The following is a 288,358-nucleotide window of genomic DNA, read 5'->3' on the forward strand; positions in this document are numbered from 1 at the left end:
TTTAACAAAGCTGCCTCAATCCAGAAAAACATAAAAACCATTAATGTCGAGATTTAGAGAAATCAATCTTTGGTAAAGTTCTTAACAGAGTTCAATCTTGGCTTAGTTGTAATGGTATTTACATCTCTATAAAAACTTTGTTTACTAAAGCCAGATACAGAGCATGGCATTTTATTAAGGTTGATTACTTATAAACAAACTTGTCACTAACACGGATGCTGAGTAGAATACTAGGAAGTCACTCAGAATATCTCTCCATCACTGTAAAGATATTCCTACACTCACAGAGCATGTAGCAACTGTGACATTTCCTAGTACACAACTTCAGTACCCTACATAACTTGGGAATCAGTGAACTAATTCATTTCCCAAATATTGCATATTTAATTGAGAACCATTGCTCTAAATAAACCATACAGTTGTTTCTTGTAGTCTTAAATATCATAGACTGGATAATTTCCAGAAAATAAGCAAATGTATATGTAATATGAAAAATGTGGAGATAGAGTTCAAAATGCTTCACACAGCAAACTCCTTGTTGATGACAAGGATCCTTCCAAGTTTTGTGGTAGTGCAAAGTGTTACCTAGCAAGGCAGAGAAAGCTTACACGGAGTCCTCTTTCTCTGCTTAATAAATCCACTAGTGCAATTATAGGACTCTACCTTTATAATTTGGTCTAGTCTTAGTTTACTCTCAGGGACTATATGTATATATACATATACATATCACTCATGTAATATTTGAATATTTAATTTCTAATAAATGAAACATCTACTCTGTCCAAAGTACTACTGTGATCAACTGTGAAAATTTATAAAAACTGATGTAGAAGAAAATCCCAGAATCTTCCCATCTCCCCTTTGATTGTAGATTATGAGCCTTGAGTTGAGAGAAGCTTCTATGTTAACATTCCATTGTCTCTGACTCCACATACAAAGCATCTCTCATATTTAAAAATGTTTAGAAGACACCAGACCTGTGGATTTGTGTGTAACCATAAATCTGAATTTTAGAGTCACTTTTGCCCTTCAACTGTGAAACTTTATTAAGAAGGGTAAACATGAAACTAGCTGAACTAACATGTGTTCCATGTGGTGTTGTAGGTACTAGAGCATGTAGGAACTATTTTGTCTCTGTAAATAAATTACCTGACAGTACAACTACTACCAAAATGTGTGTCTGACTGTCTGTCTTTCTGTCTCTGTGTGAGTATATGTCTGTCTGTCTGTCTCTGTCTGTGTGTGCCTGTATGTCTCTGTCTCTGTTTCTCTCTCTCTCTCTCTCTCTCTCTCTCTCTCTCTCTCTCTCTCTCTCTCTCTCTCTGTGTGTGTGTGTGTGTGTGTGTGTGTGTGTGTGTGTGTGTGTGTGTGTGTGTGTTTGTATTCATGGCTTCAGAGATGCTACCTGTAACTATGGCAAGGAGAATCTGTGTAAACAGACATTTCAACACAAGATACAGGGATTAGAGGGGAAAACATGATAGATACATAGGTAGATAGATAGATAGATAGATAGATAGATAGATAGCCAGAAAGCCATCCCAGAGACACACAGATGTGTGCCTAACTATCTACAAGTTAACTATACTCACTCAAATGGGCAATGAAGATTAACCACCCCTGTGTGAAGTGCTCACAGGTATTTTTAAGAAAATGTTATTAGAATTCCCATTGTACAGGTGGAGAAATTGAGGCACAGCCTAATGTTACACAGTCATTAAATTCTCAGAAACCTGTGTATCTGGAATTCTAATGTCAGAGTCCAGGTGTTACTTAATTGTAGCCGACCTTTTCTAACAGAAATGAGAATAGAGGAAGAGTGATGTGATTTGATCATGTATCTGCAGCTTTGGAGTTTTATTATCCTTCTTTTAAAAATACTAACTGGGTAACTTTCTTCTCCAGCTTCCTTCTCCTGCTGACACATATGAATTTGTCCTGAAATAATGTCCAGAGCTTTCTAAACATAGGTTACTGGGAAAGTGAGCTCTTCATTTAAGTGATTTTCATTTTAGACTTATTGGAAAATTCCAGCACATGTATTTTCACATTGTAAGGTAGTTCTCTGCTCTAATGCCTTTAGTTTTCAGTGAGCACTTACATTCCACTGATGAAAACTAATACATGCAGAGTAAGTACTAAAATACTATGGTTCAGAAAATAGGGTAGGTTACATGGCTCTGTAAGGACAAACAACAAATTAGTCTTTTCCCTTTGCTCTGTGTGTAAGTTAAAGGTCAGGCTTATTGCTATTATTGCTAAGTAAATAAATCACAAATGTTTTGTGTGTGTTATATATTTAGTAAAATGCTTTTGTTTTAATTCCCTCGTTCTGACACGATTGCTCTGAAATATCTATCTGTTTATCCTCTAGTGCCCCAAGTTCTATGGCAATAATTTCAATCACTGTTGGTTTCCAATGCAGTTTGTGATTCTCAGACACACTATATCTAATGAGGCCCTGGAGCAACTATAGTTGAACAAGTCTACAGATTCAATGGAATCATCCCTTTCTAATTCCTGAGTTACTATTTCCTACATACTAATAATGGAAATCAAATTATTTACTAATAATCTGGCATTTAAAAAATAGCTTCTCCACTACTATAGAGTCCCATATCAAAGATGAATGTTTCTTCTTTGATAATTTCCTAAATTTTCCAAGTTAGGAAAGAGGAAAGAAAAAGAAAGAAAGAAGTAGGCTACCTTTGTGAGAAGAATAACAATAAACTTAAGTGTCTTGGTCTCTTGATACCACTGCAACAAGAATTCTGTAAGCCAGGAAATGTATACAAAATAGAAATGTACATAGATAATTAATCTGGACACTGAGAAGTCTAGGGTTGACGCTGTATTTGGAAAAAAGCACATGGCTAACAAAAATCGAGTATTTATTTGTTATCAGGCCTGTCCCCAATGTGACATTAGTCCCTTCATGAGGAAAAAGCATACGTGAGCCTACTCCATCTCACAGGTCTCACTCAGCACTGCTACACTGGGCTTTGAATTAGTAACATATCTACGTAGAAGCTTTGGAAGCATATTCAAATCCTAGCACTAGAAGTTCCAAAACCATCTCCTTCAGAGGTATCCTATGACAACCCAAACTGGAAGCACTCAAGAGCTCATGCAATATTCATTGACTCATTAAATCAGCATGTGTGTGTAAAGGTTTACCTGTGTTACGGTGATATATCAGTGTGGGATGAGGTGCTGTGCAGCTGCTATTCATACCGTGTCCCTGCCATGCATTTGCTTAGAAACAGGGGAGATTTGCAAGAGCAACCCAGTTCTACTATAAAATATGCATGTAAAACGAAAGAGAAAGACTGGGCTAATTCATTATTAAATTTTCCTGGAAATACTATTAAGAAAGCTTAGAAGCAAATTTTTTTTCAAAGCATATTTTCTTTTTCTATTTATGTGTGTGTGTGTGTGTGTGTGTGTGTGTGTGTGTGTGTGTGTGTGTGTGTGCTCACTCACATGCATATATGTCCTTAGACACCAGAAGATATGCTCAGGTTCTCTGGAACAGGACATACAGTCATTTCTTAGCTGCCCTATATGAGTTCTAGAAACAAAGATCTTCAGCAATCAGCAATGAGTCCAACTTTTGATCTGTCCCTCTAATGCCAACATGCAGTATTTACATAATCATTGCAGTAATTTTCAGCATATGCTAAATTGGCTTCATTATTCATGAGATCCCACAAAGTCTTTTCTCCAGTTTCAGTTTGTGATCATTTATGGTTTGAAAGAAGTCCTTTCTACAAGTAAAAGAGACACTTAAAATCAACCATAGTGTGGATACTTCTATACATCTTAGAAGCAAGGAACAAAACACCCATGGAAGGAGTTACAGAGACAAAGTCTGGAGGAGAGACTGAAGAAATGACCATGTAGAGACTGACTCACCTGGGAATCCATTCCATCTACAATCACCAAACCCAGACAATATTGTGGATGCTAACAAGTGCTTGCTGACAGGAGTCTGAAATAGCTCTATACTGAAAGGCTTTGCTAGTGCCTCAAAAATACAGAAGTGGATGCTCACAGCCATCTATTGGACTGAGCATAGGGTCCCCAAGGAAGAAACTAGAGAAAGGACCTAAGGAGCTGAAGTGGTTTGCAGCCTCATAGGAGGAGCAACAATATAAGCTAACCAGTACCCCCAGAGCTCCCAGGGACTAAACCACCAACTAAAGAGCACACATGGTGGGACTCATGGCTCCAGCTGCATTTTCAGCAGAGAATGGCCTAGTTGGACATCAATGGGAGGAGAAGCCCTTTGTCCTATGAAGGCTGTATGCCCCAGTGTGGGGGAATGCCAGGGCCAGAATGTGGGAGTGGGTGGGTTGGTGAGCAGGGGGAGGGGATGGAGGGAGGGTGTTTTTCGGAGGGGAAACCAGGAAAGAGGATAACATTTGAAATGTAAATAAAGAAAATAGCCAATAAAAAATAAAAAATAAATCAACCCCAGCATCAACAGGAAACTTCAGAAAGCAACAGACTCTAAATGAATTTCTCAAAACAGTTAATGGAAGAAACATAACTTGTTATCTTATCATGGAAGTGAAAAAGAATCTATGCTAAGACAAAAAGTAAAACCCAAAACTTGACTCACTAGAGCTATCTTAGAATTGTATGTAGAACAAGAAAATATTCTTTGCTTTTTTAAAAAACAGTTTTTTTCTATATAGTATATTCTGTTTATGGTTTCTCATGTCTCAACTACTAACAGATCTACCCTTCTCCCTTTCCAGCAAAATTCTCACCTTTTTGTCCTCTCTCTTCTTAGAAAATGAATAGACATCTAAAAATAGTAAAAATAAAATAAGATAAAACAAAAGCAAATAAACTCTAGTATGACAAAACAAAGAAAAAAGACATTTGCAATAAGAAACTTTTTTAATATCTTGTTTAATTTATTCCATATATATACATATATATGCACATCACATTATTCTTCCCTATATTATAGATCTTGTGTTTCTTTTTTATTAGATATTTTCTTTATTTACATTTCAAATTTTATCCCCTTTCCTCGTTTTTAAATAATATTTATGTCCTTTGGGTATTTCCAAACATATTTTGAGAGTAAAAGAAGATAGAAATGTCATTTTTTGGTTTTGGGGCTGTGGCTAGTTATAGCTTTTACCTTTTTTTATAAGAATGGGATATATAACATTAGACATTTATTCAGGCCTGTATCCCAGCAGGGAGACTTGGAGATGACATTAGCCATGGGCTTCTGCTGACAGGAAGCCCCCTCTGTATCTTTATTCACATGAGCCTCTCCCCTCGTTAGAGATCTACTAAAGTGTGTGCATCTGCTCTCCTTTCCAACTTGTTTTCACCACTTTGCTTCAAAAGCATATCCTAAAATCAAAGAAAACCTATTCATAATTATCTCTACAGTGAAGAGGTGATACTGTATCCACAAGAGGCTTCTGGCCTCCTCTCCTGCACCTCTAGGGCTGCATGTAGACTGTCCCTTAGTTTTCAGTATATTTTCTAATAAGCGTCCATGTCAACCAAATCCTGCTCATTTAATACATATTTTATTAGATATTTGAATAGTGAACCAAGTCATTATGTGCTGAATGAAACAATATCCAAAAATATTTCACCATTGCATTCAAACTTTCTGCCAAATTTATATTTAGCAAAAACGATTAAAAAATACATGAAAAAAACAAAAAGGCAACAAAAAAACAACAACAAAAAAAACCTTTCCCAAATTTACAGCTAAGTAGTATTGTAATAGCAAGAACTTTCTAAGAATTTCTGGCTACATTCTTTCCAAGAAATCAGAAAGATTCTTTCAATGTATTTTTATTTTCAAAGAGAAAATCAAAGAACTTTTTGAAAATATGGAACAGAGCAATAAAATGTTTATAATTTTCAATATCCACACATGCATGTCGACACTGGGACAAATACTAATCTCTGCTGTATCTCATGAGAGCTATTTTTGTTGATAATACTAAGAAAATATATTTCACAGTGTTGCGCAGAGCTGTGTCAATTCATGTATAGGGTACTATGCATAATTGCTCTCTTAATATCCATCACATGAGCACTGACATGATAGAGATATAAACTCTCCATCACAGATATAGAATTATGGGACTTCTATAGCAGTTTTAGAAACTGTTGCATATAGCAGATATGAACATGAATATAATTGTCTCTTAAGTTCTGTGGAAAATATATTTCAGGACCCTCAGAATATCAAGACCAAGAATTCTCCTCTCCTTTACACCAAATGACGAATTACTTACTTATTTTTTGAACACGTCTTCTCTTGAACACATCTTCTATGCTTTTGTGTTTGAAGTATTTGTGTTTATTTATGGAGAGCAATTTAATTGATTTTCAATACAAATACTTCTATTGTGTTGCTTAGAATGTCTGCATATATAATTTCCAAATATCTTTATCTGTTATTCAATGTATATGTAATGTAAAATCTATGCATACAGAAGAAAGACATATGCACATGCTGTACACACACACACACACACACACACACACATCACACATCACATACACACAATCACATACAGGAGATGGGGTATATCTCATTTAAAATATTGATTTTCAAGATTACATGGCAGAAAGTATTCATGCATTTTCCCCTAGGAGAATAAATATGTCCTACTAATTTCTGTTCTTTTGCTCTAGACTGGACAATATGGGGACATATCTCAACTTTATGAAATAGAGGTCACCATGGGGAGATCCCTCCTGCAGTGTATCCATAAGAAGGTCTGGAATAGCTGAGGGTGACGCTCCAATGTCCAGAGCTGATTTCCCTGGAGAAGGCATTCTGGATATGAAGTTTCTCTGAAACTCACATCAATAGCTGAGGGCAGGAGGTCATCATTAAGCACCCTGTGTCCATTCTTCAAGTGAACTCCATATAGTGACAGCTATATTTAACCTGGATGTTCTTTCTGCAGCCATCGGGGCTTCTTATTACTTGAAAATGGAATCCAGGGAACTCTTGGATGTGATTTAATAACTGAAGGGATTTCATATTTCTCTGTTGTTGCCTTATGAATGCACATTTAGAAAAAAGGTTGCTTGTGTGAGTCTAGGAGACATTCCTGGTAGCGAGACACATTTAAGCACGTGCTTACTGTGGTCGACAACGAGAAGAAAATGTACACTGCCCTCAGTTCTAACCTTGAAGAAAATTAAACAGGAAAAGGAAGATTTTTTTTCTCCCATTTATCTTTTTGATGGAAATTTTAAGCCCCTACTTCTCCTCTCCTAAATCCAAATTTGTATTTTGGAAATATACACAATTTGCAAATATAAAGCATTTTCAATCTAGTAAAAAACAAACCTCTTATTGTCTAATTATACATTTACTTGCACTGGGATGAAAGGGGATGTCTTCTGTCAAGAACATTTTAAGAATGATCAGTACATTATGTGCACACTCGTACTGAAAGATAGAAACCAGTAGGCATTATTGTAATTTCTAAGCTTACAAAAAAGAGAGACTGAAGACCTAAAAGTAATGCTTATTCTAATCTGAGTAGAAAGGAATTTCTCCAGTTGGGTGGATTTCTGAATGTCACTGTTTGCACTGCAGATTCCCTGTTCCACCCTTCACAACTATGTTGACTGACTGATAGTTCTGTTTTGTATTTTTTTTTACAAGTCAGGCTTTCTGACAGTGATCCATTAAGATAAGGTATGTTCTTTCAGCTTCCTGAGATGCAGTCCATAGCAGCTGCCCTTTTCAGTTTGTTGTCTGAGGTAACTGTACTCTGGGGGCAGTATAGCTTAAGCAAAATGCCTGACTTAGCCACACAGGAACTTTCTATAGTCAGATTTGTGTCTATCAAGTGCCAAGTGCAGTCATCATGGTTTCCATGTTGCTTCTTGGAAAGCTGTATTGGAATGCTGTGAACATCTTTATCCACGAAAATGAGCTAATTTTTAAGATTTGAGGAAGTGCTCATAAGGCTGTAGGAAGCCACTTTCTGTACCAAAACAGCCATCTCTACTACACTGTGGAGAACATCTCCAAAACTAAAGCAAATCTGCCTCCCAAAGATCTCTAACATCTATACATCTTACTCCCTTCACTCCACCCTGAGATACTGAATGCCACAGTAAGTATAGTTTCTTGCTCCCCTGTTATTGTTTTTGAGAATTTAAAAAAATTCATAAAGGATGTGATTAGTTTTCAAAGCCATGGAGTTTTCATATTTAGTAGAAAACATAATATAAACTATTAACTTTAAACCATGCTGGGCAACATCTATGAAACCTGGCATTCTGAGCCAAACTATCCAGAGAGTATCACAAGGCATTAAAATTAATACTGTATTTAATTGATCAGTTAAAATTAATCCTAATTTTGAGTATATGAGAACACCATCTTCGTCTCAATAACCCCCCCCCATCCTGGTGCCTTTTGTTACGTGTGAACAATGCAGGTGCTTAAAACACATTAGGAAAGAAACGGATGAAATAAGTTCTGAATGCTTTGATAGCAGTCACAGGCAGAAAGAACCACGTGATTGTAATACAGGAGAGAACACTATTGGAAATTGAGAAGCCAGGTGACTAGACTACATAAAAAATATTCTTTTTAAATATTTTTACTGTAGACACACAGAAATCTAAGTGAATCCTTTATACAGGGCTTATGTGTACCCCCCCCCCTTGGGGGAGGGAACACATTCTCTCCTATAGATCAGACCTCCATCCAATCAGAAATCAGTTAGCCCATAAGAAGCATGTACAAGACACATCTTGCCTGGCAGGTAAGCAGTGAAGCTTGTAAGGGTTGGTTCTACATTAGAGAAGGTGGCTTACTCTCTCAGCAGGCTGCATGGAACCTTATACACTTTGGACACTACCCAGCAGGGAGGGGGTTTCTGAGTCAGCCAAAGCATGTGGTGTCTTCAGCAACAGGGGACTTGCCATGCAGTTATGGGATGTAACCTAGGACAATGACAATCGTTTGTGTTGTTTTGAAGACCTCTGGGGCCTTGCTGACAGTAACTCCTAAACTTTGTACTGCGATTTTCATTTAATAACCCATGTCTTCTGGGAATGACTTTCTCTAGCCATGAAGAGTAAATATATTGGAATTTTTGCTGTGTGGCGGTGGGATTTATCTCTAAGTGATACTTCCTAACCATCTTCACTTAGCTCTTAAAAAGAATAAAAAGGAAGATTATAAAGGTTATTCCAAGGCGATAATATTAGTGATCTTCCGCTGTGTTCCCTAAACAAGCACTTAAATTCTTTAATCAATAACTTCATGTCACTAGTTGTCAGCAAGTAATATTTTGTGTGTTCGTTTATTTTGAGGGGGAAGAAGAAGGCTAAGAATTGATAGGCTTAGGCAATTCATCAGCTCTTGCACACAAATGTCCTTGAACTCTCTCTCAATCAATCAATCTGTCAATACTCTGCACATTCTCTGATAAGTGATAGTCATTTACAATAACAGCACAGAGAGGTTTTTACGTCCATAAATTAGGTAGCAAACAAAGCTGAAGGAAATGGCAAGATGCTCCACCCACTGTTAACGTCACTTACACCAGATGGAACAAGAGATTCAAAAATGGAGCAACTTCAGTAAAGCCCAGAAATGTAACTGTTACTGAATAATCAAAACCAGCAAGTCTAAAGTGTGTAAAGTGATACTTAGATACTTAGAATTTAATTCAAAGGAGTTTCGAGATTAAGTTCTCATGAACGCATAAGCTTTTAATGTTAAGCTTTTAATGTTAAAGAGCATAAGAAACACTTGCTTGACCCTAACAGCTGACTGAAGCCAGAACAAGATCTGCATGCACGTAGCATGATGAGACTAAACCCAGGAACAGGGAGATGCAGGCATTGTCCTATCAGAATGCAAGATCATTCTGGGTCTTAATATTTTATTTACATTTTACTATACTTATTGTATTCAGAAATGTGAGATTCATTCAAGACAAAACAAACACAGCAACCTCATTTATAACCAGCGGAGGAAATGAATTAAAAGGTTGAAGCTAGTGTGGGCGCATTGTACCTTAGGTGGACTGATGGCCTGGGTCAGGAGGATGAGCATTCTACACCCCACCCTCTCTCCACTTCCCAGCACATTAGGAACAAGTTCTGCATTTTTTCAAAGGAAAAGGTGGGGAGACGGAACTTCCTATTTTATAAGAGAAAAGGAAACCAAACCTTTAAGGTGTCTGGGCTTGATTTTGATCCTTCCAATCCACAGTTGTCATTTGTTTGTCAGATAGGAAGGAGTGCACACTGACCCAGGGGAAACCACTCCATCTGAATTATGACTGGTCTCCACCCCCAGCAGCCACTTAAAAGGGCCCTCTGCACTAGTAAACTATTCAGGTTGACAGAGAAAATCTGAAGAGGAACATGATAAAAACTCTGTTGTGCAAAAGATAAGAAAGGACAAAAGGCATCCCAGAACTTCATTGTCTGTTGAGAGCTCTGACTCATAGCAGAGAGGCCGAGCTAGGATACCAACATAAATAGTAACAGCCGCAGCTGCCTCCCTCTGACTTTCATCCCAGCCTCTTACCCTTTGCCCCATTCCTTAAATCTTAAGACATTTCCGTTTCAAATCTGGTGAAACTTAGAAATCCACAGGGAGAAATTAGAATTGAAAACTTCTCCTCCTTAAGAGCTGTTTTTCCACACAGGGACTGACCATTGCCTACACAAGTCTAGATTGATTTTGATGTATTCTGATGTCTTCAAGAATGTTGACCCGCCATCATTTACAGCTAATGTTGCTATTACATATTGGGCCACAGCAATAGGCAGAGGGCATTATATGATTTATTTGTTAAATAAGATTTTCATTTTCTGCAGTTTGACCTCTGCTAGGTGAACTAACCTGTCTATTCGTGCAACACATTGAAAAATCAATAGCCTCTGAAGGAACGTTGTGATAGGTGATGTCCCTATGCCGTGGACGTGGCATTCATGTTATTGGCCTCATTGAGCGTTGCTGCCAATGAAGCCCAGCTGACACTGTGGAAATTGGGGGAGGGAGGAGGACTTTTTAAAAATTCAGCTTCTTGTATTTTTTCTTTTATCATTAAAAATTTTTTGCCTGTTTGCCTGATGTCTTCAAAACTAGTTTGTCAGTCCTGCCCCTGTGAAATCAGTGAGAAAATTATTCTCCACATTCTTGCTTCTTGGAGGTTTATTGCTATTTACATGAAAGTGATTGTTTCATTTTCCCGGACATACATTCCATTTTCACATGTACCTATAATGTACATCACAAAAGAAGCAACTACTGCACAGAGGTTTGTAAGAAATGTAGCTAGATAAAGCTGAAAGTAGATATTCAGTGAAATTTTTCTAAATTAAACAGATATTCTTATTTTTATTTCAATGAGTTAGATTCATTATTCAAGTTTTTAAACTGAAGAAATGAAGTCAAAATTTGGAGAAAAGAAAGAAACTGTGGAGAGGATTTCTTTGACCTCATACGTTTCAAAGTCTACATTATGAAGTTCTGAATTTACCATTTGAAAGAAGTCATCGAGGCCCTGAGTTGTTTCTACTCCATACGTTCCTAGTCTCTCCCTTCTTTTGTCTTGTTAGTCATATTTTCAGCATGTCTTTTCCTTCCTCTTGGATCTGGTGTGTGCTGGTTGTATTCTGTTACTTCCATCATCATGGTAAAGGACAAGCTACCCTACCAAATATAGCTAGATGAAATTTCATCACTCCTGTGTGATCCTGTGGTTACTGGCAGATATCAGAGGAAGATGGTTGAGAAAGGGGCAACCCCCCAGAAGAACAGAGGCGTTATTTACACAGCATGCAGCTACAATGTGGTCTCTGTGAAGGTAGACCCAACGTTGTGTCTTTCAACAATGGTATTTTACCAGTGTTATCAACCGTCCAGGAGTCTCCGTATGTTTATCCATAGTTTTGAAAGACAGATAATATTTTGCTACTTTAAACATTTGATTTCCTTTACGTTAAAGCACAAATCTATGAAAAGTATGAGGAACAAGGTGATTTTTAATGGTAACTATGAAACTGTAGATACTATTTTGGTGACTTGGGGTCCCAGGGACTGGGGAGGTCTTGTGGGGGATGGAGGGCCATCTTCTTGTAGATGGTGTGGGGAGGAGGTGTGGGATGCAGAACTGTCAGAGGGTGGACCAGGAGGGTGGTAAAGTCTGGACTGAAAAAAAAAAACGATTAAAGAATAAATTTAAAAAAAAAGAATTGTTTTAATTTTATAAGAATCTCCCATAAAAGCAGATGGGATGTCACATGCTGGTGATCCCAGCAGCTCAGAAGCAGTGGCAGGGGTAGTATTTCTAACCCTCTTGTGTCAGGAGAGGCTATTGTTACAAAGAAAGAAATTGGTTATGTTGGCATACATATGAAATATGAAAATTTGAGAGGAAACAAAAGTCTATCAAGAGAGAGAAGGATAGATCATAGATGATAGATAGATAACAGATAGATAGATGATAGATAGATGATAGATAGATAGGTAGATAGATAGACAGACAGACAGACAGACAGACAGGGGCCAAGGTCTGAGGATGTAGTTTGTGGAAGAGTGCTTACCTATGCCCAACATAATCTTTAGGACTTTCACACGGGAGGCTGGGGAGGAGAAGTGTGGAGCAGAGAAGAAAGAAGAAATGTAACATGCTTGAGTTGCATCTTCAGGAATAGAGGAGCTTCCATTGGTCCAGTTTGCTTTGCCCATACACATGTTCATTTGTGCATAAGTGGATAATGTAACCAAAACACCTGTCTCCCCAGGGTTAGGTACACAGGTTGTTATCACTGAAGCCGAACGGCCCAGCCACAAACCAGATCAACCACCACCTCATAACATGTGAATCCAAATCAGCTGAGGTTACTGGACAAAACCATCTTGGGTGTCACTCAGCATCTAAATTCTCCGACAGGTGCTTCCCTTCCAGACTCTAGGGCTCGGTGAGTCCGTGCTCATGATTCATCCAGACCCTGCTGAGGGCATCTCAGTTTCCTGAGGAAGGAACCAGAACAGCAAGACACACAGCCCTCTGCAGCTGATATGGCTCAGTGCCTCCTTGGTCTCCCTGCCAGTACTGCCTGACTCTCCTTGGATATGGTACACATCTTACATAGCTTCTCAGGAAATGGAGTCTAGATCCAGGGGCTCTCTGAAGATGTAACATTACTCTTCTCCTTGTTTTCCATATTAAGAATCTTACCTGAGAATTATTACTATTTATTTATCTTAGAGATGATAAATTTGAATGCAGCCATGGCTCTAGTCATATTTAGATCTAAACCTGAATTTCTGAACTACATTCTTCTAAAATGCTCAAAGCACATTTTAAAGATCTTCACTGTTTCAAGGAGTACAAATCAGGTTACAGAGCATAAGACATTTTCCGTTTCCGTATCTGAAGAGGTGCCCCTCCTCTCCTTCTGTCTGTCCTTAGGTCACTTTCACCTTGTTTGAGTCCTTAACAAATGGAATTCAAAAGGTAGCTTTCATATCTCATAGACTCTTTATATTTCATGTAATATGAAAGTAGATAAGCTAACAGAGACCATCTGTAATATTTACTTACACATAAATTATTTGAAAAGATTTTTGCGTGTATATCAGTGCTTTGCTCACACACGGTGAGCCACATTGTCACTTCATGTCATCATTTGTCAAATGTCTTTGATAGTGACACCAAGATAATAATTTATAGACTCACCCTGACTTTTGAGAAAGTGTATGTTGTTTTACAACATTTTGTGCTACAACTCTGTAACTAAAAGTTTCATAATTTCTGAAAACTGATGCAGAGAAGGACTTGCAGTGTAATCAGATTTAACTTGCAGGTATGTGGATAAAATAACCTTATTGTAGAGAATGCAGAATGATTTTTTATTAACTGTTATTTTTGGCTAATACTGAAAAATAAATAAAGGAATAGAAGCAGGAAAGGAAGGAAAAAAGAAAGTGAGTAAAAGGCTGGAAATAAGGGAAGAAAGAGATGAAACAAGAAATCGCTTTCACACTTCCTACATATCCTCAATGGCATAATGAGGTATAAAACATAAATCCCTCTAAAATACAAAAATTGAAAAGAAAAATAACCTAAAATACAGTCCATTAAAATCAATAGATATTAGAATGCAATATAAATATAGTAGATTTAAAATAAATATTTGTTAAGACACTCTAGTAAAATGACTGAGACATCTGTGCTGTAGATTTCCCTTTTGTCCTTAAATCCAGAATATTGAAAGAACTGTGCAAGTCCCCATAAGGAGGAGAACGGATGTGGCCATTTAATTTGAAAGCACTGGCAAGTGGCTTTCTTCACAGCATTTGGGTGCAGGTTTTATGGGAGAGCTGAACCTGTGAAAACATTGTATGTTGTACAATTGAAAACATCACAGACCTTCTAAAGGAGAGCAAATGTGAAATATGAGGCTATTTCAATCACAGAAAGTTACGCGTAAGAATTTATAGTAATGTAACTTAAATGCACAACTATAACATATAATTCTGCACACACAGGAACACGTATAAAATACTATAATTAAAACACCCATTAAAATGCACATGGACTTAAAAACCTCACTGGAATTCCACCATTAACTTTTAAAGGTCTTAAAGCCTCCAGTTCAGCTGTTTAAATAATAGGAGGGCTTGCAATAGGAACATATTAGGTCACTGTATTACAAAAACATACATTTTATATCTCTTTAACGTTGGTATTTCTGGTATATTCTGTATATGAAGCATTAATAGCAGAGCTTTAGTGTTATTTTATCTCAAAAATGTCTTTTTATAAACACATGTAAATCTACTTTGTGGGATACAAAGATCAATAGAAATGTTTCCTTTTATTTTCTGAGTTTTTTGGTATTGTCCGTGGTGTTTGGGAGGAGGGTTGTTTGAGTTTAGTTTGTTTTTTAATATAAGCCACCATATAGTTCAGGATAACTTTAAACTGATAACTCTGCCTCAGGCTCCCAGGTCCGTGGATTATATGTATGTGTCATCAGACCTTGCAGGAGTGTCTTCAAAGCACTTCAATCTGATTATCTTGAAGCAGGTTATGGCTTATGAAGGCAAAGTCACTTTTTGATTGGAATTCGACAAATGGTCCCATCTCACAAAGCCTGTGAATAACTCATAGAGTAAGTGGATTCAGGTATTTAAGACCATTGTCAGACTCAGTCCTAGACATGTTACTGAGACCAGTTTAAAGTTAGTTCCCCTAGAAGGGTACTTCTCCACTCATCACAGGATGCACTACAGCCTGATCCCTGGAGTATAGCACACTGTACGAGATCCATGAGGATTTTAAGTCCTGAATATGGCGTTCTATTCCATTTTCTAACTGTCTAACACTTGCTCCACACAACCGAGCATGCATGGGGTTTCAAGCTTCCTGTTGTCTTTTTTTCTTTCTTCTCTTTTCTTCTCTCTCTTTTTTTTAAGTGGCTACAGCAGCAAACTTTATTGATGGTATTCAAGAAAGTACAGCTCCATAGCCCTCTCCTATTATTATGGGGGGTGAGGATGGAAACTGTGAGGGAGATGCTCAGTGTTGAGGGACCAAGTTGGGACAGGGACTTCTCGGCAACCGAGGGCCTGTCTCTTGCTCTCAGGGTCCTTGCTGGAGTGGGTGGTTCAGGGTTTCTTACTCCTTGGAGGCTTCCTTGTTTTCAGTCTCCTCCCTCTCCTCTGGTGAAATGTCCTCTCATTGCCTATTGCCAATTCATGTCTATGTCCTAGGAACATATTTTTCAAGATTTTAATTTTTAAAGATCTCCTCTTTCTTACTCTCTCCCCTCCCCTCCCTTTCTCTTTCCCTGCACAAATCACATCTAACCACGTCCTGCCTCCCACTCCCTTACATTACCTGCTGCTAGGCCTGTGAATACATTTGGGGTTTAGAGTTCACATTCTTCTTTTATGTCCACCTTGGCACATTCTAAATTTAAGATGTTGAATTCATCCTTTATTCTGTCTATCCTCAGTGATTTTCTCATGTGCAGCTGAGACAACATTAACCACTTAAACACAGAGCTCCATAGGGGTAGAAATTAATACCCTACCCACTAAACAATTGCTTTTTTAAGATCTTGGAAAAATCTTTTTCAAGTTATATCATGGATTTTTTTCCCAAAAATTGATTTTCCTCCACTTACAGAGATTGCTTATTACTAATGGCCACATGGCTGGACCTGGTGACGCTTCTCTCTCATTTGCCAGCCCTTCAATCATGGGGACCCCTCGTTAACTACTTTAAACTTGGTCTAGAAGTCAACTGAAGAAAGCACAACCAATGGTCATACACTCTCTGCATTTCAAAGTGCTACTCAATTGTGGAGAATTAGCATCTTCACCAAGTGGACACAAAGACGACCTTTAGTTTCCACAACAACTCTCTAAAATGTAGTTTAGAGCCATTTGAAATTCATTCCTATAATGAAGTCATGGTCATATTTTCATGTTGTTCATATGTAATGGGAAAAAGGGCTGAGATGGAAATAGAGTGGAATTAAAGGAAGCTAACATTACAGCATGTATCCATTATTCCTGAGTTAATCTATGAAGAATGAAATACTTAGTAAGAGGTTGGATGTTTCACATTGTTATAAGGTAGGAAACACAAATTATCCCAATAATGAAATGTTTCAGAATACTAGATAATTAATACAATATTCTGAGGGAAAAGAAGAAAAACACTTTTAAGGTGATAATCCTTAGCTAGCAGTTAGTCACAGAGAGCTTAGACCTGGAATGAGTGTATCACGGGCTTCTGGTCCTCAGCTTCTTCATGGGCTTCTGGTCCTCAACTTCTTCATGGGCTTCTGGTCCTCAGCTTCTTCATGGGCTTCTGGTCCTCAGCTTCTTCATGGGCTTCTGGTCCTCACCTTCTTCATGGGCTTCTGGTCCTCAGCTTCTTCATGGGCTTATGGTCCCCAGCTTCTCTTGACCCATGATACTCTACACCATTAACCTTTTCTTCTTGTTGATCGTGAGAGTCAGGGTGAGATGGAGAAGTGGAGATCTGATATTTACTCAAGAGGGAGAAAGGCTTAGAGGGTGGAATACATGTGCGTGCATACAAATCTGTCATTAGTCACCTGTAGTGTTTTTCGTATTTAATTTGGACAACAATCTCTCAAGGTTGGCTCACCTACCACTAACAAATCAGTGTCTGCCTGTCTAATCCTCTAGGAGGGTTTCTCTTATTCTTTCTTATACATCATTCCATCTTCCCGGAATGATGATTTCATCACTCCTACCACCAAATCCAAAAATCTTTGTGCTTTCCTTCTTTATTAATACTTATGACGAGAAAATCAGATGCCATGAAAACTTTTGCAAAACACAAATTGGCTAGGAAAACTACGGTTTTTCCATGGCCTCCCAGGTTTCTTTTTCCCATTGAGGTGTTCAGAATGTCATTGCTCTTCCAGGATAAGCTTGAGATGCAGTCTAGCTTTCATAAGAACTGACTGAGAACTGCAGGTTTGTTTTGGTTTCATAACGAAGCATTTGTAATAAAACCTACGTCATGCTCTGAAGGTGCTTGCAGGAACTGCCAAACACACTCAGATCCCCAAAGATATTTTCTTTTAAGACTTTAAATTGTTGGTTTTGAGATAAAAGCCTTAAAGGCTTCAAAATGATTTGAGGTATTTCCTGCTGCTCTACAACTATAAAAGGCAATATTCCAACCTGAATTGTGAGTTGGTTTCCTGCATTAAGGGGCCTCAAAGGACTCTCTGCAGATGTAAGTGCTGGCCTGAAGGAAACACCAAACATAGCCCTCCTCTCAGAAATCACATGACTGAGTTCAAAGAGTCAATGGCAGGAGGAGGGGCATGCATAAATGGGTAGGAAAAGAAGGGTAGAAGAATCTTTATGATTTAATGTGTTATGAGTCATAAAGTCAAATATTTGGAAACTAAAAGGGACAGCTGAATTGTTTTAGCTCAAACTATGTCTTTTCAATATCTCCATGAACAACATAAATGACATAATTTATTATTTAATCTATTATTCACTTTCTACGTAAGTATAAGTAGTTTCAAATGTACATTGAATGTATTTAAATTAAGAAAGTTCACATATAATATTAATAAATGCACAGATATTTATTCATTTACAGTTATAAGCATATTCATTTTCTATAATAAAGACTAAAATATTCAATTATACCTAGAATTCACAAGCAAAGATTGCCAAGACCAAAATGTGCCGGCAATATAAATTCTGAAAAATGTAATTGCCTTAGGAATATCCATCCCATCAATAAGATTCAGTTCTTTCATTTTCATTTTCTTTAGGCTGAGATTTTGCAGGAAAAAAATATATACTATTTAAATAAAATAAAATGTATCATTTATGACACAACAGAAGATGGTATATAACATTTTCTCCATTCACATTTCTGACATCATAATGGTTCTGAATTTTTAGTAATTATTTATGTTTTCAGCCATGTTGATATATTTTGGATGTAGATTATTTGACCTTGTTTTTTTTTTTTTTATTGTTTGACATTTATACATGCATATTTGGGTTAAATCTACCCACCCATTTCCTACCCTCCAATTCTTTCCCTATTCATCTACCACTTTTCCCAGCCTGCACTAGGCATTCTTTGCATGTCACCAACTCTGACTGAGTTCGTTAAATGTTCTAATATATTCATGGGTTCAGGATCATCTACTGGGTCATGACAGCCTATTTGGGACCCTAACTCCTGCAACAACAGTCAGTAGATGCTTGGGTAGGGTGTGAGTCTATGAGCTTCACCCTACCCTGTCCATGCTGTGATTTTGGCTGGCTTGAGATTCTGTAAGTCTTGTGCATGCAATTCTAGACACTGCTTGCTGATGTGTGCAGCTGATACGTTGCTCTTGGACTGAATCCATTTGCTTGCCTTTGTAGAATATTTTTAATCTCATAAGCATGTTTTAGATTTTATCTGCCCTTCCATGGCAAATGGGAGCAACATAAAACTAATTGTGGTTTTAATGTGATAGGTGTGCCACGTCGAGCATGGAGACAGAATCCTATGGCGATCGGGGAGAATGGAAGCTCTGCTGCCCAGCTTGAGAGCATATCCTGAAACTCTGCAAAAGTTGGCAGTCCATTGTGCCCTGCAGAGACTCAATAATTTAATTCACTAATCACTGGAGTGATAGCAGCACTGTAATCTGCTTGTTATTTCTTCTTTTACTTCTTTACCTCATAAAGGGACATGAATGGTTTTTAATTTAAGTGATTTTACTGAAATGTAAGTGAATATGAAGTTAAATATACTGATGTTTAAATTTTACTATATTATTGACATATATATATATATATATATATATATATATATATATATATACACATATATAGCACTATTACCCCACCAAAAGTTCTAATGGGCCCTCTTTGATATTGCCCCTCACCCCAGCCCCAAACAACTTCACTGCAATTGAGTTTGTCCTTTCTAAAGCATGACATAAATAAAATATCCAGGATTCATTCATTCATTTTAATCTTTCTAAACTCCATCCATGCCATTGCATTCTTCAATAATTCATTTCTTTTTATTGCTGAGGGGTGGTCCATGGAATGAATAGCTCACAATCCATGTTTGCACATTTACCTGTTGAAAGACACCTGGGTTTTACTAGTTTGGAGATGGTTCAAAAAAGCCTCAGCCAAAACTCATGTCCAAACCATCACAGGGTAGCCAGCTTTGCCTCGGGTTGGACAAGCATCTAATGTGAAATGACGGCACCCCACATCAAGTGTACAAGTGAGTGGCTTTGGGATGTGAGCACGTGCTTCCCAGAGTGGGTCATAATCAAGTGTCTCACCAGTCGATGGACAGCTCCAGTTACCTCAGACCATTGCCAGTGTCAGGTACATCAGTCATTTTCATGTTCAAGAGATTAAGAGACACATGGAGGGACTTCACTGTAATTGTATTTTTAATTGTGGGTTTTTTTTTATATTTTACATATGTGTGTATGTGGTTGTATGTGTATTGTTGCATGCATGTAAGCATATTGATTCATGCTATGCCCCCTGTGGAGAGAAGAGCAAGAAGTTGGGTGTCTTTCTCTATCATTCTCATTTATTTTACCCTGAGGAGGTCTATCTCTGGACTAGAAGAAGTTCATCATTTGCTCTAGGCTGACTGACCAGTGGTTACTCCTAGATCTGTGTGTACCCACATCCCATTTCAAGTTTCGGTTTATAGACACCCACTTTCTCTTTCTCTTTTTACCTAGGTTATGGGGATTCAAGTTCAGACCCTCATGTTGTACAGCAAGCATTCTTATTCACCATGACCTCTCCCTAGCCATTTTTCAATTGACTAAAAGCTGTCCTTTATTTGTCAAACCTAGCACAGATATAACACTGTACACTTTACCAAGGAAACCTGGAAGATTTAACACATGGCAGGATAACAGAACATGACAATCCAGTCACAGGAGTTCAGGAAGATACAGAAAAGCCCCTACACAAAGCCAGATCTTTGACTGGCTTTTGTTGAATTTCCACAGATGCATCCAACTTTATTTCACTGTTTTGTGTTTGCTGCTTCTATTTATTGTTCTTCAATTGCTTTTTCTTAACTTCTGGTGGCTAGTAACCTAGTTTCTGCTTACATCTTGATTTACTTATGGTATGTTAAAGTGTTTCAGGTTATAATTCTTAGTAGTTTATTACATGTATTAAAATATACATTCATAACTTACCAACTGTTTTAGTGTTGCACTGAAGTACAGAAATCTTCATGTTTTAGCTCCTTTTAGATACTGAAAAACTATTCTGTTGTTTCTTTTGCTGGTCTGTAAGTTGAATGCCACCGTAAATAGCACCTTAGTTTGTATGTTAGCCATCCACTATGATCAAGGAAGCTTATGAAACAGAATACAATGTTTTATTTGCCTTGTTTTTAGTCCACTAATGTCTTCCTTTCAGGCTCTTCCAGGTTTATTCACTTATCATCTCTTCTATGTGAAAAAGGTTATTGTAGCCATTTTTAATGGACAAATTCATGAGCAATAAGTTCTCATCCGGATAATTTTTGTTTTTATTTCTGAATACAGCTTTGAAGAATATAGAATTTAGAATTGAAATTTTGTTTATTTCAGTACTTAGAAAATTGTGACTCACTTCCCTCTGGTCCCAGGAGAAAGGTGCTACCATTCAAATTGCTGTCTGATGATTAGTATCCAACTCTTTGCTCTCTCTCTCTCTCTCTCTCTCTCTCTCTCTCTCTCTCTCTCTCCACACACACACACACACACACACACACACACACACACACACACACACACAGAGGCTAATGCTCGGCTTTTTAAAACTGTAGGTTTGTGTCTTTCCCTGATTTGGGAAATTTCAGCCATTTTAGGTGCAAAAACTATTTCAAATCCTTCCAGTTTACTCTTCTTGGAAACTGTTGTGAGACAAATGTTAACTCCATCAGTGTCTGTAATATTGTTTTGCTTTCAGGTTTTGTAGACTGGTGCTCTTCTGTCAGACAGTAGCTTTGCCTTTGCCCCATGAGCTCTTGTCCTGGCTAATTCATCATTCACTAATGTCCTTTCTGCCGTTCAATGCTTCTGTTCTGTGATTTCCATTTGATTCTTTTCTATAACTTCTTCTCCTTAATATTTTGATCTTGCTCCAAAAGTTATTTTAAAAGTAGAAGCAGATATTTGTTAGGGCTGGTTTAAAATCTGTGAGATAATATGGATCTAAGTCATTCTTACCAGCATCTGATGCTTGTATGTCCTTGTGTAACTTTTGCAGTTGCTTTTAAGGCTTACTTGCATATATTTTGTATTTATTTCTATTTATGAGTGGACTGCTTGTGAGTCTGTGTACCACCTGTGTATCTGGTTCCTATGGAAGCCAGAAGAGGATGTCAGATTCCCTGGAACTGGGGTTACAGATAATTATGAGCAAACATTTGGGTGGTGTGAATTGAACCTTTGTCCTAGAAGAGTATTCTTCTGGTATTCTTGAACCTCTGATTCATTTCTCTGGCCACTCCTATTTATTGATTTAAGTGATTTTTCTTTAGGTTCCAGATGTATGAGATAATATCTGAGCATTATATTATAAGATAATCCTCTTTAACCTTCATATGGTGAGCTCCTGTCCAGGTATACTGCTAAGGTGACTGGGAGGGTTGACAGTCTCACTGTTCTATGAGGATGCTCTCTCACAACACGATGTCCCTCTCTTATGCTGTCTCACTGAGGAGAGTTGAGTGACAGACATGATACCCTGTGCCTGCTTCTCCCACCCCATTTAAAGTCCAAGGGCTATTTGATAACACATCACTACTTCTCATTACAGATACAGGGTCTACTCCTCCCTTGTGTTCAGTGGAGCATGGACACTTTTAATGTGCCCATGAAAACTGGCAAATAAGAGTCAAAAACAGGGCTCACACCCATATCACTCCATTGCTGTAGGCCTAAGGTAAATAGAAGTCCAGGTACCCACTTGTGCTGAATGACAGAGATAGGAGATGTGGGAAGCAGAAGGTTAATTACACATGCCCACAACAGATCTCCACATCCTGGAATGGATACTCAAGCACCAACAAAAGCTGTAACCCATGCCCAGGAGTCAGAGAGCTGTGCCCAGAAATGGGTGTGTGGCTGACTTCGCTTCAAACTCCTCATTTAGCCTTGTGAGTACCTCATAGATATGGACGTTCTCCCTCCAGTTAGGGCTCAGTGACATCAGTGATTGGGAAGAGTAAGATGCACACATGTGCACACTGACTCTGATGAGTGCGATGCACACTTGTGCACACCTTGATTCTTAGTAGATGCACACATGTGCACACCTTTACTTGGATGAGTAGATAGATTGGTGGTGGATTCATCTTACTATAAGTAGAGAAAGGAATGTGGATGCTAGTGGACACCAGTCTGCTGGCACTGCCCCACTGCTGATGCATGGAGAGAGAAGGTCTGTCTGGCCACCAGACTTCACTACCTACCTCTGGCCTAGAAGAAAAAGATTATGCACTTAGTCCCATCAGAAAGACAATAGAAGACAACTCCCTGATTATCCCTCTCAAACCAAATACAATGTCCCAGTCAAAGTTAACTCTTTCCTCTCCCCTTGCTTGATGTGTAGTCTTAAGGTCAACCTCCTAAAATCTGTTGTAAGGATGTATACGTGTTCTCACTTTATTCCATTTTTGTGTAAAAAAAAGTCTGAAATGAATATTTTCAACAACATTGTACTTAAAACAAAGACATTAGGTTTGTATAAGTTCCTGCAGTAGCCATTATTACCTATACATACTACACTGTACTTCATCAAGGAACAGGTAAAGAAAGTATATTGTTGTCCTATCATCTTGTGAGTTCAGATTCTATAATTTAGAGCACTTCTCAGCAAGATCCAATCAAGGACAAATTCATCAATTTGGCATTCGTGTGTAGAGTTAAGTTTTATTTTATAATGCAAACAAAAGCGGGAAAATGGGCAAGAAGAATCTCAAAGTGTAGACTGAAATGGCTTATTGCTTGTGGAAATGGGAGAAAAATATATAGTTGTGTTAACAGTATTTCAAGGGTCTCTTCTTCCTGTTAATTCTACTCTGGTTATGTAAAAGTTCTTGGAGTAAGCCAGGTAGATGAATTATATAAACTTTCTTTGCCTTTTTTGCAAGAGTTCTGTAAGTCTAAATTAATCTCAAATGATAGTTTTAAATAAACCTGTCCCCTGCATTGTGATTATCAGAGGCAGTGATGTGTGATATCCTAGTCATCTCTCTTTAATTCCACTCCCTTTCCCAATTGGTCACCAAAGCATGTCATTTCTACTTCAAGTAGTCTCTTGTTTTCTGAAACATGCTCTGCTCATGTCTCTTAGTTTTAGCTGGGATATCTACAAGGGCTCTATGTTAGTGTCCTACTTTTATATTTCTAAGAACAACTAGTAAATTCCATCACAGAATTGGCTAGAACTGATTGATTCATTGCTGGAGAGACAAGTGATCCTCTTTAAAAGCAATATTCTCCAATGTAGAATCAGAGGAATCCAAAATGGATTTCTTGTAGAAAGGCAGTGATAGACATATTTAAATAGATAGGCAATACACAAATGTATGACAGATAGTATAGATAATGGATTAATATATAATATAAATACCAGGTAGATGGTAGATAGATAAATAGATAAATAGATAGATAGATAGATAGATAGATAGATAGATAGATAGATAGAAATAGATGATAGATGTTTATATGTTTGATGTTGGAATCTGCAAAGAGCTTACATATTAAAATAATATGACATCATTACTTGATAGATACATGTAGTCATGAATAACTGTTTCAAAAAGATTATTTTATCTATGTTTGTTTTTACATGCCTTTATCAATCTCAGTATATAGAATACATGTGTATGAGTAGGAGTCTAGTCAATTCTACACAGAAAGTTGTAAGCCTGCAAGGGCGATGTAGTAAGACCCTGTCTCAATATATATGTTGAGGTATATAAAGAATATTTTATCTGTGTGTTTCAGACATACAGATTTCCCGTGTTCTACTCATATAGGTTAGAAAGAGGAGGGCTGAGAAGGGAGGACATAGGGAACTTATATGGCCAACATATATGATATACTTGGCTAAAAAGGTGTTACTATGGAATTAAAAATCTGTTTAATGAATACATATTGATACATTGTGGGTTTGTAAAAGGCAGCTTTCAGTGGTATTGTTGAAGCTCCAACTACATCCCTTAAGCACAGCCCTTCCTTGGTGTTAGCAGTGGTCCCTCATTTCTGCTTTATATTCAGCTGCAACCATAAACAGCCAAAGCTGTTTATTTTCATCTTATTACCTCCAAGTCCTTAAGTGTATATTCTTTTAAATGTGTACAAGTTAATCTTAAGTAAAACTTCTAGACCTCAAAGGATTGGCCTGTCTCCTCTAATACATATAATAGCATCCAATAATAAATGGACTGATGACCGCCCAGGTAAAGCTGAAGTAATATCTATTTCAAAAGAACTTCTAAAAACTCAATTTCAAGAAATAATAGAATGTGGTCTTAAAATTATTCCTGGCCTTTACAAGCCTCCATCTCCGACCCAATTTGCCACATTCTAATGCTGTTTACCGAAATGAACACAAACATGTCAGGTTTTCCAGCCTTTCCTTTTGGTATTATTTTTGCAGAAGATTTTTGTTTTATAAATCTCTGACTTAAACTTTCCAGCTTCAGACTGGGCAATGGTGGCACACGCCTTTAATCCCAGCACTTGGGAGCCAGAGGCAGGCAGATTTCTGAATTTGAGGCCAGCTTGGTCTACAGAGTGAGTTCCAGGACAGCCAGGGCTACACAGAGAAACCCTGCCTCAAAATACAAAACAAAACAAAACAAAACAAAACAAATCAAAACAAAACAAAACAAACAGACAAACCAAAAACTGTCCAGCTTCCCAACTCCACCATTTTTGATTCTTCTGGGAAAGATCGTGCAGTTTTTTAACGCTTAGTAGCTTATCTTCATCATGGTCCACGTGTCTTTATTTTTTTCTTTAAGAATTGGGTTACATATTTGCACAACATAAAGGATAACGGGGAGGCTTTCCTCTTAGCAAATTTTCCATTTCCATTTCGCAATAAAGCAACACCTACACGACACCACATAATCACTGGGTGAGGGCTGAAGGGTTAACAGAAAATTCAGAATTCCAATCTGCACCCGGGTGTCATCCGTACAAGCTTCTGGCTGCTTGGCTATTTCCAGTTGGAGTCACAGAAATGGCATGGTCCACATTTCCATAGAGCTCCATTCAGTGAAGAAAATCTATCCTGAGACTTTAAGCCTTAACAAATTGCTGAGGGATGAGGCTACAGATGACTGAGAATCTTTGAATATTTAAATATTCTGAACCCACACACGGTAAATATGGGGTTTAAGGCTATGGAGGGTCAGGCAGGAACTTCAGCAGGGAGGAAATAAAAGCTTCTTTGCTTTCCTCCCTGGTAGTCTGCTAGTTGGCTGTAATGTTAAGTAAGAACCTTGGCTTTAAATATTGACAGCTGAATGGTCTGCCCCTTGAGGAGGTCCTTCCAGCAAGGGCTGTGTGTCACATGGGCACCCCCTGCTTTAGTTCTGAGGCATTTGGCATCAGGCCCCTCCACTATCATGTGCAGCTTGATCACGCACAGCTGGGATGGCAATGGGCTTGTTATTTGTAAAACAACCATGAATTTCACCACAGGCCTTCTACCAACATGGAAGCATCTGTGAATCAAACTGTTCCCCAGCTGTTGATCTGCTACCTGCAGAGACATGTAGTACAAAGTCCTATTAATACTTCTGGCTACACCCCCCAACACACACACACACACACACACACACACACACACACACACACACACACACGCACCACTACCACCACCACCACCACCACCACCACCACCACCAACAACAACAACAACAACACCATGGGTTCATACAAAGTCAGGCCCCTGTACTACACCGCAGAGCATCAGCCCACCCAAAGAGAAATCTCTAAAGATGTTTTGAAGTTACAGTTAGGGTTTGTGAGGCAGATCTATATTGTTTAATTCTTATTTATTTATGAGTGTGTGTGTGTGTGTGTGTGTGTGTGTGTGTGTGTTCATGTGTGCACATACCTGTGAAGAATTGAAGTGAGTTTTGGATCAGAGCTGAATTCCCAGGCAGCTGTGACCCAGGCACACCATGTGCATGCTGGAAGCTGACCTCAGATCCTCTGGAAGAACAGCAAACATCTGGACAACTGAGCCATTGCTCCAATCCCCAAAATTAAATTTTAGTTTCTATAGTTTAGCATAAGGTTTTGCCATGTAGGCAGAAACACATTTTAAAAAGAGAGAGAGAGAAACCTTTGCATGGGAGTGAGACTCAAGTTCTGGGCACAAGAACAGACTCTAGCCCTGTCTTTGGACACAGGCTTATTGAAGCTCAAAAAATTTTTATTTCTTTATCATTGACCACACATATTTCAAGTTTTAATTAAAAGCTCTGATTGGTAGCAATTTGTAACTGTACAAATGTATTTTTATTTAAAAACAAATTGCACTTATAAATCATTTGTTAAAGCATGCATAACAGATTTTACTTTGGTAAATGGAAACGGTCACCCTTTATATTAAAAGCTAAATAATAATATGTTTAATTTGCAAAGAACATTGATTTTAGCTTAAATACCGGATAATAATTATAATAAATGAGAGAATACACCATTTTGTAATTCAGTTCAGGTTTTCAAATGTTAACGGAACATACAATATGCCTTGCTTCAAAAATCGGACATCATTAATGGTTCCAGTTTGTCTGATGATTGTAAAATTCTGTGAAGATCACACTAATGCCTGTAACCCATGAAGCCATAGGAGGCTACTTCTAAATTAGCATTCTAGAAAATTATAACAAAGTCAGTGTTTTCCTCAGCCAATGCTCTGCCATTTGTAGACTTAGGTTTCTTGGAATCTGAAGAATATAGATGCCCTCTTATTAGAATACTTCCATGCAAATGTAATACACAATGTTTTAATTTGTTATTTAATTTTTGTTCGATTGTTAAATTTTCAGATAATAGGCATATTTTAGGTTAGAGGTGTGTTGTCTGCATTCATGCTGTGCTTTTGGAGACACGGCCCCAGTAACAGTTCACCTGATTAGGACTTGATTGCTCTGAGGAACACTGAGTGTTTAATGCACAGAAAGTTTCTTTGTTCAAGGCGGGTCTTACACTTTCCTCATGAGCATGGGTTCGGCACCATTTCCATGTTCCAAAGAATGGACTCTACAGAACTCATTCTAACTCATGGATCTCATTTTTTATAATTAAGAACTGTGTCATTTGGCCATGTACCCTTCCAGGGGACACCTAGGCAGACAACCTTTGGGAAGTTGCTGTTACTCTCATCAAATCCCGCCATTTGTGGACACAGGCTTCCCAAGGAAGCATTGCTTCTATGTCTTCCTGGCCTTGGATATTGTTGAAGGCAAAGGAAAATCCATCTGTGTCTCTCTTTTTCAGAGTCTCGGATAAACTGCAGTGCTATTTATTCATTTGTCAACACACGGAAAAAAATCCTAAAATCATAAAAACAGGATGATTTCCCCTCGGTTGTGGAGGAAATTTTTGAGAGTTTGCAAATCTGTAGAACTTTTAGAGAAAAATAACATGAAATAATGTGGGGGCTTGTTTTAATCCCCATTATTAGTGCACAGTAATTATGGAAGCCTGTGCTTAAGACATAAAGACAACGGCATCCGCAGTGATGGGACTGGGAAATCAGAGCTAACGCTTAGCCTAAGCTGCACAGAATTGACTTAGAAATAACAAGAACATACAACCAAGAACATACAACTAAGATTTTTGACATTAACTGTGTTAGGATCATTTTTTCTCTCTCCTGGCTTTAACGGAGAAAACCTGAGAAGGAACACTGATGTTTTAAGGACGTTGTCATTTAAATACCTAGGAAGAAACCCTGGCTATGGCATGGACTCCTGAAAATGAAAAGGATGAAGAACTAACACTGACGAGCACTGCTCATAGACCTTTAAAATAAAGTTCACATATAAGCATGCGCACACATACTCAGACATAGGAATATATAGTTCTCTCTTGTTACCTGAAAGAATAGGCAGTCTCATAAGCTACTTGTATTAATTTCCTACAATGGATATCATGAAATAAAATAAAAATCAAAAACTGCTATTCCGGTGTTTCTTTTTTTTTTAATTTACTTTAGATGTTATAATAAGTCAACTAATGAAATTGGAATATTTTAATCAACTCTTAAAATATTTTTCTAAATACATTTTTTCTTACTGCTCTTTTTAAAATCAAAATAAATATCTTAACTCAGTTTCCATACCAATGATAGTAGTGATTAATTAATACTCCCAAATATTCACTTTAAATATTCACATAGATCGTACCATGCTGTTAAACTCCGAACATCTGCAGATGAGCTCAAAAGTAAAATAAAATGATTGACACTTTTTGAAGGGCAGAAGGAAGTTTTATAATGGAATATTTTTAAGAGTATGGGGTCCATAATCATTACCTGCTTGTGCACTTACACAATTTTCTGTAGTTTTATTAATTATGCCCCTCAGAACTTCAGAGAAGGAGCAGAAGTTAAGGACATATACCAGCCTTTCTGAGGACCCAAGCTCAGTTCCCAGCGTCCACATCTGGTGGCTCGCAGCGGCAGCGCAACAACAGCAACAGCAGCAGCCTTGATCTTCTGCTCCGGGGAATTTATTTGAATTCACACAGATGCACAGGAATACCAATAATTAAAAATAAATATTAAAAACTAAACTAAAATAGAATTTATGGCTACAGGTTTGAGGACTACACAAGCGAACATGATAGAATGCTGGGGGAAGGGGAAGAGAAATGGGGCAGGTGAGGAAGATGTGTCCCTGCTTTGGGCTGGATTTTGTTCTGGCTAGCAGAGGAGGGTCAAAGCCAAGCATAAGGATTCCGTTTTAAAGTTTCCAAGGAGCTCTCTGCAAGGCGTTCGGTTTCCATTAAGGGCAAGTGAAGAAAACAAGATGCCTCCTACCTCTTTCTCCCTTTCTCCCTTCACCTATCTTGTCTACTCTTTCAATCTGTTCGTATCCCCTCCCCAGCCAAATGCCCACCATTCACCTGAGCACAGCACCAGGTTGACTTGTCTTCCTGCTTCTTTATGCCTCAGAAATCCATCAGCCACGCAGTTGAAAACCCAAACTGTAGGAAGAAAACCAAACTGCCTTAGTGGATGCAGATTTCGATCAGTCCTACTTAATGGGTTTTTCTTTAAGCTATGGAAGAGCTGTGAAAAAGCAACAGAGCATTTGTCTCCCAGATAGATGAAGAGTACAAAGTGATAATAATGGGCAATTGAGAACATTTACAATTAAATTTGATACTAAAACTTGTGGGTGAGTTAAGAAGTGATTCTTGCTAAAAGTATTACAGTGTTTTAAGCGCATTAAAATTCTCTTACTCTGCATTTTAGTTTGAAAAAAAGGTTAAAGTATATTGGTATGTTTGTCTTTGAAGATCTAGGTTTTTTTTTTTCTTTTTACCATGCTACAGTGTTACAAAATCTCATAGATAGATAGATAGATAGATAGATAGATAGATAGATAGATAGATAGATAGATAAGTAGATAGATTAAATAGATAGAGGTATAAATATATCTTCTCTATAAAAACTTTCTGTCATATCTAAGTTTTAATTCTGAGAAATTTCAATATGTAAGAAATGTATGTTTGTATTCATGAGAAAACTTCAAATTGATTCCTGTTCTGCTAACAAATGAGATATGTCCATCATTTTTGAAAGCAAAATCAATTATTCAAAATGCTCTGTGCCCCTAAGACTCAAGAAGACACTTTCAGAGCATCTGAAAATTGTATTTCAGTTTTCTCCTTTTGCACCATGTTTATCTGGAGATATGTCACCCTTTATATTCAGACCATATTTGATATCACTCCGCATTTTCTATTTTCATTGAGAGGAGATAAGTAAAAGAAATAATTGTTACTCAATCTTTTTTTATTCTTCCATTTAATTCTGGGAAGAAAATGAAATTTTGTTGTTTTTTTTTTTCTCTTGACATATTGCAACTAAAAGTCTCCAGCTTACACCCTCAGTTTGAAACTTCTGATAGAGTCACCCATCAATATTCTGATTCTGGAATGAGCTAAGAAGGAATACACTGGAAGTAAGATGAGTTGATAAATCTCCAGGCTGGTGGTATTCTCACCAATTTACATGCAAGAAAGAATCTATATCATTGAACTAATTTTCTGACTATTTCACAAACAGCAACATTGTTTTCTACTCATGTTCTCTGCTAGTGAATTCACATTGTTCTCAGAAGTGAAGCCCCTGACTGCCCTTCGGCTCCTTCCAAGGAGATTTTGTCCTTATATGGAATCAGGCTGTTTTGCGTATATTGTTAGACAAAATCCATGAATATTAAGCCATTATTTTTACATTAGCAACTTTTCCCAAGGTAGATTTTTATCATTTTAAGACACTTTGTTTCGTGTGTTAGTCCCCTTTTGTCTAATCACCTCTAAAATTATGAACACTACAAGAATAATACATGCAGAATAACAAAACAGCTTGAAATATTCATAACTAAGAAGGCAACTGTTAAATGTTCATAAACAAAGTTGTTTGGAGACTCCTTTATTAATTTTTAATTTATTTTCAGTCAATTCCTTATTACTTCCAAATTCCTGTAGGGGATTCTGTTAATTAGTCATGTGTAAAATATTCATTAAAACCAGGCTCCTATTTTCTCCTTTTATTACAAATTTACATTTCTAATCTTATAACCAAAATAAATGCCATTGGGTAGAGGAACCATATTAATTTTGATCAGGCATTTGAAATAGAAACTCCTACAACAAAAGATATAGAAATGTAAACTAGACTGTTATTGAAGGACTGTGTTGAGTTATCCTGATATTGGAATAACAGATGAGTATCTACTTCATGTTTGGGGAAATATTATTATCATGTAGTTTGTATAAAATCTCATAAATTCATATAAAATGAAGAAAACTGACATTGTCATGTTTGCCTGTGAACACTAAGACCATGAGCATATTTCAGAAACACAACACAGACCAGAGACCCAGGACAGCCAAGAGCACTCATGCTCATCACAAAGTCCTGTCAGACTGACTAAGATTGGGCTAAGTTGTATTTATACCTCCCACTATACTTGCTAAAATGAAGATTTTTTTTTTACTAACTACTATGAAAAAATATTCTGATTTTATTGTTTTGATTCTGAACTACACACAGCAAGATAGCTTGAGAAATGGAGCTTTTGTATCCAGTACTGTTCCTGGAGATGGTAACTAAGCTCCTGGTGAGAGACACTGATGTTCTCTTAGAACATCCATGGGAGGGTCTGGAACAAAGGCTCAGGACAACACAGCTCTGCCTGCCCTTACACACGCCCAGTTTCAGCTTTGAGCACTAACATGGCAGCTCACAACAACCTGTACCTCTAGTTTCAGAGAATCTGATGCCTTCTTCTTCTGACCTCCACAGGCAAGTGGGGCACAGATGGGCACAACACTCATACGCATATATGAAATGAATAAATCTTCTAAAAGCAAAGAAAGAAGTGTCTCTAAGAGAAACACGTGGCAATGTAGTGAAGGGTGGAACCAAAGCCAGGTGAGGCAAAATGGCAACACATAGACATATGTTCTGGTTAAACATCTTGCTTTTTTTAAAAAAAAACAAAAAAACAAAACAAAAAACAAACTCTTGCTTTAAAAGTGTTTCTAAGTGAGTGTTTTGTTCAAAGGCCTTAGTAGACAGTCTATCACATAAGAGCAAAATGATTTTGTTCCTCAAGATGTGTATTTATCAACCTAATGGTTTTGTTCTATAAAAAAATTAAAGCCAATATATATTCAACATTTCAGATGTAGCTATCACTTCTGGATGTCAAAGTTCTAAGTTCAAATTTAAGCATTTATTAATTGAATATGTAACATACAACTTCATACAGATGGTTGTTCTCCTAAAAATAAATCTACCTAACCTACCATCTACCCTACATATTTTTACCATTTTAATGTGTTTTTTTTTCAAGATTTTATCTATTAAACCAAGTCCTTTCAGAGTTCTGGATAAGAGTCAAGTCTTACCCAGAACCTTTAATTTGCCTTGATCACACACATTTACTCTTTTTCAGGTAACAAATAATTTTACACCTTAGAAAATAGAATGGGGTAACCAAATAAAACCACAAACTTTAATCTATGTGAACAAGTTAAGAACCAACTCAAGAACAAATGTGCTTACTCCACTAACAGAGAGCTAGCCAGAACGGGGACGCCATGCATAGGCCCCAGCTGCACACTGTCCATAATTGATATTTCTTGAGACGGTTCAAATTCTCAGATATCTCATCAATCTAGAACCTACTCTAGAGAAAGTTTCACAATCCCTTCGTAAGTAATATTTTTTTCTTTAGTAGAGTTGATTGATTGCCTCTAGGGTTTGTTTTATTCTACATTGCATGTGTGTAGATATGTGTGTATGTTTCATAAAATAGTTGGACAAATCTAATTCCAAGATGAATTGGAATGGTCGCTATCCTAAAGAACCAACAAAGCAAGGTTTTAGAACTTGAAGAACACTGTTCCCTAGGTGGAGCACCTGCTAGGTTTTGGTAGACTTCCAAGTGCCAACTGTTTGTCTGCAGTGATTTGAATACAATGACCCCATAAGTCTTAGGATTTAAATGCTCAGTCGCCTCTAGGGCATGATTGGGGAAGATTAGAATTATGGTCTTGCTGAAGAAAGTATGTCACTGGGAGCAAACTTCCAAGCTTCAAAAGACTCCTGTCATTTCCAGTATTCTCTTTCTGCTTCCTGGTTGTGGACTGAGATGGAAGATCTCAGGCTGCTGTTCCAGACCCATGCCTGTAGGCTTGCGGCTGTGCCCTGCCCCCTTTGTAATAGCTGTAGGTTATTATATCTAGAACCACAAGCCATAATTAGTTCTCCCTTCTGTAAGTTGACTTTGTCATGGTACTAAAAACAGCAATACAAAAGTAATTAATACAGACTCCTTCTTAGATATACACCTCTACAAGTCAAGTGTTCTTCATTTTTAAAATGCTTCATATGTAATATATTTTTTGGGTCACCATGTTATAGTATTTCATCTTAAAAATAGGTGTGTTTAGTTGCTTTTAGAGGTATTGACACTTTGAGTTAAAGAACCCTTGATTTTAGTCTCTTCTGAAAATGTGACTTTGGACTAGTGGAGAACATCCATAACCCCAGGACTTGGGAATTAGAGGCAGAAGAGTTGCCTGAAGGCCATGCAGTCAGTTTAAGATGAACCCGAACTGTTCCTTAAGAGCATGCCTCATAGCACTGGAAATGTAAATGAGGAAAATACCTAATAAAAAATATTTAAAAAAAGAGCATGTCTCAAACTAAAAAATAAAAACAAAGGAGGCCAACCAGGCAACTCATCAGGTGAAATCACTGATCATGCAATTTCCTTCATGCACACAATAATAATAAACAGATATAATCTAAAGTTTTCAAAATAAAAACAAAGAAGGCTCGTGTATATATCATGGGCAGAACCTTTGCATAATGTGTGACCAATGGAGTTAGAGGTTCAGAACCAGAAAGAGAGAAAGAGAGAGAGAAAGAAAGAAAGAAAGAAAGAAAGGAAGGAAGGAAGGAAGGAAGGAAGGAAGAAAGAAAGAAAGAAAGAAAGAAAGAAAGAAAGAAAGAAAGAAAGAAAGAAAGAAAGACAATCTTCCTGTCCCTTCCTTCAGTAGCTCATATTAATTCAAGTATTAAAACAACAATAAAAATAAAATGACAAAACTCTGGGAAATGATGAAACATGTTTGCTTTGACTGTACATTCTTAGCACAAAACTCTTCACCAATATAGTCCAACTCTTTTAATAAACACACATGATGTAACTTATAATAAAGTTATAATTCCAATCAGTTATAAAAGGTTATATTATTTCAGACACTTTTATGAAATAATTAGCAAACATATGTTAAGAAACTATTAAATGAGTGTTTTGTTTCAGAAGATAAATTGTGTTTCTTTTGTTTCTCCTTCTGATAGTTTAATTTATTATTCCAAAATGTACCCACCATATTGAAGAAATTTCCTAAATATGGAGGCATTATTTAGTTATACTTCTGGGAGTCTGTCATAGAAAACACTCTCATTTATTCTCTGATATACAAGAGGAAAAAAAAAAGAAAATGCATTTTCCATAATTCCTTTAAATAGTGAAAAAACACTGATGCTCAGAAATCACAGAAAGCATAGTGTCCTGGATTTTGGAAATGAGCATTTTGTATTCAAATTCCATAAACTTTAAGATGAGGTTCTGGTTCAAAAATAAAGGCTATGAAAGAAAGTCAAGGATTGTGAATTCATCTCTGCAGGATGATGCATCTTTTAACCCAAGCACAGAACTCAGTGGCTGCTTGGAAGTGAGTCACTCACTATTCAAATGCTGAGCCCATTGACTTGGCCATTACAGTCATCTGTCTCACTTCTCCCCACAAAGAAAACAGACTGTCACCTCTACACAGTCAACATTATTCTTTGTGGCAAAAAATCACAAATGTGAATACTTTAAATTTCACAATAAAACATTTCAATTATTCTAAGAGTCATGTGAAGTGCTATTAGGATTCTTCTAATACCACTCCAGTTTCTCTAAAGCTATCATTTTATAAAAATACTATTCAAATATAGCATTAGAGAAATTTACCCAAGCCACTCACGCAATGATATTATTATGATTTAACTCAAGTAGAATCCAAAGCTTGCTCCATGCCTACTATCTAAGTTTCTCCGGACTCCAAACAGAACATTTACGTCTATATCGTTATGACCTGCACGAAGTTATTTCAGGAACCACCCATTATGTTGATATAATGACAGGCTATAGCTATTATAGGGAATAATTAAACAAAATTTCTAGGAAATTAGGTTGAATAAGACACCACTGGGTCCTGGATAATGAAGATCCATGTTTTAATAACACGAATATTTAACTCTGTTCTGGTTTCATAGATCTATTAATAAGACAAACAGCTGTGGTTAAAAACAATACAGGAAAGGTTTATTTTAGCTCACAGATTGCAGTTGCAGTCCATCACTGTAGGGAGGTGAGATATACACAGTTACCAGTTACATGCCGCTTGCTTGCCTGTGAACTCCATCTGTCCTCTTCTTACACAGGATCTCCTGCCCAGGCAATGGTTCAACCTATGGTGGTTTGAGTCTTTCCACATAAATTGACTTAATTAAGAAGGTCTCAGAGAGACAGTCCTATCACAGGCTAACGCTTATAATAATCACAAATGATGCTAAAATATGACACATTGACAACTAAAAAATGTCCATCACAATCTTCTAGATGATATTCTACCATTAGAAACAAAATTTCAAATGAGCTTCCCTCTGAACTCCACATTCTTTTTATCATGCTGTTGGACATCAACTCTATTGTCAAAAACACTGCTCAGGGTGAATGATTTTGACAAGGCAGTAACTCTCTCTAAAATGCAATGATAGATATCTCCTACTGTTTAGCTAATTGATTGATGTTTTATGTATAAATCACGCTGTTAACTAACGTTCTTCTTCTCTTATACAATTGAGAACAATGCTGGTGATAGCAATTATATTTTCCACCAGTTTAGCCTATTCATTTTCATCTATCTTTAATGCATGATAAATAGGAAAGCCACCCACAAGAAACAAGGTTAAGAAGGCTGGATCTTCAGAAGAACTGAATGTTAATGGATTTCTACTGACAAAACTGATCAGTTAGTATGTAAGTCAAATCATGATAAGGGTGAGCATACACTGAAGTTAGGAATTTCAAGAACTGGTAATTTAAAAATCTTGTAGATGGGTTATCCTGATTTTGAAAACTATGAGTTGAATTACAGATCTTCTGGATTTCCATATAGAATAGAACTCCGTAGTTACTGTGAGAGTATGAAAGTTGTATTGATTACTGTTATAGATTCAACAAGGCATTGTCTCCTTCAGGCACATGTGTTGAATGCCTGATCCCTAGCAGGTGGTGCTATACAAAGAAGACCTAGAAATGGATGTTGGGGGAAGGATGCGATTCACAGCAGGACACTCACCAAGACACAAAGTCCAGCTCCCTTTACTTTTGTCAGGTTTCAATATCTACCTGTGAGAAATTTGGACACTGGTGATAAAAGAACGTAGCCCAACTACCAAGACGGTAATGTTAATAGAAAATTGCACGTTATGAGCTTAATTCTATCTTCTACCCACTTTCTCAAATCCTCTTTTTATTCCTTCTCCTCAATAAATCCCTGGGGGAGTCAGGGCAGACATTAGCATCCCCATCTTACAGTTGGTGAAATGAATGCTAATTCAAGTTGCAGAATATGTCATGAATAAAACCATAAGATCAACTACGGGAGCTGGAACTAACATTTTCTTCATCTCAAAAGGGAGAAAAGGCTTCGGGGATTTTATGAAACACTCCTAGATAAATAAAAAGAGGCACTTATCATAACTCATGTCAATTTAAGTTGAAAATAGAATTTTCTTAAGTTAATGACTAACTTAAAACACATAGCTATTGGAAAGCGTTGCACTGTGTATTAACATATAAAAGTGAGAAAAGCATTTATTGTTTACCCCTAATTAAATATTTAAGCAAATGATTCTTCACTTCACCTTTTAGATATTGAGCACTACTTCTTAACAGGCGATACTTGTGTTTCAAATGCAATATCAAAGCTTAAAATGCACATTATTATAATGTTTAAAAATAGTGATCCCCCCCCCCCCGGGTTCAAAGAATAACAAGTCAGTCAAATTCTATCCACAAGATATCCAGAATTAATTATAGTCTATTTCACTTACATGCATATTTTACTTTAGAAAAATTAGTTTATTTACTAAAAGACACATACAATTATATGAATTCCTTTCAGCAATTTTATAATGGGTCTTTGATTTTATAATGTGTTCAAAAATGAAAACATTTTGAAGTTTATTTAGCATATAATGGGAGTAAATATTTTAGAAAAATGAAATGGAAATCTATTCCTGAGTTCTTATGCTATTTAATTGAATAATATGTCAGTTTTATACAGTTCATATAGCTCGAATTCCAGACAGACAGGCAATATGGAATTTAAGAATCAGAGACATTTCAGTATTGGCTCTTAAAGACTTCTATAATTGATTCCCTGTCCAAAGGTTGGGGGTGGGGCTAATATATTGGAAAGAATACAACAAATTAAAACACAGTGAAATTTACTTTTATAACAACATGGAGGATTTTTATTTTTTTATTTTTGGCTGAATGACAGCAAGTGTTAGTGTGTAACTGCCAAGGTGCCAAGGTCATTAGCATATAGACCGAGAAAAGAAGACTAGTTTTGGTTTCAAAAAAATAAATTTCCCATGCAACCTGAAATGGTATTCCTGCATGGACTCTCTATTCCTTATTTTAGTAAAGTGAAATTGTGTTTCATTTCAGACCATCAAGAGCCTACCTATACATTTTAATAATTACTTTTTGAAAGATTTATGATTATGAACTTGCATCCAAATGGTATCTGAGATATTTATAACTTTTAAAATGATTAAAGAAACTTAAAAGAATGGGGGAAGAAGAGGTAAGGAGAGAAAGAAAGAGTAATGGGGTAAAGGGAAGAGAGCAGAAAAGACAATGAGCCTAAAATCAGGCGCATGCGCTTGCCTTGTCTCGCCTTGGGTTCGTTCCAGTATGTGGAGTCTCAGTTGGCAGAATGAAGAAGTAATTCACAGATCCTGCCAATCTCAGTCACACTCACAGAATGGATTCTGGCTTTCCTAAGAACTCACCAAGAAGATGTGGGTTGGCAGAACCCATGTGGAAATTCATTTCATCTATTTCCATTTTATACTGTCTATCATGCATTTTTGATAGCTAAATGGGAAAAAAATGGAGTTCACCCCTATGAATTTCCATCAAGTATCATTTTAGCTATCAGTTGTCACACCTGCTACTTGATGCATTTCCATCAATTGACACAATTATATATTTTTTCCAGCCTGTATCATTCCCTGGGGTCTTATTTATTTTGCAATAAATCCAATTTATTGAAAACGTATTCAATCATGTTAACACATACTAAGCATTTGTTTCTACTATGTTTAAATATCCTTCAGGCCGATTAGGGAAGATATTGACTAATAAGACTTTTTTAAGCTAAAATGAGTCACCATTTCTGAGATAACATGACAACTTGCTCAGCTTTCTTTAGAAACATATAGCAGCATATCTGCTTAGATTTACACATAATGTGACCAAGCTTCTTAATATCTCCTTATAAGGTCTTCCTAAATTCTGAAACTCTATTAAACTTTTAGAGTCTATCTGTTGCCTCCAAACTTTGTTAAATTCATATGTCTATTACATTAGCAGTGTATATATGGATATATGATATACATTTTTATTAGATATTTTCTTCATTTACATTTCAAATGCTATCCCCTTTCCAATTTCCTCTCTGAAAGTCCCCTGTACCCTCCCACTGCCCTGCTCCCCAACCCACCCACTCCTGCTTCCTGGCCCTGGCATTCCCCTGTACCGGGGGGGCATACAATCTTCGCAAGACCAAGGGCCTCTCCTCCCATTGATTATACATTTATTTATAATAAATAGAACCTTAAAGAAATAGAAAAATGTATGGAATGATATTTTTTCAGGGAACAAAATTATGATAAGAATAATATATTACCTCTTATGTATTGAAACAATGTTATCATATCTTTTCTGTAATTTTGAGTGAGCTTATAATTGATGCTGCAAATATTAGGCTCGTGTCTCTAGCTGCATATGTATCAGAAGATGGCCTAGTGGGCCACCAGTGGAAAGAGAGGCCCATTGGTCATGCAAACTTTATATGCCTCAATACAGGGGAATGCCAGGGCCAAGAAGTGGGAATTGGGGTGGGGGGGTTGGGGGGGACTTTTGGGATAGCATTGGAAATGTAAATGAAATAAATACCCAATTTAAAAAAGGGGGCCTCTTTTGTTGTGATTGTTTGTTTTGTGATTAATTTGGTCACATCTGATTGGCCCATCTTTAAAATGTCTTCCACTGAGAATGGATGTTAGCAGTCGGCTTTATTCTATTATTTACTGATCTCTCCCTGTCTCTCCCTCTCTTTGTCTCTCTGTCTTGCACTGTCTCTCTGTTGCTCTCTGTCTCAGTCTATCTGTCTGTCTGTCTGTTGCGCTCTCTCTGTCTCTGTCTCTGTCTCTGTCTCTGTCTCTGTCTCTGTCTCTGTCTCTGTCTCTGTCTCTCTCCACTCCATGTGTGTCTGTGCATGTGTTTCTTCATGTGAGTGTTGCCACACACTCACCACAGTGCACTTACGAGGGTGAGAGGACATCCTTAGGTATCCCTCCTCGACATCTGCCTTGTTTGACACATGAGATTCTGGAAATTCTTCTGTCTCTGCCCCCCATCCCACCATGTGAGTGCTGAGATTATAGATATGCATCTCAGGGTCTGGATTTATGTGGGTACTGAAGTCAGGTTTTAGATAGATAGATAGATAGATAGATAGATAGATAGATAGATAGATAGATAGATAGATAGATAGATCTTCAGGCTGATTGTGGACGGAATTGACTAATGAGACTTTTTTTTTTTTTTTTTTTTTTTGGTTTTTCGAGACAGGGTTTCTCGGTATAGCCCTGGCTGTCCTGGAACTCACTTTGTAGACCAGGCTGGCCTCGAACTCAGAAATCCACCTGCCTCTGCCTCCCAAGTGCTGGGATTAAAGGCGTGTGCCACCACACCCGGCAAGATTTATTTATTTACTATATGTAAATACACTGTAGCTGTCTTCAGACACACCAGAAAAGGGCATCAGATCTCATTACAGATGGTTGTGAGCCACCATGCGGTTGCTGGGATTTGAACTCAGGACCTTTGGAAGAGCAGACAGTGTTCTTACCCGCTGAGCCATCTCACCAGCCCCTGAGCCATCTCACCAGCCCGAGACTTTTTAAAGCTAAAATGAGTCACCATGTCTGAGATAATTTGACCTTTAGAAAGTTCGGTGTTCTTTAGAAACATACAGCAGCACGTCTGCTTAGAATTATACATAACTTCAACAAGCTTCTCGTTTTCCCTTCATAGCACATATGTAACACCAAGTGTTTTGCTCTTGGAACCATCATCACACCCAGTACTGAACTTTCCTACGCTACTAATCTCCACAAATTACCAGTATGCATACTGGGAAGTTATTCTTTAAAAAATGCCTCATAAGCTAGACTGAGGAGAATCTTGCCTAAGCATAAATTTCTCAGTGGAATATTAAAATCAAAACACATGGATACTTAAATCTACATATGGTTCCTTAAACAGTCTTTCGCCTGTTTCTTTATTTAACCATTTCTTAGATTAAAATCTTAAATTCCCATTATAATAAAAATAATTAAGTTTATTTTCTGGGGAGTCCATCACACGGATACATTGGCCCTGCCTCAATCCACAACACAAAAACAAAACATAACCTTTAGGGTTTTTATAAAGTTCACTTGGTAGCCTTCCATAAATCCCTGAAGAAAGTAAGAATAAAAATGTCATGCCTCTACATAATGATGGTTGTGTACAACAAGCCTGCAGTCAACATTATAAATGGGAAAAGGCCAATATCCTTTAAAACTAAAGACTAAAAAAGGGTGTCTACTCTCTCTATTCTTCTCCAGCTTAGCAACCAAAATCTTAGCCACGGCCCAACACAAATAGAAAGAGATAAAAATTGGTGTAAATAGATAAGGAGGGGACTGGAGACATGGTTCAGTGATTAAGAACACTGACTGCTCATCCAGAGGTCCTGAGTTCAATTCCCAGCAATCACATGGTGGCTTATAACCACCAGTATTGGGATTCAAGGCCCTCTTCTGGTGTGTCTGAAGAGACAGTGAACTGAAGAGACAGCATATTCACCCTATTTTAACAAACAAACAAACAAACAAACAAACAAAAATAAAGAAAAGTCAAATAACCCTGACTCGCAGGTGCTACAAACCCTGCTTAGAAACACTAAAGAGTCCATGGAAAAACCTCCAAATCTGATAAACACCTTCAGCCAAGCAACAGGCTGCAAAATCAGTGTAAACAGCACTGCATGTTTTACACAATTAATGATCATCATGAAAACAAAGTTAGTAAGTAAGTTCCCATTCACAAATAAAAGAAAAGACCCAGGAATATACCTAACCAAGAAGGCGAAAGACACATACAATGAAAACATAAAGACACTAAAAGGGAGATGGAGAAATTAGACATTGAAGTTAAAAACATCTGCATTTATTAACAGCCAATAAATACCGCACAAATATGTACATGCCAAGTAAAACACTGAGCACCAAGGTCCAATATCATCCCCATCAGATTTCTAATGATATCCTGTACAGAATTACAAATTGTTCTGAAAGTTCATTATATGAAAATTTTAATAATCAAAGCAATCATGAGCAAAACTCAACACTAGCAGTATTACAATACCAAGTGACAGATGACGCTACCCAGCCATGGTAGCAAATACAGCATAGTACTTGAACAAGAAAACAGGTGCACCCACCAATGTAACAGAACAGATGACCAAGAAATAAGCCCAGGCAACTAAAACACCTTAGTTTTCAAAAGAGTTTCCAAAACAAACATTTGGGAGACCCAACCCTTAGCAAATGGTATGCAAAGATCTAAAGGCCCACACACAAGGAAATGAATCTAGGTACTTATTTCCCATGCCGTACAAAATCAATTTGAAAATGAATCAAATATTTTAATATAAGAAAGGAAACTTTAAAAATACAAGGGAATCCATTCGTGGTTCAGACATAGGTAAGGATTTTGTGAATTCAACTCTAACATCTTGGGACAGAAAAGCAAGAACTGGAAGACCATGTCAATGTACAAAGTCACACAGCAAAGGAATGAGAGAAATGAAGAGGAAGCCCGAGGAATGGCCGTCTTTGCAAATGCTCTTCCAACAAGGCCCGTACTCAGAATATACAAAGAACTCATGAAATTAAAGATCAAAGAATTAGTGTGCCAACCAACAAATGAGACCAAAGACTCAGAAAAAGAGAACTGCGAATTCTCCTTTTGCTATAAAATAACGCTCAGCATCCTCAGTCACCAAGGAAGTAAGAGGTAAGGTGAAAGCCACTGCCACTGCCACTGTCCCAGGCAGAATCCTTATCACAAGGCAACAGGCAGAGCTGGAAAATATACCGCATGAGTAGAGTACTCACCTATAGCATGTGAAGCTGTGGGTTCAATCCGCAGTGCCAGAAAGGGGGTTGGGGGAGGAAGAGAGGAAAAGAGAGAAGAGAAGGAAGGAAGAAAAAGAGAAAGGAAGAGAGGGGCATGATTGGAGGGAAGGAGGAAAAAACAGAAAGAAAGAAGAATGGAAGGGAGGGAAGGAGGGAGAAAGGAAGGAAGGAAAACACACAAGGAAAGACTCTGGGAGAAAGGGATGAAGAAGACAGAAAACAGAGAAAAATAAAAATAAAAAACAACTGTTGCTTATTGAAAAGGAAGCGACTTAAACATGCTTGGTAAGAATGTGAATTGTTCAGCCAATCTAGAAATCACTTCTAAGGTTCCTCGGCAAACTAATCAAAGAACTACCACAAGCTCCTGGGTATCTGTGTGCCAGGATCCAAATCGGCTCGCAGCGGCCCTAACCTGCTCATGCACACACCCAGCAGTGCTATTTACAATAGCTAAGGTTTGGAACAAGAGTAAACACCCATTAACAGGTGGGTGAGCAGAAAAGATCTACTGCACACTCAGTGGGGCTTTATTTGACCGTAAAGAACAGACATGTGGCAATGTTGGGGAAATGGTTGGAACTACAGACCAGTGTGCCAACCCACATCAACCAGGCACAAAATGACAAACCATAACTGTTTCTGTCATATGTAATGTCTTAGTCAGTGTTACTATTGGTATGATGAAATGCCATGACCAGAAGCAAATTTTGAAGGAAAAGGTTTACTTCTTTGGCTTACATTTCCATATCTCTCTTCATCACTGAAGGAAGTCAGACTGGAAACAAAAACAGGGCAGGAACCTGGAGGCAGCAGCTGATGCAGAGGCCAAGGAGGGGTGCTGCTTACTGGCTTGCTTTCCATGGCATGCTCAGCCTGCTTTCTTAAAGAAGCCAAGACCACCAGCCCAGGGATGGCCCTACCCACAATGGGCTAGGCCCTCTTCATCAATCAATAATTAAGAAAATGCCCTACAAGTTTACCTATAGCCTGATCTTTTGAATATATTTTCTAATATTGAGGTTCCTTCCACTCTGATGACCCTAGCTTGTGTCAAGTTGACATTAAATTAGCCAGTACAAGTAAGTGGTGCTTAAATTCATCAATGAATGTCATGAGAATAACATGGGGCCAACTTGGAAAGGACTTTCCGTGGGAGGGGGAAGGGACAGGAGTGACTGAGGATGATAAAGTGCGTGTATGGATAAGTGAGAATGTCCTGTAAAAGCCCTCAATTCACATGGACACTAATTTTACAAAAACTATATTCTGAACTTTATCTCCTTCCTTATATGATCTATCATGGTGGCATTACTCCTGCCTTTTTGGATACCTAATTTGACAGGGAAGAGAGAGAGAGAGAGAGAGAGAGAGGGAGAGAGAGAGAGAGAGAGAGAGAGAGTGTCTCTTTTAACAAGGATGATTTCTTTTGTAATTTTCCTTCCAAATATTTTTAATATAATGACAGCTTTTCTTTTAGCAAAAATATTTGTGGCATTCATTTCCCAACATCGAGTTATTAAAATATGTTTGGTTGCATATCATGTGTGTGCACCATGCTGAGTGAAGCAGAAGTCTTTTCAACAGTTGATATCTGCTTCCTCCTTTTCTGTAATAACTCTCTGTCTTCAGTTAATTGAATTGACAGGGCACCACCCAGGTTTCCTCTGACAGTGTTGTTAATCTACTAAAAATACCCTTTCCCCGAGTCAATAGAAAATAGGTGGTCCTTATCAACCTCAAAGAATGACTTAACTGTGTGTGTGAAAGAGCACAAAAGAATCAGTCTCCATCCTTGAAATCTGAGTTAGAATAAATCCTGGAAATAGCAGTTATTTTATCAGGGAATATGGACCTTGACATTTCTATACTTAGTCAGCTTAACTCTCTGGTTAAGGAAGGGGGAAGAAACCTGACTTAATCATCTCAGCCTCCAAATTACATCATATATAGCGAGTCTTGAAATGAAAATGTATTTTACCGACCTGCTCCGTGAGGCTTATATCCCTTGCTGTGACAAAGTATTTAGGGAGAGAAAATGACAGATGTTAGGCACATTAGCACAATGAATAGTCACTTCTTCCCCCAGATGAAGCGCTTTTATCACGGCAATTTATCATGAACAAGATAGTGATTTAGGAAGACGCATTAGAACCGCAGCTCATACTGCAAAGTGAGTTAGCAGGAGTGAAGCATGGCTGCCTGAGAGATGTAAGCACAAGCCCTTCAACCTGCATGCATCCGCGGGACGTTTTTACTTCTGACTTTAATATTTTGAAACTGAATATCATCACTTAACACTGAATGAATGAAGAAATATCCAGAGCTCAGAATGCTTCAGGCTGAGCTAGAGGCAGGGAGGTGAGCCGTGATCCAGTCAGCAGTGACTGCCCTGTGCACTGCAACTGATATGCTCACATGTTTTTTTTTTTTTATTACTGGACTAATTCGTAGCAAGTATTGATTCAACTGCCTAAACAACTGCTAAAATTTCAACCATTTTTATCCACATTCTAGGAACAAGTATGTCAAATTTCCAGAAACAAACATTTAAAACACAGATAATTTATGTTTGATTATGTTACTTATTTATTTTTTATTAATCATTACTAACAATTTGAAGTGTTTTTTTAAGTCCAAATCTTTCTAAGAAGGTTGCTAGAAGGTGGAGAAGTGTGAACCTTAGAGCCTAAGGGGAGCCTTTGTGAGTCCAGGGAGCCATCCAGAGCTGCCCTCTACTCTTATTCACTGACTTCCTCCTGGAAGACCCCCTCTCCCCCCTTCCCCCGCCCTCAGCTACAAGGACAAGAACCTTGAACATCAGGAGCTCACTGTTTTCTGTATGACGATTAACATGCAGTTTGAATACAGTGTAGTCATAATGTTCAGTACCTGTAAGAGAAGGATAGACAACTTGCCTCCGCCTCTGAGAACTCCTCAATATGTCAAGAGATAAAAGTCTGTGGAAGTCAAGGAAGCAAGACACAGGAGGTCTGAAGGGTAGAGCCACCTCCACCCAAGTTCCAACCCTTCCAGTTAAGAATGGATTACTCACAGGACACTGGATAGTGTTAGGGGAGAAGTGCCACACTCAAACAGACACCATTTTAGTGTTTGGGTATATGGGTGCCAGGTGGCCAGAGCTGCCGTTTCTCCCACTCAAGAGAGAAAATGCGAGAAACTCTGGGAAAGTCGCTTAAACTTGAGTATGGTTCAAATTTCATATCTCCTAGTATGGTTCAAACTTCATATCTTCATAACTCACATTCTATATTTCAAGGCAAGGGGAATTAGCTTTGTAATTAACAAGCTGTGTGTGTGAGTGTGTGTGTGTGTGTCTTAGTTTCTGTACGTCTCTCTGTATGTCTGTCTTTCTGTGTGTCTGTGTCTCTTTGTGTATGTCTCTCTGTGCCTCTCTCTCTCTCTTTCATATACAGAGAGAGAGAGGGAGAGAGAGAGAGAGAGAGACAGAGAGACAAGAGAGACAGAGACAGAGACAGAGACAGAGAGATACAGAGAGAATACAAATTCAAAGTTCCACTGAAATATTTAGTCATAAAATTTCATCCTAAGTGAGCAACTCCCCCGTTTCTTGTATCAAAGATTGTCTTCGCAGGAGCTCAGTTGGCATGACTAACTGAACTAGCATACACCGTTCACGGTGTGACATCATATACTATTGACATTGGGTCAGCTATACAAGAGAATTTGATGTTAGAGAGGAGATCACATCCAGGGAAGAAGCTGAAGGAATGACACAATTTGCATTTTATTGATGTAGAGACCAAACTGACCTACTTCATACGTTTGTCTACCTCTGCTCTTATTTTATTTCTCTGCAGAAGAACAAGTTTAAGATATAAAATTATTTTTTTTCTAATTTCTTCACTAAGACAGTCCACTACCATTGGGGGAATGGGCAGCTAGAAGTCCTCCCTACGAACACTGTAGACCTCCTAAGTATTGGTAGGCAAAATTGTTTCTGTCTGAAAAAACTTCAGGGATGGAAATGGAGAGGAGCCTAAGGAAAAGAAGGTCCAGTGACAGGCCCAAAGTGGGATCCAGCTCAAGGGGAGGTCCCAAGGCCTCACACTATTACTGAGGCTATGAAGCACTCACAGACCTAACATGACTGCCCTATGAAAGACCCAACAAGCAGCTAAAAGAGTCAGATGCAGATATTTGCACTCAACCAATGAACAGAAGCAGCTGACCCCTGTTGTAGAACTATGGAAAAGCTGGAAGAAGCTGAGGAGGAAGGCAACCCTATAGGAGGACCAGCAGTCTCAATTAATCTGGACCCCCAAGAATGGTAGTGTAGCAGAAGCCAGAGGCCTCAAGCCAGAGCAATGACACATTGAAATGAATGTTTGCAAGAAAAGAAGTGTGAACAAAAGGGTATACCATGTGACATATCATATAGTTTTTACACTATCGTTTTCACAGTGAGAGTTTGGAAAATTCTCTCAAACACTGGACCACTAAACAGGGATCGCACACCAGCTGATATGAGGCCACCAACACACATACAGCTGAGGACTACAGGATCCAGGTTTAGTCAGAGAAGATGCACCTAACCCTCAAGAGACTAGAGGCCCCGGGGAGTTTAGAGGTCTGGTGGGGTGGGGGGTGGGAAAATCCTTGTGAAGACAGGGGGCAGGGAGGAGGTATGGGATGTGGAACAGTAGGAAGGTAGACTAAGAAGGGAATAAATTCTGGAGTATAAAGAAATAAAATAATAAATAAAAGATTAAAGGAAGTAAACTCACTACCATTTGGAAATGACTTAGTTCTGTGCCTTGATAGCTAGGCACTAAACTCCTTTAAAGCCAGTAGCAAAGCTACATGGCTCTTAGAGTTTGTACTCCTTCTAAAACAAGACTTACTTACCCAAAGCCATAGAACTCTAGAGGATCAATGGGAGACTCACGTTGCGTTTTCTGAATACAAGGCTGATGTTTCTTCCTTATCTGTTAGCTATGAATGCCAGGCTCCTAGGAAAGATTGCCAGTCATTAGCATTAGGCTGTGATATCTCTGTACCTAGCAATAACCATCTTGATTCTCTGTTTCTTAAAACTTTTTATTGAGTCTTGGTGAATTTCACATCATGCACCCTAATCCTACTTATCTCCCATTCCTCCATATCAACACCTGCCCTTGGTTAATTAATTTTACAAACTCTCACTGTGAAAACTACAGTGTGAAAACTACATGGTATGTCACACAGTATACCCTTTTGTCCACACTTTTTTCTTGCATTCATTTCAATGTGCCATTGGTCTGGTTTGAGGCCTCTGGCTTCTGCTACACTATCAATACTGGATCCTCTCAGTTATCCTCTCAGACATCCTATTGTTGCCTTGTGTCATAGAGATTCTGCTGCTTTGGGTCCACAGGACTGGCCTCTTCACATGCTCCAGCAGTTCATAGATGGGGTAGAAGTTGGGGCACACTATCTGCGCCTCGGTAGCCCCTGAGTTGTTCATCCTGCCAGCTCTTCTGTGCCTGTGCCACCAGGGCCAGCTCTCCAGTTCTGACCTGGTGAGAGGTTGGTTTGGCTCTCCTGCCTGCAGCAGCCTCTAGCACATTCCATGTTTGGGAGCTTTAAAGCTGGCCATCAGGCTGCTTTACCTGAGGCTCTTGGCCTTGGGTTGTGGGGAATGCTGTTAACATATACTTCTACAAGGCTTCTTTTTGAACCTCAAGCATAGTCCATAAAGGTCAAAGAATACAAGCAGCAACCCTTGTCAGTTGATTGTGACTGACCACTGGTGATCAACCTCTAGAGTTAGACTGGAAGCCAATGTTGCATCTAAGTATCAATCCTTACTTGCATGACGTGCAGCCTCTTCAATGCAATTCTGCTTCCAACAAGCAGTTTACAAAGAAAACTGAGTTGCCTTCTGACAGGCAGAATTTCCTTTCAATATTAAAGCTGACCCAAGTTAGCACTAGCTTTTCTTTCTCTATTTAAAATGAGTATTGACTCGTAATAACCATTCAACTCTCCATTTTGAACTCCCCAATAAGCATAGAAAGAAGTTCCTATACTTTGAATGCCCTCTCCAAATTCCAACAAGAAATGTAATTGCTTTTGTAAGAGTGTGAAGAAATGGATGAAGCCTTAAAGAGGGTATGGGCCATCAGAACTCTGCTCATGAAAGAGTTTTAACATGAGAATACTTTACTGTGGAAGTCAGCTACTAAAGACTTAAACCTGGTCTTCCTTCTACACATTCCCAGCAGCTCTCTCACAGTGAGCTTCCTGTTGCCCAGCAGAAAGCATCTTCTTATTTGTGGCTTAGAAATCTCAGACTTTTTAGCCTTCATAACCATCAAGCAAATAAATAAGTGCCTGTGGGTTTTCTTTTAAACAATATATAAATAACAAACAAACAAACAAAATGAAAACAAAACTGCCTCTAAATCTTCTTAGACAAATGTGTCAAATTCTCCTGTTGTCAAGAAATATTAATATCATTTCTCTAATAGGCTATTTGAAAGGTTTAAGCATGCATTACAGATTATCTGAAAATACTTCTGTGGCAGCTTATAAATAATTTCTTTCTACAAGTGTCAGTTTTTAAAAGTTAGTGTTTTAGAAGGTATGTTAAAGTAGTAATATTAACAGTCTCGTTTGAAATTTTATGAGAACTAAAGTGTTAATATTCATAAAGTATATTACAGTTCCTATGTAAAACTCGTTAACTTTAATGAATGTGTAGATTCCAATAAAAAGGTTAGGCGTGGAACTTACTGAACTGAAAGAAAACTGTTCTTCATGTGCAGTTATCACATCACGTCCATATGGGTAAACTGTAAACAATCTGACTCACTGAGTCGTAGCCTTGCTTGAATTGTTAAGTTAGAGGACAAATTGTCTAAAACACACAACGGAAATATAAGAACAATAATTTAATACTTGTCGTCCCCTTGTAAGTGAATAGAACTATAAACACTTCAAATGTTCAAAGCAAATGAGAGTCAAATGCACAGGTAAAATGTTACATAGAATAAATCTGACACTTCTAAATTGTATTGTGAACATTTTCTATCAAGCAGTGCATTGCATGTAATGCAACAGTATTTTCTTTTAAAAGTTTGATTCAGAAGAAAGACCATTTGAAAAGTTATGTGACTTACAAAGTACAATAATAAATCAGGTGCCATCATATGTGTTGTCTGTTTTCCAATATGACTTATTCTTGTCTCTCACCCATAAATAACTACTTCACTGACTATTTATTTTTATGTAACCCCCTTGCTTCTGATGAATCCCACCCAAAATATCCATTCTAAGACAATAATTTTATGTCCTGAAAATGTATGCAAAACACATCAAACTTGATGCTATCATTTGTAACTGTTTCTTTCTCTGCGCATTGTTAGGGAAACATCCATTTGTCTAGGTTTGCTTCATTCTTTTTCATTTTCAAGCAATGTCACATTACATTAGGGTAATTGTTTATTTATGAGACTTCCCCTAGTTTGCTTTTAAACTGTTTATTTTTGATCACTTATTTATGTTGACTTTTCATATTATAAACCAAATTTCTCTGAACCTTCTTCATTTGTGCCAAGAACATATATCTAAGGGCTTCTTGGTGTTTTGTCATCAAGAGTAGAAGTCTTGAGTGGCAAGCATTGTGTTCACGAGAAAGAAAATACAAAATCAGTGTCCAGACCATCAATGGATGTCACTGTAATTTTTGCTACAAATGGAGAATGATGTCTGTATTTTAAGATTTTATTTTATGGGAATTTTACTGGTGTACAGATTTCTTTACAGAAAACGACAGGATTGCATTTAACGTCTATTTTAATTTATTTAATGTTGAATTCTCATACAATTCTTTATATCTGTCTTCTAAATTCATTACATTACAAGGTACTTATATTTTATTTTGAATACTTAGTTGTGTGTGTGTGTGTGTGTGTGTGTGTGTGTGTGTGTGTGTGTGTGTGTGTGTGTAAGAGAGAGAGAGAAAAATTCCCTCCAGAATACAGTCTTAGAACTACAAATTTCTGACCTCCAGATATTTCCGTCATACATGATTGTGTACTATGAGCAAGATGCGACTCGGGTAGAAGGTCAGTCACAAAACAGGTTTCCAGATAGAATCAAAATAGTTCAGGGTTACCCATTATAATACCAGATCATTTTGTGTACAACAAGAACTCTGATCTTTCCATAATTGATAGCCACGTGTTTTCCTGACAATAACTGGCTGAGGCATCTGGCTCCCTTTTCAGGCCACTCCTGGAAAGAGGAAGTTCTTTTTCCTGTTGCTCTGACAGGAAGAGGTGGATCTACTTCGTAAAACAGCACAACAACTTCTTAGGACACAGAATGAAAAGGGAGGAGGGAACATAATGTGTTCTTGAAACGTCCATGTCTGTGGATATAAGGCTGCATCATCCGTTAGCATGCACCTAGTAGGTGTCGATTGAGTTTCGTATTTGAGTCCTACTGGGCAGGGCTCTATGAGTCAGAACTGGCAGAATGGAGATACCCTGCCATAGTGGACTCACTGTTTCATAGCAGGGAACCTCACAGGGCTTGGCAGATGAAGCTGGATGCTTAAGAAGACCCAATCTGGTGGCGGAGGCCTGGGGATTTCTAAAGTCTCCTGCTTTCTGTTCATGTTAAAAATGCCAAGCGAGCTGGAGTTCAATGTTAACAAAGAATAATAGCAGCAGAAGTGATAGACACACTCCCTCAGGAGGCAGGGCCAAGAGATAGACACATTCCCTCAGGAAGCAAGGCTAAGAGATAGACACACTCCCTCAGGAGTCAGGGCCAGGACAACTTGGCTGCCTCAGACCTCCTTATAGAAGGACGGCATCATCACAGCTGCTGTTCACTCTGAGGAAAGCTCTTCCCTCCACATGCTCTTACTCATTTCTGGAAACCACTTGCATTGGTGTGCTTTGTAGTTGATCCCAGATCCCCCCCCAAAATTGACAAGATTAATCTCCACACAGGTCAAAAGCTTTGAGGAGGGATCTAGCAGCTGTCTGTCACTAGTAGACATCATTGAATAGATTTTTATCTGCTTTTTCTTCATACATTTTCTTGTTTCAGTCTTATTTACCTGTGACTGAAAAATAAAACTGCATATATTTACGGTGGACAAAACTACTTGATGCATATGACTGATTGATTCAACTGAGGAAAGTGGCCATCCGTCAGCCCATGTGATTAACCTTTTATATGTGCACCTGTGCTGAGAATGCTTAAGATCTGCCCTTTCAGCTAATGGCAAGGATACGGTCAATACTACCAGGTCGTGGTGCCCTTGAAGGACCAACCTCATAAGTGTTCTAGATGTCAAAATTCATGAATGTTCAAGTCCTTTTTAAAAGCACATGATGTGTGCACATAATCCATATACACTCTCCCATATATGATAAATCATCGTAGGCTACCTATATCCCCTAATATTATATAAACACAGGGTAGTATGTCATATGTTTAGGAAACAATGAGAAAAAAAAATGAATGCTACGTTATGAAACCCAAAGATGTGAAAATCAGCGTCAAAATCAGCAAATTAAGCCACTAGTACTTGTACAACATACTTTTATAACTAATGTGTGCTCATAGTATGAATTTTTTAATTATTTTTCTTCTACCTTTCTGAAGACCATAATATTGAAGTTCTATTTTATTTATGACTGAACGCATAGTTAAATTTTGTCTTAATGTATGTCAGCTACTATTGTTTTAAGTATATTTTATAAATTTCAAAAACAATCATTTTCTGCAAAGAAAAATTAGATGTAAAGCAAAAAACAACAACAAAAACAAAAACTATGTAGGGGCTAATAAAACTGTTGGTAGATTAGTTTAAAAAACAAAAGGGCAATTCTTATTCCCTGAAAACAAAACCACTGACATCTGTAAACCTTTATTAACTATAAATGTAATTGCAATGAAAACCAGGCTGAAAAATAGCTAGTAAAATTATTAGCTCTAAGATGTCAATTACTTAGAGGCTGTGAGACCATATCAATAAACCACATTTGCTGCACTCAACGCTCTGAATTCTGTTACAGAAAACACTGTGTGATCCTTTTAAGTTAATAGATTATGTTATCACATACAGCATGCTGGGATGCTTTGCTTGTGACATCGATAAATACTATCAGTTTTTGATGACTGTCTTCATAATCCATCAAAGCCACCATGTCAACTCTGTGGAAATTATTTCCATAGCCTTTTGAGCAGAATCCTGATAGACTTATTTGAAATCCTGAAGGTTTGGTATTTTTATAGATGAATCAGAACACTTGGAGAAGCCAATCAAGAGCAGTTAAGTGACTTGTACAGTGCATGCTTCATGGAGGAACTTTCAAGTAGAGTTGATATTTCAATCAGGGGCAATCATATCCATTCATTCACAAGTAAGGGGTTTGTTACAAGCTCAACTACTGCAAATACTTTGTATACATAGGGCTATACCATTAAGCTATTATCCCATAGAAACTAATCAGAAAATACTTACTTTCCTGAATGTTATTTCAATCCCTAGACTAATTATAAAAAATTAAAGATTGTAATTTTGTGAGGGCTGAAGAGATGCCTTAGAAGCTAAGGCTACACACTGCTCTTGCAGAGGACTTGAGTTCCCAGACCCACAACCATATTTGACTTCAGCTCTTGGACATCTAAGATCCTCTTCTGGAATCTGAACATTCAACTGCACGTACATGCACATGCATACACTTACTGGAAAATCAATCTTTACAGATCATAATTTTAGATATTTTATTTCATTTGAAAATAGTTACAATTTCAAATTTTACTTTAATATTTCTAAAACTGTACATATGTATACAAATCCATGTGTATGTATTTATATACATATGTGTTTTGGTTTTGGTTTTGGTTTTTTGGTTTTTTGGTTTTTTGGTTTTTTGGTTTTTTGATTTTTTTTTTTTTTTGAGACAGGGTTTCTCTGTATAGCCCTGTATTTAACTTTCTAAATTGCAGTCTTGGGAAAAATTTGGTTACCCTATCTTTTTCCATTATTATTATTATTATTATTTCCTTTTCGGACTTCTGACTTTCTTTGCTGAGACTTTGATCATACTAGAAACTAAGAGCAAATCATTAAAGATACATATTTTGTTAGGGTAGCAGTAACTGTTTGTGTGTGTAAAAGGACAACTCCAACACCTCAGTGTCCCATCAACTGTCCTCATCTCCTTCTATCTCAATTTCAAACCAGTGATGCACCTGATCAAATTAAGCAATTAGAATTGGGCTTATTCATACCTACAATTATGTCCCAAATTCATGATGTCTCAAAAAAGACAAAAACCAAATTGTCTTCCAACTGAGGATATTGGGAGTAGTCACTTCTGTAAATTTAAAGATACCTTTTTTGGTTTGATACTTCTCAAACCAAATTTTTGGTGTTATCAGAAAATATCATGAGGCTATAACTCTTTCTCTAAATCCAAAATAACTACTAGAATTCTAAGTTTTACCACCCTGTCATCAGCAAGAGAATGAAATAGGCAAAGAGACAAAGGAACATATAAAATTTCCAAACTTGAAATCCAACACTTGTACTAACATTTCAGTAGTCAGAACTCAGTCTTAGCTACTGCAGCTGCAGAGCAGACTATGAAGTGCCAGCTCTCTCCAAGGAGACCATGTTCACAACTTTAAGTATGTGTCACAATTATTAAGAAAATATAAACAATCTTACTATATATAAAATGTGTTCTGGAGCTAAGCATGCTGAAGCATGCACAGCCTGTGGGAAGATGTTCTGAGACAGGCAGCAATATCTTAACTCTAAAATACTGGGAAAGAGAGAGAAGAAATAGAGTCAGAGATAAAGATGAGGGAGGAAGAAAGACAGAGAGAGGGGGAGAAGGAGAGGGAGAGAGAGATGGAGAGAGGGAGAGACAGAAAGAGAGGAAAGGGTAGAAAAACAACGTCCTTATGCTCTTAAAATGGCATGGCCTCTTATAAGATAACACTGATAGTGAGTCGTCATATGCAACTTGAAAAGATGGGTTCAAGTAGAGCTATAAAGAATTACTTAGGGCTCACCTTTCAGGAATAAATTAATTCACGTGATTAATGCCCCAGGACTTACCTTGAGGGTGATTCCACTATAAATCCAGCTTTGGCCAGGTTCCTAACATGGTACATGTCTCTCGTGATGCCCTGTTCTGCACGGAGGCTCTGAAAACAGAAAGTCACTGCAAGATCTGTACCCCCAAACTTAGACCAGAGCCATGAGTAGAATCAACCTGTGCTCGCCACAATCCATCCAGTCTGCGGTACTGTAACTAGTGGAAAGGGGGCTAAGATGAAAGCCACAGCTCAGCAACAGAGAAAGTTCATCAAAGGTCTTGATAATCTCCAGAAACTCAAGGCTAGCATCTGGGAGACAGGGTCTTCCTTTCCATTATGGTAGGCTAAGTAGGAATTCAGTCTTGCCAGATTTAGAGGAAGGCATTGTCAGTCAATTTGAGTCTTAATCATCATAGGGTCTCCTGAAAGTCAGCTTTCATGCCACTCACCTAATGAAGAAAAGTACAAGTGACCAATGAATCTAGGATGCAGTAGAAATAATATTCAGGAAAATGAATGCCTCATCTTTTTCATTGTTCTTGTAGCTTAGTTAATTGGATAACAATACTTACATATGATTTAATGATGAGCTGATTTGATACTTGAGGGTAGAATTTTAGAAAGAAGTTGAATAATATGCCTTTAAAATTGCATTAGGCGAGTTCTTTGACTCTATCTATACTTCTTCAAAACTATGCAGTCCTTGACAGAGCCAAGGAGTTAGGGAAAGTCGGGGAAGAACAGACTCATTTGTGTGCCATATTACCTGTCAATAAAATCATTGTATAGTACACTTTAAATTCAAATAGCATTGTTTGTTAGGTGAGAGGATTTTATGTTGACATATGCACAAAATTAATCCCTACATTTGACAGCCTTATAAGTCCTTTGGAAAACAGAAGACAACAAAACAAACAAGAGATTTAGCCATTCTACTGACAAGGACAGGAGGGAAATGGAACAAAATTAGTGTATTTACAGGACAACCTTTAAGACCATAATAACATAGTGCCTCTCAAATGCTGTGGTAATGGACCACAGAAAATGGTAAACAAGAGGCGTCGTTTAAATGTTGTACAAATCAACCTTATCAACTTTAGCTCCCAAAATAAAAGTGGTGCACGAAATTAATTTCCACTTTCCAAAGTGGGTGGGGGGGACTGCGAACAAAGGACTCACAACTTCAGTGATGTGCAGTCTTATAAACTTTCCAAATGTTCTTTTCCTTAACTTCAAGCAAAACAACTTTTATGCTAAAAGATACAGGGTTTTGGGGAAGCAAGAGGAGATATGTTGCTAATGACAGAATCCTGAGGTTGAAATAAAATCAATAATAAATCTGGCTAGTAATAATATATTAGTATTTCTGTAGGAGCATTAGTGAGTTACTTAATAGAAACTAGAAAACACTAAACTAGTATTTATATAGGTTTTTTAAGGATATGAAGTTTTATAAATATTAATTATAGCAGGATGTAATGATTATCTTCTAATTCAATTAGACAAAATGATATACACACTCTAAATGGATTCTCAACCTTAGGCTTAAGGGTCAATTATGCGAGCAGTAATTAGCTTACTTTGGTTTTCAATAATTAAATTCATTGCTAACTATCAATGTAAGTTAGAAATCTTTCTGTTTTAAAATTATGCATTTTATTAAGACTGGTTCATAAGTATCTAGATTCTACATAAGAAAGAAAGAAAGAAAGAAAGAAAGAAAGAAAGAAAGAAAGAAAGAAAGAAAGAAAGAAAGGAAGGAAGGAAGGAAGGAAGGAAGGAAGGAAGGAAGAGATAGCGAGAAAGGAAGAAAGAGAGGAAGGAAGAGAGAGAGAGAGAGAGAGAGAGAGAGAGAGAGAGAGAGAGAGAGAGAGAAAGACTCTTAGAAGTGAGGATATAATTTAGTAGGAGAGTCTTTGAATGATATGAGAAAGCCTCCAATGGAACAGAAGCGGAACCCTCATATAAGTAAAGAATTTCAAAAGTTCTGCCTGAAGCAATCATATTTAGCCACAAAAATAATGGTTTGCTTCCTCCTTACCACCGGCTGTATCTTAAGTAATTTTACTTACTTTTCTCAAACAAGATTCAGTTGAAAAATATGATTTTTAGCATTTTTAAAAGATTTTCACCTGGTGGTGATGGTGCAAGCCTTTATCCCAGCACTTGGGAGGCAGAGGCAGGCAGATTTCTGAGTTCGAGGCCAACCTGGTCTACAGAGTGAGTTCCAGGACAGCCAGAGCTACACAGAGAAACCCTGTCTTGAAAAAATAAATAAATAAAAAGTAAAAAGGTGCAGTTTTCAGCTGTGTTTGTGCCTGTCCCCCAACCCCACAATTCATTTGTGGAAAGCTCTTGGAAATGCTCCCAGGTCCTAAAAGCATCCTTGTGGATGAGGGAATACAACACTGTTAGCCATACAGGAAGGAAGCATAAAAGCAGTGACAACAACTGCACCTTGTGTGACCAAGATCAAGATGGAGAGTGAGAGGCAAGAGTAATGAATGGTTACCCACTGTAACTAAATAAGAGACCGTAGAGATGTGATACAAGTGGTTTGTAAAATAATGTTAAACATAAACCAATAAAATAAAGCTACCTGATAGCCTCTTATTGGTGATGCTAATTTATGAGTTATCTGCCCAAAATGCCATATGATATTGGGACTTTTGAAAGATGAGATGATGACCTTCAAATTTGTCCAATCACTTCATTAGGCGTAAACATGTATTTGCAACCAATGAAGCATCTTAGTACTGTTTATGATTATTTATAGTGTACACTGAGAAATGCTGAAAATTAAGAACCTGATACCCATTATTTAAAAAAAAAACTAAAAAATAAGATAGAATACAAAAGATGATCAGTTAATGCAACTTAGACTTTCAAAGAATTTTCTCCTTCTTAAGCCAATATCCCTTCCCAGAGGTTATTAATAAAACATGTTGTAGACGGAAATTAAATCTTAGCCAAGTTTAAAGGTGTGTGACAAAGTAGAGAAAGCCTAAAACTCTAATTCCCAATGTGCTTGGAAGTTACAACAGATGCTATCAGGGGCTCTAGACCATGGTTGTATCATTCATTTGCTCATCACCAACAATGGATGTGACTTGCTCTTACTAATCAGTTATAATTTTCCTGAAATAAATGAGCAATTGTGACAAATTTTCACAAGATAAAATAAACTGGCAGTTGAAAAACCCAAAGGTAGATCAAGTTTAATCTAAAGTATACTGCACTGCAAAACTAAAGAAATGGTTTAAATTACTAATGTGTCCTGATGGCGTTGGTAACCTCTAGAGATATTACTCAGAGCAATGGGATGAGCCAGAGCAATCAACTATGAATGAATCAGCACTATGACATGTGGAACGCAGAGTTAAAATGTGTAGCACTATTAAATAGAAAGCTATCTCACCACAGTGTCTGTTTTAGAAGTGCTGCCCTCTGGAAAGATGAGTTCAGCTGAATATTTGTATGACATGAACAAGGTCCAAACAAAGGAAGATAAATTAATGAAACAATTTGGAAGTCTGATAAAAGGCAAATAATTAGCATAGATTCTTTCTTCCTCTCCCTCTCTCCTCCTCCCTCCCTTTCATTGCTCTGTCTCTTGCCTCCCTCCTCCAGCCCCTCTTTTCCCACTGCCTTTTTCTACCTTCCTTTCTTTATCCATAAGAAAAAGGCACTATTCCTAAGTTTGGGTGGAACCTTAAGGGAGAACTAGCCATGTAGAATAGAAACATGTAAACTGTTACTCAGAATAATGGAAAGGTGTAGTGATTTTTCTGAAGGTCACCGAACAATGGAGTGACCAGCCGGGGAAGAAACTCTGGTCCCCACCCTTACGTGCAACACTGAAGTCTCCACTACTGAACAAGTACAGTCTATTGGGAAAACCTGTTTTCTCATCCACTACTGTATTTTCCAATGGGCCCACTCCTACTCTGCGTTTACTTGAGTGCTGTTGTCAGAATTCTTGTTTTCACTTGTGAACAAGGAGATGTTGATTAGCTGAGATGTCACCTAAGTCCTATTCTTGATATATTTACAAAGATACAATATATTGCAGTCTATAAAGACACAGGTTTTGAAAATTGTATGCAGTGCCTAGTTCTGGACATTGAAATATCTTCTGATTCCTCCATTCTTAAATTAACTAGGAGACACAGTGGAAAGCACCCCTCCACATCCCATTTGGGAACTAGGAATTTCTGTTCACATAACTAAGTTTAGGTGTGATGTTTGTTCCTTTTGTTTTGTTTTGTTGATGATGATGATGATGCTTTAATTAGTTGTGGAAAAAAATAGCCTATGCAGTTCCAGTGGCACTGAAGACACCTGAGGCAAGAATTTCTAGCTAATCTTCTAAATCAAAACACAAAACATCATTTTGAACAAATTTCACTACATATTATTGTATAAATGCATCCACTTATTGAGGCAGTCAGTGAAAGCCACTGTTTCTGCTATCCTTGTTGCTCTGACACAACAGCATCTCACCAGGCTAGCCTGGAACTCACTATGCAGGCAGGGCACAAGCCTAGAACGCCCAGCAATATTTCTGCTTCAGCCTTCAGCCTCCCAAGTGCAGCAGCATCTATCAATCAGCCATTGTTTAGTTACATAATGACCATGGTGATTTCATGTATGAAAGAATTAACTACAGACCTATACCCATGACCTTTGTGTTCTAAGAAACTTCGTTAACTCAGCTATTAAAAAAAATGAATTTATGAAATTCCTAGGCAAATGGATGGACCTGGAGGGCATCATCCTGAGTGGGGTAACCCAATCACAAAGGAACTCGCACAATATGTACTCACTGATAAGTGGATATTAGCCCAGAAACTTAGGATACCCAAGATATAAGATACAACTTGCTAAACGCATGAAATTCAAGAAGAAGGAAGACCAAAGTGTGGACACTTTACCCCTTCCTAGAAATGGGAACAAAACACCCATGGAAGGAGTTACAGAGACAAAATTTGGAGCTGTGACAAAAAGATGGACCATCTAGTGATTGCCATATGCAGGGATCCATCCCATAATCAGCTTCCAAACGCTGACACCATTGCACACACTAGCAAAATTTTGCTGAACTGACCCAGATATAGCTGTCTCTTGTGAGACTATGCCGGAGCCTAGCAAACACAGAAGTGGATGATCACAGTCAGCTATTGGATGGGTCACACGGCCCCCAATGCAGGAGCTATCTCAAAAGCCCCCCATACCCACCCCCCATTCCCCTACCCACCCACTCCCACTTTTTGGCCCTGGCGTTCCCCTGTATTGGGGCATATAAAGTTTGCAATTCCAATGGGCCTCTCTTTCCAGTGATGGCTGAATAGGCCATCTTTTGATACATATGCAGCTAGAGACACGACCGGGAGGTACTGGTTAGTTCATAGTGTTGTTCCACCTATTGGGTTGCAGATCCCTTTAGCTCCTTGGGTACTTTCTCTAGCTCCTCCATTGGGGGTCCTGTGATCCATCCAATAGCTGACTGTGAGCATTCACTTCTGTGTTTACTAGGCCCCTGCATAGTCTCACAAGAGACAGCTATATCAGGGTCCTTTCAGCAAAATCTTGCAAGTGTATGCAATGGTGTCAGCGTTTGGAGGCTGATTATGGGATGGATCCATGGATATGGCAGTTTCTAGATGGTCCATCCTTTTGTCTCAGCTCCAAACTTTGTCTCTGTAACTCCTTCCATGGGTTTTTTGTTCCCAATCACCAGATTTACACTAAGGAAAAAGTCTAAGGAAGGCGTGAGAAGGGGCATAGAATCCCTATGTGGGAATATAGTATCCCTGTGTGGGAACATGGTATCCCTATGTGGGAACTATAAACATGGCTCTGGGGAATGTCTTCATACTCACTGTATACTAATGCCCCGCGTTTAGGTGTGTTGAATGTTGCAAGTAGGATGTTGGTATGCCTTGTGTACCACATTGTGTTACACATAGTCCTCTGTCAGGTGCATGTTGCTGCTCCCATGTAGTGGGACAATTAAGTATCCGTAATACTTTTACCAGAGTCCACTCAGTATGAAGTCAACTGCTAAGCCTAGACTTTCACTGCAAAAACCTTCCAATGTAAAATCTGCCCTTCCCAAGAACGTCTCAAAGCTCTCCCGTTAGTTTTGGCTCTTAGAAACTGAACTAACAAAGTCCTCACATTTTGTCATAGAATGCACCAATGCACAAAAGCACAATCAGACAGGAAGCTTATAACTGGCTTCTTTCCACATGCTATACTTTAAGCAAAGTGAAGACTTAGGTGATTGCTGTCTGCAAAACTTAAACACGAGGCTGGAGAGATTGCTCTGAACTTAAGAACAAATACTGCTCTTGCAGAGGACTGAGGTTCAGTTCCCAGAACCTAGCATAGGCAGCTCACAATTGCCTGTAACTCCAGCTACCTAGCAATCAGGTACCTCATTTTGCATCAGGCCACCTCTTCTGGAATTCATTCACACACACACACACACATACACACACACACACAATTCCTTTGTAATTGCTGCTCCTAAAATGCTTCCCTTCAATGACACAATATTTTTATTGAAAATTTTCAAAAATTTCAATGTCTTTCTGAAATACTGTACAGACAATGGATTCAGAGTTATACAGTGAGCCCATGTCTATCCCCTTCCACAATACAGGCTTCCTCAAACAATGCATTTTAAAATAATTTTGATCTTGTAATGGGCAATCGTAAAACTCAAGCATCATTAAGCACTCTGTTCTTTGTATAAAATGATCCTTTGAAGTATGAATTCACTTCCAGATTTAATAAGAACACACAGAGAGAAAACACGTTTTACACAATATTCAAGTTTTAATTTGCTTTTGTTATTTTTTTTTGCAAGAATAACATTTTCAAAGATTTTATTATCGTCTTGTTATCTTTGGGACAAGCTAAAGTTTAAACATGTGTGGCAGAAAGGTGGAGTAAATTATTTTAGGTTAATGACTTCTTAAAATAGGTATTGTGTCTCGGTATATAACTTTTGTCTGAAAATAATGAGTTTCTATATTTAAGCCCTTTGAAGTTACTTTCTGTATAGGTACACTAAAACTCAGTTTCTCTTGACCTAAGAAACACATGCCATTTGGACTGATTCAGATACGAAGCCAGGGTCATTTCTTTTGTCCCTTCTAAGTGAGTCCTCATTCTAGCCTTCCTGTCTTTGTAGAAGAATCTAAGCTTTCCCACTTAAAACAACTTGAAAATCTCCACCCACTCCATCTCCAAAGCATTCTAACCAAGCCACAGCATCCCTGCATGGCCCAACCAAATCAGTGGGAAAATTCTGACTTTTCCTGATTTCTTTCAGGAATCCACATGTCAATGTCTCAGCTTCAGCATGCAGGGCCTGCCCAGGCAATAACTGGCTGTTTCTTCAACTATGTGCAGACTTCTCCTATCCTTTGAAAGAAAGCTCCTTGGGCTTCATTGTTCACATAGTCCTGGAATTCTCTACTATATTACTTTTACCCATTGCTTTAAAGAAAGAAAAAGAGAATAAAGAAATCATTTAAAAAAAAATTAGTAAACACTTTTTTCATGAAATTTAATCACTTAAATAATCACCTTTTCAAACTCCCTGACTAGCACTGTCTGATAGTTCCACCTTCTTGACACAATCTACAAAGGGAAGTATCAGGAGAGAAAGACTTTGTCAGGACCACCCACCCACAACACAGGCTTGGAGCAAACTATCCCGAGCTACCTTCCAGAGCAGCTTCCGGGCTAGCTGAGGGGTTGCGGGGAAAGTCACATGACAGTCTGGGGCAGTCACATGACATTCTGGTTTTCATTTGCTTCACATGTGGTGGGATCACTCTCAGGAACATTGTTAACTTACACATTTATTTATTTTGCTCGCCATAAATTAAGCTGGAAGTGTCTCGGGAGCACTGTGAAGGACAAGGGATGGGCCACCCAACCGTTAGCTTTCCTTGCACCTCGGTGACTGGTTTCAATAGAGCCCTCATCACTGTATGTTCCATGGAGCTGAGGGACACGAATGCTCATTTTGGGAGGATACTATGCATGCAATGTAGACTCTCAGCAGTCATCAGATAAACACTGGATGTGTCAGGGTTATGCCCCCACTTCATAACGGAAAACGGTGTGTGCTGATGGAATGAACTTCAGTTATTTCTTTACATCACCGTCAAGCAGTTTTCTTAGCTTGCACACGGTGCAGGGCACCAAGTTTGCACATTCCATTTGATAAACATTCACACAGATGCATTCATGTCATCACCAGCCCAGTCAAGGCGTGTGGCATGTGGGTAGCCCCAGAATCCCCTTTGATCACGTTCACAGTTCATCTCCTAGCTTGTCCCAACTTCAGGTCAATGTTTACTTTCCACTTTTATAAATTAATTTGTCTGAAAGTTACTTTTAAATTTTTAAGGTAGAATCAGTTTTTTTCTGTTTGAGTAAATGCCTATTTCTTTATTCATCCATTCATTCATTTGAATTTTTGAGTATGCTTTTTTTCCCCCAACCCCTCACAAATCCTTCCCATCTCCCTGCCCACTGAACTTAATTTTATCCTTTCTTTCACACTCAAATAAATGAAAGCCAAAACAAATAACAAACAACAACAAAATAAGACCAAAAATTACCAAAAACAAAGCAAAACAAAAAGCCCACAAAATAACAGGTGGTGGGTTTTGCAACTCTTGGTCATGGGGGCCTGCCCTGCAGTGTGGCTGATATACTTTGTGACAATTCTTTGAAAAAAATCTTGATTTCCCTTTTCCAGGGGATTAAATTGCAAGTAACTTCTTGGTTAGGGGTAGTACTTGGAGTCCAATGTCTGGTCTGAAACTGAGCAGGTCTTGTGTGTGATGTCACAGTCTGTGTGATTGGCATCCGCCATCTCCGGCTCCTATGATCTTTCTGCCATTTCTGTTCTCCAGCCTGAAAGATAGTCATTTACACAGGAGATTCATGTACCAACAAGTAAAGGGAACTTGGATGTAATGCGCAAATCGTACAGGCGCCGGATGGGTAGGATGGGTAAGGGCTGCAGTGGTGAAATGGACTTGACAGAGAAAAGAATACTTTGTGCTTCCGCAGTTTTTGGGTGGGAAGCTGACTTTTTTTCCCCACAGTTTTTCTCTTCGGTCCTTTAATCTCCTATCGGGTTAAAACTGAGCAGCACCAACAACAAAATGTGACAGAGACCCTGTTGCCAATCTTGGCCTCTTTTCCTTTCAGGACAGAAACCAGGGAATAGATAGGCAGTCAGGAACCTTCTGAGATGTGCTCTCTGCTGGAAGGAGTTCCCAATGGGTCTGTGAGATCTAAGTGCACAAGCTGTGAGGACACTGGTGGCTGCTCCATGAGCAATATGAAGCCACAGTCCCATCTGTAATCTGACAGGGAGTTGTGGCCACAGGCTGAGACTGGAGTCCAGGCTGTTTGGGTGAAGGGGCCTGGCTGCCGGACGGACGTGGCCTGCAGAGTCTGGGCCGTGCACACATTCACACAAAAGAGGCCGGAAAGTGACAGGAGGAAGCTGTGCGTCACAGGGGACAGAGCGAGACCCTGCGGTGCCTGCCTAGCTCCAGGACAGACCCGCACTCTAGCCTAGAGCGCTCTGCCGCCAGCTCCGGGGCTTCCAATGAGACTCCTCCCGCTTCTAGGTGAGTTGGGCTGGGCTGGGAGGCTGCACCGCGCCCACCTGCGGGGAACCAGGGAAAGCGCTTTCTCACTAGCTGGGGTTCAAGTGTCAAGTGTGTCTGGCAAGGTCTCCAAAGGAAAACAGACGCAGGCTCTCACAGGATGTTTTTCTGCTCGGCCTTTCCACTCTCGACCTTGCAACCCACAGCTCAAGACTATTACCTTTTTTCTTCCTGGAGAAATCCCGAAAGTCCCCGAAGTCTCAGTTTTGACCTTTCTAGTGACCAGCCCCAAGAAACCTGGGAATCTAAGATGCAAATGCGTGAGAGAAAGTTCCTGACATTTTAAAGCTACAAAAACCTGGCTTTGGTGATGCACGGGGACAGATAATAAATCACTTCTCTGAAGGCAAATTAATTCAGGTTTAGGAAGTACATATAGTCTTATGTAGGGCTGGGATTTAGAATTGACAGTGTAGGAATTTCTTGGTACCAGATAAGGACACTTTTATCTAAGATAACTGTTTTCTGAACAATGGCTTTGTTATCCATCCCTGTTCCCTACCAAGCTCACACTTAAGAGGGCCTGGAACAAGACAGTGAAAAGAAACACTCTATGCCTTTGCTTATCGGTTCCTAACAGTCCCCAGAACACAGTTTTGTGCTGAGTACAATCTTACCATACCGTGTTGAATTGTTTAATTTCTCCAATGCAAGTTAACGTAAGAGACTTTTTTTTTTGTCGTAAAAAGAGCAGAATGACAATTGCCGAATAGCATGGAAGGGACCTGGTGCATTTCTTCTCCTGTATGTGACAAGTGACATCTTAAAAATAAACGATTTTGTCTTGAAGAGACCCAAGTGTTTAATTTACCCCGATTCTGGAGAGAAGGGTGACTCCCAGAGCCTGAGAAGTGAGCTGCTCTGCTGGGGGGCAACACCTTCTGAGGTAGCCGGTTCACCTCAGTGAAGAGGGATACAGAGTTTCCAGGACATGATGAGCTCATGGTTTTTATTATAAGTCTGGATTCTCCAGCATGTTTTAGTTTTACTAAAATTTACATGCTATATTCCGTAATCTGTAGGCTTGGTCATTTCTCTGTTGTGATTTAGCTAGGAGAGTCATTTGAGGGACTATTATAATTTATCTCTCTAAAGGCAAGGGAATAAGAGCGTTTGGGGGGTATTGGTCTATAGCACAAGGGTGGGACAGATGTCTGCTGTTTTTGACAAGGTCTATGTCTTGATTTTCCTCAGTGGGTTTCTCCACTTTGCTGAATTGTTCCTACACACAAAACTGCAGCAAGACAACGTGTCTCCCCAATGCCAAGTGCGAAGTGCACAATGGTGTGGAAGCCTGCTTCTGCAGCCAGGGGTACTCTGGGAATGGCGTCACGATTTGTGAAGGTAAGTAGTCTTGATCTCCTTTGATCTGCTTGTGAGACTCAGTTCTGCGGTGACTCCTTTCTGCTCTCCATAAATGAACTTGCTTCACCTTCACTCATAGGTTCAGCTGAATGTAAAGGTTAGTCAACCAGTCAGAGAGTGAACTTCTCTGCCAAATACTCAACCAGTCAGAGAGTGAACTTCTCTGCCAAAATGTATTTTGAGTATTGAAAACGATTACTCCGTCTCTTTGTTTGTTTGTTTGTTTGTTTTGGAATTTAAAGATTTCTCTTGCATTAAGCCAAAGTCCAGGCACAAAAAAGAGAGTTAATAGCCTGAAAGCACACCAAGGCCAGCCTCTATTGACTTCTTAGATGCTTTCTCTGGTCATTAACTGCCTAATTTCAAGTTAATGTTAAGGGTAGGAAATAGAGATTTGTTGTGGTGGTGCATATGTGAAATCAGAGCGCTTTGTAGAAGGAGAGACAGAAAGAAAGACTACAGATGTTCTGGCAGCCTGGGCAACATAGATCCTCTCAGAAAGAAAGACAAAAGGAGAGAGAGGTATAGAAAGGAAATAAAAGGATAGAGATGAGACAGTAAGGAGGACAAAGAGGGTTAGCAGTGTGGAGAGAAGGAAAGGAGGAAGAGGAGAGAAGGGAATTGAAAAATTGCTTTTTCTCTCTAAGTTATTCTGCCCATAGAATATATTGGAGGGGGCCAGATGAGAGGAGTCTTTGTAAGGTACAGTTCAAAGAATTGACACGACAGGATGAACTCCACCCAGCAATCAAATTGGGGTGGGTTCCAGCCTGCGATCATGTCAGCCAGGGTTTCTCCCTACCATCAAGACTCTGCCTCCATCCTGTACCTCATCATCCTCCAGAGAGGCCACTTTTAAGTAGACCATTAGTGCAACATTCTGTACAGAGAGATGGAGAAGAACAGAAAATGTTGCAAGTCATATAAATTAGTTTCAAATATAATTAAATCTAAGTTCACATTAGAGCTATGTGGTGTTACACGCCTAAATGTATTTAAGATCACATAGACTTTTTCTAATTAAGCTAGGATATTGTGCTTTGTTAATATTGCATGTTGTTGCTTATAGCATAAACAAGTTGCGTCCCGTGATTCAACTTGATAGGCTCTTAAAAAGATTAAATATGCCGGATATACTAAAACCCAAACCTCATCGTAATTAGTTTAATGCTTTAAACATGTACAGCAAAGATGCAGTTTGCTTAATGGTGCATTAGATCAGCCGTTTCTGTTCTTACATCCAGCCAGAGTTTGTAATATACTATTCTACAAGTACTACAAAATACTTTCCATAAATAATCATAGTTTTTTAGTGTGTGTTTAATTGAATAGCATTAAGGCAAGCTGATAGCTGAATGACCTTCAAAATATTGCTTCCAGTATATCAGCACGCTTTCCCACTAATCATTGCAAATTGTTCTGTAGCACTTAGGAACAGCATTGCTTTTCTGTGATTTAGATACTTTTACTGTCATGATTATCATCATTAACATCAATAAATTTTCAGTTTTGGCCTTTGACAACCAACTAGCTGATAATCATGACTTTCATTGCTTCTTTGAAAAATACATGTTTTGATAAACGGTGTAGTCTCTGTACCCACTCTCTACAAAAAATTAAAAATACTTTCTCTTGGGAGAAAAATAAGATGCTAAAGGTCCTATGACTTGAAATTTCTGAACAGAATCGGTAATGGGAGTTATTTGCCTTTTTAAAAAAAATGATTTAAACGTAAAGGTCCTTTCCATCCAATGAAAGTTCTCGATTCACTTGATTTAGGAGTTACTGTCTGAGTCCACCATGCTTTCTAAAACTGCTACAGACTGATTTTCTTCATTTCAATACCTTTTTCAGTAGGTGTGCTAGTACATTCTCTCGAATTACACTTAAAATATTACATTTTCAATTACTGAAAAGCACAGATTATACGTTGACTATGAAGATCTTTTTGTTGAATTTTTCATCCCTCAATAGATATCTTGTATTTCCTATGTATCTTTGCACAGTTGTCACTGTGTCAGTAAGAAATATCTGGGATCAACCATAAAGAGGCCAAATGATTTCAAAATAGAAGGTCTTATTTTTTTTTCTAGCAATTATTTTATTTATTTCTAGCAATCACATGATATGATCAATACAGAATTTGATTGTTTTTGAAATACCAGGCACATTTTGGTGATGATGTATCTTCACTAATTTTACAACAAGAGTTGGTTTTTAAGCATCTCACAGAGAACACAGCTTACACGGTTCCAAGCAAACAAGATTTAGCAATAATGAATTAGTCTTACTTAATCACTTTGGTACTGAACAGATCTTTCCATTTATCACCTTTATCATCAATATGCTCATATCTGTCATTACTGAGATTGATAATAAGTATTGCACATGGATTCCAAAGCAGGAGTCAGTACAGAGCCTCCCCTGTTGATGGTCTCTTTATCTTTGAAGAACAATCCAAGGGGTGGAACCAAGAAGTGGTAGAAACAGTTGTTTCATCTAGTTGTCCTATCTGACAGCTTAACACCTTTTTTAATTATTACAAATATATATATATATATATATATATATATATATAACTGATATATATGCTGATATATAGATATATATCAGTAATATCAAATTACTATTAGAGATATATTACTCATATGTATATGTGTATGTATGTGTGTATATATATATATATAAAATTATATATTAACATCAGAATGCAGCTAGAAATTTTTCTTGTGTAAAAAAGTAGCAGTGGTAGGTTCTCCTCTAGGTTCTGTGGCTTTATTAGTCATGAGTAGTTGGCTAGGAGTATTCCGTTGCCCAGGACTGAATGTATAAACAAGAAATTGTTTCTGACATAGAAAGTATGTGATGGGGCAGTTAAATGTCTGTGTTAATGCTTGTGAAGTGGTGCTATAAAGAGTAGGAACACAAGTAAATCAGTGGAATGCAGACGCATAACAAGTGGAAATGACATTGATGCTGAGAATAGAAATGAATTAGATTTCTCAAGATGTCCAAAGTAGTGATGAGAAAGTTGGCAAATGCACAGCGACCAGCAAAGAGCCTGAGCAATTTCCATAATGTAAATCTCTTTTTCTTTGGAATAAACTAAGGTATAAAAACCAGTAAACAAGACCTGGAAGTTGAACATATCTAAAGTTTATCAGATTCCCCAAGTGTTTCATGCATGGTGGCAGAGCACATGAACCATAGGGCCAGGCATGGTATTGATGAAATAGACATGATTCTATTAGCAGAAAAGGAGACATTACAGAGTCCTGACGTAACTGAGTTACACAATAATCTTTTCCTATTAAAAAGATTAACCTATAAGGTAGAGTAAGCAAACATGCAACAACTTACCAAGGGCTGTTGCAAAAACTACATATTTGTACAACACATCATAGATTGTACACACCATAAATAAAACCTTCACTTTTAAAGTCAAATTTTGTAAACATAAAAGCAGGTATGTTTTTGATCTCTGGAATCCCCTGTAACTGAGCATACTAGCATTGATTTAGCTCTATGCCATAGTCTTTTGCACATGAGAAAAATCAGAGCCATAAAATCATGAGCTCAAAAAAACCAAAAAAACAAACAAACAAACAAACAAATCATGAGCTCCATATTCCCTGAGAATAGCTGAGCATGTTGGTACTCAGACCCTGGGACCAGGAATTTCTAGTAATGACGAATGCTAAAATATTCTTTGCCAACAGACACAGTTAGGGTAGCACAGTATTTAGAAATGCATCTATAAAGTTATACTTCAAACAAAAATAAGCTACTTTTATAGACATAGTATGATAATGGTCATAGTTTATTTGAATATTTGTGTGTCCAGATATTTGAGAGTTTTCTTAAGAAAGACATATGTGTACAAATTTTAGTACAATAAAGGGCTCATAGATTGTTGAATCACTTCATCCTAAAACAAGATTCCTTCGTTTTGCTATCTCTACTGTTGTTAATTGTGCATTCCAACACACTTTTGGTTGTGCTTCAATGCACAACTCTTACAGGTATAGTAAAGAAGAGAATATCCACCCTTGAAGTAAGGAAGAAAGTGTAAAGAGCAAGTAAACGGGGAAGGCTGAGGTGCTGCTTATGGGTTCTCCGTACATGTGTGAACCATATAGTTGGTACAGTATGGGGCTGGCATAGGTGTGAGAAGGGGTGTGAGAGACTGGCTCCCTCCTGGCAGGAACCTACATTAAGTAGAGCAATGTTTGGGGTTTGAGCTGAATGTGAGTGAGACAAACAATTGTCCCAGGTGGGGACAGGAAGTGTCAGGAAGGATGCAATGCGGACAGTTTGTGCACATGTATAAACATCTTTTCATAGCTTGGAACATGTCTAGCATGAATCAAACCAGGAAAAACAATGAGGTCCTGCCTCTGACTGAAAGAAAAACCGACACACTTCATAAAACAGTGCTCATGGCCAACAAGAAGGCTTCACCCGTTCAGTGACTCAAGCTCAGTGAAACAAGTCCTCATTCTCAGGATCCTTATGGCAGAAGGAGAGGACATACAGCCTCTGCATGTTCTCCTCTGACATTCTCCCAGACTGGTCACGCTCGCTCTGACACGTGCACAGACATGCATGAAGGGAGGTAAAACTCAGGAGAGTCAAAAGTTGTTCTCATCATTATCTCAGGAGCACAAAGATACAGATAGACCAGTCCTGAAAGAATGCTTTCACAAGGGACAAGGCAGTATGACAGTAGCAAAAGAACCAGACAGTATTACAGGAGTATTTTTAAGGATTGAGAACAAATGATCTATGATACAGACTGTGGAAGGAGTATTCATTCAAAGACATGAGCTTGATTCCAACTGGAATAAAGTAAAAGTAATGAGGACAACTGACTTGTTTGAATAATGAGAAAGATGTGCATCAACATGAGTGGGTAGCGAGACATTAAATACGTGCAGAATGCAAAATGTGCATGTGGATGTGTGCTGCATCTTAGCACATGCCAGTTAAAAAGCTATGGTGCCTTAACTATATTTCACAAATATAACCGAAGTTTTGAACATTTAAGGAAGTTATTATGTAACCGAGGTATGCTGCTCATCTTGGCACCACAGCTCTGTAATTTCCTGTTTAGCTCTCTAGATTGATGCCTGGGTTGGGCATACATAGCACACAGTCTCTATCTCTCACTTTGCCCAAAAATAAATTCAAAATGAATTTTTGTGTAGAACATGAAGCATTAAAACCATGGAATAAAAATATAGATAAAACAGTTTAAGGTATAAGCATAAGCAACAAGTTTCTGAAGGGCTCCAGTGACCTAGGAATAAACCCAAGAATGGAGAGGGGGCAAAGGGGAGGACCCCATGAAATAGAAGCCATCTGCACAGCAATGGGGCAATCATCACACACCAGGAGCCAACACAGCAGGAGGCATCCTCATCAGCTACGTGGTCAAACAGTGGTGGTATGTAGAAAATATAATAAACTGTAAAATTAATCAGCAAAAATAAGCTAATAAAAGGGCTAAAACTGAATAGGTAGTTTTAAGAAAGAAAAGACAAAAAGCCCTACCAAACTTAAAAAGAAAATTCTTCAACACTCTCAGCCGTCTGAAAATTCACTATGCCCCTCCTTAGAATTGGGAACAAAACACCCAAGGAAGGAGTTACAGAGACAAAGTTTGGAGCTGAGACGAAAGGATGGGCCATCTAGAGACTGTCATATACAGGGATCCACCCCATAATCAGATTCCAAACGATGACACCATTGCATACACTAGCAAGAATTTGCTGAAAGAACCCAGATATAGCTGTCTCTTGTGAGACTATGCCGGGGCCTAGCAAACACAGAAGTGGATGCTCACAGTCAGCTATTGGATGGATCACAGGGCCCCCAATGGAGGAGCTAGAGAAAGTACCCAAGGAGCTAAAGGGATCTGCAACCCTATAGGTGGAACAACATTATGAACTAACCAGTATCCTGGAGCTCTTGACTCTAGCTGCATATGTATCAAAAGATGGCCTAGTCAGCCATCACTGGAAAGAGAGGCCCATTGGACACACAAACTTTATATGCCCCAGTACAGGGGAACGCCAGGGCCAAAAACTGGGAATGGGTGGGTAGGGAAGTGGGGGGGAGGGTATGGGGGACTTTTGGGATAGCATTGGAAATGTAATTGAGGAAAATACGTAATAAAAAAAAATAAATAAAAAATAAAAAAACTGCGTCTCCATAGCTGGTTGCATCCGACTGACCAGTTCTCAAACACCCTTAAAGTTGCTTAGGTACATAATGGTGGTCCGTGTGTATACAGATTGGCCAGCCTGACAACAGGTCACTCCAAAGCACCACAGCTTCTAAATCCAGATTTAAAAAACAAAAAAAAACAAAACAAAACAAACAACAACAACAACAAAAAAAAAAGAACAAAAAACTTAGGACTTAGGGTTATTTTAATATGTTATCCCAGGTTCTCAGCAGGAGCTATCAGCTCTCCCAGTGTTCATTGAGAACTTTTGTCTTGTGTTGACTGCTTGTGTGGTGCTGAAAGTCTACACACTTCTTCCCTCTTTTTTCTTATCCTCCCATCTTCTCAGTTTTTCAGTTTCCTATCTTGCTGTTCTATTTTCCTTCTTTCTTTTTTAAAAAGATACATTTTTTTTCTCTGTACGTGACTGCCTACCCCTGTGTGTGTACTCCCTGGAGTGCCTGAGAGAGCCAGAAGAGGGTGTCTGAGTCACCAGTGCTGCAGCTACAGGCACTGAGTCATCAAATGACTCCTGGCAAATGAGCTCACCCCCTCTGTAGGAGCAACAAATACTTCTGACCACTGAACCGTTCTCCAGCCACAGCACACAGGTAGTACACAGGCAGATAGTCATATTTTCCCCCTCTTTTATTGAAAATAGATATTTTTTTCTCACTCATATAATATATCCTGATTACAGTTTCCTCTCCCAATCTACTCTTCCCAATTTCTCCCCACCTCTCTTCCCACCCGGATCCATCCACTCTTTCTGTCTCTCACTAGAAAACAAGCAGGCTACTAAGGGATTATATTATAATATAACTGATAACTGAGGAGGGCAATGTGTCATGCTATGTATTTGTGCTCACACACTTCTGTGGGTACATATGTGCACATGCTCATAGGAGCCAAGGGTCATTGCTCATGACCACCCACCGTCTGTGTTTATTTATTTTACTTTTTAAAAACAGAATTTTTCTCTGGGTTCAAGCTTACCAAGTAAGCAGAGAGGCCCTGGGCATCTACCACTGTGCCTCCAGCTCCCTGCTGAGATTAGGTTCTGTGACCAAACTAGGGTCTTTGTGCTTTCAGGGCAAGCACCTTCCTACATCTAGTTATCTACCCTAAACCCAATGAATACATTTTAATTCTGGATGTAACTGTCTTTCTGTATCACTTAAATACATCATGTCTGTATGCACACATACATATCTCACATTTAGAATTTCTGTGATGGAATATTATATTATAGCATATATGATAAAACGAAAACTAACACATCAGAATTGGATGAAACCAATTAGCAGAAGGAGAAGAGCCCAAGAGAAGGGACATCAAACAGAAATCCACTCAGCCTCAAACTCAGGAATCCAATAGAAACACACACACACACACACACACACACACACACACACACACACACACACACACATATATATATATATATATATATATATATATATGTATGTATATATATATATATATATATATCCCCTGTTTCTGTGAGTTCATATGTGATTTCATCATATTGATTTAGAAGGTCTTGTTTCCTTGTGGTCTTCCATTCCCTCTGGCTCTTAAATTCTTTCTGCTTCCTTTGTTTGCACGGATCCCTGAGTGGAAGGATTTGATGGAGGCTCCAAGGTCTCTCAATAGACCCTGGGCTATCTAGTCTCAGGATCTTGGCCACCTAAGCAGTGTGGTGCATTGGTTCCTTCTCATGAAGTAGGCCTTAACTCAAATCAAACATTGGCTGGTTACTCGCACAAGATTTGTGCCACCATTGCATGAGAGTATCTTGTAGGTAGGGTGTCACCGTTGACCTAATGGTTTGTGGCTGTTTTGTTGTTTGCATTTCTTGTTGATTGCCTGCAGAGTACCTTCCTTATTAAAGTTGCTAGTATGTAGGAGTGAAGGCTATATGTTCACTTTCTCCATGCTCAATGAGTTGTGTAGGTATTGTCTTAAGCAATGGGGCTTTACAGTCAGTTTGTGGAGAGCAACTTGTAGTCTTGACAACAACCTGAATTTTTGGATATTCTCATGGGACCCCTCTGGCAAACAATTCAACTAGTTACTGTAACACAATCTCAGAACTGGAAGTATCATTTAGTGGCAAGAGGTGGCCAGTTGGGTTTGTTTCTCTTAATATTTTGGTGATTAAAGTTAGATAACTTTCATATATGTATATATTTTAGAAAGTTTCTATTCTGTATTAAGTTTCCACAGCACCCTCCCCAAATGACCCTTAATTTTAGCTGCATCTCCTTGTGTTTCTTCCTTCATCCACCTCTCACCTCCTCTCCCGCCCATCCCCCTCCTATCCACATCCTTACATTCACCCCCTCCCACCCCTTACATAGATCCCCTCACATCTACCCCTTCCTACCCACCCCTCCCACTCATCCATCCTAATAAATTTATCTATTCATTACTCTATACATAATTCTGCGGTGCTATGAATTGTCATTAACTTAATTATCATTAACTTAACAGCTAATATCTACATATAAGGAAATATATTCTATAGTTTTCTTTCTGAATCTGGGTTGCCTCACTCAGAAAGATCTTATCTGGTTCCATCAATTTACCTAGTTTATTTTTGATAGCTGAGTTATATAATATACTCTGTTGTATAAATGAGACATATTTTCTTTTTTCTTTTTTTTTTTCTTTTTTGGTTTTCTGAGCCATGGTTTCTCTGTGTAGCCTTGATTGTCCTGGAACTCACTATGTAGACCAAGCTGGCCTCGAACTCAGAAATCTGCCTGTCTCTGCCTCCCAAGTGCTGGGATTAAAGGCGTGCGCCACCACTGCCTGTCGAGACATATTTTCTTTATTTGTTCTTACATTGAGGAACATTCAGGTTGTTTTCAATTTCTGTCTATTATGAATAGAAAATCAATAAGCATGGAAGCAAATATCTCTGTGATAGGATGAGGCATCCTCTGGGGTATATAACCAAGACTGGTGTTCTAGAGTCACAGAATGTATGGAATGTCTCTATATATTAAGTGAACTTATGGGAATGACTCACAGTCTATAGTCAAACTAACTCAACAATTGGCAGCGCTGAATAAGAAGTCTGAGAATTTAGTAGTTGCTCAGTCCCAGGAGACTGAGTGCTTCAGCTGGTCTTATGTATAAGTTCGAATCCTGAAGAAGTAAGTTCCAACAGATGTGCTAGCAAGTAAGTGCAAGCAGGCAAAGAGAAATGGACCCTTTCTTCTTCCATTGTCCTATGTAGGTCTCCAGCAGAAGGTATGGCACAGATTAAAGCTGTGCACTATCGTGCCCAGACCTAAGCTTTTCTTTATATGAAACTTTCTCTATCCAAGGCTGGCTTTGAACTCAGAGAGAATCTGCTTGCCTCTGTCTCTGGGATTAAAGGCATGTACCACCTTGCCTGGCCTCAGCTTTTCATGACTACTACCTTAAGATCCAGATAAAAGCCTGTGTCTTCCAGCCTGAAGATCTGGATCACAGGTGTGCCCACCATTTCTAGATGGTAGTTTGTTCCAGACATAGTCAAATTGACAACTGGGACTAGCCATCACTAGCCATTTTTGAGAAATGGAGCCGTGGTCTTTGTCTTTTGAGAATCCCAATATCAAAATGACTGGGATTTTTTTTTCCTTGTTTGATCTAATGCTATCAATCTGACGTTTTCACAGTTCTAAGAAGCATAAAATCATTGGCATTTAGAAAAATGAGCCTTTTGTTTCTAATTTGCATGCAGCTTAGTGAGTTTTTCTTTAATTATTGAAGAACTTTCATAGAACTCACACTCTCCTCTCATTTTCATAATCAGCCCTGTATAAATAGAACTTAGCATGGAGCATTGTTTATTTCTAAAAAACTATCAAAAATTATGTTTTACACTTTTACATTAATATATACACTGTGAAGGACTTCATTTTATTATAGTTAGTAAAATATTTTATTTTACTATCCAATTCTAAGTGTGATTGAAATAAAAGAAGTGATCACAAGTATGAGAAAGAGACATTCTTTCTCTCTACAACTTCAAATCATTTATGTGATTTTTGACACTCATAATATATAAAACATAGAAATTCTATCTCCATTCACAAAAATATTTTTTAAAATAGGTTTTAGCATCCCATAAATACACCTAGCTCTAAGAATGACTCTGTTCTGTTTAGCATCGATGCCATCAACAGGAAGATTACTGGCTCAGAAGAATGGCAAGGAATGAGTTTAAAAAATTCACAATATCTCAGAAATTCCTTTCATGACTATATGCAATCTGATTTTGTGGGGGTTTTTTGTTGTTGTTGTTATCAAACATCCAATCCTTGGTCTGACTTAATATTTGAATTTAAGTATTTCCTAGTCAGCTTCATGACAGAAGACCACTGAACATCACATATAATACACCATTGATGTAAATTTCTCTAACATTTTAGCCGCTCTTAAAAAATGAATTAGAAGCATACTTGTCTTGTGTGAAAATAGAAATTTTTCTGGAAATTAAATCCTTAAGCAAGACTGGTGCAATGCTTTGACTTGTTTCACTATTTGGACTGTTCTCACTGGCCACAGGTAGGGGAATTTATTTTAAAGCACAATTTCATTGTAGGTACAATTACAGTGAAAATGATCCTGAGAGAGAGAGAGAGAGAGAGAGAGAGAGAGAGAGAGAGAGAGAGAGAGAGAGGGAGAGAGAGAGAGAGAGAGAGAGAGAGAGAGAGAGAGAGAGAGAGAGAGAGAGAGAATGAGAAAGAAGGAGGAGGAGGAGGGGAAGGGGGAGGGAAGGGGGAGGGGAAGGGGGAGAGTGATAACAACTGGAATTAGGGAGAAAGCTCTAGCACCTTATTTCTGGACCTTTATCATGGATGTAAAACATGAAAGTATTGTATATTCAGGTCAGATAATTTTCATTAAAAAAATGTGATTATCTGGAATGACATTGGTCAGACAAGCTCAACTCCTGCAAAGTCGCTTCTTCTGGGATTTGCTACATGGTAATGCTATTTTCCATATTAACAAGATTTTTTTCTATACTCTCAGTTCAGATACATGAGTTACACCACCAAGAAAAGTGAATATGTGCACAGATTCATAGATCCACTTTGCAGTTGTGTTAAAGTTCCCAAATAAATTACCATTAAGGCAACCCAGAATGTCAGAAGAGTTCAAACTATGTCCTAGACTAAGGAGGAATTAACAGTCGAGATTTTTATTTGCTATGAGAGGAGATGATGACTTTCTCTGGGACGATGAGAATCTAACCAAATATTGTAGCTAAATATAGGATACAAAGCCGTGTGCCATTTCTGAAGATGCTATCATGGAGAAAACCCAATGACGGGGCTTCACACTGTAGTTTTTAGGTACACAGATTCAATTTAGAGATTGGGTTTGAAAATAAAATTTACTGCCTGAGTGTTTTTGGCTGATAAGAAATGGATTTTGTGACCCTGGTGCACATTAATTGAAGTATCTGGCAATGTGTCTCGACCAGGTTAAAGGGACCATATGTACTTGGAAGCATATTATTGCTTCACATTAAGCTCCCAAGTTGAATCTCTTCATTACCATATAAGGAAGCACACTTTACCATCTGGAGAGCTCAAGCTAACACTGCCTACTGCCTAACACCTGAGTTTTATGCAATGTACCATTTATTTTTCAATCAATTTTGAAAATTGATTTTTAAATGTAAGAATGACATTATCAAAGGTTATATTATTTTATATCTTCTAATATTTTAGTTTTAATATATTTCCTTGCTTTTTTACTTTTTTATTCATTCATTCATTCATTTTTGCTTGTTTGCTTGCTTCTTTGTTTTTGAGGCGGGTTTATGTTCTAACTCAAGCTGACCTAGAACTCATTATGTATTCCAGGCTAGTCTCATAGTCTCAAACCCAGAGTTCTCCTTCTTTAGCCTCTTAAATCCTGGAATTAAAGATATGCACTACTATGCCTGGCTAATATCTTCTAATATCTTAAAAGTTTTATTCATTAAAATATACAGAATTATTGGCTGATGACTATATTTTCACATAATAAAAGTGACACCAGTGTGGTATTAGCCATTCACTTTCATAATATAATTCTTAAGATGGATGAATGAAAGTAGTTGCATGTTTCAGATGATAAAATACATGGACTAACTATGTAGTTGCCGGTGTTCTTTATGCCACTTACGTGCTGGCTGTTTTGACAGGTTTTGGTTCTGGTTTAAAGTACAGGGTACAAAATCATTTTAAAAAAAAAAGAGCTTGAGGCAATGGTGAGAATGTAAACTTTTCCCAGAGGTCTCTCAGATTTGGGGAGCTTAAATGACTGAGCAAGATATCTGTTCAATAGCTGATAATGTGTATTCCCCTTTTTCTCTTTTGTTTATGCAATAAATATCAAATGTGGAACACGACCACAGAGTGACTTCATGTCTCCATCCCTCTGTAAAACAGGTACACATCCTGCATCCTACAGAAGTTATCACCAAAATTTTAATTGATTCATGCTTAACAAGTAGACAGGCATTAGGGAGATACACAGTATTTTATGTGTTGTTATTACACTGAAATTGACACAGACAGGACATGAATTAGTTTGATAATATTAAACAGAAACTAAGCTGGTTCTAACATTTGTTTGATAGTTTTGCCTTTGTGGCAAACTCAATATTCTGAAATAAGGGAGTCATATATGCTTTCTGTCAGAAAGAATCTAATCTTATGCCTATTTTCCTGGCACGGTATGAAGGAGAAATTCTGAGATTATTTCTGGACCTTTATAAACACAGAAACCCACTGAGAATACTAAAGAAAGTGCATCAGGCCCAGCTCTGCTTTCTACACAGTGGTGGATGGGAGCATCTGCTTGATGAGGCTGAGATGTTTGTTCAACTAATGTTATGTTCATTGCAGCAGCTTTGTAATGGATGCCATGTGGAGGAGAATAGTGTGTTTTGGACTTTGAATTTCAGTTCATTAGGACACAAGTACGTCTGAGACTTTTCAGTAGATGCATTAATTCTTGTTTTATCGTCAACAATCGCTTTAGCTCATCCTTTGGAAAAAAATCAGACGGCTGCCTGACAAACAAAAGTGCAGAGAGTGAATCTGAACTTAAGAAAAGCTTTAGACACTGTGGGCATGGTCTATCATGCTGGTGTTCTCAGAAATCAGGAGGCTGAGGCAGGAGGGTTGCTGTGAGTTCAAGGCAAGGATGGAATTCATTGTAAGCTCTAAAGTAGCCTGAGCTAGGATGTGAGACCTTTTCTCAAAAGGAGGGATAAAGGGTTACCACAATAGCTCAGCCAGTAGAGGTGTTTACATTATAAGCCTGACTACATGTAGGCCCAGGTCAGTGAGGAAAAATTCTCCATGGGGTTGTCAGTGACTCCACACTTGTCCACCATGCTTTGCATGCCCCCAAGTACACACAATACACACACACACACACACACACACACACACACACACACACTAATAATAAATAGAAAGAAGGGAAGGAAACTGATGGAAAGATGGAGAGAAGGAGGAGAAAGGGAAAGAAGAAAGGGAGGGAGTTCCTGTGAGTGGTCCATAGTACAAGCTGCGCTATCATGCTGTGAAAAATCTAGTAAAGGCTAAGTCTTACCACATTTCACTGAAATGATTCCACTGGAGCTATTGATTCCTAGCTACGGCTTCTGGTGCCTTGAGATACGTTCCTCTGCTAATGAAGCTGCCCTTTCATCAGTAGTTAAAACTGGGGTTTGAACTGTGATTTTTGTTCAGATACAGAATATCAAGGGCAGACAATAACTATGGAGAAGGAACAGTGCTACTATTTAGCCAGGGTAGGTTTCAGGCGATGTAGCTCCATTGCAGAAAGTATGTATGTACGATTGCAGTCCAAATTGATTGAAGCCTTATGGAACTGCCCCTCTAATCTGTAGAGAGATGAATTACAATGGAAGGCAGAGTCTCTGCAGAAGCTGTCTGTGGGATTCAATCTTCATCCTAGAGTTTTTCAGTGACTAAATCTACTGCATATATACGGTTTTGTCAATACCAAAGCCATTTTTGAAGATTAAAGAAGATAATACAAATTAAGCACTTAATTAAAATGGTCCTACAGAAAGATCTCAATAAATCAAGACTGTCACTCACATACATTTGCCAGTCACTTATTGTCAAAAAGTTGTTTTAAGCACATTCTCGGTCTTCAACCACTGAGGAAAGTCGATGAAGGTTACTGGGCCACACGCTTCGAACATTAATGTTATCAAACGCAAGGAAGCATTTTCCTGCTGCCTCCAAAGCACAACCCGCATGTTCACATCTGGACATGGACAATAAACATCTGCCAATTCTCAAGCTACCATTTACACTTTTCATGTCCAAAGACAAAATAAGAAAAACATTTTTAAAAGCTGTTCAAATATTAGCTACATTTCTCTGAAGAGTGAGTTTGCTTATATTTCCTCTGTGCACCTAACCTGATTAGCATGATGGAAGCTTCTGCATTTGAAGTAGAAACAGGTTCGCAAAGAAATATCCAGGAACTAATCACTCCTAAATCATATACAATTGCATATAGGTCAATATATCATCGGTTATATTAAATATTTACTGTATTACATAATTACATTGCATGTGTTAGGTATAATACACATTTTAATCATAATTATTCATATTATGTGTATATGAATATTCATAAGTACATACATACATATCAGTTAAGAAATCAGATAAAAAAACAGTTCAGAAGCATCAAAGGCATGATGTGTAAGGGAGATCTAAACTACAGTAAGACCCATGAAAACAGCATACATTTGTGGCTATGGAGGTGTCTCAGTACTTAAAAATACATGTCGCTCATTCAGAGGATGCAGGTGCCTTTCCGGCACCATGTTGGAGGCTTACAACTGTTATCTCTTAGCTCCAGCTTCATAGGTTCTGACCCTCTGGCCTGCACAGGCACCTGCACTAATGTGTAGATACTGATGACAAACACACGTACTAAAAATAAAAATAAACCTTAAAGAAAGAAATGGGAATTCTTAGGAAATAGTTTGCTTTCAGTGAATATTTATTAAAATTAGCTATAATATATATTAACACCCTTTCCTGTTTTATTGATAGAAGTGAATACGTTTACATGAAAATAATTGTGTTTAGTCCCAAAAAGTCTCTCATTGAAGTTAGATGGTTAAAAATACATGAAGGAGAAAGGGGTGCAGTTGGAGAGATGGCTCAGTGGTTATGGCATCTGTTGCTCTTACAGAAGACTAAAGATTGGTTCTCAGAACCCAAACCTGACAGCTTGCAGCCACCCAAAAATTCAGCTTTAGAGAATTCAAAGCAAACATATATATATATATATATATATATATATATATATATATAGTCACACACACACATATATATACACCCTACTCCTCACACACGCAAAAAATTAAGTATATCTTTAAAAGAAATACAGAAAGAAGGCTGACTAGAAGGCTCTGTGAGAAATAGTACCTGCCAACAAGCTTAACAACCTAAGTCAATACCCAGGATCCACATGGCAGAGAACTGACCCCTACAAATTGGCCTCTGACTTCTATACATATAGGGTATGCATAAGTGCACATAAATACACACATGCAAAGACTAATAAAAATATAAAAACTTTTAAATAAAAATAAAGAAATGATGAACAGAGAGAACCTAATGTAATTTCTTGATTCTATGATTGGGTTGTGTTCTCTGAGGGTCCGTGGTGACTGGGGGCTTGCTTGCTGCTCAGAGTGTCAGTGATAGGGACGTTGAGCTGCCCAGGAGGTCTTTAGCCATTAGGAATGTGTCCCTGGGAGAGGACTGGGAACTCCGTTCTCTCACACACTTCCTGTAAAACTTGATTTGACTGCTTTGAGGTAACTGGAGCAGAACGGAGCTGTAGCAGGCACTATGCTATGCAGCCCCGCACAACTCAGCTAATCTGTCCTCTCTTCAAATCCAACTCTTATAGGAACTTTGTACTAAGGAAGGACCATCTGGTAACATAGCAAGCTTTCCAGTAAAAAACCTGAAAGTAAATATAAATCTAATTGATTAGAACTGCAAAGTATCTTTTGTTCCTAATACAAGATATATTTTTATTTATTTTAATACGTATTTTTATTAATTTCTAATTAATTATTTTATTTATTTACATCCCAAATGTTGGCTCCCTCCCAGTCTGCCCTCCCAGAGTTATTCACACCATCCTCCTTCCCCATAGCTTCTTAGAGGGTGCTCCATTTTACTTTGCATCTCCCTGATGACTAAGGTTGTGGAACACTTCTTCAGTGTATCTCCACCACTAGAGATTCCTCTGTTGAGAATTCTCTGTTTAGTTTTCTACCAATTTTTGATTGGTTTATTTGGTTGGTTTTTTTTTTTTTTGAGTCTAACTTCTTTAGTTCTTTATATTGTTTGGATATGAGCCCTCTATCAGATAATACGGTTAATGAAGATCTTTTCTCCATCTGTAGGTTGCTGCTTTGTCCAATTGACAGTGTTCTTTGCCTTACAGAAGCTTTTCAGTTTCATGAGGTCCCAGTTATCAATTGTTGATCTTAGAACCTGAGCCACTGGTATTTTGTTCAGGAAATGTTCCCCTGTGCCAATACGTTTGAGGCTCTTTTCCACTTTCTCTTCTATTAGATTCAGTGTATCTGGTTTTATGTTGAGATCCTTGATCCACTTGGACTTGAGCTTTGTGCAAGGGGATAAATATGGATCAATTTGCATTCTTCTATGTGCAGACTACCAGTTAGACCAGTATCATTCGTTAGTGATCCTTTCTTTTTCACTGGATGGTTTTACCTCCTTTGTTGAAGATTAAGTGTGCATAGCTGTGTGGGTTTATTTCCAGGATTTTGACTCTATTCCATTGATCAACCTGTCTGTCTCTGTACCAATACCATGCAGTTTTTATCACTATTGCTCTGTAGTACAGCTTGAGGTCGGAATGGTAGGTTCCTCCAGAAGTTCTTTTATTGTTCAGAATTGGTTTTGGATATCCTGAGTTTTGTTTTGTTTGTAATTGTTTTCCATATGAAGTTGAGAATTGGTCCTTCTATGTCTGTAAAGAATTGTGTTGGGAGTTTGATGGAGATTGCACTGAATCTCTAGATAGTTTTTGGTAAAATGGCTGATTTCACTACGTTAATCCTACCAATCCACGAGCATGGGAAATTTTTCCATCTTCTGAGGTCTTCCTCAATTTCTTTCTTTCAAAGTTCCTGTCATACAGATGTTTTACTTGCTTGTTTAGAGATACTTTACATTATTTGTGGCTATTGTGCATGGTGGTTTTATCCCCTTAATTTCTTTCTCAGCCTGTTTATCATTTGTATAAAGGAAGGTTACTGCAGCAAAGTGGCTGGCTATAAAATTACATGCAAAGTATCTTTGAAACGGAATGTTTTCTTTGTTAGTTTTCTTGTTTAACACAGGGTCTCTGTGCATAGCATAGCTCACACTCTTTCAACTGCTGAGCTTCCTGTCTCTGCCTTTGATGTCCTTGATAGCAGGGTTTGCTTCCCCACACAGCCCTATTTGGAGGGAATAAGGTGGAGAGGTGATAGGTAAGGAATTCTTCTGTTCTCTCTCTTTCTCTCTCTCTCTCTCTCTCTCTCTCTCTCTCTCTCTCTCTCTCTCTCTCTCTCTCTCTCTCTCTCTCCCTGTCTCTCTCTGGATCTCTGGCTCTGGATCTCTGGCTCTCTTTCTGTGTGTGTGTGAGTGTGTGTATATGTGTGTAAGTGTGTGTATGTCTGTGTGTTTGTGTATGTGTGTGTTTGTGTGTGTGTATGTGTGTGTGTGTATGTCTGTGTGTATGTGTGTTTATGTGTGTGTGTGTGTATGTGTGTGTGTGTATGTGTGAGTGCGTGTGTGTGTGCATGTGTGTGTGTGTATGTGTGTGTATATATGTGTGTGTATGTGTGTGTGTGTGTATGTGTGTGTGTATGTGTGTGTATGTGTGTGTGTGTATGTGTGTGTATGTCTGTGTATGTCTGTGTGTATGTGTGTGTATGTGTGTGTGTGTGTGTATGTGTGTGTGTGTATGTGTGTGTGTGTGTGTGTGTGTGTGTGTGTGTGTATGTGTGTGTGTGCAATCACTGGTGCATGAACATAGGCATAGGAAACACACATTCATTAAATAATAAAGAAATTAATACATAAATAAACAAACAAATATTGTCACCACATGTCATCAACTTCTCCTCGGCCTAACTTTCCCATCATTGGTTCCAGTCTGTCTCTTCAAAATTATCATATTATTGTCGAGATGCTGATAATCAATTTAATTTTCTAAAATGTTCTGAAATAAAACATTTAAACTCCTTATGTGACAGCATTTTTTGTTTCATTACTTTCATTTCCCATTTTCATCAAGAAATCTATTGTGCTTGAAATACCATTGGTCTTAATTTTTTAAGCTATAACTATAATATATTAGTTACATTTTAGTCTAATTTGTCAATATCTTAAATTATAGCAATAGTAACTGTGATTTTATATAAAATATTTCTAACAGAAACATGATGAATAATTCTCTACCATAAATCTAAAAGTTCTTCTGTAGTTCATCAGATTGTACTTTTTAAAATAATAAAGCAATAACTTCGAATCAAATTGGAAACTCAAATGGATAATTTATCATTCATTAAATCATTCATGCCTCACTCATTCAATAAATACTTATGCAGCATCCACAATATATTTGACACTTGATAAATTAAATATAAATCAAGAAACAAGTTATGTACCCTCCCTTGCCACTGATTCTATAGCAAGAAATGGTGAAAAACAGCTTACCTAAGTGAACATTTCTATCTGAGTGGTTTGGGTGAACAGGAGATGTTCACAAGAAAAAAACATTTAAGCTGAGAGTTGAGATGTGCATTGGATCCATGAATCGTGTATTTGTGGATAATAAAGGGGAGAGAAAAAATGGTCATTGTATATATGCTTTAATAAAAGAAAAAATTACAGTACATTTGTATTGTCATTGTCTTTGATGATTACATCTTTGTTATATCTATAAAATTAGTCAGCTACTCTGTTAGATAGCCCCCTCGCATCATCTATAGGCAAACTAGATCTCTACATATTTTTTTACATTTTTATAACTCACATTAGTTTCTGAAGAAAATTGTTTGGAAACTCCCAAAGTGTTGATCATGGCTGATTAGGTACATGGCTATTCCAGTGTTCAGAAAGAACAATAATAGTCATTATTGGTTGGTCAATTGGTTTGTTTGTTTGTTTGTTTGTTTGTTTATTATTTTGAGATATAACACCCTTAGGACCCAAGTTGGCTTCAAACTCACTATGTAGCCACAATTCACATGAAACAAAGCCCACTGTAACAACCTCCAAACATTGTTACAGGCTTGAGCCACCATGCCTACACTCTATCAATAATAGCTTAATCAAGATTGTCCTGGAAGAAGACAGGAAACAAACAGGAAAGAGTTATAAACAAAAAGGTCCCAAGGTCCTCATAAGAGAGGAACTATTCTGAGTATGGGAAAAATTGATGTGACAAAAAGGGCTTGTATTGTGAACAGTGGGAGGCAGGGGGCTGACCCAAATTAGTGCAAGTGGAAGTATACATGGAGAAATAGTGAGGATAGCTCAGAATGGCGTGATCTCATAAGGCTACGAGACAACATTCATTCTCTCTGAGACTGGGACGTGGTTTGGATAAATGAATCCTGTGTCGAACTGTATCCAATGGTAATTATTATGCTCCCTGCCAAACAGGGATTTACATATTAAAATCCCAACTCTTCTTAACTAATGCTCTTAATGTCTAAGACATCATAAAATACTGAAATGTGTATGTGCCACTAACATCATTTTGCAAAATAGCTCTGTATATTTCTGTTCCATGGAACACACGTTAATATTAAAGTGTCTTTGACATGTCTTAGTCCTATAAAAGCCTCACAGATGGCCAGATTCAGTTTTAGACTCCTTGTCCGATGTGGTTTCCATCTGTGAGATCTCTGAATTGGATTGTTTGCAGTCATTTCAGATAGGACACCACATGCTCTTCCTTTTGATGACTCAACAACTTGGAAAATATTTGAATTTGAGCAGCAAGACAGTTTGTATTGGATTTCAATTTGTTATTAGTTGCAAAATATTATTACATATCTAAAGTTTGGAAACTCTGAATATGAGAAAGGAAATGCATGCATACTGATTTTTAAACTGGAGTCTTTTCTGCAAATCATGTTATCCAAAATGCAGAGACAGTAACTCATAGTTTTGCTGAGTAAGAAATGTGAATCATGATTTTCATACTTTGCTCAACCTTTCCTATGCTCTCTGAAGAATTCAGTCTTATGTAAACATTTTCTCCAATTTGAGCTCTAAATTTAGCCTTCCTTGACTGTAGCTGGTTTGTGAGACTAGATTAGTCATGGGGAAAAATTTATAATCAGTGTCACGTGCTTTCTGTTTCAAAGCAGGTTTTCCATCAGTATCTGGTTGTGTTAGTTGTGGTGTGTATTGGTTTTGTCCCCACAGTTCCTTTACTTTTAACAACTTTTGCCAAAAATAAATAATAAAGGAAATCAATGTAGATCAGAACCACAATATCAATGGTGTCTGTGAGCTAATTATAAATTCTTTTAAAGGAAGAATATTGTGCAGCTACAACTGAAAGCAAAACTATAACATTGCTTTTAGATTGATGAATTTGAGAATGGATCATATGTTTTGTTTACATTTTATTTTAGAATAATGTTGTATTTATAATATCAACATATATTTATCACAGAAAAATGCGTGCTTCTTAAAAAGTGAAGCTGTAAAACATCACAAGAATCACCAATCTTTAAACTCCCTTTCAAACATTAAAATAAAATCACTCAAATCGCATTCCCATTCATGGAAACCCATCAAAAGATGTTCTTGGTAATGTAGATGATAGGTAGGTAGGTAGACAGACAGATATATAAATGAGAGATAGATAGATAGATAGATAGATAGATAGGTAGATAGATAGATAGATGAAAGATGGATAGGTGTATGGCAATAGATGAACAGACAAACATATAGACAGATGATAAAGATGGATGACAGCAGGCACTAGTATAACATTTGTATTATTACTCAAACCATCTTTCATGAAAGGTAGCCAATCTCATTTTGCCAGAAGAAAAAGGAAGCTAATTTAAAAAGAATTATGGGAGCCGGGTGTGGTGGCGCATGCCTTTAGTCCCAGCACTCGGGAGGCAGAGGAAGGCGGATTTCTGAGTTCGAGGCCACCCTGGTCTACAAAGTGAGTTCCAGGACAGCCAGGGCTACACAGAGAAACCCTGTCTCCAAAATAAATAAATAAATAAAAAATAAAAAATTATGATTGAAGATTTTTATTTTTAGCCATAATAAAAGATAATTTTTAAGTAACTTTAAGCAAAATACATAGAGTGTCTACATAATTTTAATCCTTCCTTTTGATTCTAGACATTACTATTGATCAGTTGGTAAAGAAAGATAATAATATGTTCATTATGTCAATATTTTCTGAACAGTCACATACTTCTAATCACCTCCCTTAACGTTCACCTTTGATTCTATCAGAGCTCAACATATCTTTGCCCTAAATTTCACCATGAATTGACAGTGTGAGTCTGGAACTCTACTTTTTCTTGTTTCTTAGAACATGCCCTGAGTTCACAGACATATTTCCTGAATCTTTGAATGCCTGTGGTATGTTACACCCTAGGTACTGATGTGCCCTCTGTGGCCGTTTCTCGATAGCTGCTTGAAGCATCGTCTGCAGGTTGAATTGCAATTGCTCTATGTCAATTCCATGTTTAGATTTCTTTTAATTCAGTAAAGAATTGTGTTCCCTGAATTTCAACATTGTTGTTATTAAATCTGTATTTTTCAATTACATAAAAGAAAGTCTGGCAGGGCGTGGTGGCACACTCCTTTAATCCCAGCACCCGGGAGGCAGAGGCAGGTGGATTTCTGAGTTAGAGGCACGCCTGGTCTACAAAGTGAGTTCCAGGACAGCCAGAGCTATACAGAGAAACCCTGTCTTGAAAAAAAGAAAGAAAGAAAGAAAGAAAGAGAGAGAGAGAGAGAGAGAGAGAGAGAGAGGGGGGGGGGGGGGAAAGGAAGGAAGGAAGGAAGGAAGGAAGGAAGGAAGGAGGGAGGGAGGGAGGGAGGAAGGAAGGAAGGAAAGAAAGAAAGAAAGAAAGAAAGAAAGAAAGAAAGAAAGAAAGAAAGAAAGAAAGAAAGAAAGAAAGAAAAGAAAAGAAGAGATTCTACCAGAGGTTCTTTTATCCTTGAGAAGAGTTTTTGCTATCCTAGGTTTTTTGTTATTTCAGATGAATTTGCAGATTGCTCTTTCTAATTTGTTGAAGAATTGAGTTGGAATTTTGATGGGGATTGCATTGAATCTGTAGATTGCTTTTGGCAAGATAGCCATTTTTACAATGTTGATCCTGCCAATCCATGAGCATCGGAGATCTTTCCATCTTCTGAGATCTTCTTGAATTTCTTTCTTCAGAGACTTGAAGTTCTTATCATACAGATCTTTCACTTCCTTAGTTAGAGTCAAGTCAAAATATTTTATATTATTTGTGACTATTGAGAAGGGTGTTGTTTCCCTAATTTCTTTCTCAGCCTGTTTATTCTTTGTGTAGACATAGGCCATTGACTTGTTTGAGTTAATTTTATATCCAGCTACTTCACCTAAGCTGTTTATCAGGTTTAGGAGTTCTCTGGTGGAATTTTTAGGGTCACTTATATATACTATCATATCATCTGCAAAAAGTGATATTTTGACTTCCTCTTTTCCAATTTGTATCCCCTTGATCTCCTTTTGTTGTCGAATTGCTCTGGCTAGGACTTCAAGTACTATGTTGAAGAGGTAGGGAGAAAGTAGGCAGCCTTGTCTAGTCCCTGATTTTAGTGGGATTGCTTCAAGCTTCTCACCATTTACTTTGATGTTGGCTACTGGTTTGCTGTAGATTGCTTTTTTATCATGTTTAGGTATGGGCCTTGAATTCCTGATATTTCCAAGACTTTTATCATGAATGGGTGTTGGATCTTGTCAAATGCTTTCTCTACATCTAATGAGATGATCATGTGGTTTTTGTCTTTGAGTTTGTTTATATAATGGATTACGTTGAAGGATTTCCTTATATTAAACCATCCCTGCATCCCTGGAATAAAACCTACTTGGTCAGGATGGATGATTGCTTTAATGTGTTCTTGGATTCAGTTAGTGAGAATTTTATTGAGTATTTTTGCATCTATATTCATAAGGGAAATTGGTCTGAAGTTCTCTATCTTTGTTGGATCTTTCTGTGGTTTAGGTATCAGAGTAATTGTGGCTTCATAGAATGAGCTGGGTAGAGTACCTTCTACTTCTATTTTGTGGAATAGTTTGTGCAGAACTGGAATTAGATCTTCTTTGAAGGTCTGATAGAACTCTGCACTAAACCCATCTGGTCCTGGGCTTTTTTTGGCTGGGAGACTATTAATGACTGCTTCTATTTCTTTAGGGGATATGGGACTGTTTAGATTGTTAACTAGATCCTGATTTAATTTTGGTACCTGGTATCTGTCTAGAAATTTGTCCATTTCATCCAGGTTTTCTAGTTTTGTTGAGTATAGCCTTTTGTAGAAGGATCTGATGGTGTTTTGGATTTCTTCAGGATCTGTTGTTATGTCTCCCTTTTCATTTCTGATTTTGTTAATTAGGATGTTGTCCCTGTGCCCTCTAATGAGTCTAGCTAAGGGCTTATCTATCTTGTTGATTTTCTCAAAGAACCAACTCCTCCTTTGGTTAATTCTTTGAATAGTTCTTGTTTCCACTTGGTTGATTTCACCCCTGAGTTTGATTATTTCCTGAAGTCTACTCCTCTTGGGTGAATTTGCTTCCTTTTTTCTAGAGCATTTAGATGTGTTGTCAAGCTGCTAGTGTGTGCTCTCTCTAGTTTCTTTTTGGAGGCACTCAGAGCTATGAATTTCCCTCTTAAAAATGCTTTCATTGTGTCCCATAGGTTTGGGTATGTTGTGGCTTCATTTTCATTAAACTCTAAAAAGGTAACACAATCACAAAAGAACTCAAATGATATGTACTCACTGATAAGTGGATATTAGCCCAGAAACTTAGTATACCCAAGATATAAGAGACAACTTGTAAAACACATGAAACTGAAGAAGAACGAAGACCAAAGTGTGGACACTTTGCCCCTTCTTAGAATTGGAAACAATCACCCATGGAAGGAGTTACAGAGACAAAGTTTGGAGCTGAGACAAAAAGATGGACCATCTAGAGACTGCCATATCCAGGGATCCATCCCATAATTAGCCTCCAAACGATGACACCATTGCATACACTAGCAAGCGTTTGCTGAAAGGACCCTGATATAGCTGTCTCTTGTGAGACTAGGCCGGGGCCTAGCAAACACATAAGTGGATGCTCACAGTCAGCTATTGGATGGATCACAGGGCCCACAATGGAGGAGCTAGAGAAAGTACCCAAGGAGCTAAAGAGATCTGCAACCCTGTAGGTGCAACAACATTATGAACTAACCAGTACCCCGGAGCTCTTGACTCTAACTGCATATGTATCAAAAGATGGCCTGGTAAGCCATCACTGGAAAGAGAGGCCCACTGTACATGCAAACTTTATATGCTCCAGTACAGGAGAACGCCAGGGCCAAAAAGTGGGAATGGGTGGGTAGGGAAGTGGGGGGGAGGGTATGGGGGACTTTTGGGATAGCATTGGAAATGTAATTGAGGAAAATATGAAATAAAAAAATATATAATGAAAAAATAAAAAAGAAAGAAAGAAAGAAAAGAAAAGAAGAGAAGAGAAAAGAAAAGAAAAGAAAAGAAAAGAAAAGAAAAGAAAAGAAAAGAAAAGAAAAGAAAAGAAAAGAGAAAAGAAAAGTCTCCTTTTGTCACCCAGGATGTCCTCAAACTCTTGGCAATTTTACTTCCAACTCCTTGGTGCTAAGATTATAGGAGAGGGACAAATCACCGAGTTTAATCACCATTAGTTCCTAAAAGCAATCCTTGTTTACTCAGACTGGAATTAAAAGCAAGTGTTCTTTTCCTCCTCCTCCTCCTCCTCCTCCTCCTTCTCTTTCTTTTTTAAATTTTACAGCATTTTTATCTCTTTACTCCACATCTTTTACTTCAAGAATTTTTAGAGCTATCGCTAATCAGTTAACTACTTCATTAATTTTAATTTAAAATAACTTAATTAATTATTAGATATTTTTCACTAAGTACTACTTGATTCTTTAAAGTTCTTGTGTGTTTCTTAACAGAAGTTCTCTCACATATTATAAGACCAGCCCCTTATCTTATTAATGTTTACACATAGCTTATATTATATATTCCAGAAGTCACATTGTAAAGATGTCAAAATTTAATAATTTCTGTTCTTATCCTTCTTTAGAAATGGTGGGATTTGGTTGGGGGCTCTTAAGTTCAATTTTGATAATAAAAGATTGATGGTAGACTTTGTATTTGGGAATTCTGTTATACCTAGAGCAAAGCTATGTCTATAATGATGTAATAGAAATAATGATTTGTGTATCCCAGAAGGTGTTCCACCTAAACTAATTCTGCCCACATTAATATAATCTGCTATTTATAAGCTTAGAGTTTCTATAGCCGAAGTTACTGGATTATAAAATCTTAAACGTCCTTCCTACACCCACTCACACACAGCTTAGTTCATGCCAAGTCACCTTATCTTTTCGACCATGCAATAGTTCTTTTTCTGGCCCTGCTATGGCTGGGTAGACTGCCCTTTGATGTCTCAGTTTTTGGCAGATGCCTCAATCCAAGCCCAGAGGACCAGTGAGCTCATTATTGCCCTGAAAGCCTTTGAAGCTTTGTTCTATTGCCTAGTTTTGAACGTTCTTTTAAGGTTTTCTCTCACATTGTTAGATTATGAAATTACAGCTCATTATAAACCATGTTTTAATCAGGGATACATATATAGCTAGTCCAGGGGGAGTAAAACATCAGCTTCTGAAGATGGAAAAGAGAGGAGAAAAGCTTGATGACCTGAGTGTTCTACTAATCCACCCGGCAGATGATTAACAGATTGTTTTATGTTTAAGCCACTTTCTCATTGGTTTTCTTGGCATTTTGGGGGAAAGAAGATTGACAGGAAGCCCCACCCCTAGCTAAGGTGCTGGCAGATGCCAGCTGCTGGATGTGTCAGTTTTCTTTAAGGGTGGGGACCGTGGTAAGACAGCTATGTTCTCTGGACACTCACAAACCCAGGAGTATATGTACAGGTCAAATTGGGCTGAGTGGTTTGCTTGCTTTGTTTTGTTTTGCTTTGTAAGCAAAGACACAACGTTGTGTTAGTAGGGAAGCAGAGGTTGGATCAGTGAGCTGTTGCAGAAGGGGCAAATATGATCAAAATACAATCTGTATCATTCTCAGAGAACTAATAGTAATTTTTAAGAGCAGCAGCTTTTCATTACGTTGGGTGAACAGCATCTTACAGGACCAATAATGAACTTGTTTGCTTGCACTGCCAACTCCTGCAACTTATGGATTAAACTTAAGGCCATATTGGTAAAAATTGGTGACCTACCTTTCACGAAAAATAAAACAAATATTGTCCTGGGACTAAAATAAAAATTGGACCATATTTTCAAACTGGTTGCTTGAAAATACAGAAAATATAAATTTCCTGGGGATGCAGCTCAATTGGTTGAGTGCTTAGCTAGCACTCCCCCAACCCTAGGGTCTATGCTTAGTACAGTTTGACTCAATGTAATAGCACACACTTGGGACGTGAAAGCAAGAGAGTCAGAAGTTCAAGGTCATTGCCTGCTCTTTAGGTACTGTAAGGCAAGCCTAAACTAGATCAGATCCTGTCTCAAAAACTAAATCCAGTCTGGTGAGTGAGATTAGATTTAAGTTTATAATTCTATAATGAATCAACAAACTTAAAAAATGCTTAAATATATCAATGGAAAATTATTCATGTCTCAATTTATTTAAATATTATTTAAAAGACCTGAAGGGTTGAACACAACTGAAAATGAAATAAAAATCAGACAAATGAGACCAATTTTAAAGACAGAAATGGGTGAACATAGTGACGTGAAACAATAATTACATTATATGTTGAACATACACTGAAAATGATAAAATGCTGTTGTTGTATGAAGAGCAAGAGAGAAGAAATTTAACAATGTAAATAATCCAACTTGTATTTAAACTCTATTTTGCATTAATAATTCATCGAACTTAGTTCGTAATATGAATCAGGCATTTTAATTATGCAGGGTTGCACTTTATTAAAACTGAAGAAAGCGAGGGTATTAGGTGGACTTTTATGTTCTGCTATGTGCTTTTCCTAAGTCATTTCTTACCCTTACATTTGTTTTCTTTTAGAATTAAAGTTATACCTGTGGCTTGGGGAAGCAGGATAATTGGTAGAGTGTTTGCCTTGTACTTAGTGCAGTTTAACTCACACACTTGGAACATAGAAGCAAGAGAGTTCGAATTTCAAGGTCATTGCCTGCTCTTTAGGTACTGCAAGGCAAGCCTGACCTACATGAGACCCTGTCTCAAAACGTAAAAATTATAAAATGTGCATACGTTTTATGGTAAAAGTTAAAAGAACATTCAACCAAAGCATGGCAATAAAACCAAAGAGCATATACTGAGCACCTACTGAATTCAATAGTTTTTCTGACCATGCTCACATTATCTCTATCAACTCATGAGCAGAAGTTCTGTGTTTTGTAATTGAAAAAAAGAAGTAAGTGTGACTTACTCCTTATGAATTGGCTGTGTAATAAATTAACACACAATAATTTGCAATGCAAAGCCAACGGACATATTAAAAAAACACGACTACATAAAAGGTAGAATATTTTCCAGTCTTCTTTGTCCTGGGAAGCTAACATTTCATACTAACTAATCTGTATTATCGCTTAAAGCACTGAACTTTTGATCTCTGGTGCTCTGGAGATTTTATTTTAGCTTCCTGGCCAGTTGGTCCTTTTTATTATTGTTCTGTCTCTCTTAGCTTTGCCTGATGACATGACTATTCTGTGGAGGGGTTCATGATGTACTGAGAAGCTGCTTCACAGAGAAGTCATGGCTTCCACTCGAGCACACAGATGTCTGAAAGATTCAGACCACATTGGTAAATAACTGTTAGCCTGAGATACTTATAGGAGAATACAGTAAGAGAACAGTGTGTAAGGATGGTGGCTGCACATGGATGGCCCTGCTGGCCTCAGAGCTGGGATGGTGCTCATGCTAAATGTAGCAGGATGGAAGTATACTACATAGCTCAGGTAACCTTTAGGGCAAGAGTCTTAGTGTGAATGGCTTTAAGTGCTCCAAGGAGCGGCCAGAGAAGTCCTCCCAGAGAAGCCTCGCCTTCTAGAGGCGTTTATAAATAGCATGGTGGTTTCTCATCTCGTACATTGATTTAAAAATGAGAGATGCATGGCAAGGCCTTTCCATATCACCTTGCAATTCTGTAAAGAAATAAAGTATTTCCTAAAAACTATTTATAAATTCCATTAAACTTCTCTTAGTGTTCTCAGTGGTAAGCTCTGGTGAGGGATTTATTTTTCAGACTCTGTAAATAAACTGTCAGCTCTTCAGTGGCTGTAAAATTTCCTCTTTCACGAATATTAAATAAAATTATCCTAATCTTAGAACTCATCCCTGTTTTAACATGAAATTCTCAAATGGACTTGATTTTTAGATCTCTGGCAACGAGATCTAAACACTGTGAATAGCATTATGTTCTGTTTTGCTTTACCACCATTTACATGTGTTATCTGAACCAATGGCAATTACATATGTAAATAAAAATATCTGAAATTCAACATGAATAAGCCTAATAAGGCAAGGTAACCATTAAGGGGAAGAAGGTATGTGTGTGTGTGGAGGGGGGGGGATGTGTATATGCCATGTATATGTGTGAGTGTGTGTGTGTGTGTGTGTGTGTGTGTGTGTGTCTGAGTATATGTGTATGCTCTGTGTGAATGTGAATGGGTGTATGTGTGTGAGTAATTGTGTGTATGAGTGTGCTTGAGTATTATTAAGAGAAAAGAAGAATGTGTGTACTCTGTGTGTGAGAGAGGGTTTCTGTTATATGTATGTGTGTGAATGTATATGTGTATATGTATTTGAGGATATGTGTATGTCCTATGTATATGTGAGTGAGCATGTGTATATTTTTGTCTGTGTGTGAATGAGGAAGGGATGCTATGTGTGTGAGAGTGTGTCTGCTATGTATATGTGTGCGATTGTAGATGTGTGTGTATATGTTTGAGATTATGTGTATATACTGTGCCTTATATGAGTGTGTGTATGTCTATGAGTGTTCTCTCTCTCTCTCTCTCTCTCTCTCTCTCTCTCTCTCTGTGTGTGTGTGTGTGTGTGTGTGTGTGTGTGTGTGTGTGTATCAGCAGGTATGGCAGCTGGGTGTTGAGCTGTATCCTACAAAATTGACACTCTTTATTGAGTGAGGTTAAGAGACAATGACTTAAAAACCATGTTTAGTTGTCACAAAGATGAGTGACATGAGATGTTTAAACATCCTCAGTCTTTTTTAGAAGACACAGAGAGAAGTCAGAAGGAGAGAGGCGGAAGGGGAGTCTTGTCAAGGATATATAAGTGTTGAAAGGTAGGCTGTTTAGGTCATAAAAAGACATGATTCATATTTTGAGATTATTGCTTTTCTGTCTGAACAGTGTTTATTTTTGAAGGTTTGATTCCTTAGTAACCAACTCTCATTATAAATTGGATTGAGTTTTTTCTCATACACACATAAAAACACACATACATGCACTCTCATATATAGAGCACATACACATATCCTCAGACACATATACACATATACATTTACATACACACATATAGCAGAAACCCTGTACAGGTGTGTGTACAGTGCAATCACAGAGCCTAGAGTACATTGCCATGCTCCTCTCTCCTTGTCTACCTGCATTTGGAGAGATGGCTACACAGAAGTTTACAAGTCGCCAGTTCTATGAGTTAAAGTTGTTGTCTACAAACACAAATACAGTGGTGCTGCACACTCCAGGTGTGTGCTTGTTTTCTGAGCTATAGCCCCAGGCTCTTCTGTTTGTAAAACTGTGACACAGGGTCTCACTATGTCCCCCAAGCCAGCCTTAAAAATGGGCTGTAGCCCCGGAAGGCTAAAATTTTAAATCTCCTTATTTCAGTTTTCATACTAGCTGAAATCATAGACATATATCATAAGGCCCAGACGTACTTTCAGTGTAAAATATTCAAATGTGGAACACAGGGATTGAATCATTAATCCATTTATAGATAACATTATATGAAGAGAGAAATTATAATACTTTTTTGCCTTATATCACCTTATATTTCAGGTTTTTCCACTTTCGAGCATTTATGTCTTAGACTCCAATTTTCTAAGTAGTGAAACAACTCATAAAATATAAAGAAAGATTTTTTTGTGAGGACCATTTGAGACAGTGAGTGTAAAACACACAGAGACTCCAATACTGAAGTGTCACTATAGAAATCCTCTCTTCTGTGGTTGTAAAAATATGCTAATGTTTTTTGAGTGATCTTCAAAGAAAAATATGTATTGTGCATGCTGAAGAGCATTGTAATGAAGAAAGTATAAATGTAAATATCCAATGGTTATCTGGATAATGGCACAAGAGATGGATTCACGAGTAGGATGTTGTGTTTTTGTCTGTAGATTGCAGCTTTTCATAGCCTGTGTTCTTGACCAAGACAACATGCTTACATTTTCAAAGCTCCACCTATGTTCTAGGGAATAAGTTCTTAAAATAAAATTAGAATAAAACACTCTATTGCATGTTCAGTTCCAGAAGGCTAGACAGTTCCCTGACAGTCCCCAGATCTCCAGAACTCTAGAGCAGATGCAGAGACCACATGTTCAGAGATGTTTCCAACTGAAGGAACCTGGAATCTTGGGAAGATTTGATACAGTAGAAAGAGTCACAACATTGCATACCAAAACTCTGATCCCCAAACCTCTCTTACATGTTCATGGTAAACATTGGAGGTGCATGTCGATAATTGTATGGAAGCAAAGTATAGTATGCAGTACTGACATTTTGAATTTTAACTTAGAAAAGACTTCATTGCTCAATGAGTTTCTTTCCACGTCTGCCAGTCTAGCTGTGAGTGTTTGTGCCGCAGGGTTAGAGGGTGAGAACTTCCCCTGCTGAAAGGGCTTTTCCTATTAAATCTAGCTGGTGGTTAATATCAAACTACCCGCTGGTATATATGGGTGATTCATAGCTAGAAACTGGTATTGCCAGTTCAGACTCAACACATAATCTCCAAACTGTCTCCCCACCCCAACAAACACTTTTGCATGTGGATTTATGTCTGAGTTCATATTAATTTTCCTCTATCCTTATGCCAGCAGCATTATCTTGTTGGTATTGAAGCATACAACTTACATTCCTATATTAAGGGATATATTATTAAGGCATCTCTTTGAATTTTACATTTTACTAAGTGTAATTAGCATGCATCTATCATGTAATGAGGCTCTGTACAATGTTTAGGTCATGGATTCAATATCAATATGGATATTGGATATCCATATCTAATATGTCCCATCACCTCCAAAAAAAAAAAAAAACTATCCACACCTCCATAACACTTTCCCAAATCTCACACCAGCTCTGAGGATTTCTACCTCCAGTCTGCATCTATATCAAACACACAAATCTTACCCACAACTTCTTAGCATAATTATTTTGGGACTTATTCATCCTAAGGATACTCATTATGATTATTTATGGTCTGGGAACCTTACGAATGAAGTACTTGTGAACATTGTATACAGGAGTCCATATAGGCACTTACTGATACTCTCTCAGGCAAATACCCAGAAGTGGAACAGCCAGGTCATAGGAAGCACCTCTTTCATTATACAACATAGAGACAAATGGGTGAACCCATGTTGCTCTCCCGTAGGCAAGTTGGAGAGATCAACTTGTGCTACGTATTTGGTCCAACACTTGGAACAGGAAAGTGTTATAGATTAAACTCAAGTATCTGTATATGCTGGTCAAAATCATTTAGCTCCATACCTGAAATTATCATTCATGATTCCAATTTAGATTCTATTTATGTTTTAATTTTTTTATATTTTTGTTTATTCTTCAATTACATCCCAATATCAGATCCCCTTTCTTCCCCTCTCTTCCCAGTACTCCTCACACAGATCATATCCTCATTCTACTCTTCTCCTCTAAGAAGGGGAGCCCTCTCCCTCTCCCTCCTCCTCCCCCTCTCCCCCTCCCCCTCTCCATCTCCCTCCCCCTCCCCTCTCCCCCTCCCCTTCCCCTCTCTCCTCTTCTCCTCTCTATTTCTCTCTCTCTCTCCCTCTCTCTCTGTCTCTCTCTCTCTCTCTCTCTCTCTCTCTCTCTCTCTCTCTCTCACACACACACACACACACACACACACACACACACACACACACACAGATCATAGCACATCAAGTCACTGCAATCTTCTACCAATGAGGCCAAGGCAGCTCAATGAGGGAAATAGACCATAGGCATGCAACTTATTCAGGGACAATCTCCACTCCGTTTGTTGGGAGGCCCACGTAAAGACCAAACTGCATATCTGCTACATGTGTGAAAGAGGCCTCGGTCCAGCCCATGCTCACTCTTTGGTTGGTGGTTCAGTCTCTGGGAACCCACAAGGGAACAGGTTAGTAGACTTCGTTGGTCTTCCTGTGGAGTTCCTGTCCTCTTCTAGTTTTTCAATTCTTCCAAGTCTTTCACAAGATTCCAAACTCCATCTGTTTCCACTGGCTGCTGGATGGAACTTCTCAGAGGACAGTTATGCTAGGGTCCTGTCTGCAAGCAGAGCAGAGCATCATCAGTAGTGTCGGGGATTAGTTCCTGCCCATGGGATGGGTCTCAATTTGGGTCAGTTATTGACTGGCCATTCCCTCTGTCTCTGCTCTAACACTACCCCTGCACATCTTGAAAGCAGGACACATTTTCAGTCTAAGGTTTTGGTTCTGAAGTCTTGCCTGGCTACAGGAAGTGGCCACCTCAGGATCCATACCCCCTCCCCCTTCTAGGAGTCTGGGTTAGCTAGAGTGCCCTCCATAGACACCTGGGGTCTGCCCAGACCCCCTGCTGATTTCCATTATCTCTAGCCTCCTCTCCCTACACCAGATGCTTCTTACCCTACTCTCCTCCCATGTCCCCTGTCCCATCCAGTTCCCTCCCTCAATATAACTCCAATATCTATTTTTTCACCTTCTGAGAAAGATTCAACCATCCTGGTTATTTGGCTTCTTGGGGTTTGTGGATTATAGTGTTGTTATCCTATCCTTTATGGCTAATATCCACTCACAAGTGAGTTCATGCCTTGCATGTAATTTTGGGTCTGGATTACCTCACTCATATTGATGCTTTCTAGTTCCATCAATTTGCCTGAACTCATGATGTCCTCTTTTTTAATAGCTGAATATTCATTGGGTAAATGAAACACATTTTCTATATCCATTCTTTAATTGAGGGACATCTGGGTTGTTTTCAGTTTCTGACTATTACAAATAAAGCTGCTATGAACATAGTTGAGCAAATGTCCTTGTAGGATGCCAGAGCATCTTTTGAGTGTATACCCAGGAGAGGTATAGCTATGTCTTGAGGTAGCACTATTCCCAATTTTCTGAGAAACTGCCAAATTGATTTCCTGAGTGATTGTACAAGTTTGCACTCCCACCAGCAAAGGAGTGTTCTTCTTGCTCCACATCCTTGCCAGCATGTGCTGTCATTTGAATCTTTCATCTTAACCATTCTGATGGATAGAATCGCAGAGATGTTTTGATTTGCATTTCTCTGATGGCCAAGGATGCTGAACATTTCTTTAAGTGCTTTTTGGCCATTTCAAATTCCTCTGTTGAGAATTCTCTGTTTAGCTCTGTACCCCAATTTTGATTGGGTTGTTTGAATTGTTGGTGTCTTAACTTCTTGAGTTCTTTATATATTTTTTGATATTGGCCCTATGTCAGATTTATGGTTAGTAAAGATTTTTGCCAATCTGTTGGCTGTCATTTTGGCCAATTATGGTGTCCTTTGACTTACAGAAGCTTTTCAGTTTCATGAGTTCACATTTATCAATTGTTGATCTTAGTGCCCAAGCCATTGGTGTTTAGGAAGTTGCCTCCTGTACCAATAAGTTCAAGCTGTTACCCATTTTGTATTATATTAGTATATCCAGTTTATTTTGAGGTCCTTGATCCACTTGGATTTAAGCAGGGTGATAAATATAGATCTATTTGCACTCTTCTACATGCAGAAATCCAGTTAGACCAGCATTATTTGTTGAAAATGCTCACCCTTTTCTATTGTATAGTTTTGGCTTCTTTAGCAAAAATCAAGTGCTCAAAGGTTTATAGGTTATTTCTTGGACTTCAGTTTGATTCCACTGATCAACTTGTTTGTTTCTATTTCAATATTTTGCAGTTTTTGCTATTATTGTTCTGTAGTACAGCTTGAAGTCAGGGATGGTGATGGGTCCAGAAGTTCTTTTATTGTACAGGATTGTTTTAGCTCTTCTAGTCTTTTTGTATGTCCATATGAAGTTGAAAATTATTCTTTCAAGTTCCATGAAGAATTGTGTTGGATTTTTATGGGAGTTGGTTTGAATCTGAATATGTAGCTTGCTTTTGGTAAGATAGCCATTTTCAAAATAACATTTTGATTTATGTGTGGAAAAAATAACAAATAGTTCTTTGGCACTAAAGTCAATCCTCTGTCTAATTTATGTAAGTATGGTTGATGTTCATACTCACATCTATATAAGTAATACACAATGTGTAATATATAAATATATTACATTATATATATATATATATATATATATATATATATATATATATATATATTACAGTTCACATGTAGTTAGAGGATACTGAACCTGTCCTCTGAAATGGAAATTAACTCATTTTTTAAAGAAACAAAGAGGGGCTGGAGAAAAGGCTCAGTAAAGTAAAAACTTTACTCCCTGTCTTAGTCAGGGTTTCTATTCCTGCAAAAAGATCATGACCAAGAAGCAAGTTGGGGAGGAAAGGGTTTATTCAGCTTCCACTTCCACATTGCTGTTCATCACTGAAGGAAGTCAGGACTGGAACTCAAGCAGGTCAGGAAGCAGGAGCTGATGCAGAAGCCATGGAGGGATGTTCTTTACTGGCTTGCTTCCCCTGGTTTGCTCAGCCTGCTCTCTTATAGAACCCAAGACTTCCAGCCCAGAGATGGTCCCACCCACAATGGGCCTTTGCCCCTTGATCAATAATTGAGAAAATGCCTTACAGTTGGATCTCATGGAGGTATTTCCTCAACTGAAGCTCCTTCCTCTGTGATGACTCCAGCTGTGTCAAGTTGACACAAAACTAGCCAGTACACTCCCGCAAAGTAAAGGCAAAGATAAATCCTTACAAATAAATAATTAAATAAAAATAAAAAGACACAAATTTGGCAGTAAAAGTGGGGTGTTTTGTTTTGTTTTAGTTTTGGTTTTGGTTTGATTTGGTTGTTGTTTTGTTTGTTTATTTAAGTTTATACTAGGAATAAAAATTTGGAAGCTTTTCCAATGTTTTGAAACTGGCTTCTGAGGGGGGAAGGGATAGCTAAATCCAGAGGGAAACAGAAATAAAGCAGAGGAAATGACATTTCAGAAAAAATGCAAATGCTGAAACCTAAGGGTACCCACCTGTCTGGCTTCCCTTAAAAAACACAGAAATATGTGCTGTGCAACTGAGTTCTGTCTGATGTCCCTAGCTGAGAGGCCTGCACCTGGCAAGAGCTGGTCCACTGGCAGCCATAGTCGTCAACCAAGCTTCTCACGTTTTCCTGTACCCTGGGATAGCCAACAAGAACAGATGGAGGCTGCTGTAACATAAAAAACATTTGCTAGGAACCAGACACAGATGCATGCCGGCCGCAAAGTTGTGTGGAAAGTTTTATAATTTGAGAAATTAATCATAAAATAGAACCATTGCTGAATCAGGAAATGGAATTGCAAGGACGGAGGAGAGTTTTGATGCTGAGCAGACTCCATTTATGAAACCAAACAGTCAACACTACTTTTCACCCTTTCAAACAATGAAATTTGTTTGCCTCTAACCTGTTTCATTTTATATTTGATGACTACATATCAACATACCAGTAGTGAATATATACTCTATATAATTAAATCTTAACTGAATATATACACTGTATAATTAAATCTTAGAGTCTCAGGATAAAGCTAACTATCTTTTATTTTTTTTCTCTCTTAATTAATCTTTTTCATGCTTTTGGATTTTATCCTTTTTTCACCTATTTGTAATTTTCATTTATGCTAACTATACAATAGAATGTCAATGAATCAATAAGATTAATTAACTAGACTCTTAGAACTGCCTCAAAACATGTCTCAGATCACTGCCCCAGTGAATAGTCCCTATTGAATGTGAACATTCATACAGACATCAAGTCCAGTCATAAGGCCCCATTATGGCACTATGGGACCAATAACAGAGTTCGCATCACCTAGGATTGGATTTGATATCTCAGCTGTGAGTTAAAAATGACTGTGAAGTTTCTCCTACCATGACCTAGCAGCTTGCCTGGTTTATAGCCTGTTCCACTGGTGCAGTCCCCGAGGTGTGCCTGGTACTGTCTGAGGATGCTCAATTCATCCTAGTTCTTCAGATCATCCTATGGGAGACACTGTTCTCTCCACTTTGCAGGTAAAGAAAGTCTGGAGAAGATGCAAAGCATTACATTTGCTCGCGATGTGTCATTTATCAACCAGAAATCCACACATGTATGCTGTTTAACTATTTGATCATGTTTCTTTGTTAACAGCAATATCAATATCAAATAATTATTATTTTCCTGTTAAAGGGCATTTATTTCTCTTAGCAAAATGGATATTTGGAGGAAATCTTACCAAACATTTTCTAGTCTCAATACAGATCGCAGTTCAGATTTTAAAGCTTTCTCTGACAGCCTAACCCTATGTCCTGAGCTGCACAAGGTCTCCTTTATGTCTTCACATAGTGCCACATAGAAAATGGGGCAATGTCATTAAAGAGGCTTCCTTTCCTATTTAAACAACAGTTTGGCCTAGAACTTAAGTGTGGAGTTGGTATCAGGTACTTGGTCTCCTAAGGGAGAGGTGGGGGCTAATTTGGTTACATTCGAGCTGCATGATACCTGGCTGCTGAGAGCTTTGGATATTTAGGAAACTTATTGAAAAGAAGACTCTAGTCATATTTGCTTTTGTAAGCACTTGTGTTTATTTGTGATGTAAGCAGTGGCCCTTTTGTTTCCCAGGGACACCGGAGCAACTCAACTGTTAATGTGTTGCTTTCTAATATTAACTTTTCTGTTAGCCTGTAAAGTTTTCCTGGGATATATATTCCTGCACAAGGAGGCTATGCTCCAAACACTTCTTGTTCAACCATAGTTAACATTAAATGATTAGTCAAAGTTCTGTTATCATTATAAAATATCATGTAAACTATAGTCTTAAACCGTCATATTTAAGGACAATTTTCTTTAACAAAAAATTAAAAGCCGGGAGGTGGTGGCACGCACGCCTTTAATCCCAGCACTTGGGAGGCAGAGGCAGGCGGATTTCTGAGTTTGAGGCCAGCCTGGTCTACAAAGTGAGTTCCAGGACAGCCAGGACTACACAGAGAAACCCTGTCTCGAAAAAACCAAAACAAACAAACAAATCCTAAGCTATAACATTTTAGTCTTTGTATTTAAAACAACAATGAAAATAAACATATTCATCAAACTAGAAATCTGGATTTGATAGTCATAAACGGAAAGTAGATTTCTGTTTTATGATTTAATTTCTCATCTTTAGAGACCAATTTTTATTTTTATCTTATTTTGTTTTTCTTTGTTCTAAGAAGGATTCCTCTGTCGACCAGGATCTGCCTGCTTTTGCCTCATGAGTGTTAAGATAATAAAATGCTGTAAATATTTTAGTTTCACAGTTCTATTGTTTTCTGGGCCCACTTATCTCTACCTCACTTAATGCTAAAGGTAACTCTTCAGAAACTTAAAGATACAGCATTAGCATTGTGGAGGAATTAGAAAACCAGACACAACGTGGAGCTTAAGGACCTGGGGAAAATACACACACACACACACACACACACACACACACACACACACACACACACACGCACGCACGCACGCACGCACGCACGCACGCGCGCACACGCGCACACACCCACCAGGTTGTAAAGAAACAGGAACTGAGGTTGATCCCAGCTCAAAGACATCAGGACAAGCTACTATCTGACCATATAGTTTGTTTTTCTCTTCTACAGTCCTTACTCTGAGTGAGCCCTTTAGCCAGAACGGCGGAAATACTTATTTTCAGTAAGTCAGTACCCAGAGGATCACTCTGCATAGCTATTGCAGCCATCTCTTAACAAGCATTTCAAAGGAAGGACCTTGATTCCATATTAGAAAACATCACGATGGGGGAAAACACTATTGTACTTGATGAGTTTAACAGTATCTCAACTAATAAATTGGCTGCCATCCCTGTACTGCATAAAGATAAGGAGACGGGGACATGAAGATGCCCTTTTTAGCTTGCCAACTTGCAATTATTTCATGACAGAGCACAGTTTTGCCTTGATTGATGAAGAGCTGTAGGAAGAAGGAGCTTTAAGTGGGAGAATTTTATTAGGCTTTGAAATGACATCTCTAACAGTAGTGCTAAGGGAAAAATAAACAGAAGCATCTTAAGAACACAGACCCACACTCTGCTTCCCGTGTTCTTGTTTTGCCTTGCTCTGCCATTTTAAGTGGAGAACGACTAAGACTCCGTGCAGCCTTTCCTACTTTGCACTTTGGTCCAAAATAACATGTGGAATGAGAATAAGATACCTTTACGACTTCAGCAGATTGTCATAAATGCTGTTGTTGAACATTAAAACATGCAGTAACCTCACACTCTGAGGTAGAAGAGCACTGGACTGTGATAAAAAAAATGTACATTTTACGGTTCTCTCGTAATCACTCAGACCCTCGGCAATCCTTGCCGAGTTGTACGATGTTTCTGAGTCCCTCCCCTTTGCACTTATGCATCTTATCTCAAGGTATCAGATCGGTTTTACCACCCCACACTGGGTCAGATCACTGGTCCAGAAAATAAGGCCTCGTGTCTTTTCCCAGGGTCTGAGGTATTAGTTGAATCATCTCCATGCAGCTGGGTCTCCCTTGCCAGTGTTTCAGGCTGCAGAACTGTTGGAGGAAAACAATTTCCATCTGACCCTTGAGGCAATTATTTTCAGCCCTGGAAACCTGAAATTTGTCCACACTCAGACCCGTTTTCTATTTAAATAGCAATAAATTACTAAAGCCTTGTTTGAAAAGTAACAATTTTGAAATCAATGAGGTCTTCTAACATGGCGGAAATGTGCATAGTCCTAAAAGCAAAACAGGGCTCCTTTTTCATGCTCTAATTTCTTCTTGAAGCTTGTTTTATGTAAAAATTTATTTTTATATAATTCTATGAAAAATAATATAAAACTGCTGTAGGGCTGATACTTTGAGACCAGCCAGACATAAGGAGTAAAACAATATCTTGTGTCACACTTTAAGGATAAACGTTCTTGTCTTAAAACACAAATGTTATACTTCATCTTGCTAGCATGCAAATAAGAAAATCAAGATGCAAATCTCACTGACAAATTCCCAGGGTAGTTTTAAAATGGACAAATCTGATGAGATAGCTCTGTCTATGGGGATTCCAAAGGCACAGAAAGACAATCTTGATTGTAGCCTAGCTTGACAATGCTTACAGCTCAGTTATTTCTCTCAGCTTCTTCCAAGGTTCAGTAGAGTTGGTGTCAGGTAGCAAAGCCTGTCTGAGACAAAGGGGAGATGAAGTGTGGCTTCTTGCTGAACAGCACAGCCCCTCTCTGCCCTGAGGTGAAACACTTGATGGAGTGATACTTCTAAAGATGTAAAGGGGCTTCTTGAGGATAGACACCTGAAGCACTCAGCTATCCAAGAAAGAAAACTCAACACTTTGGTTCCCTCATCGTACTAGAGTTTGCTGTGTATCTCTGACATGGCTACCGCGTGCACATTCCTGACAAGCAGATATTTTATGGCCTTCTCGCCTGAGAATCTTGGTTCCAAACAGAATAAATTTATAAAATATTTGTCAACTTCCAACAGTGAAACAAAAAGTGATTTTATAGCAACATAGATTCCATATAACCTTTCTAAACTTCCCTGGCCAATTTTTTTTTAAGTAGATTGGCAACTTCATTTTATACTAATCAGGGTTTAGTATTTTATTAATTGTATGCAGTCACAGAGTTTAAATCTAGTGTCACTGTTGTTATTACTTCATTTTATGGATGGTGAAATCATTGTTGGGTAGAGTTTATTGCAGTCATAAGTGAATCTAATATTCCAACTGCAGACACAGAAAAGAACCACTGAATTCTAATTTCTGTATTCTATTTTTTGAACACAAAGATATTTTTCTACCTACTTCTGTATAGTTAGAAAACAAAATACATGAATGTCATTGCACTACCATTCTGAGGGTGCTTAGATATCTGTGGGAAGTAAATAAAGAAACAGATAACTTCCTGTTTGTTTACAGAAGATGGGGTGAGAGGGAAATAGAGATGTCATCAGGGTGGACACAGGGAAGGCTTGCAAAACCATGGCATGTCAGGAGAACACTAACAAGGCATGGTGGCTGCCGTATCTAAAGAGGAATATAATATTTTACAATTTGTCATACTTAATTCTAAAAAACATTGAGTATTGAAGTAAATTTCCACATGTAAATTTTACAGAGATTGAAGTAGTATGCATAAGCAGTTAGTCATTATGGGAATGTGAAGAATATGAAATATCCAAGGCAGCAAAGATTAAAAATAAAGATTAAAATAATATGTCTTGTTTCTTTATACCCTATCTAACACCTAATTTGCCCTACTGTCTTCATGGTCTAAGGCAGAGGATAATCTTGATAATTTTGTTTAGTGGGTAATGCTGGAAGTACTGTTCGCAAACCATGATTTTTTTCATGTACTTATGATATGTCTCAAAGACTTATAATTATCAGGAAACTAAATGTTTTATTTTCTGGTGGTTGGATGATAATTTCAAAAGATAAATATTATTAACGACACATATCATGGAGATAATTATCATGGATTCAACTAAAATACCAAGTATTCTAAAAAATGTCATGTTTTAGAGAAATCATGATACAGGGTGATTCTTGACACACAAATGCCACATTCACATTTAGATGAAATGGTATGTATAAAAGAAATGCCCCTAAGTGTCATTAGAGAAAGATGTGAGTGATTCCTTCAATCAACTAGGCAGTCATCAATTAATAAGCAATAGGAGGTGGATGCGTCTTTAGTCTTCAGAACGTTTCACCTATTAAACTTATCTAAAGTCAGCCAATATTCTATAAAATCTTTCATTCAGTAGCTATCAATTCTTAAACATGAAAAACAGACTCAGATTTTAGGATGGGATATACTGTTCTCCAGAATACACACCCACACACCCACACACCCACACCCACACACTCACATGCACACTCACATGCACACCCCCACACATACATATATATATATATATATACATATATATATATATATATATATATATATATATAAAGAACAGCATTTCCTATGCTAATACATATCTACCCCCAAGCATATATAGCATATATATATATACATATATATATATATATATATATATATATATATATATGCATTGTAGTCCACCCTAAGCAGTGACCAAAGAAAAATTAGCCCACAGATCCTATTGTGTCCAGAGTATTTAGTACAATACCCTCTCTGTGTGGATTCATTAGCATACTATTTAGCACCTGTTCTATCATTGCTCTCTTTCTGTGATTTCAGTTACCACTGGTTAACAACGGCATGGAGATGGTAAATGGACAACTTGACCGATGAGTAACTGGAAAGGGTCAGACTGAGTAGGAGGAGCCTGGGATGTCAGCCCTCAGATAGGCATCATCTCCAAAGACAGCATGTCCATGCAGTGTGCCCTGTCTGTCCATCACTCACTAGTAATCTCAGCCAATGATAGAGGGGCATCTTAGACCTTGTGTTCAAGAACCTCTTATTTTACCTCATAGTGTAAAATAGGAATGCTAGGTGTTTACCTCATAGTGTAAAATAGGAATGCTAGGTGTTCAAGGAGATGAGTATTCTCTAAGTGGAAAGGAGGAAATTTACAGGTTTAGAAAGAAAAAGTAATCACATAACGTTCATAAAATATTTTTATTGTGAAGCTGCCAAGAACTATTGTATCATAAGATACCCTGACAGAGACATAGCTTCTACTGCAGAATATTGTTGGAGCTGCCTTCTTTTATTGCTGTGATTTCTTTTGTTCACATCTTACTTTGTCTAATGTGTAGGTTAAGCTTTCTCATTGTAGTGTACAGGCAAAACACAGCACAGCATACCAAGCGCTTACTACAGCTTCACGTGCCCAGCAAGGGCATCAGAGGAAGCAGACACCCTGTCAATAAGGAGGTATGGCAGATTTTATGTTTATAATCACATGGGCATTATCCCTGTGAGATTCACATGTGGGGTTTGTTACCTATGACTTGGACCACACTATCTAGCCTTTACGTGAAGGTCTGACTCTGAAATGATTTGAATTTCCTTACGTAGCCCTTATTAATCTTTCCTCTCAAACTTCATATATGATACACTGTGTGCATCCTGTATCTTTGTAAGTGTCTTTCGGCAAGACAAAATGTTTTTAGATGATTAGGGGATGATAGAGAATAATTTTATCTCAGTCTCTTAAACACACACAACTCTACTCTCTAAACTGCAGACTCCGAAACTCGTCTGCAGCGGTCCTTTGTAAACCATCAAGGTTTTCACATTGAGAGCTTGTAAGACCTTTATATCAATGATTTGATTCTCCCATTGTATATGTATCACTCCAATGATTAGAAACAAAAGTCAATAAAATGAGTTTCACAGAAGCGACTTCATAACCATCATTTGAGTCCCAGAGAGATTATGAGAGTATTATTCATCTTTACTATCATAGCTGATGGGTACGAGGGAATGAAAACATTTCAGAATCACTGATTGATAGTCTGAAAGAAATGTGTCAGGATTTTGTCCCATCCTAGCATCCAATGAGCAAGAGAAACAGTTTCTAGTGTGTAGAAAAATAGGACTGTTTTCCCTTCCATCCCCCTCTTCTACTTGTATTCAGTGAGCTTGTTTTTATAATATGTGTGCATTAATAGTTCTGACAAAGAGAAGACCAAAAATGATAGGAGCAGAAAATAGGAGTATTTTCTTAAGTGCTACATTTTCCTTTAAAAAAAAAAAAAAGTAATTGCAGAAACTGCCTCAGAGGAGGTTTTGGGCTTGCATTATTTGTCTTCACCTCCCCCACCCCCGGCTTCTGCCAGCCCATTTGAAAGCAGAGCCATCGTCAAAAGCATATTTTTCTTTAAAAAAAAATCTTGGAATAATACTTGCTGTTTTGAACAGTTTAAAAATCACATTTCCATTAAAGAAGATCAAAAACACAAACACCTAGCACATTTTATTCTCAAATAAATCTGCGTTGTTTACCTTGCAAATTGTAACATTTCCTCCACTGGATGCTTTTGGCTTTCCCTTTAGTATTTTGGACTTATGGAAAACTTTAGTCAAGGAGATGTTAGCCTACCTAATGTTTCGTGTCAGCAGTGAGGAAGAGGAGGGCATTGTCTTCAGTATTGGATTACAGTCCCGTGTGTCTTGTCAATCAATTATCTAGCAGGTGCAGTGTGCATGCATAGACGATTGGATTATTATGCATTGTATTGAATTATTTCCTTCCCCAAAATAGTGAGAGGTCAAAGACATCCCCAGGTGGGAGGAAGAATATGTTTATATTATTCTTCTCTATACCCTGGCTTGCATAAAGGAGGACCTTGACATCAGTTATAATGTGCACACAGTAGGAACATCAGCTGTCATGGGCACACAGTAAGGTCATCAGCTGTCATGTGCACACAGTAGGAACATCAGCTGTCATGTGTACACAGTAGAAACATCAGCTGTCATGTGCACACAGTAGGGACATCAGTTGCGGTATGTACAGGTGACCCAGCTCTTCATTAACTGATTGAAGCTTTCTGTTTTCATTGTGGTTCCCCTTTCTTCCCCCTTGGTGGGCAGGTCCTTCCCTCTTACCTCTTTACCTATATGTTTAGCTTGATGATCATCACAAAAATGCAATCCATGGAATGTAAAAAATTGAGGTATCTGAGTGATGATGTTTTTAGTAAGTTCTAAGTTCTTTAGTTTTTAAGTTCTAAGTTTTCTAAGTTGTAAGGACTTTTCCAGTCCCACTGGGGGTAGAATGAACTGAGCAGCTGCCTGAGGATAAAGGGATAGACAATAATGCCTTTTGTTTTGCTCTGACCTTGACACACGGGGCCTGCTTCATGCAGAGTCACATAGCAGTGATGGTCGTTTTAGTGCTCCAATTTACAGAGGAATACTTAGCAGTCATGACCAGAGGTAAGACGGGTCCAAGACGAAAGCTATCGTTCAAATTCTGTGCCTTTCAAGTTGTTATAATCAATTTTGAGCCTGGTCAATAGTATCTCAATTTTAAAGTCGTTTTCCTTATCTTTGGTGATTACATTTGAAAATAGAATACAAAATAAAACAGTATTTCAGAGTATCCATGACCTATAAAAGCAGTAAAATTCACTTTTATTACCAATTGAACCATTGTAGTCTTGTGGTTTGTAGCCCCAAATCTGCCATCAGTACCGTTCTTGAGACCCTAAGACTTAGAGATTTAGATACTAACATGTTCCTTATTTAGAAACATTATTATGTTTGATTTATTATTGTTTTTCAACAAGGCAAAAACCACTATCCTTGGAGTCAGACAAAAAAAAAAAAACTATGTCAACTGATTCTGCCTCTATGCTGGTCTCATTTTAATCATCCCAGGTGGGCTTTCCTAGTAAAACAAGGAGATGGCAGCAAGCATCTTCTTATCATGACAGTAATTAAAATGTCCCAGTCAAGAAACAGGACCTGAAACACATGTTACTTTCCGGCCTTTGAATTATTGGTATAAATCATGCCGATCTAAACATTGTTATAACCCAATGACAAATAAATGACTGACTAGCCAATAACAACAGGAATACAGTGCCCAAGATACACCATGAAAGGATATTTCAGATGCAGTCATCTGGCTTTTGCTCCTGGGGTTATTAATAAGCTGGATGGAACCAGGTAAAACCACAATGATCCTTGCAGTTACTGTTGAACAAAACAAAAACAAAACAAAACAAAACAAAACAAAACAGGTGGAGGGTTCCTTGTACTCTCTCTGCCTTCACATCTTAGCCCATCTTCTGGGCCTTTGCACTTAGTTGATTACAAAGAGAATAGTCTCCAAGCACCAACAAATTCATAAGGACCAGCAATATATGCCCACAGCTGCATCCACTGGAACTGGGGAGTTAGATGGAGAGAAAGAGGATGCATGCAGAGGGAAGTACAAAGGGACCAGTGGGATTCCCCCTCCTCTGGAATCTGACAACCTCAGAAAGAAAACAAGAAAGGCTTCAGCTCTCGCCCAGAGGCCTGTAAATTATGGCCACGTGGTTATTATCCAATTGGGGACACCCCTGTCTATCTGAATAGCCTTGATTCATCAGAGCACCCCAATCTATCCATTGTAAGGTAAATCTGCATTCTCGGCTTGTGAAAGAACCACTCCTTCACTTCGCCTATTTTTCTGCAAGTTAATAAAAAGGGAGGATCCTTTCTGCTCCTTTCTCCACAGCCAACTGAAGTATCCAGTTAATCTCTAAAGTACACAGATATCTTAAATGTTACATCACCATGAATAAAAAGTAAAAATCTGCATTATACATCATCCCGCACAGTTTTCAATTCACATTTATTCTGCTTTGACCCCACCCATGTGTTTTGGGATGGGGGTGGGCCACTGACTTCAAGTTTGAAGTATTTCTGAAGTGTAATGTGCCTCTTCCTTTACTCTGCGATGGCAGCATCTTCAAGCAGATATGGATAGGTTCAACATGGAACTTCACTAAGGATTCATATGATTCAAAAACTGCTTGCATACTCAAATTCAATCTTAATTTTCTACTCCATAGGGTCTGTTGAAGGCCATCCTTGACCTAGTACCGAATGCTTAGCAAGTGTTTGCCCACCTTGGTGCCACCTTCTCGTACTTCATGTTCAATAATATAATTCTTCTTCGTTTTTGCTAGCAGATATTTATGAAAACACTTTTCCCTGGTTAAGTTTATTGTCGAGATAACTTTTCTTCATCCAAACAATTAACTATAGTGTAATATCTGGTTCGGCTTACTTTCTCTTTGAGATCTCTGCAAACAACATAAATCCTGGTATCCTGGATTGTCCTAAGGAAGTCATATCCTTAAATATAGTGAATTAATGTAGAGATAAATTCAACATAGAGTCACTGCAAGTTAATGTAAGTTGATGAGATTATTAAAACCAAAAGAATCAGGTTTTAAATATGCATTCATGTTATTGTGTGTGTGTGTGTGTATGTGTTTTATATATGCAGATATATGTATTATGTGCATGCATGTTTACCTGTATGTGGACATATGTCCATGTGAGTCCAGGTATTCATGGATGCCAGAGGAGGGTATCAGATCTCTCTGGAGCTGGAAAAAGAGAAGACTGTGAGCAGTTTAATGGGAGTTCTAGGGACAGAACTGAGACTCTTTTCAAGACAGTGTGCTCCCTTAACCACTAAACCAAGTACCAGCCCAAGAAAACAGCTTTTGTTTTCCTATAGTCTACCTATCTAAAGGAAATTTGTCTTCAAAGGTTAATTATAAAGCTAGACACTGCAATGTTTAAGGGTACTTAAATAATTCATATTTATATATTAACTCTAAAAATAATTTACCTATCCACTATCTGGAGGTTACTTTCAGATTAATGGTGTTTTATTGAACAAGATTTGAGTAGGAACTTCAGGGAATTTGCCAGTATAATATATCCAGTTTGTGAAACTCAGACATAGCAAATATGTTTAATTTCCTAGTTCTTGATAAAAAAAAAAAAAAAAGCTATGAGGTCAACTGTCCCAAACTATGCTTAAAGAACAATCCAAACTCAGTATCAACTTTTTTTTGTATTAATACGTTTTGCAATATTAATAAAGACATGTTGCAATTAAATAGCACATTGATATGTTAATTTATTTTAGAAACCACTCATTTAGGCAATGTAACATGGCTCAGTTGCCTAAATCTGGTACTGCGCATCGAGTCAACCCTTTCCCTGTGCATCTCTGCATATTATTTTTGTAGCGGTAGCCCACATGGGAGTCTAGCCTCATCATTTTCTATATCACCAATAACTGATCTGAAAACACAATTTATTTTATAGTTTAATATAAACTTCCCCCAATATTCGGTGACAGGATTCAAATTTAGAGATATAAATGAAAACTTTTATTTTAATAAAAACTCAATTATCTGCTTGTGCGGGAAGTTACCTTCAGAATGTGAACTCTGACAGGAGGGCACAGATCCTGACTTTTTGATTAATTTTTACTGATTTCCCAATATAGACAGTCACATTTGGGAACCCGGAGGACTCCATAAATATTTCAGTAACTAAATGATTGACTCAAACCCAATGTGGGAGACATATTTTTCTTTAACCCAATTTAGGCGCTTTGTGTGCAATTTATGGGCTACTCTCAGTTAATTTCATGAAGTAGTTTAGCTTATATTGTATGTAGGCATGTGTACATGCATCTGTGTGTGTGTATCTGTGTATCTGTGTGTCTGTGTGTCTGTGTGTGTGTCTATACAAATTTAAGTGCACATGTGTGTCCATGTGTGTGTGCATGTGTATGTGGGTGAATATGTGTGTGCATGTATTAATTCTACTATGTGGGGACAGATGTGCATATTTCTGCTTTCAGAGAATGTATATATTTGCATAATAATATATAATGATTAGATAAATGGAGGCAGCAAAACTTTAGCTTATGCGCAGGCACAGTGAAAGACTCTTCTACATGCAGGCATTTCAGTTAGAGAGAGAAGTACAGCCACAAACTTATACCCAGAAAGCAAATTTCCAACTTGAAACTTAACTGGATGTAACATTTGAATCTCATCCCACCCTACTATATGGTGGATAAAGCTCTGTCAGGGGTTGCAGTCTATAAAACAATCCTATCTTTCTCAAAAGCCAACTGAATTTCTCAGTGCTATGTTCCAGTTGCCAGTCATCTTAGAATCCCATAGATCACATTTTTCTGTGAGGAGTGAGAATTCCTGAGGATTATGTACCTCAGGAAACATTAGTAGAGCTATTCCAGATATTGGGGGAGCCTAACAGGTAATGCTGTGAATTAAATTAAAGACAATTTTAATTATGTTCTCAGTTTTCTAACTCATCAGTCTCCAGAAAACGTCTGTTGTCACCTCATTCCAGGTTTACTTTTAATATTCTCCAATTCAAAGGAGACTATTTCACGGACAACAGAGAAAACAGACACACACAAACAAATGAGTAGTATGATCTTCAACATTGTAAGAGGAGTAATCATTGTCATTTAAAACCCTTTCTTCCAACCTTCATTACTCCTGAGATGCTACAGAATGGGCCGAGGCCTTAGCTAATGCCCTTATAGCTCTTCTAGGGAGTTTGTAAACACAGTAACTGTAGCAAAACCCAATCCTCAGTCCTGAGCCCTATTTTTTACCTGTTTCCTATGATGGATTATTCAGTGAAAAACTCATTCTCTGGAAACAATGTTATTTCTCACCAATTTTGTTGACCATAAGGATTATGCTTGTCTGAGAAGCTACTGTGCAACTCCATCCACTTTCTCGGGTTCTATAGTAATTTTCATTGTTCACTTTGATAATCCTGAGGGAGTTCATACAGAGCCATAAAGCTAATTTCTCTCAGTATTGTTGTCGTGTTGTCATGTAGTGCTTCTGATAGGCAGCTCAGTTAAATCTTAAATGTGACGTATGTAGCAATCGTAGATATTAGATATCGATTAAAAGAAAATGAAGTTTCCTACTCAGAGCAAGAAGTGATTCAAGAATACTTTAACATTGGTATGTACTTAAGTGCAGCCCCTCACACATGAAGTGATTGTTGCAGGTGGGCGTGGTGAGAGCACTGTGAGTTATATCCAGTCCTCTGGAATCACAGCAAAACAGAAAGTCAGGTACTCCGCTCCCAGGGTGAGTTGAAAGCCAGCATGGCGAAATGGGGAAACTTAAGCACCAGAAGTGAAAGCAACTAAAGACTGAAGAGTAGAGATTATCATGGCTCCCTTATCCTCTCTCTGCAGCCATGCTTGCTACTTGTGTGGTTTTATTCTCTGCTTATTTTGAATTTTCCACAAAACTGTAGGGTTTTTTTGTTTTCTCGGAGTTGAAAATACTAAAATTGAATCTCATTTTCATGAATAATTTCCAATAGTCAAACATTTTTTGCCTTCTGCATTCTGTAGACTGCATTAGAAAATTCCACCCTTAACAATTATTGTCAACTACTTATGATCAAAGCCATTGTATAATCACACTTTGAAAGAAGAGTACAGTAAAAATACTGTTGGGTTTACCAGTCATAGATATGGAATACGGCATGTCCTTTTAAATTAGAATTAGTAAATAACTTGAGGTTGTGAAGGTTGTGCCTTCTTTTGAGTAATTTTGTGTTTTTAGTACAAAGTCAAGGGCTGTTAGTCGCAAGGAAATAGGGCCAGTTATTAAAACTTCACAGTCAATCTTAGACAGACACAGCTGAAGATTAACTTACATTAGAATGGAGGCCAGTATTCTTTATCTCTTAGACAACTTTGGCAATTAGAAAAACATGACATCCTACGGACTCCTTCCTCGGCATCCTTCAGCAAACACACACTCAGGGCTCCTGCAGGAGGAGCTCAGCAAACAGAACCTCTGATCTGATTTTCTAGGTGTACCATTGAGGTATCATTGGTAGCCTTGGTGCCACTACTACCTGTACATGCATTCCCTCATCGTTGTGACACACAACGCTTCTGCATTGTGTGTATTTGCTTACTGTGTTACAGGTACAGTGTACAAAAGATGGTTAGGATATAAAAGCAGTAACCGCCATTCTCTTAACTCTAGAAAAGTAGAAACAATGTAGATGTATTAGGTTCAAGCCATTTTGTGTGGGGCAAGTGGACTGTGCCCCAGACAGAACTGGTATGGTTGAGCAGGCCCAAACCCCGGGGAACCTCAGAATTGAGAATGGGACCAAGCTCTACTTGTTCTGGAACAAGTAACTATGACACCCCACTGAGAGGGCCATGGCAATCAGTCACATAGGAGCAATACCAGAAGTCCTTACCCATGCAATTAGAGCATCCCTAACATCTCAGAATAAAATGGGAAGCATTTACCCATGGATCCCACCCTACTCCAAAATGTGTATAAAGTCTCTATCCACATGGAATGTGGGGTGTATGAGTTATTTCACCAAGAGTCATCTGAGAGTGGCTGTTTTGTTGAGTTGCAACACTTGAGGGCAGAGTTTTCTCTTCCGAAGCATTGACTGCTGGACCTTGGATCCAACCAGCAGGCCGGGCTTGTGCCCCTGATGCTGGTCACTTGTCTAGAGTCTCCATCTGTGGTTCTTGGCTGCTTGCTGTTGTTCACCGCAGCCACTATTGTGGCTGGCATTAGTGCTGCAGGTAGCAAGAGAGAACCTGGCTACCTGCCCTTCAGGGTCTTTCCTTCAGACAGCTGCAACACTTTGGTGGATACAGCCAGACCAGAGGCCCAAGGAACCTTTTGTTCCTGCCAGACCAGAATCCTTGGATTTATCTGTTCTGGTTCTGCAGAGAACACCTGGAAACCCCTGGAAACCCCTATCACAGATGGAGTTCTGCATCCCATGAGAAGCCGTAACACCCCAAGCAGCGTGGGAGCCAGGCAGCCAGGCAAAATTAGCATGGATCTCACTGCAAAATGGACTATTTTTATTTTATCTATATCTGCCTCAGCCCATTCTGAGGTGGGATGTTTCTAAACCATGTTAGGTAGAAGACAGACACAGTGAGGTCCTAAGGACAGTAGTTCTTCTAACTGCTCAGACATTCTATGTGGGCTAGCACCTACCATTACTGTGTTATATCGAGCACTTCCTCCTGGAAAGCATAGAGCAACAATATCAAATTCAGTAACACACTTCTGATTTTTTAAAGGACATTTACATTATTACTAATACATACCAACTACAAACAATAATAAGATGTCATTATGACATTGTTCTCAATGTATGCAATGTATTTTATCATGTTCAACTCCATTATATGTTCTCATTTTTTGTTTTTTTGGAAACTCCATGTGTGAGCATTGCACCAATACCACTTGTCCCTTGTAACGCTTCTTGAGTCCCCACCTTGACACTCACCCAAATTTAGTTTTAGTTAATTTCCTGTCATATATGTGTAACAATAATAATAATATATGTGATTGCATTTATATGCATGTTATATGTTGTATGTATGTAACCATTGTGTGTGAGTGTGATTGTACGAGCCACAAGATTAGAGATTGTCTGCTACTAGCAAATGTCCTCTAGACACTACAGAGAAACTGCACCCATAAAATCTCAACAGTATGATTGGAAGAACAAGACATACATAATGACATCACCAGTTGACACATCAAGGCGGATGAGGAAAATCACGAAAAGTTCCGCCTCTCAGTGAGAAGCCACAAATGACCAATGGCTGCTGAGAGGAGGCCATCAATCAGCTTGCCTCAGCAATGAGCTCTCCTCACCAAGTGAGCAGTTCTCAACATACACATGTGAGCAATGCTGAGCAAGGCTGCATGGACTCAGGTCCACCTTTGATTAAAATGTACAGCTAAATATATACATCAGGCTAAAGTTCAAGAAGTATTAGTTTCAAAGGATAGCTGACATTATTTCATAAACTCTCGATGCTAAATATAAAAACTTTTCATGAGCTTACTCTTGAAAGCTAATAGCCCAGGACACTACTACACTACATTATTGTAGTTAGCATTATTAGACTATGATATTGCCATTTTATATATTCGGGAGCTGACATGCCCTATTTGGTGATGGAATGGCAGCCATCTGGGAGGACATAGGTGAGAGGCTATCAATTAGGATGAGGATTCCTGTGGCCATGGTGCCCATGAACTCACAGAAGTTTGGTTTACTACTTAAGGTCTTCACAAGACCAGACTCATCCACATTCAGTTGTGAACAGAGGGAAGGCACCATGGGGTCCAGCCCTTCCTTGGGAAGCTGCTGGCAGAGGAAGGCTAATGAGGGAAGGGGAGCCATTGTCCTCAGGGGTGTCATGACTAGGAAACTGTTCGTCAGTGAGCTCCAGAGACTGCTCCACATTTTCTTGTATTTGTTGCTCTGAAATCACTAACCACATGTAATATTGTTATGAGGAAGCAAACGAGTAGAAGAACACTAATGTGAGAAATTGCTTCTGAAACATTTGCAGATATAGATGAGTGCAGCGAGTCTTCTGTCTGCGGTGATCATGCTGTGTGTGAAAACGTGAACGGGGGCTTCAGCTGCTTCTGCAGGGAAGGTTATCAGACCGCTACGGGGAAGTCACAGTTCACACCTAATGATGGCTCTTACTGCCAAGGTAACTTATAGCCTTCAATCTTAAACTAGATAAAATATTTATGGCATGTTTGTAGAGTATCAATGAGGCATACTCCCAATAATACACAAGCCAAGGTTAAAGAAAGGAAAGGTCATGAAGGAAATCAAAAACAAGGCAAGGAAATTGATAGTAAAATTGGAAGTGTATGGGAAGAGGGCAGGGAGTGGGATCAGATGGGTAGATGAGGAATCAGGATGAGAGCATATGACATCATCAAAGAACAGGCTCATGTATGATGTCATCAAAGAACAGGCTCATGTATGACATCATCAAAGAATAGGCTCTGGTCCTTTGTAATGTCCTCTGTACATGACATGACTGCTGCATATACAAACTCACAGCACCTCTGGTTTCTTACACAAGATCACTGCAAAAATAACTAGTTTAAAATTCTACCATGGATCACAGAGGGTCTCCAGGCCTGACTTCTATGGAAGAAGCTGTTGGTAGTTGATGGCTGCTGGAGGTGAAGAGTGACTTTTTCTTAGGAGTATGGCCCCCTGATAAGTTCCTCAAGTCCCAGTGGAATGGCCCACATCTATACAGACAAACATAGCAGCACCAATTGAACGCATGGGCTAAAATAATGTGAAAGAAGGGTAGAGGGAGAGAGAGATGAGAGACTGAGGCACAGGGAGAGAAACATGAAGGAGAGTCTTGGTGAGGAGTGGAGTAGAATGGATATGATTAAAGTATAAATCTATAAGTTGTTCTAAGACTGAATATTTTTTTAAAAAAAGAAGAAACCCAAGCCAGTTGTACTGGCTAGTTTTGTGTCAACTTGACACAGCTGGAGTTATCACAGAGAAAGGAGCTTCAGTTGAGGAAATGCCTCCATGAGACCCAGCTGTAAGGCATTTTCTCAATTAGTGATCAAGGGGGAAAGGCCCCTTGTGGGTGGGACCATCTCTGGGCTGGTAGTCTTGGGTTCTATAAGAGAGCAGGCTGAGCAAGCCAGGGGAAGCAAGCCAGTAAGTAGCATCCCTCCATGGCCTCTGCATCAGCTCCTGCTCCCTGACCTGCTTGAGTTCCAGTCCTGACTTCCTTTGGTGATGAACAGCAGCACGGAAGTGTAAGCCGAATAAACCCTTTCCTCCCCGACTTGCTTCTTGGTCATGATGTTTGTGCAGGAATAGAAACCCTGACTAAGACAAATTGGTACCAGCAGAGTGGGGTATTCCTGTGACAACCTGTTTTGGGGAGGACTGTGGAAGGACTTTGGAACTTTGGGCTTGAAGATCCATCCGTTGTTAAGAGCTCTGTCGGATGTTGTGTAGGAGCTTGGAAGATAATGTTGAGAACACTGCAGAAGATGGAGGTCTGGTTTGTGAAATTTCAGAGGGAAAATTAAAGACTCTTTTCAGGGCCATTGCTGTTTTGAATGTGAAGATTCTGTAGTTCTGGTTAGCTGGGGCTGAAGAATCAGCTGTGATTAACAAGATACCAGAACTACCAAAGCAAAAACTTTGCATTACTGGGACTATTGATGCTGGTTAGCTGGAGCTAAGAAATTAGCGGTGATTAAGAAGAGACCAGCATCATTGAGGTGACATCTTCTGGGAAGTGTTTTCTGAAAGCACAAAGAGGCTGTGTTCCAGAGATGGACAAGGTTGTACTCCTGCTGCAGCAGGACTTGGTAATATGTAAGGGTCACCCAGGTGGTACTGGTTTTGAAGGCATGAAGGGGTCACACAAAGCAGCTGAGGCTCGGCACTGTGAGAGGCCATGGAAGGTCATTGGTGAAGGTGCAGCCTCAGTTGCAATTGAAGGCCCAGGACTGAAGGGGTCATGCAGTGTTTTGGAGATGCCAGTACCATGAGATGACCACCAAGAGCAGCAGCAGCAGTGGAGTACAGGCATCTGGAGCCTAGAGGATGACGTGTGTGCTACAAAGGGCCTGGCTGGAGAAGTGACCCAAGCCCTTGGAGGAGCCCAGAAGATCGTGAGTTGGATCCCAGACATTGGACGGTTGGAGATTGACTTTTGCTTTTGATTGTGACTGTGCCCTGATATTTTCCCTCTTGAAGGAAGAAACTGTTTTAGTGGAGCCCACAGTTAAGAGACTTTTAACTGTAAAAAGACTTTGAATTTTAAAAGAGATGGATATTTTAAAGAGATTGAAATTTTAAGAATATGTAAAGACTGGGGGACTTTTAAAGTTATTTAGAATGGGGATGAATAAGATTGTAAGGGTTGAGGCTTACTAGTGATGTTTTTGTGTGTCAAGTTGACAAGGGGTCAATTGTACTGGCTAGTTTTGTGTCAACTTGACACAGCTGGAGTTATCACAGAGAAAGGAGCTTCAGTTGAGGAAATGCCTCCATGAGACCCAGCTGTAAGGCATTTTCTCAATTAGTGATCAAGGGGGAAAGGCCCCTTGTGGGTGGGACCATCTCTGGGCTGGTAGTCTTGGGTTCTATAAGAGAGCAGGCTGAGCAAGCCAGGGGAAGCAAGCCAGTAAGTAGCATCCCTCCATGGCCTCTGCATCAGCTCCTGCTCCCTGACCTGCTTGAGTTCCAGTCCTGACTTCCTTTGGTGATGAACAGCAGCACGGAAGTGTAAGCCGAATAAACCCTTTCCTCCCCGACTTGCTTCTTGGTCATGATGTTTGTGCAGGAATAGAAACCCTGACTAAGACACCAGTATTGAAGAGACATAGGAAGAAAATGTGATCATAAGACATAATCACCAAGTGGATTTAAAAGCCCCTGTGCCACAGGATGGAGAGAGTTGAGTTTACAGAGCAATGTTCTTACATTGCTTGCAGGTCGGTTTTAGATAAAGCTCATGATAATGTTGCACATTTAAGGAAATCAACTGTAGAATGGACACCTCTAACATGACAAAATACTGATAGAAAAAAAATGTGTTAACTGCCCACCCATGAAATAATTTGAACTGTCCGTTGTGTTTCATGGGTCTGCACACAGCCTTGTTTGGGCTGCTTTGCTATTTGAGTGCAATACATGATTCTAAAGCAGCACTAGGAGAGGATGGGGCTCCTTGGTGACAGTCATGGCTGCAGGCCTGCAATCACTGAACTTGGAAGACTCTGGCCGAACGACAGTCATGCCTTCAAGGGTTACAAAATGAGCTCCAGACCAGCATTGTGAGAAGTTTGTCTCATCACAAGATTAAAAAAGACTCTATGGCTTGAATCCCACGTTCCCCACATGGTTGACTTTATCTTCTCTCTTGGCTTGTTCTTTCTACCTTCTATATAGCTTGGAATGCACGGATTGGTGGTTCCTTAGATCCATGAGTCAAGACTCTGTAGCTTTTTCCATTATTCATCAGTATAGGATTAATCTGTGTAGAATGATAGTTTCTGGGCCCACAAGTAAAACCCAATCACAAAAGAACTCACACAATATGTACTCACTGATAAGTGGATATTAGCCCAGAAACTTAGAATACCCAAGAAATAAGATACAATTTACTAAACACATGAAACTCAAGAAGAATGAAGACTAAAATGTGGACACTTTGCCCCTTCTTAGAATTGGGAACAAAACACCCATGGAAGGAGTTACAGAGACACAGTTTGGAGCTGAGGCGAAAGGATGGACCATCTAGTGATTGCCATATCCAGGGATCCATCCCATAATCAGCCTTCAAACGCTGACACCATTGCATACACTAGCAAGATTTTGCTGAAAGGACCCAGATATAGCTGTCTCTTGTGAGACTAGGCAGGGGCCTAGTAAACACAGAAGTGGATGCTCAGAGTCAGCTAATGGATGGATCACAGCGCCCCCAATGGAGGAGCTAGAGAAAGTAACCAAGGAGCTAAAGGGAACTGCAACCCTATATGTGGAACAACAATATGAACTGCCCAGTACCCCCCCCAGAGCTCGTGTCTCTAGCTGCATATGTATCAGAAGATGGCCTAGTCAGCCATCACTGGAAAGAGAGGCCCATTGGTTGTGCAAACTTTATCTGCCTCAGTACAGGGGAACGCCAGGGCCAAGAAGTGGGAGTGGGTGGGTGGAGGAGTGGGTGGGGGAGCATGTGGGGAACTTTTGGGATAGCATTGGAAATGTAAATGAAATAAATACCTAATTTAAAAAAAACTTTAAAAAAATGAGAGTGTTCTTTTAGAGGCTGTGCACTTGAGTTTCTAGATAATGCATACCATAGATATGTAGACATCATCAGGATAGGGATTTTCTAGCCTTTCACCCTGGTAATGTTCCTTATAATCTAGTACTACCACCTCTCTAGCTAATGTAAAGGTCTTCAAGAACAGAGCACAAGGCTCTGTACTGACTTTCTTTTCTGTGCTTTGAGTTCCACATTTTCCTGTTGCATTTTTAGATGAAAAATTGGGAACAGCTGAATTTAAGACAACAGCCTGATGACATTTTAAATTAGACTTTAATAGCCCCCTTCCTTTTTATTCTGGTAAATGGTACCATGCCATTTTGTTATTTTAATAATCAAATTGTAAATTAAAATTGCAGGTTCATTCATTAATCTAATAGAAAGTGTTTCTAAGATGCCAGAACTTGGCTCAACACACACACACACACACACACACACACACACACACATCTTTGCATTAATTTAAGGTAATGATCTGCACTATTCAGTTTCTTGGAATCATTCCCCAACCTGGCAGCATATTTATATTGTATTTATAACTTGAAGGCACATTTCACTGCAGTGTGTAAAATTTTAAATTAAGAATATAAATGATGTGAGCCTAAAAACCCAGCACCTTTATTACAGTGTCAATATATAGCTACTAAGAATGTCTGACTTAATTCTGTGCAATTTATTACTTCATCCATACTCAACTATGATGATTGCATATTAGAATCATAGTCCAAATGTAATATGAACAAAAGTAATCAATCGTAATAAATCTTAAGAGAGTTGAATCACATAATGTGCTGGACCTTAGTTTTCAGTTAAATCACACCCAGAAATGAAGCTTCAAAGAGAAAGTGGGCCCATCTTTCTCCTCCAGATTCCTTTAAACTGAGTTATCATCAGTTCAGCCTAAGACTAGCAGGCAAATAATTTTAAGTGCACTTTGAAAAATGAGTCTTTATTAAATTAGAACTAACTGTTACATCTTAGATGATGGGAATAGATTTGCTGACTTTGTTGATGAATCATGCTACTCAGAAAACAATTTAAGAGTACGGCCCATGAATAACATTTTCAATACTCTGCCAAAATGGATTGGCCAAATTAGAGTTAAGAAGTGCATGCAGTCGGTTTGTTCTCTCTTTCCCCACATGATGGGATTTCCCCTGCTCTCCTATATCTTGTTTTTTGGTGTGAAATCACTAGCCACATGTAATATTGTTATGAGGAAGCAAACGAGTAGAAGAACACTAATGTGAGAAATTGCTTCTGAAACATTTGCAGATATAGATGAGTGCAGCGAGTCTTCTGTCTGCGGTGATCATGCTGTGTGTGAAAACGTGAACGGGGGCTTCAGCTGCTTCTGCAGGGAAGGTTATCAGACCGCCACGGGGAAGTCACAGTTCACACCTAATGATGGCTCTTACTGCCAAGGTAACTTATAGCCTTCAATCTTAAACTAGATAAAATATTTATGACACGTTTGTGAAGTGCCAATGAGCTACAGTCCCAACATCTATGTCAGGATTGACTTAGGTCGCAAAAATAAATTAAGAAAGGTGTATTCTTTTTGCTTAGTGGAAATGGGAGCACGACGTTTAATGTAGCTCACATTCATTCTTTCTTCCTTCAACTACTTTCTTCCATTTTCAGTGATACATTATCTATTCTGGAACTCAGATGGATTCTCAAATGTTAAAGGATGCATTTTTAATGTTTAAATGAACCAAATCATTCAAGTCAACACGATCAGATTAGGAAAAATGGTTTGTAGACTCACTGTGGAATGTGTTTTCTTTTTCTGCAGAAAGCATGAATTCAAATTGCCACTTAGAGCATGCCTGCATCGCTGCAAACATTAATAAAACTTTAAAAAGAGTAAGTAGACACTTTAGGTTGAAATATATTTTATTTTGACATTTTGATCTCAGTTGGAAAGTGCTACCAAAGTTCTACTCAAAAAGATCAGCAGTTGGACCTCGTGTAGAACTGAAACTTTTCACACAGCCATGTATGACTTACGTTGCAGATAGAATTAATTCGAAACTTCCAAAGCATGATAGAAGACTTTATCCTGTTTAATTTATGCTTTTTTTTTCATTATTGCGAGTATTGGAGAATTATTTTCAACATGAAAGGAAGTTGTTGGATAAAATGGTAAAAACACACATAGGCTCAGATCCAGTACCACATTCCAAGGAGACATCGTTTAATGCAACTAGATTCTGTACTTCAAAGTGAGCACTTCAAAGAGCAAATAAAGTAGGACATTCATAAACTTGTTGTTATGTGACCGAGACTGGGGATCACACCACGAGGAGAGAACTCTCAGCAAAGCTACTTCCATTTTATCACAAGCTAAGGACCGCTGTGGTGGAACATAACCAGAATCAGATTATTAATTAATAACTTCTTACTTTTGATATAAAAACTTGTAAGAACTAATAAATCTAAGTATTGGGAAAGGTTTACTGACTAGGATATATGCTGCAATAAGGAGGCTATTTTCAAAATTATTTTTTTCAATTATCCCTTCAAGTGAGCTCTGCTTGTCTCTGAAGTATACTCAATAATTCCCAGTTACTTGGGAATTATTTCCAAATAAATTCTTTTTTCATTGCTACATGTCATGATTTCATTTTATCCTGATAACACATTGTTCACCTAAGACAAGAAAATCAACCTCTGTGCAAATTTGATATGTCTCATTCTGCGTTTTAATGCATGTCGTCCTGTGTCTGATACGTATACAGGTATGTCTGTGTTCACATACGTGACTGCCATGTGCATGTGGAGACCAGACATCAATGCTGTATGACTTTCTCAATCACTTTTCGCCTTCCTTACTGAGACAGACTCCCCTACCCCTTCTCCTCCCCTTCCTCTTCCTCTCTCTTCCCTCTCCCTTTCCCCTTCCTCCCCCCCCCCTCTCTCCCTTCCCTCTCCCTCTCCTCCTCCCTCTCCCTCTTCACTCTCTCTTCCCCTCCCTCTCCCTCTCCTTCTCCCTCTCTTCTCCCTTTTCCTCTCCCTTTCCTCTCTCTCTCCCCCTCCCTCTCCCCTCCCTCTCCCTCTTTACTTCCTTTCCCTCTTCACTTCCTCTCCCCCTCCCTCTCCCTCTCCCCATTCTTCACCCCCTCCCTCTTCCCCTCCCTCTCCTTCTCCTTCTCCTTCTCCCCTCCCTTTTCCTCTCCTTCTCCTTCTCCCCTCCCTTTTCCTCTCCTACTCTCCCTCTCCCTTTCCCTTTATCTCCCCCCTCCTTGCTCTCTCCTAGATAGACAGCATGCCCAGAGACCTTTGTGTCTCCACCTACATAGACTGTGATTACAGGTGGACTACCACACACAATGTTTTTACACAGAGTCTGGATATCAGAAGGTCGGTCCTCAAACTTAGATATCAGATGTTTTCCTCACTGAGCCAACTTCCCGACCACTTAAATCTTATGTGTAAAATCCTCCCACAGAAATGTGATTCTTCCTGTCTGTAACTCACTGTTTTCTCAGATTGGACCCATAACAGAACAGACAACTTTACTCCAAGAAATCTACAGAAATTCTGAGGCTGAGCTCTCTCTGATGGATATAGTCACATACATAGAGATCCTAACTGAATCATCCTCACTACTAGGCCACCCGAACAGCACCACTTCATACAAGGATGCCCACTTCAACTCAACTCTTACTGTGAGTATTTAATCTTCAGTGGAGGTGACATTTAAATTGTTTCCTGCATTTCTGTTCAGTGTGATATAATAATATTTTTAAAGGTCTGGTTTTCCTTAAATAGGAATTTGGGGAAACCATCAATAATTTTGTTGAAAGGAGTACACATAAAATGTGGGACCAGTTACCGACAAATCACAGAAGACTTCATCTCACAAAACTGATGCACACTGCTGAGCTAGTCACCTTACAGATCGCTCAGAACACCCAGAAGAATTCTCAGTTTGATATGAATTCTACTGACTTGGGTAAGGCCTGGGAGTAAAAGGTCTGCTTCTAAGCAGGAGCATTTACCAAGCCCGACAGTAAGGAGAAGGTCTTGATGTGTTAACTTACACCCAGGTTTTTCAATGCAGAAATGAATGTTGGTTCATAGCACCAGAGCAATATGAAGGAAGAACCATGCTGACAGAAAGGCGGATGTTCCCCTGTCTTTATTGCCTCCCCTTTTCTAGTCATGAACTATCGATCATGAAAATTAGCAGAAGGTATAGCTCCCTTCTCAAACTCACTCAGTGATCTCCTGACATTAACCTACAATATTTACATTAGAAATTGTGGATATAATATTTTAAAATTTCTCTTTGGAAATGCTTTGCCTTGTGATAACATGAGGCCATTGTAATAATGAAGTACAATTTTATACTCTGTGTAGTTTACTGAAAAAAATACTAAAGTTAGGGTTAATGTTGAAGATGGTTATGAACAGTTCTGAAGAAGCAAAGTATTCTATGAAGAAATCATTCTATATGTCTATATTATATGTTTGGCTGATATCCTGCTTGACAGTAGTATATTGACAGAATGAATGATCATCTCATTGGTATTCATTACTTACCCAATTTAAGAATGAAAAGGATGAAGTTAATATGTAGGCATACTATGCTTCTTTGTTTCTCCATAAAGGACATGCTAATGTACCTCCAAAGTAAATTATTACTCAAAAATCTAATTCTGTCCGTGTTTCTTTCAACAGTTAGTCGTATTTACATTGTGGATAGTTAACAGGTATTTCCAACTTTTTGACATTGTGGCAAGACATTGTCATCTACAAAGCTCACACTGAGAAACAAACAATCCAGTTGCAAAAATAGGGGAAAAAAACCCTGAAGGTTTTAACTAAGTTACTATTTTGGGTGATGCCATACTTATAGCTTTTCTTGGTGAATACTGCCTACAGGCTGTAGGTGAGGCAGACCTACAAGACACTACTGTCCTCAGTGCTTTAGGAACTAAGTGTGGATGCTCTTGCCTGTGTAGACATTTTCATTTTTTTTTTTTGAACTCAGTAATGATTAGACTATGAACTCAATAGTCAACGGAAAAAAAAAGAAATTCCGAGGTTTCTATTCTTTGGGAGACTGTGCACTGCACTGTCCAAAACTGAAACGAAAGCATATCCAATGCGATTGTCTCTAAATTTAGAACTTACATTGCTTAACCTAATTTTCTTATTTCAGCTCTCAAGGTTTTTGCTTTTGATTCAACTCACATGAAGCATGCTCACCCCCACATGAATGTGGATGGAGGCTATGTGAAAATATCCCCAAGGAGAAAGGCTGCACATGGCACAACTGGTAGGGTTCGAACATCTTATGCATCTTCATGGATTTCTAATAAGTACTCGATATGCACTTGGCTATGTCACAAATATACAAGCAATTTCCTATAGAAATATTTAAGATCATATACATGCTATCTATGTTTATACTTGAGATTTCATTCAGACAACACTACCAATAATAATTGAAGTTTAACCAATAATATCCTGGTTTCTCATCATGAAACCAAATTTGTGATTGCAGATAGGAATATGTTTAGTCTTTTCTTTGCATCCACCCTTCCTCCGCTTTTGTATAGTAAACTCTAAGTCATGCAGCTTTAAAAAAAATAAGAGAGAAAAATAAGACAGAGAGTGCTAGTAGCAAGCAATTTCGTGATTATCTAATTTAACAATCTCATTTGGTAGATAATGGAACTAAGGTACAAAGTTAATGGAGTTCTCCCCATGTTTATCAGCAAATAGTTTCGAGCAAAACTAGGAAGGAAGAAGCTAATAAAGAAATCAACTCAACAGACTTTTACTTGTCACCTAACTGGGGTCAAGCATGTTCTTACTATTTTAATTTATATTACCATTCCTCTCCTCTTGGAGCAATGTGCACAGAAAATTTCTCCATGTCCTAGCATAACTTCTGTGGTAGTTGTTCTCACATAGGTAAAGATATATTACTAAGGGTATACATGAATTGGGGCCTTTTCCCAGAGTCTGTGGTAATCACAGATATAAATGAAAACTGTACAGTAAATACACATAAAAACTGGTTTATTAACAGATAGACTTTATTTTTAATGACCATTCTGCAAGCTAGCCTCGTGACATTGTCTTTGTTTTGTTTCAGTTCATTTTGTTTTCCATTGCTTGGGAATTTATTTTTCTCTATTCATTATCCTCACTGATTTTTATTTTTCTGGTCAAAGTAAGAAACATGTAGTTACAAAACAAATGAAAAATAACCATGATGCATTGCCACTGAACCCTTAGCGCTTGTGCTGCTAAACCATACTGCAATCAATGAAGCATACATATAGTATTTATGAATATATTCACGGAACCTGTTAAACAGTTGAAATTTCAAAGACAATTTTAATGGTGTTTAGAAGTCATGGAAAACATTGAAAATACCTATTATGGTGACAAATGATGAAATTGTCACAGAATTAAAATCTCAGAAAGATGCTGACTGATTGTATGGTAGCTTTGTTATGTTTAATGATGGCACACAGAAATGGACAGTTGAAGGGGGTAATATCAGATCTCAATAAGGCAGACGGAGAAAATGGCTTTTCCTCAAGGTTAAATCTTAAAAGAAAGAGCAAATATACAAACTGATCTCACCTCCCAGTGATGTCTGTATGTGATTTCACTTCTGAAATTCATTAGAAAAGAAACACAGTACCATTGGTAGGATTTCAGAGGCGATCAAGAGACACAGATGGGTTTTTACATTATTTTGTAAGCTGAATTTAGAACTGTGATAGAGACAAGGAACACAAAACAAAATTCAGTGCTCTGAACCATGGTTTTACAATAAAAATATAATAGCCTTCTGTTAAGGAATTCTACATACTTTCTTTTAAATACTTGTGAAAGTGGGATAATAGTCAGATGCCCAAGACCACTAGAGAACGTCCAGCTTAGAAGAACCTCTGGCATTCTCCAAAAGAAAGGATCAGAAAGGCATTTGGGAGCAAGATTCTTAAAGAAGTCCATATTGGAAAACTTATTCCTGAAATGTAGCATGGAGGAAAATCTTAACTTGCATCTCCCTGATACTTTTCGGGAATCTAGGTTGCTGGTTATAGTTGTATCACTCAGGAAAAATATGATTGCTGGAACTCCCACAGAAAAAATAAAGAGACAAATAAATCTAAGGAAAAATCTATAGATATTAACAAATATATATATATGTATATATATATATATGTATATATATGTATATATATATGTATATATATGTATATATATATGTATATATATGTATATATATACATATATACACACACACACACATATATATGTATAGGTATATACATGAACATGTATATGACGTATATGTGTGTTACAAATGTATGTACATATATACTTATATTGCAATTATACTAATATATATGGAACTTTAACACAGTAATTTGCATGAAATAAATACTTACACATTTGTTCTAGAAATTGAATGAAAGGAAGTTTTTTGTTCTTAGAAAAAGATACGTTAATACTAACAAAATATAGATGACAAAAAAGCATAAACATCATAAGGCAGAAATGAGAGCAGATGGAATTCAGTATGAAATGATGTATTCTTTCCCCATGAGTCTGCATCTGCAACCCATTTTCTTGGTGAGTGAGCCTTATATTTTAGTTTTGTTGTGTTAGTTACAGGATATCTGGCAGGAAAGGGCCCATCTAAGTCAGCCATTGTGCTGGGGAAGGCTTGGAGGAGCTCATGGCACAGGGAAGTGGACTGGATAGAAAATTCCATACCTCCCAAGAAGTCGAGAAAGCAGGCTGGAACAGGTAGTAAGAGTAGCCTTCAGAGATTCAGGCCCGCTGACTTACTCCTTCAAGGCCAGCAGCATCTCCTAAAAACTCGGTAGCCTTCAAGATATCCCCAGCATCTGAAGACCAAGCATTCTAAACACAACTTAGTGGGGGACATTTCGCTCTCAAGTCTGGTAAGGAAGATTAAAGATCAATTAGTCCTAAAATTAGCAAGAAATTGTCAAAAGTAAACAGGTTCAGAATTCTAGCTGGGGGTAGAGGAGAGATGCTCATAGGATATTTATTCATCAAGGAAATCCAGTGGCAGCGGCTGGAGATTTCTCTGGGAACCCTTCTTCGAAATCACAAATTGGTGTTTAAAATATCATTTCAGAGAGCAGCAATTAAAAAAACAATTTAAAGCCACCTTTTCTTACTAACGTTTTATTTCAGTTGGGACCAATTCTTCCTATAACCCCTAAGAAGTTGCTATCCCTCTAAGTGGGCTTGATGCTTCTGAAGTTCTAAGTTCTTCCTTCAAGCCCTAGTCAAAGGACAGAAAACATTATCATCGTCTCTAAGAGTCTTGATGTCACTAGCTCAAATACACCACACTGTCCTACTTAGGATTCTATAACACTGCAACTGGGGGAGAGGGGTTGTGGAGGAAAGCAATTGGTTTGCTTGCCCTCAAAAGCAATTGGGAGGAGGAAATAATGTATTGGACTTACAAGTTACAGTCTATCATGAAGAGAAGCCAAGGAAGAACCTGGTGGCAGGAACTAAACAGAAATCGTGGAAGAGGTCTGCTCATTTGCCAGAATCCAGCCCTGGCAGGGTTCAGAACCCAAAGGAGGACTGTGGAATACTTCCTACATTTAACAACAGTGTGCACAGCGTATGCTTTCCTTCCCTCTCCTCCTCAGTCCCTGCAGTTTTCTGAATCCTATAATCTATGCGGCCCCAGTAAGCAGTTGATATCGAACTCAGCACATGTGTACTCAACCAAGTGACTATGGTTAGTAGCAAGTGTGGTTACGGTATCGAGAGCTGATAGGCTACATACCCAGGAAATTATGATTTAATTATCGGTGCCTGGCTTCTCACCATACCCTAATCGGGAGATCTAATTCATCTAATGGCTGGGAATCTCAGCACAGCAGTAACTGTGTCAGTTCCTCACCGGTGCTTAGCTCACCTCTGAATGTTTGTTTTAAAACTTTGAACCAACAATCCAGCACACCATTTCTAACCTCTTGATAAACATCTGGCTGTTGTCTGGAACAGGATGGTGGGCAAACTGTTGTCGTAAGTAAGCTTCCATTGGAAAAGAATACCCAGGTGTTAGCTGAAATACCCAGATCAGGGCCCTGTGTTGATTCAACCACATCACCATTATTAACACACTGAGGAGTGGTGATCTCTTCTCTCCCACAATCCTCAGAGACAAGCAAGAATGAATCACAGCCTTAGCTTTCTTTTTTTTCTGATTTTGAAGAAATGTTAGTCACAGACAAAGTGAAAGTAAAAACTACATTAGCAAAGTCAAGAATGCAAATACAAGGCCAAAGTGAACCAAGAATCCCTTCAGGAAAGGCCTGGAGATTCTGCAAGAACATCTCCACAAGTCTTGCCATGTGGGGTTCCAACTCTTCACTCCTTGTCACAAGGAGGGCTGTCTGTATCACACGCACGCACCTTTCCAAGAAGAGGCTTGGCCACTTCCACTTGTTGGCTCCTTCAAAGGCTCCTGTGTAGCTTCCTCACCTCTCCCAGACCCACCTGGCCAGTGTAGCACCACCCATGGTGGACTGGTCCCTCCTACATTAATTAGCACTCGAGACCTCAGAGGCATGATCTCAGGTCACTCTGATAGAAGCATTTCTTCAGTTCCCTCTTCCCCAGGTATTGACACACAAGTTTAGTCATCGCATAGATTAGTATCTATTTGTTTCAAAGGTGTCTTCCAAGCTGATAGGTCAAAGAAAGGTTCTGTGAGGTACATAGGTTAAATAAGACCATGCAACAATTAAAGTGAATAGAGATGAATGTACTTTAGAGACTATATATCACGTGATCATATGGAAGGAATGTGTGTTGTGGAGGAACCCAGTTTTGTGACCATGGTATTTTCTGAACATACTATCAATATTTGTGTTTGTGATGCTGCAGCATTGGGCTGCATTCAGGTACAGCTTTTGTATAGTGCTAAGGTAGAATATGGCTCTTCTGACTCCACAGAACTCAATGTTTTCTTTTCTTTATTTTTTATTAGATATTTTCTTTATTTACATTTCAAGTGTTATACCCTTTCCTAGTTTTCTCTCTGAAAATCCTTATATGTCCTTGCCCCTCCCCCTGCTCCCTAACCCACCCACTTCCACTTCCTGGCCCTGGGATTCCCCTATACTGGGGCATAGAACCTTCACAGGACCAAGGGCCTCTCCTCCCATTGGTGGCCTACTAGCCCATCCTCTGCTACATATGCAGCTAGAAACATGAGTCCCACCATGTGTTTTCTTTGGTTGGTGGTTTAGTCCCAGGGAGCTCTGGGGATTGTTGTTCCTCCTATTGGGCTGAAGAACCCTTCAGTTCCTTGGGTACTTTCTCTTGCTCTTTCGATGGAAAACACTGCAGAGATTCCAAAGTTGAACTCAGTGGCGTGGTCCAACTTAATCACTTCTCAGTCTTTTTAATTCCAACTCATTTGCACACGGACACATGACTCAAAGCTTACCTCTCTAGGGGTGAACCTGTCTCAGACTCCAGCGCTTTGTTAGGATCAGGCTGTCAATATGTCTAGGAATACTTTATCTCCGACCAAAGTTCGTGAAAGTATGATGCCGTAATAGTTGACAGAGGTCAGGAATGTAAGAAATGACTGTGTATGCTAACGCACACATGGGATATTTTGCCTCACATTCCAATCTGAGCTTTTATGATTTCCATAGAGTATAATGTCTGTCTACTGAGTTTTTGTTTTGAAGAGCTTTAATACAGTTTCATGGCATAAGAATCCACTAACTGCATTTATTTGATTGACAGGCAATGTAGTAGTTGCATTCCTCTGCTATAAGAGCATTGGTCCCTTGCTATCCTCATCTGACAACTTCTTACTGGACACTCAAAATGATAATTCTGAAGGAAAGGAAAAAGTCATTTCTTCAGTGATTTCTGCCTCAATTAGCTCAAATCCACCCACATTATATGAACTTGAAAAAATTACATTTACACTAAGTCATGTAAAGGTAAGTTGTTTTCTGGTATTGCTTAAAATGATTGTACAATCAGTGAGCTAGGATATACTTTGCTGCTGTTACTTTAATTATATGTGAATTTTAGAGACTATGAACATTGAAAATTAAACTAAAAGGGTAGTGTAGTTTCGATCCTTTCTTCCTCTGAGCGATGGGAACTGAAGCCATGTCTTTCTATTCTAAGCTTGTGCTCAACCAATGAGCTGCAGCCCCAACACTCAACTACTTTTCTATAAAATACTTTGCATTTCGAGTTCTCCTCAAAGTTTCTTGTCAATACTAATGAGTCACATGAGAAATGTGCTAGAATTAAGCTGTATTCTGCTTTCATTTTTAGTACATTATTAGTTTTGCCAGTTTCTATGCCCATATCTTTAAGAATATGATTTTGTCCTTTAAGAGTTTGCGAAAAAGCTCCAGGAGCAAATCTCACAACCCGAGGAAACCCTTCAGAAGTAGATCATGTGGCAGAAGGGCAAAACTGACTCCTCAAAGCTGCTCTCTAATATCCACATGGTTGCACTCACACTTATACTCACTCTCAAATTTACACACACTCACACATACTCTCAAACTCATACTCTAACTCACTCTCACACTCACACACACTCACTCAAACTCACTCTCATACTCACACACATACTCTCATATTTATACTCTAACTCACTCTCATATTCACACAATCACTATCACACTTACACACACACTCACAGACTCTAACACCCAAATTCATACTCACCCACTCACACTATCACACTCATACACACTCACACACATATAAACTCACACACTTACACTCAAACACATACTCACACGTACTCACACCCACTCTCACACTCACACACACACTCACATAATCTCACACCCAAATTCACACTCACACTATCACACTCAGACACACTCAGACACACACATGCACTCACACACTCTCACACTCAAACTCATTCTCACACATACACTTATTCTCTCACTTGCACACACTTACACACACTCACTCACTTTCACACTTACACTCAACTCTCTCACTTGCACACCTCTCTCACTTGCACACTCACACAGTCATTCTCACACTCATACTCACACTCACTTTCACACTTACACACACATACACTCATACTCACGTAAATCAATGTGCTATGCTCACACATTCACATGAGGAGACATTATCTTCTAGGAAGAACCTTTTTGAGCTATTTTCTATTTCATTTTCTTCTTTCTCATTTACTTTTCTCATTTTATGTTTTTTATTTACAATAGCATGTAAGACAAATAAAAATACACATTGTTTTGGTCAATATTGTATTTTTTAATATAACTAGCAAATGTTTGAGAGCAAATAAGTACTTGCTGAATAAAGACAGATGATGAATGTCTGTAATGCTTTTTTTTGTTTGAAATATACATGATGTCACTTGATAAAAATTATCACAACTCAATAAAATAGAAAAAAATGTAACATCATTGCAATCTGAATTTCAGGTCTGCTACAAAAGAACAGGTCTCATGCCATCATTCGTCAGCATTGGTCCTGTGTTCCTATTAGGCGTCATTCTAATCCCATCAGTGCTGCTTTAAATACATACCACCATGCATTGCTTCTGATGGTTTCCTCTGTCTCACGGATGGGATATCTGTTTTTCAGCTCTCAGATAAGCACCGGACCCAGTGTGCCTTTTGGAACTACTCAGTTGATGCCATGAACAATGGCAGCTGGTCAACGGAGGGCTGTGAGCTGACACACTCAAACGACACCCACACCTCCTGCCGCTGTAGTCACCTGACACACTTTGCGATTTTGATGTCCTCTACTTCTTCCATTGTAAGCCAAGTGTGTGCTTGTGTTCACAGAGCTGCAGCCATCCTTTGTCATCCTTAACTTTTCTCTTCTTACCCCGTGTCACTGAAAAGAATAATCCTTTTATCTCTTTTCCTGGGTCAACTGTATGGTTAATGTAATTGAAAAGTCTGCAGTTTTTGTTTGGTTTGGTTTGGTTTGGTTTGGTTTGGTTTGCTCTCTGATTCTTTCCGTCTCTTCTAGGATGTGTGTAATAAGGAATCTTTAGGTTATTTCCTATCAAGAACTTACTTAACCCATAACCTTTACTAGGTTGCATGAAAGACATATCTTTTCATTACTCTGGATTTTGCATATTTCAATAGCCATTCATACATTTTACTCTCATAATATCTGGAGATCATTCTCTTTATCATTTTGATGCCTAATAAAGTTTGGCACATTTTTACCAAATATGCCTTTAATAATGTAAAACCCCAAAGATTTTCAAATATAAGAATATGGCAAATATCCTTGTAATAGATATTTTCTTCAGTACTGTTTCCTCAAAGATGATGATGATATAATTTCCTTCTTTGTATCTCTGTTTTAATCTTCATCCAGTGCTGTTCTAAGCTTCTTTATTAGGTCACTAATTTAATTCCATACAATGTTGAAGTCTATTACCTGTCATAATACATTTGATTGAGGTAGTATAAACTATAAAGACTATTTTCCCCATTGTGTTAAGGGGGAAACAGTCCTATTCTTTATGTGAAAATAAACCACTCATCTCCATTTCAGTCTCAACCGCACTATTTTGGTCCTCCTCACACCCGATTTTCTTTTACCTTTGTTTAATGTGTTTTAGATGAATCACCTCATAGACACAAGTCTTGGACTTACCACTGATAAATCTGTTTTAATTAACCATTTTCCCATTACAATGATGAATTACCTTTTCAATATCATGCAACTGATGGTGATAACATTATTCAGGCATGTACTAATATATACTATGCTCAGAGAAAAAAAAATCACTAATTATAGTTCTGTTAGCCTGCCACATGATTTATATCAGATTTCTCTGGATACTAAGTACAGGTTTTTCTCACCTAAATGTGCATTTTTATTTTTACATTTTATGAACACTTTGATTAATGCTTCCCTGAGAAGTTCATGAGGGATTGTAGTCCCTTTGATATGTCACTAAGTCTTCCTCTTAACCACTCTGTCACTGTTTGCCCTTAGGGGATTAAGGATTATAATATCCTGACGAGGATCACTCAACTCGGGATAATCATCTCCCTGATCTGCCTCGCCATCTGCATCTTCACCTTCTGGTTCTTCAGTGAAATCCAAAGCACCAGGACCACGATTCACAAGAACCTGTGCTGCAGCCTCTTTCTTGCAGAACTTGTTTTTCTTATTGGGATCAACATAAATACGAATAAGGTATGCAGCCTGGCCCCCGCTGCACTTTATTCTCTTGTGTTTTCTAACCGAACATGTCACATGAACCATAACAAACACCTCAGTGTGGCAGACATGCTAGATCATTGTTTTACGTTATCTAGCATGTTTGATAATGCTAACATATTTAAATGACACACTCAACAGATCCATTAAACAAAGAAATATCCTTCATTATATAAATTATTGGGGAAAAACAAAATTTTATATCAAATAAATACCTGTATTTGCATAAGCAATAAGCAAGAACTGAAAAGGGGTGGAAATGAAGTTTGTTTAATGATTGTTAGTGTCTTAGTGAGAGTTTCGTAGCTGCGAAGAGACACCATGACCAAGGCAACTTTTACAAAGGACAACACTTAATTGGGGCCGGCTGAAAGCTTCAGTGGTTCTGTCCATTATCATCATGGCAGGAAGCACGGCAGCATCCAGGCAGGCATAGTACTGGAGAAGGAGCTGAGAGTTCGACATCTTGATTCAAAGGCACCCAGGAAGAGACTGGCTTCTACAGGCAGACAGGAGGAGGCTCTTGTCAACACTGGGCAGAGATTGAGCAAACTGACTCACTTCCTCTAACAAGGGCATACCGCCTCCAATAACACCGCACTTCCTAATAGTATCACTTTCCATGGGCCAAGCAAGCCACCACACAGAGTAAGCACAAAAGCAGGTGAGGTGACCTAGGACCTCACCACAGAGTTTCATATTTTATTAATCTACATCTGCAGAAAAGTAGGACACGCAGTGAGGTTAAACATGTATATATGTACTAAAGGACATGCTCATGAGAGAAAATTGGAACTGCAGACTGAAAGAGGCAGCCAACAACGTCCAACTCTAAGTAAAGGAAAGGAAGAACAGCATACTTCCAAGAAGGGCCATCCCAGGTGCCTTACAGTCCTTTGAAGTGTCCTTTATTGATTACAAGAGTCCTCCCTGGTTTCTAGGCAACTAGGATATCTATAAGCCAATGGCTGGCAGCAGCCCTGGCTGAGAGTGTGAACTACATTGAAGTTCACAGGTAACACCTGCCATGCACCAGATAGAAAAATGTATTCTTGAGACATAAGTCAGGAAAGTGACTGCACACTCCTTTCCCCCTTGGATATCTTCCAAGGACGGAAGCTGGTGACCAGTGATTAAGGCTCCCTCTGCATTAGGTAACTTGGAACACCCTTCTTTTTATACAAACTGCTTCTGGGCTTTGTGGCAGAATTCAAGACGCCTCTCAGTTCTAGATACCCTTCAGCCCACTGGTGTGTAGGTGTGAATTTCCTCTCCCCCCCCACCTGCCCTTTTTTCTCTATTATTCTTACAGAGTGTTTTGGTCAACTCTTTCCAGTGAAATCTACCCATTTTAAGCTCTAATTCAGTTCCAATTTTTTCAGAAGCGACTTCCAAATTTCAGCTTTCAGAAATCTTTCTTTTTCCCACAATATCCAGTGGTCTCTATTTGTATTTTAATATGTAATCCCCTTATTCTTGAATTATACTGTTTCAATATTTTAGTTTTATTTACTTTATGAGTTTGAGAGTTTTACCTGCATGTATGTGCATGTACCACTTGAGTGTCTATTGCTGGCAGAGTTCAGAAGAGGCCATTAGATTCCTTGGAACTGTAGTTACAAATGGTTATGAGCCACCATGGTTGCTGTGAACCATACCTGGTCCTCCCTGGGAACTAATATTCTTAACCACCTAGCCACTTCTTCATTAACTACATTGTTTTAATAAGAAAAATAAGTATGTACAATGCATGAGCCTTCCAGTAATACATAATATTAATTTTACTACTCACGGCACAGCTTTTTTCTATTAGTTTCTGTAACCTAACTCCAGGGAGGTTAAAGAGATGGTTCAGTGCTTAAGAGCACTTGCTGGTCTTGCCACAGACCAGAGTTCAGTTCCCAGCACCCACATTTGGTGGCTCACAACTACCCATTAAGTTCAATCTCTGGTTTCTATCTGCATTTGGAGCTGATCCTGTGCCAAGCCTCTCCATACCCAAACACCACCAGGAGAGAGCTGGTCTCCCAGGAGTGCTGAAAGCCTGTGAGCACAGGGAACACCACCACTTCTGCTCAAACTCCTGACCCAAGAGGGACCAGCCCAGAGTTATTAGGACACAGGATCCAAGGAATAGCCGGGGACAGGATCCTTTAGGTTTCTGTATATACCCCGGAAATGACCTTGTGCCAAAGCTCTCCATACCCAAATTCTTCCCAGAGAGAACTGGTCTCCCAGTAGTACTGACACACAGGCTTGCAGAAGGGACAAGCCACAGAGTCAGCAATACCAGCTAATACCAGAGATATCCAAAATATAATAGGCAAGGGCAAGAGCATAAGCAACAGAAACCAAGACTGCTTGGCATCATCAGAACCCAATTCTCCCACCACATTAAGCCATGGATACCCCAACACACCAGAAAAGCAAGACTCTGATTTAAAGTTACATCTCATGATGATGATAGAGGACTTTGAGAAGGATATAACTCCCTTAAAGAAATACAGGAGAACACAGGTAAACAGGTAAAAGCCTTTAAAGAGGAAACACAATAATCCTTTAAATAATTATAGGAGAACATAACCAAAAAGGTGAAGGAATTGAAGAAAACTATCTAGAATCTAAAAATGGAAATAGAATCAATAAAGAAATCATAAAGGGAGACAACCCTAGAGATAGAAAACCTAAGAAAGAGATCATAGGCACAAGCATAACCAACAGAATGCAAGAGATAGAAGAGAAAATCTCAGGTGCAGAAGATACCATAGAAAACATTGACACAACAGTCAAAGAAAGTGCAGAAGGCAAAAAGCTCCTAATCCAAAAGATCCAGGAAATCCAGGACACAATGAGAAGACCAAACCTAAGAATAATAGGTATAGAAGAGGGGGAAGATTCCCAAGTTAAAGGATCAGTAAATATCTTGAAAAAATTATGGACAAAAACTTCCCTAACCTAAAGAAAGAGATGCCCATAAACATATAAGAAGCCTACAGAACTCCAAATAGACTGGACCATAGAAGAAATTCCTCCTGTCACATAATATTCAAAACATCAAATGAACTAAACAAAGAAAGAATATTGAAAGTAGTAAGGGAAAAGGGTCAAGTAACATATAAAAGCAGACCTATCAGAATTACACTAGACTTCTTATCAGAGACTATGAAAGCCAGAAAATCCTGGGAAGATGTCATACAGACTGTAAGAGAACAAAAATGCCAGCCTAGGCTACTATACCCAGCAAATCTCTCAATTACCATAGATGGAGAAACCAAGATATTCCATGACAAAACCGAATTTACACAATATCTTTCCACAAATCCAGCCCTACAAAGATTAATATTCCAACACAAGAAGAGAAATCATACCATAGAAAAAGCAAGAAAGTAATCTTCTTTCAATGAACCTAAAAGATTGTAGTCATACAAACATAATTCCACCTCTAACAACAAAAATAACATGAAGCAACCATCACTTTTCCTTAATATCTCTTAACATCCATGGCACAATTCCCCAATAAAAAGACATAGACTAAAAGACTGGATATGTAAACAGGACCCAGCATTTTGCTGCATACAGGAAATGCACTTCAGTATCAAAAACATATACTACCTTAGAGTAAGGGCTGGAAAACAATTTTCCAAGCAAATGGTCCCAAGAAACAAGCTGGAGTAGCCATTCTAATATCGAATAAAATAGACTTTCAACCAAAAGTTATCAAAAAAAGATAAGGAAGAACACTTCATACTCATCAAACAAAAAGTCTACCAAGAAAAATTCTCAATTCTGAACATTTATGCTCCAAATGCAGGGGCACCCACATTCATAAAAGAAACTTTACTAAAGCTCAATGAATACACTGCACTGCATACAATCATAGTGGGAGACTTCAACATCCCACACTCATCAATGGACAGACAGATCATGGAAACCCAAACTAAATAAAGACACAGGAAAATAACAGAAATGATGAACCAAGTGGTTTTAACAGATATCTATAGAACATTTCATCTTAAAACAAAAGAATATACCTTCTTCTCAGCATCTCATGGTACCTTCTTCAAAATTGACCATATGATCAGTCTCAAAACCCTCTTCAATTGATACAAGTAGATTGAAATAATACCATTCATCCTATCAGATCATCAAAGACTAAGGCTGATCTTCAATAACAACAAAAATAGAAAGCCCACATATACATGGAAGCTGAACAATGCCCTACTAAATAAGAACTTGGTCAATGAGGAAATAAATGAAGAAATTAAAGGGTTTTTTTTTTTAGAATATAATGAAAATGAAGGCACAGCATACCCAAACTTATGGGACACAATGACAGCAGTGCTAAAAGGAAAGCTCATAGCTCTGAATTCCTCCAAAAAGAAAGGGAGGGCATAGCGGACTTTCGGGATAGTATTTGAAATGTAAATGAAGAAAATATCTATTAAAAAGAAAAAAGAAAAGAAACTAAAGAGAACATACACTAGCAGCTTAACAGCATACCTGAAAACTCTAGAACAAAAAGAAGCAAATACACCCAAGAAGAGTAGAGGGCAGGAAATAATCAAACTCAGGGCTGAAATCAACCAAGTAGAAACAAAAAGAACTACGCAAAGAATCAACATATCAGGAGCTTGTTCTTTCAGAAAATCTTTCCTTCCTTCCTTCTTTCCTTCCTTACTTTCTCCTCTCTTCCTTTCCTTCTTTCTTTTGTCCTTTCTTTCTTTCTTTCTTTCTTTCTTTCTCTCTTTCTTTCAATCATTCTTTCTTTTTTTGGTTTTTATCAAATATTGTCTAACAGGAGTCAAACTGAAAAGGGAAACTTCAGTTGAGAAAATTTCTCCATCAGATTGTCTAGTAGGCAAAAGATCACTGAATATTTTCTTGACTGGTGATTTACTCTTGTTAAGTGCCATCCCTGAACAGCTGGAATAAGAAATGAGTCTGCACAAGATAGTAATTCTATTCCTTTATGACCTCTTCTTCAGTGCCTGCCTCCAAGCTCATGTTTGATTTTCTGTCCTGACTACCATTCATAATGTACTGTAAGATATAAGATGAAATAAACTCTTTCCTCTCCCCCCCAAAAAGAATCTCCAGGCCTGCTTACCACAAACAGATGTAAATTAATCAGTCAAATGGAGTCTTTGGATTCTTTCAACATCAGTTTGAACTGTATGTCAATCTCAATTTCATAGCAAAATCCACATGACTTTTTAGTCTGTTAGATGTAAGTCTTGGTTCAGCAATGGCAATCAAATACTTGTGTTTATTTTCAAGACCTTCAAATGAAAAATTAATCCATACTTCCCTTCATCGGCTGGACTACCCAAGACATCTCTAAACTTGAGGTCAAGTTTTCCTAAAAAAGAAGGCATATTCAAAGGGAATGTTATTTCAATGTTTAATTAATGTGTCTGTGTTTGTGTTTGTGTGAGTGTGTGTGTGTGTGTGTGTGTGTGTGCATGCGAGTCCATTTTGTTTTTACCTTGTTTTTGTAGACTTCCCAGTATGGGTTGTAGGACCTGAACTCCAGTGTTCTTCAGGATCAGTGAGTGAATTGGCATCATTTGTTTAATAGTTGAGGGGGAGAAAATTTAACTTTCCATACCTATGAAAAATAAATAAGTTTTAGTTTTTATAAATGAAGTACTTTTGGGGGGAAAAGTCCAATATCAAGGACTCTGACCCCACCTTCTGGCCTGCCTGCAAGGCATATGGTATGCATACAGACAAGTACACCAACACACATGCACGTAAAGTTTCTTTTAAAAAAAAAGCAAATTTAATATAATTCCAAGGGTTTTTTTTTTTTGTTTTGGGGGGTTTTTTTGTTTGTTTGTTTTTTGTTTTTCGTTTTTTGAGACAGGGTTTCTCTGTGTAGCCCTGGCTGTCCTGGAACTCACTCTGTAGACCAGGCTGGTCTTGAACTCAGAAATCCACCTGCTTCTGCCTCCCAAGTGCTGGGATTAAAAGCATGCGCCATCACTGCCCAGTTCTAATAATTCCAGTTCTAAGTAATAAATAAATACTCATGGAAAATGTTTAATGAAAACACATTCCAAATTTACATAGTAATCTTACAACCAGAAGAAATTCTACAATGTATATTTTGGTGAAATGTATTACTATTTGTACATTTTCAATTTTGCCACTTAATCAAGATATTCACTTTGTTTTATACAATTTAAGATAATTTACATTCTTTGAATTTTAAAATGGAAAGGTCAATGATATCCAGATAGAAGTCAGTTTAAACCACCATATGGTCACTGAAAAACAAATAATTTGTGGAAAGAGTCCCTAGTGTATCCCAGAACATTAATGCATAAAAACAACAAATCTCAAGAAAAGTCAAGAAGGTTAATTCTGTCACAAGGTCAGTTGGCACTTCCCATTGATGAAGTGTAGCTCCTTTAAATAAGCCTCAAGTAGAGCATGTTAAAAACAAAGCTGATGAGATATGAATATTGTAGCATGATCAGAGGTGGAATAAAGTGGCATCCTTCATGAAGAACCTTGACAGATGATACAATAATTACAAGGAGAATGTTGCTTATGGTTTCTTCTTTTGTTTGTGTTCTAGTTGGTCTGCTCTATCATTGCTGGCCTGCTCCATTACTTCTTCTTAGCTGCCTTTGCCTGGATGTGCATCGAAGGCATTCACCTATACCTCATCGTTGTCGGCGTCATCTACAACAAGGGGTTTTTACACAAGAACTTTTATATCTTTGGCTATCTCAGCCCAGCTGTAGTTGTTGGATTCTCAGCATCTTTAGGATACAGATATTATGGAACCACGAAAGTGTAAGTCAAGCAGACATTGTGAGCATCTGGAAGACGCTACTGAACGTTCCATGTGTCTTTAACAAGGTTGTTTTGCTATGGTCCATGCAGAGTATTCACAGATTCCTATCTCTCGCTTTTCAGATGTTGGCTGAGCACTGAAAACAACTTCATTTGGAGCTTTATAGGACCAGCGTGTCTAATCATTCTTGTACGTATATTAAAAATTGCTATTAAAACTTAAGGACTGGATATGGTTGAGGAGAGCATTCCCAAATCAGGCATGGGGCTTTGCAGAAACTGATTTTGACCACTCTGTGCCTGTCGTTTGGTATCATTTAATATATTGCATTAGAATGGAGACAAATACATAACTTCTAAGTGAAAAGCAATTACCATTCATTCACATCTCCTGGGGAAGGATAATTTTTGCATAGCATACAGAAGGAATGTCAGAAGTATCTGCTGTTTTATCAGCAGCGTCTCTGCATCCTGAAATGCTGGAAGTGTGCCCACCACCTGATAATCTGGCATTTCAAATGTTTACGTTATTTAATCTTTTATCGATGATCGGTCATCTTTTAAAATTAGACTGTCATCTTTAGAGTTTTGTCATCTTTATGTACCCTGTCATCACAAAGTGATTTTAAACTAAATTGCAACATCAGAGACAAGAACCTGCTATTTCTCCCAAGCAGACAAGTTGTCTATTGATAGTCCTATTTCAACAAGGAAGGAGGCCTTTTAATTCCTATTGAAAGTGCTTTCAAACCTACAAATTTGGCAGGTATTATATGTTCCAGTCTGAATAAAGACATTTTTATATGTCTCACGACATTTCTGAGTGCTGAAAGTTTTCAGTAACCATTCTGAACATAATAGTCTGTCAATGAACAAGGGAGTCCTGACGAGATGCAAGAAAGGAACAAATTGTCAGAAAAAAAAAAACTCTAAGAATATTTTGGACAACTTTCTCCCATATGATTTGGCCATAAACTAGACTCCCTTTTCCTTCCTCTCTCTCTTTATTTTTCTCGGATCTTTTATGGTTGGGATGGAATAGCTAACTAGAAATGGCTGTGTATGCAACGCAGAGAGGTCTGAAGAGTTGTTTGCTAGTGGTGTGGAAATTACACTTACTAATGACCACAAACACTGTTCATAATTCTCAGAGTTAGTCCATCAAATGTTTTTAAACTACTGGTTAGATATTTACCATAATTATTTGATCTAATTTAATTTATAGCATTAGTATTATGGTCCACGTCGTAATACATACCAAGTGGTGTCCAATTTATGTATCTTTGCTGGTAGTTTTGATATGAGTATTTCATGTGAAGATATTTTATGTGTTCTTTTCTACTAATATCTTCTCCACAACGCAAGTGAATAATAATTCTTAATGCTTAGATGAAACATGGAAATCTAAGAATTATGATGAAAACAGGAAGAAATGGGCCTTGCTTCTCTAAAGAGAGAATCCATAGGATTTTTCTCTAAATGTTGTAAAGTTGCTTACAAATGAAAATAGATAACTCTGACTCTGGGTGAGCGATCTAAAACTGATTCCTGAAAACTTCCAGAAATGTAAGTGAAGTCTATCACAATTTTCTAGTTTGGATTGAACAAATCAATCAACCTTCTGTTCGATTCTAGCATGCTAACATTTCCCAGGTTAACCAGATGGTCTGATTGATTAAGAAATAGGCGAGGCATTTCAGGCATTCTCTAAAACTCATCCTAATTATCATGTGGGGTTTTCTGAGGGGAAACCAGGAAAGGGGATAACATTTGAAATGTAAACAAAGAAAATATCTAATAAAAAAATATATAAAAATAGAATAAAATAAGAAACCCAAACTATTAATTACAGTATCAAAGTGAGTCATCCTGACTCTACAGCCATACTTGATGGTGCAGTGGCATAAGCTGACTTCAACTGCAAACACTCCTCTTGCCATAGTATAATTTCTTGTTCAGTAATAATAAAGTCAGAGCCGGGCGTGGTGGTGCACGCCTTTAATTCCAGCACTCGGGAGGCAAAGGCAGGCGGATTTCTGAGTTCAAGGCCAGCCTAGTCTACAAAGTGAGTTCCAGGAGCCAGGGCTATAAAGAGAAACCCTGTCTTGAAAAGCCAAAAATAAATAAATAAATAAATAAATAAATAAATAAATAAATAAAGTCAGAGAAACTGTGAGCCAACCATATTTTCTTGGCCTGTGACCCCAGAGTCTTCACAGAAGATAGTAGGGCAGCAAGTGTCTCATAGATGGTACACAGTTCTTGGCTGCCATGGATTACATTTTCTAGACCTTTTGTTTTTCCTGCCAGTGTTAAGAAAAATTAGTGACTGTACAAGAATAGCAGAGAATGGCAAACACACTTTTATGAGCTCACTGGAAAGTGTCTCCTTATTACAGGCCATATGTGAGCACAGGGACTACCATGCACGTTTGATTAGTTTCCTCCAGGCTGCACATTTCCTAGTGTATCTAGGAAGGAAGGGGAAGCATTATCATACAGAGTTCCTAAAATTGAAAGAAAGGAGAAGCAGCAACAACAACAACAACAACAAAAAACCATCAGCTCTTCTATAAATAGAGAAACTATCCAGGCATACCGAGTCATAAGTCTAATCCTAGTATTTGAGATACTAATGCACTTATATCAGGACACCACAGTCCTTCTCAGCTACAGATCAGTCAAGGCTACAGTAGAAGAGCCACTCTCGAAACATAAAAAGTGTAGAAGAAAAAAAAAAGAACAAAGGAAAGAAGAAAATAAGGATGGAAGCAAAGGAACAAAGGAAAAATGAGAGAAAGAAAAATGAGAGAAAGAAAACGCTAGGAAAAGAGTGAAGCAATAGGAAGGAGTTGCAGGTTCCATGGCTGCAAACAACTAAGAAGAAGGGTTGGATATAAATATGGTTGGATATTCCTCTGATGGATAAGAGGGATCAATATAGGAATGGAGTTCTTTAAGTGCCTACATATAAAATATACATTGATGCCATCATATATCAAAAATAATGAGTAATTAATGAATTAAAAGACTAAATTAAAGTGGTGTTGTGAAGTTTTCCTCTACCAGTAGGCAGCCAGATCTGTCCCCAGTGGACCTGGACAAGGAATAACCAGAATCCAAGACCCAATCATACTAACTCCACATTCCTCTACAGGTAGATAAACCGTGTGGACTCACTGAATAGAGATTTCCTTCAGATATTCAAATGCTATCATTTGCCATTGAGGACAGCATTACACCTGCTGATTAGAAAATCCCTGGGAATTCCCTGGTAGGAAAACACGCTGAAGGGTATAATTAAGTTGCAAATAGTAAGAGAGTGAGGAACACACTTTTTATACTGGGATACTGTAGCAGTGGATTGATACTCCATGCACTGGGAGATACTGTAACAGTGATCAACACACCATGCACACTGAGATACTGTAACAGTGATTGGCACACCATGCACACTGAGTGAGATACTGTAACAGTGATTGGCACACCATGCTCACTGAGTGAGATACTATAACAGTGATTGGCACACCAAGCACACTGAGATACTGTAACAGTGATTGATTGACCTGCAGATAAAACAAACAGCAGAGGGATAGATAATGACAGTGGTGGGGGTGAAAAGTAGGCCACCATGATCTCTTAGGGCTTCCTGACCAGGATGGAGAATGCTGCTTATAGAGAGGAAAAGAGCAGATTCTGCATTTATGTGAAATGGGCCAGGGAGAAGACTTAATTGTGAACTTGAGTTGGTGTCAAGCAGCACTTTGAGCTTGTAGGAATCTGTTGAAAGGGAGCAAAGGGCCAAGGAAGAAACAGCACCCTCATGTACTTACTCTTAGGAATTCAAAAATTAAGTTTCACAGAAGTATCACCCTGGTCTCGACTCTTATTTCTTACTAGATAAAAAAATTAAACTAACTAGTTAGCAACTAAATGAAATTATGTAGTTCTCTACAATCAGACCTCTTCTATCCCCTACAAATTTTGTAGTATCAATAATAAGTATTACAAATTACTAAGTACACACTACTTTGACATGCATGGTAGTACTTTAATATTCATTATCTTTAGATATCCTACAGTTTTTTTTTTATGCCATTGGAGCATTTTTAAATGAGACTTAAAAATAATAAGTGATTGGCATAAGCTATATCTCTAAAAGTAGGACTTAAAGCTATTTCTTGCCTTTATCTAAAGCACAACTTTCACTTTGTCTTGACTCTTCTTGAACTGCTGTCTGATCTCGTTTTCTATCATTCTATCTTATTTTGGTATAGTCTGAGCAGAAGTGAGTCCATCGCCTCCCGTCACAGCCTTAGTGCTGACTATGCTCCTGGCCTAGGCTGGCCACCACCACAAGTAACGACAAAGCTTTGGGAATCCAGTTCTTTTCCTGCTTTCAGCCTTCCCTTGCCATACCTCTCCAGAGATTTGGCCACTTGCTTGAAAAGATCAGTAGGCCATCATGATCTCTTAACAACCCCTGACCAGGATGGAGTCCTTTTCCTTGATAATCGTGAACTGATTTAATAATAAAACCACAGTAATGCATGAGGCAACAAGAACGGTCATGTGGTCTTTCTTTGCGTGCTTGATCGCTCTGTGTCCTAGACTCCCAAAAAAATAAATGAGGAGCTTAATGTCAGAAGAGCTCAACTCAGCCAGGGTAAATAGCATACGTTATACAGCATCCATTCTTTGGCAACAAACAAAAGGAAAATCCCAACTGATGCAGGAGAAAATCCTATGACTCTCTCATTCTTACCTTCTGTGCTAAAAAGTCAAACAAAAAGAAAAATTTTGAAACAGGAGTTCCAAAGCCCCAAATCATATGCACTAGAATATGTGCGATCAAATCCAGCGCGAGTGCATGTGCGTGCTTGTGTCGATTCCAGCTTTGGAAATGTTAATGAATATGTCACAGCATTTAATTATGGCAAAATATAATGTATATGCCTGCTATTATCTAGTGTGTGATTTGCAGTATGCTCTGCCAAAATAGTTAACTAAAACTGACCAAATAAAATAGAAATTTAATAAAAATAAATATTAAGTTTCTAGAAAAAAAGACTAAGTATAAGTTAAGTCACAAATTTAAATAGATAGTGGTGATGGTTTTAAGACCTTGAGTGAGGTACAAGCCTTGTCTGAGGTATAAGGATGCTCTGGAACCCTTTACTGTCACCATCATCTTGAACGGTCAGGGGTATCCTGGGCTTCACATCAGAACATAGAATACACAGTATAAATGAGTAATACCTGAATTATTTCAGCTCTGTTGCTTTTGCTCTTCTTGGGTATGCTCTTTCAAATATTCATTCTCCCCTGATAAGAGTTAACTGCTAAAATATCTGAACAGCAACATATTCTCCATCAGTGATATACAAGCCCTTCCTCGGATATGAAATTATGAATATTAAGCATCTCTTGAGTCCAGAAATGAGAAACTGGTGACCCCATTGATTCTATCTGTGATTCATAGCATTTAAACACTTAACGATTGTGACTGTGCATGAAAGGATCGACAATACTTTTGAAAATAAGATGGGTGGGAAAGAGACTTCTAAGTCCTTGCAACAGTGAGCTTCAAGCTGCAGATGATTTCCATATTTTTTCAATATTTTTAATCTTTAATGTTGAGTTCCTTTAACAAAACTTATATAAGCTGCTAGATTCAAGTAAACAAATATAAAAAGGAGTTCATGAAAATTTAGACAACTTTTAAATATAAATTGAGTGTTCCCATAGATATACATTCAGTTATTGAACAATAGGATTAAGCTAAGTCCACAAATACTAATTAGGCTGTGTCCACATAAGGAATTTTTTAATTGAAAATCGATTCTTCTCACATACAACGCATCTGACTACAGTTTCCCCTTGGTCCACTCTGCCCAGATCCCCCCACCTCCCTTCTCCCCAGGATCCACTCCCACTGCTTTCCCTTCACTCAGAAAAGAGCAGGCTTCCAAAAGACAACAACCAAATGTAACAAAACAATATAAAATAAGATATATTAAAAGCCCTCAAGGCAACCCAATAAAAGGAAAAGAGTCCCAAGACTAGGCAAAAGAGTCAGAGACACACCTGCTCCCATAGGAGTCCCACAAGAACATCAAGATAACAGCCATAACGTGTATATGAAGGGCCCAGTACAGAGTCATGTAGGCCCCATGCTTGCTTTCAGTCTCTGTGAGCTCCTAGGAGCCCTGCTTAGTTAACGATGTGTTCTCCTCATGCCCTCCATATTCTCTGACTATTACAGTGTTTCCTCTTCATCTCCTGAGGTGTCCACAGGGATCCCTGAGCTCTGAGGGAGGAGCCCAATGGAGAGCTCCAATGCGCTTTAAAGCTATGATCTTTCACTAGGATTTAAATCAAACTGTTGTAATAAATCATGGCAGTGTTAATTACCACCCTTCCAAACTGACATTCACTCAACCAGCGCATCACTCGGGTGCCGTCACTGTCCCCTCTGGCTGCCCCTTCTCTGTTTAGTCTCCTATCTCCCTTTAAAGAAATACCAGTTAAAACTACTGAAAACGAGTCATTCATACAACTCCTATAAGAGAGGACTTGTGACCATTTATGTGTGTAGGTGCACACATACTCTGTGATGTCATGACATTTTGAGTTTCACAATTGTCTAATATTGAGAGACATATGAGTATCATAAGACCGTTTAACTCCATTCTATGTTTGCACTCCTTGTAACCTACTACTCCTGTGACAGAAATTAGGGTCATGATCCACACCTCAAGAAAATCAAGCCTATGGACATCTAAGCAGTTCCTATCAGGTGTAACCACCCCTTCACGGATATATGCTTGTCTCTGCATAGCTGTAAATCTCTTCCTAGAAAGGAGAGTTTTCATCCTGGGTTGCCTTTGTATTGATAGTTTCATATATATATGTATATATATATATATCCATGAACTTATTCGTCCTATATATCCATTCACATATGTGTGTGTGTGCTTGTTGTTTTTCTGCCAAGACATTTATACTTCTTTCATCATATTTACTCTGTATTCTAACAGATCATTATTATGGTGTGTGAACTCAGTTGCAAACTCAAAAAAAAAAGCAAAACAAAAATAACCCTTGAATTTCCTATAGCCTACAATATATCTTATCCATCTTTTTTCACTAGAACATACACTTTTACCATTTGTATCCTTGCTTAATATACATGTGTATTTAAAAGCTTTCCTAAGGATGAACATTTGTTTGCAGCATTTTCTTATAAAAAACAGTGCTGCATGACGACTTTAAGCCCCACTATGGCTTTGTATCTATCAAGACAGTCTCAAGGAGCACATCTTAGAGGTAGAAATGCCAGTATATGCAGATTTGAAAATTTACATAATTATTCCATAAAGTTATATGAATTCATTTTTGTTTCATCAAATTATATGAAATGGCCTTTTTGCTAATATTTATGCCAAAATGTGGTATTATTACCTACAAGAACGTCAAAATAATGCTCTCAGACTAAATAAAGGCAGAAGAAACTTGGTCAATGAACCAAGTATTACTGGAATTTGTGGGAATTACCTTTGTGCTTATCAAATGATCTATGGAAATTGGGGCTCCCACATGGGGTTCTTAGTGTCATTGTGAAAGAATTCAAGGATGGACTCAAAACAGAAGGTCAAGGACAATTTAATTAGAGTTTAAAAGAAAAACAGGAGAGCAAGCAAGTTGTAAATCTCAGCAGCTCCCTAGAAAAAAGAATGGAGTTGAGAAAGGGAGGGAAGGGAAGAGGAGGGGGAGGAAGGAAGGGGAGGAGGGTGAGGAGAGGAGAGGGAGGGAAGGAAAGAAGAAAAGAGAAAGAATGGGAGGAGAGGGAAGGGGAGAGGAAGAGAGGGAGGGGAGGGGAGGAGAGGGAAATGCAGAAGAGAAAGAGCAAGAGAAAGCTATGCCATTAAAGTTAAGGTGGCATAGAGTTCAGGTGTATGGCAGACAAGCCCAGGCCACATGGCAGGTTGAAGAGCCTTAGAGAAAGAGTGAAAAAGCCCAGAGTAGCAGAGAAAGCACAGCAGTGTCTTGCTAGTATCTGAGAGATACAGAGAGGGGAGAATGGAGGGCAGGGTGTAGAGACAGAGACCAGAAGGTGGGCGGTCCCAGGGGAACCCTATTGAAGCTCAGAGACTACTACATAAGGGGAGTAGAATTCTAGGAAGGAAAAGAACATCATCTTGTTAAAAGGATGAGTTATTCCTGTCTCTCTTCAGCATACCTTACAGTAGTTAGTCCCCTGGGCAGGTGACTGACCTGCTAAACTGCACTAACTCTTAGGGGCTTGTCTTGACTCCCATACAGGTAGATTCTGTTTTGATGACACTGGGCAAAACCTTTGTTGTAACACTATGCAAGGCATTGTGGGAATTCCCCAACATCTGCAGCTCCTACTTCCTAGATTCCAGTACCTATACCACCTTCAAATATATCTAGAATCAATACTCCCCTGAGTGTCATGTCCCTAGTTCACTGAACTGGAAACTGCCTCTAGTCTAGCCTGTACTATTAAGGTTAGTTTTACTCCTGTACAAAAAGCATAGACATGAGAAATAATCACAGTCAAGGTGTAGGCACTGTGCACTGGATAACCACATTAAAGCTATCCTAGGAAATGCCTCCGGTTTGGAATCCTAATCTTAAGAAGACTGGATCACCATTCTCATTGAAAATTTTATTTACTGCCAGTTGCTTTTTACTCCATCTCCCAGTGAAGTCTAAGGCTTAAAGAATTGTAACATTTCAGCCTTTTTCTTACAGTACATATTAATAAATAGTTAAATGCCTGCAACATTATTTTTTTATATTATCCTGACCGTCTTGAACAATAGATAGCTAGAATGTTTTAAAGGAGGTGAAGTAGAGGGTCTGTTTTCTGAGGGAGAAAAAGCAACATAATAGTACATTGCTGGATATCAATATGTTCTCATACATAGGAGCTGTATTGTTACTGCAAATACCTTTAAAGATAAGCTTTTGCGACTCACTAGAGAATTTCATAAGATTTGAATACACTTGTAGAAATTGGAGATTTTTTTTAAAACTACCTTAAGTCTCTCAAACCCATTTTAAAGAATTATCTGAAACAATGCTGATTGCAAGTGCTCCCTTGTGAGCGTCCCTCTGCAGTACAGGGTCTGTGGGCTGGCCCTGAAGAGGGAAGCCCTCATGGTGTTGGTAGATCCGCACAGTCACTAGAGTTAGTACATGCTGTATATTTGCATAATCTCTTAATCTTCCCGAAACCTTTTAATATGTCTCAGTTGTTCCTCACAGAAGCTTCTGCGGTACGCAAAAATAAAAATAGGAACAGCATTTGGTAGAAGATCAGATCTCACAAGATTTTTGCACTCTGGTACCATAATCTAGATTTATCTGTTTAGACATGCCTAGAGGGATTCTACTATTTATAATTTAAGAAGCAGATAAATTTCTGTAAGTGGGTTGATTACAATAAGGCAAATCATTTATATTATCTTTAATCTAACTCATAAAACCCTCAAAAGTTGGTACATGATGAATTTTTGAAAATTGTTTAATTTAATCAAGAGGCAATCAGATATTCTGATCATTCTCTGAGAGTGACAGGACACATCCCCAAGTCATCTGTGACTGAGGGATGCCCTCTGCCAGACTTACCGTGTTCTGTTGCCATCTTTCTTGGCTTCACATTGTTCTTGGGATCAAATCAATAACCTTGCAAGTGACTTATTCTAAGAGTGGTCCTGTTAGTTTATTTATCTTCAAGCCATAGAGTCTTTTGAGAGTAACAGAGGCTTGCAAAAATACTTCAAAATAGTGTTATTGTGTAGGAAATCTACAAAGCAGCTCTGTTCAAAAATTATTTTTAAGTTAGGTCTTTTTATACAAACAAAATTTTACTTGTAGTAAAATCCTATGTGGCTGGCCATAATTGCCATGGCTAGTCTCTGCTACTCAACCACCAGTGTCTGGGTATGTTCAGGGAACATGGTAACTATCATGCCGGATCATAGGATCAGGAAAAGGAACTGGGATATTGCTCATGCTTTTCCATGCATGTCTCACCATGTGAAAGAATGTACTCTGCGTATGTGACTTGCACTGGGTAGCCCAGCAGATGTGGCAGAAGGGGGCAGACTACATCAGATCTCTCTTAGTAAGATGTTCACTGAATACTAACCTGAACAGAGCCCTGCTCAACAGCCTTGGCCAATAATAATACGTAACCCACGTGTTTAACCACACTGGCTGCTAGGCAGTCTCTCTCTTCATCTTCTACAGCATTCTCTCTCTCTCTCTCTCTCTCTCTCTCTCTCTCTCTCTCTCTCTCTCTCCCCACTTCATCTCGATCCCTTCTGTTCTTTCTCCTAGCTAAGTCCTACTCATCTTACATATTTCAATTCAAACCTTGCCTGAAGGAAGTCTTGTCTAACTCACTGCTCCATAATAAATATTTTGATGCTTTCAAAAATAGAAGTCTACATTTTGTTCTTATGGGATACTTGTCCCATATATAGTATGTGTAAGTTTTTATGAATATTTTATTCATGACTGGTCAATATTTATCAGGTTTGGGTGACTTTAAGGTCTGTGAGAAGAGAGCATTGTGGATTTTCCTCCACTATATTGTTTGTAAGGTCCAGCATGTAGGAACTGCTCAGGTCATACTGTCAAGAAAATAAATGATTAGTGCTCCGAGATGAGCTTGTTCAAATGCACTCATTCCTTCCCCACAGAAGAAGGTAAGGAAAAAGAAAACCAACAACAAGCACAAAACAGGGAAGCTTTTACTAAAACCTATCAGGTTCACTTTATTTCTTCTTGGGAAAGGTTATTGTCTCTGTCCAGTGAGCCTATCTGTGCTATGTTTTTACCAAGACATGTAATAGGATGTGTTAAATTCACCTGAACAAAAGAAGGCTTTGGCCAGGCAGTGACAGAGGTCTCAAAGGCAATATGATTTTAAAAGGGGGCACTCAGTGAGTCCGTTCTGTGCCTGCATCCCAGTGTATAGATGAAAATAGTGATTGCAACTTTGAACACAGCTACTGCAAGTGGCCTTAGAGTGGGAGGAGTATCCTCTGAAAGGTAAAGGAGAGCAAAATAATTTGGGTAACAACTTTATATCTTTTCTATTTTACCATTTAGATTAAAACCTAACTTCCTGAGGATGCAGTGCTAGAGAAGCAGTTCATTGGTTTAGAGTGGACTCCGCTCTTCTAGAGCCCCTGAATTTGGTTCCCAGCATGCAAGTGAGATTGCAACCAAGCACTTGTAACTCCACTGCAGGGGATCTGACATCTTGGGTCTCCAGGAGAGCCTGCTCTTATGTATGCAACAATACACATAATTAAAACTAGCAACAACAACAACAAAAAACCTTTAAAAATTTTTACTTGGCAAAGATTTTGAATATTATCTCTTTTCATAATTAAGTAATTAAGCAAAGTCTGTATTGAAGTCTCAGGAACAGTCAAGTAACTGTACAAGTTTATGTGCAGTGCTGTGCCTTCTACTAAGCTCTGACCACACTTTATTCGGCAAGTGTGTGTGCAAGGATAGCTTCTCACTTCTGAAACCATAACATGGCAACTGTTGTAATTATCCTTCCCACACAGGTTTTCTCCTTCACCTTTGTTCCCATTTCTGTATTTTTCCATGGCCTATGACTAACGACAGGGTTTTTATAAGCTATAAATATGGACATCCACTTACAGCCATAGGGGTTCGCTTTACCCTCCAGTTTACAAATTATTCATTCTCTTCTCTGTCCTTCTATTTTTTATTCTGATTTAAAGAGATAGAACGCCTTTTCAAACACCAAAAAGCTTCAGATAAAAAGTATTCCTAATGGAAACATGCTAAAACATGAATTATAAGTAATTCTCTTATTGCCAGAGATGATCATTGTTAGAATAAAATTTTAACCATAGTAATGGAAAGAGAGCCCTTAATTAAGTAGCATAGGAAATCAGTAGGGTTGGGAGGGAAAGATCCTGGCATCTGAATTACAAAAGCTTTCAGTTGTGCCTTACCCTTGTATCCAAGCCTCATTTTAATGAGCATGCACCATAGGCAAACGCTCCCACTAGATCTCACAGTGAAGATGCCCTAGTCTATCTATGATGTCTGTGAAGCCTTCCTGCCACTCCACACATCCTTCTTCTCTCTCCTTCAGTCGTCGTCGTAATCTAGTCGTCGTGTCCCCGTCCCCCCCCCCCCCCCGCCCAGCCACAGCCATTGTCTACTTACAATTTACAATGTAACTGTTTCTATCTTCTTTTACTCTGATGTTTAGTGATCAATTCCAGAGACTGGTTTTCAATGACTTCACTGCTCCATTACACTCCAGAATCATTGCATTTTGATGATTTAAGTCTCTGTTTCTACTGTGACTTTTAATCTTCAAATAATTGAATGTTAATGAGAAACTTCTGTAGCAAAATTATCAAGATGTGAGACAAATCATGATCATTTTCTACATTTGTCCAGTTAATGGGTGGTCAATTAATGGCTTCTTGATATAGGTGATTAAAGTCACGGATTATATAAACTTAATTTTTAAATTCATATAGCAAGTGAATATTGGTCCTGTGAGATATGAGTCATTATTCCTGACTTTGAGACTCCATAAAGAAAAAAAAAGTAGTTTGCTTTTGCAGATTGTGGAATCTGGACCAAGAGCGATTGCTGATTCACTGTTTGCTGGACACTCACATATTGAACATGATTCTGAGAACCTAATATTAAGTGTGTGTTTTTATTCAGGCAAAAAATGTGTGAGATAAACATTAATATTATTCATGTTCATGTATTAAGAAAGCAAAACAAAGAGAGCTCAAAATTTGTCTAGTTATTATCAGGCCTGGAATGGATTTCAAGTGTTGCCCTAGGAGCTGTGTGTTCTTCCTGGAAGCTGAATCATCAGTAAAGGGTCCACTTTAAATCTGTATCCTCGCACCTTGAAATCCAGATCTACTGGATTATGCACATCACATTATATTGTGTGGAGTATCTGCATTATAAAACATTCTTGAAAAGATTAAAGAATTAAACATGAAAGAAAATTATTTCACACATTTGATATACATTACATCAAGATATTTGAACTTCATTATCTGAAGTCAAAATTTTATTTTACTGCATGTCCATTAATTAAATTATAGATAAGTATAGTCTGTTTTATACTATTATTCATTGTATGCGCATATCTAGGCATGCATTTGAAATGCACTTTAATTTCTACTCTGTTTAGAAGGTTCCTGACCTCCAGCCTCAAAAAGATGCATTTAATTTCCATGTTCGCGTGTCTGCGTGGCAGACCTCACTGCAGAGGACTGTTTCAATATCCCTTCACACCTTTAGTAATGCTATCTTTTTTTGCCTTTGAAATGACATTTACCAAATTGTTTGCAATAACCTAAACTTATAGAAAGTATACACTTAAATTTGCCACTAGATTTTCTTCCGCATGTTAAATTAACTTACTATCTCATGAAGAGTAGCATTTTTCTCCCAGACCTTTTAAACACCCAATTAGGACATATGTAAAGAGACCTGTAGACATTTCTTTAGCATAAGAGAAAGCATATATTGAACTAAATATTGTGCAGTCTTAAATGCAACTGGGCAATGCATCTAAATGTATCCCAGATATTGTCTTCATAATGATTAAATTCATTGTATCAAATATGATTAGATCTTTATGGAGTTCACACCTGTTAGCTTGTATGGACTCCTGCAACCTGCCTGGCAGCATAGCCTAATCTAGAAGTATGAAAAATGTTAATTTGATATTTTCTCCTATGTATATTTGTTACTGGTGTGAAGGCTAATCACAATGCCCTTGGAGACACTGAAGCTCATCTACTTGCGTTGTTGAGGTTAAAGCTAGATGATGTGATCCGGGCAACCACGTATATACCTTATAACATATTGCTGCAGAGAGAAAAGTAGCAGAGGGTTACCCTGGTCCTTTGAGGAACAGACCTCTGCAGAACAACTCCCATGTAACATGTAAGACTTCCTATAACCTAAAAAAGTTAGGGGCACCAGAGACACTCTCATGAGTGCAAAAGCTTAATCACCCCTAGAAAATATTAAATGCAGTGTTAAAATTCGATTTTAGATGTTTTTCACATCATATTTTTATAAAAGCATCTTTTATTCACCTGATGGAATGTTGTCTTGCAGGCTTACTGCTGCATAAGCTCACCCTTTCTAGTCCTTTTAGAAATCTCACTGGCTGGTTCAGTCCAGCTGTTCTGGCTCAAACTGTGTTCCAAGCTGACTGCTTCAATCTGGCTTCTCTCAGATTCTCACTGAACTGTTCTGCTTGGTCTCAAACTAACTCTGGCAATCTGCTCTAATCTTCTGGCTCCTTATTCTCTGGCTTCAACTGCCTCTGCTGACCTGCCCTGAACTGTAGAAACTCAGGAACAAACTCAACTCCACTTTGGTAAGCTCGCTGTCTGTTTTCATGAGAGTTGTGTGTTTCCTCTCTCTGACTCACTCTGTCAAGTCTTTCTCTGATTATTCACTTTGCCCCTCAATTAGATGTTAATTTCAAACATGGCTACTTCCTTCTACAAACTAATTTTATCTTAAAAGCATGTACTAAGGACGAGTCTGTATTCCAGCCAGAGCATACAGATATAGATCTTTGGATATGATCACTTGCCAGAGTAGCCTTTTGGCTAGTTTAAAATTCCTCTACACATTTTGAAGAATACCAGTGGAACAAGCAAAAAATATTCAGATTATGATGGGTGGGAGCCTTCTTGTTGACTGGTACCACATTTTTTGACCTCTGAAAAACGGAGATGACACCTGATTTCAGCAAGTTGAATTCTAGTCTCCATGAGCAAGTCTCCATCATTGCTTTTGACCACCTTGGATGAGCATAAACTACTAATGTGCTGACTCTTTGCCAGTTCTATAATAAATGCACACATATAATAAATGCACACATATAATAAATGCACACATATAATAAATGCACACATGATTAATGTCTTTACGTCTTAATATCACTTTAGCTTCTCTTAGCTAGTTTTCATCTGCAATTTGATAGTTTAATAAAATATTTGATAGCATAAACTCTGTAAACTACTAGGAATAAATTTCGCCTATGATCCTTCCTAGCCCTTATCTCAGGTAAATCATTTAATATGTTTGTAAATTTGGTGTACTAAATTTAGTAACAGCATATGCTATAATTCTATAATTATATTAGAAGAATAATTAAGAAGTCATGGGCAGTATTTATCACATACAAAGTGAATAATATTCACTCCGTGCATATTGGGGCTTAGATGGCAATTTTGTAATAGATCTTGAACCTCAGTGTTGCAGCCATTTATAAGTACTAGTAAAATGATACATTATCCATTCATCCAACTGCATTTCCCAGAAGGCAATGCCTGGTGGGAAAACATTGCTCTCTGCTAACATGTAAATCTCAAGAGATTAGTTTAACTATTCCAGAGTGGCCTGTTAGTGATCTTCTCTTGTAATGTTTAGAACTTTCTTGAATGTAACTTTTATGTTTTCAAATCGATTCAGTTGTTTCAATATGTTTGAAACTCAACAGTTGATCTCATCATATAATTGTACATTGTGCTTCCTTTTCTCTGTAGTCTCCTCTCTCCTGGACCAGTACTGGAATCTCGGAACGGGAATATCTTCTAACTCTGTAGATATTCCTGAGGCAACTATTCTGGGCCAAATGTTAAACCAGATGGAACACATGGTGTTGTTGAGTTGTCTGTGGGAGAAAGGTTGTTCAGTTGACTTCACCATGCTAAGAAAGAGTCAGTGATGTCATCAACTCACTGAGCTTTCACTAAACTTTTATTCTCTTTTATCCTGAAGACTGGCAGATTTTATTTCTATCCGTTCCTTTATTTAGAGACAAGGCCTATGTATCCCAGGCCTCCCTATGTAGCTGAGCATGACATCAGTGTCTGGTCCTCCTGCCTCCCCTTCTTATGTGTTCATATTACAAGTGTATACACCACCCACTTATGTGTTCATATGACAAGTGTATACACCATCCAGCTTTTGTGGTACTGGCTGTGAAACACAGGATTTCTTGTGTGTTAGCTAAGTACTCTACCGACTGAATCATGAGTCCAGCCCCTAATTATGACTTTTTAACAAAGGAGTTTATCATTCCAATTCCTTGCACAACATTCCTATGTACCATGAGACATTTTCATGCTGCCGAAAGCTATGTGCATTGTTTCCTACGCCCAATCCTTTATATCCTTTTACTACTTCCTAATTTTGGAACATGTGGGCAGTCTTTGCACATATACATGTTGAACTTCTATAATAGAAGACGAAAATCTACCCCCTCATACTTTTCCTCTTTCTGTACTGTTAGAAATTGGCCTCTGTAGAGAACATGGAAGCCCTGGGGTTTCCTCTAAAGTATTCTGTCCTCAATGATGCAGGAATTAGGTTGTGAATCTGAAAATTTGTAAAATCAAGGTTAACATACAGAATAAGCCCTGTCAAACTAACTTAATATTAGTTAACAGTGGCTTGTGTATGTCCCAATACTGTATAGATCACACATGAAATATGTATTATAGTTCTGAGATTATAGCTAGTAGGATTTATACTTAGCATGCCTAGCAATTCTTGGAATGAAAGTATAGTTCAAAGAGAACCGTGAGACACGGGAAAGAACAAGGTGCATGCGTGACAGTGCAAAGGAAGTCAGTTGTTAGCATAACTCACCTTAATCATTTTAAGAAAGCAGAGAAGCAGAGTCCACAAATAGTAAATATGAAAAGCCTTATATAATTGGCTATTCGTTAAATGCATGGAATATCAATAATAAACATGAGTTAATAATGAGTGATCGTATATTGTATCACTGTCAATTTTTACTTAAACATAATCAATAATCATCCATAATAAGGATAAGGATCCTTTACTATATATGTTAATTGAACATATATATATATATATATATATATATATATATATATATATATACACACACACATCACATCACATACACACAACAGATATGCACACATGTCAGTGAAGACAAATATTCCTATTCAAAACAGAACTGGATTTTTTTAAGTGGAACAAGAATACCCCGTTTGCATAACATTTCCATATTCCTTTGTCTTCATTTTCACTCGTGCTATAAAAATGACCAAGTTTTCAGCTTGCAATTGTAAACATGTCTCACAGGCACACAGAAGTCTGTGTAGAGCACTGATCAGATACCTCTGTTCTCAGGATCTCTCTGTCATGAATTCAATAGATCCTCCTTACCCAGATGTTCTAGAGAAGAGCTTGTTTCCATGGTTTCCATGTTTTTTTTTTAAATTGATCATTTTTTGTTTGCATTTCAAATGTTATCCCCCTTCCCAGTATTCCTTCCAAGAACCCTCCACCTCATCCCCCTCCTCTTTGCCACTAAAAAGGTGCTCACATACACACACACACACATACACCACATACACACACAACACAACACAACACACTCCTGCCTCATTCCTCTCACATCCCCCTTCTCTAAGGCATCAAGCCTCCACAGGACCTAGTGCCTCTCCTCTCACTGATGCCAGATGAGGCCGTCTCTGCTACATATGTAGTGGGAGCCAGGGACCATCCCATGTATACTCTTTGGTTAGTGGTTTAGTCCCTGGGAGCTCTGAGAGGCCTGTTTAATTGACACTTGTTCTTCCTATGGGGTTCACCAAATTCAGTTCCATGAGATTTCAGGACTTAAGCCCCAGATACTTTGTGGTTGTTTGAAGGAGTACTTCAAACAGCCTCTGCTTGTAGAGGCTAGACAGAGACTCTCACACAAGTCACTTTGTCTTCAAAGCCAGCATCTCTGCCTTCATTCCTTTCCTTAGGTTTCATCTTTCCTGCTTTCTCTTCTGCTAGACCTCATCTGTCTTCAAGGATCATGTGATTAAACTGGGTCCCATGTCATTAAATCACAGTCATTTCATCTAAGAATTTATAACCTTGACTCTACCTCAAATGTTATTTTATGCGTGTTTATGTGCCGTACCTACAGATCCCATGACTACAGTACGGGAATTTTGGAGGAGACATTTTGCTTACCACATAACTCAGTTTTGTCTGATAGGATGTATGGTTTACAATTTGACTGAGGCTTTTGCAGAGATTATTCTAACTGGGAGAAACAATAAACATAAAAATCAAGCAGAAGACAAGGCTATAACCTTTTGATTATAATTTGGTTCATAGATGATGGAACATGCTACTTTTTCTGAACTTGAACCCATGCATTATTTAGAAGGTGTTCTAAGGTTTGAGAAGGAGTGGGGGCTTTAGATGGGCACACCCCAGGCAAGTAGAAACCTGCTGCTTGTTCACAGCAGAAGTATGTTTGTCTGGCGCCAGTTAATTTAAATGTACTAAAACTGTTTGAAAGAACGTGTAAGTTGCAATCATGACACAGTCTGAAGTGAGCATGATTTTGTTTGATATGATGAAAAATTAAAGTGTGAGTCTGGAAGGGCTGCGAAAGAAATTTCCACATTCCTTTCGGTGAGAACTGATGATATCAGCATATAGATGGCTTCATCAATTATTGAAAAAAAAAGACTAAAAAAGGAAAAATGACTGATTGAGATGCTGCGTCTTGAACTGCGGGTGTGAAGACCTTTGGTTGAAGGTACCTGAAGGTCTAAATGCTTCATACTTCGCCCTGGCTGTCTTCTCTGCTCATTCATTAAAATTTTCCTTTTAGGAAATTTAAAGAGTAAAAAGACTGCTAAAAGAATATTTTAAATGGATTATTAAATAAGAGTGTATGTCCCAAGCATTGAAACACTGACATTAAAAAATAGATCAGTGTATACCACTGACATGGGCAATGGAAGTTAAATTTCAAGCAACCATCTCCGCAGTGTTATTTGTCCACACATTGTGCTCCCTCACAGCTTTCTTTATTCTCTTCTGTATTCCCACACACAGCAACAAACCTTATGGTCACTGTGTCTGACATCTAGGGTTTGTCACACGGTGGTTTCTAAAGCGGTAGGCTGGATTCTGGAATGACAACATAGAACTAATCTAAAATTTAAGGCAACACCAACAATGAATGTCCATCTATAAGTCCTTAGTTAGCCCTTGTGCACTTGTGAAACTGCTGTTTAGGTACAAATGACAAAATCATCACAAATGACAAAAGAATGAAAGCCAGCTTTTCATGCTCATTTATGTGCTCTTAAACTTTAAGTAAATGCTAATGAGAAAATGAAATTATTCACTATGATTAGCATGAACATGTTTAAAAATTACCCAAGCTCTAAGTTCCTTAAAGACCATATAGTTACCACCCTAAAATGATAGCATTAACAATGTAATACCAACTATTAAATTCAGAATGAAACAGTCTACTCATCATCTGATCTCAAGGTCCTTATCTGTGGTTAAGCACAAAGGGTTTCTCCATAATCAGAAATTTTTCATTCTATACAGACTTGTTTTAAGGTATAATCTTTTTACCTTTACATTGCTGCACAATCTATTCTTTTAAAATATTTTCCCATCCCATGTAAACTGGAGCATTACACTTCATTTCTGTCCCTAAGCACACAAAGTCACATGCTTTGGATGTTTTTGGACGATATTGATTTCTTATGTATGGTTCATGAAGCTACACAAAGCCAGTTAAAGACATGTATATATTTATGGACAAAATTTTATACAAGTAATATAAAGACATAAATGTGGGCTTTACCACTGGGTTTATGTTGCTGTACCATATGATCCCATGTGATACAGAAATAGTACATTTGAATAACTGAAGAAAAATCCAGGTTATTTTAAAACACCGTTTTTCTGACTAGAATTATTATTTTTTAACAATCGTTTTAAGTTTCTGGAATAAATATTACTTGGGAGAAGTATTAAAAATGGGTGTCAAATGTTTGCAAAGCCAGAAGTGTGACAATGCAGTATTTAAGAACCTGAGACATTAGGGTCGTAACTTCAAGCCTGTCCTAGTCTACAGAGTGTGACACTAGCTCAGAACAAAACAAAATAGTTTGCAGAAAAGAAGAGAAATTGTCCCTTTCTGCTCCACCTGTATAGCTCAGGGGACAGCAGTGTGCTCCCAGCACAGCTGTCTGTATCTCATGATGACTTTCCTTCATAGGACAGCAGCCAGTCTGTCCTCCTCCTTAATTCTTTAGTGACCTGTAATCGATGAGTTCTGGAAGCCACAGAAAGGACCATGCCTGACACTAAGCTACAGCCTCTTGCCTCTCCTAACAGTCCCATCTGTGACTCACAGTCAGTGTGTGGATGGATAAACATCCTACAGTTATTTGTTTGCTATCTTTTCTCTTAATAGAATCCATGACAACAAAAGACCCTGTCGGTTTTATACACAAATATGGACATGCCTAGATTGCACTGGTGTCTAATGCTGGGCAGGTCAGACCATTAAGAAATTCCTAAAATGATGGAAATTTAATACCCAGAGAGCTGTGAGCTCTGTGTGTGAAAATAATATATTTGAGGTGTCCACGGCACCTTTGATTAACTTCTAGATGTTTACTAGGCCCTTATTTTTGGAGAAACGTGAGCTTATGGTATAGGAATTAACTTCTCATGTGTCTGAAACCACATGCTTTTGGTTATTCTCCCTCCTCCTCTTCCTCCTACTCTCCTCTTCCTCCTCGTCCTCTCCTCTCCCCTCCTCCTCCTCCTCCTCCTCCTCCTCCTCCTCCTCCTCCTCGTCCTTCTTCCTATTTTCCTCCTCCTTCTTTTTCTTAACATTTCTCCCTTTTTACAGAAAAAGTATATTTTCCAATTCTAGATTTCCCTAAGGGAAAGGTCTGTTTTTCTCCTCCCTGCTTGACAGTATTTTAAAAGAAAGGGAACATGCAGAATGTGTGTGTGTGTGTGTGTGTGTGTGTGTGTGTGTGTGTGTGTGTGTGTGAGTGTGTGTGTGTGTGCATGCTTCTAAGCTCTGATGATCAAGTTTACAAGGAAGAGAAGTCAAAGAGACTTTAGCCAAGGCTTTGAATGACTCATTAGTGTAGGAAAAATGAATGGATCCAGAACAGATTCTTAATCGTTTACCTCGTCTTAATAGTTCTTTCTTTGTGGATAACAAAAGCTCACTCTAAAACCATCACTAAATTATTTTAAGGATTTTCAACGCAATTGTGGCATAAATAATTTATATCAATCAGTTTTGAAATATTTTTATTACTTGAAAATGTATATGTATGTATTTCGGACATTAACCCTAGTGGTTTCCAAATTTATATTTGGAAACTATATTTTTAAAGATATAAAATGTTACGCATTCTTTTTACAATTATTAAATGATATTTATTAAATATTATTAAATTGACATTTTAGTTCATTATTTGAACATCCAAATAGGGTGAAACTCTCAACTAAGTCAATTTAAACATACTTTATCTTACCTCTGCAATTGCTATGGTCTTTTAATGGAAGCATTACTGTAATTGGAATTAATTAATCATATAATTAGAAGCTGCGAACAGTTGGAAGCAGAAAAATGACTAGAACCCTAGTCCTTTAAGATTTCATCTCAAAGAACATTTGGTGTATAAGTGGCAGTATGAAATTCTCTGACCTAGTTCTTTATATTTGTTTTAATAGAAATTATTCAGCAGTATTCTAAGAAAGTCTACAAAACTTCTTAGTATATAAGAGGTATAGCTCAGTGGTAGAACACTCTTCCAGTGGCTACAAGGTCCTGAATACCATCTACAGCATTAGAAACAATAGATAAAGAAATTGCCTCCTTAGAATGTGGAAAAGTGTACTCTACCTCCAAGCTTATACATTGTTAATATAAGAACTACCTAAAATTTTGTTGTTGTTGTTGTTGTTGTTTTTCGAGACAGTGTTTCTCTGTATAGTCCTGGCTGTCCTGGAACTCACTTTGTAGACCAGGCTGGCCTCGAAATCAGCAATCTGCCTGCCTCTGCCTCCTGAGGCAGAGGATTACTGGGATTAAAGGGGTGTGCCACCATGCCTGGCTACCTAAAATTATGATGTTGCATTTAGTACTATCATTTAAAAACATATCTTGAAATTTTTGTTTAGATTAATAGATATCCAATAAAATGCTGATTCATCAATCACACATATTTAATATTTTGTTATTCATATTTTTATATTAGAATAAATCACATTTATCACTTGAACAGTGCATGTCTGACTTGCAAGATTGCAAAAACACAGGAAAATGGGACTGGAGGTTGCTCAGTGGTTAAGTATACTGTTTGCTCTTTCAAAACATCCTGGTTCATTTTCTAGCACTCACATGGTAATTAATAACCCACCATCAACTCCAGTTCTGAGATCCTATGCCCTCTTCTTGCCTTCATCGGTACTGCACACATGTGGTGCATTTCCACACATGCAGGCAAACATAAAATAAAACAAATCCATTTTTTAAAGACAGGGAAAGAAGAAGATGCACTCTCACAACCTTGTGACAGTAAGAGATAACAGACTGAGTATTGTAATTAGCAACTATCAAATACAAATAAAAAATAAGTCTAACAAGAAAATACATTTTTGGACCAACATTTTTTATGGATTGATATTTCAAAGGCTTCTGAAATAAGCCTGAAGTTAATAGCAGGACAAGATGACTAGATGGACTACATTAAATAAATGAAGGACATTCAAGATTCTTCTAGTAGTCAAGAGTATGGTACTTCACTGGTTATTAATTTAATATAAACTCTTCCCAGATAAATTTCCAAGGGGTTGTGAGAATTATTTTTTTTAAGATTTATTCATTATTATACGTAAGTACACTGTTGCTGTCTTCAGACACACCAGAAGAGGGCGTCAGATCTCATTACGGGTGGTTGTGAGCCACCATGGGGTTGCTGGGATTTGAAGTCAGGACCTTCGGAAGAGCAGTCGGTGTTCTTACCTGCTGAGCCATCTCGCCAGCCCAATGGTGAGAATTATTTCCCACACTTCTTTTCAAAGAAACATGGAACCAAACTGCTTTCTCGCATGTTTGTTGTGTGTGTTAAGTGTCAAAGGGTGCTATTGGCCACACTGCAGATGGAACTATAACATCTGTGGAACTTCCTGCTCATCTCAAGCTCCCAAGTTAAACAATGTAAAATGTGCAGCAGCAAAGTCCCTGACACTGTCAAAACCAACCATGCAATTTACTTGTCTAAGTCTGTGACAAATGTGTGTGTCGCATGAGTCCTTGGGATTTCTGTTATTTCTTTACTGCTGGCTTATTGTGTTTAGGTAAAACAGAACATACTACAAAAACAATCTCTTTTTTTTAACATTGGGATATCTCCCCAGGTGAATCTCTTGGCTTTTGGAGTTATCATATACAAAGTTTTCCGCCACACTGCTGGACTGAAACCAGAAGTTAGTTGCTATGAGAACATAAGGTATGTGTTGTTGAAGTTTACTTCAATGTTTTAGCAACATGTTTTTCTCCTTCCTTTCTTCCCTCTTTTCTTTTTCCCTTCATTTCTTTCTTCTTTCTTCCTTCTGTTTCCCTTCCTTTCTTCCTTCCTTCTTTCATTCCTTCTTTCCTTTCTTCCTTCCTTCCATTCTTTCTTCCTTCCTTTCTTCTTTCCTTTCTTTCTTCCTTCTTTCCTTCCTTCCATTCTTCCTTCCTTCCTTCCTTCCTTCCTTCCTTTCTTCCTTCCTTCCTTCCTTCTTTCCTTCCTTTTTTTTCTTTCTTTTCATTTTCTGACAGCTCTGGGGTTATACTGGAACACCAGGTATGGAGGCAACTGCTCATCAACTCAGCAATATTCCCAGTCCATTGATCACCTAAACAACTGATAACTTGTGGGACTGTAGTGGTTTGGTTGTCTGTTTAAGAGCTAGTTTTCCACCATATTCAAAATATGTATTAGAAAATGCATTTAATACATTTAATAAATTTATAAACATTACAGATTAAATAGCAAGTGAATCCATCTTTTAAAATACACAAACATTTGAAAGAAAAAAGATAATTGTTTTAAAATAGATCTTAATGGACTGTCTTTTGTCAGACATTTCTCAGAGCTTAGCAAATCTTTCTTCTTATTCATAATTTACATGTTTCTATAATTTTTCCTTTAACTCTCTCTCTAGTAAGACCTAGTAAGACCTTGAAAATGCTTCTGAAGGAGCCTCTGAAGTAGGTGTATGTGAAGCCAGGGCTGCTGTATTGCTCAGGATCACTCCTGCATCCTGCAGGCCTGACACCTTTGAGGAAGATTCAGAGTTGCAAGTTAGCAAGTGTTTTAGTGATTATCTTCCTGAAGTTCTCAGTAGTCTGAGTCATGCCCTAGCTTCAATAACGTTCAAAATGCTGTGTTTTCTGAGGTGCATTGCTAACACACCTACAGTAATGACCCCACTGAAAATAAAGTGTCAGTTGCTTCATTTTCAAAACCATGTCCCCTGTGAGAAAGATTTAATATTGTTTTACTTGAAGTCACTGATAGTTGTTTGAAAATATGGATGCATTAATATATGTGGGCAGAGTTCCTTTAAATTGTATGATATTAGTATTCTGACATGAATTTATTTCTCGGGGTTACTACCTTGCAGAAGCAACAACAATAACAAAATTCTAGACTTATATTCTACACTTCATCATTATTGTATGTAAAAGTATACCAGAAGCCACTTTAAATGTGATAAACACCAGCTGATGCAAGTCCAAACAGGATGCTCTTCAAGGTCAACTGTCACAGTAGATACAGAATCAAAGCCTGCACACTGCAGTTATCACTTTAAAATCCTTGAAAATTAAGTACTTCCATCCAGAAGTACACATTTTAATAATGAGACCTTAATTTCTGAAGCACAGTCTAGATTGAATAGGAACATATTTACCCTCAAGGCTGTTGCATCAAACCACAAGCCAGCTATGAGCATCTAAGTCATTTATGACTTTTCTGGTCATGAAATACTCTTCTCGTCCTTAACTGGGGGATATGTGGGATGTGTGTGCCAACTGGGGGTTACCTGAACTTGCACGAGTTTTAACCAAAACTCTTCTAATGCACTCCAGGTCTTGTGCCAGAGGTGCCCTAGCCCTCCTCTTCCTTCTGGGTACCACCTGGATCTTTGGGGTTCTCCATGTAGTGCATGCATCTGTTGTGACAGCCTACCTCTTCACAGTCAGCAATGCTTTCCAAGGGATGTTCATTTTCTTATTCCTATGCGTTTTGTCTAGAAAGGTAAGTATTTTAAAACTAATTTATATTCATGTAGCATTTTACCAAACAGAGAGAAAAACTGTTGCCTTGAAGTGTGACTTTCACCTTTTATGGTCTAACTGTAGTCCATTTTAAATATACAATAATGATTAAAATAATTTTATTTTAAAATGCCAGCATATAGATGCTCATATATGAATATATCTTACAAAACCTTATTATTAGACCAATATAATATAATATGATATAATATAAGCTATATAGCTTATATTCCATTGAGTATATTCCTGTGTTCAAACAGCAATAGACTTCAGTAAATCAAATAGGGCCATTTATTGTGACTTGAAAATAATGTTATGTGACTGTCTTAATAATACAGCATTTCTTCTTTTCTCTTTCATCAAGATTCAAGAGGAATATTATAGATTGTTCAAAAATGTCCCCTGCTGCTTTGGATGTTTAAGATAAACAATGAGAAGTCATGATAATTACAGCTGCAATGAGATGAAAATTCCAAGATTCAGATAACCTGTGTGGCAAAAAATGAGCCTGTTTTTATTGTTAGTAATTAATTTCAAATCCATTTTTCTGTTCACAGTATAAGAGATGTAGTTAATGTGAGATAAAATTATGGACCAGAGAGCTACAGTGTGTTTTCTTACATGACATAGTTAGAGATATGTCAAAAATAGTACTGCAGATATTTGGAAAGTAATTGGTTTCTCTGGAGTGATATCACTGTGCCCAAGGAAAGATTTCTTTCTAACACGAGAAATATATGAATGTCCTCAAGGAAACCACTGGCTTGATATCTTTGTGACTCATGTTGCCTTTCAAACGAGTTCCCTACCACCTTAGTAATGAGTTCCTTTGCAGGAAGGAGAGCATAAGAGACGTGGAGGGGCAGAGTATGAAGCAGTGACGAAGGCTTCTCTGACAAGGAATTGTCATTCCAATAAACTCAGCTTCTCTAAACTTGATGAGAAAATCTCAAGATAAAATAACGAGAAAGGAAATATATCCTAGCAGTTTGGGAATTGGTCTGAAGTAAAAAGCCCCAGATCTAAATTTGCTACATCCATGTTCTTCCTTACTCTTCTAAAACCAGAGAAAAGCCTTACAACTGACATTATCAGAGATGGATGCTCTTACACTAACATTAGATTTGAGTGTAAAATGTTTTCATTCCACACAGATTAAGACTTCAAATATGTAGTCAGTAAAACATAGATTTGTCAAAGTATAATACTGTTTATGTCTTTAGTGAAAAGAATGTGTGCAGTATTTTGTCTATAATATTTTACTGTTATGAAAATTACCTTTTAATATTAAATCAGTATACTTGAATACTTTGCTGTTTTTAATCTTACAAATAGTGTAATTCATGTTGCAACAGGCCCTTTTAATTGACTGTACATAAAAGGTCATTATAAATTTAAAGTATTGATGAAGTGAATTATAATTCTTTTCTGATCAGAAAATACACAATTAAAGCATTATTTATAACAAATAAGAAGTCACTGAGTGCTGTAGGGGTTTCACAGTGGGTCTAGTTTTAGACTGTTTCTACTATCTCTCAAAGTCTATTGGCTCAAATGTATGGCTCTATCTATTCTCTTGTTCAAATGAAGAGGCAGATTTTTTTTCAGAAGTGAGTCATTGTTCTGAACCTTCCTGAAAGCATAATTCAATCTACTGGACATTGCAATTTTAATTCTTGTGCTGTTGAATGAAGCCTGTCGAGACCTCTCCTGAAAAATGAACAGTCAGCTGGATGAAGCAGCCCTATCGCTGCCTGACCGAGTTGTTCTCTCAGGAGAGACCACTCACCTGTCAAGAAGGGCTTTGCATTTCTAGAGCCTGTGAGATGGTACACTTTGACTAAATCTCTGGATTTCTTCTGTGCTAAGTCTGTGGCCCATGACTGCCATTGTCATTCTGGGTTGGGACTGTAGAAATAGGATATCAAAACCTAGTCTGCTCAATCAGTGGATATGAAACTATTGCACGTGGTAGACAGAGTGACCCTCCACAAATATCTGTACGCTCCTCTTCAGAGCCTGTGGCTGTGGTGGATGGCGAGGAGCAGGAGGGCCCTGTGGGGAGGGAGGGTAGCTGACCTCCACTCAGTTGGAGCACTCTCACTACCCTGAGGGAAGTCAGCATGCTGCTGATGTATTTCAGTGTGGGTCTCCTGGTTTGGAACTCTCATTTCTAGAGCTACAAGACAATAAAATTCTATTATCAAAGCCACTAAATATGTGATCTTCTATTATTTTACTTTACTTTATTTTTTGATGTGGCAACGGGGAGCTAAGACTGGAAATATTTATACACTAACATCTTTAGATCAAGCTACCATTCACACCAAGGGTAAAAACATTCTCATGATTGTCCAATTTCTCCATTTCTGGAATATTCTCTATGCGACAATTTGTGGAAAACACATCTACTACAGAGAATGAATTTGTGCCAAGTTGGTTTCTTTTATTTATTTTTTTCTTTCTCTTTTGGTTTTTCTGAGTACAGTCTTCTTCCCTCCTGCCTCCTGACCACAGGGCTGGTGAGATGATAATCTGAACAATGCATTATACAGCCATTCCAGGCCCTGGGTCGGACATCACATGCTGCAATTCAAATTGGAGGCTTTCCCACGCAATTTCAAAACAGTGCAGAGGCAGCATCAGAGTGAGGCCACGGATGCAGCTGTGTGTTTAGGCTCTACCGAGCCTCTAATTGTCCAGCACAGAGCTGCAGGATATTAATGAAGCTTGCCCAGTGGTGACGTGTGCTACCTCTTAACCCCTAGCATGTAGCATAGTCACCAATAAAGACTGACATACAAACTCTGGTTCCCTCCATAAACAAACAGACATGGGGCCTGAAGGCTCTCAAGAGTCGGAACAATATGTGACCCTGAACTCAAAGAATAAGATAGGAACCTGGTGTGGCTGTTTCCAGGAGGTTCTGCCAGCACCTGACCAATGCAGATGCGGATGCTTGCAGCCAACCACCAGACCGAGCTCGGGGACACCAGTGGGGGAGCTGGACTGGAGGAGCTGAGGGAGATTGTAACCTCATAGGAAGAACAATGTTGGCTGGCTAGTCAGACCACCCAGTGCTCCCAGGGACTAGACTACCAACCAAGGAGTGTACAGGGCTCCAGGGATATAGGTAGCAGAGAATGGCCTTGTCTGACATCAATGAAAGGGGAAGCCCTTGGTTCTTTGGAGGTTTAATGCCCCAGCGTAGGCGGATGCTTGGGCAGTGGGGCAACAGTGGGTGAGTGGATGAGCACCCTCATAGAGGCAAAGGGGAATGGGAAGCCGTAGATAGGATGGGAAGGTTGTGAAGGAGTCACTGGGAAAGGAGATGTTATTTGAGATGTTAACTAATGGAATGATTAATAAAAAGTTATTAATAAAAAAGAATAAGATAGACAACAAAAAAAGTATTAAGTTAAGCCTCTGACTGGAAATGTGCTACAAGTAAGAAATAAATGATAATCCCTTACACATATTTCTGTTTACTGTTACATCATGTTTAGAAAAAGTGTGGTTGTATGCAGTATAAAAAGTATCCAGCACTAAAAAGCAAACACTCTGTTGTCTCCAAAGAAAGCATAGATGGCACACTTCACATGCTAACCTCGTGAGACCACTATTTCTGTGGTCTTGTCAATCAATGCTGGCCACTTACAGAAATCATTAAGTGTATTTGATCTAACTTACTGAACTCATATTAAACTCCTTTCAAACTGGTTTTTACAGTGCTCAAGAATGAGCCCAGGGCTTTGTGCACACTGAGCAAATGCTCTAACATTGGTTTATATTCCTAGAACCTCTTCATCAACACCCTTGTCTAATTTCCCCAGAATGGAAACTTTGAGGAAAACATGAACTATGAGCACAGGATGGCCAAAAAGAGCATCCCTTTTGTGCAAGGTTTCCATCAACCTGGAACATTTTCTGTCGTGTAAAGTGCATCTGTCATTTAAGGCCACCTTCTCCAAAGCCTCAGGTTGATTCTTATTCATTTCCACAGGCATTACAACATTAGTAGGTTTGTTGTTGTTATTGTTGTTGCTTTTGTTGTTGTTTGAGACAGAATCTCTTGTATCCCATCCTGGACTTGAACCCACTCTGCCTCAAAGGATGACTTTGAACTCTATCTGCCTACACCTCCCTGCTCTGAATTAGAGTTGTATGAACATGCAGAGTGTGCACAGTAACACAACACATATGGAGGCTGCTTGTGAAACAGTCACAAATGTTTAAGGGAAAAGCCTGTAAGTATCAGATTACAAAAGTTAGAGGAATGACCTACTAATCACACTCATAGAAGAAAAACTTTGGCACTAAAAGGGACACGGATATTATTTTTCTAAATTCTGCCACCATATTTAATTTTCACTGTAATCTGGGTGATCCATACAGCCATTTTCAATTTGGAAAGTCACTGGTGAATTTCAGTTACTGTTAGACCCCTAAGCCCAGAAAATTCTGCATCTCCACCCAAACTCTCGGTTACTTGATGGGATGGGAGTGGAAGAAGCCAGAGCTCTGGGCGAGAGACTGAGGAGGCTGGGACCAGGCCACTTGCTGCTCCCTGCCTTCTCAGGGCACTTTCCAGACATAGCTGTAACTTGTGTCTCTCAGGGTGGAGGAAGCATGACACCCTTTTCCTCCCATGAGATTCCCACAGCATTTCAACTCTAAACCATCTTATGAATATCATAAGCCTTAGACCAAGTGCTTTATTCCTCTTCTCTTAGTCTTTCCCATAAACTTCTATAACCCACTCCCACTCACACCATCACCCAAGCAATTCAGTTTAACAAACTCCTTATTTTTCCATAGTCCCATCCTGTTCACACCATCACACTGAAGTCATTGATGTGAGCTCTCATTACAAGCATCTCTGCTACTTATTTCTATTACCTAATAGCTTATTCGTTCTTTTTAGTGGATGAATCTTAGTCCACATTAAGGGTGAACCATAAACACCACAGTTAGTCTCCACTCTGAAATGGTGCAATGGTACATTTGCAGGACTCCAGTATTATTCGGAAATAGCATTGCCCATGCCATAGGGTCAGTGGTGGTGCCGAAGGTGCTAAATACTAAGATATTTATCTCTTGCTGGATATGAATTATCAGGAGGCAGCAAATCTTTTAAAGAATGCCCAAGTGAAAGGAAGTTAGGCTGTTAGAGACAGCACTAAAGAGGATTGTGGGAGTATGCTTTTCAGCTCTTCTCTTTTTAATTTGCTTCCGGGTTGCTATGAGGTATTCATAACCATGATGTAATGCCTTCCTCACTCCAGACACAATGCAGCAGGGCCAATGGATCATGGACCACCAACTCCGAAAAATGAGATAAATGAAAAGTGACCTACCTCATGACCCTCTGTTCTGAGCAAAAATCACTTGTTCTTGCAGTTATTCAATGAAAACTCTCATGCATTTTAGAAGTACAAAGCTCTTAGGAATTTTCGTCTTAGGGAAAAATGTTTGTTACTCTTCATGGGTTGCTGGAGTGAGCGAGGTTTGAGATCAGTGGGAAACCTGAAGGTGTGCATTGTTAGTATGTATTGAGAGAGTAAACATGGTCAGGTTATGGTAGGTTTCTATGAGCTTACAGATTTTGTAAAATGAGAGGGTTAACTACAACAGATCTCTTCTGGAAACAGGATAATATGCTTCAGCTTTCAACTGCCCACTTGGAAGCACTGCAAATAATAAAATCTATAAAGTATATTACAATTGCATGCACTTAAAAATGAGAGAGAAAAATAATAGGTTTCTTTCAGTGTTGTCCTTGAGAAATATGGTTATGTTTCCTCTTGGGTTGCAATTTGACATATATCAGCATCCAAGGACCAGGCTGATCAACCTGAAAATGATGGTTTTCTTTCTTTTCCTTAATATATTGGAAATGGATCTAAAGGAACCTTCAGGATGCAGGAGGGTTAATTACCCTGGCAGTCAGTTAAGCTTTGGAAATTTTAGGCAGTAAGACAGAGCCCTGAAAAAAGACTCCCTACCACCACAGCCTGCTGCGAGGAAACAGTCATGTGTTGTCACCACTGCAAATATTGCTCAAATTACCCTAAACTTCCCCTGATTTTGTGTGCATCCTGGCTCCTGGAGAGAGGCAGTGTGCTGAGAAGGTCATTTATTCTGTCACTTCAGCCCACTCGGCAATCATGACAACTACATCTTTCACTCAATCTAATGCAGAAGGCTTTTCACAGAGACCTTGTGTGACCCAAGGGAAGTAATTATTCAAAACAATCTTGCAGCTTGCTCTTCTAGTGGAGACTCCTCTGCAGTAGCACTGAATACTCCCAAGTCCATCTTCCCACTCAGATCAATTTCTCAGAATCTCCTGAAGGACTGTGCAAATAAACAACTACCTCCCAGGACTTAGAACATCCCTTTCATCCAGGCGTCCTTGGTGCTGGGGATCAAGCTGGGGCTGCAGTCAAACAGCCCCATTGGCATCTCTTTTCTGAAATGGTTAGCAAGTCACAGTCCAGAACCTAAGTGGTGTATGGCATATAGACAATAGAAACTACTGCATAGTATTGTTGCAAGAAGTAGGCCGCTTAATATATGGAAGAAAAGATAGTAGCATTCAAGATTAGTGTATTGTTGAAAGAACTCGCACCTCAGAAGACTAGAGTTTAAAAGCCTTACCACCTACATAAACTAATGTGTGTTGTAGCTTCTCCATCATTCCTGAACTCTGAAGACAGAGATGGGAAATCGCCACAGCAAGCCAGCTACAGCACTGATATTCACCATGAGCTCTGGGCTCAACTAATAATGAACGAACCCTATTGGTGAGCCTCAACTCAGAGTCTTTGCCTCAGTGAATAAGGCAGTCAGTTAAGCTTTAGAGTGAAATTAAGAAAGATAGCTTGAGGCCTCCACACCTTCTTTCACACACATGTGCATACAACTGCACACACACGTGCCTACATATACAGGAAAATAGTATACACATACTCATGCATACCACACACACACGTGAAAACATTAAAAAAGAGGAATAACCTAGATTCCATCACATGAGTTGAGTTAATAAAAAATAAGAATACAATCATAAAATAAAACTAGTAAAATATGAACACTTTACCTATTTACCAATATGTATATATAAATTACATATATATATATATATATATATATATATATATGTATATATGTGTGTGTGTGTGTGTGTGTGTGTGTGTGTGTGTGTGTGTGTGTGTATTCTAATGTGAGTTAACTAGCATTCAGTGTAAACACTCTCAAATGTTTCTCTTGTGAGACTATGCCGGGGCCTAGCAAACACAGAAGTGGATGCTCACAGTCAGCTATTGGATGGACCACAGGGCCCCCAATGGAGGAGCTAGAGAAAGTAACCAAGGAGCTAAAGGGATCTGCAACCCTATAGGTGGAAAAACAATATGAACTATCCAGTACCCCTTGGAGCTCGTGTCTCTAGCTGCATATGAATCAGAAAATGGCCTAGTCGGCCATCAGTGGAAAGAGAGTCCATTAGTCGTGCAAACTTTATATGCCTCAGTACAGGGGAACGACAGGGCCAAGAAGTGGGAGTGGGTGGCTGAGGGAGTGGGTAGGGAAACGTGTGGGGGACTTTTGGGATAGCATTGGAAATGTAAATGAAATAAATACCCAATTTTAAAAAAGGAAGTTTATATAACCACATACAGTTCTGACACTGTTATGTCCAGCTTGTGCTGTTTATAAAATGATATTTCAAAACACTTTTCTGCCGAGAAACAAGAGAAGGCAGAATGCAAACATTTAATATGAAGAAAGCTCATATGCAAAGGAACGTATTTGATATGCTGATTGTGACATCTACAACAGCAAAGAAAGACTATAACTTAACTTACGTCATTATCTGTTCTGTTCTGTAACCAATGTTCCAAACGATAGAACGTGCAGTTAGACACTAAGGCTAGAAAGAAAACAACCATCCTGAAATGCCTGTGTTGCTCCTGACATCAGAGAACTCTCGGGGCCCTCTCTCATGGCGCTTCCCACAAAGGGGAAAGGAAACTGATGAGAACACTTTTACAGGAAAATAATCTTATGAATTAGTGAGGAAACCTAAGAAGTTTTAAACAAAAGCCCATTTCAGGGACGCCTCCCCTGAAGCTACACAAAAATGAAAAGGCATCGAGAGAATCCTAAAACAGCATTCAGTGGTAGCTTCAAGCCGATCCTTTTAAAGGGTGATTTGTATGCAACACTTCCGAGTTGTACTACAGACTTCTGAATCAGATGATCACACCCCACACCCAGCAGGGGCAGCTGGAGAGGACAGCAGAAGAGTGTGAAAATGCATATTCAAAATGTTTTCCTCCAAAACCTCCTGAACAACACAGGCTGTGAGCACTGCCCCCGTCATCACATAGCCTTAGCTGGAGCTTATGTCTCTCACTTTGAAAGGGAAAATAAAACACTACCAAAGCTTAGCCCATTTGATTTAGGCTCATTAGACTAACTCACTGCCTCACAACGCTGAATCTCAATGTAACTGCTGATGGCAAGTTCACACTCTAGAGGTGTGAATGTGCTGAAATGAAGACAGATGGTTACTCTGATTTCAGGTAAATAGTTTTTCAAGAAATGACATTCCAAATGTACTCTGTGTTGAGGGAATCAGTGGGAGACCTTTACACCATATGATAGTCCAATCACTATGAAAGAACATGAACAACCACTTTACAAACAAAAATAATAACTGATGTTCACTACATCTCTGTTAAAATAATATAGTAGGTGTGGAAGACTTCCCTGTCCTGCATTTTGAGAGAGAACCAATATTGTATGAAGCTGTGCATGAAAACTTAGGTGTCTAAACATTTAAGATGTCAAAGAGAAAATAAGACCAACTTTAACTTTACTTACTTGGGAGTTTGACAATGTTGTGCTATAAAATATTTAGACATAATTTATGTCTCTCTCTTTCTGATGGGAAAGGTAGAAAATTTAACTTCCTTTAAAAAGCTCAAACGTATTTTTTTTCAACATTGCTAAATATCATGCATTTTTAAAATCGGTTTCAGAACATTTAAAATATGTATGCTTTTTCTTATAATAAATGATGTTCAATGAAGTATTCACCTTGTTCAAGCAAGAGTCTAACTTTTGCCAGCATCTTATTGGAGGTAGAACTTCCCTGATGACCGCAAAACTGTCAAGCAAGGTGACTTGTGTTTGAAGATTTGACCAGGTCCTGTTGACTCTGATCCCCAAAGGGAGTAAAGGTTAAGAACATTGGCCTAACCTCTGAGAGGGACACGAGACCATGACACTAGCAGAAGCTGTGTGTACCAAAGGATCAGGAGTGTGCCCCTGGTACGTAATACTATGCATGTGTTCTCACAGCCTTCAGGGTACTTATGATTCTGCAGGAACATGGCAGCCAGCATTGCCATCTAGGAGCATCTTGGTTGCCATCCTTTAGATCGTCTTTTCCTTAGTGATTTTAATTCTTGCAGTTTCATCATAATGAGCCTGAAAACAACACAGTAGCAAAAACCCATGATTCCAGCTCAGGAGGCTAAGGCAGGAAGAGAAGAGGGTGAGTTCAAGGCCTACCCAGGCTACATAGTGAGAGCCTGTTTTAAATAATAACTATTAATAATAATAATATTAATGATTATAATCATACTAATGAGAATAAACAAACAAAATGTTAAGTATATTGTGTTCCAATCTGTAATTTTCCTACTACATTATTAAATTTATGGATATTCTTATCTGTTAATCATATAGATAAGTTTTCTGATACAGCATATGATATGTTTCTTGAGAACAGCAACACAGTAACTCTATGTATATGATAAATAATTTTATATAGAATGCATGATCATATATATGCATATAAATATGATACTCATTTTAAAGAATTGTCTAACACAATGCACTATCTGGGAAAGCTAAACTTAAGATGAGAATTAAAAGCCTGAATCTGCAGAAGAGGCCAGCAAACTTAAAATTCAAGAAGTGTTGGTGTTTCTGTCTTCAGGAAAATTTTTCTCTTTCCTCAGTGAGAAAATTCAGTGTTTGCTCTGGAGGTCTTAAACAGACTGGGAGAGTTCTATCCACATCACGGAGGGCAATCTTTCTTCAAAGTAACTTTATTGTAGATATTAACCTCCTCTATAAAGCACCCTGATGGTAACATCCAGACTTGCATTCGATTAAAGATCTTAGAACTCTCACCTATATATGGTGACACACAAAACCAATGGTCACACGGCTAGAAAGGTGGCTCAGTGGTTAAGAGTGTGTAGCAATCTTCTGGAAGACTCCAAGTTTGGATCCCTATGCCCATATCTGGTAGTTCACAGTTGCCTGTAACTATAGCTCCAAACAAAACTGAATCCTATTACCTCCACAAGCACCAGTCCTGGTGTGTACAAACACACACATAAACGCACACACATACACACAAACATTAATTAAATAATTAATTTTAAATTTTAGAATCCTAATAATGACAGTTGACAGCTGAGCTAAGCAAGGGTAGTCTTGAACAGAGATCCTGTGAGAACCATGTCCACTTACTACAGAATTGGCTAAAGCATTGCTCGACCTACATAATTACATTGAACTAACCTTTGAGAAAGGCGAAAAAGATAATTCAAGAGGAAGAAGACATTTTCAACAAATGTTACTGAACAATTGGATGCTTGTGTGTATAAAAGACAACAACAGAAAGAACCAAGAAACACACAGTATATTGTACATAAAAATTAACTCACAGTGGATTATAGGGCTGAATATAAAAGTTAAACATAACATTTCAGGAGTGGAATTCATCAATTCTCACTCCATGCTGGTGGAAATGCTAAGTCTCCATTCTGAGAAAATATGGCAGCTTCTTACAAAAATAAATACAGTCTTACCGTACGATCCAGCCTTTGTGTTCCTAAGTACTTATCCAACTGATTTGAAAATTAATGTCTACACAGACCTGCTCATGAATGTTTATAAAGGCTTTATTCATAATCACCAAGATGTCCCTTACGGGGTGGATGGGTGAGCAACTGCAGGATAGCCACAAGATGGATATTTTATGTCTGCAATTAATGCACCATGAAGCCAGGCAAAGACATGGATAACCCTTAAGAACATACTGCTAACTGGATAAATCTGCTCTCAAGACAACTACAAACTGCCAAGCTCATTTATGTTACATTCTGCAAAATGCAAACCTTCAAAGACTGAAAACAGATCAGTAGTTCCCAGAGGACATTAGTGGGGAGATGGGTCTATGAATAGGTGAAAGTTAGGGGTTTATTAATTCCCTGACTATCTGCATTGTACTGTAATAATGGCTACAAGACTATATGTCAGAATCCATAGAAATTATTAGGCAGAGTAAACAGCAATGCATGCAAAATTTTAAGATCAAGGGATCTTAGGATACAGCCTGCCCTTTGACTGGAGAATGTAACTATTTCTAACTATCAGGAACAGTGATCTGGAGAATTAAAGCCACTAAATAAATGTCCATAACCAAGAGTGTCTCTCTAAGCTCTTAGAATATGAATATGAATGTTCATAGCAGAACCACAGATAAAGCAAATTAATCCTACCAGTGTTTCTTAGTTTCTGATACTAACCGGTTTCTCTGAATTTCTTCAGCTATGTAAGTCTATTTTACTAACTAATTTTTCCTGACGCTCTGTTTCTCACCTTTGGGTTCAACATAATTATTACCTATAACTTGACATCTTTATGCTCATCATTAGCTCCTATTTACAGTTGGTCTACTCTTATGTAATACTTAACAGCATCCCTCAACACTCGTGTCAGCCCAAGAATGCTGCTCTTGGTTACTACCTGTAAAACCCAGACACCAATTCAGTGCTAGTCGCTAATCTTGCTCTACTAACTGGAATGTTGGAACTCTAAACCAACCTTCTGCTACATCAGTGAGAAAACATTTCATTCATTTGTTTTAAGAACCATGGTTAATAGGAAAAAAACAAGATTCACAAAAACCATCATGTGCAATTTTCTTTGCGTCTATAACTAGTTTTGACAAAATTTCTTGTAAGTCGTGCTTGAAAAATTTTTCCTCAGAATAACCTTTTTCTAGCTGTTTGTTCTTAACAATCAAGGTGATTAACCTGGAACTCATGTGAATTTTTTTTCATCTGTAGGAGACAAGAATGTATTATTATTCCTTAAGTACAGTTGACCACAAAACCGTCTTATGATTCTAACATTTCTGCACGCAACTAGTGTGCTTTGTTCTGATGGACTCTGAACCCTGCAGAACATAGTGGTTCTCTTATTGCTTCTTTCCTACTGGCCTTGTTTATAACATCTCATCTCCAACTTCCCAACAAAAACCAAGTGGGCGCTCACTTTATCCGTACTTATGCAGTCATAAACTTGGATTCAATCTTATAGTAGCTTTTCTTGTCAACACTTGGGAAAAAAACAACCTCCACTGAAGAATCGCCTCCCTCAGAGGTGTCTGTGGGCATATCTATTGGCATTTTCTTGGTTGCTAATTAATTGAGGAGTCCACAGCCCACTCTTAGAGGTGCCATTCCTGGGCAAGTGGAATGTATAAGGTGAACAAACCAGAGGAAGTCAGCCAAAAGTAAGCATCCTTTGAACTCTCTGCTTTACTTCCTGCTTCTAGGTCTTTCTTTGAATTCCTGTCCTGCCTTCCCTCAGTGATTCACTGTGAGGTGGATATTTAAGAGCAAGAAATCATCTCATTTAAGAGAAAGAAATCATCTCCTCTCCCAGGTACCACAATGAAAGTGAACTTGGGAGCAAACCACAGACGGTCTTGTCATGGTTTTGTTTAAACTATATTTCCCTGTCTTTTTGCCTCTCCCTTCCTATTTCTTTTCTTTAGCTAAGCTCTCTACTTAACAAAATTTTCTAGGGACTAATGAGGTGGTTCGGTGGGAAGGAGTGATTGCTACACAATCATGAGGACCTGCATTCAATCCTATAGCACGCATGCACACACAAACAAAATAAAACAAAACAAAAACGAGTGTGTCCATGTATATTAGCTAGCTTGCAATCCCTGCACTGTGTGGACTGAGACACAAGGACCAACTGGGGTTTGCCGGCTGCCAACATAGCTTCAGTTTTGTGAAAGATTGTGTCTAAAAATAAGGCAAAGGTTGATCAAGTAGGATACCAGACATCATCCTCTGGCCTCTGAGTGCATTTGTATGTGTTCATGTACTACGTATACATACAACACACATATAAGCACACACACATGCATATATAAATGCATGCACAAAAAACCTACTGACTCCATTCAGTGGCTCATACACACATGCACTTAGAGATGACCAGATAGAACCCAATAACCTAACAGGGACTTGTTGCTAGACAGCATTGATTCTTCCTCTTTCAGCAGCCATTTAATTAACTACAGCTCTTCATCTCTGAGTGGGAATTGGTAAACTTTCACCATCCAGATCGGCGTGTCAGTGTTATAGTCACTATTCAGGTTTTGTTTAGGAAAGCGCATTGAGATCTCATGGTTGTGCCATCCCTCTCATGTCTAGAAGACACTACACTCACAGAAAGCATCCTGGTCCTTGGGCTCTTAAATTTTTTTCAACTTCTCTTCTGAAATTTTCCCTGAGTCTTAGGTTATAGGGGTTACACAGCAGATGTATCAGCTGGGGTTGGGCAGCCATGGTTATTTACTCTCTAGATTTGATCAGTTATGGATCTTTGGAGTAGCCTCTACAGGGGGGGGGGGGAAGAAGTATTTTTTATGTGGGTGTGAAAGTTACATTTATCTGTAGTAGTAAGAATAAGTATTTAGAATGCAGTTAGAAACCATATTGATTTGGAAAAATGGAAGAAATAGATTCTACTTTAGGGCCTATGACCTCTCCAACCACAGAGCTGATGAGGTTCATCAGCCCGGGAATGAATTCCCTCCTACTGAGCAGGGCTTGAGTCCAATCAGATGCATGTTGGTTACCACTCAGGATATAAGTGCCACTACTGCACCTTTGGGTGTATTTTGCCGGTCATTGTGGTGGTTAAGGGGCTTTCCAGCTAAGTAGCACTATTGATTGTCTTTCTTTTCTGGCAGCTTGCACAAAATATATCAGCTAGAGTATCAACCTCTCTGCCCCTAATCAGATCATCAGGTTAACTTTGATAAATAGATCTATTTGAAACCTAAGGAAAAATATATTTAGCCTACCAGCGGTCAAAGGACTTTTTCAAACACCAACTACTTTTACAGAATAATTAAGGCACAATGAGCAATACAAAAAAAAAAAGGCAACACAGCACATAACCCTAGGTACTGTTTCAGTTTTTCAAACAGGTATCCACGGCAATGGCTTATTCTGAAGAGTGGTTTGGGGACCTGTGTTGTTCTATTTTCAGCTCTGAGTTTTCAGATCTGTGCATCTGTGTCAGGGTGACTACTTCCTGAATTCCCCTGACCCTGCTGAGCTGTAAACCAGCTCACTGCAGCTGGTGCTGTCCTCAGCCTTGTTCTCCAGCAGCAACACGGGAGAGAAGGAAACAGGGCATTAGTTCAAAGTTGCTCCTGTGAGTGGGAATCCTTAGGAGTCTTGTTAGGAGAGTAGATGCCCTGAACTTGGTCTCTAGAGATAAGGAATCCATTGGCTTGGCACAGAATGAGTGTCTGTACCTTAACACACACACACACACACACACACAGAGAGAGAGAGAGAGAGAGAGAGAGAGAGAGAGAGAGAGAGAGATACACACCTTGCACGGAGACTATGGGAAAGATAGCCCCTGAACAAGGCTTTGGGACACTCTGAGTTGTAGAAATGAGCTGAGTGCTCCGGCCAGCAAGTCTCCACTGCAAGCAGTACATCTCCATTGTGCCAAGGAGCACGTCGTATTAATGTGATTTGTTTATATTTTGTTTGGCTAGACTATGAGCTTCTTGAGGGCATGTCTTGGTCAATTAATTTTATGTTCCCAATGCCTGGAACAGTGACTTTAATGAAAGATAATCTAAAGCTGAGGCCACAGTGCCAAAGGAATGTTTCCCACTGACTAAAAGAGATAAAAGAGTGTGATAATGTAATTAGAATTCACCGTTTGCCTAGGAGTCCCTTGTTAAAATTTATTATCCTAGACCATACCTGAAATTGTCTTCTGACCACTGAGAAGATAACTTGTTCTTTTCCAACATAATTAAATGATACAAAACTGTTAAAACACATTTCTAAATAGACAAAAAAATAATTTGAGGGAAAAAAATGGCCACATTTGATCTACTTTCGTTCTCCATATTTCCAGAAATACTCATAGGCCAGTTCATGAACAGACATGTGTGAGTTGGCTAGTCACTCTCATACAGTTTTTAAACACAACTATAAACAATAGAGATTTTGAGCCAGGCAGTGGTGGCACACACCTTTAATCCCAGCACTAGGGAGGCAGAGGCAGGCAGATTTCTGAGTTCAAGGACAGCCTTGTCTATCTGGTCTTCAGAGTGAGTTCCAGAATAGCCAGGGCTACACAGAGAAACCTTGTCTCGAAAAACAAAAATAAACAAACAACAACAACAACAAAAACAATAGAGATTTTGGACAATTAAAATTATCATTTATTCATTCACCATGCTCAACCTGTGTCAATCCCACTTACTTACAATGCCAAGGCTGTTGATGACCGACCATGTCACTCTTTCCCATCTATCTTTAGACTCCTTCCTCTCACTTCCTCTTCCCTTCACGTGGTCACAGTACAAAAGCACCCTGTAGTTGAGCATAACATCAAGGCCTTTGGAGTTGCCCTATGACCTCAGTCTCCACCCTTTTCCAGGCTCTGTCGCTTTTCTTCATTTTTCTAGTATGCTCTTCCATTACTCAATATCCTGAGGATTTCATATAATTTACCATCACAGACCATCCTAAAACACCTCTTAAAACATGTTTTAATTTCTTCTTTCTTCCCTCCAAATCACTTAATATGAATAGAAAAAAAAAAAAAAAGAAAGAATCTTTGATGGATGATAAGTATCTATAATAATGTTTGATCTATGGTAAGGACCCAATAATTCAGTCATTAAGAGAACCCAAGCCAGAAGTGTCACTGTGTACCAGGTTATTAAGCAAGTAGATTAAGTTAAGTCCCCATGGCACCTGTGTGTTAGTGATGATTAGAGACAGCAACCAATGAATACACACTCTAGCATCAAGTGCTGATATACTTATAAATGCCATTGTATAGAAAGAAGATAGAGATTAGAGAAGACTGTGATTTAGATAAGCTGGTTGAGTATTGAAGGAAAGAATAGTCAAAAGAGTTGATAAAAATTAAAAACAGATATAAAAGTTCAGCGCCCTATATTCAAACTATAACTTGGATCTGTCTATAAAATTGATTAATTATATAATATTGAGTGAAATACCTTTCCCTCAATTAGCTATGATATTATGTTAAAACACTGTCTTCTTTGGGAATTTATAGATGAAGGTGAAATAGTGTGTTTATGTGTAAAGGCAACAACAAAAGTGTTGTGTGATGGAAAACTTGGCTGCTACTGTTTTCATCGGAGGTGGGGCAATGGGACAGGAGCCTATCATAGGAGTGTGCCTGGAAGGCACAGTGAAAGACCAGAAGCATACTGTGGCTGGCTGGTGAAGCATTTGGGAGAGTAGAAGGAAATGAGTCCTGAGAAATATAACTAGGCTACTCACTCCTATGATAAGTGTGCACTCATGGAATGATGGGGAAGCACTACCACAGTCCAAACCACCCTGTCACTAGTGAATGGAGGCAGTCTACCCAGTGAAGGAGAAGGCCATTTCACACACTAACAGGAAGGAGAATCTGGTAGGGAGTGGGTGTTGATGATGTCCACCTGACTTGGGTTTCCAGACATGCTTTGACTTCTGCACTTTTCTGAGAACTTTCTGCCTGATTTCCACATTGAGAACCACCATCACCCTTCCAGTGAGTTGCCCTTAAACAGTGCAATCAGAGGTGCTTCAATATTTTTGGGGGGTTGCTTTCTATAATCTGAAACCATCAAGATCAGAAATGGTGCATCTGTGGTGGCTATGTCTAATAGATATTATTAGCAGTTAATTTATTTTAGGGGCGAAGGAGATGGAATTCCAGAAAGTGCCTGTCTTGAAAGCACAAGAACCTGAGTCCCATTCCCAGCCCCCATACAAATGCTATCCAATGTGTGTGTGGGGGGGAGGGCAAAGCAGCACCCAACTCACAGCAGCTCTGTAAGTTTGGAGCAGCTCCCGCTCACAGAGCTGTGGTGGGCTCTCGTTGCATGGCCTGTGTCTGCCTCTCTAAAATTGTCTTCAAGACATCATAGTTGAGCTTGGTTCAACCTGTGGCCCTTCCCATTCCCTTCCCATCTCTCTCCAGTCTCGCCAGACCACAGCATCCATATCATGTCTCCTTAGGAAAACCTCTAAGATCTGCTGTTGCTCAATAATCTATCTCCAAAGTTAGGACTTAAAGCAACAGAAATGTATCGTTTCAATTCTGCGGGTCTGCAGTCAAAAGTAGGTTGAATAACTGTGTTCTTTTCCAAGACTGTAGAGAAGAACTTGGAGGCTGTCCTCTTTCCTTGACTCATGACCTGTCCTCTACCTTCAAAGCCAGCACTATAGCTTCCTCAGGTTTCCCTCTGACTCTCAATATTCTCCTTGTTTTGATCTTTACATTTCTCTCTTCTCTCTTTCCTCCATATAGGCTCTTCAGTTTGTTTCTGGAAAATGTTCAGATAACCTAAGAAAATCTACCTCAAAATTTTAACTTGATTATATCTACAAAATGTTTTATCACTGAAACAAATACAGAGATCTTGTGATTACAATGGGATACCTCAGATAAGCATTTTTCTACATACTAAACTAACCTTAATTTGTCTCCCAAATAGTAATTTATATTAAGTAATTAATATAGTAAACTATATTAAGTTGCCCAAGGTTGTTTGGCTGTAACTTCCATCTTTACCTAAAAGTATGCATGCATGCACAGCAAAGAATCCTATTCTACTCTTTCTATTTCAAATAATTATGCTTGGCCATTACAACAGTGTTCAAGATAAGGACATGTGATACACAGAGAAGATGTTTAAGGAAGTGTGAGGGAGAATTACCCAGGTCCACATGCTAACCTACATATATAAGTGCTCCTTAGCTAAGTTCTACTAACAACAGCGCACCTTAAACCCCCATCTGAACATAGGAGTAATAATGGTACATACCTTGCCATTCACTCTGGGAACTCAATAAATACTTCATGTTATACAGTAAGCACGTAATAAATTGTAGCTACATCCTCTTTGCCTGCATTGACACAGTAGATTAGGCTTGCCACAGTATCAAATAAGCCTAAACCCTGCAGTGGTTTTGTCTGGTGAGTTGGTAGGTTTTGTTTGTTTGGTTTTTTGAGTTTTTTTTTGCTTGTTTGTTTGTTTGTTTGTTTTGTTTTGTTTTGTTGTAATTTAAGTCTCTTGTGGACCAACAAGGGCTCTACTCTCTGTAGGCACTGAAGGATGAGGCTGACAGTAAAGTAGCCTCTTCTAATATTAAAGAGAGAAGGGGGTGCTGACTCTAGAAAATCATGCACAGATTAAACACATAGGCAAGGATGAATATGCTTCCCTTCTTCATACAACTTCTTATTCTTACTATTATTCCCTTCTTCCTCTTCCTCTTCCTCTTCCTTCCTCTTCCTCTTCCTCTTCCTCTTCCTCTTCCTCTTCCTCTTCCTCTTCCTCTTCCTCTTCCTCTTCCTCTTCCTCTTCCTCTTCCTCTTCTTCTTCTTCTTCTTCTTCTTCTTCTTCTTCTTCTTCTTCTTCTTCTTCAAATTAATTACATGACCCCACCCAATCACAAGAAGATACAGAGCCTTCAATGTATCTGTTAAGAGAAAAAAGATGAATTCTTTTCCTAGCAGCATTAAAGCTACTCTGCTGTCCAACCGATTCCTTATTAGATTACCTTCAGCATTGCCTTTGTAGTTCAGTCAAATCCTCACTTCCCACCATTTCTATGTCTACATCTTTAAATGATCTTTAAATGACTATTGCAGTAACCTTATTGATTTTATTATCTCTACTTATCTGTATTTCTAAGGCATCTTTCAAACTGATAATATGGATCTATTAAGATCATTTCATTCTCCAACACCTGATGATAATACTGTAATCTGTCTTAGTATTTGCTGCCCTGGGGCAAGAAAATGTAGATCCAGGCAGACACATTGTTTACAAGATATGTAACTTGAGAATATTACTGAATATTTATGCTCAGTACAGTTTTGAGGATTAAGGATGAATAAGTATATAAGTTACATATTTCTCCTTATAAACTGTGATCCTATGACAGTTCAGTAAATTTTAGTTCTGCTCTTCACAGACTAAAGAAAAGAAAAGCCTAAAAATGTCTTAATATCTAACATTCAAATCTTTCATGCCGGAGAAACTTGAATCCTCTTCCTCTGTGTCTCACTTCCATGAGCTGCCCATTGCTCCGGTACCATCGACCTCCATAAACATAGCATGGGCTCCTGTTATGCCTTTTTACAGACTGATCCGACGACAAGAAATCTTCATTTCCCACTAACGTGTACAAAATTCCCACATTGTTTAACCTTACCAGAATTACCATGGCCTTTCGAGTAACAATAGAAAGAACCACTTTTTTCTTTGTGAATTTGTTGAGTCATTTTTCTCTCCTATGTAGAGAACTGAGTAGTTCTCAGTTGTATGAACAGCAGGACTCAGGACTGCAGTCCTTCAAATCAGTACACCAGCTCCAGACCATTCCTCCGGGGAGTTATCTTTCCTGCGATTCATGGATCCTGCAGCATTTGATGAGCAGAACTCTTTCGCAGGAAGCTGATGAAAGCATGGGTTAACTCTCCACCCTCCCCTCTGGGTTTCCTTGGGGTCTACATATCTTGTTTAAATAGCTTCAGTTGGTTGTAAGCATGAAGCTCTAATAGGGACTTTACAAATGCCGAAGACAGAGAATTAACTCCTGCTTCCTAAAGTCACACTCCAGTTTATACATCCCAGAAGCAAGCTCAGAACAGCAGGACTATATTGTGGTTGTGTTTTGCTGTATGTTAAAATATGTGTTAGGGAAGGACCAGATTCTCAGCCTGGATAACTACAAACATTTTCTCCAAATTGCCGACAATGTGATCCACCCCATAAAAAAAAAAAAAAAAAGTATACACAAAAACAAAGCTTTGAAGCAAGGTATTTTCCCAACTTGAAATGGAATAAAATATAAACTATCTAGCAACACCCAGCACTTCTTTTTATAATTAGCCAATGAAATGTGCCAAGGAAATGCATTCCTCAGTCCCAAGTGATGTCTGCCCTGTGAAGTCTCACCTACTTCTCTGTGCTCAGTGTTCTGGCAGAAAATCTCATTTGATCATTTGCGTCTCCAAAGGCAGGAGCCAGCAAGGTGTGGAGAAAGGCCTCCATCTCAGATGTCTGACAATCCCTAGTTAAAATGATGTTTTGTCACCGACAATGGGGCACCTTAACCATGGGATGTAACCTCTCTGAGCTTTAATTATATCACTGGCAAAAACGAGATGGGGATGTATATTTCACGAGGATGTATATTTCATGTATATTTCATAGTCTTGAAGATTAGCAAGATGGTGGATGTTAGGTGCTTGGCAGATAGGTGGCATTAAGAATGAAGAGATTTTGCTTATTAGTATCTGTAGCTGTCCCTGTACCCTCCGTTCTACAGACCAGATGCCCTTGGAAAACAATGATTATTTTTTTTTTGTCACTGCGTAGCACAATGATTTGAAAATACTTGTTTATTGGATAATTTATAAATCTAGCCATTTGTGATTCATGCAGGCTTTCTTTGGCATCCATTATCTTCTCACTAGTGAGTTCTTCTGATCTTGCCGCCTGTCACTTCTCATTGAATTGTGACCAAAAGCTGGCATCTAGTAAGTGGACTGCTATTTGAATTGGTATTAGAAGATTAGGAATTTAAATAGAGTAAATGAGATATGGATTGAAGATCCTTTGCTATAGAAATACTATTTTATATTCAACTTGGAAAAAATGACATTAAATCAAAACATTTCAGCAAGGACCTCAGAATGACCCTTAAACATAAAATATATTCATTTCTTTCTTTGGATTTTTCTCTGCTCGTGAAAGTGTGTGAGTGTTCCTGAACAAAAAAAAAAAAAAAAAAAGCCTGCTAAGAAATAGTACTATTTCTTTCTTTCTGTGCATAATGTGTATGTCCTTTCAGAGAGCATGAATAGAGAGATAGTAAAAAAGTAATTGTAATATCAGACTAAATTTAAACTGGAGGTACACGTTCTCCATTTTACAGTCAATAAAACTTAAAGGGGACAAAACTCAGGTTGGGTCCTTCTAGGCTGAGATCAATAAAGAGCCTCCATCCTTATTAGGCAATGTCAGCTGCAGTCAACCACTGTCAACAGGCAATTTGTTCTATCAATGAAGCAAATCATCACTACAAACATGGGACGGGGCTGCAGTTTTCAATCCTGCCTTGAATGTAAAGTGAAAATAAAAAATAGATGACAGATACATATATATATATATATATATATATATATATATATATATATATATGTGTGTGTATATATATATATATATATAGAGAGAGAGAGAGAGAGAGAGATGATAGATTGATAGATGATATAGATGATAGCTAAGTAATAGATGAAGAAATAGACAGTAGATAGATAGATGATAGGTAAAGATGGATGATAGGTGATAAATATATAATAGAATAGACAGATGATTGATAGATGATAGAAGGTAGATGATAGATGATAAATAATAAATGATATATGACATGTCATAGATAGATAGGGATAGATGATGGGTGATAAATATATAGGTAATACAATAGATAAATGATTGATAGATGATAGATAAATGACAGATAGATATATAGAAGATAGATGTTAAATGCTAATGATAGATGACACATAGATGATAAATATATAGATGATAGAGGATAAATATATAAATGATAGATATGTAGACTAGATAATAGATAAATAATAAATGATAGGTTATAGATAATAAATATATAGATTATAGAATTGATGGGTAGGCAGACAGATGATAGGTAGATATGGTAGGTAGGTAGATAGATAGATAGATAGATAGATAGATAGATAGATGATAGGTAGAGATAGATGATATATAGATAATAGGATAGATAAATGATTGATAGATGACAGATAAATGACAGATAGATGATAGATGATAAATGATAGATGATACATAGATGATAAATATATAGATGATAGAGGGCAACTATATAAATGATAGATATGTATAATACATGATAGATAAATGATATATTGTAGATATTAAATATATAAATTATAGGATGGATAGATGATAGACAGATGATAGATAGATAGATACATAGATAGTTAGATAGATAGATAGATAGATAGATAGATAGATAGACAGATAGATAGATAGTTAGATATGATAGATGGGCAGACACATTTTCTTTTTCTTTAGAAACAACAAACCTTCAGGAAATAAAGGAGAGCAGATCTTTGGGTTAACACAAAGGACATTTAAAAAAATATTTTCCTAAAACCAAAGAGAACTATTTTTTTATAGAATATACTGCCTCAACCATACCCTCTAAAATCTACTCTTATAATCTAAAGCTGAATAGACACAGATATTGAGAATCTTGGTAGATACAACCAGCAGTGTCCATAACGGTTGAGACAACCCACCTAGAGGAAGGAGAGGAAAGGGAGGGGAGGGGAGGGGAGAGGAGGGGAGGGGAGGGGAGGGGAAGGGAAGGGAGAATCTTCTAGGTTTGTGGGTCAGGTGATCTCCCAGCTGTCAAAACTCTTCCGATGATATTCTGGCTAAGGACCAAAGCAGAGCTATCCTTGAGAACCTGCTCCTTGCTGTAGTACAGCTCTCATTCACGGTTTGCTTCTGTGCCTGGGGCATTCTGGGAAGAGCCTGATTTCACCCTGCCAAAGTCTAGCAGCTTCAGGTCCACGTGAATCGTGAATCGCAAACACCGGAGAGCAATCAGAAATGCCCAACAGCCCTGCCGCATGAAACCAAGAAGTTACAGAGGAAAGGTCGGGACGAGGAAAAGGCTTTACTCTTTCCCATGTGTTTGCATTTGCTTCAAAAAGATTTCTCTTCTTGGAAGCTAAAAACCCAGAGCAACCTTTGCTACCAAGGGAACAGCTGCGGTAGCTCTTTGAGGATGGCCCCGTTCCAGAACTCAGGTCTGACAATCCAAGAAACCTCTCTAGCTTTTGGCTCTGAACTGATCATCACACGAAACTGAACGTTCGACAGGAATAAATAACACTCTGGGGCCTGTTGTTTCAGGTGCAAGCCATCCCTACTAAGTTTAAAGATGTTAAAAATCACCTACCTTGGTTGTACTTTCACCATAACCAAAAGTAATACAAATACAGATTTTAACAATCTTTTCAGGGACTTCTGTTTCCACGCACTGGGAGCTGGGGATTCACACATATAATTCCCATTAACACTAATAGGAGTTGGAGTGTGTACGCCAATTCCCTTGTGTTGAAATAAGTCCATAACCATATGGATACTAATAAATACATTTTTAATTCCAGTTTTATGCAGATTTTATGTAATATTTTATACAACACTTAGCAAACTCTTTGGAGACAAAGATTGCTTCTATTAATTCTCACAAACAGAGACACAAATTCCTACAAAACCCTGGTTTTTGTATAATATCCACTTCTTTTATTAGGAAAAGATTCGCCTAAATTCTCGAAGCAGTTTTAATCCACCTACCTCGTGTAAAGATTTTTTAAAGTGTTCGGGCATTTTGTTTGTTCATTTGTTTGCAAACATACCTTCTGTGCATGTCATAGCCTCTTGACCTTGATGAGATTTTTTTTTTTCCTTCCAGGTGGGTGTAATTTTTAAATTGATAAGCATGACACAACCTTTAGACGATGCTTTAGTGCCACCTGCTGGAAGATCCTTTAAAAGCAATGAATTTACTTTCCTTTCCAAAACTCAGAACTAAATTACCTGGAGACCTTAATAATAGACACAGTAATGAACTAATTATAAATAATATTTTAAAATATAATTTCAAAGATAGTTAGAGGAAAAAGAAACTAGTCAAGGAAAAGAAACTTTTCCCGTTTGGAGTTTGGTTAAAGAAGGAATAAAAGGAGAAATTGGTGAGAAGAGACAAGAGGATTAAACAGGATTAAACACTGATGCAATTCATGTGTGTGTGCTTGTGTGTGTGTGAGTATATGTGTGTGTGTGTGTGTGTGTGTGAGTGTGTGTGTGTGTGTGTGTGTGTGTGTGTGTGCATTTGTGATACTTAGAATTTAGGCTCTTTTGGAGTATTTTGTGGGAAATCATTTTTTTTTATTTTCAATCCTCAGATAAGTTTTAAAAGTTTATTGTATGCACATGGAAATAAAATCAAGATTTACTTCAAAATTCAAGAAAATTTTAGTAGCCAATGTCACATTGATTCGGGATTTGCTAAAAGGGGCTCCAGTGTAAGTACCAAGAGACGTGCAATTTAAATAGATTTAAATAATAATAGGGTTGACTTTTGGAAATGAAATTCCATCTTAGAAACATATTCAAAACAGCACATATGGTGTTTGAAAAAGAAAATTAAATTTTAAAATTTTAATTACCTTGAGCTCAGTACAGAATAAAATGCTAAGGCAAAATCCTCTCAAGAAACAAGTGTTGATTTATCTGAATTTAACAAGGCAGCTTCTGACAGAGTGCCTGAGTCTCTAAAGACCCCAGGCCTGAAAGGTTGGCTCCTTGGTGAGAGTTTTGAACCCTCCAATCGCAGCTCGGCCAGGCCCCACACCCACCACCTTCTTGGAGTCAAAAGAAGGGAGATGCATACAGCATTCCCCATTCTTGCCTAGAGAAGCAGCCAGAGGTGGAGTTCCACAAGAGATTATTCATTGACTTTGAAAGTGAGGATTTGGGACAGGCCCCATTAGGCCCCTTTAAACGCAGTGGCTTCCACTCTGTATCATCACACTGGGCTCCCTTAACTGGAGAGAAAACTTTAAAAGGCTTTAGTCCTTTCCAGATTTAGTAAACTGTTTCATAAATAATAGGCCTTTTATTTTAATGTCACTGGAACCAGAGGAGGAAATTTACAAAGAAGAAGAAAAGAAAGGCACTCTCTTTCTTTTGTCAGCCAAACTTGACAAGAGAACAAACTAGAACTTTGAGTGTTCAACGTTTTCTAACTGAATTAAATATTTGATTTAAATACATATCTTATTATCCTACAAAAGCACTTTTCACTTATGCATCCCAACACACCTAGAAAGAAATACATGAGAAGCCTTTAATTCTGTCAGCTTAAAGGTAAGGTAGTTACTTCACTATGACCAGTCTCCAAGATGCCAGGGAAATATTATAGTCATAAGATATTTAGAACAATTGCAGAATGGGGGGTTATATATTACATTAAGTCACACTGAGATCATCTATCCCTCCCTCCCTCCCTCCATGGTTAGAGAAACTGTTGGAAAAAGAATAAAAACCTGTTTCTATAAATACCACCAAAGAAGACAGTTAAAATGAATACATAGATTTTTTTGCCCCTTAAACCAGGATTTCAATCATTTTTATGTCTATTCCACAAGAAAAGCCCTAATATGATGCAGCTCTTTCCACATTCTCAGGTGCTCTAAATGTTATCTCCTTGATGCACATGCCCAGCTTCTATTAAACACTAATGGTGAGACTGCACAGACATTCCGAGGACACAGTAGCCCTGAGCAGCTTTTACTCCTTAGATAGGAATAGGGGATGTGCTTTCAGGATGCGCTTTAGCACTGCAGTAAAATGGACTGTGTTTCCATTAATGTTCCTTGGGAGAACACATTGGCTGGTACTCAAATTATATGGATGGAGTACAAAAGAAATGGGCTTCCAACCATCACCAACTGAATTTGTCTTAAGGAGAGGTAAGTGTTGACTAACTAGCCCCCAGTAGGTGTTGCTGTATGTGTCTCCATAACTCTGCACCAAACACTCTGCTATGTGTGAGAGAGGGTGATCATTAACATTCGCCTTGCCTTGTATACCAGTGACCACAAGGGAGAGGTCACTGATGCACAAAGCCTAAATGATAGTCTCTAAGCTCCCTCGACACTCTGCGTCCGTGTATTCAACCTGTAACAAATCTCCCTACTTCTCCATAGACGTTCCTGAAAATGACAGAAACTGGAAATCCAAAGCAGGTTAACTTGAAGCAAAGTCACCATGCTGTGTCTGCCTAATTCTCCATTCCCTGTCTGGTTGCTTTTGTCCTCATCCATTTCTGGGAGATTTTAAAAGCACATCTCCACTATCACAGCTGAGAGCACCCTTGGGAAAGCCCTGCCGAATCTCATTCTCCAGTGCAGGATCGATCATCACTGTTCTTGGGGTCTCTGGAAACCACATTCCAGCAAAGGATAAAAAACAGCATTTTCTTTCTACCCAGGTCATAGGATAGCATTTCCTGAGCACAGATTTACTCGGGTCCTAGAACAAATGTATCTTGCATTCTGTAGACAGGCTCCTCACCCCCATTCCAAAAAGTGAGGAACTGACAACAGTTCAAAAATCCCAAATAGGGATATGACTTGTCAACTGCTCTTACCTACACCACTGTCTCTCTTTCTCTCTTATGTCTCCTGCTCCAACCTCCTTCCTATTTCAGAAGAAATCTAGAAAAGTCCTATTCAGCTCAACAGGTGCCGATGGAATAGACGTGCATAATTCTGACTGAATCTGAGCAATCGTGGTAAGTACTGCTAGAATGAATTCTCGGGACAGGCAGGGCCTTGGGTGGGATCTCTAACACCACACAGCCAGAGCATATTTTGACTAGGACTTTAATTTTCCTTCTAAAGAAGAAGAAATTCTCCAGGCAGTGGGCTAATGTTCGATCCCAAGACCACATTTGTAAAATCCCTCTCACGGCCTTCATCTCCATCTATAGCTGCTCTGTGGACCACCCTTAGTTTTCTTTGTTCCCTAGAGGAAATGACTAGGAATCATTTATTTGATCTGACTTTACCTTGTAATTCTTTTTTTCCCTATTCTTGAAGGCAAGCATGCAGTTTAACTTGTATTTACTGATAAATCTGGATCATTTGCATATCAAGAATAATTTAATCACCAGGTATGGATTCACCAGGTATGTAGTATAAAGCAAGAAGAGACAATTACTTCAAATCAACTCTTAGTAAGCTAATGCTTACCAGATATGTAGGAAATAATGAATCCCAAGCGAATGACAAAGAGCAGGGGACCATAGAAGAACATCATGACACGAGAACCAGGAAGGCACAGTCAAAAGGACAGCATCCTGCTCTATTCTCATCTAAATCACTGCTGAACTGTTGGAAGGATTTAGTAAGACAAGGGACATTTATAGTTTTCCAGTGCATTGTTTCACAGAAAGATGAGGTCAGGTTCTGACAGGAGCTAATTAATGAGTAAATTGAGACAATAAAATAGAGAATTTTAGGAAATTATGTTGATAAGTTAGGAAAGAGTTAAGGGGAGGGACAGGAGTCTAGAAATGGGTAAGGGCTGACACAGTACAGACAGCTGATCTGAATTTAGGGCACATTGAGGTTATCATAATGGAGAAAACAAAAAGAAAGAAAATTTATGATAATGACAGGAATGCCTTTTCAGTGATGGACATGGAACTGATTTCGCTAAAAGAGATGTCCGCGCTAACTATTGATGAAAAGCTGAATGGACAAAGAGAGAGAAGTGGTATAAATGGCATCCAACAGTTGCCAAAACAGTGGCTGAATAGATAGGGCAGAGCTTGAAGCGTGGGGTACATACTTTGCAGGAAAAGGAATTATAGATGGTGATGTGGTATTGCAAACCAGTCTTGTAAAGTGTAGGAGGGCATCAGAGAAAGGCAGAGGCCAGGATGAGAAGTCAGGTTCCCCCAGAGCCCACTCCTCCCATGAATTCTGAAGACAGGTAGAATGACGCCGCCAACACGTTAGTCTGAGCTAAGCGTGTTAGTATTTGTTAACAGAACATGAATAGTAAGGAGCTTGGGCAATAATGGCGGTCAGTGAGGGTACTGACTCTCGTCTACAGTTATGTCAGGGAAAAAAGCTTGTCTACAGTTATGTAAGGAGAAAAGTAAGAAGTGGATACAAACAGTGTGCCCGAGAAGGAGCCTGAAATTAATTCAAACAAGATGGAAGGAGCTCTGAGTCCCAAAGTGGAAGCCAAAGTAGAGATTTCCCAGGACATAGAAACAGCTTCACGGTAAATGGTTTATCAGTGCAGAAATGTGACCTAGGCACACAGGCCAGGCACACAGTGGTGCAGATCAGTGTGGAGAACGTGGGGCCTGAGACCCTAAATGGCTGGGTAGCAGACAACCCAATCTTCAGCTGATGAAACAAAACTGAGGTATGCATATTAAAATAACAGCCTTGCAGAAATGTGTGTTCACTTTATCTTTTGCTTAGTGGACAAGCATTCTAGAGGCTTAGGACACTACATCACATTTAGCTTGGCTGCAGACACTCAGACACTGTCACACGCACACTTCTTAGGAGCGTGTTGGAAGATGATCCACAAATAGTGGGCTCATTTACTAAGTTTTCTGAATGGTGGTCAACTGAAAGAGAGAATGATGAAAGAAATGATAACTTTAAAGACTGTTGACAGATGGAATTTACCTAGTCATAGAGAGGAAAGCAAACACAGGCATTTCAAAGAAAAATATGGGAAGATGATCAATCTTATTCGTGATTAATTACATCTCAATTTGAATATGAAATTGAACTCTTTGGCATGCATCTTAGTTAGGATTTTACTGCTGAACAGACACCATGGTCAAGGTAACTCTTATAAGGACAACATTTCATTGGGGCTGGCTTACAGGTTAAAAGGTTCAGTCCAGTATCATCAAGGTGAGAGCATGGCAGCATCCAAGCAGACATGGCGCAGGAGGAATGAAGAGTTCTTACTTCTTCATCTGAAGGCCACTAGAAGAAGACTGTCTTCCAGGCAGCTAGGACAAGGATCTTAAAGCCCATGCCCATGGTGACACACCTACTCCCACAAGGCCACACCTCATATTAGTGTCACTCCCTGAGCCAAGCTCATACAAACCCTCACAGCATGTAAGCCTTGCGTGGGAGCTTCAAGCTATGGGCTTAGTCCTCAACCATAGCAGAATGCCTCCAGATGAGTATCAGAAAACACTGTTTAAAAAGGCAGTATTGCATACAACAAAGTCTCTTTAATTAGAGGCGAAAGTACTTCCCAGGAGACTGAACAGGCTGTGAGTCAGATCTCAGTGACAATGAAAGAGTCGCGTACTGTTGGCCTTGCCTCAAGGATGCTTCAAGCGTGTTTCTGGGGACAGCTCAGCTTTTATAGTGGAAGCCTGGGGGTTCTTTTAAAGAGGAAATGAAAGTAGAAAAACAACTGAATGACTAGTGGATGAGCCACCACATTGAGCTACTTCAGGAGCGCTGGATATCCACTCATTGAATTATAAAGGCTATGTGTGTGCTCTACATGTATATAAAACATTCATCAACACATCAAGGCTATTTTGGTTTTCCTTTCTAAGATTTATTTTTTCTTTTATATGTAGGAATATTTTTTTCTGCATGCATGTATGTGCACCAAATGGTACCTGATGTTCATGGGGGCCAGAAGAGTGTGCTATATGCCCTGGAACTGGAATTTCAGATAGTTGGTCTACTATATGGGTGCTGAGAACTGAGTGCAGGACCTCTGAGAGAATAGCAAGTGCCCATCGCACAGAGCTGTCTCTCCAGGCTGTTTTGTAAATAACTTTTTCCGTTTTTTTATTTATGAGGCGTATTATCCCTTACAGAGACGTTTAATGTTTGGGAGATTTTTTTTTTCTTTTGTAGAAAACTCTTGTCAACTTTTTCCTTCAGAGTTTCTAGTTTTATATCATGCATAGAAAAGCCATCCTCTATCAAAGATTCTAAAATATTCACTTCTATTTTCTTCAACTGTTGTTGGAATTTTACTTTTTAGTATGAAATTCATTGCTCCAGCTAAAATTGATTTCAGTGAAGTATGGATTTTCATTACAACCCCTCCCCCACACCCAAAGGCTAACTAGTTTTCTTGGCATCATTTCTTGAATAGCCAACCTGTTCTTCATGAAACTGAAATAGTACATTAACAAAAAATACTAAAAATTCATATAAAAATGAAACTGGCTCAAAACTTTTCTTTTCTCATTTTCATTCTATTGATCTTGCTTTAGTTCGATGTTTTAAAATATGAATGGAAAGACAAAAAAGAATGAATATAAATGCATGGAGCCAGTCCACCTGCCTGGGGGATTATAGACTTCATCCATCTCATGGATGGATACGAAGGTCCACACTGGCAGAGAGAAAACAGGAATGTGTCTGTCCTTCTCTTTGTCAGCCCAATTTAGCTTCAGGCTAGGAACATATTTTGCTTATAAACTTTGGCTTGAGAGAACTACTTTTCATCCAACATCAGTCTATATGGCTGGCATACAGTATGTGCGGAAGAAGAGTAATTGTTGAGATAAAGTCTGTGTTGTCATTAACTACATAATCAAACAAAGGTAATTACACAAAGATAGTAAGCATAAAAATGGATGGAGAACAGTAACCAGATTCTGCTCAGGACTTTGAAATAGCTATTCAAGAAACTCTGACATGTCACATCCAGTCAGGACCCAAGTAAGGATTAGGACCCATTCGGGACAAACCTGCATGCAGGATCCTAAAGAGGCAATGTATTTTATGGTTTTAATTGAAATAAATCTTCATCACTTTCCCCACTTTCTTTCCTTCTAGATACTCACCCTCAAGCCCTTCTTAGGATGGCCTCATCTTCTTTTACTATAACTCTGTGTGTGTGTGTGTGTGTGTGTGTGTGTGTGTGTGTGTGTGTGTGTGTGTGTGTTTCCTGCTGAGTCCACTTTTCTTGTTTGTGTGTATATGGTATCAAGGCTGATCATTCTGCATTGGACAACCATCACCCCTGAGAGGACATTCTCCTTCTCCCAGTACTCAGTTATTCCTTGTAGTTCTTTGTCAAGAGGGGAATCCCCTGAAATTTACCCTTCTCTGTGTTAACATGTCCACTGGTACTGCTATGGTTCCAGTCTTGCTTATGTGTTTATGCAGCCATTTCTAGGAGAGACTGTTCTATAGAAGACGACCCGGTGTTATGGCTCCTAGAATCTTAGCACCCACTCTTCTGTGATGTTCCATACATAAATTCAGGAACCCTAATGTAGATGTATAGCTTGGGAATAGGCTGCCCTTGATCTGTTGATCTCTGCCTTGTATCCAGCTATGGCTATAAACAGTGGTTCACTTGCTGTGAGGAGAAGCTTCTCTGATGAGGGAGAGCTCTACATTCCTGTGAGTATAAGAATAAGACTTAGAATGTGGTAAGGAATTATTCTGCTCTACCAGAGTCATGGTAGTGGATTATTTTCTAAGGTTCATGACCTCACTGCCTAGAGAAGCCAGTACCAGGAAGACTTCCCACCTTTTAAGTTGGCTTTAAATTAAAGTATACAGCTATTCATTGACAGAAACATGTGAATGCCACCTTCTGTACTGTGACACATGTCTCACCACGATGGATATTGCCGTGGTTCATCGATATCTCAGCTGAGTAGGATTGTTTAATTGCTTCCCTCCTTTGGCAGCTTATGTAGTATTTTCAGAAACCATGGAAGCTAGATCTCAGGCAAAAGGCTTTCAGGTGCAGCTGAAGTGTCCTCTGAGTCATGTGTGGTGCTAAGTATACAGTGTGTTCAGTAGTTGGGGCCCAATCTCAACCTGGGAGAATCAACAAATCGTTACATTGATAATTGATAATCTATGTTGTCTTGAGAGTCATATCCTCTATGGTTCTTGTGGGAGGTATTATTTGCCCAAGTGGTTTAATTTCAAAATGTGTGTGTGTGTGTGTATACTTATATGCATTATGTATAATTTTAGGTAAACACAGAATAATTTGATTCCTTGAGGCTTTATCAAGCAACCTTGGTATCACTAATCTCTTCCTTCTGCACTGCCCTCCTCCCCCATTCTCTGTTGGAGCCCCCCGCCCCCCTCCCCCGTTATTCTATTTTTCAGTTCATATCACCTGCATCTACCCCTCCCTCCAAAACATTCTCCCAGCCTCTGGTCCCATACACATGCCTGCTTTCTGTGGAAAGGTGATTTTTAAGCCCTCAAATCCAAACAGAATAGAGAATTTGAATATCTGTGGGAAAGGAAGACTCCAGTGAGAATGAATAGTGAGACTGCGTTAAAGCTGAGGACTGGTCAGGCAAGCTGACCTCAAAGGATATCGCCAGCCATGGTTTAAAGGCAGGTTCAGAGTCATAGCTTCTAAGCTTTCAAAAGAGCTCACTGTCCTAAACGCAGATCCAATCTGTTTAGGAAATTCTTCCTGCTTATTTTATTATATTGCCATAAGAGAACCCATATTCTAGGGTTTTCTCGCTTGTGCTCCCCCTACCAAAGCCACTGTGTCAATAAACAGGAAGGTAAGGCCTCAGCTCTCTGAACAGAAACTGAACTCAGAAAACAGAACTAGCAGAAACCACAGCTGCCTCTATCACTCGGTTGTTACATCTACTGTGAAATTTTTCATCCTGCTATTTCTTTCTCGGGTGCTTCGCCGTCTTTTTATTACATGAACAATACCAGTTAACATCTATTAACGTCACTTACTATGCACCCAGCAGTGTTCTGGGGCCTTCCACTTGTATTAACTCATTGAATCTTCACAGCCATCCTGTGGAGTCAGAACCGTTATTATTCCCACTTAACAGATGATGGAACTCAAGTGTAGATTCTGCCCACGGTCACACAGCCAGTGAGCTGAGGAGCTGGGATTTGAATACAAGGGATATGTCTCCTGAGTCTGAGTACTAGCCATTATGCTGTGGTGAGGCCCCAGCACACTTGTCAAAGATGTCGGGTTTTTGATTGATGCTAAATAACTTAGAGAACCAGCAGAGAATTATTTAACAAAGACAACTTTCTAATAACAGGGGCTTACAGTGTGATTATTAGCAGGTCTTTTACATTTGGGTTTTTAGTCCAACTACCCTATTTTTAAAACATATTCTCTCTGCTTGATGCCGATAGCCAATTTCTTCTATCTCTATGCATTGCCTCTTGTAGTCTAGCAATGCCTTAAGCATCCTTGGAGATGAGTCTTGGAACACTTCATGTCACTCTTTGATGAGAGGACCACACGTTTTACTTCAGTTTGGGAATATTCAAGCCAGTCATCAATGTGCGCAGAGGTGCAGTGGCAATTCTCCTGAATAAAGGAAGAAACCAGAAACAAGTGCCTTTTTGTGATTGACTCACCTACTGCTCCTACTCACTGACTGACTCAGGGCTGCAATTAGGGAGAATGCTTAGTAATTACCAAGATATTCACTCAGTGTTCGCACAGTGGGTGAATGTTGCCTGGCAATGCTAACACATGCCACCTCTCACACTCTTGTCTTTATATTTCTTATTAAGACAAAATAATGTAATTCTTTTCACTCCACCATTGCCTTCTTTTCTTGTAAAATTCTAGCTGGAGTATGTTCTTGGCCAGGCAGAGTACAGAATGCTTAACAAATAGTCTTGGATGGGAATGCCATGGCAACCCCAGAGAAGTAGGAAGGTTCACCACTTCTGCAGATAAAGAAAGGTTAACTGAGCCATTAGCTGACATCTCTAAAGTCATGAAGCTGGTGAATTACAAAGTTGGGCTTTAGATCCAGCAAGTCTCACACTAACTTTTGAGCTACTTCCTACCTTGACATGGCCATGCTATGAGTTACTGTGTAACTGAGAACCTACCCACACCTCACTAGCCCCAGGGCAAAAGTGATAGGTCATTGTAAGCCTTACAAAACTGACTTTTATTTTAAAAGAAAGAAAATAAGCAACACAGTGTGGTTTGTAGATTATGTAAAGTGAAAACTACGTATTGATTTCTATGATCCCTCCATCTACTACCATTATAGGCACAGTATGTGGAGACAATGTGGGTGCAGTAACATTAGTGAGAGATGGGGATATTTGGAGACAGAATGGTAGAGATAGAACCCATGAGTATTGTTCAGATTTGGGATCCAGGTTAAAAGATAAAACCAAAAGAATTAGGCTTGAAATGTGAGTTGAGAGTGGAATAAAGCAAGGTGGTTTGGTGGGAAGAGCTATGGGAACAGAGATGCTGTTTTTAAAGGCCAGAAAGCACTAAAGAGGATGAGTTTTTCTGGGATGAGGAAAAAAAAATTCTAACACTAGGGTTTAGTATTTTCCTGGCCATTGCCTCAGCCTGATAGTGCTTCGGTGACAAAGTACCACAGATGAGGCTTTTTTTTCTCTTTTATTTTATTTTTTATTAGATATTTTCTTTATATAAATTTCAAATGCTATCCCGAAAGTCCCCTATACCCTCCCCCCGCCCTGCTCCCCTACCTACCCACTCCCACTTCTTGGCCCTGGCATTCCTCTGTACTGGGGCATATAAAGTTTGCAATAACAAAGGGCCTCTCTTTCCAGTGATGGCCGACTAGGCCATCTTCTGCTACATATGCAGCTAGAGATATGAGCTCTGGGGGTACTGGTTACTTCATATTGTTGTTCCACCTATAGTGTGTCACAGTTCTGAGAGCTGGAAGTCTATCAGAGGCTGGCAGCCTTGGTATCTAACTGGGCTGCTCTGCTGCCAGGACAGTTCCTCCTCACTGTGACTTCTTGTAGAAAGTGACAGGAGAGCAAAGAAGCAAGAACGCTGGGTCCCCAAACTCCAGAACAGAATGAATCTATACACTGTATTCACTGGGCCTAATTCCATGCATGAGGTTTCCACCCCAGTGACTTCAATGCCACTTAATTGCCTCACATCAATTCACATTAATTAATAACTGAGTTCCAATAGGTGTAAGCGTAGAATAGGCATTTAAACTGTAGCATTTCAATGTTGTCAGGGTTCCCTGAAGAAAATCAACAAATGGAAAGATAATCAGAAACAGACCGACAATGGGTAGATACATGATAGAGGGAGAATACATTGGCTCATGTCTTTAGGGGCTCAGTAGTCTATGACACTTTGTCTCTATACTGACACTGTGGCTCTGTCCAAATGCTTCCATTCTTAGGGAGCCAGTGGTACAGTCACATTCAAGGCCACATAGCTGAAAACCCAAGGAAGCAGAAAAGAATTCTGGTATAAGTTCTGAAGGCCAAGACTTAGAGATGTCTAAGAGAAGAGACCTTTATCCAAATTCCAGATCAGAAACATACTCCACTTCCACCCCTCTTTGTTCTGTTGTAGACCCTCAGCTAATTGGATGATGTTCACCCACACCTGTTATGGACAGATGTCCTTTATTTAGTCTGTTGATTTAAATGTCAATCTCTTCTGGAAACACCCTCACAGACATGCTCAGAAATACTGATTTCCTGCTATCTGAGCATACTTTAATTCAATCAAACTGACAACTAAAATAAACCAGTACAGTTACTTCCAAGAAACTAACTGAACATATGAGTCAAGTTTCAAAGAGTATTCAACTGGCAATGTAACTACAAAAATTACTAGCTATTCATACCATGTTGGAGCCCCAAAGATAGGATTCAATACTCAGAAATTAACTCAACAATGAGACAAAAGAAGAAAAGGAACTGAATCTTGAAACTTTCACCATCTTAAGGAAGAAAGACCAGACATAGGATATATTCTTCTAGCTAGGCTGCTTCGTCTGGTCTCAGTAGGAGAGAAAGTGCCTAGCCTCAGGGAGACTTGAATTTCCAAGGTTGGGAGGAGACCCAGGGAGGCACCCACCTGCTCAGAGGAGAGGGAGAGTGGGGGATGGAGGAAGGATTGTAGGACAGGGTTACAGGGAGGGGGCATCGAATGGGATGTAAAAAACTTAAATTTTTAAAAATACCACTGGAGAGGCATGCCAGTGTAACAGAAGAAACCATGGCAGTAGCATACATCATGGGGTAAGTACAGGACACGTTCCAACAAGGCAGTAGTCAACACTGCAAAATGGTTTGAATGAGCCTGTTTATCAATTTGTGTTCATTCTTCAGAACTAATAAGATATATATGATAGGTATATAGATAGATGATAGACAGATGATAGATAGATAGATGATAGATAGATAGATAGATAGATAGATAGATAGATAGATAGATAGATAGATAGATAGTTGAGAAAGAAAAGGGGAGGGGGGACAAGATACATAAGTAAAAGATAAGATTTACTCTGGGAGTTGGCTTACAGTTTTATAGAGCATGAGAAGTCCCTTGACATATGCACATTTACTTTTTCATAATTGTACAAAAAAATCTGAAAGAATAGTTTAAGTGAGTATTGAATTGGTTTTTAAGATTTCGGAACATCTTCTCTGGTTCTGTTGTTTCCTGGAAGAGCACTGGGAGGTTGTTGATCTCAGTGGACAAGAAGCAGCTCAAGGCAGCTTACCTCGTAAAAGTCAAAACTCAGAACAGGGAAGCATGTAAAGGCACCAGGTATAACCTTCAAGGTCATGACCTCTAATGACATTCTTCCTCCAGTTGGGGCCCATCTGAAGTTTCCTCCACCTCCAGATGCAGTGCTATCCTCTGGAAACCAAGTGTTCAGCACACAAGCTATTGTTGGCATTGAACTGGATGTTGGTAAGGAAATGTTGGTATTCGAGTCATACCAATCCGACAGCTTTAGACCAAGGAAAGCCAGTTGTGTGATTCAGCCTGAATCCAAAGATTGAGGAATAAGGCAGAAGAGAGAGAAGGGTAGTGGTGCGTTTCAACATTTAAAGACTCAAGAACCAGGAGTTTCTATGCTAAGTGTATGAGAAGGTGGGTTTTTTCCAAGGTCAAGAAGAATTAGGAAATTTGTCTTTTCTCCACACTTTAATTGTGAACTCTTAATAGATTAATGCCCATCCAATATTGGGTAGGTAGGATTCTCTTTAGGACAGACCCAAATGATAGCGTCTTCCAGAACTATCCCCACAGGCAGGCCCTAAAATGATATTCTACCAGCTATAGAATCATCCTTTAGTTCATCAAGTTGACACATAAAACTAACCTTCATTACTGACTATTGTTTCAGAGTGAGAATTAATTATTGGACTTACCTGTGAGGACTAAGGGTGACTGACTTACGGTACTTACGGCACTTACAGTAAAACAATAAAAGCAACAGGTTGAGATGCAAGAGAGAAACAATATTGCCTAGAATTGTCTTGTATATACTTCAGTTTGGAAGAAACAGAAGAGAAAAAGGTAGATCAAGGAATGTACATTAGCAGAGTTGCTTATTAAACCTGCATGATAGGAATGTAGGAATTCATGTATTATTCATTCTATTGTCCTAGAAGGAAGAACTAAAACAAAGGAAATGGAATTAGCAATTATACACTACCTGTCTGGGAATGTTTGCCAAAATAGGTATGCTGACAAAGAAGGGATTAGAGGTGGTGCTTACAGGAAAGGAATGAGAGCTGAGATGGAATTCTAAATAAATAAAAATAATAATCTATTAATATGCTAATAACCATGATCCACTAAAGAAGAAAAATAGATTGTGCATGAAAGAGATTGTGGAAATGGTGAGATGATAAACTGACTGAGAAGATAAAATAAAAGGAAATTAATCAAGATTCACTTTTAAGCAGAGCATCATCTAATTTTGGAGGGACATGGAGTCTAGGGCACAATTGAAACCAATGTCAGAAGTCAGAAGGCCAATGAGGATATGCAGTCATCAGAAGGCCAATGAGGATACACAGTCAGAAGGCCAATGAGGATATGCAGTCATCAGAAGGCCAATGAGGATACACAGTCAGAAGGCCAATGAAGATATGCAGTCATCAGAAGGCCAATGAGGATATGCAGTCATCAGAAGGCCAATGAGGATATGCAGTCGTCAGAAGGCCAATGAGGATATGCAGTCATCAGAAGGCCAATGAAGATATGCAGTCAGAAGGCCAATGAGGATATGAAGTCATCAGAAGGCCAATGAGGATATGCAGTCATCAGAAGGCCAATGAGGATACGAAGTCAGAAGGCCAATGAGGATATGCAGTCATCAGAAGGCCAATGAGGATATGCAGTTGTCAGAAGGCCAATGAGGATATGCAGTCAGAAGGCCAATGTGGATATGCAGTCAGAAGGCCAATGAGGATATGCAGTCGTCAGAAGGCCAATGAGGATATGCAGTCGTCAGAAGGCACTCTACTCATCTTTTCTACATTTTTGGTAAAGCAATTATAAAGCAAGTGTGAAAATGGACAAGAACATTTCTAAGTTCCTACAATACAATTACTGCATGATTCACTCAGGCTTGGATAGCTCAGATTTCTAAAACAAGCAACAAGCTGATCGTGGTTCTATGCAAGGAAGGGTATGTAAGATGGAGAAAGTATACAAGATCATAGATCAGCAGATTATGGTTCACCATAGGGTGCATGGCATCAGATAGGGATGGAGGTGGGTAATCAATTCACTTTATGTTAGCTGCATTAAAATGTACCATTATTTTCATTAAAGCACATTCCCCAAGTGGAAAGAGGCTGAAGTCTGGAGACATTTATATTTATGTACAATATGTTGTTCCAGAAATACAAGGTATTTTTTAAACTCATAAACCTATAAGAAACAACATTTAAGCAATTCAGAGGAGGCCAAGAACATAAAATGATTCTGCACTTCACTAGTAATTAGGAAAAAAATACATTAAGGTCACAAAGAAATTTCATTTCACAGTAATTTTAAAGGTTGTTTAGTATCAAGTGTTGGCAAAGGATATGTCAGGAATATTTATACATTTCTGCTTGTGGGGCTTGTTGCAACCACCACAGAAAAGGATATAAAATAGCATTGTTAGATAATGAGATGGGGGATAATGCCAAGGGAGGGGAAAAAGGGAAGGTGTAGGGAGAGAGGGAGGAGTAAGGAGAAAATAGAAATAGGAAGGTGGGAGGGATGGAAATGGGGGAGGAGATAAGGAGGTAGGACAGTTTGTGGTGAGGAAGCTCAGCTGGTGACAGCACTTGCTGCCCAGTCTGATGACAGGACTTGAATCCCTGGGACCTAAATGCTGGAAGTAGACAACCAACTCCCACAAGATGTCTTCTGACTTTCACCATGGGCTATGGATGTGCATGCACATACTCGCACACACAGTCACATACACACACACACACATACATGCACACACATGGCTGTGTGCATGCACACATCCACACACGCACATGCACATACACATGTAATTTTAAGAATTAACGAAATAGAGAAGGGGGGCAGAAGATAAGTTAGATGGCGAGAGGCACATTACAGTATCTGCTAGTGGGAGAATGGGTTGATAAATATTGTATATTTATATTATAGAGACATGAAAGGTTATAGTTAAATCTCAGTATCTATGTTAACCAAAATAAAAAATGAAGTCAAAGCTGGGCGTGGTGGCTCACACCTTTAATCCCAGCACTCGGGAGGCAGAGGCAGGTGGATTTCTGAGTTCAAGGCCAACCTGGTCTACAGTGTGAGTTTCAGGACAGCCAGGGCTATACAGAGAAACCCTGTCTCAAAACAAAAAACAAAAAACAAAAAACAAAAAACAAAAAACAAAAAACAAAAAACAAAAAACAAAAAACAAAAAACAAAAAACAAAAAACAAAAAACAAAAAACAAAAAACAAAAAAACAAAAAAACAAAAACAATAAACAAAACAAAACAAAAAATGAAGTCAAAATAAATTAAGGTCTAGATTTTCAACAAATACTCTGTATTACTTAGGGATAAACAAAAATAAAACCATAAGTAAATTTTCAGTGCCAAGTAAGGCAGTGTGCCTGTAGTTCCAGCTCTGCGGATACAGAGGCAGCAGCATCCCGAGGTCAGGGCCAGCTCTGCTAATTAGGAAGACCAAACAAACAAACAGAAGAAGAAGGGAACAACGGAGAGAAGAAAAGGGCAGTGGAGAAGGTAAAGACACTTGAGAATACCGGCTTCTTCTAGATAGACTTGTCTCGGACAGACTTGAGAATACCGGCTTCTTCTAGATAGACTTGTCTCAGATAGACTTATCTCCACGGGTAGTTTACAGAGCTGGGTGGGAACTACATACATAATTTGGTTATTAGCCCTTCTATTATTTGAATGTTTTAAGTATTACTTAATGAACACAAAGCCCAACATCTTGAAACACTAAGTAGCAAGCTCAGAAGCCCTTTCTTCCCCTTGCCTTTGACCCTTCCATTTGTTTTATTTCTTTCCCCTTATTCCCACGAACACTGAGTCCTGACTGCCAGCCTAAGAGTATGAAAAAAAGCATACATTTCCGTGGATTTATAGTGTTACTAGTGTTATAAATCTCTGGAAAGGACCACACTGATGAACATGGATAGGCAATTTCCTTGATCTCCAACTATTAAAAGGCTAAAAATATTAGAGCAATTATTCTCCCTTGAATTCCTCTGTTTCCACAAAACCTCATTCTCTAAGCCCACTAGCACTTTATATTCCCTAAGGGAAGCAAGAACTCATACCTAAATCATTTTAGGAAGTTTGACAGACAGGCCAATTTTCCAAAAGTATAAGGTTTCTACTAAACTTTCTGTTCAGCTTTTTCTGTTTGTTGTTTGCCTGTGAGAAAACATGCCAAATGTGCCTCATATATATTGGGTACATGGCACCTAAACTTCTCCTGATCTCAGCTTCACATTATTACCTGGACACCATGAGAGTCAGGTCTCCTAGAGCCTGGTAGGCAACAGAGAACCATTGCAGCCATTGGGTTGATTTTGATTTCAAAGAGATTTTTTTTAATATGGTTTGTAATCTTGTGTAATATGAAAACATAATATGTTTATGTACAACATTATAGATATAGAAACCACACCCACTATAAAGTATTGAAATGACAGCTCAGCAGAGCCTTCAGTGGCTGCAGGACTTCCCCCCCCCGGCCCCCCATTTCCCCAGCCTTGCCCAATCCACACTGACAGAGCTAATTTCGCTAAGAGCTGCCCTTGGATACATCACCTTGACCATAGCAATGACAAAGGATGTGACAAATGAACTCGGGTTACTCGTAGTTGATACTTGTCAAGGACATGATAAACATGTGGCTAAGGAGAGAAGATGAGCTTCATGACCTGTCAGGTGGTGGATCCACATGGTAACAAGCGGGAAGGGAGGGAAGACAGAATAAGAGTGCGGTATAGGATGGCAGTGGTCACGAGTAACACAGTAAAAATAAGGGTGCAGAAAAAATGCCATGGGCGTGAAGTGCGTGGGAAGAAATTCTTATTCTTCACTTCACAGATATCCAAGTCCTTCCTGAGATCTTCAGACTTCTGTGCAGGTTGCCTGGACCTATGTGGTTCTCCATCACTTAGAGGAGTTCTAAGTCTTGTGGATAACAGAACCCTTCTCAAGAAAGAACACACTTTCTTAAGTGCTAATCAGCCCACTCAGTCTCACTGCCTTAAAAGACAGGGTTTCCAAAACATCTGAAGTAAGGCAGACTTGGAATGAGAAGGTATCTAATTCTTTTCAAATAAATGTGGCACTGACTCTAGACTGTGTGTCTGGCCAAAGGCTGTAAAGGGCATCCATTTGGTTATACACTTACACTTTTCTTCTGGAATATCATTTTTTTAAAATATAAGACAAAACATCAAGTGGCAGACAGGAGCATTTACATATCTTCCTGATCCCGTGAGAAATGGAATAGAAGGTATGTAAGGTAGAGAGCACAGAATAAAATGTACAATAACTTTATGTAAGGAGAGTAATATAGAGTTAATGAATGTCATAAAACTATAATTCATCATTATAATGTTTATGTATCTGGTATGGTTCCCCAAATTCTTAAAAACCCATATTTATTAAGTTAAATAGAACTTTTGCTAACAAATCAAATCTCAGGCTAAGAGAAAAATCAGAATTTGTTCCCTCACATATATATATGTGTGTGCATGCCTAAAAACAACGTATTTTAATATAAGTATTTTTAAAATAATGGAGCATAAGAGGTCGTTCTGTTCCTTCTCATTTCTCTGGGAATGAATGGTAACACGTGAAATGGAAAGAAGACAGTTCTGAACTGGATCTCCTTGAAAACCTAAGGTTTGCTGGAACTGAACACAGGAGCTGAAACTGAGCGTGGAGGTGAGAGAATGTTCAGAATTGGAGAGGGCACCCAATATTGACTCATGCTATCATGATCTACTTGAAGAAACTTCAATGTAATGTTTGATTCATTGGCTGTCATTGGAGGTGATTAGGTAGAATTTTACTCATAAAGAAGATAAGAAGAAAGGTTCAGTGAACGGAGGGGCCAAGGAAAAAAATGAAAAAAAAAAAAGGCAGGATGAAGGAGAAAGGGGGAGGGGGACTCTCCACCTCTGTCATTACATTCTAGTTTGAGGTAATGTCATGTGTTTAACAATCTTATATTCAGTAGATTTCTACTCACCACCTCATTTTCAGTCTCACAGAAATGAACACAGTAAATGTGTTCCCACTTCTAAAGAGTCACTTTGGAATGCTGCTTGCAAGTTAGGTCAATGCTGTCAGCCATTGTCACCCAATACCTGATTCTGGGTATCCTTACCTGTTCTTAAACAGTGGTACCCTAACATACAGTAATCACCATGGTGTAGCTGAAGATATTGCTAAATAAAGTGCCAAGTAGATACATAGTTTGTCAATGTGAAGACATTTTTAAGGGTCATGTGTAGCAGTGAACAATGTCAGCATCAATGTAGAAAGAAATGTAGATATTTCATATGCTGCAACACTGTTCAGAATTGGAACAACACACACACATACACAAAACCATCCCGGACACACAGAAAAAGTGCTTGTTGAAAATGTGCTTGGGTAGAGCCTGGAAGCATCATAGATCTCTAAGGATGTTCCTGGAAGTAGGCAAGGACACACAAATGTGGGGAAGTGTGAATGTGGTTGCGTAAATAAGAATGGCTCCAATAGGCTCCTGTATTTGATCCTTGGTCAGCAGGGAGTGGCACTGCTTAAAAGGATTAAGAGGTCTGGCCTTCTTGAAATAGGTGTGGCTTTGTTGGAAGAAATGTGTCACTGCTGGTAGGCTTCAGAGTCAAATGCTCAAGACAAGCACAGTGGCTTTTCTCCTCCTGCTGCTTGAGGATCCAGACTTAGAACTCTGACCTCCTTCTCCAGCACCATGTCTGCCTCCCCACCACCATGCTTTCTGCCATGCTGATAACGCACTAAACCTCTGAAACTGTGAGCCAGCCCCAATTCAATGCTTTCTGTTATGAGAGTTGCTTTGATCATGGTGTCTCTACACAGAAATAAAATACTATTACAAAATGTAGTACCCGGAGTGAGGTATTGCTGTGAGGGACTCATCATGCTGCCTGTTGGTGGAACGTGAACTTTGGCACTTTGTACTAGGAAAGCAGCGGACTGTATTAAGTGCGGCTTAATTAGTCATTCTGTGGGAATATGGAGAACAGAGTTGAAGGTGATGCAAGCTATGGGAACCCAGCTCGGAAAGCTTCAGAGAAGAATATTAGCAAGTGGCCTAAAGAGCATTCTTGTGATTTGGGGAAGAAAGCATGTGGCTGTTTTCTAACCTTGGAAGGAAGGAAGGAAGGAAGGAAGGAAGGAAGGAAGGGAGGGAGGGAGGGAGGGAGGGAGGGAGGGAGGGAGGGAGGGAGGAAGGGAGGGAGGGAGGGAAAGAAGAAAGAGAAAGAGAGAACAAAACAATAATTAATTAATTAACCAACACCACCACCACAACAAAACAACCTACAGCTAAATTGAAGACTTTTGAATTTACCATATTTCAAGCCATCCTAGTATTGACTGTGCTGCTTGGTTATTAACGGCCATGTTCTTGCAAAGGATCTGTGATGAAAAGGAGTAAGCCCAGCAATGTAAAATACAAACAGTACAGCTTGTGGAGAAAAGAACCAGCAGGAAGAATAATGAAGTTAAATCCAGTGCTCAAAGAGAAAAGCAGATTGAAGAAAAGTCTGATGCCACGTGAAATAAAGGGAGTGATGACCTCAGGACAGAATTCAAGAAAAGCTTAGGGACAGCTGTGGTGGTACACACTGTCAATCCTAGCACCTGGGAGGCAGAGGCAGGGGGATCTCTGAGTTTGAGGCCAGCCTCTTCTACATAGCAAGTTCCGGGATGGCCAAGCTTCGAAGGAAACCATCAAAAACCAGAAAGCCCATGCAGGTATTGTTAAATGAAGGGCGCATGTTCCACCCCAGCAAGCAAGCAGCAGAGCATGCAGATTCAGCTATGCCATTCTGGCCTTACAGTCAAGGATACAAGAAAGATGTCATAGAATGTCCTTCTGTGACTAAAGAAAGCCATTGAGACCAGATGTGTGTCAGGGGTGTCTGTTGAGTTTTGGACTTTTGTTGTGTATTGTAATGCTAAGTGTGCCCCCCCCAAGACCTGGTTGCCCTAGAGAGGAGAGAGTCTGCATGCAGACCCAAGTGACCTTGCCCCCCAAGTTATTTCTGATCGGTAAATAATGATGCTGGCAGCCAATAGCTGGGCAGAAGAGACATAGGCAGGGTTAGAATTCCTGGGCTTGGGGTCATGCTGATAATGGACTAAACCTCTGAAACTATAAACCAGCCCTATTTAAATGCTTTTCCTGAAGTGTTGCATGGTTGTGGTCTCTTCACAGCAATAGAATGCTGTCTAATTCAGTGTGAATAGGTTGTTCATGGAGAGATGCTTAGGACATGATGTGCTCTCATGGTACACTCTGACTTCCCAGATCAATCCATTCACAGTTACATGGGTGGAGAAAGTATGAAATGAACTTATAAGTCAAAAGTCATGTAGAGTCAAGAGCCCTTCAGTGGATACCAACTTCTATGCCCCTTGAGACTTGTATGTGAAATTTGAACTATCTCCCACAATCTTTGCATTGAACACTTGGTTCCCAGACAGTGGTGCTATTTTAGGAGATGGTAAATTCTTTAAGAGGTGAAGATCTACCTGAAAGTAAGTCACTGGTGGAGAACTTTTGAAGGTTTTGGAGAACAGGTCTCTGTCCCCTTCTACTTTGCCTCTAGACCCCCATTGGGTAAGTAGCCTCTGACATGTATGTGTTCCTGATGCTGTGGGCTGGCATCACCCTAGGCTAGAAGAAATCGATCCAAGAGTTATGACCCTCTGAAACTGAGCTAAAACCAGCCCATCCTCACTTGATATTTAGTCTATGTATGTAATCACAATGACACAGTCTGATTAAGTACATTACTATCCCTTCTTTTGATATACAAATCTAATACAGCTAATTTCCCCCCATGGCCTTATGAAATAATCATGTTTTATTGGTGTGGATTTAGGTTGAGCTTCAGATGAGATCACTGACTTACATGTAAGTCCTTGAGCATAAAATGGTTAATATAGAGTACACCTTTCAGGGGTAGAATCATCCACCCATGTGGGGAGGCTCCAGAGACAGCAGTAGAACTGCACTCCACATCAGTTAGATTCTTGACAGGGGCAGAGGAGCAGGATGGTAAGTTGATTTCCCTCACTATTTACATTTTTTCTTTATATTCAGTTTCTCCCTCTAAGCTTCCATGTCGATAATTTCTGTTGTTAAATCAGTTACATTTTTTAATTCAAGATTGGATTGATTCACTTAGCAAATATTTGTTTTGTGTTTTGGAAAGGCCAAGCATTGGCCCAGGGGCTAAGCATCCCTATGAGGGAATGCAAGTGGTGATGAAAATTATACATTGTAATTATAATAATAAATATCACATTAGAATAAATAACTGATAATCAGTGGGAACAAAATAGATGGACAGGAAGAAGAGTACATGAGAAAGAAATTAATTTTTAAGCAAAAGTTTTATGTTAGACTTCAGAAGGGAACAGTATTTAAATGGTGCACATTAGAGAGAAGGCCAGCTATGCTGTGAGTTACTGAGGGCAGTGGGACCCTCAGATGGCTCAGAGTCATTACTGGACAATAACCACAAGGCAACAACTTCTTAGTCACAAGGAATTGAGTTCTGGCAAAAGCTAGTGAACTTCAAACAAGACCTAGAGCCCTAAAAGATAATTAAGTAGCCCAAAGTTGACTTGAGTATCATCTGAGCCTGAGCTGAGGATCAGACTCACCTGTACCTGGGCTCCTGGACCATGGAAATTGGATATCACAAGCTAATGTGTCTGTGTTCATGGTGGTTTGTAGCAATCTGCTATCCAGTAACAAGACCCATGTAGGTATTTACTTCTTTGTTCATAAAAACTGAACTAGCAAATGGGGTGAGAGAGAGGCCTCTCTTACACAGGCCTTTGTACTTCAAAGAGAAAGAACTGAGTATTGGGACTCAGACCCTGGGACAAACAGCCCAGTTACCTATTTTACATACCAAAGTGGACCTGGCCTCCAGGTTCTCCCAGCATCCCTTAGTCCCTAGTCATTACAGAGCATTCCCCACCCTCTACCCTGAACTTTCCAGCCTAGGGGATAGACTTCCCCTTCCCCAGAAACTTTTCCCTATATAATACAGACACTTTTGTCTCCTCACTCCCTCTTCTTCTCTCTCTGTGCTTTCTCTTGCTCTTCCCCCAGCCCTCTGTCTTTCTCCCCATGGCAACTTCCTTGGGACCAGCGAACTGGTGGCTTCCCAATAAACCTGCCTTAATACACCGTAATCTGGCTTGAGTTGGCTTATTTCACTCATAGAGAATAACTGAAGGCTCCAGTGTAGTGTGAGTGGTAACCCTGAACCCATTCATTTGTTCACCATGTCCACTCACACTTTCTTTTTCATCCAAATGTGCACGTATTAAAATGTCCACAGTCTTAGTCAGACCATACTAAACATATCAGTGCCAACTGGCTACTTTCTCTGAAGCTTTTAAATTTCACTGTCCAAAACTAAATCTCAATAAAAAATCAAGGAAAACTTATGGCCAGATTATATGAAAGCAAACCTTGCCCCGCTTGCTATAGTGGTATCCCAACGTTAACTGATAGCCTCAGAAGTGTGCTTTAAATAGAATAAAACCAAAAGAACCATCAATCTTAAATGCATGCATAGGATGTGAATAAGAGCAGCAAGAATAAAATGAAGCAAAGAACCCACCTGCCAAAACAATTAACAGCACCCATGCAAGCTACGTGAGAGGTAACATGGTGAAGGAATTAGCATCAGCAACACAAGGCAAGCACACAATGATTTCCTAATATTAGTGAATGTGTTTATATATGCATGCATATGTGTGTTGTGTAGCATTTTTTCTATGTCCAACTCTGTATAAAGCCGATTCTCAGTACCTGTGCAGGAATGAGATTGAAGTCCTGAAACAGACACTGACTTAGGACACCTATCAGAGTAACACGGTAGAGATGAGGACCTTCCTACAAGGCAGAGCAGTTTGCTTCTGCATCTTTGGTCACAGCCTTTTTCACAGCTTCTTCAGAATCACATGAAAATCCTAATGGTACAACACAATCAGTGCCTTCTGTAAAACTCACACCACATGTGTGTTGTGAGCCCATGTGGGAAATTCCAAGCATGACTAAAACCTCGAGATTAAGGTACCACGGCAAAACATCTTCATGACACTAGAGTATGCAAACATCTTTAAGGGATATAAAAATCACTAGCTATGAAATAAAAGATTGATGTATTGGACTTTGTTAAAATTAACGCCATCTGTTCATCAAGAAAGTTAAGTGACGATGTTTTTGAGTGTAATATGTATATATTAACATATATAGAGTTGTAACATTTATATATAAATGTGATGTGAGAAAACTGGAACCTTTTTACCCTATTGGTGTGAACAAAAATTGATACAAACATTGTGAACAGTCGGATGAAAGTTCTTCAAAAAAATAAAAATTAGTCTTACCATGTGATCCAAAATTTCTACTTCTGGGAGTTGGTCGAAAACTTGAAATCTGAAATCGGGGTCTTAGATAAAACTCTGAGTTCCTATGTTTACAGAAGAAATATTTATCATAGATAAGATATGGAAACAATCCAAGTGATTATTGACAGATGTATGGATTTAAAAATATAATCTGTGTATATGAGGAAATATTATTTAACCTTAAAAAGGAAGTAAGTCCTTCCATATGCAGTGTTGGTAAGTGTGGAGTTATCCTGTTAAATAAGATAGTCATAGAAGTACAAATGCTGAGTGACTTACTTTATGAGGAATCTAAAATAGTCAAATCCATAAAAGCAAAGTATCAGGTCAGTTTCCAGGCCTAGGGCAAAGAGTGTGAGGGACTGATCAATAATTATATATTGTCGACAGCCTCCACTGAAAGAAGCTTCCATAGATAGAAGAGAGAGAAAAGGAAAACTTCTGAGTCACTCAGGAAAGTCAGTGGGCTGTGCAGCAAGGCTCTACCTGGCTGCACCAGGAAGAAAAGTGCATTATGTCATTAAGGGGGTAATTATTACCACCATCTCCTTAGCACAGGTCCAGTCTTATCAGATATCCCTCCCATAGTGTGGGCTCCTGGTCAGCCGGATTACTCTTAAAGAAGGTAAGTATGTCATACACTAACAAAGGGCAAGAAATACTTTATTCCTTTGACCAGGAGGTCTAGGCAGGGGCAGCTGCATTATTTTCCTTGCCAGTGTTAACTGGGACAAAAAGAAGGCATTGTCCAAAAGCACATCATGAGGAGGGGTTCCATTGTCAATGGCCTCCAAAATTACTAACCCCTGTCTAGCCATTTAACATTGACCCCTCAAGAGCAGAAACCATAAAATAATTAAGAATATGGGCAGGAATTTGGGACATAGATAAAATTCATTTCCATCATGAAAATCCGACAATTCAGTTGCAAAGCTGTTCACCCGGAGGGATTGGTGACAGACTGGAGTTTAAGTCTTCCTAAGGTTTCCTAAGACATGCTTTCCTAGCAGGATGCTGCTCCCTTAGAGGAGAGAGAACAAGAAACCAGGCATCACTTTTGGCATTCTTTGCCTCAGGCCAGGACAGAAAGCAGGGCATTTCAGCTTCTGACCAAGAAAATAAGGGACTGTTAGCTTTCAGTGTCACCAAAACTGCCTAACTAGCTCCTATCACCTTCTCTGTGTTGCAATATAAACTCTAATAGGTTTGGTTAACCTCCCACTAAGCCACAGAGCCTCTCTCTGGGCTGACTTCATTCCTTGCCTAAAATTTCCTTGGCAGATTTCCAGGTTCTCTGGCAATGTGGTGCCTGGATTGGAATCACAAAGTTTTTTAGTAACAACACTAAGGCTGGCCAAACCAGCACCAAATGTAACTGAGCCCCTTTGGAAATCTGGTCCTTTAGTGAGTAGGTGGGTAACCTGAGAGAAGCAATTCTCTACACAGCCCTGTGGACCCACAGTATCCTGGTGACTCTATTATCATAATTATCTCTTTTTCATCTCCAACATGCTGAGGCCTCCAATGTAGCTTGGTTTCCACCTTCTAAGTGGCTCCCTAAAGAAAATCTAGACTTGCTTTTAAAAATTTTAATGTCTTTTGAAAATCTAGATGGAAGCCAGGCAGTGGTGGCGTACACCATTAATCCCAGAACTAGGGAGGAGGAAAAGGGCAGATCTCTGTGAGTTTGAGGTTTGTGTGGTCTACAGAGCAAGTTTCAGGATAGTCAGGGCTACACAGTGAAACCTGTCTCGAAATAAAGAAAGAGAGAGAGAGAGAGAGAGAGAGAGAGAGAGAGAGAGAGAGAAAGAAAAAGAAAGAAAGAAAGAAAGAAAGAAAGAAAGAAAGAAAGAAAGAAAGAAAGAAAGAGAGAGAGAGAGAGATAGAAGCCTTCATGGACATTTAATCTTCTATTCTTCATACCTGTCAGACAACACCACATGGATAACATTGCTAGACTAGTACACATTTCCCGTTGTAGGAACTAGGACTTTAATTTGTTATCTTCGTATACGTTTTCATATATGAATTTGACACTTTAAAATATTAAAACACACAGATGACCCAAGGTGAAATAAATTCAGTTCATGAGATTATTTTTTAAATACCACACCTTCAAGTGGACAATAAAGCAATCCACATAAATACTTGCAAAATTCTCATCTCAAGCTGAATATTAGAAAAAGATACCTTTGGCTGAGATACACTAATTAGAAAAGAGCACAATTTTGGCAGACAATTATCTTGAAGTTTAATCTCAAGTTTTTACTTCTAGAATATAGTTCTTCCATAGATCAGTGCAAGTGATTTACTTTGTTCAGTTAGCCATTATAAAACACAATAGTGTGAATTTAAATCATTTTGCTGCTGTTGTTTGAAATGATTGCCTGACCTTTACTGGTGTGCTGTGCTAGGCACCAGGACTTAAATGATTAGATTCATGTATTTTTAAAAATCCATTGTTTTAAGTTTTTGTATATGGACATCAGAGCCTCAGAATTAATAAATATTTAGTTATATTTCAGGGCTACTATATGAAAAACACTAATTGATAGTTTCTGGCTCTATAAGGATATACCATAACCATGTATTGATAACTGGGCTTACATTCATCTGGAACCAGATGGCCTTGAGAAGCCACTGAGCACCAACCATCTCTATGGAACGATGTCCACCCATGATTTACACGTAAGCATACATCCCACAGGAAGGAAGGAATTTAAGAGTGATAACTCTGTGTTTTCTCAGCTCTCGATTTACCCACAGAGGGGAATTATTTAGTGTCTTGCTTTCTCACTCTTTGGCTCCACTTGCCTGATGACAGAATCCATTCCCCTTCACACATCTTTGTCCTTATGGAAAGACACATATTTCTCTTAGAGCATAATTTCTCTGCAAGGTCTGTCTGCAATTATCTATCTGGTCTACCTGGGGTTGGTGGGGGGGAAAAAAAAAAGGCTGTAGACTGAGTCTTAGTAAAGAATTCTGTGGCTTGTGTCAGAGGCCACAATGGGACAAGCTAAGAACTAGCAGGTGATCTTCCTGAGATGGTCTGCTTCAGATTATTATATAATCTGTGACAGGTTTGCTCTTATTCAGCAAGTCTGTAAGGGAATTCATCTTAGGAAATATTCCTGCTATTAATATGCTTTTCCTGTTATTATTAAACGTATATAACAATCACTAGGTAGTAGCACACCCCTTTGGAGCAGATCTCTGCAGATCCATGAAGATGTACTGACTTGTAGTGATGCTATATAGACAAAGAGAGGATGTCTTAAGTCTTAATGATGATCCTATAAGAATTCCTAAAATTATATCAGTGATTATTAAGCTCTTTTATAGTGGGACTGCTATTAGGTCCTTTTGTGATAGTCAAAACTGCAAATGAGAACTCTGCCAGTCTCCCAAGTATCACCAGTTAATTGCTCGTAGATAGTAATAAGACTTTCTCCTACTCAGAGCACATTCCAAGAGGTTGTAAAACAATTAACCAAAGGTCATAAAAAGGGAACTAATGATTTATTATAGATGCTAGGACAGAATATAAAATATTGACTGGGTTTATTTATACAAAACTTCACTAATAACTTAGTTATGGTTTTAAACCTTCAGCGAACCTGTGGAGCTGAGACAGGTGATGGATGTTTAGCCAGATAATCACTCCTAATGGATATGCATGTAAACATTCGCTGTTGTAAACTTCTCTTTCAATTTATGATTTGATTTTTGTGTGTGAACTTGTGATGAACTTTGTAACATGTGATCATGTATTCTGAAAGATGTGTAAGTGTGGAGGACAAAGAGATGAGAAGCAGAGAGAGAAGAATTTTTCCCTTACTAGAATTTTTTCCCTTTCCCACTTAAGATCTTTCCACTTTTCCCCTTAGATAGGTTTAATAGAAAACTTTTTACAACTAACTTAGTAATAAATGCTATGATCACTTTTCTAAGTGTCCCTCTTTCTTCCTGGGACTTCAAACTAGCATGCTGAAAGTTAGAGCCAAGCAGTTCCTGCTGAGATAGTACAAAGGCTATTTACTTAATCCTTTGCTGTTTGAGGAAGATGGGCTAACTGCCAGAAACTGCAGTTTCTGGCCTCAGAGGATCACAGAAGGCAGGTCAGCTGTAGTAACAAGGTAACTTAGACTCAGATAAGTAAACTTTTTATTATTATACAGCAACCCTAAATATCTAGTAAGATAAATTCTTACCCTCCACCAATGCTCTTCCCCTCCACTGCCTCAAGAAGAACCAACAAGAAAGAAGACCCCTGCTGGGGCTGCCCCCCACCCCCACAGGTTTGCTCTAAAAAAATTCATCCTTGTTTCTCTTCACCAACATAGCAGGAATAAACAAGGGCAAGTCAGAGTTTACAAGATCCTAAAGATGACATTCTTCTTTTTATACACTTACTGAAGTATAAAACACTTTGTGAACTACTACTCTGTGAGATCTTCTCTCAAAGCCCCTGTCTCTTCACCACATCTCATCAAGCTGATCTAGCATCCACTTTCTTCCTGCACCTGTGATGTCTTTTTATTTTACCTTTTTTATTCATTTCAAGCCTTAGTTTCTCTTCTATTCATTAGTCTTTGAAACGTATGCAACTAAGTCATCAAATTCACTTTCTTGTGTTTATGTGTGCATGAGTGTGTGTGTGTGTGTGTGTGTGTGTGTGTGTGTGTGATCTGTCTGTCTGTGTCTCTGTGTGTTGAGTGTGAGTACCATGCACATGTGATGCAGAGTATGTGTAGATGTCTGGTGTTTTCTCCACCTTTCCGCTTGTTTGTGACGGGGTCTTTGATCTCAGCATACACCTAGCTACATGGCCTAGCAGCCACCAAGAATTCTCTTCATCTTCTAACTCGCTAGAGGATGCTTGGGATTACACACAGGCATGCCACCAAACTGGACTTTTATGTGGGTTCTGGGCATTTGAACTCAGGCTCCCATGGCTGGCCAGCAAATACGTTACTCAGCCATCTCCCCAGTCTCATATTCTAATATTTAGCCTCCTCCTTTGCACTGGAGCATCTGACGTTATTGTTTACTCCCATGTTTTGGAAGTGCTGTTTCCTGTAGCATATGAAGTACACGGTTACTACCCATTCCTTCTTTTGGGCTTCCTCCTCTGAACACTTTCCATTCTTTTTCCTTCTTATTTTAATTTATAAGCGTGGGCTTCCCTTCTCATCTCCCCTACTATTTTTCCTTCTTAAAGAAACTCAGTTTACCATGGGTGACATAGGATAATGCCCCTGGATTTCTGATCTCTTTTCTATGCAATTTACTAAAATGCCTAGATAATCCAAATAGGTCACCACACACTACAGTGTCTTTTCTTAGAAACATATTCCTGTACTGGGGCTACCAGTCATCCTTACCACCACATTTTCATGAAGTATGATTCTCAGTTTTTTTCTGGAATATATTACCATAAAGTAATGAGTTTTATCATGACATTCCCATATATGTGTATTTTATTATATTCACCTTTTTTCAGTAACCTTTGTAAATCTTGCCCTGCCCAATGAATTCCCCTTTGACATCTTTACTCAGTCCCCATTTATTTGCACACATTATTTTCCCTCTAAACTCTACAGTCTGAAAGAACAGAAATGACCTTTACCTTTCCGAGCCTGGCTTCTCTTGCTTACCATGATCTATCCATTTTCCTGCAAGGACAGGATCTCATTCTCCCTTGAATGAGGAAAGCCCTACTGTGTGCGTATACTGCATTGTTTTCAACCATTCATTGATGACGGGCCTTCTGGTTGACCCATAACTTGGCAACTGGTTTGTGTGACGATAGATATGCTGATCTCTAGTGTTTGATCTTTCTTACATACAGGTGGTATAGATAGATGATAGCGTAGTTCTGTTTTTAACACTTGAGGAGTCACTGCACTGATTTCTTCAAAGGCCTAGTTGATTTATAATCTCACTGACCTCTATATCCTTTCCAGGTTTTCTCAAGGACTACATGTGCAGTCCCTTCCCTGCATCCTTGCCAGAGTTTCTGCTTTGTTTTCTTGATACACATTCTGACTGGGAGAAGATGTAGGTTTTATTTTCATTTCTTTTATGGATAAAAATGCTGAACTTTTTCATGTATTTGGGGGCACCTTTTACTTCCTTCTTTGAAAAGGTTCTTCTTGGGTTATTTTACTATCAACTTAATTCATTATTTCCTCCTTATTATGTTTAATTTTGAGTCTGTGTATATTTTGACCATCAGTCTGATGCTGAATGAATACCAAGCAAATAGCTTTTCCCATTCGCCTTATGGCCTCTTCACTCTGTTCAACTTCATATAATCCCACTTGAAAATTCTTAATATGCTTTCCTGAGCTAGTGAAATGTATTATTATATTGGTAATTTATCATGTGCTGTTTGAGCTCACAGAGAAGCTGGCTCTGAAGTGGAGATAGGTTCCACACCCACTTCAGACTCAAGCTTTCACTCAAAGTTTCCTCCAGGGGCAGTGGGTGTGCAGATTCCCTATGTAATAGGAAGGAAAATAATAGTGACAGTTCAACACTGAAAAATGTCACCTTCGAGAACAGCTAGAAAGTAAAGCTTTCCGTTGAAATTACGAATATTTATACTGCTTATAAAAGCTGCTATCTGAAAGAAAAGCTGGGAGTTCAGCCTAGGAAGTCATGGAGAAAACACTCAATCAGGAGCTACAATTGACTGCCTCAACTTTTCCAGCTGTCAGGAGGCAAAAAGTCGAAGCCAATAACTAGCAGGTGATCTTCCTGAGATGGGTCTACCTTGCATTAAATTTTATGACAAATTTGCTCTGGTAGACAAGGCCCAGGAGAAATCCATTTTAAGAAAGATTCCTGTTATAATATATAAAAATCACTAGATATTAGCCCATTCTTTTGAGCAGATCTCTGCATAACAAAAATGTACAATCTTGTAGTGATGCTATGTAGGCAAATAGATAATATCTTAATCCTTAATGATGATCCTATAAGAATTCCTAAAATTATAATAATTATTAAGCTCTATTATAATACACTGCTATTAAATCCTATCTGGTAGCCAAAACTGCAATAAGAACTCTGCCCATCTTTAGTGTCACCAGTTAATTGCTTCTGAGATAGTAAACAGGCATCTACTACTCAGAGCACGTTCCAATAGGTTGCAAAACTATTATCTAAAGGTCATAAAAAGGGATCTAACGATTTACTATAGGTGCGAGGACAGAAGATAAAATATTGACTGAGTTTATCTATATAAAACTTCACTAATACCTTGGTCATGAAAGTTATGGTTTCTAACTCTCCATGAACCTGTAGAGCTGGTGAGAGGTGGTGTATATGTTTAGCCAGATTCCTAATGGATATGCAAATAGACATTCTCTGGTGTAAACTTCTTGTTTGATTTACAATTTGAATGTATGCGTAAACGTGATGAACTTTTTACCATGTGACCATGTATTCTAAAAGATGTATAAGTGCTAAGGACAAACAGAGGAAGGAACTCCTTATTCTTTTTTTTTTTTTTCCTTAACTCAGATCACCTTAACTGCTTATTCTCCTTTTTTTCTTACAATCCATATCCCCCTTTTCTTAGATGCCTTTTTCCCCGTTTTCTTTTAGAGGCTTCATAGGAAACTTTTTAGAAATTAGAAATAAAGGCTTAGACCACTTTTCAAAGTGCCACCCATTTTCTTTCTGCAACTTCAACTAGCAGGCTGGAGGTTAGAGCCATGCAGTTCCTGCAGAGAAAGAACAGGGGCCACATTTACTTAATTGCTGGCCTTTAGGCTACAGGTGTTAATTGACTAAGCCAGCAGCTTTTTTAAAAATTTATTATTATTTTTAATTAGGTATTTTCTTCATTTACATTTCAAATGCTATCACAAAAGTCCCCCAGACCACCCCCCCCACACTCCCCTACCCACCCACTCCCACTTCTTGGCCCTGGCATAACCCTGTATTGAGGCATATAAAGTGTGCAAGGCCAAGGGGCCTCTCTTCCCAATGATGGCCGAATAGGCCATCTTCTGATACATATGCAGCTAGAGACACGAGCTCCGGGGGGGAGAGGGGGTACTGGTTAGTTCATATTGTTGTTCCACCTATAGGGTTGCCCACCCCTTAAGCTCCTTGGGTACTTTCTCTAGCTCCTCCATTGGGGCCCTGTGATCAATCCAATAGCTGACTGTGAGCATCCACTTCTGTGTTTGCCAGGCCCCAGCATAGCCTCACAAGAGACAGCTCTATCTGGGTCCTTTCAACAAAATCTTGCTGGTGTATGCAATGATGTCAGCGTTTGGAGGCTGATTATGGGATGGATCCCCAGGTATGACAGTCTCTAGATGGTCCATCCTTTTGTCTCAGCGCCAAACTTTGTCTCTGTAACTCCTTCCATGGGTGTTTTGTTCCCAGTTCTAAGAAGGGGCAAAGTGTTCTTCTTGAGTTTCATGTATTTTGCAAATTGTATCTTGTATCTTGGGTATTCTAAGTTTCTGGGCTAATATCCACTTATCAGTGAGTACATATCACGTGAGTTCTTTTGTGATTGGGTTACCTCACTCAGGATGATGCCTTCCAGGTCCAGCGAAATCAGCCTGGCAGTTCCTCAGAAAATTGGACATAGTACTACTGGAGGATCCAGCAATACCTCTCCTGGGCATATATCCAGAAGATGTGCCAACTGGTAAGAAGGACACATGCTCCACTATGTTCATAGCAGCCTTATTTATAATAGCCAGAAGCTGGAAAGAACCCAGATGTCCCTCACCAGAGGAATGGATACAGAAAATGTGGTACATTTACACAATGGAGTACTACTCAACTATTAAAAAGAATGAATTTATGAAATTCCTAGCCAGCAGCTTTTAACTCTCAGAAAGAGCAAAAACATTTTTAGGACTTTTTAGAAGCTATCAGCAAGCATTTAGTATAGTTAGAGAGCTAGAATGCCTGAGGACCATGAGTCTTTAAAGCTACACCTGAGTCTGTCTCTATGTTTAGTTTCAACCCACTCCAGGCTAGGAGACTCAGGGCACCCAGCCAGCTTCTCCTGGTTATAAGCACTTGTCTATTGATGCTCTCTGTGTCTGTTTCTATTTGTGCTGTTTCTTGACAGCCTCACCTGAGATAGATAGTGACCAGGACAGTCTGTTCAGGATTCTAGTTGTCTCTCTTAAAGAGCCTTCTTCAATGGGTTTCTGTTATATGGTTTTTTTGGTGTCCACCTCTCCCCACTCTCTAGCTCTCTCTTGGCGTGTTTGTTTTTATTACTTAATAAATCAGTTATTCAACACTAAAAATATGGCTATTATTCTACATCATTCCCCAGACCATACATAGCAGCTACTCCTGCCCAATTTCATGTTCATTTTTACAATGGGTGAAAAACAAGGAGATACCTTCATCCTTCTACTGTGGGCATCCCGCTTTTCTAACCCTACTTATTTAAGAAACTATCTATCTTCTAATGTGTGTTATTTGCACCATGAATCAGATGGCTGTAACATTGTGGCTTATGTCTGGATCTTCTAGTCTAGACTTTGTTTATATGTTCTTACACCAGTACAATGCTGGTTTGTCACTATGAATTCACAATATAATTTAAAGTCAAGCATAGCTGGGATACCAACAGCATTGCTATTTTCCCTCAGGATTGTCTGAACCATTTGGAATCTCCATAAGAATTTAAATATTTTTTTCTTTCTAGTAAGAATGTTATTGAAATTTTGATAGAAACTGCATTTTTTAGTGATCTGTCCATTTAACCATGATAATTCTGTTAATCTATAAACATGGAGATCTTTCCATTTTCTCATGTTTTCTTAATTTTCTTCTTTTAGTATTTTATAGTTCATTGGAAGTATTTTGCATCTTTGATTATATTTATGCCTGGACATTTTATTCTTTATTTGTTTTTAATTTAACCCTTGCTATACCTAATAGGTACACACAAGTTAGAATTACTATGTCTTCCTGGAGAACTAAGTCTACCATGATGTAATGGCCCACTTTGGGTCCAAAACCTTTTCTTAAAGTCTGTTTTCCCTCCCAGGATCACAAATACACTATTTTTAGCATAACTCCTTTTGTGACATACCATAAATGACACATTTTGTTGTCTTCACATTTTTTGGATTTAGCTTATAAAACCCAAAATGAGGTTTTTATAGCTAAAATGGGGCTTTGGAAATACTTGCTTTAAATACATTTACTAGACTTACTAATACTACTCCAGTTAGCATTAACAATTGAGTTTAATGTATCTAGAATTATTTGGGGACAGACTCTAAATGGAAGAACTGTGTATATCAGATTGGACTGTATGAATATCTATGGATGGTTGCCCTGGTTGTTAACTGATGTAGGAAGAAGTAGCCAGTCTCTAGGCCACTAGTACTGAACTGTATAAGAAAGCTACATGAGCACACATCTGCTTGGCAGCCAGCAGGCAGCATTCTCCATGGTTCCCACCATACTTCTTTGGCTGTGAAATGAGTTCCTTCGCCAGAGATAATACTGTGTAGGAAAGTCAACAGACCTGACTCAAGTTCTCTTGCACACGCTCAACTGGCCAGGAAGAATGATGCTGCAACAGGATCCTTCTGCACACGTTTATTGGGAGAGCATCGATTGCATAGGCAAAAGAAGAACAACCCCGAACAAGGAAAATGATGCTGCTTATATACCCCTCCATGTGACATGTCAGCTCCTGATTAGCTGCTCACTCATCACCCCACTACTATGCCCCGGGATGGGCAGTGACTTGGCACAAATTTACTCTTGCACCTGCGCATATTACTTGTTTACCAGTTAGGCACAGCGGAGGCTCGTGATGGCAATTGCTCACGGCTCTCCACAAAGTTCCTGCCTTAAATTCCTGTCTTGAATTCCCTTAATGATCAACTGTAACCTGCAATATAAGTCAAATAAACCATTTTCCCCAAAGTTGTTTCTTCTTCTAACATTTCACAGTCATAGACATAAAGCTAACACGGTTGTATTTACTGTGCCCCTTTATTTTGTGTTTTTATTATTACTCCTGCTCTGACTTTGGCATTTCCTTGTCTCTGAAGCAAGCACCTCTCAGAGGTCTTTCTTACTAGTGCTCAGTTGTTGTCTTACTATTCTGAGTAATATCTAGAATATCTATAATATTATCATGTCTAACCTTAAAACATTAAATATTATTAGTGTATTACTCTTCTCAACTAACATTGTCTTAGCATACACAATTTCTCTGAACTACATGGTATTGCTATGTAAGACAGCCTTATTTTATTCCTGAAATTACACACAAAAATTATTTTATAAAACTATTATGTTTGCATGTTTGCTTACATATTTACCAATTCATTTGCTCACCACTTCTTATACAGCAGATATTTTCAGAGCCATTTTTCTTCTTCCTAAAATGCCCATATGATTTGGAAATTTTCCTCATGTGGCTGTGCTGATATTAAACATGTACTGACATCATAATACGTGTAGTCACTCATTTCAGTATAAGCATGTCAAAATTTGCCTGCATATAAATTACATTAGAAAAGAATTTTATCATTGAACTTCTATAATATTTTATCAATTCAATATGAAAATATATATATGAATGAGAGAGACTCTTATCAGATATACTTTTAGTGATTTAAAAGAAACACTTTAATGCTTTGAGACCCAAAACAAAGTGAGGGATGATTGTGTTGTGAAACTGAGAGTTTTCTGAAATGACACCATCCATAACATAAACTATTTTTATTCTGGTTTTGGTTACATAGTCTCATTCAATGTGAAGCCTGTGTGTTGTCAAGGTGGTATGCTAATGTAATGTGATTTCTAAGACCAGTAAAACAAGCTAATTTTGTTGGCTTTTCAATAATATTTCTTGGAATCTCAGTAATTGGGAATTATTTTTATCTTTAAGTGATTAATATAACTAAATAGTATTCAGTAGTTTTAATATGTCTTCATATACATACACAGAGAGATGCACACACATGTATGATTCAAGAACATGTGAAAGAATGGAATTCTGGACCGTGGTTAGAGTGATGTTGTGTTATATTTTTTGTACATATAAATTCATTCTTGAAAAATGACCGCAGGAAATAGGTTAAGAGCCACCTCTCTAATTTCTTATTTTCTGAAAAACTCGGACATTTCAACACAAGAGCATATAACATAAAACCCCTAGGTGTGTCTGATACAGATGACTAGAAGCCTGTTAAAGTCTCCAGGGTTTCTTCCATAGTTACCACCAGCTGTCCCTTTTTTAGGACTACACAGAAGGACACACACTCTCTCCTCATCCAGATGAGCTGCTCCAGCTCTAGCCAACCCAAATAAAGATAGAAGCAAACTCCTCTGGCATTCAGGAAGCTCAAGTCTGCTCATCATTGTTCCATTGAATTGCATTTTGAATTAAAAGCAGTGAACAAGGTAGAACAAAAAACCCCCACAATCTTAAACTCTGTGTTATATGAGCAAAGACTGCATCAAAAAGTGTCAATTAACAATCATTGACAATTTTTATAATGGTGCATCTGAAGGCTGACTTCTCTAAGGCCGTTCTCTGCCAGGTGATTAGTTTACTTTATTTTAATTTCTGAAGTAAAATCATCTCTCAGTTTGAGTTGGCACAGGAGGTTTGTTTGGCACAGAGTCCTCCGGGTGTTGAATTGCTTATCTTATCTCTGTTCTGACGTAAGTCAAGCTGACCACATGTCACAATGACATGAAAAAAAAAAATCAACATTGCATTCTACGTGTGTCAAAGCTAGTGACACACCCAGACTTATGCATTGCCAGAGCTCTATGATCTCTTCTACCAATATCAGTCCTAGGTTATATATACAATCTTCCAAAAGATAAATCTTGGGGACATGTGAAATCCTTCCAAATTCCTTTCAGAACGCTTCCTGAGTAATGGCTCAGGCGTGCTTATTGAAAATATAGCATGTATGATCATTGCTATTTTAAATTTTAATTTTTTTAAATTGTGTCCATGGGATAGGGGAGGTCTGCACATGGCTGCCAGACCCCACAATACCAGAAGAGGACATGAGATCTTCTGAAGCAGAAGTGACAGGTGTGAGCCACCTAACCTGATGCCGGAACTGAACTACCCTTTGTAAGAGCAACCAGTGCTCCCCACTGCTGAGTCACCTCTGTAGAAACGATGATTGTTATCTTAATTTTAAGAATTCTAATTTTCATACCAATAAAAAGATAAGAGCTCGCATTAAAGCTGTATGATGGTGAATATTACATTTTATTGTATGAATTGAAAAATATCCCTTGCCTAAGAACCTTCCTGTTATAAGAGCAGAACATTTGAGGACCAAATACACTCTATGAATGATTTCTCAAAACTTCATCTTCTAAGCGGGAAAAGCCAGTGTGTAAGCATTAATAGCGTTTGCCCAAAGTGATACAGGGACAAAGAGAAAATCAGCAGCAGCATTTGGTTTTGTCCAAATTATAAATCAAAATAACAGGAGGAGAAGCAAAGACTTCTCATGCAGGCTTTTCTTTGTCCATGGAGGGAGAGCTGAGCACATACACAGGTGTGAACAAATGTGCATGTCCTTGCACATGGATGCAGAGGCCAGACTCGGGTGTCTTTCTCAGTCATTCCCTCTACCCTATTTTCTGAGATACAGTCTTGCATTGAAGTTTAGGGTTCTGATTGGGCTGGGTGGCCAACCATCAGGCTCCCACATCTGCGTATCTCATGCAGGGGTTTCAGGCATGGATAACCATGACCTACATATATTTAAATGCCAGGATTTGAACTTAGGATGTGTTGTTTTTACAGCAGACACTTCTGCTCACTGAGTCATCTAACCAGCCCCAAGATTTATTTGCTATTTTATTTTTTATAATACAAAGGAAGCATGTGATACTGTTATACTACAAGAGAAAATTCTGTAGAACATAAGAATGTTTCATTTTACTGTAGGCTATATTTTAGCCTTTGACATGAAAACTTGATAAAACATAAAAGTGATTTACTGTGAAACAGAAATCTGTTGTTTAGTAAAATGTTCAGAAAAGCAGCCAAGAGAGTAGCCTGGTGAACCTCATAACAGGCTGCAATCAGAAACATTCATTGTGGACAGCGTGCTCATTCTAAAGTACAAACTCCAATCCAGTTGATTACTGTTATAGTTTGGTTTCTGACACAATGATTAGCAATACCCATATTTTAAAAGGTTTTGAAAAAAGTTAAATGAGTAAAATATGTGCTTGTAATTAGCAGCGTATTGTGTAACAAAATGGGCTGGGTTGCACCACGGCCACATAATTATTTCTTTAACATGTAAGCTGTCACTTGAAAATTTAACTATGATTTTAGTTGATAAGTGAGTTGGGGGAGGGTGTGTGTGTGTGTGTGTGTGAGAGAGAGAGAGAGAGAGAGAGAGAGAGAGAGAGAGAGAGAGAGAGAGAGTGAGAGTGTGTGTGTGCATGTGTAATCTGAAACAAACATACACGATTAACCACAGACATTTAAAATTCTGTAAGTTACCTTTATCTTCACTCAGTGATAATTAAAATACCAACCCCTTAAAAAATGTCCTGGAGAGCACGCCAGTGTCACCAGCTATGAAAAGAGAGATGGGACGTTTGAATAGTGCAGTTTTGAATGATAGTTGCAGAAATGGCATAGACTAATGTTGGGACTTAGAGTTCAGTGACCACTGGTGCTGAGACAGAATGTGAATCTAAGGGTGTGAGGTGACATTATCTCCACTCTAGGACAGTGTGCTCAGAATTGAAACAAAAGGCTGTCATCTGCCACAGCTGGCTAGTGGACCATTTTGGTGCAAATTTACTATGACAGCTTGGGATATAACTCCCTAACCCCATCTTTGTCCCCAAACAATATCGACAAGTATTAGCACCAACCAGCCATCCCTCATTGTGGAGAGAGTGTGAGAAGCCCTTGAGTAAGTGCTGAGTTTCAATAGTGACTCATGTGCTTGTTACCTGCAGAGAACATGCTTGCAGGAAATAACGCCAGTGTGAAAACAGTATGTGTAAAGTGAAAATTAAAAACCATTTCCACTCCATATCGAAGAGGTTTTGCAATTCAAAGTATCCTGTATTCAACTTTACACATTTATGCTCAGTTCACTCTTATTTTTACTTATCCCAGTCCTGCCAAGGACCAGATGCACATTAAAGCATTAAAATGGGTGAATCACAAATGTCAGCTTCCCTTAGCACTAAGCAGGAGTATTGCATTTCCCTCACAAGCGATAAAATAACATCCTAACCTCTAAACATCTCTCCTCGAGTTATTTTATTTTGTACTTTTATGGAACATTATCATACTTTCCCAGGGTGGTTTTTTTTTTCTTTTTCAACTGAGGACCTATTTATTTGAAGAAAAAAACTATTATCAACGGGGCTGGAGAGATGGCTCACTAGTTAAGAGCACGAGCCGCTCTTGCAGAGAGAGGAACCTCAGTTAGGTTCCAGTACCCAAGTTAAAGGCTCACAACCACCTGCATCTCCAACTCCAGGGGACCAGTGCTTCTGGCTTCCTTGGGTACCTGCGCTTGTGCTCATACACATAACTTTAAAATAATAAAAAAATCAACTTTTAAAAATATTTCACCAATAATCCCACTTTGGTTTTTAGATTTCATGTATTCGAAATAAATGTTTAGAAAATATCCTTACAGTCCGTATTACTATTGGAGTTTAAGAAAGGTAGAGAGGGAAGAGGAGAAAATTTCAAAGATGAAAAAAAAAAACCAACAACAACAACAACAACTATTTTGCAGTCTTGTGTTTTATGCTGACACAAGGCATTTGTGCTTTTGCTGACATTAGTCAAATTCTAAACAAAACGTTAGACCTGTCCAGCCCTAATTAATCCTAGAGTTATTTTCATCATCTTTTTTATACTGCTCAACCAAAATTGTTTCAAAATTAGCCACCACTTGAAATCACCTTTGAGGTTTTATAAAAATAAAGAATTTCACAAGCCATTGTTATACTTAAAATGAAGGAAAGGGGCCAAAATAGTGCTCTGGACCCCAAATTTTCTGCCACCCATTTGTATCAGGCAAAGGTGGCATTTGTGCACACAAGTCATGTCACTAGATATATTTTAGAGATGCACATTCAAGTCATTTATTCAGGAAGGATTGAGTCAAGACCGCAGAACTCTAAGTGAATCCATGCTGCTTGCTCGACTGCCTTAGACTCACATCTCAGCTCCGTGGGTAGGATTATTAAGGATTAAATATGTTTAATGCTTCCAAGGCAGACCAATAGGGAGTGAGGCATCAGAGGCAAGATGAAGTCACAGGAAGCCAAGGGGAAAAAACCTTCACATCCTCTCTACCTGAAAGGTTTTGAAAATGAAAACATCTGATTTGCACCTAGGAAAAGCCATTCCATTTTCAAAATGGAAGAAAGCTTTGCAGAGGGCAAGTTTATTGGCAAAATTACAAGTAAATGTGAGTGTAGTAGAAGAGGTGCTGTCGGGCACATTCCAAGTGGTCAGGCTGTACCAGTAGCTTATTTGTGGCTTCTAGGCTGGCTCTGAGAACTGTCATAGCTTCTGTCACTCAAAGATGATAAGCTTCACTTGTTTTAGGCAGTTCATCCCTCACACTTAAAAGCAAGATAATCACATTTCACCTCCCTGTGATGTGACGCCTCAAAAGGCCCAGTGACACACAAAGTATTGCTAGGTTGTGGAGAAGTCACCTTTAGAAGTTGGTTAAGTATGGTTTCCTGTTTTACACACATTAACACACACACACACACACACACACACACACACACACACACACACACGAGCGCGCGCACGAGAGAGAGAGAGAGAGAGAGAGAGAGAGAGAGAGAGAGAGAGAGATTCAAGGGTAGTAATGATGTGAGGGAGGAGGTCCCATGCAATAAACAAAACATGGAGGAAAACCTGCCTATGCGGGCTCCATGCTTCATAAGGAGTCTCCCACAAGCAGACCATTTCTGAGACTCAGCCATATGGTGGAACCAGCCGTATGGTGGTTCTACACACGATTGCCTACTTGGCTGTGTTACTACAGAAATCACAGGACTTGTCTAAGACTTGGGCGATTTAAAAGCACAGAAAAATGAAAAAGAAAAAGAGAAACATATTCTGATCAGAAGATGTTCAAACCACATTACAGACATTTAAGCCAAGTAGACAAACGCAGTGAATGAGCCAATAAGATGTTGTTCAATATTGCTAAGACATTAGGAAAATACAAATTAAAGCCACAATGAGCAGGACACACCTACCATAATTGATAGAATTTAAATGCATCAGTTTAGTAGAAAAGGATTTCAGTTATAAGTGTGTGTGCATCTAGAAATGGGATTAAAATAACTAATGCCAAGACTCACAGAATTAAGGAAGTGTAATCGTTCACCATTACTACAGGGGTTTTAATAGCCCTAACCCTACCTCAGAAATTGATTAAAGTGCTCGCTTCGGCAGCACATATACTAAAATTGGAACGATACAGAGAAGATTAGCATGGCCCCTGCGCAAGGATGACACGCAAATTCGTGAAGCGTTCCATATTTTTGTGAGACTATGCCGGGGCCCAGCAAACACAGAAGTGGATGCTCACAGTCAGCTAATGGATGGATCATAGGGCTCCCAATGGAGGAGCTAGAGAAAGTAGCCAAGGAGCTAAAGGGATCTGCAACCCTATAGGTGGAACAACATTATGAGCTAACCAGTACCCCGGAGCTCTTGACTCTAGCTGCATATATATCAAAAGAAGGCCTAGTCGGCCATCACTGGAAAGAGAGGCCCATTGGACTTGCAAACTTTATATGCCCCAGTACAGGGGAATACCAGGGCCAAAAAGGGGGAGTGGGTGGGCAGGGGAGTGGGGGTGGGTGGATATGGGGGACTTTTGGTATAGCATTGGAAATGTAAATGAGTTAAATACCTAATAAAAAATGGAAAAAAAAAAGAAATTGATTAAAAAATAAAATTCGATGTAATGGCAGATATCTATGTAGTATACAGAATTCCTGACAATATTTTCCATATTCCTTTTTCAGCTAACACTCGCCAAAATATAGAGGGTGGGAAACCATGGGAAAGGTTGAACTCAAGAATAATGACAAATTAAGAAATTCACCTATTATGAGAATGGTTACTAAAAAACGGCAGAGTTAATCTCAGTAAGCCTTTCTCTGAAATCCGTATGAATTGTACCTGTTGTCAGGGTATCTTTGGGGAGAAAGGAGGAATGGTTTCACTGGCAGTCATCCATCGCATGCTGAACAATCGCACTTCAGTTGTGCTCCTTGCCCTGTTATAACCGATGCAATGCACAATGGGACCTCCAATTTTTGAAGGATGAACTTGATAATTGAGAATGTATTTATGAGATCAAGTATTATATACAGATTCCTAAGAATGGTATGAACATTTTCTAGTAAGGTGTGGAGCACTTGAAAACATAGAGAAAGTTGTGATTGCCATGACTGTATCTTTTATGCTCATTAATCTCTAAAATCCCCCCTCTCTCTCCCTCCTAGGTCCCGTGCATATGTGTGTGTGTGTGTGTGTGTGTGTGTGTGTGTGTGTGTGTGTGTAGCTTACACTCTTCTCTAGGCAAAGGAATATTGAAACTCTTCTAATTCCACAGATCAGGCATTAACATAGGAATTCCATGAGCTATGCTCCCCCATATTGCTTCTAGAATAATTATAATCTTAACCACTGCTACACTACCTAAGGCTTCTATAGGCTAGATAACCAGATCAGCATTACAACTCTACTTTCTATTATTGTAATGACACTGCCCTTAGTTCTGACAACTAAGGGCCACAATACAACCCTTGATCCCCCAGAAGCAGCATCAGTGCTGATATGAGAGAGTCTAGTCCCATGCCTGCAGCCCTGACACACACCTTCAAGAATCTCAGGAAAGCTTCTTGTCCATAGGGCTGTTGTGCCCCTTCCTGCCTGTATGGTGGCACTCAGGTGGTGGCACTCAGCTCTGACATGTCTGTCTCCTTGACCCAACTTCTTCCTTGCTATTATCCTGAAGAAATTCTGACCTCTCCAAAGCCCCTATCCCTGCTCTGGTTCCTCAGTGACTTGCTAACAGACCTTAGGACAAAATATGGATGTCTTTGCCAGAACAAGAAAATTTAATTTATGAACTAAAATATCTCCTATGACAGTAAATTTTCTCACAGCTACGCTTTTCTCCTTCTATAGCTGATCTAACATCTTCAAGATCTACCTCAACACATTTCTCGTCCTTACTGCCACATAATGATGAGAGCCAACAACTGCCTCAGTTAAAACACTTCTTCCTGTGGCAGACAGTGTTTACCTCCACAGCCTGATGAGACTCCTCTGCCTTTGCTGTGTACCCGTAGGAAAGCAAATGGGCTGATGGCAGATAATAGGAACGAGTGTCACTCTGCCGGTCATCTGAAGCGTGCTCCTCTTCAGCTCTTTGTCTTTGTGAAGGTGATAGCTTAAAAACCTTTGGCTTGCTTCGAATCTTGAAGAAAATTTAAAATTCCCAAGGTTTTCAGGTTCATCCCTTGAAATGTCTCCATCCTTGGGTTCATAGCAATATTCTATTTTAAAAACCTACACCCTGATTTGGTGTAAAAAAAATTTCAAAATTATGTGCTTAGTCTCTCTCAGGGTTTTGCTACTCTAAAGGTTAGAGGAGTCTGGGACTGGTAATTAATTACACTTTTTAAAAGTTGTCTAAGAAGACCCTGGATTTACATTGTATTGCCCTTGTTTAACAATTGGGTATCTGAGCCTATAATTTGTTTTTCAAAGCATTAACAAGGTTAAGAGAAACCGACTCTTTCCTCAATTACAATTTTTAAGCTGGTTGTATCCACATGCAGTTCTTGCACGAAATACAGTAATTGTATTTTTTTACTACTTCTCATTTGTCCTATAGTGATCCCAACTAACCACAGGTAAACATCTTCTTAACAAGAATGATGCCACAATATCGTATGCTAAGAGTTGGCTTTTGTTTTCAAGCATCACATAAAGAATTACACACACACACACACACACACACACACACACACACATACACACACACACACACACACACACACTGGAACCTGGGGCATTAAGTTTAGTGCTAGTTTATATCTGGGACCCTACGATGAAGGGTCCACACGAGAGGTGAGAAAGATAGTACAGCAGGCGAGGTTACAAAGACAACTCCCACAGAGTGACTGCTCAATCTGGCTTGGCCATCTTCTACAAGGGACACTGGGTATTTATATCTCAGAAAGCCTGTGGGTGGGTTGGGGTGTAGAGAAAGTGAGGATATGTTGAAGTTGTCAGAATCAAATCATTTTTGTTAACAGTAAGGAAAAAAAAGAAAAGAAAACTGGGAGATTATAAAATGATGGCAAGAAGTGTTCTCGAGCATTTACTTTCTGATAACTATTAAAGAAGAGTTTTTGGAACCACAAGCTGGCACAGAAGAGTACAACCATCTACAAGCATACTTCTGCGCATTTCTGCTCGCCATCCATCTGTTCAGACTCATACTCACGACACACTGCGAATTGGTTCAGCCTATGGATATCATTCCGGAGATTCTCATGTGAACCCCATGTTTGTCTGCACAGGATCCCCTTTGTTGAACCTCTTTGAATAAGTTCATAATTTGTAATGATATACATATTCCTGTTGTGACCATCTGCAATTGCCACTGTAATCTTATTAACAGCTAAGACTCAGAATCTTTTGGGGATGACCTTTCTCTGATACATTTTTCCCAGCTAAATAAATTTTTTAATAAAATATGGTAATAATTTACCAGAATCCTTATCTCATTTTTCAACAGTATTTTCCCATTAGACATGAAACTGCATCCAGGTGTTATCTGACCTCATCTAAGTTGGAGCCGAAGAGCGAGTTAACCAGCAGAAGTGAGAGGTGAGGTGAGATGGGGCCAAGCTACACATTCATTCCCTGCAGCTGGTGCAGTGAGTGAGTCAAGTGGAGCTGAAGCAGTAGGTAAAAATATATCTCCCATCCTCACAAGAAAACATCACTGAGATAGAGGTCTTCTCTCCCTGGTCACAAAAGTGCACCTTCTGATAGACTGTCATTACTCAGTAAGATGATACAAAGTTACGATACAGAGTAGCATAAATTAGATACAAAACATTAGATCTTAAACAAAAGAGCCATTGGCTTATGGGTAAGGTGTTTGAAGAAGATGGTGGCTTATTTAGTCTTGTTCATTCTTAGACAATTAAGTAGCACAGCTGCTATTCCTAGCCACAAACCTTGTTTGTCAGAGGATGTCTGGATGGCCTATAAAGTGGAGGAACTAATGACAGCATCGGCATCGGGCTGCAAGACAAGGTAGGGCTCAGATCTGTGCATCCAGAACCCATGGCCGGGATGCTGTAAGAACCCATGACCGGGATGCTGTAAGTACCCATGACCGGGATGCTGTAAGTACCCATGGCCGGGATGCTGTAAGTACCCATGGCCGGGATGCTGTAAGTACCCATGGCCGGGATGCTGTAAGTACCCATGGCCGGGATGCTGTAAGTACCCATGGCCGGGATGCTGTAAGTACCCATGACCGGGATGCTGTAAGTACCCATGACCGGGATGCTGTAAGTACCCATGGCCGGGATGCTGTAAGTACCCATGACCGGGATGCTGTAAGTACCCATGGCCGGGATGCTGTAAGTACCCATGACCGGGATGCTGTAAGTACCACGGATGAGAACCGCAGATGGAATTCGTGCTCCTCTCCTGGTGAGATAAGCTGGGCTGGTTTCTCAAAGATACTTGTGTTGTCAGAATGTCTTTCCCTCCCACTCTAGTTCATCAGCTTATTTGAAACTCCACATGAAGCAAAGGAAAAGTGGACCTGTTAACTGCTTGTTTGAGCTAAGGGCTCTACATTTTCTTCCTGACAAGTTGTAAGAGGGTGTGAGAGAAAATAAGCTTCAGTTAGCTTAGCTTGTGTTCTGTGTATTTGTACAAGAAATCAATTATTTTCTAGAAGGTGGAGGTTCAAATTTGCAGAAGTAGAAAATAAGAGTTTAATAAGAAAAATGTCACTAAGCAATTCCCAGTAGCTGTTAAAAGGAACATGATCATCTACTCTGAGTGATTAAATGCTAGGAAATTTTATATCTTGCAGGAGATGAATAAATTCCTAGAAAAAAAAATTCTATACAGAGTCAGAATGAACTAGAAAAATGGAACAGGCAGCTGATGAAGACATTCATTAAGTTGCTTAAAGCCACCCAGCCAGTGCATCGGGGCAATGCGGCTTCACAGACAGTCTCCTAACTTCGTATCTGAAAGGAATACAGGCAAAATATCTTCACTTCAAGTTATTTTAAATTCATTGATTTTTACAGTATAATTCTCTGTCTTTATGGATAATAAATTCATTGTGAATCCAAAAACATTATACTTAAATTGCTTCTCAAACTTATTGGGAGTTTGGTCTTTAAGTTTCAAAAATCTATACTTGGGTTTTTTTTCTGCTGCCTATTTTTAAAGATTTATTTCTACTTTGTCAGCATGGGTGTATGGCCTGCATATATGACAGAGCACCATGTGCATGCAGTGTCATAGAGGTGATAAGTGTGGCAGGTCCTCGAGAACTGTAACTTCAGAGACTGTGAGCCGCTGTGTGGGTGCTGAGAACCAAACCTGGGTCCTCTGCAAGAGATCTTCACTGCTGAACGTGCCTCTGCCGCCTTCTTTGTCATCTTGCTTGTATATTCTTCATAGAATTTATAATGACCATAAACCAAGATAATATATGCAAATTATTATGAATACAGTAACAGGGGATAACATACAAAATGATAATCTTTACTGTGAAGAGTTGAGATTTTTATATAAATAGAAAATGATAGTGTCTATATATCCTTAATCTAGCAGTATGAATTACAATTTCTTTAAGAGTTGGAGTTCTCTGTAAGTTCTATAAGTTCCCTCTCCCTACTTTCAGGCATTTCATCTAAGGTCCCTCCCTTTGAGTCCTGAGAGTCCACCTTCAGCAAGAAGACAGGGCATCAAATGAAGGAGGGGGGACCATCCCACAGTCACAACTCTGGCCCATAATTGTTCCCATCTGAAAGATTTACAGGATGGAAATGGAGAGGAGCCTGAGGAAAAGAAGGTCCAGCATCAGGCTCAAAGTGGGATCCAGCTCAAGGGGAGGTCGCAAGGCCTAACACTATTACCGAGGCTATGGAGTGCTCACAAAAAGGGACCTATCATGACCACACTCAGAAAAACCCAACAAGCAGCTAAAAGAGTCAGATACAGATATTTGCACCCAACCAATGGACAGAAGCAGCTGACCCCTGTTGTTGAATTAGGGAAAGATGAAAGAAGCTGAGGAGGAGGGCGATCCTGTAGGAGGACCAGCAGTCTCAATCTGGACCCCCAAGATCTCTCAAACACTGGACCACCAAACGGGCAGCATACACCAGCTGATGTGAGGCCCCCAACACACATAAAGTAGAGGACTTCCCAGTCGGTGTTCATTCAGAGATGATGCACCTAACTCTCAAGAGACTGGAGACCCCAGGTAGTTTAGAGGTCAGGTGAAGTAGGAGGTGGAGACGTCCACTTGGAGACAGGGGGATGGGGAGGAGGTATGGGATGTGGAACAGTCAGAGGGTGGATGGGGGGAGGGGAATAAAATATAGAGTGTAAAAAAATTAATTAATTGATTAAAAAGAGTTCGAGTTCTATTTAATTAAGTAATTAAAGACTATTTATTTTACTGTTGAAATCACACTTTAGTCTATGTAGAGCCATACAATTTTCAGATTAAATAGCATTGTAGTAGAGTGACATGATATCATTTTAAATAGAAAAGACCAACTTTTTAGGTTATTAAAAAAATCTTTCCTCCTACAACAAACTTTAAAAATATATTTTAAAACAAAATCATATTGTAAAATACTAATAGTGAACACTGGAGAGTGAGAGACCTGTCCTTAACATTTGCCAACTTAGTGCTCATGGAGATGTCCCCAAGGGCATGGCCTTGCACACTTAGTGCTCATGGAGATGTCCCCAAGGACCTGGCCTTGCACACTTAGGTTCAAGTTTGTAAGTATGGCTTCTGATCCATGCCTTCCGTTTTATTGCTCAGTCATTTAGTCATGGAATAAGCTCTATTCTAGTCTTCAGTCTTATGTACCTCCCTCAACATCTATAAACTCTTCAATGGTAGTATCTGTGGTATTATCTTGTCAGACAAAAAGAAAGGGAAAGCAAACATAGCACTTGGTTGGAGCAAGTATTGGATGTTTATGCACATGCCCAGGAATTCAGGAGAGAAGAATGTAGAGTGAAGGTCAGCCAGGTTGATCTTGCTATAAATTTGAGTATATATAGTTTGCATGTAATTTGCTATATCAATTATCTAAAATCACAAATAAAATTGTTATTGGAATAGAAGGGTTCTACTTTATTTTTGAGTCTTCCAAATATTCTAATAGTTCCAACATCACATAACTTAAAACTAGAAATTTTCTAATCCAAATACTATAGGTTATTTAATATTCAAATAAAGGTAGTTCAAATAACTTCAATAAAGCAGGAAGAGTTTAACTGTGGGTGTCTGTGGGACCTGGGTTTGGAACTGACTGAAGTTTGATGAGCCACTGCACTTGGCTCACCAGGGCTACACAGCTGGAGACAATGACTCCTCTTCTTTCAGAATCTGTCAGTAGGGGTTTGACAGTTATTAGAACACATTGAATACATGCGTGAAATTGTCAAAGAACAGAATTAATTAATTAAAACCAAATAGAATTTTAAAAAAGACATCATCTTTCCCTCTGATTGTTGATCTACAGTAAGTATTAAAGGTATATTAAAATAAAACTAATTTTCAAAATAGTCACTTGACTAAACTTTCAGAAGTGAACTGTGACTGACTAAACAATATGCTGAGGTGGCTGAGTTCATTTCTTACTTTCTTTCTCTGAGGTTCGTTAGTCAACAGAAATTTGTTTCGACAGTCTCTGAGGAACTCATGAGCGATGATAGCACATTAGACCAATTGTTAGTTTTGGAACAAGTTTCAGTATCTTACAGGAAAAACTAATAGATCTTCAGGAAATATCCAACACATTAACAACAATAAACATTTCTGTGCTTCCAAATACAAAGAATTCCAATTAAAAGTAGATAACAATTGATAAAACAAATGCATTTCAAAAAGAAAATGTTACTGCAATGTCGTAAAGAAAATACATGATTGCTTTCTGATCTGATTTAATTGAATATTTTCTACTTCAGGGTTGTGCTTTGACCCAGTAACTATTATCTCAACTAAGGACTGGGACCCAGTGCATCTCTGAGTACGATATGCTATACCTTCATGACTGAACCTAAAGTATGATGTGTGTAGATATTTTAACATAAATATGGGTTTTACATCAGCTTGTGTTCTGCAGAGAAACAAAAGCATATTACTCATCTTGTCCTCATATTTCATTAAATAGAATTGAACAAGCTTATAATTCCAGAGTTTTGTTCTGTTTTCTTTTTCCTAGGTTCACCTTTAGAGAGGGATGATTTATACTTTCAAATAAGAAAGTGTATTTCTGGGGTGCGGCCCCAGCAGTACTTTTAGAAGACCTGGATGTAAACAAAAAGCAGAAGTCACTGGCACAGATCTAAACTCCAGTCTTACTGCAGTAAGGAAATATATCCCATTTGAAAGCTGAAATTACCTTCCTCTACAACTTTTTCAAGCTTTGGAGAAATAATTAAGTTTCATCCCGGGTTTTGCTTATTCATGCAGAATGGAACTGAGACTTTTTTTTTAATTCAGCAGGCTAAATTCCATTTCACACTTTTGCCAGGTAATTCTCAGCTCAAGCCAACCTTGGGCTTGAGGGATTTCTTCTGAGTTGGGCTCAGGGAGACAAAAGAACATAATTTTGAATGCATAACAGTTCATTCCTGTATGAATTCAATTGTACCAAAGCCATACAACCTCAACTTATTTAATCAACTCGTTTCATAAGCAGAAAGCAAATGAAAACCAAGGAGTTCATCACTGCTTGATACTTAACATAATTAATAGAGTTTCCTGGCTTTGTATCAAGGTTCATGTAACAGATATATTCAGTGGAATTGTATGCCATGAGGACATACTAGCCTTGACATTTCTCATCTTTCATTTAGAATATGTCTTCATTCTAAACTCTGTATGTGAAACCAGCCACCTTGCCCTCTTAATAAAAGCAACATGACTTAATTTGAGGAAAATGCTGGGTGGCGGCTGGGAAATCACAGAATAATATCATGCTTCATAAAAGAAGTCATTCCATATCTTTATCTACACCTGTGCCTGTATGTGAACCTGCACCTGCAATGATGTATACTTCAAAGAAGAGTCTGTTTTTCTCTAGTGAGAAAATGTCTTTAAAATGGGTTCAATATTTTCATACCCCTCATAACACACATATTGGAAATAAGTCAGAGCTCAGGCCCAAACAACATGTTTAGAGGTACCTTCTAGGAATGAGAATTGTCATTTACATTATATTTCTTTCTTCTTCTAATATAACTATAAAGTTAATTAAAATCATGTAATGAACTCATAATAAACTGCTTATTAAGGATCTTGTACTGGCTGGTTTTTTTGTGTCAACTTGACATAAGTCATACTCATTAGACAGAAGGGAGCCTTAGTTGAGAAAATTCCTCCATGAGATCCAACTGTAGGGCATTTTCTTAATTAGTGATTGATAGAGGAGGGCCCAGCCAACTATGGGTGGTGCCATCCCTGGGCTGGTGGTCCTAGGCTCTATAAGAAAACAGGCTGAGAAAGCCAGGAGAAACAAGCCAGTAAGCAGCACTCCTCTATGGCCTCTGCATCACCTCCTGCCTCCAGGTACTGTTCTGTGTGAGTTCCTGTCCTGATTTCATTTATTAATAAATAGCAATGTGGAAATGTAAGCCAAATAAACCTTTTCCTCCCCAACTTGCTTTTTTGTCATGATGTTTTCGTTACAGTAATAGAAACCTTAAGACAGATCTCAAAGGCTAATCAAGTCTCCTCACCATTTACAATGCCATTCACTAGTCAGCTGTAGGGTGAATGTCCCCAGGATTTTCAACAAATTGTGTCAACTTGTAGCACCACTAGGAAGTGTCCAGTCACTCATAATAGTTTCAATGAATAGTTTTCCTAAACATTTTCTCTTCAGGGGCTGGGCTGGGAAGATGGCTAGGTTGTAAAGAGCTTGCAACTGAGGCCTGACAACCAGAGTTTGGATCTCCAGCCTCACATAAAAGCCAGATGCAGCCAAATGAATGTTTGTAATCTCTTTGTGCCAACCAAAGCAGGGAGCACAGTGAGGAATTTCCTCAAGGTTCTGGTCCAGAATGCATGGCACACACAGCCGCAGATGGACTCGGTCTCCAACAATGTAGAAAATAGAGGAGAGACCCAGGCATGTTGTCTGCGGACTTCCATACGCACTCTGCTGCAAGTGCATGCCCATATGCTGCCTCGCTTTCAGACACACACTATTAGAGTAGTGCATAAAGCACTTACTGTGCAATCATGAGAACCTGAGTTCTAGCACCCATTTAAAAGCCCAGCAAGCTCTGGTCAGAACAGAGAAAAACAGAATTACAGGATAAGGCAAAAGTTGTGCCTGGAAGCATGTGTGCATGTACATTTAAACATGTGTGTGTGTGTATGGGTGTGTGTGTGTTTATATGTTTATAAATTTTTGTTATACTTATTAAACATATTTCTCTTGGTACTTTAAAATTTGTTTTTTATCTGTCGAGAGAGGGTACTGAGAAAGACAACTGGAATGGGGAAGGAAGGCATCTCTAGGATGAGCTGAAGAACAAGGGCAATGGAAACTCCCATGACTCTGAGAGTGGACCTAGCTAAGACTCTTTGCATTGGGAGTTGTGGAACCTGAACTGGTCATCTCCTGTAACCAAGCAAGACTTCCAGTGGGGGGACTGGGATACCAACTCAACCACAAAACCTTTAACCTACAATTTGTCCCACCGATAAGATTTTCAGGGGTAAAGATGCAGCAGAAATTGAGGAACTGGGTAACCAGTGACTGGTCCAGCTTGAGACCCATGCCTTGAGAGGGAGCTCGTCTCTGACACTAGTAATGATATTGTGCTATACTACAGGCAGGAGCCCCAACCATGATCAGAGAGGCTTCACCCAACAACTGATAGAAGCAAATGTGAAGACCTGTTGTAGAAAATATTTAATTTCAATCCAGGGTTTCTATCTCCTCCTTGACCATTTAGTTCCCAGAAAAATAGACACATACAATCTTTATATTTATAACAAGTCTTAATCAGCATGAGAGCTAGACAGATATCTATCCTCTATGCTATTATGTCTATGTCCCAATAATCTCATTATATAATTTGCCATGTTTCATCGGGGCTTTTCTTAACTCCAATTAGACAACCCACATGGTCATTATTTTAAGATTCTTACCCCATGGTGATTCTCCTCTATTCACCTTCTTTTTTCTCCTCCATGTCCTCTCAGACAAGATGCCAAGCCTGTGAACCCAAGACTTCACCTATCTCTCTTCTGCCCAGTTATTGGCTGTAGGCATCTTTATTCATCAACCAGGGATAACTTGAGGGACAAGATTAGTGTCACTTAGATACTTGCAGATTCACTTGTCCGTGAAGGCAACCAGGCCTTGGGGACCAGTATTTAGCATTAAAATGCAAGCAAGCAAACAAACAAACAAACAAACAAACTTCAATAGAGATCTACAACCAAACATTAGGTGTAGTTTGGGTAGTCCTGAGGAAGAGGGGGATGAAAAATTGTAGAAGCCAGAGGGGTCAAGGACACCACACGGAAACCTACAGAATCAACTAACCTGTGCCCATAGAGGCTCACAGAAACTGAACTGACAATCAGAGAGCATGCATGCGATGGACTTAGCTCCTCTGGACATATGTTACAGTTGTGTTGCTTGGTCTTCTAGTGAAATTTTTAAAAGTGGGAGCAGGGACAGTCTCCGACTCTCTTGTCTGCCTTTGGAACTCTTTCCTCCTAGGATTCCTACATTGTCTAGCCTCAGTAGAAGGCGTTGCACCTAGTTTTACCGCAACTTGATATGCCAGTACTGGTTGATATCCATGGGAGAACTCCCTTTTTTCTGAGAAGAAATGAAGGAGTAGATGGGGGAGGGGGGGAAGGGGGGAAAGGACTAGGAGGAAAGGAAGGAGGGTAAACTGTAGTAGGGATGTAAAATAAACAAATTAATTAATTAATGTAAAAGAATCTTTTTCTCTAAAATGTTGCTGCTTTTTATGGAGAACCACAATTGATTTTTATTAACACTCTGATTTAAAACAGTTTAGATTCATAGAAAAACTGAGCACACAGTACAAGAGTCTCCACATATTCTCACATTAATAACCTGCATTAGTATATTATTCTTGTGGAAACCAATAAGGCAATATTTCTACAACACTGAGCTGTATCACCAAAGTTTTTAACTGAATGTCTGTTACTCACTCGCACATCCAATTTGACAGGCAATATTATCTAGTCTCTTTGTGGCTATCCCATGTGACGGGCAATATTATCTAGACTCTTTTCGGCTGTGGAGGTTCTCAGAGCTTCCTTGGTTATTTTATGAACTTGACAAATTTGAAACTATTAGAATGTTCGTTCCTATTTTCAACACATATTATCTGTAATATATATATCAATGTAACATATGACCATAGTAGAACTTGTCAGCTTTGGGGTTTTGTTTACACACTGGTTATATTTTCTATTTCAATATCACTCCCACAGACACATCTCATGTCTGGTTTGTCCTTCTGTGTGGAAGATGCCTTGTACACCCATAGTTAAAGAGTATGATCCTTTTATAAGAAAATATCTACCTGTTTACTCAGAAGTCTTCCTCAGGGAGTTTTGTCTACTGACCATAGTTGGTGTTTGGTGGATAGATTTTTATACCCAGCAAACCTGCTGCATTTATATACATTTTCATGCCATGTCCATAGATTTCTCTCTCTGCAAACATTGATCATTTTTTCCTATTTAATTCAAATACTTTCCTTTCTTTATCTTATTCTGAAATCCATAATAACAATATATATCTGGAATTCAGGGATTTCTCTGACAGGGTTTATGTTGTTATCAGAAGATACCAAGCTCTCCACAAGAACAGGCCTTGTGAGGATACAAAGGACATCACCAACCCAGGGAAAGGGGTCTCACTGGAAATAAAATGTACTAGTACTTTGATCTTGGACTCCTATCCTCTGTAACTATGAAAATAATTTTCTGCTTTTTAAGTCACCAAATAGTATATGTGACTTTTCCAACACCCCAGTGGATAAATAGATCATCCTATTTCATAGTACAAGGACATTTGAAAGGAAAAAAGTGTATCTCTCCCATCCAAGTTGGAATAACTATATTTTTTAAAAAGACAAAAAATAAAAGTGCTTGGAAAATGTAGGGGAAGAAGTCATCTTAAAGGATATTACAGAAATGTAAATTTCTGCATCCATAATAGAAAACAGAATGAAAGAACCTCAAAAGACTAAATACAGGCCTGCCATATGATCCAGTAATCGTGTGTGTGTGTGTGTGTGTGTGTGTGTGTGTGTGTGTGTGTGGTGCATGGGTATCTCCAGTAGAAATGAAGTGAGAATCCTGAAGACCCCATGCTCCAGGGTACATGGTATCACTTTCCATAGTAGAATACAAAATTAGCTTACATATCCATCAACAGGAAAGAGACACAGAGAAAATGTGCCTGGTTTCCATAGTAGACTACTGTTTAGTCATTCAAGAGCATTAAATCATAATATTTATGAGCAACTTTAATGAACATAGAAGATACTTTATTAACCAAAGAAAGTCATCAGAATAAAACTAACACTTGATCTCCCTTTTTAAAGTTTTTTATGTTTTAAGTAGAAAATATTTTTTCTATATGATACATCCTAATTATCATTTTCTTTATTCCACCCCCTCCTTGATCCCCCTTACCTTTCTACCCATCCAGGTTCATGCCCTTTATCTCCCTCTCTCTTTAATAAAAGAAAGAGGCAAATTAAAAGGAAAACAAAAAATCAGAATGAAACAAAAAAGCATAAGAAATACACACATACAAAGAGAGAGAATGAGAGAGGGAGGGAGAGAGAGAGAAAATCAGAAACCATAATATACAAACAAAGACCAGATCTCACTTTTAAATGGCCTCCAAAAACCATTTGATATTCTACAGAAGCAGAGAGGAAAGTGGTAGTTACTAGAGACTAGGAAGAGTGTGGGGAATGAGGATTTACAAGAAGTGGGATAAGAGTTAACATATTACAGTTAGATAGCAAGAAGAAATTCTACCAGGTGAGGGCATAGAAAACTAATACATCATGGATCCCAAATTGGGAGAATTTTAATGTGTTAGATGTAAAGAAATCATAAAAATTACCAAAATAAATATCATAATTACCTGAGTGGATCATTCCCCAACATATATAAATCAAAACATGACAATGTGCCTCATAAATATGCATAAATGTTATTTGTCAATCAAAAAGTAAAATTGATTAGTAAGAAGTCCAAATTTTCCTGAAAGAAGGGCCATTTTTAAAAAGTTACAGTAAGAATCTGCTCAGGTCAGCTCTCGAACTGCAGAGGGTGAGCGAGCAGTCTGCAGAAGAGACACAGTTTCTGGGACAGACCCTGTTTAGGGCTCCAGACATCTGGGCACCTTCCCTCCTAGAAGAGAGGTGTCCACCTGGTAGAGCTCAGACTGCCTGAGCAGGTGAGGGAACCATCTTGTGTCCCAGGTCCCTCAGAGACCAGTCTGAACAGGTGAGAGTGTGGACCACATAAGCATCAGAGCTTCTGGGACAGGCAGAAGCAACACAGCTTCTGGGACAGACCCCATTTCAGGCTCCAGACATCTGGGCACCTTCCCCGCCAGAGGAGAGATGGCTGCCTGGGAGGGATCTGACAGCCAGAGCAGGTGAGAGAGCCATCTTGTGTCACAGGTCCCTCAGAGACCAGTCTGTGCAGGTGAGCATGCAGAATGCAGGGGCAACACATCTTCTTGGACAGGCCCTGTTTCGGGCCTTCATCTTCAGCCAGGAGGCATGTCTGTGCACCAGATCTCTGTGCACTTTCCCTGCGAGAGGAGAGCTTGCCTGCAGAGAGTACTCTGACCACTGAGACTCAGGAGAGAGCTGGACTCCCAGGACTGCTGTCAGAGGCTAACAGAATCACAGGAGGAACAAGCTCCAACCAGAGACAACTATAACAACTAACACCAGAGATTACCAGGTGGCAAAAGGCAAACCTAAGAATCTTACTAACAGAAAACAAAACCACTCACCATCATCAGAACCCAGCACTCCCGCCTCAGCCAGTACTGTATACCCCAACACACCCAAAGAGCAAGACTAGGATTTAAAATCATATCTCATGATGCTGGTAGAGGACTTTAAGAAGGACTTTAATAACTCACTTAAAGAAGTACAGGAGAACACTGCGAAAGAGGTAGAAGTCCTTAAAGGCTTACAGGAAAACACAACCAAACAGGTGATGGAATTGAACAAAACCATACAAGAGCTAAAAAGGGAAGTAGAAACAATAAAGAAAACCCAAAGTGAGACAACTCTGGAGATAGAAACCCTAGGAAAGAAATCAGGAACCGTAGATGTGAGCATCAGCAACAGAATACAAGAGATGGAAGAGAGAATCTCAGGTGCAGAAGATTCCATAGAGAACATCGGCACAACAATCAAAGAAAATGCAAAATGCAAAAGGATCCTAACTCAAAACATCCAGGAAATCCAGGACACAATGAGAAGACCAAACCTATGGATAATAGGAGTAGAAGAGAATGAAGATTTTCAACTTAAAGGGCCAGCAAATATCTTCAACACAATTATAGAAGAAAACTTCCCAAACCTACAGAAAGAGATGCCCATGAACATACAAGAAGCCTACAGAACTTCAAATAGGCCTTCCGCTCGACTCGAGACTCGAGCCCCGGGCTACCTTGCCAGCAGAGTCTTGCCCAACACCCGCAAGGGTCCACACGGGACTCCCCACGGGACCCTAAGACCTCTGGTGAGTGGACCACAGTGCCTGCCCCAATCCAATCGCGCGGAACTTGAGACTGCGGTACATAGGGAAGCAGGCTACCCGGGCCTGATCTGGGGCACAAGTCCCTTCCGCTCGACTCGAGACTCGAGCCCCGGGCTACCTTGCCAGCAGAGTCTTGCCCAATACCCGCAAGGGTCCACACGGGACTCCCCACGGGACCCTAAGACCTCTGGTGAGTGGATCACAGTGCCTGCCCCAATCCAATCGCGCGGAACTCGAGACTGCGGTACATAGGGAAGCAGGCTACCCGGGCCTGATCTGGGACACAAGTCCCTTCCGCTCGACTCGAGACTCGAGCCCCGGGCTACCTTGCCAGCAGAGTCTTGCCCAACACCCGCAAGGGTCCACACGGGACTCCCCACGGGACCCTAAGACCTCTGGTGAGTGGATCACAGTGCCTGCCCCAATCCAATCGCGCGGAACTTGAGACTGCGGTACATAGGGAAGCAGGCTACCCGGGCCTGATCTGGGGCACAAGTCCCTTCCGCTCGACTCGAGACTCGAGCCCCGGGCTACCTTGACAACAGAGTCTTGCCCAACACCCACAAGGGCCCACACGGGACTCCCCACGGGACCCTAAGACCTCTGGTGAGTGGAACACAGCGCCTACCCCAATCCAATCGCGTGGAACTTGAGACTGCGGTACATAGGGAAGCAGGCTACCCGGGCTTGATCTGGGGCACAAACCCCTTCCACTCCACTCGAGCCCCGGCTACCTTGCCAGCTGAGTCGCCTGACACCCGCAAGGGCCCACACAGGATTCCACACGTGATCCTAAGACCTCTAGTGAGTGGAACACAACTTCTGCCAGGAGTCTGGTTCGAACACCAGATATCTGGGTACCTGCCTTGCAAGAAGAGAGCTTGCCTGCAGAGAATACTCTGCCCACTGAAACTAAGGAGAGTGCTACCCTCCAGGTCTGCTCATAGAGGCTAACAGAGTCACCTGAAGAACAAGCTCTTAACAGTGACAACTAAAACAGCTAGCTTCAGAGATTACCAGATGGCGAAAGGCAAACGTAAGAATCCTACTAACAGAAATCAAGACCACTCACCATCATCAGAACGCAGCACTCCCACCCCACCTAGTCCTGGGCACCCCAACACAACCGAAAATCTGGACCCAGATTTAAAAACATTTCTCATGATGATGATAGAGGACATCAAGAAGGACTTTCATAAGTCACTTAAAGATTTACAGGAGAGCACTGCTAAAGAGTTACAGGCTCTTAAAGAAAAGCAGGAAAACACAGCCAAACAGGTGATGGAAATGAACAAAACCATACTAGAACTAAAAGGGGAAGTAGACACAATAAAGAAAACCCAAAGCGAGGCAACGCTGGAGATAGAAACCCTAGGAAAGAGATCTGGAACCATAGATGCGAGCATCAGCAACAGAATACAAGAAATGGAAGAGAGAATCTCAGGTGCAGAAGATTCCATAGAGAACATCGACACAACAGTCAAAGAAAATACAAAATGCAAAAGGATCCTAACTCAAAACATCCAGGTAATCCAGGACACAATGAGAAGACCAAACCTACGGATAATAGGAATTGATGAGAATGAAGATTTTCAACTTAAAGGGCCAGCTAATATCTTCAACAAAATAATAGAAGAAAACTTCCCAAACATAAAAAAAGAGATGCCCATGATAATACAAGAAGCATACAGAACTCCAAATAGACTGGACCAGAAAAGAAATTCCTCCCGACACATAATAATCAGAACAACAAATGCACTAAATAAAGATAGAATATTAAAAGCAGTAAGGGAGAAAGGTCAAGTAACATATAAAGGAAGGCCTATCAGAATTACACCAGACTTTTCACCATAGACTATGAAAGCCAGAAGAGCCTGGACAGATGTTATACAGACACTAAGAGAACACAAATGCCAGCCCAGGCTACTATACCCGGCCAAACTCTCAATTACCATAGATGGAGAAACCAAAGTATTCCACGACAAAACCAAGTTCACACAATATCTTTCCACGAATCCAGCCCTTCAAAGGATAATAACAGAAAAGAAACAATACAAGGACGGAAATCACGCCCTAGAACAACCAAGAAAGTAATCATTCAACAAACCAAAAAGAAGACAGCCACAAGAACAGAATGCCAACTCTAACAACAAAAATAAAAGGGAGCAACAATTACTTTTCCTTAATATCTCTTAATATCAATGGACTCAATTCCCCAATAAAAAGACATAGACTAACAGACTGGCTACACAAACAGGACCCAACATTCTGCTGCTTACAGGAAACCCATCTCAGGGAAAAAGACAGACACTACCTCAGAGTGAAAGGCTGGAAAACAATTTTCCAAGCAAATGGACTGAAGAAACAAGCTGGAGTAGCCATTTTAATATCGGATAAAATCGACTTCCAACCCAAAGTTATCAAAAAAGACAAGGAGGGACACTTCATACTCATCAAAGGTAAAATCCTCCAAGAGGAACTCTCAATTCTGAATATCTACGCACCAAATGCAAGGGCAGCCACATTCATTAGAGACACTTTAGTAAAGCTCAAAGCATACATTGCACCTCACACAATAATAGTGGGAGACTTCAACACACCACTTTCTTCAAAGGACAGATCGTGGAAACAGAAACTAAACAGGGACACAGTGAAACTAACAGAAGTTATGAAACAAATGGACCTGACAGATATCTACAGAACATTTTATCCTAAAACAAAAGGATATACCTTCTTCTCAGCACCTCACGGGACCTTCTCCAAAATTGACCATATAATTGGTCACAAAACAGGCCTCAATAGATACAAAAATATTGAAATTGTCCCATGTATCCTATCAGACCACCATGGCCTAAGACTGATCTTCAATAACAACATAAATAATGGAAAGCCAACATTCACGTGGAAACTGAATAACACTCTTCTCAATGATACCTTGGTCAAGGAAGGAATAAAGAAAGAAATTAAAGACTTTTTAGAGTTTAATGAAAATGAAGCCACAACGTACCCAAACCTATGGGACACAATGAAAGCATTTCTAAGAGGGAAACTCATAGCGCTGAGTGCCTCCAAGAAGAAACGGGAGACAGCACATACTAGCAGCTTGACAACACATCTAAAAGCCCTAGAAAAAAAGGAAGCAAATTCACCCAAGAGGAGTAGACGGCAGGAAATAATCAAACTCAGGGGTGAAATCAACCAAGTGGAAACAAGAAGAACTATTCAAAGAATTAACCAAACGAGGAGTTGGTTCTTTGAGAAAATCAACAAGATAGATAAACCCTTAGCTAGACTCACTAAAGGGCACAGGGACAAAATCCTAATTAACAAAATCAGAAATGAAAAGGGAGACATAACAACAGATCCTGAAGAAATCCAAAACACCATCAGATCCTTCTACAAAAGGCTATACTCAACAAAACTGGAAAACCTGGACGAAATGGACAAATTTCTGGACAGATACCAGGTACCAAAGTTGAATCAGGATCAAGTTGACCATCTAAACAGTCCCATATCACCTAAAGAAATAGAAGCAGTTATTAATAGTCTCCCAACCAAAAAAAGCCCAGGACCAGATGGGTTTAGTGCAGAGTTCTATCAGACCTTCAAAGAAGATCTAATTCCAATTCTGCACAAACTATTTCACAAAATAGAAGTAGAAGGTACTCTACCCAACTCATTTTATGAAGCCACTATTACTCTGATACCTAAACCACAGAAAGATCCAACAAAGATAGAGAACTTCAGACCAATTTCTCTTATGAATATCGATGCAAAAATCCTCAATAAAATTCTCGCTAACCGAATCCAAGAACACATTAAAGCAATCATCCATCCTGACCAAGTAGGTTTTATTCCAGGGATGCAGGGATGGTTTAATATACGAAAATCCATCAATGTAATCCATTATATAAACAAACTCAAAGACAAAAACCACATGATCATCTCGTTAGATGCAGAAAAAGCATTTGACAAGATCCAACACCCATTCATGATAAAAGTTTTGGAAAGATCAGGAATTCAAGGCCCATACCTAAACATGATAAAAGCAATCTACAGCAAACCAGTAGCCAACATCAAAGTAAATGGAGAGAAGCTGGAAGCAATCCCACTAAAATCAGGGACTAGACAAGGCTGCCCACTTTCTCCCTACCTTTTCAACATAGTACTTGAAGTATTAGCCAGAGCAATTCGACAACAAAAGGAGATCAAGGGGATACAAATTGGAAAAGAGGAAGTCAAAATATCACTTTTTGCAGATGATATGATAGTATATATAAGTGACCCTAAAAATTCTACCAGAGAACTCCTAAACCTGATAAACAGCTTCGGTGAAGTAGCTGGATATAAAATAAACTCAAACAAGTCAATGGCCTTTCTCTATACAAAGAATAAACAGGCTGAGAAAGAAATTAGGGAAACAACACCCTTCTCAATAGTCACAAATAATATAAAATATCTTGGCGTGACTCTAACTAAGGAGGTGAAAGATCTGTATGATAAAAACTTCAAATCTCTGAAGAAAGAAATTAAAGAAGATCTCAGAAGATGGAAAGATCTCCCATGCTCATGGATTGGCAGGATCAACATTGTAAAAATGGCTATCTTGCCAAAAGCAATCTACAGATTCAATGCAATCCCCATCAAAATTCCAACTCAATTCTTCAACGAATTGGAAGGAGCAATTTGCAAATTTGTCTGGAATAACAAAAAACCTAGGATAGCAAAAAGTCTTCTCAAGGATAAAAGAACTTCTGGCGGAATCACCATGCCAGACCTAAAGCTTTACTACAGAGCAATTGTGATAAAAACTGCATGGTACTGGTATAGAGACAGACAAGTAGACCAATGGAATAGAATTGAAGATCCAGAAATGAACCCACACACCTATGGTCACTTGATCTTTGACAAGGGAGCTAAAACCATCCAGTGGAAGAAAGACAGCATTTTCAACAATTGGTGCTGGCACAACTGGTTGTTATCGTGTAGAAGAATGAGAATCGATCCATACTTATCTCCTTGTACTAAGGTCAAATCTAAGTGGATCAAGGAATTTCACATAAAACCAGAGACACTGAAACTTATAGAGGAGAAAGTGGGGAAAAGCCTTGAAGATATGGGCACAGGGGAAAAATTCCTGAACAGAACAGCAATGGCTTGTGCTGTAAGATCGAGAATCGACAAATGGGACCTAATGAAACTCCAAAGTTTCTGCAAGGCAAAAGACACCGTCAATAAGACAAAAAGACCACCAACAGATTGGGAAAGGATCTTTACCTATCCTAAATCAGATAGGGGACTAATATCCAACATATATAAAGAACTCAAGAAGGTGGACTTCAGAAAATCAAATAACCCCATTAAAAAATGGGGCTCAGAACTGAACAAAGAATTCTCACCTGAGGAATACCGAATGGCAGAGAAGCACTTGAAAAAATGTTCAACATCCTTAATCATCAGGGAAATGCAAATCAAAACAACCCTGAGATTCCACCTCACACCAGTCAGAATGGTTAAGATCAAAAATTCAGGTGACAGCAGATGCTGGCGAGGATGTGGAGAAAGAGGATCACTCCTCCATTGTTGGTGGGAGTGCAGGCTTGTACAACCACTCTGGAAATCAGTCTCGCGGTTCCTCAGAAAACTGGACATAGTACTACCGGAGGATCCAGCAATACCTCTCCTGGGCATATATCCAGAAGATGCCCCAACAGGTAAGAAGGACACATGCTCCACTATATTCATAGCAGCCTTATTTATAATAGCCAGAAGCTGGAAAGAACCTAGATGCCCCTCAACAGAGGAATGGATACAGAAAATGTGGTACATCTACACAATGGAGTACTACTCAGCTATTAAAAAGAATGAATTTATGAAATTCCTAGCCAAATGGATGGACCTGGAGGGCATCATCCTGAGTGAGGTAACACATTCACAAAGAAACTCACACAATATGTATTCACTGATAAGTGGATATTAACCCCAAACCTAGGATACCCAAGATATAAGATATAATTTGCTAAACACATGAAACTCAAGGAGAATGAAGACTGAAGTGTGGACACTATGCCCCTCCTTAGATTTGGGAACAAAACACCCATGGAAGGAGTTACAGAGACGGAGTTTGGAGCTGAGATGAAAGGATGGACCATGTAGAGACTGCCATAGCCAGGGATCCACCCCATAATCAGCATCCAAACGCTGACACCATTGCATACACTAGCAAGATTTTATTGAAAGGACGCAGATGTAGCTGTCTCTTGTGAGACTATGCCGGGGCCCAGCAAACACAGAAGTGGATGCTCACAGTCAGCTAATGGATGGATCATAGGGCTCCCAATGGAGGAGCTAGAGAAAGTAGCCAAGGAGCTAAAGGGATCTGCAACCCTATAGGTGGAACAACATTATGAGCTAACCAGTACCCCGGAGCTCTTGACTCTAGCTGCATATATATCAAAAGATGGCCTAGTCGGCCATCACTGGAAAGAGAGGCCCATTGGACTTGCAAACTTTATATGCCCCAGTACAGGGGAATACCAGGGCCAAAAAGGGGGAGTGGGTGGGCAGGGGAGTGGGGGTGGGTGGATATGGGGGACTTTTGGTATAGCATTGGAAATGTAAATGAGTTAAATACCTAATAAAAAATGGAAAAAAAAAAAAAAGAACTTCAAATAGACTGGACCAGAAAAGAAATTACTCCTGACACAGAACAACAAATGCACTAAATAAAGAGACTATTAAAAGCAGTAAGAGAAAAAGGTCAAGTAACATATACAGGCAGGCCTATTAGAATTACACCAGACTTCTCACCAGAGACTATGAAAGCCAGAAGATCCTGGACAGGTGTTATACAGACCCTAAGAGAACACAAATGCCAGCCCAGGCTACTATACCCAGCAAAATTTTAAATTACCATAGATAGAGAAACCAAAGTATTCCATGATAAAAACAAATTAACACAATATCTTTCCACGAATCCAGCCCTTCAAAGGATAATAAAGGGAAAACACCAACACAAGGACAGAAACTACATCCTAGAAAAAGCAAGAAAGTAATCATTCAACAAACCTAAAAGAAGACAGCCGCAAGAAGCCCAACTTTAACAACAAAAATAACAGGAAGCAACAATTACTTTTCTTTGATTTCTCTTAAAATCAATGGGCTCAATTCCCCAATAAAAAGACATAGACTAACAGACTGGCTACACAAACAGGACCCAACATTTTTCTGCTTACAGAAAACCCACCTCAGGAAAAAATAAACTACCTCAGAGTGAAAGGCTGAAAAACAATTTTGCAAGCAAATGGTCCAAAGAAACAAGCTGGAGTAGCCATTCCAATATCAAATAAAATTGACTTCCAACCCAAAGTTATCAAAAAAGACAAGGAGGGGCACTTCATACTCATCAAAGGTAAAATCTACCAAGATGAACTCTCAATTCTGAATATCTATGCTCCAAATATAAGGGCAGCCACATTCATTAAAGAAACTTTAGTAAAGCTCAAAGCACACATTGCACCTCACACAATAATACTAGGAGACTTCAACACCCCACTCTCACCAATGGACAGATCCTGGAAACAGAAACTAAACAGAGACACATGGACACTAACAGAAGTTATGAAACAAATGGATTTAGTAGGTATCTTAGAACAATTTATCATAAAACAAAAGGATATACCCTCTTCTCAGCACCACATGGTAACTCCTCCAAAATTGACCATATAACTGGTCACAAAAAAGGCCTCCACAAATACAAAAATATTGAAATTATCCCATGCATCTTATCTGATCACCACAGACTAAGGCTGATCTTCAATAACAGCATAAGTAATAGAAAGCCAACATTCACGTGGAAACTGGATAACACTCTTCTCAATGATTCCTTGGTCAAGGATGAAATAAAGAAAGAAATTAAAGACCTTTTAGAGTTTAATGAAAATGAAGCCACAACATATCCAAACTTATGGGACACAATGAAGGCAGTCCTAAGAGGAAAACTCGTAGCCCTGAGTGCCTCCATAAAGAAACTAGAGAGAGCAAAAACTAGCAGCCTGACAGCACACCTACAAGCTCTAGAACTAAAGGAAGCAAATTCACCCAAGAGGAGTAGACAGCAGGAAATAATCAAACTCAGGGCTGAAATCAACCAAGTGGGAACAAAAAGAACTATTCAAAGAATCAACCAAACAGGAGCTGGTTCTTTGAGAAAATCAACAAGATAGATGAACCCTTAGTCAGACTAACTAGAGGGCACAGGGACAGTATCCTAATTAACAAAATCAGAAAGGAAAAAGGAGACATAACAACAGATCCTGAAGAAATCCAAAACACCATCAGATCCTTCTACAAAAGGCTATACTCAACAAAACTAGAAAACCTGGATGAACTGGACAACTTCCTAGACAGATACCAGGTACCAAAGTTAAATCAGGATCAGATTAAGGATCTAAACAGTCCCAGTTCCCCTAAAGAAATAGAAGCAGTCATCAATAGTCTCCCAACCAAAACCAGCTCAGGACCAGATGGGTTTACTGCAGAGTTCTATCAGACCTTCAAAGAACACCTAATTCCAACTCTCCTCAAACTATTCCACAAAATACAAACAGAAGGTACTATACCCAATTCATTCTATGAAGCCACAATTATTCTGATACCTAAACCACACAAAGATCCGACAAAGAAAGAGAACATCAAACCAATTTCCCTTATGAATATCGATGCAAAAATACTCAATGAAATCCTTGCAAATCAAATCCAAGAACACATCAAAACGATCATCCATCATGATCAAGTATGCTTCATTCCAGGGATGCAGGTATGGTTTAATATATGGAAATCCATCAACGTAATCCACTATATAAACAAACTCAAAGACAAAAACCACATGATCTTCTAGTTAGATGCTGAGAAAGCATTTGACAAAATCTAACACCCCTTCATGATAAAAGTCTTGGAAAGATCACTAATTCAAGGCCCATACCTAAACATAATAAAAGCAATATACAGCAAACCAGTAGTCAACATCAAAGTAAGTGATGAGAAGCTGGAAGCAATCCCACTAAAATCAGGGATTAGACAAGGCTGCCCACTTTCTCCCTATTCAATATAGTACTTGAAGTCCTAGCCAGAGCAATTAGACCAGAAGATGAGATCAAGAGGATAAAAATTGGAAAGGAAGAAGTCAAAATATCACTATTTGCAGATGAATTGATAGTATATATAAGTGACCCTAAAAATTCCAGCAGAGAACTTCTAAACCTGATAAACAGCTTCAGTGTAGTAGCTGGATATAAAATTAACTCAAACAATTAATGGCTTTTCTCAACACAAAGGATAAATGGGCTGAGAAAGAAATTAGGGAAACAAGACCCTTCACAATAGTCACAAATAATATAAAATACCTTGGTGTGACTCTAACTAAAGAAGTGAAAGATCTGTATGATAAGAACTTCAAGTCTCTGAAGAAAGAAATTGAAGATCTCAGAAGATGGAAATATCTCCCATGCTCATGGATTGACAGGATTAATATAGTCAAAATGGCTATCCTGCCAAAAGCAATCTACAGATTCAATGCAATCCCCATCAAAATTTCAACTCAATTCTTCACTGAGTTAGAAAGGGCAATTTGCAAGTTCATTTGGAATAATAAAAAACCTAGGATAGCAAAAACTATTCTCAACAATAAAAGAACCTCTGGTGGAATCACCATGCCTGACCTTAAGCTGTACTACAGAGCAATAGTGATAAAAAACTGCATGGTACTGGTACAGCTACAGACAGGTAGATCAATGGAATAGAATTGAAGATCCAGAAATGAATCCACACACCTATGGTCACTTGATCTTTGACAAGGGAGCTAAAACCATCCAGTGGAAAAAAGACAGCATTTTCAACAAATGGTGCTGGCACAACTGGTGGGTATCATGTAGAAGAATGCAAATTGATCCATTCTTATCTCCTTGTACAAATTCAAGTCTAAGTAGATCAAACATCTTCTCATAAGACCAGAGACACTGAAATTTATAGAGGAGAAAGTGGGGAAAAGCCGCAAAGATATGGGCACAAGGGGGGAATTCCTAAACAGGACAGCAATGGCTTGTGCTGTAAGATCAAGAATTGACAAATAGGACCTCATAAAGTTGCAAAGCTTCTGTAAGGCAAAAGACAGTGTCAATAAGACAAAAAGGCCACCAACAGATTAGAAAAGGATTTTTACCAATCCTAAATCTAATAGAGGACTAATATCCAATATATACAAAGAGCTCAAGAAGCTGGACTTCAGAAATTCAAATAACCCAACTAAAAAAAATGGGGTACAGAGCTAAACAAAGAATTCTCAACTAAGGAATACCAAATGGCTGAGAAGCACCTGAAAAGATGTCCAACATCCTTAATCATAAGGGAAATGCAAATCAAAACAACCTTGAAATTTCACCTCACACCAGTCAGAATGGCTAAGATCAAAAATTCAGGTGACAGCAGATGCTGGCGAGGATATGGAGAAAGAGGAACACTCCTCCATTGTTGGTGGGATTGCAAGCTTGTACAACCACTCTGGAAGTCAGTCTGGCGGTTTCTCAGAAAACTGGACATAGTACTACCAGAAGATCCAGCAATACCTCTCCTGGGCATATACCCAGAAGATGTTCCAACTGGTAATAAGGACTCATGTTCCACTATGTTCATAGCAGCCTTATTTATAATAGCCAGAAGCTGGAAAGACCCCAGATGCCCCTCAACAGAGGAAAGGATACAGAAAATGTGGTACATTTACATAATGAAATACTACTCAGCTATTAAAAACAATGAATTTATGAAATTCTTAGGCAAATGGATGTATTTGGAGAATATTATCCTGAGTGAGGTAACCCAATCACAAAAGAATTCACTAGATATGCACTCACCGACAAATGGATATTAGCCCAGAAACTTAGAATACCCAAAATACAATTTGCAAAACACAAGAAAATCAAGGAGAAGGAAGACCAATGTGTGGATACTTCATTCCTTCTTAGAATAGGGAACAAAATACTCATGATAGGAGTTACAGAGACAAAGTTTGGAGCTAAGACAAAAGAATGGACTATCCAGAGACTACCTTACCCGGGGATCCATCCCATAATCAGTCACCAAACACAGACACTATTGCATATGCCAGCAAGATTTTGCTGAAGGGACCCTGATAGAGGTGTCTTGTATGAGGCTATGCCTGAAGTGGATGCTCACAGTCATCTATAGGATAGAACTAGGGCCCCCAATGGAGGAGCTAGAGAAATTACCCAAGGAGCTAAAGGAGTCTGCAACCCTATAGGTAGAATAACAATATCAACTAACCAGTACCCCCAGAGTTCGTGTCTCTAGCTGCATATGTATCAGAAGATGGCCTAGTCGGCTATCATTTGGAAAAGAGACCCCTAGGTCTTGCAAACTTTATATGCCCCAGTACAGGGAAAAAACAGGGCCAAGAAGTGGGAGTGGGTGGGGAGGGGAGGGGGGGAGGGTATATGGAACTTTCGGGATATCATTTGAAATGTAAATAAAGAAAATATCTAATAAAATAAAATAAAGTTACAGGAACAGGTCTTTTAAGTTGCTTGTGTGTTGTTTATGCTTAGTCAAAGTAATTGTTGCTATCGGCACTGCCTAGAAGCTTTCCAAATAATTGCAGCTGAGCAGAAATATCTCCTCAAATTAGATGTCTGCTTGTATAGTCTTATCTCCCTAGATTTAATAGCTAAATGGATAATTTCTCTCTGTCTACATCCTTCTCAAAGTAAATGGTTTTGTTTCCTTGTGAATAACTACTTAATGCTAGCAACAGCTAGATGGGCATAAGCTATCAAAAAACCTATGCCTAGATAATACTCCTTTCTGGTAGCATGAAGGATAATGTAGGTAATTTATTATTGCTCATTTAGAAACCTGAGAAAATGTCTTGTAATTATAAAGTAGTTATATCCAAAGAACTATACAAAATATGTTGAACTTGCATGAAGGTTATTTTTAATTAAAACTGTCTCTGGAAAACCTGAGGCAGGTTGATTTGAATCGAACTGAAATAAATAATTGAATATATCATTTCTACACATAAAGCATATGATAAGAACAAGTTACTTTATGAAAGACAATATTGATTATATTCTGGGCTTCATCCAATAAGCATTTCTTGTTAACCAAATATCTAGTTTGGATTCACAAGATAGAGCAGACTCATTTAAGACGCATGAGAGAAGAATCATAAAGATAAGACCATAATTTTAGAAAATTTTTAAAAGACCATAATCTGTCATCTTTTGCTTCTTATTATGCTTTGTAGAAGAGTGGACAAAACTATTTTTACATAAATTCCTATTCATAATGTGGCTCTGAATGCCCTTGTGATGTTCTATAACAATTCAGAAAAGTCTGAATGACTACTAGACAAAAACCAAGTGAAGAACAAACAAATATCAAAAATTTTAACTTTTTAACAAAATTAAGTAACCAGTAAGATAGTATAGGTGGTTCAAAAAGTGATCTTAAAAGCCAGAAACATATATGAAAAAAGTATGATGAAATAAAATTTATAAATAACTTGACACCATTTCCAGACTTAGATAGAAGTCAATTGACTCTCCATCTGACACATAAAAACATAACATTACCTGACAATAAACATACTCATCCTCTCTCTAGACATGATATCTCTTAGTTATTTACAACTTGCCATTATAAACTATAACAAAAATCTGGAATTTGTAAATCAGAAACATGCTATAATTAGGAATAGTCAAGAGTATAGTCAATATAGTTATTTTGACTATGTTCTTTAGTACATTGTTATTCGGCCTTTCTTTTTATCCTAAGTTATCCAAGAGTGATCTTCCTTAGCTATTTAACTGCACAAGTTATTCTGGAGATGCTGAGCTAGAGTACCCAATAGTGAATAACTAAAATAGCTGCCCAAATCCACCCCTTTTTGAAAGGGGCCAACCAGACTGCTAAGTCCAACAGGACTTCTCTTTGGAATTTCAGATAAATTGCTGTTGTCACCAGAGTACTCACACTATCAGAGACATGGGTGCCAACCAAGAGAGATAGGTTATCTTCTAAGATCTAGAGTATACAAGGGGACTTCTGTTCTTCAAGGAAAATTCTGCAGCATCTATTGTAGGCCCTCCTTGGTAACCTGTTCCAAAATCCAGAAGTTATTTTTCACAATAATTATTTCTATTATCATGCAAATATATTTTATAAAGTAGGAAAGTCTGTTTTGCCAGATATATATATCCACATTTCATAACTCCATGTGAAGTAATCTTAGGATCTTAGGCTTTTGAAGAATTTGTAATATGTCACCTATTTTCTCATTGAGAAATAAACATTTAAAGTTCTATATTTTTATGCCTACATGAGAATCAACAGTTTTGCCTTCTTTTTAAAACTTTTTTACTTGCATTAGCAAGATAAAATATGCCTCTTTGACATTATTTTCTCAGATATGCTGTTTCTGCATGTTTTAGGGGTAAAGCATTTTGAATTCCATCAATAGAAAGTTGAAACAATGTCTTAATAATTGCCCAAGTATCAGATGCTGTATTATGTTCATTGAGCCTATTATTAGGCTCAGTGTTCTCTGTAAAGACAAGGGAATTGGGTTGGAGAATGCCCAGGGCAGACAATGTAATAAGCTTGCCCCTCAACACAGCATCAGAACATCCCTGTGCCTTCCACTTAGCTCCCAGATCAGGATGACGCTATGTGTCTTAGTTGATGTAGCAAGGAAAGTAACTCTAGCTTAAAAAAATAGGAGAAACAGAGTTTTGTTTGGAATATATTTTAGGGAAATAATAGCTGAACGTAGAAATTTACTATCATAGACAGATTTATAAAGCAGATACTCATAAATGATAATATAATAGTACTTAATTTTAAACTCTGGTCTACACTATTAAAATATGAATACTTAATATTTAAAATTTATTTCATCTGTGTGTGTGCACACACATGCATGTTTGTGCATGTGCTCGTGAATACACACATACACTTACAAGTATGAGCAGAGGCAAGTACTGTTTTTCCCTTTTGCCATGTTGGTCCCGAGGATGGAATTCAGGTGATCAAGCTTGTGACATGCTGGTCCATCTCTCTGGGCCTTTGTAAAATTTTGTTTTATAATAATTGAGGGTTTTTTTAAAGCTAGAACATATCAACCCAAGATTACACAGAGAGTGATGTTGACCACATGAGGAAGATAAAAGGTGGACACTCAATTCTTGGAATCTAGAGAATGCTTCCATTGTTAGTTTTTCCTCATTTGGATCAACATCTATTCTATAGCTTTTATAAATTATTTGACTTTGTTATGAGGAAATTAACATACAAAGTCCTTTATACTTCAATATGACTTGACACCTTTAATCAAGCCTGACTACATTCCTCTTTTAACAACAAAGAGTGGAGTAACATGGATAACATTGACCCCTAGTGGTAGTGAGTGAATGCCTCATGGGCACTCCAAGATAGATGAAAGTGTTGGAATTGGCAAAAAAAAAAAAGGGCAAATAACATGTGGACACAACTTGATGACAAGTTTTACCAATTTTGAAAGTTGATGTTTAATTTCTCCTCTTCCAAATCAAATCCCTTTTCTTGACACTATGCGCACTCTCTATGATGCACCCAACACATCTTCCCAAACTCAATGCACTGAATCATAATGGGCTGGAAGAACAAGAGTACCAAGGGTTCTTCAAGTGGACTTCAGCTCAGCAAATGATGAGGTGAGTGATATCATTAGATGCCAGAAAGAAAGCCCGGAAGCACACCAGACATCACACAACCATGCTGTCAAGCAGAAACTCACTCTATGAGCTTCATTCCACATCTACCATGTAGTTTCTCAAGTCCTCGAAACTAGGATGCCATATAGTTAAGTTCTGCTACTTCTAATCCTAAGGGAACAAGTTAACAGTATCATATATAAAAGCATGACATTTCTCCCCCATTCTAAAACAGAAAGAGTTAATCTCAGAGGGCAGCACTCTTCAGATGGGCACATATTTCTGGTGCTCAGTGTAATCTGACTTTACTTGTAATATGTTAAACGTTTAATAGATTCGGTGATGAATCTATTCTGAATCTATTAAACTACTTCAGTGCAATTACTCTAATAAAACAATTTACCATCTGGCCTTCTTCGTTCTCATACCTTTGCATCTTTTCCCAAATTGATTACAAAAGAGAGTCATTTTCTGCCGTTCTGGATCCTCCCATCTCCCACATTAATGGTTGTGTATTAATACATCTCATGAGCTAATGATACAAAGTGTTTAGCAATGCAAATGATCTTGCTGGTGCAATTGGAGAAAATGGTGTAACTGCCATGAAATTAGCAAGGGGCCTCTAATCACACACCATTAGTAAGAGACAAATGCAGAGTTTTACTCTTAATACTTCCTAACATAGGTCTTATGGGTGGGATTCCTGAAATCACTCATGTCTTACTGTATGTCACATTAGTTCATAAATAAATTCCCTTAGATTGCACAATGTGGTTTTAAAATCTATCCTTGTGCCACAGTGTATGTGTGTTTCTCTTTCCATTATCTTAAGGCAAGAAACACACCCCGCACCCTCTAGAATAAATATTCCTGGGCCAACTTTTACCAGAAGATTGCTGGTGCTTGATTCATGATACTGTCACTATGATGAAGCGTCATGATCCAAAGCAACTTATGAAGAAAAAGTTTATTTTGTCTTTTCGTTAAAAGGGGAATGAAACCACTGTGGAGGGGTTGGCAGTAGTTGAAGAAAATGAGGTGAAAGGAACAGGGAACAAACTGATCTCATTTTCATCCACATAACAGAAATCCAGAGAGGAGACAGGAAAAGGGAGAGTCTATAAACCCACCAAAGCCCCTCCCCCCACCCCCCACCCCCCCCCCACACAGGTCATTGCCATACTTCCTTCATCAAGGCTCCACCTCTTAAAGGCACTGCAACTCTGCCTAGTATTGCCACCAACTGGGGACCAAGTGTTCAAAGGAATGACACTATGAAGGACAATTCTCAATGAAACCTCCGCTTCCGATGTTAACATGCTTCTAGAATGGTCATAAGTTTTTAAATGCTGATTGAATTGCTTTTCTGTTATCTCTACCCTAAAATAAATAAAAAGGAGACATGGAGATGGCTGAGTGGGTAAGCATTTTTGCACAATGATTTCCACAGAGTTTAAAGTGTTTGATCTTTCCTGTGGGGTGTTACTTCATTTCTTCCTCCAACTGGATAACAGAGTAGCAAGTGATTGTAAATTGAATTTTTTTTTTTTGCTTCTTCATTTTACTTTTCAAATGTAATATCTAGATATCTAGGGCCCGGATGCAGAATCCTACAGTCAAGCATTAGGGGTCCTACAGAGGAGGGTGAGGAAGAATTGGAGGAGCTAGGGCATCAAGGACACTGACCAGTACATGGCCCACAGAATCAACCGATCAGGGAGCCTGAATGGGTCTGACCTAGGTCCTCTAATTATATGTCATGATCATATAGCTTGTGTTCTTGTAGAATTTCTAATAATGGGAACAGGGGCTGTCTCTAACTCTTTTGCCTATCTTGGGGCCCTTCTCCTCCCACTGGGTTGTCTCATCCAGCCTCAATGTGAGAATATATGTCTAGTCTTATTGTAGCCATGTTTGGTTGATATCCCTGGGAGATCTGCTCTTTTCTGAAAGGAGGTGGAAAGTGGGTGGATCTTGGGGAAGCGGGGGGGGGGGGGGTGTGGAGAGAGACTTGAGGGAGTGGAGGGTGGGGAAACCACAGTCAGGATGTAATATATGAAGGAAGAATAAATAAATAGGAATAATATAATATGTAATTACACTGAAGTTGGTAGCAAAATAAAAACTGTTGGCCAAAAAAGATGTCACTTTACCCACTAAATATTGGAAAATACATACAATAGTTACTAGTAATAAGACATTGATCACAGAATTATGACAGATACAATGAAGATAAACATATTTTTTAAGAATTTATTTATTTATTTACTTACTTACTTATTTACCTATTCACTTTATATACTGCTCACTATCATCCTCCTGGTTGGTCAGCCTCTCTCACAATCCTTCCTCTCTTGCCCCTTGGGTAGCCCCCCACCCTGGCACATCAAGTCTCTGCAAGGTTAGATACTTCCTCTCCCACTGAGGCCAGACAAGGCAGACCAGATAGAAGAACATAGTCCATGAACAGGCAACAGCTTTCGGAATAGACACCACTCCAATTGTTCAGGACCCACATGAAGATAAAGCCCCACATCTGCTACATACATGCCAGGAGGCCTAAGCCCAGCCCATGTATGTTCTTGGGTTGATGGTTCTCTGAGAGTCCCAATGCTTCAGGTTAGTTGACTCTTTTGGTCTTTCTTTTTTTTCTGGGTATTTATTTGTTTATTTTTATTTATATTGGTTATTCTATTTATTTACATTCCAAATGTTGTACCCCTTCCCAGTTGCCTCTCCACAAACCTCCTATTCCATCCCCCTTCCCCTGCCTCTATGAGGGTAATCCCACACCCACTCCTGCATCACCACCTTAGCATCCTCCTACACTGAGGCATTGAGCCTCCACAGGACTAAGGGCCTCCCCTCGAATTGATTCCAGATAAGGCCATCCTCTGCTACATATGCAGCTGGAGCCATGGTTCTCTCCATGTGTCCAGCGTAGCAAAAACTATTCTCAACAATAAGAGAACTTCAGGTGGAATCACCATCCCTGACCTCAAGCCAAACTACAGAGCAATAGTGATAAAACCACATTGTATTGATACAGAGACAAGCAGGTAGATCAGTGGAATAGATTAAATACCCAGAAATGAACCCACACACATATGGTCACTGGATCTTTGACAAAGAAGCCAAAACCATCCAGAGGGGAAAAAAGACAACATATTCAACAAATGGTGCTGGCTCAAATGGGGGTCAGCATGTAGCAGAATGCAAATTGCTTCATTCTTATCTCCTTGTACAAAGCTCAAGTCCAAGTGGATCAAGAACCTCCACATAAAACTAGATACACTGAATCTAATAGAAAAGAAAGTGGGGAAGAGCCTTGAACACATGGGCACAGGGGAAATTTTCTTGAACAGAACTCCAATGGCTCATGCTCTAAGATCAACTATTGACAAATGGGATCTCATAAAATTGAAAAGCTTTTGTAAAGCAAAGGACACTGTCAATAGGATAAAATGGCAACCTACAGATTGGGAAAAGATCTTTACACTAACCCTACATCTGATAAAGGGCTAATATCTTTTTTGTCTTTCTGTGGAATTCCTATCCCCTTAGAGGTCACAATCCTTCCTCCTGTTTTTCCATAAGAGTCCTCAAGCTCCATCCGCTGTTTGGATATGGGTATCTACATCTGTCTAAGTCAGCTGCTGGGTGGATCATCTCAGAGGACACCCTTGCCAGATTCCTGTTTGCAATCATAGCAGAGTATCATTAATACTGTCAGGGATTGCTGTTTGCCCATGGGATGGGTCTCAAGGTGAGTCTGTTATTGGTTGGCCATTCCTTCACTCTCTGCTCCATCCTCACAAAATTCCTACAGCATAAATTTAATTTAAAATTTTTATATTTATATAAGTTCATGTAATCAGAAAATGACAGAAAAGAGGAGAGAGGCAAGGTAGGAGATAGTTCTAGCTTCACATTAAAATGTTGTCTATGCATTTTCAAGGTATAGCAGAATGCTAATCATACCGGCCTCCAATGATACAGAAGCCCTAGGGACTGAGATACAGAGTCAGGTAGATTTGCAGGGGAACAGGGTTCCAAATCAACAAACAGGCTTTCTAAACTTTGCACAGATCATCATGGCATAGACAATAGCCACAACCTTCTAAAGAGAATAGAAGCAGAGACACATTTCTAACCTACAATATTTTTCTTTATTGTTACAGAAAAAATTACAGACTGATTGTTTTAATTTTTATATATACATATGTGTATATATATATGTATATATAGTACTGTTCGTTAACTGAATACAAATAAGCATTCAATTCCATTGTACCATGAGTAAGCATCAATGACATTAATATTGACTTATTTGTATCACCTTCTCTAATTAAGGAGCTTGTAACAAAGTATTGAGTGGCTTCTTGACAAAACGTGTTTTTTTTCACGTTTGATCTTTGTATAAAAGCCCTGGATCCATGGTCCATCATGTTTTGTATTTAAAATTGAAATATGATTAATTAATATGATAGTTAATAATTAATATGATAAAGGATTTTTCCCTCCCATGTTCCCACAAGATGTTTCTCATTGAGTTAAGTACTTCTTTGGGGGGCAGGAGGGCTGAGAATCCATTGATTTCAAAAGAAGATCAGCAAGTATATGAGATTTTTAGACCATATTGAAAAATGAAAAATTGGACTCCTCATCACTCTTTCCCAAGAGGAAAAGGCTGTCGTCAGCAGAGCTAAGGGAAAAAACTACTAATGAAAAATACAGAAACCCAGGAGCAGCAGGTAGAAGGATTAGTCATGGTTGTTCTGAAATACAAAAATTTACCTCCAATATTCTGCCAAAAAACACTGAATGATTTAATACAACATGTTATTTTAAGTTTACAAAATACGGGCTTCTAAAGTTTTTTCCCTTTATGCCCTTGTGTGTTTTTTTTTCGAGTTTCTTACCTGGTTCCAGTTTCCCAAGGTCTTTGTAGGGACTGTGTGTTTTAGAGGCCCATGCCAAGATTTACCCACATGAGTCCTATTGACCTTGGTCAGAGCCACGGGGCAAAATCTCTACTCCTTGCTATAAAATGAGGTTGCTATTTGTAGCCGTATTTTCATCTGGTTTTGCTATCCCACATATGAAAATTATTTCTCTGGGAGGATTGATTTACTTCTATTAATTATTATTCAAAAATATACCCTGAGAAACAATTGCAGCCAAATACCAAACAAATGAAAACAGATGGTAGCATAATCTAGGAAGGATTTGGCCCAGGAGGGTAAGAGAAAAATATATATAATACAAACAGAATATTCCTTAATTGCCTTCAGAAAGTCAACATGCAAAGCAGCAATATCTTTTTTTCATATTGCTTCTAGTTTTAAGAATGTTTAGATTCAAAGTATAGAATATATGAGAATGATCCGGAAGTTAGATAGCAAAAGTAGACTTTTTGTTTCCTTGGTCACAGTTTCTAGCTCCCTGTTAACAAGCTGAACTCAAGGAAGAATCTTCTAAGTGAATTGGGGAAACTGTTACACCTGAGTGATCAAGGTGAGTCGAAGAACTGCTTGTCGTCTCAAATTGAATCATTCACTAAAAGTTTCCCCTGAAGCTAGAACAGACCAATGGTAGTGTGTCTTCACAGCATGTCCCCTGGAGTCCTGGGTTCAATTCCAGTACCACGTAGTCAGTCGACAATGGTGGATGCTTTTTTAGTCTCATCTGTGTGTCCTCTGCCACAGAGATTAAGACAACTGGTCTACTTCACCTCCTCCCTGAACCAGCACATGTGGAAAGATACAAGAGGTTTATCTAATGACAAGATGTTGCACTGAGTGAGTAGGAGTTTCCTTTGTCCTTATTAAAACCCATCAAAAAGGCCCTGCAATGAGGGACTGCTCTGGAAAAGCAGTCCTCCCCTGTGCAAAATAAAGATGTGAGGTCAAGTTCACCCGATTTTAATTATTCTCAAGCATCTCTGCCTGAAAAGTGAAGTTCAAGGTCCCCTGAGGGAAGGCACTTAACACCCTCCCTGCCCCCAACACAGCACAGATTCCCCTCCACACTTAACAGATCCAGATGGAAACTCAAAACATTTAAAAAAGTGTTAGAATGTAATCAAGCATCAAAGTTAAAGTAAATTTTACAAAAAGCACTCAGGCTAACTAAAATTTCAAACCACTTTTGGCACATTTCTTCCATCTCCTCCATTCATTTTGCCAGAAATCATTGACTTAAAAGGTTATGTGAGTGTATATATTTTTTCCAATGTATCATTTATAGAGAAAGCACTTATGTAAATAAACCTCTGGGAAAAGGAAGTTTATAATTAAAACACAAATGTGGGTATATGGGAAATATTGTTTTTTTGGCTTACTACTGTTTTTAAAAGTTATTTACATATATTTTAAATAAAAATTTTACATACCATAGACTCCCAATTTTCCCCAGTATTATAAAATAGCATTATTTCAATTAACTGTTGTATTTTCCAAAGTAAAAAATTATATAAAGTACCTGTCATCTCCTATCTTTACAATATTGTGTGTGTGTCTGCGTGTCTATTTGTGTGTGTGTGTGTGTGTGTGTGTGTGTGTGTCTTCAATGTGTCTGTGTGTGTATGCTGTATGCATGTGTGTAGGTGTGCACTCCAACAAATGCTTATGGAGATGCCAGAGTAAGACATTATCTTGCTCTGTCACCATCTATCTCATTGCCTTGAAAAGAGTCTCTGGCTTAGCTGTCCAGCAAACTCTCAGGACCCACCTGTCTGCTCCTCAGGGCTGAACTCGGTTACAGGTACCAAAGCCGTGCCTGGCATTTTGAATAGAAACTCATAGTTTGATGCTTACAGACCACTTATGTACTCTGACTCACTGAGTCATCTCCCCACCCTAGATATTCTTTAATGTTGATACACCTCTGGACTCCTGGGTTTATGAGACCAAGTAATCTTGCAGGGGTTGACATGTGCCATCTGTGCTGTGGTCACATCTGGTCAGCTATTTGTACTCCAAAAGTCAATCTTCAACTTCAACAGGCAGTATAAATTAACTGTTGGCATGAAAAATTGTTTCAAATTAATGAGAACTTCTGCGTGAATTCTCCACTACCTTTGTTATGGGAGTATTGGGTGAGGTCAGGACCTCTAGAGGTATGACTAATTCATCCTACGTGGCAGACAAAGATTGTAGGCCATGGAAAGAAAGATGACCTGTACAGACAGAGAATTGAAATGACAGTTGAAGACAGGGAAACCACTGATAATAGCATGACAGCCAGACCTGAGGCCAGGAGTCTGAAAGCAGCAGTTTTCCTACCCACTACTCTCCAAGTGATCATAGCAGAAATCTTGAGGGTCACAAACAGAAAGTAATGGTTACAGACCTGAGGAGGACACCAAAGTAGCAACCAACAGAGAGCTCAAGAAGCCACTCTGTAATAGTTGCAATAATCTGTGAGAGAGAGCAAGAAGCAGGCCTTCTTAAAGGGCCAAGTTCTCCTGACCCTCCTTCACTACTGTGTTCCAGGCACTTGAATTACTAAATGGACTAAATACAAGTTATTTGCTTCCTTTCTCACCAGACATTCCACCCAAACTGCAGGTTAAACTTTTCAAAGTCTTTCATCCCTCATTTGGTAGGATTCATTCTTGAATGTTCCACTCTGCTCAGTTGGTGTGAAGTGCTTGCTGTAAATTAACCATCTTAATTTGATACATTCTACACATATTTATTAAGCACCTACTATGTATTTGATATATTGCCACTGAATGGTAGGTAATCATTTCTTTACTTATAAATACAAAAAGTAAAGGCCCAATTGACATTAGCACCTCCTGCAGGTTTGTTTGGTCTTCCGTGCTCCCCTAGCCTGAGCTAGTTCACCTCATGATTTGGCCATATTTGTGGCTGTGCTGTCTCACTGAGCCCACTAGCTTACAATTGTTTAAAATAGTTCCCTCCTTCAATGACAATAAATTATCTTGAAGTCAAAAATCTTGTTCTATTTTATGTCACTATATAGCTAATTAATTCCTCTGAATTGAAACTTTTCCTCCGGGAAAGGGACTCATAAGTTTCAGGAAGCTCACACTACTTGGCAAGGTTCAGGAGGTTCATTAAACTTACAAGGTTCATAAATCCTTGAAGTAAAAAATATATGACTGTTTGTGTGGACCTGCAAGTAGAGCTAGAAGGTCAAGGAACAAACTTCAGTTTTGTGAGTTGCTACACATGATGACATCATGGGATTTTTAGTGTTTTAGCTGTACAAGAGTCATTCATGTCCCTTTAAGTAGCCCCAAAAACCTTGTTGGTTCACCAAGATAGACATGAGTGAAATCATTTCTTTGGCCTGAGGTTGATCCCTTTTCTAGGTTGAATAGATATCTTCCCAGGAAAAGGTACACATTTCTGTTGCAGTGATAAAATACATTGTCAACAAAAAAATAAGGGGAAAAGGATGTATTTTAGTTGACAATTCCAATCTATACCATCACTTCAAGAAACTCACAGTGTAGAAGCTTAAGATAGTTGGTAAGACTCTGGAAATCAGTCTGGTGGTTCCTCAGAAAATTGGACATAGTACTACCGGAAGATCCAGCAATACCTCTCCTGGGCATATACCCAGAAGATGCTCCAACATGTAATAAGGGCACATGTTCCACTATGTTCATAGCAGCCTTATTTATAGTAGCCAGAAGCTGGAAAGAACCTGTCCCTCAACAGAGGAATGGATACAGAAAATGTGGTTCATTTACACAATGGAGTACTACTCAGCTATTAAAAACAATGAATTTATGAAATTCTTAGGCAAATGGATGGATCTGGAGGATATCATCCTGAGTGAGGTAACCCAATCACAAAAGAACACACATGATATGCACTCACTGATAAGTGGATACTAGACCAGAAACTAAGAATACTCAAGAGAGTTGATCACATTGCATTTATACATCCATAGTCAAGAATAGAGAGAAATGAATGCATGCATGTTTACTTGTGCTCTGTGGAGAGCCGCGATAACATTCACCATCACAAGATGGCGCCAGCTTCCGCTGTGCCAGCTTGACAAGCTGTGTGCGCATGTGCAAGAGTGTGTTCGTGCCAAGTCATAGCCCACCCTGGGGCGTGTCAATGAGATCATGGGTAAGTGACTAGTCAGGCGTGGACACACCACGCTAGGGTGTATATAAGCAGCGCCTTTCTGGAGCTCAGGCTCTTCCTCTTCAAGATGCAATAAATGCTTTGCTGCAGAAGGATCCTGGTGTTCCGTGTGTGTTCTTGCTGGCGAGACGATAGCGTGGGACAGTGCTCAGCCTGCTATCTACACTTATGCAGTTCAGGAATCCTTCCTAGAAAATGATGCCCCCACAAGGTGGCAAGTCCCCCAACATCAATTACCTATGTAAGCAAGACAAGTCCCAACAGACATGCCCACAAGCCAACTTTACCTAGACAGTTCTTCATTATCTAGAGATTGTGTACAGTTAACAGAATTAGTCATCACATCTAAATACTGAAACTAGATTGAAGTTCAGCTTCCTAACAACAACCTTCCCTTTTTCATGGAAAGCATATTAGTAACACAGAATGTTAAAATAAGTGTACTGTGCACTTAATTTAAGCATGCTTTTAGAAATGGACCTAAGTACACATTCAAATGAGAAACTTAATAAATTTTGCATATTGTTTTGCTTTTCTTTACTTTCAGAATGATAGTTAACACAGGGTCAGGAGTTTTATTGGAAAGCAGGTGGTTTGCAGTTTTGTTGTTGTCATTGTTGATGTTTACTAAATTATAATTTTAAAACTTGTACTTAATCACCAAAACTTTGCAAAAGCTTACTTCCACTGTACACAAACTAAATTACCTAAGATAATTAACTCTATCATTTGCATATTCAGCCCATGGCTATTTAAAAAGCTACTTCAGTCATTATGTGGCTTTTCCATTTGGTTTAACACAAATTCCCAAGATAGCTTTAAAGTTATTTGGAGTTGTTCTCTGCAACATAACTCTGAGTTCATTTATGAGAGTGAGATTTTTGTTGTTTTTGTTGTTGTTCTGTTTATAAAATATTTTTTATAGAAGCTGAGAGTTGATCAGTAGAAATAGAGCAATTATCACAGTCTAAAAGAGCCCAGGAATTCTATCCAGGTCTTCTTGGAAAGGGCAAGTAAGAACTGAAGACATTGAAAATACCAGCTGTATCCCCTGCCTTTGTTTGTTTGTTTGTTTGTTTGTTTGTTTGTTTGTTGCATCCTAGAGATAGAATCTAGGATCCCACACATCCTAAGCAGGTGCTTCATCATTGAGCTACAGCCCCAGTGATTGGATTGGATTGGATTGGATTGGATTGGATTGGAAGCAGACTCTCACTCTTTTGACCAACATGGCCTTAAACTCACACTGGTACAAGCTGGCTTTGGATTTACAATCCAATTTCTACCTCTGAAGATCCTGAATACTTGGGATTACAGCCTTTGTCCAACATTTTTGGTCTGTTTGTTTTGCTTTTGGTACAAGGTCTCCTTATGTTGACTAAATTAGCCTCACATTTGAGACCTTCTGCCTCTGGTGCTGGAACTCTGGATGTACAGCACTCTGCCATCCTCCTTGCATTTAATCCACTCAGTGCTCTTGAGCTTCTGAGTCTATTTCTTAAGTAGTTTCTATAGTGTGAAGCTCTGTCTTCTTGCTTCAACTGCCCCGTACATCTGCTGGGTGGCAGGCACGATGAGGCAGTTGCTGGGAGTGAAATGCAGCCAGACTGTTGAGAAGTCTCTTTTTCCTGATTACTGCTGGGAGAGACGACCCAAGTCAAACGCTGCTCACTCTTTCTGCATCAAGCTTGTTTTAATTTTCTTATCTTTTGCCACTTTATGTGGAGAAACTATCCTTGCTAATGCCCAACTGCCTAGCATTCTATGTCAAGGTCTTTAAAATGGGTCCACAAAGTGACCACCGTTACCTTGTGTTCCTCTTTGTTGTCTCTTCAATGACAGGTCTTGTCAAGTAAGTCAAGTCCTGCCTGTCTCATAATTGCCTACTAGATGTTCGATGACCAGGCCCACAAGTCTTTGTCATTCTCATTTCTTACTCCATTCCTTCATTTACTTTCAGACACGAGCATCTTAGCTGGATGTCCAGAACCCTTTCTTCTCTGGCAGCTTCCTGTGTGGCACTAAATCTTTTGGCATTTCTTATACTGTGACATTGACTGTCACTACTCTTCTAAAATATGAGCCAGCTCTGGACTCCAAGATTCTTATCTCAGTCTTCCTGTGAGTACCTTTTCTCCCTGTTTATTACACAATTCACTGAACTCTTATGTCTCTTCCTCTAGGAGAACATAAATGGCATGAGGATAGGAGTCTCTTTTTACCACGTTTAATCTACGCCACAGTCAGCCACTCTCTACTCATAGTAGGCATTCAGCAAACATTTCTTAAACCAACAAAGGACAACATACAGTTCAAACCAGAGTTAGGGATAAGGAGTGTTTCTAATTGGTTTATTTATAGGTATATATATCTAGTACTGTGTCAAAACTTCAGAAGTGTAACAACGCAGGAAGGGGGTGTGTCAGAAGTGCCTATGGCATGTCTCTCATGAGTTTGCCAGCTTGGACTTTTGAAAAGCTTATTGATATGATTTTATAAAGTTCAAGCACATGACACACAAACTAATAATTCTATTTTCATATAGGACCTTACATGTATAAAATAACTCACATAATATTTGTAAGTACATGAATAATAGTGATAAAATATGGGCGTTAGACTGGATGGCATTAGATTTGATGATGCGTAGCTGCCACCTCAGCAGCTGCTACAAAGCAGTTGTAACAAATTCAGCAAAGCTACTTGCAAAGCCAAAGGTCCATCCTGAGACATAACGTTGAGTACAAAAATTCATTAAACTATATAAAATATCAAACTACTTTTATAATATAAATTTCAACATGAGCAACATTAGGTTATGTATTGGCTTATCCATGCATACTGGTATCTAATCACTCTCTATATACATTCAACTATGTTTACATGAATGAATAAACATGTATTCATGCATTTCTGAGGGTGTGTGCATATGTAACAAAAAAAATCTTCCCCAGTTTGGTGAGAAAACAGAATGCTTTGTTTTATGCGTAATAAATAGACAAATGTATAATTAACTATTGGATTAGAATTTAAAAATTAAAGGGAAGAGTGGCAATGCCCACAGAACTATCTTGCTCATTTTAGAAATGAGTGTTTAAGTACTGATGATATCAATAATTATATATTCCATTTTTTTCCTCAAAGTTCTCAGAAGTTCTTGGCACACAGATATATATTCATCAATTTATCCCAAATTCTGCAGTTTAGGATATAGTCTATTTTTAAGATTTTTAAAAAAGATTTCTGAAAGAAGTCTCCAGTTCATCTTTGAGATCCAAGTTTGGAGACTGGTTTGGGTCAAGTTTGGAGACTGGTTTGGGTCAAGTTTGGAGACTGGTTTGAGTCAAGTTTGGAGACTGGTTTGAGTATCTTTTAAGCTGGAGTGACAGATGGATCACTGAGACATAGATGAAAGAGGAACAGCAAGCCTGGGAGAGAGGCTCCATCTGACCTCATTCACGCCCCACTCTTGCAAATAACCCAGCTGTGTTGGTTTTCCTGTTTGTTTCCCCAGTGAAATACAACTTGGTTCTTCTCCGAGATTTTCTCCAATTGCCTAGATACAGCTCAGAATGTGGACAATGTCATAGGTGGGCATGAAGATTTCAAAAGAGGCGTTTCCTTCTGTTGGGCACACAAAATGTTTGGAATGAGGTTATGATAAAAAGTATGCTTATTCCCATTGCGTGACATATTTTGATGTATTCCTAATGTATTCCTTTTCAAAGCAGATCATCTCCAAAGTGGAGGCAGAGGCAGAATGAGCAACAGTTGGTGTTGGACGCACACCGAGTTCCCATTTTTAAATCTCCTCAAAATGCAGCAGAGCAATCTAAAAGAGCAAGTGGCAGGGTTGCTTTTTTAAAGACTACGTATTCTCAGTAGCTACTCTTACTAGACTCGAAATATGCAAATTACACAACACGCAAATTTGGCTACAGCTAGCTTCCAAACTGGCTAATATGAAAATATTAAATGCATCTGTTTATTCATTAAATGTAGTATTCTCAGTAGTCAACACTTCTTTAGAAATTGTTCGGCAGCTTTGTATTCAACATCAAGACATATTTAAAATGGTTAAAGAGCCTCAAATATACTATCTTCTACCCATAGCTATGTCTGAATAGTATTTGTCCTTTAAAGTATACACAGTGCCTTTCCAAGCAACATTCTGCTAATCAACAATGGTTTTATTAATTCTGGCATATTTTTATGTTTTAGCCTTGGCCCTGACTTTCCATAAGTACCTTAGAAATAACCAAGTAAGTGTGAATCTGCCTTGTCATTTTAGGTCAAACAATTTTATATACTGTGGTTATATACTGAGAGGGACTATTCTTTTTTTTTTAATGTAATATCCATCTTTATTGTTAAAAGTTGTTGACACTGGGCAGGTGAGATGGCATGACTTTGGTAATACTAATAAGTGCTTTTGGATCGTTCTGTTAAGTTGTAGCCAACTATTCCTCCCCTTCAATTTTTTCTTTCTTTTTTTATTAGATATTTTCTTTATTTACATTTCAAATGCTATCCCCTTTCCTAGTTTCCCCTCTGAAAATCCCCTATTCCCTCCCCCTCCCCCTGCTCCCCAACCCACCCACTCCCATTCCTGGCCCTGGCATTCCCCTATACTGGGGCATAGAACCTTCACAGGACCTAGGGTCTCTTCTCCCATTGATGACCAACTAGGCCTTTCTTTAAGTCATTTTTGTAATCAAGTGCAAACATTACTGAAAATAATCTCTGCTTGCCCATGAGTGATTAAATCATGTTCCTCTCTTTTTTATAAAGTCATTTTTATCTTGAGATGGAAGCCATTGTGTGTGTGTGTGTGTGTGAGAGAGAGAGAGAGAGAGAGAGAGAGAGAGAGAGACAGAGACAGAGACAGAGACAGAGACAGACAGAGACAGAGACAGAGACACAGAGAGAACTGGTAAACCATGGTTTATATTCAACAAGAGAATCTGGAGTGATTTTAAATCATTAAGCTCAGAAAAAAATCAGCTATATGTGGTAATTTCTTTTCTAAAGGAGTTTTGTTTTTATGTTCACACACATATGACTTCTCAATTAGCTTTCGCCCCATGACCATTCACAAAGAGGTTCACTGTGTGTGCCTTTGTCATTTTACCATGCTCCTCTGACCCACTGCTGCTCAAGTACATGGCCTTCTACCAATATTTAAGTCTGAATAGTATTTGTTTTTCAAAGTGTGCAGTACCCTTCTGCTCACTGACACTCGGGCACACCTTTCCCCATCATGTGTTCTCTCTGTGGCCTTTTTAGCCCAATGAGAAATCATTTTAGAGGATGAGTTTCAAGCATTTGTCCATTTGACTCAAAACTCATGGATTTTTAGCACTTAACATAGGAGGAACAAGACTCAATATCTAAAAAAATATAAAACAAGGAAATGGAATGTCTAGTTTAAAAGCCCAGAGAGAAAACAAGGGGCAGCATGAGTTTAAAAAATGGAAAAGGCAGAGCAGTAAGAAGTGAAGAAAACCCCAGAGATGAGTCATAGCAACGAGAAGGACACATCGTCATCTGCACAGTATATAGATTCCTTTTTATATACCAAAAATACTAGGCCCTTTGATATCTTCCCAAAACATGAGAATCCAAAATTGAGTCTTCCTCCTGAATTCAGCCATTAGCATTTCATGAGCTTCTGCACACCCTCCGAGGATCTTCCCTCAGGAACGTTAGTTATAGAGACACTTGGCATTTTTTCACAGCATGCACGAGTCACAACACAGACATCTCTGCCCTCAAAATAAATGGATATTGAACTCTGAATAAAACATGTCCCTTTCATCTTCATCCTGTCCTCTTTCTTAGTATGCTGCTCTGTAGCCTGCAGCACTCTTCATCCCAGGTTAAAAAGGGATGGACCAAGGAGCTACCTTGAGAAGCAACAGTTTACTAATGGGAAACAGTTACATGCTTGCTACCCGAATTCTTTCCAGGACCCCAGCTCTCTTATAAACTACACTTCCTGGGTTTGATCATATAATTGGGGTTTTTTTCCTAAAATAAAATTGTTTTTATTTCATTAAACAAATGTGCCAGTTAGAAAGGCTTATTTCTAAAAGAAAATATGGAAATGTCTTAGTCAAGTGTAGATATGCTCCATTTGGACTGCTAAGAGGCTATTATCACAGTTTTATACACACCAGAATTCTTGCTCTTACACAAAGATCACTCTAGCAGATTGGTATGATGGGCAGTTTGTCTCATTTTCTAAGTCAGAAGGGGTCAACCGCCAAAGAACACAGAAAGTCACTGGCACAGCTGCAGTGAGATGTGGATCTCCTAATATTTTACTCAGGGATAATTATGTATATACCTACATAGGGTTGTTAATTAAGCACTTGTTATAAGTCAGATGCTTCTCACTGCCTTCTGATGCCCTCTGTCCTGTGACCAGCTAAATACAAATAAATTATTGATGAGCAACCACCAAGTACTACACAGAAACACTGAAGTTTACTATCATGTTACACTACATCAATAGAAACTGAAGCTTCCCTTGTTACTGAATTATTTGCTCAACCATCTCTCATTATTATTGGCTCCATTTGCCAACATAATGAATTCCATTTTAATTTTACTAAACTCTCAGCTTCACAGATACAGAGACACCCCATATTTAAAGTCATCATTTTAGCTCCTATCAACATGCCTAGAAAGAGTAGCCATTGAGATACATCCCAAGAGTTTGAGCCACTAGTGTCTCTCTGACACTTGTTCACCATATTCCAATGAATAAATTGCACTTCAAAATGATGCTCTGCACTGTTTGAAAGGAGGCAAAGGTTGTCAGTCCCATTCTCACAGGCATCTCTCAGTCCCCCTCACAGCCATCTCTCAGTCCCCCTCACAGCCATCTCTCAGTCCCCCTCACAGCCATCTCTCAGTCCCCCTCACAGCCATCTCTCAGTCCCCCTCACAGCCATCTCTCAGTCCCCCTCACAGCCATCTCTCAGTCCCCCTCACAGCCATCTCTCAGTCCCCCTCACAGCCATCTCTCAGTCCCCCTCACAGCCATCTCTCAGTCTCCCTCACAGCCATCTCTCAGTCCCCATCACAGGCATTTCTCTTTCCCTGTTACAGGAATCCCTCAGCATCTCATTTGGCTTTTGCACTGATCTCTTGCTGCCTTCTGTGAGGCTAAATCTTAAATGACCAAAGCATTAATTGTATAAGAATATTTATATTGTATTTAATCCCATGTTTTTAATGGACTCAAGATGGATGGAATAATGGATACTTTATATAGAAGTCAGAATTTCACATACAAGCTGAGAATAGATACAAAAGAATACACACACACACACACACACACACACACACACAGTCCATGAGATCATATCTCTTCATTAACCTGAGTACACCTTTGGAAATCTATACTGCTAATCTAATATTAAATACCATATTTTTAAAATGGAAAGAATATTTTCAAATTAGAAGTGTTTCAGAACTAAACCTTGAGTGACCATCATTTCGTATTGCATTCTTAAAAATACACAAAGATTAAAAAATGAAATAAATGTATGTATGGGATATTCCATAAAAAACAAACCTGGGCCATTTTCGGCTCCAGACAACTGGCCACCTTCCTGGTGAGAGCACAGGGGTCCGCCCGGCCTGAGAGGTTTCTGCCTCAGGATCCGCGGAAGCCACCTTGGCTCTGGGACTCCACAGAGGGCAGGCTGCAAGGGTGAGGGTGTGGAATACAGAGGACAGCAGTTTCTGGGACAGGCAAGAGCCAGAGACCTTCTGAGGCGGCACCATTTTCGGCTCCAGACAACAGGCCACCTTCCTGGCCAAAGCAACACAGCTCCTGGGAAAGATCCTGTTTTGGGCCTTCATCTTCAGCCAGGAGGAGGTCCAAACACCAGATAACTGTGCACCTTCCCTAAAAGAGGAGAGCTTGCCTGCAGAGACTGCTCTGACCACTGAAACTCAGAGGAGAGAGCTAGTCTCCCATGTCTGCTGATAGAGGGTAACAAAATCACCAGAGGAACAATCTCTAAACAAAGACAACTATAACAACTAACTCCAGAGATTGCCAGATGGCGAAAGGTAAACGTAAGAATCCTACTAACGGAAACCAGGACCACTAACCATCATCAAAACCAAGAAAGCACACTTTGCCCAGTCCAGGGCACCCTAACACACCTGAAAAGGTAGACCTGGATTTAAAAGCATATCTCATGATGATGGTAGAGGACATAAAGAAGGATTTTAATAACTCACTTAAAGAAATACAGGAGAACACTGCTAAAGAGTTACAAGTCCTTAAAGAAAAACAGGAAAACACAACCAAACAGGTAGAAGTCCTTATAGAAAAACAGGAAAATACATCCAAACAGATGATGGAAATGAACAAAACCATACTAGACCTAAAAAGGGAAGTAAACACAATAAAGAAAACCCAAAGTGAGGCAACACTGGAGATAGAAACCCTAGGAAAGAAATCTGGAACCATAGATGCTAGCATCAGCAACAGAATACAAGAGATGGAAGAGAGAATCTCAGGTGCAGAAGATTCCATAGAGAACATCGGCACAACAATCAAAGAAAATGGAAAATGCAAAAAGATCCTAACTCAAAACATCCAGGAAACCCAGGACACAATGAGAAGACCAAACCTACGGATAATAGGAGTGGATGAGAATGAAGATTTTCAACTCAAAGGACCAGCAAACATCTTCAACAAAATTATTGAAGAAAACTTCCCAAATCTAAAGAAAGAGATGCCCATGAACATACAAGAAGCCTACAGAACTCCAAATAGACTGGACCACAAAAGAAATTCCTCCCAACACATAGTAATCAGAGCAATAAATGCACTAAATAAAGATAGAATACTAAAAGCAGTAAGGGAAAAAGGTCAAGTAACATATAAAGGCAAGCCTATCAGAATTACACCAGATTTTTCACCAGAGACTATGAAAGCCAGAAGAGCCTGGACAGATGTTATACAGACACTAAGAGATCACAAATTCCAGCCCAGGCTACTATACCCAGCCAAACTCTCAATTACCATAGATGGAGAAACCAAAGTATTCCACGACAAAACTAAATTCACCCATTATCTCTCCACAAATCCAGCCCTTCAAAGGATAATAACAGAAAAAAAAAAAAACAATACAAGGAAGGGAACCACGCCCTAGAAAAAACAAGAAGGTAATCCCTCAACAAAACTAAAAGAACACAGCCACAAGAACAGAATGCCAACTTTAACAACAAAAATAACAGGAAGCAACAATTACTTTTCCTTAATATCTCTTAATATCAATGGACTCAACTCCCCAATAAAAAGACATAGACTAACAAACTGGCTACACAAACAAGACCCAACATTTTGCTGCTTACAGGAAACTCATCTCAGAGAAAAAGATAGACACTACCTCAGAATGAAAGGCTGGAAAACAATTTTCCAAGCAAATAGTATGAAGAAACAACCTGGAGTAGCCATTCTAATATCTAACAAAATCGACTTCCAACCCAAAATAATCAAAAAAGAGAAGGAGGGGCACTTCATACTCATCAAAGGTAAAATCCTCCAAGAGGAACTCTCAATTCTGAATATCTATGCTCCAAATACAAGGGCAGCCACATTCATTAATGACACTTTAGTAAAGCTCAAAGCACACATTGCACCTCACACAATAATAGCGGGAGACTTCAACACACCACTTTCACCAATGGACAGATCATGGAAACAGAAACTAAACAGGGACACAGTGAAACTAACAGAAGTGATGAAACAAATGGACTTAACAGATATCTACAGAACATTTTATGCTAAAACAAAAGGATATACCTTTTTCTCAGCACCTCATGGTACCTTCTTCAAAATTGACCACATAATTGGTCACAAAACAAGCCTCAACATATACAAAAATATTGAAATTGTCCCATGCATCCTATCAGATCACCATGGACTAAGGCTGATCTTCAATAACAAAATAAATAATAGAAAGCCAACATTCACGTGGAAACTGAACAACAATCTTCTCAATGATACCTTGGTCAAGGAAGGAATAAAGAAAGAAATTAAGGACTTTTTAGAGTTTAATGAAAATGAAGCCACAACATACCCAAACTTATGGGACACAATGAAAGCATTCCTAAGAGGAAAACTCATATCTCTGAGTGCCTCCAAAAAGAAACTAGAGAGAGCACACATTAGCACCTTGACAACACACCTAAAAGCTCTAGAACAAAAGGAAGCAAATTCACCCAAGAGGAGTAGAAGGCAGGAAATAATCAAACTCAGGGGTGAAATCAACCAAGTGGAAACAAGAAGAACTATTCAAAGAATCAACCAATCAAGGAGCTGGTTCTTTGAGAAAATCAACAAGATTGATAAACCCTTAGCCAGACTCACTAGAGGGCACAGGGAAAGCATCCTAATTAACAAAATCAGAAATGAAAAGGGAGACATAACAACAGATCATGAAGAAATCCAAAACACCATCAGATCCTTCTACAAAAGGCTATACTCAACAAAACTGGAAAACCTGGATGAAATGGAAAAGTTTCTAGACAGATACCAGGTACCAAAGCTAAATCAAGATCAGGTTAATGATCTGAACAGTCCTATATCCCCTAAAGAAATAGAAGCAGTCATTTATAGTCTCCCAGCCAAAAAAAAAGCCCAGGACCAGACAGGTTTAGTGCAGAGTTCTATCAGACCTTCAAAGAAGACCTAATTCCAGTTCTTCACAAACTATTCCACAAAATAGAAACGGAAGGTACTCTACCCAACTCATTCTATGAAGCCACAATTACTCTGATACCTAAACCACAGAAAGATAACAAAGATAGAGAACTTCAGACCAATTTCCCTTATGAATATCGATGCAAAAATCCTCAATAAAGTTCTTGCTAACCGAATCCAAGAACACATCAAAACAATCATCCATCCTGACCAAGTAGGTTTCATCCCAGGGATGCAGGGATGGTTCAATATACGGAAATCCATCAATGTAATCCAGTATATAAACAAACTCAAAGACAAAAACCACATGATCATCTCGTTAGATGTGGAAAAAGCATTTGACATAATCCCACACCCATTCATGATAAAAGTCTTGGAAAGATCAGGAATTCAAGCCCCATACCTAAACATGATAAAAGCAATCTACAGCAAACCAATAGCCAACATCAAAGTAAATGGTGAGAAGCTGGAAGCAATCCCACTAAAATCAGGGACTAGAAAAGGCTGTCCACTCTCGCCCTACCTATTCAACATTGTACTTGAAGTCCTAGCCAGAGCAATTAGACAACAAAAGGAGATCAAGGGGATACAAATTGGAAAGGAAGAAGTCAAAATATCACTTTTTGCAGATGATATGATAGTATATATAAGTGACCCTAAAAATTCCACCAAAGAACTCCTAAGCTTGATAAACAGCTTCAATCAAGTAGCTGGATATAAAATTAACTCAAACAAGTCAATGGCCTTTCTGTACACAAAGGATAAACAGGCTGAGAAAGAAATTAGGGAAACAACACCCTTCTCAATAGTCACAAATAATATAAAATACCTTGGCGTGACTCTAACTAAGGAAGTGAAAGATCTGTATGATAAAAACTTCAAGTCTCTAAAGAAAGAAATTAAAGAAGATCTCAGAAGATGGAAAGACCTCCCATGCTCATGGATTGGCAGGATCAACATTGTAAAAATGGCTATCTTGCCAAAAGCAATCTACAGATTCAATGCAATCCCCATCAAAATTCCAACTCAATTCTTCAACGAATTAGAAAGGCCATTCGGCAGATTCATCTGGAATAACAAAAAACCTAGGATAGCAAAAACTCTTCTCAAGGATAAAAGAACCTCTGGTGGAATCACCATGCCAGACCTAAAACTGTACTATAGAGCAATTGTGATCAAAACTGCATGGTACTGGTATAGTGACAGACAAGTAGACCAATGGAACAGAATTGAAGACCCAGAGATGAATCCACACACCTATGGTCACTTGATCTTTGACAAGGGAGCTAAAACCATCCAGTGGAAAAAAGACAGCATTTTCAACAAATGGGGCTGGCACAACTGGTTGTTATCATGTAGAAGAATGCGAATTGATCCATTTCTATCTCCTTGTACTAAGGTCAAATCTAAGTGGATTAAGGAACTTCACATAAAACCAGTGACACTGAAACTTATAGAGGAGAAAGTGGGGAAAAGCCTTGAAGATATGGGTACAGGGAAAAATTCCTGAATAGAACAGCAATGGCTTGTGCTGTAAGATCGAGAATTGACAAATGGGACCTCATAAAATTGCAAAGCTTCTGCAAAGCAAAAGACACCGTCAATAAGACAAAAAGGCCACCAACAGATTGGGAAAGGATCTTTACCTATCCCAAATCAGATAGGGGACTAATATCCAATATATATAAAGAACTCAAGAAGGTGGACTCCAGAAAATCAAATAACCCCATTAAAAAATGGGGCTCAGAGCTGAACAAAGAATTCTCACCTGAGGAATACCGAATGGCAGAGAAACACCTGAAAAAATGTTCAACATCCTTAATCATCAGGGAAATGCAAATCAAAACAACCCTGAGATTCCACTTCACTCCAGTCAGAATGGCTAAGATCAAAAACTCAGGTGACAGCAGATGCTGGCGTGGATGTGGAGAAAGGGGAACACTCCTCCATTGTTGGTGGGATTGCAAGCTTGTACAACCACTCTGGAAATCAGTCTGGCGGTTCCTCAGAAAACTGGACATAGTACTACCGAAGGATCCTGCAATACCTCTCCTGGGCATATATCCAGATGTCCCAACCGGTAAGAAGGACACATGCTCCACTATGTTCATAGCAGCCTTGTTTATAATAGCCAGAAGCTGGAAAGAACCCAGATGCCCCTCAACAGAGGAATGGATACAGAAAATGTGGTACATTTACACAATGGAATACTACTCAGCTATTTAAAAAAATGAATTTATGAAATTGCTAGGCAAATGGATGGACCTGGAGGGTATCATCCTGAGTGAGGTAACCCAATCACAAAGGAACTCGCACAATATGTACTCACTGATAAGTGGATATTAGCCCAGAAACTTAGGATACCCAAGATATAAGATACAACTTGCCAAATGCATGAAATTCAAGAAGAACGAAGACCAAAGTGTGGACACTTTACCCTTTCTTAGAAATGGGAACAAAACACCCGTGGAAGGAGTTACAGAGACAAAATTTGGAGCTGTGACGAAAGGATGGATCATCTAGTGATTGCCGTATGCAGGGATCCATCCCATAATCAGCTTCCAAATGCTGACACCATTGCATACACTAGCAAGATTTTGCTGAAAGGACCCAGATATAGCTCTCTCTTGTGAGACTATGCCCGGGCCTAGCAAACACAGAAGTGAATGATCACAGTCAGCTATTGGATGGGTCACACAGCCCCCAATGGAGGAGCTAGAGAAATTACCCAAGGAGCTAAAGGGAACTGCAACCCTATAGGTGGAACAACAATATAAACTAACCAGTACCCTGGAGCTCTTGTCTCTAGCTGCATATGTATCAAAAGATGGCCTAGTCGGTCATCACTGCAAAGAGAGGCCCATTGGACACACAAACTTTATATGCCCCAGTACAGGGGAACGCCAGGGCCAAAAAGGGGGAGTGGGTGGGTAGGGGAGTGGGAGGGGTATGGGGGACCTTTGGGATAGCATTGAAAATGTAAACGA

At 38.8% G+C, this 288,358-nt stretch overlaps 1 protein-coding gene and 1 non-coding gene across 2 annotated transcripts; both read left to right on the forward strand.

Moving 5' to 3' along the window:
- Positions 1–64,584: 64,584 nt before the first annotated feature.
- Adgrl4 (adhesion G protein-coupled receptor L4) lies at positions 64,585–171,784 on the forward strand. Its single transcript, NM_133222.3, has 16 exons — positions 64,585–64,707; positions 65,941–66,090; positions 118,980–119,129; positions 124,530–124,679; positions 125,053–125,123; positions 126,749–126,928; positions 127,032–127,215; positions 128,428–128,544; positions 134,052–134,254; positions 135,906–136,082; positions 137,289–137,492; positions 144,100–144,320; positions 144,444–144,510; positions 167,664–167,755; positions 169,384–169,552; positions 169,937–171,784. Exons 1-16 carry the CDS (start codon positions 64,686–64,688, stop codon positions 169,997–169,999), a joined length of 2,220 nt encoding a protein of 739 aa, NP_573485.2. The 5' UTR covers positions 64,585–64,685; the 3' UTR covers positions 170,000–171,784.
- A 63,261-nt stretch (positions 171,785–235,045) lies between these two features.
- On the forward strand, positions 235,046–235,152 carry Gm24458. Its single transcript, XR_003954848.1, has one exon. It is a non-coding gene; the product is annotated as a U6 spliceosomal RNA (small nuclear RNA).
- Positions 235,153–288,358: the final 53,206 nt, after the last annotated feature.

The sequence above is a fragment of the Mus musculus genome, chromosome 3, assembly GCF_000001635.26.
Source record: "Mus musculus strain C57BL/6J chromosome 3, GRCm38.p6 C57BL/6J".
Classification (NCBI taxonomy): domain Eukaryota; kingdom Metazoa; phylum Chordata; class Mammalia; order Rodentia; family Muridae; genus Mus; species Mus musculus.

Bases quoted from the DNA above. Each gene is read 5' to 3' on its own strand.
- Adgrl4 (NM_133222.3), top strand. From the start codon at position 64,686: ATGAGACTCCTCCCGCTTCTAG. The intron at 137,493-144,099 runs GTATGCAGCCTG...TTTGTGTTCTAG, and splicing joins TCAACATAAATACGAATAAG to TTGGTCTGCTCTATCATTGC. The intron at 167,756-169,383 runs GTATGTGTTGTT...AATGCACTCCAG, and splicing joins AGTTGCTATGAGAACATAAG to GTCTTGTGCCAGAGGTGCCC.